Raw genomic sequence first — 230,319 nt, 5'->3', positions numbered from 1 at the left:
TGGCAACAGTCTTCCCAATGCAGCCCAAGCAACCATTAGTCTTCTTTGCAGCAAGAGCACACTGTTAGCTTATGTTCAGCCTGGTGTCCACCAGAACCCCAGGTAGTTTCCTGCAAAGCCGCTTTCCAAAGGGGTGGTCCCCAGCATGTACTGGTTTCTGAAGCTGCTCCTCCCTAGATACAGGGACTGAACTTCAAGAGGCTCCAGTCATCCCATTTCTCCAGCCTATCAGGGTCCCTCTAGATGGCAGTACGACCCTCTGGATTATCGGCCACTTCTCCCAGTTTTGTGTCATTGGCAGATTTGCTGAGGGTACACTGCCCCATCATCCAGGTCATTAATTAAGATGTTGAACAGGATTGGACACAGTATGAACCTCTGAGGTAAAGCACTAGTTAGTACCCTCCAACTAGACTGATTCTGTGCCACTGATCACCACCCTCTGGGTCCACCTGTTGAGCCAGTTTTCAAACCACCTCACTGTCAGCTCATCGAGCCCACACTTTAGAGCTTCTTTGTGATGATCTTATGGAAGACAGTGTTAAAAGTCTTATTGAAGGCCAGGTAGACAGTATCTACTCTTTTGCCCTTATCCACCAAGATAGTATTTTCATTATAGAAGTTTAGCAGGTTGGTCAAGCATGATTTCCTTTTGGTGAATCCATGCTGGCTACTCTCAATCACCTTCTTGTCCTTCATGTGTCTGAAATTGGTTTCCAGGATTAGTTGCTCCATCACCTACTTACACATCAAGGTGAGGCTGACCATTCCCTAAGTCATCCTTCCCACCCTTACTGAAGATAGGAGTGACATTTCCTCTCTTCCAAATCCTCAGACACTTCTTCCAGTCACCATGATCAATCAAAGGGTATCAAGAACTGCTGTACAATGACATCTGCCAGTTCCCTCAGCACTCATGGGCACATCCCATCAGGCCCATGGACTTATCTATGTCTAGTCTGCCTAAATGTTTCCTGACCTGATCCACTTCCACCAAGGCTACATTTTTCTTGCTCCAGCCTTTCCCTCTGGTCTGTGGGATTCCTGGAGGCCGGTCTTGCTATTAAAGACTGAGGCAAAGGTGGATTCAGCACCTCAGCCTTTTCTATGTTCTGTGTCACCAAGTCCCTTGTCTCATTCATCAGTGGGACCACATTTTTCCTTGTCTTACTTTTGTCACTCATGTGCTTGCAGAAGGCCTCCTTGTTGCCTTTGACACCACTCACCACATTCAATTCCAGTTCGGCTTTGGCTTTCCTAACATCATGCCTGCATGTTTGAACAGTGTCTGTGTACTCCTCCCACATTATGCATCCTTGCCTCCACCCTCTATACGCTTGCTTTTTGAGTTTGAGTGGGCCATCCTTTTCGTGGGCCAGGAGCCCCGAGTTTATCCACACATTTTTGCCTGACTCCCTGCCTGTTGAGACGGCAGCTCTTGAGCTTGGAGGATGTGATTGCTGAATAACAACCAGCTTTCTTGGGCTCATCATGCCTCCAGAGCCTTATCCCATGGGAGTCTTCTAAGCAAATCTTTGAAGAGGCCAAATTCTGGTGCCTTTCCAAGGTTGTGAGCTTGCATTTTGCCCTGCTCCCTCCTCTTAGGATCTCCATCTCGTGCTCACAGTGGAAAAGGCTGCTTTCAACTTTCACATCTCCAGTGAGCCCATCCTTTTCCATGGGTATGCAGTCCAGCAGAGCACCTATCCCCACTGGCTCCTCTATCACTTGGGCCAGGAAGCTGTCATTGATCTCCCTAGGCCTAAAGTTGTCCATGAAGACAGGGCCTGGGAATGTGAGGCTGCTCCTATTTGTCTGTACTGGGCCTCATATTCTTGTTCTTCTTGGTTAGGCAGCCATTACAATGTCAGCCCTACTGGTCTGCTCTTTAGTCCCTGGGTTGCTCACATCTTTCTGTTGACTCATCCATCCACAGGCAGAGCTCCAGGCACTGCAGCTGCTCTCTCACGTAATGGTCAACTCTAGGTCTTCTTGGCCTGTCCCTGTCCTTCCTAACATTGCCTTGTCAGCACTTCCTTGCTTAAATGCAAATGTTTGAATTTGGCTTAAGCCTTAATTTGTTGGGTTTTTGTCCCCTTTTGTTCACATCTGCCCAGCCCGCTTTACTCATCAGCACTGTGCATCAACCCTTCACAGGGCTGTTGGTGACTCTCCATCTACATCATTCCTAGTTGTGAGGGACCAGCCCTCAGGACCTACTTTGGGAAATGGTGTTGAAACCCCATTGTAGCCCCTGGAACAAAGTACCATATGCATCCCAAAAGGCCTGCCTGGGAGGATGGAGACTGCAGTAATGGCCTGAATACAGCCTCGGGCCTGCATAAATGAGATAACGACAATGATCTAGAAAATGACAATGATTGAGATGAGGACAATGATCAAGAGGTGGAGGGGGATAGGTCCACTCCAGCTGCTCACACATGTATGGCTCAATCACATGTACTCATTGTGAAATCAAGATTATAGGCCTATAAAATAAGGGGCTGCAATGGTGGGATTTTGGGAGCTTCATGGACACCGACCCTCCCACATTGGCTGGACCAACAATGCTGGATCCAGGACCAGTGATTTTCCTGTCCTCAATTTCTCTCTCTCTCTTTCTCTCTCTTGTCTCCTCCCCCCCCACTTCCTTCTCATCCCCTTTTCCTTACTTAATATATATATATGCGGGTGGTTTTGTTTAGCTTGTTCAATATTAACTCCTACAAGTGTAATAAATGTGCTATTTGTTATAAGCAGACCTTGTGTGTCGCTGCAGCTTAATCTGATCTAGATGTATTGGATGGTCAAGCTGTTACTCAGACCATCACACATTTACTCTCTCTGGGAAAAGACCAGGTCTGAGAGAAGGATTTTGGGCCCAGCCACACCTAGGCTGCTCTCTGAAGGAAGTCTAGAAAGCAAGGGGGTTTAGTCCTAATCTCCCTGGGCTGCCCAGTCTGAGTTGTGACACGTACAGGATCCAGCTGCACCCAGGCTCCTCTATTGCAGCAGGAGTTTAGAAAGCAAGGGGGTCCAGTTCTAGCCTTCCTGGGTTATTAAATCCAGGCCGTGTCACCCATTTAAAGCTCTGCTGATTAGGTCAGCCATCCTGCTGGAAAGGATGCCATCCTGCTTAGTGAGGTGGATCCCATCTCTCTCAAGCAGATCTGGTCCTCAAACAAAATCCTGTGGTCACAGAAACCAAAACTCTTCTCACTGACACCAGCTTCTCAATCAGATGACATACAGTTGTCTCCTCTTCCTTCTCACATCCTTTCCCCTCATTAGCAGGGTTGAGGAGAACACCACCTTGGTCCCCATGCCCTGAATCACCCCCAGAAGGAACACTGTTTGCAGAAGATTTTTTTTAAGAGCCTAAAAATTTCTAGAAATGCCTGAAAAGTATTTTCATGCTTCTCTTTCCTAATCAATACATCCATAGCACCTCAACAACATCCTTCTGACACTGCGGGTGGTGGAAATACCAGTCTCACATACTAAGTTGCTCATAACTTGGCCAAACTGTAATAGCTTGGACTGAAATTAATGCTTCTTGTTGGAAAAGTTCAGCAAAAGATACTCAATCCTGACAGTGAAATGAGGAAAAAATAATTTGTTTTCCTTCATTTGAATTAGTTTTAGGACTTGGCTTTATAAGTTACAGTGACTCTGAATTTCTGAATGGAAAGTTGAATTTAGCTGTGAGAGAGGTATTAGCTTTACAGTTCCTGTTTGGGGGAGAACAAAAAGCACCCCTCAAAACTACTAGCAATCAAATTTCAGCAAGTAATGAGCTTCTGAAAAAAAAAAATATCTTTAGCACATGGTCAGTGGAGAAATGATCGGAAGGTGCCATCTGCAGGTGCACCGTGCGTGCTTCAGCTCTTGCCTGCTGCTTAAATCCCTTGTCTGTCATTCCTGCATAAGCACCGTGGGACACCCTGGCTGGGGACAGCCGTGTGGGTCACCCTTGCAATTTTTTTAGGTCACTGTGGCACCAGTCTCTGGAGAGAGAAGACTATCCTGTCAGTGCTCTTCATGTGCCTCCCGCTGCCCAAGTCATAACAAAAGCAGGAAGCAGAGAACAGCTAAGGAGCATGTGCTATGCCAGGGACTGAAACATCCAGGCTGGAGACACTTGTGGAATACTGGGGACAGAAGTCAAGAGAAAACAGCAGCTTAGAGAGAGCAGAAAGGCCTGGTGATGGGTGTTTCATCCCTCCCGCCCAGTTCAACAAAAGACAATAAAGCTGCAAAGTTAAGCAAAGAAAAGTCAAGAAATACTAGGAATGAGGTTACTTGAAAGCCTGACATTCAGGCCTCTAGGGATAATTCTATCATTCTTAATTATATTATTACATATTTCTCTTCCCACAGGATCTCGCCTTTTTTCAGCAAATGAGCTGTTTTTCAGTGGTCCCTGTCACCCTCCTCACTTATGTGCAGCTCAAGGTACTATTTAATGAGTATTCTATAACCTGTAGAGTGGATGTGGAATTATTCATTCCTTTCTTTCTTTGGGATCCTGTAGAGCTTTTGCCGTTATGTAGTCATGGATCACAAGGATTGATTAATATATTTTATCCGGCATCATATGCAAACAGCTGGAATTGTTGCCACCTCTCCTCTCGGAATGAGGAACAGAGGCAAAAAAAAATATATCAATGCTTTAAAGTATCTGCTGATTCTGGGTAGCTGCCTTGAATAGCAGATGAGTTTCTTTTCCAGAGAACGTGCTGGTTTTATAAGTTGGGTAGGACACAAGATGCCTGCGTGAGGGTGTGACATGTGGCATGGGAGATATTTTATGGGGCTGTTTTATATCCTGCTTCAGCATCAGTTTGGCATCTTGGCCTCCTTGGAGCATGGGTTTGCACCCCATCTTATCTTGCTGTTTCCCACTAGTGGGCATAGGTCAACATCGTTCATCGTGTCCTGTGATCTTCTCTCCTTCAGGGACTAATCCCTCACAAGCTCTGTGTGGGCAGCCCAGGCATCCAGCTCTGTCTTGTGAATCCTGCAGGATTCTTTTGCAGTCTGTTAAAATCCCAGTCTCTGGGGTCCTGCATACTTCATGTGCTTACTCCATGCTGGCTGCAGAAAATCTCTTGAAATGGACTGTTTAAGGCTTAAATACTGAAAGAATCAGTAGAGCTAAAATTCATCTTTGTTCTGAAAATGTCATGATTTTAAAGCAAACAGGGTGAATTTGGGGCAATGGCAATTGGCAAGAGTATGGCATAAGAGTTCTATATCAAATAGGTAGTGTCTATTTGATAATTTATGGATATGATTAACATTTTCTATGTAAAAACTAGTTCTATAGGGGCCCCAGGATCTACTGAGAAATCTGCAGGGAAAACAGGATTTCTGAAGATTTTACAGGGTGGGTGATGTGCAAGGTGACTCCATTCACCTGTTTGTAACAGGACTGGTAATCTAATAAGTTACTTCAAAGAGCAGATAGAGCTAACAGGTTCTGTAATTAGAAAATGTGATGTTCACTGAAGCAGAAATATTTTGCAGATAAAAATACATTTCTGTAATTGTATTTCATGGAAAAAAAATGAGATAGCATTCAACAGAGGAAAATTTCTGTTTCAACAATTTCAGGAGCTAACATTTCAATATAGTACTTACAAATAATTTCATGTACTGAAATTATGTTACGAAGCACAAAAATAACATTGAATAAGCCTTTTGATGAGTGTCTGAGGAAACTGGGGTTGTTCAGTCTGGAGATAAGTAGGCTGAGGGGAGACCTTATTGCTCTTTATGACTACCTGAAAGGAATGAGGTGGGGGTTGGTCTCTTCTCCTGAGTACCAATCAGTTTTGGAAATGAGACACATCTGAAGATGCAGAATTAGAAAACCCCAGTCTTCCCAGGTCTAGCTGGACAAGTAAGAGACCTATTGGGCCTTAGGGTTAGGGTCAGGGTTAGGGTTAGGGTTAGGAATAAAGTTAGAGTTAGAGGTTAGGGTTAGAGTTAGGGTTATTCCTGGTATAGGGATAATATTAGTTAATTAGGTTTAGGGTTAGGGTTAGAGATTAGGGTTAGGATCAGGGTTAGGGTTAGAGTTAAGGTTATTTATAGGGATAGGGTTTGGGTTAGGGTTAAGGTTAGGGTTAGCTTTAGGTTTAGCGTTTGGGTTAGGATTATGTTTAGGGTTGGGGTTAGAGTTATGGTTAGGCCAGAATTAGGGATAAAGTTACGGACTAGGGTTAGGGTTATAGTTTAGGGTGAGGGCTAGGTTTATGTTTAATTAGGATTAAGATTATAGGATAGAATTAGTGATAGGGTTATAGGTTAGTTTTAGGATTAGGGTTAGGCGTTAGGGTTAGGCATCACCTCTGCCATGGATCTTCATCCTCCAGTGTATGTCTCCATTTCATTGAGTGGATAGCCCCATGAGACTTTGATTTTACTCTCTTTGTCACTGAAGTTATGTATTTGCACATCTGTCCTTTGACAGTTCCAACATGCTGTCCAGTTTTGGATCATGTTCTGACTATGTGCCTGTCAGGCACTGATTATCTTCCTGATAATTTACCTTTCATTTGCCATCTTTCTCTTATTTTTTTAAGGACATTTCACATTGTATTTCAATAATCCTCTGTATTTATTCTCCCAGTGCAAGTCTAGTGTTTTGATGGTGTTCAAGTCACTCAAGTTCTCTATACATACTCAGCTTGCAAAAATCTCCTTTAGTGCTGTTTGCAGATTAATTTACCATGGTGCTTTATCCTCCTATAGACTGATGATGTTAAAGAAGAATGGGTCTATACTAATATTTTTTCAGTACAGACTTTCCCCTCATTTAACACAGTCACCTATCATCTTTGTTAAAGATGTTTTTAGTAATCTGCTTTTCACCCAACTGCTGAAAGCCACAACAATGTGAACTCGTGCTTCAGTGAAAAAAATTTAAGGGGTCCAATATAAAAATTTTACCATACTAAAATTATCTCATTCAATTGATTTATAAGTTAATTTTTAATAGTTCATTCTTTACTGTTTCTTGAATATGAATTCTTTGTGAGGAGTAAACTTACCTAGCTGCAACAGAGTCCAAAAAATTTGTACTGAATCCTAAGGTCATAAACTAAATATTACAAGCCTAAGGGCAGCATTATAGGCGTAGATTAAGTTTTACACAGGCTTTGGAAAACAGTTCAGAGAAACAAACTCCATACTGTAAGCCAGCAATGAGTCAGAGGAATGTTAAAGTAATTGAGGAAAACCCTGCATGTTTCTGTACACTTATGAGCTAGCAAAGAACAATTTATCTCAATATTATCTTCAAAAAAAACCCATGATGATTCCAAGGTATCAGTAGATTCCTTCTCAGAAATATTGCACAGTGTTAAAGCTACCTTTATCTACCTAGGATCAGTCTTCATAAGAGCTTGTTTAAAGCTGGGTAAGAGAAAGCACAGCTAATGAAACACACAAGGAGGCTCAAGAACACAATCAAGAAGAGCTAATGAAAAATGAGATTGTTGAAAAAAAGCATCTAAAGCAGCAGATGGTCCAAAGCATCTTCTGGGAAAATGTTGAGGAGCCAGAGAACCCCTGGGAAGTGAAAGAAGGGAGAGTCAATGTGAAAGATGTCGGTGCTTCCTCTGAGCACGGTGAGGAGTTTGGAGGCAATAATCGCATACAATAGCAGATCATGTTTTGAAAATAATGTGTTCCAGTAAGGGAATCTTACTTTCTTTCTTCCTTTACTCCCACTCCCTGCCCCTAATCTAATATACCATGTAGATGTGATGTTGATGGTACACTGGAAGGTGTCAGGCTGAGCATTTTTATCAATTTAAATGAGAGGATTTGGAATATTCAACAATACTTGTGAAAAGGCCCAGTGAAGATTTAGACCTTTAAGTACTCAAAGGATTAATCTGAGTCCACAATACATGGGAAGTACATTCTCTAGGAATGGAATATTTAAACTTTGGTGGAGGTTGAGAATTAAATATTCAGGAAACAAAATAATCTATCTGTGAGAAGACTCCTGGTGTGCCTTGTAAATGAGTACAACTTGAAACACAGAAACAAAACATTTTAAAGGACAGGAAGATGGTTAGGAAGTTGGAGGAGATATTTAAGTCTGCAGGCCTCTGGGAAGAGTTGTACAGTATCTTCATGGAATCCACAGAGCCATTTCACCAGCAGACAGAGAATTGTAGAAGGAAGTGCCAACAAGTTCATGAGTTCTTGAAAGAAGTAAGATTCCATCTGTGTATGGCTAAGCCCTTGCCTTCTGATATTCTAATAAACCCTTGATTTCTGACAGTATCTCAGGTTCCTTGGGTACCCATGAGTACTTTATGCCAAAAATGCAATGATGGGAACATCTGAAATAAGTGTGAGATGTGTTTACTAAGATGTTGTGATACATTGTGGAAAGAGATGTAACCATGCATCAAATATATGCCACAGGACTGTGCCTCACCACCCAGTAAATTGCCTGTTCAGTGGCTGCCAGAATAATCATTCAACCCACCTCCTCCCCAGAGTAACATGAATAGCTGGATCTTCTCCCACATCAGCAGCATTGTGAGGGACCCAGATTATTGCCTCTCAGTGACCCTTCAGTAAATCACTTTACAAGTAAAGTAGAAAGACTGTATTTTATTGTCTTGGAAACATGGAAAACTAACTCTTTTCATTCTTCTCTCTCATCCTTTTCCTGCAAGTTGCTGGCCAAATGGCATTCTTTGCAATACTTGTGCACCTCACTTCCTGTAATTAACAGGTGGAACAATTTGATCTTGGTAACTACTTATTTTGCTGGTGCACAAGGAAAAAGCAGAGCCTAGTTCCCTGAGCAGTGCTAGCTGTGCAGGGAGGACAGAAGCATAAGCAGCAAGAATTATTTTGGTCAGTCACAGCAGCCGACCTGATTCATGGAGGAAATCTGCTGGGCAAGACAATATGATTTAACATCCCAAATTTTCTAAGCATAACTTCATTAAAGAGTTGGGGCTGTTCAGCCTGGAGAAGGCTCCAGGGAGACCTTATAGCAGCCTTCCAGTACCTGAAGGGGCTACGGGAAAGCTAGGGAGGGGCTTTTTACAAAGGCTTGTAGTGAGACGATGAGAGGCAATGGATTAAAACTGGAAGAGGGGAGATTTAGGTTAGACATTAGAAGGAAATTCTTCACTATGAGGGTGCTGAGGCACTGAACAGGTTGCCCATCCCTTCCTGGATGTAGTCAAGGCCAGGTTGGATAAGGCTCAGAGCAACCTGCCCATGCAGGGTGTTTGGACCTAGATGATCTTTAAGGTCCCTTCCAACCCAAACCATTAGATGATTATGATATTATGATAAAAAGGGAAAATAAAAGTTGGTCTCTCACTATCATGCACAAAAAAGTAGGAAACAGTATCCAGCCTCTAAGAGGTAGAAGGCTGAGGGCATCTGTGACTGCACACTTGCTAAGGTGGACAGTGAGAGAGGCAGATATGTGCAATCTCTATATACTTGCATGTGCCTACAACTGACCTATAAATGACTATTTATGTCTGTGACATGCATGTGATATGTTGACCTACAAATGAATGTGAGTGCACACACTCGGACCAGAGGTAGCGTGAACATTTTCAGCCTGTGCTCATATATGTGGTCAAACTTGTGGAAGCTGCTGCCATTGCCCAATCTGTATGCTTAGGTGAAAACCAGTCTTTTTATGTGTATGATCACATGCTCTGTGTGCTCCCTGGGAAATACATTCCAGAGGATGCTGTTTGTGATGAAACCTTTAAGCAGTTATTTGCCTGTTTCTTTGACTCCCAAGTCTTTTCCCCATTTGGACAAACCTGGAGATACAGACTTATTTGACCCTGTCAATCACAAGACAGCTCAGAAGTGCTTTTTCTGAAAATACACAGTATCTGCAGTTTATTTTTCAGTTTGATATGAGGGGGCAAGGGTTGTTCAAGCATGGGCTTTTTTCTTAGACATGCATCCCATGGATGATTTAGGACAGAGAGTCTCTAGTCCTTCACCAGACGGTAGATGTGATGTTGGGCACCATGGTCACTAGTTGACACCTCGAAAACATACGCTATGCACAGCAAGGTCTCCTGTGTGTCTCTGTTTGTCACAACCTAGACAGAAAAGAAGAAGAAACTGAGATGGCAACTGTTTTTCTGCTTACGTATAACAACACATTTAACAAAGAACAAAAAGTCAGTAATAGGCAAAGAACAGAGAAGCACACAAATGATCCACAGCTTGGCTACCACAACCCCCAGTCTACGTTCACAGCCTTTAACAGTTCCTTCCCTCCGTCTGCTCCCACTTGTCTGGTAGACACAGACCGTGGGGAGTACTGAGTACAACTCACTTCACAGGACACTTACGGGTCTGATTCTTTTACATCTCCCATTCATACACTGTAGATGTCAGGAGAAGCATGGCTGCTACACTCATACATTCTTACAGAAGCTTATTTTTTTTCCATTCCTTTTTCTATGGTCCCTCAGGAACCTTAGCTTCTTTGCAATATGACTCAGTGGCAGCAGCATGGTGATGGCACAGTGCTGTCCTAGTTTCAGAAGCACACACTGCCTACACTACATGGCAGGGACAAGTGAAGTATTGCACCCAGAGCTCCTAGCTCAGCTTCCCTCTCTCTGTCACTGCACAACTTTGCACATTCTAGTCATCCGAGTTCGCGCCATAGCTAAAGCTTCACGTGGTTCTCTCCTGCTGGAGGAGTTACATTTTTATCAGCAGTAGCTACCAGTTCAACTAGAGAAGAAAAACATACCAGCTGGAGGCTTGAACTGTTGGTAGTGAGGACTGAGGACTAGCAGTATGCCTTGCACTAAGCAGCGGAGTGGGGGGTTAGAAAACGCTCTCCCTGTTGCTCTGGGAGCAAGACTGCAAGGTGATACACAAAAGGCTATGCCAGCACCCATATGCCTCTCCGTGACAGGAGGTAAGGGAAGGACATGTTTACTCAAAACATAAAGCCCTAGAGGAAGTATAACTATAGGACAGCTTTGTTCATAAAAATTATAGCAAGCACTGGCCTGACTGAGGAATGAAACATGCAGAAAGCAGTTACAGTGTTCCTCTGTATGGTTTACAGCACATAGGCCTTCCATTTCTCTGTCCCTGCCCCCTTCATGTTTTTGCTCATCTCTAAAAACTCTCAGCATTTATATTCCTCTTTTCTTCCAAATACGTAACAACTCTGTACAAACATGAAAGAGTAAAGCCTTGTGAGGTATAATATTAACTTTGTGTGAGGTTGATAATGTGAGGACATTATTAAACCTCATAGCTGAGGTGCCTGAGCCACAGAGCAGTGAAATGAATTGTCTGAAGCCCTACAAGATCTCCAGAGGATGGAATAAAGGCCACTTGATCTACATTCTCTCATCCAGTCTCTAACATCTCTTCTACTTACCCAACCTCAGGTTTTCTCAGCAAAGACCTGTGACACATCTTGCAGAGGCAAGGACAGAACTCAGTCCATTAGGAAAATTCACCTTTTAAGCTGTCTTTGTCCTCTTCCCAAATTTAGGCTACATTCGAGCCTGAAAAGGCTCCTGGTATAACATAGACAATAATGCAAATCTAGTTGCTGTACCCTTGTACTGCCCTACCTAGAGGTTGCATTTATTCATGAAGGTGTCAACTTCCCTCACTCAACATGCCTCTTGCTTTATGTGACTCCATATTCATTCCAGGTTCAGGATGGTCCTGAGGAAAAAACTTTTTTTTTCCCTACCTTGTCAGTGAAGAACTCTTCCCATAAAAAATTGTATAGTCACTTCACAGTGTGCTTGGTTTATCTTGCAAAAAGGGCCAGTACACAGAAAGGACCTCAAAGTGGAATCCAATAGAGGAATGAGCATTTCCTTCAGGAACTTTTGCATCTTTCTTCTTCCTTTATATTTCTTTTTTTCTCTCTCTTACTCAGGTATCTAAAATTCTTCTGCTGCTTCTCTGCATGAGTTACTATCTCTAAAGCTCCATAAATGGTCTCAAGGTGCAATACATATGAAAGATACTAAGTTCAATTAGATGCTGAGCTGTAAAAGGAAATCTGCTTTGACACACAACAGTGAACTCCTGCATGGGGCTTACATGTTTCCAAGCTCCAACGAAAACAGTTTAAAGTCCCACCTGTAAGATAGTAAAGTTCTCCAGCACACTGTTCATCATGTACTTCTCAGGAAGGTGCTTGAGTTTGTGAATGAAATTTATCATGTATTCGCAGAGAGGGGAACGGTGAATGCGATAGGAATAGTGTCCGTTTTCATAGCGTGCATACTCTGTCTGCAATGTAAAACATAAAGGGGCATTTGGGCCTAATGTTGTTTCATTAGTAGCTTTAATCACAGAAAGGGACTCAACAGAAAATTAAAATGGCATTTTCAAGTCTTTCTACTGACAATAATGAGCTGATTCCTCTACAACATTCCTCTACAGTACTTCACATCAAGGTTAGTCTCCTTGATCCCTCTCATTTTTTCAGATCATGTTCTTTTTTCTTTAGAACAGTGAGTTCCGATTTACAAGCAACAAACTTTCTAGGATCTGTGAAAGGTAACAATGAAGAGCAGACCTATACTATGGTCTGCAAATCTAGTGGAAAAATATTAGGTGGGATGAACTGAAAAAGTTAAAATCTACTGCTTTAGCAGGACCAGGAAGCCCCCTAGTAATGATGGTAATCATATGCTCAGGATACTTCACAGCTGGAAAGCTCTAAAGCCTTCTGGTACCTGAGAGAGAATATTGTATCTGCTTCCTCTTAGGAGAGGGTCTAGCCAATGTTACACAGAGGGATTTTTTTTTCTTTTCTTTTCTTTTTTTTTTTCACATTTGCATCTTAGCTCCTGTATATTTCATCTTCCTTTGAACAGAAGCTGAGGTTGGATTCTACCCTTTCACAGCAAACCCTTAAATGTCTGTTACCTCCTTTCAGCCCAAGAGCTTGGTTTCCTTTCCAGTGCACCATGATGCCTTTCTTTGCCCTGTCTATCCCATCATGCAAATACATAACCTGACTTCGGCCGTGTCTATAATATGTCTGGAGAGGGGTCTTGCGGAAGGATGTAGCTTGAACTGACTATTGGCATGGGAACACCTGGTGTTTTGCACACAGTGCCACTCCTGCATCTAAAGACTCTTTGAGAAAGAGCAGCAGGAAGCAGGTCAGAGCAGCTCTTGGCAGCTGAATGTGGCATCATAAAGAATTTCTTCAGTACCAGATATATGCATAATTATGCAGCTCCACTGTTGCTTAAGCTGTAAGTGTACAAACATTAAGATAAGTTTAATTGTTGTAATCTATTAACTAATGCCTATAGTCTATCGATGATCTGTCAAAAAACACTAATGGAAGTGATGTGTTGCCTAATTGCCTATTTGTTTGCACCTTTCTTGATACAAAGCAAGGGTCCAGGTTTACTAGCTTTTTTTGCTCCCCAAAAAAACCCCAGAGAATTACCAGAGCTGAGAGTCTTACGTATTCATGTCTTCAGAAAATGAAATTTAAGGAAAAAATAGCAAACAATACCAGACCTTCAGTGAAGTCCTGAGACAAGACCATGTTGCAGGCTAGAGCAATCTTACACCTGTATGTCTCAGAAATTATTATCTATGGCGTTCATCTCCTTGACAACAAGCATGGGACATATTTTGCCTTGAGAATACAAAGGATGCAAAAGAGCAGCCAGAGAGAACCTTGCACCCAGGTGTCTGCTCCCTACCTCAACTTTCTCTACCACCTGCTTTCCAAAGGAACACACTTTGGTGGAACAGGTAATGACCATGTTTTCTGGGCTCTCATACTGGCTGGAAACGCCATAGAAAGATCTGGATTCATCTTCAATACTGGTGTTCAAATCAGCCTGCCAAAAAAAAAAAAAGGCAAGAAAAATAGATGGTTATCAATAGATGGTTGCGGTGTTTTTCCACTGTTACCTAAAGGGGTGTTGCATAGCCAAGATTGTAAGGTACTGGAGTGCCCAAAGCTCCTTAAGCAGATCCACGTGCACCAAGCATGCAGGGGAAATCTGAAGAGTATGCACTAAAATCCAGTTCCTGCTTCAGAAAATGGTGGTGGGGGTTTGCATACACACTGGAAAATCTAGAGGAATATCCTTGTAACATATGACACAGCCTCTTGCCTTACCATAACTGAACAGCTCCTGGACAGCATGGAGGTACTCACAAAGCATTCAGAGAGAAGACAGGAGGGCACTGAAGAGACAGAGCAATGCAACAGACAGGCTACTGAGCTTTCTCACTAAGAAGGAAAAATAAGGGTACAACAACTGTAATAAAGCTTTTCCACCTTAGATATGCAGGTAAGAAGAAAGAGACTGAACAAAGAGAGAAGGAATATGGGAGGGTGCACACACACATTAGGCTCAGGTACTATGATATGAAGAATGTTAAGTAGGCAGGATGCAACATAAGGAATGTAGGTTGCTAACAGATCCAGCCCAGTTCTACCTGAATACAAACCCATCTCCATTAGTAGCCATACTTCCCAAATTTGAGTGCCTAAGGTTGGCCAACTGGAGCCTCATGGTGGGACTAAACTCCTAAAAAATCCTAGTTATCTGAGCTTCCACCAGGGGTCATTCAAACCACACTTAGAAGAGGCGGTTCCCTTAAGCTCTGAAAACACAAGAGGGTGTGTGGGAATTCCCAGCTAACTAGGGTTCCTCCCCTTCAAAACGAAAAGTGTAGAGCTTCTGTGTACTTCACAAGCCCAGGTGCTAACTTATATATAGCAGAAAAGCAATTACCAGTTCCCACAGGCTACTTCTGATTACTCTATTCTTACCATTGATCTGAGGGAAAAAGGAAACTGAAGAAAGTGTATTCCTGCTACAGTGGACAAAGTGTGAACAGGACTGCACTAGCCAGCATTTTAGCATCATTTTCTTAGCTGATGTCAGTGAGGGTTTTATAATCAAGATCTAGAGCAGCACTTAGGATTAGCCTTGGAACTGGACCACCTCAATAATTATTCCCCTTTTTTCTTTGCCACATAAAATAACTCTTCTCTACCATGAGATACTACTGTTAGCTTATTTCTCTTAAGCAGCAATTTCACAAGAAATTTAATTCAATCTAGAAAGTTCCAGTCCAGCCTTCTCCCTGTCTGTAGCCACAAAAGCTTGCTGCTGCCTTTATGCCGCCATTAGCAATTGTATGACTGACTAGTCAGATGAGAGAGCTGGGTACAGTCAAAACAATTTTGGTTGTGGTTTTGGTGGATTAGTTTTCAGTCAGACAAGGAAATGGAACTGGATCCTGACAAAGCTGCATGGGCTGGAAGAGGTGAGGAGACACAAAAGTTGAGGGCACAAAGACTGCCTGTTTTCATATTAACACATGCTCAGGTTGGCTTGAGTCTCTTGGGAAAGTGCGTCTCAGAGTTGTAGTTTGATAACACCAATGTGGTCCTGACACTAAGAGAGAGCAGTGTCACTGTCCTGGAGCAGTTTGTGCCTCCCCATTCCTCCTGTACTGACACAAATGTTTCTGTAGCTGTATCACAAGACTCACTGAGGAACTGCTCAGCTAGTTCTCAGTGGAATCAGTTCCCTCACCTGATTCAGAAGCACTTGCGCGTGTTCAGACAAAAAACGTGTTGGGAGGATGGGCAGCAATAGGGAAAGCAGAAGGCAGGATTGCCTCTTCTAGTCAATGGTGGGTTTGAGTAACTACAGCAGAAACTACTAACTTGCTAGAAGCCATGCTTTGTTGTCATTCCTTTAAAGTTTTTCCTCTAGACAGTTGGGCTGTTAACTTGTAACTTCAGTGTGTAAAGGAAGAGGTGATAAAGGAAATAAAATAAATAATCTTCCCATGTATTTCAGTTCCATTTTCCACTTAGCACAACAGTGGGCCATTGCTGCCCCTGTATCACTGTGCACACCTATTTCCCCCTAAGGAACTACCATCTGCATTAGATAAATGATGCCACTGAGGATTTAAGCAAACAAATCAATAAAATTAAATTACCATTATATTTTTTCAAAAGTACAAACTCAGAAGCATGTGAAAGACAAATTTAGGATAGGTTTTTCATGAAGTACAGTGGGCAATGCATATCCTGAGGTATATTCCTAGACTAGTAGTTGTAGCATTCAGACAATTCTAGTGGGACAAAGATGCAGTCCAGACAAGATGACAGAATGCTCCAATGTTTGCATCAACACTGGCAACATTAGGGATGAACACGCAACTTTCACTCTGCTCTTAATGGAGAGCATAACAGCACAGCACTTAAACACATGATCATAAATTACTCTTCAAAAGGACTGTGTTGTTTCCCAGTTTATAGAAAAATCCTTAACAGTTGTACCATCTTCACCACAGATTATGGATGAAAGAAAGTCCATTTGTCAGAATGGCTTGCCATCTTCTCTATGACTCCTCTTTTTAAGTAGAATACGTATCTCTGAGTTAGTGACAGATCTTCAGCCCTTGTGAATACGCTTGACCCTACATAGGTAATACATTCATACCATTTTATACCATCTGTGTGCTCATCCCTTCATGTTTTTTTTTAAATTTGTCATGTTCTGCATCCTATATATTCAAGAACATCCTCTGATTTATCAGGAGACAGCTGTACAAAGTTGGCAATTATTTTATTCTCATGTTTCCTTATCTTCAAAAGGTAGCTTCACAAAACAATTTATCCAACAGAACAGGTTCCTGACTTCTCTTAATAACTTATCCATTTGTGCCCCATAGACTTCTGCCTCCACACTGAGCTAAACAGATTTGGACACAGGTTACAATGCATCAGTAAAATAATTTATATTTTAAACTTTTTTTTAAAATCATGTTACATCATTCACGTTTGCAACACTGAGATAGTGATGACTTTTGCACAAGACTTGAAAGCAACAGCTGGAAGAATATTGGAAGCTTCTATATCATCATGACCATATGAATTACTGCAATAAAGTGTTATGCCCCAACAGTTTGTCTACACTGGAGTAATGTGTGTAGGGAAATCCAGGCGAGCTTTAATCTGGTAACAGAGGTATTAACAGGAACAAGGTACCAGCATTACAGACAATTGTAATTCAGGTTACCAAGTTAATTACACTACAGTCATACTGAAGTCCTTACTATCAATTTTTCCCCAGTATATTTATGCACCTAGTTTGTTTGCACCACAAATGTACATGTGTTAGAGAGCAGCAATGCTAGTCTATTCTGGTTTAGGTTTTTACTGAGTTGTTGTAACACTCATTTACATGTCAATGCAACTAACTGTATTGTTCACTAGACAATACCCCAGCTGTCTGAATAAAGATTAATTCCTTCCCTTTTCCAAAGAGAAACTAGACTAGGGGTCCTTCACAATATTGTTCAGCTATTTCCCTTGGGGGTATGTACAGACCCAATTCTGCTTTTCCAAAGAAACTGTCCCACTGAGTCAAAGGAACAGATAAAGGCTCTAGAAGCTTGGTCAAACTACTGCTGCATAAACAGAGCAGAGGCCCTCACTGTGGAAACAAACATCTTCAAGGTCTCACTAGTAACATCAAAGTTACACTCCCCTAAATTCTTTATGGCAAATTAAAAACTAAGTGCAGTCTATATGAGGCAAAGCAAAGAGGTGCTAGTTCCACTTAATGAGAAAAAGCTTCACTAGCTCTAAGAAACCACTTTAGGTGCCTCCACAATTTGGCAAGTCTCCCATCAAAAGACCAGACTGCAGAATTTCAGTTAGATAATATCTAATTGATCAACATTAAACTATTTGTCAGAAGGAAAATTATGGTAATACTGGTTGAATTAAGCAGTCATTGCCATTCACTAACATAATGTACAATCAGGTTTCTGAAAGCCCTGTTGCAGCGAAGAAGTGGGGGTCCTGTTTGAACTCACTGACTTCTACATTGCACCTTTTATTCTAAAGCACATCCCATATTATGGGCTAGGACTGTCAGACATATCTTAGGGTGGCCAGTCATCAAGAAATGTGCACCCTCCTCCTTCTGTCATCTCTGAAAATCTCAGTCCATAAATATATATACATGGAATTTCAGCAACTCCAGGGAATGACAGTAGCAGCTGGCTGGGGGCTCCACTTCATGTTTGCAGGAAAGTGAAGATGCAGCACCTCAGACAGAGACTGCTGGCCCTAGAGTTACAGCTTATTTACTTAGAGCTGCTGGTTCCCAGCCTCTCATGGAAATTTCTGTCCCTGTACCGGAGATTATGTTAGAACACACATATCTGCTCTTGAATTATTTGCAACCTTCAGATCGTGTAAACTGAAAATGGCAATGATGTGCATGAATACATGACAAAAGAACCACTCAGGAATGGAACTTGAATCTTTTAGCTTTCCCTACTGTGGAGATTATTACCTCCTGAAGGGAGACAAGGCACAAACTTTAGGAAAAACACTGTTAGGTGCCATAGCCAAATTAGCATCTAAACGTCAAGTGAAGTAAATCACAGATGCAATGAAACTTCCCAGGATTGCACCAGGACAAAATCATACTGCACATCACAGGGTCTCTAATCACCAAAAGAGCATCTGCTTTTAACTTAACATCTAAAAATGCTACAGCCTCCATGCCTAGATACTTACAAGCTCCTCACAACACCTAGGCCATCAGGACTGCTTTGAGGAAAGGACTTTTCCTTTCTCTTCAGTTTCAGAGTTTATTTCTCTAAAGAAAACCTTGTGTCAAAGCACCCTCAATCCTGCCCTGAGCACCCAAGGAAAGCAGAGAAAGGTCTGCTTTATTCTGTCCAGTACATTCCATCCCCCAAAGACGCAAAGGACTGTGACTTGAAGAAAATTCCTCTTACCAGCACTTCATCAAGTAGGAAGGCTAATCTTGACTTTATAGCTTGGGAATGCATGGACTTATTGAACACATAACTGAATGTGATTCAGACCATGAGACTAGAACCTAGATGCCCCTCAGCTCCTCACTGGCAAATGCATTAGTACCTCCAACAAGTGAGATAACACTTGAATACATGCCTTACTCCAGCCTACGCAGCCAAAGGAGACATTGTGAGGATTCAGGAAAGCCCATAGCTTTGGACTTTGGGCTGAGTTGCTTTGCCCTCCCAGGCTTCTACTAGCCACTGTTAGCAACAGGGTGGGATGGCAGCAGGGGATGCTGGTTGGGTGGTGTCCAGCACTTAAACAGCTGTTCTCCATCTCTTCAAAGGCAGAGGTAGAAGATCAAATAGATGAGCCATATTACAAGCTAAGTCTGAGTCATGAGCCACCAACTGGATCATATTACTTTATCTGACAAAGTCAGGGTTCTGGCTTTCTGTCCAAGAAGCTCTAGATGCAGAAGGCTGCACACATGCTAGCATAACAGCAACCTGATGTATCTGGGATGCATTCAGGTTATTGTTCAATCTCAGCACAATGACATATTTGTCCATAGCTTACCTGGTGACTTCCAAATATACTGAAACAATGGTCACCAAGGTATATATGATCTAGCACATCTCAGAGATCCACATATTTTATGCAAGAGGGCTGATCTGCCTAAGATTTCCTTCTTTCAAGAGAAGTAAGCACAATTTCTAAATACCTACAAGACAAGATTTCTAGATCGAAGAGAAGGATTTCATGCAGGGAAGGGCATAAGAACCCTCAACAAGCTGGTATTACTTTTTGGGGGGTTTTGATGGTTGGTTTTTTTTAAAAAAAAAATCATATTGGCCATCTGAGACTCTTAGCAGCTCTGCTGAAAACAGCTCTGATGCACTTGAGTGTATCACTGAACTTCTGCAATCCCAAGAAAGAAACAGTTACAGAAAAGTTGGCACTGTGCACTGTTCCAACCACACACTAAGCCATGATTTTTGTCTGATCTTTGGTGGGAGTGAATTTCACAACTGTTTACAGAGAATGGCCTCATTGCCACTAGGTTGAGGCTATGAATCAAAATTTCTCTGAAACTCTTCAGAACGGGAAACATTACCTCTGAGAATCAGTCTTCAGCTTACCTGAGGCTTTGAAAAGCAATGACTAAACAAGAGTCTAAATGGCATTACATGCCGTGAGAAACCATAGCTTGCAGACAGGTCCCAAGTGGTCAACGGAAAGGCATATGCTGAAAAATTCTTTAAGAAAAGCCCAAAACTTGCGCCACTGCAGCTTCAGCCTCCAAGAAAGGGGAAAGGGGAGAGTTTCTGAGCCAACAGTATGCATAGCTGTGACTGAGCTAGCCCCCCCAGATTGTGTTATTTTAAAACTCGGCAGACAGATTCCTTCCACAATTCAGACTTTCAATGTTCTTTTTGCTGCCAACAATCTCTATACTTTTGAACAGTGTGGGGAATAACTTTGGTGAAAGAAGTGCCATTGACAAATCCCCTTACATCAGGTAGCAACTGGTTGGAGATGGTGTTGGTGACTGCAGGTGAATTTAATGGGCTGTCAGATCCATCCTCAGAAAAAGCGTGCAACGATCATAAAAATCTCTCTTCCTAGCTGCTGTCTTGTTTGCCATCTCAGAAAATATGCCAAAAACAGAATGGACATGAAGACTGAATTACCATCTCCTTGCTGTCCAGGCATTTTCTGCCAGGTCAGGATTGAAGGCATACAGTAGGCAGCACAGGGTGTTGAGGGGAATTTGCACTGCTGCTGTTTTGGCAGAATTTTCTTGGTACAAGACACAAGTCAAGTGCAGGACAGAAGTCTCTAACCCACGCCTTCAGCCCCCCTTCCACAAAATAGTAATTTACAGGAAAGAAAACACACTGTGATTTGATTGTTCCAGCTCACCTATCATCAATAAAAAATGACTACATATATTCATCAGGAATAGCAGAAAAGCTCTACCAAGAAATTCCCCTGATCCACTCCTCTGTAGGTGGCTGCTCTGGACAAAGTACTGCCTGTCCTGAATTCCTGGTTTGTTCTTTTCCTTCTGTCTTCTACCCAGATTCTTACAACTTCTGAAAGCTTCACAATGCAAGCGCACCATTCTGCTAATGTGCAAAGCCCTGAAAATGCCTCTTCCCCAGACTATTAATAATGATGCTATAACTACTAATACTATTAATAATGAGGATAAGATAATGGAGAGACACAAGTAACAGGTTGTACAGATATAATACTACACTGGTAAAGAGTAGAGCTACCACTGCCCATGTGTTGGGAGGCTAATGTCTCAAATTCATTGTTGCGTGCTAGAATGCACTTGGAGCACAGAGAAATGTCACACAGATGTCATACACAACCTACCAATCCAAGTCCTAGAGTTAGTTCATTGTACCAAATTTCCAATGCCAAAATCAAGGAAGAATTGCAAACACTGGTTATGTTTCAAACTTAACACCTTTTAACTCTTAGCTATTGTATAAATAATTTAAAGCACCATTGAACAATCATGAACACCTCTTTCTCAGTCACACTAGATCCTAAGTGCTATCAGTGATGTCCAGAAACCCCAACCCCGGTGTCTGGAGCTAGGGTTCTGGTATACTCAATGCTTAGTGCAGTAATGGCAGGCTCCTGCCTCAGGTTCTTCAAGCCTTAAACTACATCTATACAAAAGCTATTTATCCAATGCCTTGATTTTTCGAGTCTTTTTTTACTTACAACCACCACTTAAATTCAGAACCTTTGAAAAATCAATCATATCTTCATGTCTTAAAACACCTGTTCAAGTATTTAACTCGACTCACCACAGTTAAGGTTATCAGTAATTTGCTTTTGGATAATACTTCTTTTTCTTTTTCTTTTTTTTTCTTTTTAATCACATCACCTTATCTGTGAAAAGTGCCTATTGGAGGGGGGGGGTTGCAATATACCAAACTCAGAAATTCTCATGATACATGTACCACAGTGCGTTACAGGGATGACTCACATGCTTTGCTTGGGTATAAGACTGCAATGCCACAGGAATGTCGAATACAAAGTTTTGCACCAAAAAGGTTTGGAGTTTCCCTCAAAAAGGGTCCAAATTTTCTGGAGCAGAATTTTTTTTAACGGTTTTAGTTATGTTGCCTTATTGATCTTAGCTGAAATCTTACAAAAGGATTAAAAGTACTCCTGTGAAACACAGCACAAATCATAATAGTGCCCCATTTCTCATCCCGAATATGGCATCACGAATGGTGTTTGCTTTCATCCCCTACTATTGTCCACACTAAAAAACAAATTCAAGACTAAACTAATTACCTCTTAGAAGCCTTAGCAGCTTCCATTCAATCAATGACTTGACTTATAAACTTAGCTTATTTGTAAGTGACAGCCTGTAGTGTTTCCACCAATAAAACCTGGTGTTAATTCCAGATGAGGTTCAAAAATGAAAGGATGCCAAAAAAAAAAGAACCAGAAAGTCAAAATATTAAGCCAAGCTCAGAAATAGCACTGCCATCTCAAATGCACAGGTGCAGACCAGGGCATAATGTACACGTTGAAGTAGAGGTGTTTCATAGGTGTGTCACACCTCTTTATGCAAGCCCAATTTTCTTGAGTTGATACCCTCTGAACACCAGACACCTCATGTGGGTCCAGAAAGAGTCCAACTTAATGACATCCTACCACTTAAATCCTTCAAAACCCTAACTTTTGGGGGTTATGTTTCCCCTTTTCCAGTCAGTAGGATCTTCACTGGACTGCCATGACAACCACGACTGCCATGCAACTTCATCTGCCAGTTGCCTCAGGACCATTTTCAGGTGCTTTCATAATTTCTAGCCCATCATTATCCCATGTGTCTTTGCTGCAGTGTGGAACTCTAAACCCTACCTCCACTGGAATGGCAGACCCAAGGACCTTGCCAGCACACCATTCTATAAGGGGTGCCTCCCCCAGGCTTGTTTCTCACAAGCCTGATTTAATTCTGTTCACCCTTGAAAACAAGTTTAAAGTCTAAATCTAGTCCCTCATGATCCCCCAGGAAGAACCCAGCTCAACAGCACACAGTCTGCAGGTAGTAAATTATGTGTTGCCAAGAATAGTCAATAAGTAATGCTCTAAGCACCAGACATTTGAACAGCAGAATCCCAGACAACATTCCCCAGCTTAGTTCTGGATAGGCTAGGCTTGGGAAAGCTGGGAAGTTGCAACTCAAGGCACTTAAGTTAACTCTTTCTTTTCCTGAAAGCACCAGTTAAGAGGCTTTCTAGTGCCAGTTTTTATGAAGAGTATGAGATATGAATCACAGAATCACAGAATAGTCGTAGTTGGAAAGGACCTCTGAGATCACTGAGTCCAACCATAAAAAAAAACAACCAAACAAAAAAACCACCACAAACACACACCACCACAAAACTCCACAAATCCACACCCCACAACACACAAACTACAACCTCAGCCACTAGAGCATGCCCTGAAGTTTCTCATCTACACATTTCTTGAATACTTCCAAATATGGTGACTCCATCACCTCCCTGGGCAGGCTGTTCCAGTATCTGACCGCTCTTTCAGTAAATATTCTTCCTAATGTCCAATCTAAGTCTTCCCTGCTGCAACTTCAGGCCATTTCCTCTGGTCCTGTCATTACTCACTTGGGAGAAGAGGCCAACCCCCACCTCTCTACAACCTCCTTTCAGGTAGTTGAGGTCTCCCCTCAGCCTCCTCTAATCCTAACTAATCATCCCCAGCTCCCTCAGCCACTCCTCATATGACTTGTTCTCTAGTCCCTTCACCAGCTCTTCTCTGGTGGCTCTTCTCTGGACACGCTCCAGCACCTCAATGTCCTTCCTACAGTGAGGGGCCCAGAACTGCACACAGTACTTGAGTTGCAGCCTCACCAGTGCTGAGCACAGGGGCACGATCACCTCCTTACTCCTGCTGGCCATTCCTGATACAAGCCAGGATGCCATGGGCCTTCCAGGCCACCTGGGCACACTGCTGGCTCATGTTCATCCAGCTGCCCACCAGCATCCCCAGGTCCTTTTCTGCTGGGCAGCTCTCCAGCCACTCTTCCCCCAGCCTGTAGCTCTGCCTGGGGTTGTTGTGACCGAAATGCAGGACCTGGCACTTGGCCTTAACTGAACCTCATACAATTGGCCCTGGCCTATAGATCCAGCCTGTCCAGGTCCCTCTGTAGAGCTTTCCTACTCTCTAGCAGATCAACACACCCACCAAGTTTGGTGTTGTCTGCAAACTTACCAGATATGCACTCAATCCCCTCATCCAAATCATTGATAAAGCTATTGAACAAGACTGGCCCCAAAACTGAGCCCTAAGGGACACCATTGGTAACCAGCCACCAACTAGATTTGATTCTGTTTACCACAACTCTCTGGGCCCGGCCATCCAGCCAGTTTTTCACCCAGTGAAGAGCACACTTGTCCATGCCATGATTCACCAGCTTCTCCAGGAGAACGCAGTGGGAGATGGTGTCAAAGGCCTTACCAAAGTCCAAGTAGACAATGTCCACAGACCTCCCCACATCCAACAGGTGGGCCACACAGTAATAGAAAGAGATCAGGTTGGTCAAGCCAGACCTCCCTTTCATAAACCCATGCTGGCTGGCCCTGATCCTCTGGCTGCCCTGCACTTGCTGCGAGAGCTCACTCAAGATGAGCCTCTCCACGATCTTTCCTGGCACTGAGGTCAGGCTGACAGGCCTGTGGTTCCCTGGATCCTCCCTCTAGCCCTTCTCATAGACGGGCATCACATTATCCACCCTCCAGTCATCTGGGACCTCCACTGTTGACCAGGACTGTTGATAAATGATGGAGAGAGGCTTGGTGAGCTCCTCTGCCAGCTTCCTCAGCACTCTAGGGTGGATCCCATCAGGCTCCATAGACTTGTGCATGTCCAGGTGCAGAAGCAGATCATTAACTACTTCCTTCTGGATTATGGGGTTGTTCTGCTCCCCATCTTTATCTTCCAGTTCAGGAGGATGAACACCCTGGGGGAGCTGGGCTGACTATTAAAGATGAAGGCAAGGAAGGCATTAAGTATCTCAGCCTTTTCGTCATCCTTGGTTGCAATGTTCTCTCCTGGCATTCAGTAAGGGGTGGAGATTCTCCCAGGCTCTTTTTTTATTGTTGATGTGTTTATTAAAACTTTTTTTGTTGTCCCTTATGTCACTGGCCAAGCTGAGCTCCAGCTGGGCTTTTGCCTTCCTAATTTTCTCTCTGTATGACCTAACAAGATCTCTGTACTCCTCTTGAGTTGCCTGTCCCTTCTTCTAAAGGTGGTAAACCCATCATTTTTTCCCCAAGTCCCATCAAAAGCTCCATGGTCAGCCAGGCTGGCCATCTTCCTTGCCCTTTAGTCTTGCAACACATGGGGACAGCTGCTCCTGGGCCTTGAAGGTTTCCTTCTTGAAGAGCATCCAGCCTTCCTGGACCCCTTTCCCCTTCAGGACTGTCTCCCAAGGGATTCTCTCAACCAGAGCCCTGAACAGGCTAAAGTTCACCCTCTGGAAGTCCAAGGTGGAGATTTTGCTAACCTCCCTCCTTACATCAATAACAATTGAAAGCTTCACTATTTCATGATCACTAAGCTCAAGATGGCCTCCAATCACCACGTCTCCCACTAGTCCTTCTGTTTGAGAAAAAGAGGTCCAGCGAGGCACCTCCCCTGGTAGCCTTGCTTACCAGTTGCATCAGGAAGTTGTCCTTCACACACTTGAGGAACCTCCTAGATTGTTTCTGCTCTGCTGTGTTATATTTCCAACAGACATCCGGTAGGTTGAAGTCCCCAGCCAGAACAAGGGCTGGCCGTTGTGAGACTTTAGCCAGCCTCTTATAGAATACTTTGTCTGCCTCCTTGTCCTGGCTGGGTGGCTTACAACAGACTCCCAGCACAACATCTGCCTTATTTGCCTTCCCCTTCATCCTTACCCATCAACACTCCAGCTTGTCATCAAGTTTATTTCTCATCATCTCACTCCTCACCTGGCATTGAATTATAAGAGGTAAACTCAAGGTGAAATGCTCCAAATCCCATTAGACATTACCTCAGCCATCTAGCATGCAACGGCCCCAGGCTGCTAGTATTTATAATCTTTTAACATCTATGATAATACTGATCATCACAATAATTTTTTGTACCCTGAAGCACAATGGCACAGTTTTTGCAAATTTCAGCTAATTCACAAAAATCTAAACTGAGTGAATAGGCTTTTGCCAGCCTGATTTCTGCCAACTTAATAGAATTAATTTCAGTAATGTATTATCAGCATAATCCAATTTCATTATATGACTCTCTTATCTTTAGCCTGTCCTTGTACCTGCAGTAAATACGCATCTGTAAATTATTAGTATTTGGACAGCACAAAATGCAGCTAATGAGACAGGAGAAGAGATGGAAGAATGTTGTCTCTGACTGAGAAGTTACTCAACACTCAGAGAAATGAACGTATAAGAGTATGTAAAGAATAATCCCCTCTGAATTACCTTGTACATAAAGTTTTAAAGGGCTCAAGTCACCATTAGCAGATAAAATCAAGAGCAGTCAAGAACAACTCTACAGATGACATTGTGAAAGGATGATGACATCTTGCTCCATCCAGGCCAAGCCTTGTGCAGTCAAGGAAAGATCTCCAGTGACAGCTGTGGCTGTATTAATTTGCCTGCACAGGGAAAATTTGTTGGGAGATGGCAGCTAGCAAGGCTACAACTTTTAAAGTGAGAACTTCATAGCAAATGGATACCCTACAAAGGTTCTTTCCCTTACCCAGAACTTAACAAGGAAGAAGGCATTAGCTGGCCCCCTTTCAAAGAGCTCCTTCAGACCCCCTTTTTTCTCAGGGAACTTGTCATAGATCTGCCGAATATCCACTGCTTCGAGGTAGGGATCACTGTAGCTGGGGCTTGACTGCCCAATGTGCACAAATAGGTGTTTGTTATACTGCAAGAATAGGAAAAACATGGAATTAGGAAATAATTCAGTATCATTTTCTACATACTGAACATTCATAATTCTTCACAGAAAATCACTGAAGATTTTACAGCGCTTTCTAAAACAGTAGAAGTATATGGCAGGAATATTTCTGCTAACACCAGCTCACACTGTTATATCTTTCTATAAATACATCCATACTTCATGTTTCTGACAACATTATTGTTTTCCTATATTGACTCCTAAACTACTGCCTCATGCTGCTGCTATATAGTCTGAAATAACAGAGTCACAGGTCATTCAGTTAAACATCAGTGCTCCTGTTTTATGAAGAGATGTCTGAAATCCCAGAGCTAGGTACCAGCCAAATACTGTAATATTTTCTGAACTTTCCTATCTCAGACAGGGGAAATGTAACTGGCCCATCACCAATGTACATCTCAAGAGGTAGTGTCACGAGGTTTTGTGAGACAGGCAAATCTTACCACTTCCATTTTATAGGTGGCACCATGGAAACATACTGATGCAAATTCATCCCAGTTGCCCCCAAATTTAAGTTCCCAGACCACCAGAGAAATACGTGGCTTAATGTGATCTCAACATCATCTGCTTCTGGGTCTATCCTACAAGGCTGAGTGGGACAGCTAGAACAGCCTGGCAGGGGCTGTACCGCTATCTTATGATCTCAGTGCTTTGAGCTCTGGTATATGAACATCCATGACCCTGGAAAGGGAGGCCAGAAACACATGGCACAGAGGTGACTACATCAGTCTAAGCAATTCTGTCCTCTAAAGAAGGATAACTTGTGTTTCCAAAATATGACTTTCTATTCTCAAAACAGCAATGAAGCAAGTATTTCCATATTTAACATATCCATGATGAACAGGAGCTACCTGAAGACCAAAAATTAATACCAGGTGGAAATCATGTGTGCATCTTACTGTGTCTTGGTCTTGTTGCTGTTCCAAGAATGCAGAGAATTCTAACATCCAAAGTTTGGAGCTAGCAACCCTCCGACCTTGCCAAGCTGGTGCTGATGGGGAAGGCGAGAGGCCAGCAGGAGACTCAAACCCTAAACACACACAATTTATACAACAAAATTTAGAAATATAGAAGTTAGCAATAGCTTTCCAGTAGAGGACCTGTTTTCAAAGCTGATTAATACCATTTTCTTATGACTTCATGCAAAAACATCATTCACAAGGAGCACATCTACCTGTGCTCCAAGAAGATTGTCAGTTACCCCCTGCTAAGGCAGCACTGTCAGTGTTGGGAATGATGTAAAAGACAATCTACCTGCTTTTGATATCACATAAAACATGTTGAGCAACTTTAACAGGACCTAGATTTGAGCCCTACATGAGCAGTGATATACACTGCTTTAGGATCAGATAGAAGCAACACCATTAACATGACCATTAGCCTCTCAAAATGGAGAAAATGAGAAGGAAAAACATGGGAACTTGTTATAGAGAAAAATTATATAAAAAATAATGTTTAGCTCACTGAAATATTTCAATAGGTAATAATGTTTTTTATAATTATTTTTAGACTTTTAAGAGTGTTGGTTATTTTTTAGGTTGGAATATAATTTCAAAGTAAGGAACTACGTTTCCTTACCTACCTGGTAAAGGCAATGGAGGCTGTACAGCATAAGGTTGTTGAGAAAATGGTTTCACGCTACAGAAGTACACAAAGAGAGATGATTAACCCAAAAAAAACCCAACAACAACAACAACAACAAAAAACCTTCTAAACCAACTATTTGCACAGGTTAGATCAAGTATTTCTCATGAGGGAGAAAGTGGCATAAATGTCTGTGTGGGCAAGAGAGGGTCATGGAGAAAGACTCAAAATAGTAAGAGGCCAGGGTCAGACTGAATATCTCCCTACCGGTGTTCAGCAGACTCTCCCTGCAGACTTGTTATTCTTATCAGCCTGTTCATAGACACACGGGTGGCCAATTAATTTATCCTTTTATTTCAGCCTATCTTTCATACAGATTTAAATTTATGCAAGGGGATATACATCTTGGCTGGATGCCTCTCAAACTTTTAGGACCGGCTTCAGAGATGTTCAACACTCACAACTGAACCTAGCTTTCCAGACAGCTCAGCTCCATTTTAACACCATTGTAAGAAAAACCAGGGTCTGGAGACATCATCTGACATTAGGGGTGGCAGATACTTTAAGCTTCTAAAAGAACCTCTCGCACTGATCCTTCCTCATTCACTTTCAAGCTAAAGGCATAAAATCTACTTTTTCTTTCTCCTAGAATGGCTTTGATTCTTTTACTACTGTTTTTTCCTCACAAGGTATTTCTTCCTGATCTGCTCCACAATCATTAGCCGTAGCATCATAAGAGGTGGAACACATGGCTTGCATGAAAAACATACCCCCTTCTAGCTGCCTGGCCTTAAGTTGGCTTAAATTGCTCCTGTGAAATTATGTAATAAAACATGTGTCCCCATACAAACAAAAGAGCACAGAGAAACCATGGCAGGGGGAGCAATCAGCACTCTGACACTGCTACCCCTAGAGCCATCCCTGGTGAATCAGCTCATCAAAGGCTCATGTCCACATTGGGGCAGTGGAGCCCCAGTAACCCCATCAGAGAAACAGAGCCCCCACCCAGGGCTGTAGTAATAGACCCACTAGCCTTATCTTCTCACTAAATTCTATTTCTAAGTGAAATACTTCTATAACCTGTGTGAGGAGCTCTCAATTCTGTGTGTTTGTTTGTTTCTGGAGTGTCAGCTGCAAGTGAGGGTGTGATCACTTAGCAATTATAAGGCCTGATAAGCCAGCAAGCAGGTGGTTTGGGAGCCAACCCTCTTGCTTCAGGGGCAAGGATACTTTCAGAGGGACAAAGAGGTTCAAACCAAGTGACAGAGAGATTGTGGAGTCTGGAGGTCAACTAAAAGATAAGTTTGTGTATTTTTATATTTGTGGGAGGCAAATTAGGGAAAATGAAGATCCAGGTACTTAGTGGGCTGTGCATCTAAGCCCTGTGAAGACATAGGGTTTAAACTGTTCAAGAGTCTCTCATGACTCTCAGTTTGACTTCAACCATGGGCCTTAAGTATCAGATCCACAATCAGGGAATTTGTCTGAGAGTAAGGATTACATTTACAAATCTTGCAATAGCTAATGGTGTTCCTAGAATAGAGGAAGCAGCAGATGGGCCTGCTTTAGATGCTCACATGAAGGAATACTCACTCTTGGGAAGATCCAGCTTGGCCTGGCAAAGCTCCTTGCCAAAACTGCAAGAGAACAAAATAAGAGGCAAAAGTCACCACTCTTAGGACAGAGATGAAAAGCAAGGCATACTCTTCTCTGAGGAAAGAAACTGCAAGCTCATAAACTTCTAAAGATATGACGGAGTTATAACTCTTCTACCTTCCTGGTTTCACCCTTGTGGAGGTGCTGACAGGGCTTTTTTTGCTTTCTACACACTACTACTAGTGACATGCAAACAACTGACCTAGTAGTGATTTTTAATCTTAAATACTATGTATGTACCTTGTGCCTCTGTCACCAAAGCTTTAATGATGCTCACTCTCTTGGAAGGATCATTTTCCTCACTAGAGTTCCATGGGAGTATTTTGACAGAAATCAATGCTCAGCAAAAGCTCACTAGGCCAAACTCAAAGGCTAGGGGATGCTGACAGGCCTCCTCTATTAGGGATTTTATATAAGGGCTATCAATTTGCGATCTAAGCACTCAGGATGAGCTTGGGAATTATAAGCTTGAGAAAGGATTCAGGATGGCCCAAACAGTTTTAATCCAACAAGATCCTGGACTAAGAAAGGGATAAAGACACCAAAAAAATTTCAGGCAGTTGAATACCCAATGAATCTGATTGTTCTCTCATTTGGGTTACTTTTAAAAAGTATATGGTGAAACTCTATTTACAGCAGTGTGAGGAAGGAATCAGACCCAAACTGCTGAAGCCATATGACAGATTTGCTCTACATGGACAATGCCTTTGGTCTGTTCTTTTTGATATTCTCAGGATTTTTTGAGCAGGTCCCAACACCCTTTCAAATACTCCAGCGTCTTCAGCCCAACTCCTCCAAGACACTGATTCACTCACCCCAGAAACAGCAGGGTAGGCTGGTCGTGGGAGACCAGGCAAGGCCATTTTACTATGGAAGGCAGTTGCAGAGATAATCTGGGCAGATGACATTGTAGCCATACTCTGCATGGCTTTATCTTTAGCTGCCTGATCCTAGGGGCAAGAGTAGAAACAGAAAAAAAACAGATTATAATGATAAGTTGCCTGATCTAATGCTGCATAACCAGGATTCTCGTAAGCTTACTTGTAGGGATCAGTCGTCTCTGAAAACCTGGACAGCACACTCACCAGTAACTGTCCTAAGAACTCTTCAAAGCATGTAAATATTTCACCCATTCCTATACCTTTGGATGTGATTAATCATCCTTTCTGAAATACTGAGATCGCTGGTTTAGACTGCTAAGTGTTCATCCTTTCTGTCTGCAGGCTTTCAGCTGTGCAGCTGAAAAGTTTTGTTATGGAAAGTATAATCCTAATTGTCTCTTGTGTTTTAATAATTGGTAAGAATATTCAATAAGACAGACCCTTGCTTATAAAAAAAAACAACCCACAAACTCTCTAAAAACAAGCTCACAAAAGGAGCTTGTCATCATCACTGCAAAGACTACCTCAATTTGGGACTGAATTAGTTTCAGGTATAACTGATAACTTTATTCCCATCCCTGGGGAAACAGGAAATCTTAATAACCCGCCAGGGCACATATGCAAGGACATTCCTTTTTGTATTTTAACAGGGCTGTGGAATTGCACACATTTTTGCAGGCAATTACACTGCAACAACTTGGGGGTTTGATGTACATTTAAAAGAAACAGCATTTTTCATTTCTTCTTCCAAGGAATAGAGACAAACAAACACTTGCGCACATTCTGCCTTTCCTCCTACATACCCTACAATTAATCTCCATCCTTCAAACACTCCACATTTATCTGTGACATTATAATGGCAATGCCACAGACTAATTCATGGCTTGGAAAAACTGCTGAAAGAGATAAGCTCTTGCTGTCCTTTTCAGGAATTCTTACTTCTCACTTGCACCATTGAACTGCAGTAAATTCTCACCTTCAGGTCTCCGTTCTCTCCAACCCCTCTACTGTTTTCCAAATTTCAAAGCCCAGGGATTCTGGTGCATTTAAAACAAAAATATTTGGAGCAGGCATAACAAAAGCTCAAGGATAAATGATAACGTTTAAGTGGAATGATCAGTAGGAATGGGCAAAACTTACATATCTTCTTTTCTACAGTACCTGTGACTCCTGTTAGTACCAAGAAGTACCAAACAAATGAAAGGGAAACATTCAATTACTGTGAAAATTCCTAAGATTCTCCAAAGCTATAGAAAATATTTCAGAATCCAATTTAAATTATACTTTAGGGAATACTTTGAGCATTACCTATAACTTTTTTTTAAGGCTAAGGATTCTTTTCTGTTTAGGCTTTTATTCATTACATACATAGGGATCATTTCCCAGTTGCCATTGCAGGAAAGGATTATTTTTCCTGTCCTTACTTTCTCACTGGAAAAGTCATGTTTGTCTACCTGTTGTGCTTTTGTGTTTCTCTGTTCTTTTTAAATGCCTGACAGACTGCTGGAAAAAGCATATCTTTGTAAAAGACATCTTTCAGCTAACAATTCTGTACCAATTTGTATTGTGCTTCCAGTAAAAAAAAAAAAAAAAATCACAACAAACAAACAGAAAACCCCACAAAAAAACCCAAACAACAACAACAAAAACTTTTACCAATAATTTCCAATAATTGCATTGTCTTTTATTATTCTTAATAATACCACCATAATTTCTCTTTTTTTCTTTAGTACAGGTGAGATCTACGATCCACCCAAGACATGGAAAACTACTGACGTCAGGGAACAGATTTTTCTCCAAGCTTTACCCTACTATCCCACCTCTATCTGTTATAGGCATAGTATACACTTAAGAGAAGACACTCCAATTTGTGTATTATAGTAACTGCTCTGAAAAGTCAGCATGTAGCTGCTCTGACTTCTAGGATATAAATATGAAAATGTATACTTGCTATGGGAAATGAACAGTGACAGAAGAATACCTAGCTATCAGCAGGAACTTAGAAGAGGGGCAGCAGGTTTTGTGATTTAATTTCCTTGCTCTACGAAAATGACTAGTGAAAGCAAAGAAGTAAATGAGTTGAATCAGTGCTACAGACTTGCCTCTGCAGGCAAAAAGGAACAGCCTGGTCCTGAGGAACAGTTCGCTGCAGGCAGCTGGGCAGAGCTCACAGCATGGCCTGCGGTGGTGTAAAAGGAGAACAGCCAATGGTTCTGTGGAGCTCCCCAAGACATCTTTGTTCTGCAAAAACTAAACCAGCCAGCTCCTGTGTTAAGTGGAAACAGGCTTGGCTGACTGGCTTTTCAATCATGTCAAATCCCAGAGCTGTGACATTCCAGGAATGGAATCAAGGTTACAGATATAAGCAGCAGTAAATCTTTTAACATCCTGGGCAGTTGTTGTTTCCTCCTTCCTCTAACTTGTCTTTCAAGCAGGCCTCCACCTGAATTGACCACTTAGCAGCTCCACAGGTTTCAAGCTCAAGCAGCCCACCTAGAAGCCCCAAATTAGATAGTTGTAATTTGTGGCTCCTTCTCTTTGTCAGAGCAGCTGGAAACACAGCAGGCTAATGACAGACACAATAGGCTAATGACAGATACAACACCTTTTTCTAAAATGGAGCTGGGGATGGGACGTGAGGGGTGAAGTCATGACTTAGACATAATCACTGCTTGCAATAAAGATGCATGCACTTCAGCATTGGTCAAGACAGAGTGCCAACAGTTTACTCTCAGACAGTCCACTTCTCCTGGTGCCCAGTGAGGAGTTGTCCAAATAGCCAAGACAAAGCACATACTAACAGCTTTCCACTCATCAGTCAGGGCTGGACTGGGCTGTCATTACCTGAGGCACGGAAGATCAGGGAAGCAAAAACACTTCCCTCCAGATCACTTATTGTCATTCCAGCATCCACCTTCCTTCTCTGGCTGTCTCAGTGATACATAACAAGGACTAGACCTTGCATCCTCCTTGGCAAGCCCTTTCTGGATGGCTCACAGTCTAACAGGGGGCAATTGTCACCCAGAAACTTGACCTTGTTGACACTTCTAGCAATTCAGTCTGAGCACATAAACCACCTCCCTGTATCAAATCTGAGTGGAAATAAATGCCAAGACATATCGTTCATTAGCAAGATCTCAGAGTTCTCCCTATAAAAAGGAAAACGTAGACTTTCTCAAAAAAGTAGTCATCCATCTTCTTTCTCATTAGCCCATGCCTTTCAAATCTGTTCCAAATTAACCAAGAGGCAACGTCTATTCAGCTGGCACCATTTTATCTGAAAAGATGCCAGCTGGCTTTATTGCTTCTTCTCAGTGGCTAGGCCAACTCAGAACACTGTATCATGGACAACTTCATTACCACTAGTAGAGGTGGAACTAGCACTGCAGTAACTGTAAGGCTACTGTTTCCCAAGGAAACCACAAAACCAGGGACTAATTACAGATCAGCATTTGTAACCATAAACCCCTCCTTCCCAGGTAAATACTCCATGAATACTCCCAAGTCTAAGGGTCTTTCAGAACTGGATGACCAGCAGCATAAACCAGAGGTAGAAATCAGACACATTAAAGTTACTGTTTCTTTATTCTTTAAATAGAATTGCTCCAGATGTCACAGAGCTACAACAACACAAGTGTTTGCACAACACTTGTTGGGAAGTACCTTTTCCTGCCCAGCTTACTACAGCTCAGTGGCTAATCTCACTCTTTTTTAAGGCTATCCAAAGAGGGAATGGATGAAGGAATGGCTGACTCAGGGGGGTTATGTGACATCATACCTTGAGCTTGGCTTGGATCTCTCTAGCTTTCCGCCTCGCCAGGACCTGGATGTGACTAGATACCTGCATTGAAAGACAAAATTCATTTTTATTCCAGAGGAATACTTGGTAGCTGCTTGCAAAAGTAAACATGCTTTAGGCACCTCGTGCCAAAGGCGTTGGGAGGGGCATGAGGTAGCAATCAGATGCTTTTCTGAACATAACTTAAGTGTCATGAAATGAGGTGGGGGACTAGGAAAGATGAGCCATTTAAGTCCTTTTCTAATTCAAATGGCTTTATCACACCAGATCACACCTCTAAAACTAAAGAAACCATCCTTAAATCTACGGACTGAGTACTAATATTTTTGCTCCATCTTGGCCTTCTCTTGGGCTGTATAATGACTTTTGGAACTTCCCCATATCTAATGTGCACCGATACGCAACACAGAATAATTTAGGTTGGAAGGAATTTCTGGATGCCATCACCAACCCCTTACCCAAAGCACCTCTAGGTTGCTCAGTGCCTGCGCTGTAATTCCCTTTTCATGTCATGTACCAGGTATTTTCAAAATCTCCATTGCTCTCCATCTGTCTGGGCTGAACAGAGATTCTTCATATAGAGGAATACTGATGTTCACTGAAATGTTCATTAGTAGACCAAAGAAATAAAAATCACGCACTGTTCAGCAGCAGAAAAATTCATGTCATGATGTGGTTGGGAGACACAAGCATTACAATCCTACTGTAAAATGCTTGAGCTGACTCTTCCCACCATTCTTATTAACCAGCGCAACACAACCTCTTTCCAGCCAAGCCAGAAAATAATAGCAAGTGAACAGCAAGGGATTTGTTGTCATTAGCCTTCATCATGTGTAGTGGTCCCAAGAAGCTAGTGTTTACGGAGAAAACTTTACACTTACCTGTTTCCTTGTGCGTGTTTTCCCTGTTCTCAGCTTAATATAGCGGGCAATTAGCTCATTTCGGCCTGGAACAGAGAAATAATACAAATATAAGTTTAGAAAGCTATGACCCCAGGGAAAAGATGCACACTGGAATTATATCTAGAGATCAGCAGTGGGATGACACTCTGTCACATTGTCTTCTATCTTAGAAAGGTACTCATTAGTTCACATGGTACAGGCCTGAGTTTTAGAGGCAGAACTTTGAGCTGCAAATTCTGTTTTCCAGTTTGCATCTGTGTATCTTAAAATTACCAATAAAAAGGAGAATAATATATTTTGCTTAATAATTACTTTACCATTGTGTGTAGAAGCTGTAGGAAAGCCACTCACCCTAAAACATTCACAAAGGCAAGAAGGAAGACCCAGGAAATAACAGGCCAATCAGCCTCACCTCACTGGGAGGTGATGGAGCATGTAATTGTGGAAACCATTTGCAGATAGATGAAGGACAAGGAGGTGACTGGAAGTAGTCCACATGGATCAACCTGATAGTTTCTACAGTGAAGTGACTAGCTTGGTGTATGAGTGTAGAACTGTGTATATTGTTACTTTAGTAAGAATTTTGACTCTGTCTTTCGTAACATCCTCGTAGGCAACCAAAGTAGGGATTAGATAAGCAGGCAAGGAGGTGGACTGAAAACTAGATGAATGGATGGGATCCTGGTTGACAATGAGCTGACAAATAGTCAGCAATGCAGCCTAGTGGCAAAGAAGGCCAACAGCATTAGGAGGATTGTTACCAACAGGTCAAGGGAGGTGATGCTTCATCTCTACTCAGCACTGCTGAGGCAACATTTGAAATACAGTGTACAGTTCTGGGCTCCTTGATGAAAGAAAGATGTGGATGTACTGAAGCAAGTCCAGCAAAAGATCCACAAAAATGATTAAGGGACTGCAGAATATTCCATATGAGGAGAGGCTGAGAAAGCTGGGACTGTTCAGCCTGGAGAAGATGGGGAAGGAGTTTTTATCAATGCATTTAAATACCTGACCAGAGACGACGAAAAAGAGAGAGCCAGCCTCCTCTCTATAGTGCCCAGTGATAGGACAAGAACCAACAGACACAAACTAAAACACGTGAAATTCCATCTGAAAACAAGAAAAAGGAGAAAAAAAAAATATAAACTCCCAACTTTTTTACTGTAAGGGTGGTCAAACACTGGCACAGGCTGCCCAGAGAGGTTGTAGAGTCTCCATCCTTGGAGGAGACTCAAAACCTGACTGGACACAATCCTGGACAACCTGCTGTAACTGACTGCTTGAGCAGCAGGACCAGACTACACAATCTGAAGAGATCCCTTCCAACCTAAATGGGTCTGTCATTCTGTGAATCTAAGTGCAAGAAAATTAAAAAAAAAAAAAAAAAATGGGGCAGTACACAGAAGCAGCTATCCAGGATTGTGTGAAATGATACACTGAATTAAAAAGATGTTCTCACAGGCATTCCAAAGAAAGGAGCATTTTCAGAGAGAAGGAAGCTTAGCTTTGTGGAAGGCTATGATGAGTTCCCATAAACAGGAATGTAGGGTCACTGACTGGGAGAAGTGAAGAAATCCTTGTCTAGTTATGGAACAAGCATACATTGCAAGCACTGAAAACAGTTAGGTTTTACACCTTGATTTTAAGAAATTACTAAGTCAGATTATATCCTTTAGGGCCAAGGAAAATGAAGACAAGTAGCTTTATGTTCGCTGAGAGGAGAGGCCAGTGCAGAGATGTAAAGAAAAGATGGTCATGGTGACAGATAAGGGAAATGGTTTTAAATGGCTAATGAAATGTGAAGCTACAGGATCACTGGTACAGATTTTGAAATTACTTTGAATGAGAGCAGGAAACTGCAGAACACTCAGGTCCAGTATTTAAAAATCAAGAAGAGAAGCAGAAAAGGCTGAGCTACTGACAATTTCAGCAGCGAGTGGGGGAAGCAATTTTAGACCCAATTCACAGCTAGCACCACAGAACTGCTTGAGAGTGGACACCAAGACATGAGGCAGATTATGCAGGTTCTGTACACTGGGTCCTGTATATCAAATTTAAGGAGACACATAGATTTTTAATTTCTTCCTGGAGATGGAGGAATAGAGAGCAGAAATAGAAAAGCAGCAGCTACACATCTGAACTCTAGACTGATTCAAGGCAGAAAATCACAGAAAGAACATGCTCTGCAAAATAATACATTAGTGGTGACTGCACTAGTAGCTATACAGTGCCTCAATAAAAAGTTAGGAAGCAGGAATAATTGGGAAGCTAAGTCACAGCTCTTGTGAAGTTTATTTATGACAAAATTTTAAACTGCTGGTGTTTTCTATGGAAAGGTTATGGGCTGAATGGAGAACTTGTACATCAGGACATCACAGACATCAAAAAAGCAAGCAGTGAAAATAGATGCAATATTTATTCCAATAGTTTAATATTCCACAAAAACGTTGTCACTTGTTTTTATTTTAAACCCTTGTTTAACTCAGCCCTGAAAAAAAAAAAAAAAAAAAAAAGCAAGTAAGGACTCTTTAGGGAAGAGCTGCAAAGCTCCTAATTCCATCTGTTTCTGAAACAGAAGAATGTAAATATCCATAACTGCACTGGGGCCATGTTATTGAAGCATAACCAAAGCACACACAGGGATGGGAAAGCATTTTAGATTTACAGATCTGAATCTCTTCAAATGGTGTCATTACAGAAGCTCTTCTTATTCCCCTGGGAGAAGAATCAGGTCTGTAGCTGAGAAAAGAAAACAGCTCCAGCTCCTCTATATACAAATTAGGAATTATTTCTGTGCCAGAAACAAATGCCCAGCATGCAACCACTGACCTCTTCATTTTCCAGCTTCAGCATTAGCATGGCAGCATGCCCAGGAGTTTGGTGGGAACAGATGCTGTTATGCTACCTTCCACCTGGCTGCTTTTTCAACTAATGTAACCATTTCCACAAAGACAAGACCAATTACTAGCAACACATAACCATACCACCTTTTTCTAGTGCCAAGAATATTTATGGCTTTTCAAAGCCTCCATCTGTTGTACACAGGTCCAAGTTGAAAGGTAAGAAACTACAGAAGTTATTGTTTTCATACAGAAATCAACATTTACAAAATTACAGAAGGACAGTTTGACACAGGTCAGAAGTGGGAAATGTGCAGAACAAAACAAGGAGCTCAAACCCCATCATCTATAAAGAAACAAGACAGAAAACTTATATACACCAAGAGAACCCTTTGAGAAGAAAGGGGAATGAGCTAATGGAAAAGAGGGAAAACTAGCCTTGAGAGGGAATAGATGTGGAGAATTTAGGGCAAACTTTTAAAGGGTGCATATTGAGCTATACTGGTAATTTGAACATATGAAAAATTTCCAGACACTCTCAAATTTGCGTCATCTTTGCAAAACTAATTCAAATGGATTCTCAACCAGATATAATGTTATGGTGCAAATTCAGCTTTCCTGAGTTTCCATGAAAGTCAAGAAATTATACAGACTGAGCAGTCTGACAGAGCACTCTCCTGCTTCAGCTGTAGAGGGCTGCAGGAGTACTCTGTGTGAAAGGATGTCATGAACACCCCCTTGCCAGTCACAGTCAATTCCAGCCATCCCCAAAAAGGATGAAAACAACATCCAGAGGTGCAGAGGAGTACAAGCTACCTTTGCTTAAACATATTTTGGAAAGGGCAACAGCCACTATGGGCAGGAAACACATAAGGAGACACATAAAAGGAACAAGATGGTAGAAAATACTGTTGGAGACATGGCTGGAAAAGTACTCTCCAGAAGTGGTGCTCCGTGGGAGCACCTCAAGGCAACTGCAGCCCATGTAGGAACCATGCCAGAGCAGGGGCAGTCCTGGAAGGACTGCAGCCCACCAAGAATCCATGTAGGAGCAGAGGACTAGCAAGAAGCAAGGAGCATTTGAGGGAAAAAAAACCTAAAAAGCAAGGACTGGCAGAAAGGAACCTTCACACAGTAACCCCAACCTCCTGCATCACCCAGCACCTCAAAGGAATTAGGAGGGACTGAATGTTATAGAGAATAAAACAAGGAAAGCTGAGACTACAAAGTGGGGAGAAGAGGTGATGAACTGTAGTGGAGCCTGGGAAAGTGGGAGGTGCTTCCCTAAGTGTAATTGTTTGCCTTTGCCAATGTTAGCAAAAACCCCAAAGCTCTCTCAGGCCACATACTTCACCACAGAAGACTGGAGGGAAGGGAAAAAATTGCACATATTAGAAGCTGGTATAGAAATTCTCTAGAGACAGATTCTCTAGAAGGAGCATTCAAATGTGGATCCTCAAAATTTCCAGTTTTCAAATTCCCTTCCCACTTGCCACCACCTCTCATACTGCTGCCTTCTTCTAGAAGTTTGTCCTCACAGATCCAGGGAAAAACAGAAATGTAGCAGGATATATTAAACTAATAAAGATACTCATAGCAAAAAACCCAGATCCCTCTACAAAGACATTAGCACCACAGGTATTCTGAATGTAGAACTACGCAAATCGCCAAGCCCCAGAAACTCTGCAGCAAGAGTGTATTAAATTGCCATGAAAAAAAAAAACAAAACAACTGCAAGAGAAGCAAGTCCTAAATGTCTTTTGTTTTTCTTATCAGAAGCTAGATGTAAGCAGGTATGTGGCTGGAAGCCTGTAGGTTCGTAGCCTCTGAAAAGCACTTGCTTTGATTCACAATCCTGGCTGCAGGGTCAGCAAAGATCTCACTTGGCTGGAACAGACAGAAGTGTCATAAACCATCAGATGTTTCATTTTTTAGAGCCATGTAAAGTGTCCCTCAGTAATCTGATCATATGTTGTGTTCTTAGAATAACTCCTGAGGCCTGCCAACATTTGTGCCTCCTCTGTTGAAACCAGGCATTGGGTTTCACGAAGCTCTAGCCAACATACCAATGGCAGCACAGCACCCAAAAGCTCTTTATCCTCTGTGTAGCCTTCCCTTTGGAAGCATGGCATGAAAAAGGGAGTAAAGAGATACTCTCAGGAGTATCTTACTCTCACTCCTCACAGAAAAATTTCCAAGGGCATTAATGTAGCTCCCACTCTGTCTTACACTAAATTGTAGAATTTTGCATTCAGTAGTTATCCAGGAAGGTGTTGCTATGGGCAATGAATAAAGATTTTTGATTCTCCATTCTATGCCTGTGCTCCTTTCAATTTAAGAGGAGAGAACTGTCTGCCTCTAAGGAAGGGGGAAACTTCTATGATGGGTGAGAGCAAATAACTTGATTTCAGCAAAATCCTCCCAGTGGGAAACAGCATGAAAGTTATCTGCTTCTTGGTAGTGATAAGTAAACATATGCACCTACCTGTGAAGTGCAGCAAAGAGAACTATAGAAGTAACTATCCAGCTGTATCTGGTGAATGGTTAATAAAAGCAAGGTCAAGGAAGCAACCTCAACTATCATTTCAATCTCTTTGTGTCACTTAATGATAGCTCCTGGGGCGTTGCTGTCTCCTGAACTTGCATTTAGTCAACAGTTTATTACAACCAACATAAACATAACTAACTGTTTGCCTCAGGCAACATAATAAATAAATGTAGACACAAGAGGGATATTTGAGGAAGCAAAACTAACTGTTGAGCAAGCCTTACCACCATGACACTTATGGCAAAAAACAGTGTGTGTTACCTTCACAGGCACGTGTGCTATATGGGCCCTACTGCCACCACAGTCTGCACAGGCTTACTTTCCATTGCTCTCACTCCACTGCTTCCTCCTCCCAGCTACACTAAATGCCTTACTGGGCATCACCTTTTCCAGAAACAGTGCTGCATGTGTCAAAAACCACATATTTGTCTTTCTCATAGCTATTCCCATCTACTCATCAAGATGCAGATACTCAACTCATACTAATACAATTCTTAAGGTTAGTTTTAATGTTAAGTTTATTAGACTTTCGCTTCACCACAAACCATCTTCACCCACCAAAGCCTTGGTGAGAAGATTCTCCTAGCTTCCCAGTTTCCCAGTTCAACTTTTTCAAGGTGAGATAAAATGCAGTACATGATCTTTCCTTCTCTGGTTTGGATTCCCTTGACCCCTTCCTGTCTTCCTTGACTTTCTGCATGACTTTCTTAATTACTTAGCATGCTTGCTTTCAACCTTAAACTCTTTTTTAAGAAATTTGCTTATGATACTTTAGACTTTGGCATCTATTTCTCCGATAGGTCTCTCTGAGCTTTGTCTTGGTGTACAATTTATATGATACAGTGATGATGTTCAGCACCCAAACTCTTTGAAAGGCTTAGTCCTTCCTTCCCTCTCTGTTTCAGGTCCCACTTTTACTATTAATTCCGCTACAAGAGCTTAGGCTATCCCCAAAGTCAATAAAAATTCTGCAACAACCATCTCCCTGCTCATCCCTATCTTTCCACCTCTCCTTAAGAATATCCATACTCCCCCACCATTAATCTCTTAAGCTGTTTGCTCTTCTCCGGCCTTCAGTCTTTGTTGGTGCCTATAAACTAAACATAGCAGAGTAAGTAATGCAGCACAGTGTCTTGGTTTTCCCATTTATCTGGATTGCAACTGTGCCAGATCCCTGTGGTAAGTAGCCCCCTCAGCAGTGCATAATCTCAAGAGCAGCATGTTTATTTTTAGTTAGAAGCTGGAGACAACTCTTTAAACGATACATTAATAACGATGAAGTTCACTCTGATCGAGCTTCTTCTAAGGCTTTTTTTAACCTGTATTTTTATTCCGTATATTCTATACTGAATCCAGAGAACTGTATGCAGGAAGCAATAAAAGAACATAATACACCACTGTGACTGTCACACTGGGATCAGTTACCATAAAAGAGACCATAGAAAACCATACTACATGTTGTTGCACTAGCCTGTCCTATGAAGACATCTCTCCTCATCCCAGTGCAGAACTTCCCACCGTACAGTTACACATACCAGAGAATTTTATATTCAGCTGTGAGAAGAAAGTTTCCTCACTCTAATCCTTTATTCCATGCTTGAAATTGCTCAGTGTTAACCTTCCACAAGAAGATTCCCTGAGCTCATGTAATTCCTACAATAAGGGAATTTTGAGATGAAGACTCAAAGAAAGCAGATCCAGTACTTCTGGAGAGTATCAAAACAATAAGACCCCTGAAAACACAATATCGAAGTAACTAGCACCACCACATCGTCAGCTCTTCCCCAACATATGTGTTCTCATCATTTGACTCTGCAAGCACTGAGTTCCTTCCTCTTCTGAAGTGACCAAGAAGTTGAAGCAATATATGGGCCAGAATATGCCAGCCAAGCACCTCAGGTGGCAAAATGGCAGTTGGGTGATTGATCTGAGTTCATAAAATTCAGGTGTCTCATTTACTAGGTGGTCTAAACAATGAAAACTTGTCTTGCATAAAAGGCTTTTTGCTGGGAAGGCTAGTGTTCACTCTTCTCCTTTTCCACCGTATAATCTAAATTTACACCTAGAAATATAAGACATGGCTAATCCCATTTAGAAACTGCTGATTCTTGATGGCCAGTTCAAGATGCTTCACACGAAATTCATGACTGAGGGATAACAATTACAGAACCTGTAGGTTCTTGGAAGCTTCTTACTGGTTTCAAACAAGGAGTGGTGAAAATGAAAAGTCAGTCACCACAAGCGTAGTTATAGCAACAAATTCCTCAACATAAAAACAACCTGAAGAGGTTCCCCTCTCTTCAGCTGGTCATTCCTCCTCCTGCAATAATCCATGTGCAGCTGCATATGCCTATGTGCAACTCCTTTGTGCAGCTGAAAAAGGGGAGGGGGTCTGGGGGGAAGGACTGACACACACCACTCTAAACTAATTACCAAAATTCAACAGTAAGGCCATCCCAATTTGGATTTTATTGTTGGCTTTGTTTCGTTTTTTCCAATCAGCCTATTTTTAATTATATTGGTAAACTAGTCCATTTTGTGACCACATTAACCACAGAATTGGCACAGCAGAGAGAACAGAGAAAGAACTGGGGCAAAACTTCTTTAACCAGTTGTGCCACCACAGAAACTTTACAGTTTGGAACTGTACTCCACCTAACCCTCACACACACAGAGACTGATAAGAAAACGGGCAAGGCTCTTCTGCGTTTGCATCGTTGTCTAAAGGCCAGAGTTAAAGTGCTTCCTAATTACTGCCTCAAGGGCACGTGGAGCTATTCCTTGTAAAGATGAGCTTTTACTAAGGTATAACAATGTGTGCATGCAACAATCCCTCCCCATCAGCTTAATGGGAAGCTCCCAGCTATGCAGCTCTACACCACCCCTCAGTTTTTCAGCGCATAAATTGAATGTCCTTATCAGCTGTGTTCTCCCACATTATCACCTCAGGCCATAGAAGTGTAAGATAACCTATCCAATGAGTGCTCCTCCATATACACATAAAGGGCTGCAACAGGAACAGAGCAGTGACTTGTTCTGGTGCTTCCCAGAGCAGGCTGATAAGAATGTTTCAAAAACTGTTTAGATTCAGTTTGCCTGGGGAATAAGCAGCTGCATATAGTAATCTGGGAGTGTATCAGGTAACACCTGAAACAGCCAGTAACAATCCTACATGGAAAGGCATGTCAAACTAATGGCTTTCTGTCTCTTTTGACAGTCAAGAATGATAACGTTAGACACGGACACACACACTTTTACTCACTAAGGCCCAGGTGCAGAAAAACATGACCATTGAAGGTGGCACTGAAACTAGTGCTTAACCATAACAGCATCCTCCAGCTCCCATGAGTCCAACTCTGCATTATAGACCCAGACATCTACTAATTTCTTCTTTAGGTCAGTAACTTGTAATAGCTGTGGGGTATTTGACAGCATGTCTCAATAGTTCAATGGTAACAATATTGCCTCAAAGGATAGCAAAACCTTCAGCACGTCTCCTTGTTTTACCGCCAGCTGCCTTTGTTGGCACCAATAGTATATTGTTTCTTGCAGGTTTCTGCCCCAAGTGCTAATCTTGTGCATGTTTCCATAAGACAGGCTTACTCAAAGCTTCAACTCCCACAGAAACTGGGGCTAAAATGAGCCTGTGAGATCCACTTAGTCCCTTGCTCTATGACCAGCACAGAACCATGCAGTTCTCAAGGCATCTGGCCTGGTCTGGCTTAATCCTGTTTGGAGTTGACTGGTTGACTTGGCACATAAGACTACACCAGGACCCAGTTCCAACCGACTGAAAATTATGCAGCAGCTTCAAGGAGACCAAAAAAACCCAGAGACTGTTCTTACATTATATAAATAAATAAATAAATACTGATTTTGTAAGTGGAATGGCTGCTGCTTCACCCATTCTCAGTTTTTGCCATCATAATATAGAATGTTATGATTGTCCATGATTACTTTAAACCATGAGGCTACAGCTTGAGCTTAAACGAACAGCTGGCTATTTGCCTTTTTCCCCTAATTCCCTCTCACCAGATCATTCCACAGGTTAGTTCAGCTCTCTAATCTGGCAGAAATCTGACCAGCTCATTTTGCCAGAGTAGTTTCCTGTCAGTTTAGCAAATGGATCAGCAAGGACTCTGCTGGAAACCAAAGTTATCCTAAAGGGTGGGAGCACAAAACCAGGAGCAGAGCAGGGAAGCAAGGAAACAGGAGTGGCAACTCCCTCTTTTCTTCTGAAGTGAACTGCTAGGTCATCTCACCATTCCGGAAGGATATATACTCTTGGTCTCAACACATAACAGTTTTACAATAACCCAGCACTATAAAAAATAGTTGTTAAAGACGTCACACTCTGTAACAAGTAAAAAGACAATTCATATGGAAAAGCCTAGCAGAAACACAGGCTTCATAACTGGGTAGCTACGCTTTATGCCAACCTCATAAAATTTAATTAGAGAGGCTTGTCTGTCCTGGTTTTGGGCCCAACACGGCAACAAAGAAACAGCCCCATGGCCGCTCACTCAACTCCCCCCCTCACACACACTCTGGGATGGGGAGGACAAAGCCCAACTAGAAGCTGATGGGTTGAGACAAAGGACAAGGAGGGTTCTTCACCGATTAAGGTCCTGGGCAAAACAGACTCAACTTAGAGAAAAAAATAATTTAATTTCACACCAATCAAACACACCCAGGACACAGACACACACAGAGCAGGGCTTACATATGTTATCCCCATCCCTCCCTTCTTCCTGGCCCCAAATTACTTTGTTCCCAGTTTCTCTCCCTCCTTCTCCCCAGTAGCACCACGGGACAGGGGATGGGGTTTAGTCAGTTCACAGGCTGGTGGTTCTTGCTCCTTCCTCCTGTTAGAAATGAAATGTAGCATTGTCTTCACATCTTAGTGTTAGAAATGTAGTGTTGTTTTCACACCCTGGTGTTAGGAAGATAACAGTTTGTTTCTGCCCTAGTGAAAAGAAACTTTCTGGTGACTGAAGAGAGAAGGGAGATACCTGGGCATTCCAAGGACACTGAGGTCCAAAAAACTGAGGGACTTAATTTGGCTCCATCTGGGGGAGCTGAGATACCTGAACATGGCAAAGGCCATGATAAAGACAGAACAAAGTCACTCCTAAGTTACTCCCCGGGAGAGGATGGCACCAGATGGTATAAATCATTCTGGTGATTGGGAAGACAGCCAAGGGGGCAAGAAAGGTCAGAATTAAACCTTAAAAGCTAAAAAGTAAACTGCTAGAATGGAATGTGTAAACAGGGGCAGGAAACTTATAGGTTAATTAGAAGTGTCGGATAGGCTGTGAACCCTGGAGTACCCAGCCAGTGGGGAAATGGGAGGGAACTTTGCATCGGGAATAGGGAATATAAACCGTTATTCACCTTACTATGGGTGTGCCTGCTTGTTTAGGTCACCCATTCTTGCAAGAGTGTAAATAAACTGTGCTTTGCCAAAGGATCCGTTTGGGCCTATTCACTAGCGTGACAAATGTTTCTCACACTCCTCAGGAAGAAGGATTCCTTACAGTTCTTCCCTGCTTCCCCATGGGGTCCCTCCCATGGCAGAGAGTCCTCCACCAACCTCTCCTTCATGAGTCCTTCCCACGAGGTCCGGAGCTGCTCCAGCCTGGGCTTCCCACAGCGTCAGGGGCTGCTTCGGGAACAAACTCCCCTGGCCCCGGGGTCTTCCACAGCTGGGCAATCAGAGTCCACTGGCAGCAAATCCTCTGGCCACAAAATCCAGGACCACTGGCCAAGTTCACCCTTCCTGGCACCTTCAGGGAATGTTCCACCACGTTCCTCCATGAGTGCAGGGGCACAGCTGCCATCTCGCCATGGGTTGCAGGGAAACTTCTGCTTGGGCACCTTCTTCCCCTTCTTCCTCACCAACCACCAGCACCACTCTCCTTCCCCAGCACAGCTCCTCTCCAGCACAGCTCTTCTCCCCCTCCTTCTCTGCTCAGGTGTTATCTCAGTTCTTTAGTATGTTAATTGAAGAGGCGCATCTATTGTCTCTCTGATGGCTCCTTGGCTGGGTTTGGGGCAGGGGGAGCTTCTCAGCTTCTTACTGGAGCCACTTCTGGGGCCCTTCCCCCACTACCAAAAAACCCCCCAAACCAAACCAGAACACTTGTCATATTCCATTCCTTCTCTCTTTCTGCTCCTAACACTGAAGCAATTCTTTTCTACCCTCTTGTTCCCTGAGTTCCCAGGGTAAGTCTCATAGATAGCTGGGAAACCATGATTCAGGCAGTGACAGGAGAGCAGAAATCAGAGGATGACAAAAGTATTTAAGCTGCAGGGTGTGGGAAACTGATCTTTTCTTCCCCGGTATTGGCTCGCGACAAAGGGGTACATAAAAATGCATCAGGATCCAGAGAGAAGTTTGCAAGTATCTAGGTGTTCAACTACCTTCTAGATTAAAGCTGCTCCTTTTAGAATTGTCAAATTACTTTCCCCCAGTCTTAGCCATAAAAGATCAGACTACACCTGAACAGTTTAAGTAGAGCTAGCTTTGCCTTCAAACACAAGAACAGGTGAGATCACCTTTGAAGGCCCCTCCCTGCACCGTTTTCTATGATTCTACAACTAATAGTGATTATGTAGTGTTCATATGCAGGAATGTTTATAATCCCCAGTCAAGGCTCAAGGCAATATTGGGCTAAATACCATATACGCATGTGTGTTTCTCTGCAATACCGTCACGCTTAGAAATAGGCCTACGTTTTCAGCACTTGCAGTCAACAACTTGGGTCATTCCTCTTGCGTTCCCTCATTAAGCACTGGTTACACTTACAGCACTCCAGTCCACAGACTCCAATCTAAGCTCCTGAACCGGGATTTGAAATTGCTACACAAATCACACTCAAGAGGAAAGAAGAGTGATTCTAAAGACATTTTACTTTAAAAGTTTCAATGAAAACAGCTATTTCCTGTTCTAGCAGCTAGAGACAGAGCAAGACCATGCCCCTATATGTGCATGCCGTGAGCCTCAGAGAATTTGAAGGAGTACCCAGAAGATGGGTCACAAGTTCAAGGTGACAGCAATGAGGAACAGCTGCTGGCTATGCACCCTTCAGCAGCAGGTGTACCCAGGCCCCAGAGGTTTAAGTCAGCTCTGCCAGCAACCAACAGACTTAACAAGACCAACTGTCTGGGCACAAACTGCACACAGCCTTCCTAGTTTTGCTGCCCAGATTTTCACCATACACAGCCAATACCAGACTTGTTATGAATTAGCTAATGAGCAACTGTTTAAACCAATAGATAGTCCTAGTTCTCCTACGCTCATGATCTGTATCCTGCATGAATAAGAATGATCTTCTTTGAGCTGTAATATTCTCTTTTCCTGATCTAGCCACTTTCCTTCCCTTTGGGCAATAGAACCTGGAAAGCTTATGTTCTCTTGTACAGTTTTTGCTTAACAGAAGTATAGGGCTACTTAATAAAGTTTTGTTAAGTTGTATTTCATACATGCCCTCCTGCAGTAAGGCATTTGAAAGAGACTTTAAAAGAGAGTTCATGTGACAGCTTTTGCTTACTTGCACTGCAGAAATAAGAAAGCTTTTTTCCTATGCCAGGTCTCCACGTAATCTGCATATTGACACTTCTCAGCTCCCTCTGTGTATGTGCACCCACTTGCTAGAGAAATGCTATTGCCCTACATTACTCAGTGTCTGACAAATCAAAAGAAGACAAATTCTGAAAAAGTACCCCTAGCATTTATAGTGCCTTGAGCAACCTGGTCTAGTGGAAGGTTGTCCCTGCCCATGCAGGGAGGTTGGAACTAGATGATCTTTAAGATCCTTTCCAATCCAAACCATTCTATGATTCTTCCTGTTTCAGACCTGACAAAGAGTCTCTGAGTCCATCAGTCTAATGAACTTACTCATGTCACAAAACCACAGATCGAGTGAACCATAATACTAACAGTTTTTAAATATATGGCAGATATTTATAGTGGAATGTCATATTCAGTTACCACCCAATGTTCTCTGTTTCCTATGTAAAATAATAGTACATTTAATCTAGAATGCACCTCTCATTCATCAAAACACACATACACTTGCAAAAACATGTGCCTTGGGACTAGTTACGTCCAATACAATTTTAAAACACCAACAGCATTTCCATTCTAACTACTTACAGAAAACAAAACCCTCAACAATGAGCACCATGCTGTCAAGAAGCTCCTGCTGATATCCATCCTATATTTCTTCTTTCTTTCCCATTAATCCTAGTCATGCTCACATGTTCCACAAAATCCCTCTCCCTCCAAATGTTAACACCCTTCAAATATTTTTAGACTGTTATTATGTGTCCCCCCACCCCTCCACCTTTCAGTCATCGCTTATCCAAGCTATGTATATTTAGCTACTTTAATCTTTCCTCCTAAATCAGTCCCTCCAACTCCCAGAGCTCAGTGTTAAATCTGGTATGCTTGTTGCTCTTCTCAGAATTCACTTCATGTTTTTGAAATCTTTCTGGTAACGTGCTCCCAAAAACCTGTCCAGAAGAGGTCTTTACATGTGCTTGTTTCAAAGGAAAAAAGAAACCCAAGCTAGTGGACATTTTTTATTACCTTTTCCCATGTCTGATATTGTTCCCAGGTTTTGAATTCAATCTAGAATTGAAATCTAGAAACACTGTTTCTAAAAATGTAAAAAATCCACTAAGGGTTTTAAACTAAACTTTTCAGAAAACTACTGGAAATGAGTGAAGTTATCCAGAAGCCCAGCAGAAGCAAAACAATTACTTGCTAGCATGGAAAAGGCTGGCAAATGAAAATGAAATGGCCTCTCAGGTACAAGGCAGATGAGTGCATAAAGCTGGAAATTAAAAAGTCAGAGGAAGAGCCAAAAGGGTAATGCAATGCTGCTAATGAAGAAGTTACTTCAACAGGACAAAAAAAGCTCCATGGCTACAGACATATACAGTGAGAAAAACATAATCCTACACATCACACTTGGTTTTCAGCCTGGCAAATAAAAACGGAACTATGAAGCTGCTGAAAGTCAAAAAGCACAGAACGTGCTCTTTGTTGAAACAACACAATAAAGCCACCCCTCCTAGTAGTCGTAATAATTTTGATAACATGTAATACACAATAAAACTGCTAATATATTACTGTTCAGTACTAAGCACATTAAGGAAAGATGCCACAGTAATTATTATTAACTCTATTAACTGAAACAGAAAGCAGTTGGCATTTCAAAAGTGGTAAATTCTTTAATACTCAGGAAATGCTTAGAACTCATGGGGAAATACTTCTTTCTATGTTTGCATGGAGAAAACACCAGTTAAACTGCCATACAGTTTAACATGAAGAATGTTGAACTCAGATTAGAAAGGAAAAACTTGACAAACTCCAGCAGAAGTTTGACCTGTTGTAAAGGTCTCCAGAAATCTGGTTTCATATAGTCCACAGAAAAGAAACAGAACCACACAAAAGTAAAGTTTAAAGCTGACTCAGTGACACAAAACCTTGTTTTTGACCAAAAACATCACATCTATGACCAAGAGAAGAGGGGAGGATAGGAAAGTCTGCATCCTGATAGATTGTCCACAAATCTAAGTTTCATCTGTTTTCTGCTGTTTAAAATGGGAGATTCAATATCATTAAGAAAACTGTGGGATGAAGGGCTGTTCTGTGGTTCACTAGATCACAATAATGGAAGGCATAGGAACTGCAGAAGTACCTCTCTGAGGGATATCACAGCTGAAATAGAAATTTTGCAATTACCTGGGCCAGCCAGTTCAGTGTCAACATGTTCCAATTGCTCTGACTGAAACACCATCAGGTATTTAAAGACTGACACCTTGAAGGTTTTTATATTTGTAATAGGTGCCATGGTCCTTCCTCCCCTCAAGCAGAACTTCTGTTTATGAGCTGGAACAGGCAGTGTATGCTTTGTGCTTTGGTTTTATTTGTTTGTTTTTCAGTTTTAGTGACTTTTTGAGATTGGTTACAGCATTTAACAAATAGCATATACCTTTGAGATGAAGAAAATATCCTGCAAATTTACCTGATTACTTTAGAACAGGGATAGGATGGACCACTTGTGACATGGTAGCCTTTGGCATGACCTTTTATGTCAACTTAATTCATGTTGCAAGGTCAAGCCTTTGCAGTTCACTGCCTGCTCCAGGTTGTAATTAGTAACATGGTTAACTATCTGTCTTCTATAAATCAGCCTCTGTGCTTTGGACATCTTCAAGTGCTTCCTAACAGCCCTATCAGGGCTTTGACTCACAAACAGATTGCACCAGACTGAGAGACGTATTACTATACCCAGCTGTCTGCTCACAGAAATGGTTGAGGTGTTTGTAACCAGCTGCTAAACTATTGCCTCCTACAGAACAGCAAGATAACAAACAGCTGCCAAATCTAGCTCCTACAAAAAGGTGCTCCCAGCCAGATGTTTGTGCAGTGGAAGGGAACACTGGACAGCTAAGGCAGCAGCTCATTTCTATCAAGCTGTTACTTCCTCACTTGTAAATCAAGGCCCTAGCAGTGTTTTATCAAAACAAATATAACTTTGCTGTTTACTATTTTTTTATTTCTCTGTCCTAAATAGTGTTGGGACACCCTCTCTATTTAGGATCTCCATGCAAATCACACAGAAGGAGTAAGTTTTTCCCCCCTCTCTTTTCTCTAGAACAGTACTGAAGATGCCAGGAGATACTAACACTGAGGTCTGTACTTGCTTATTTGGTACAAATGCTACAGATATTATTTTTCCCGTGGAAAAACATACTTGCAAAATGTAAGATCCCAAATTGTAATACTGAACCCCCGTGGTATTCTATCTGGCAACACTTATAAAATTACCTTAGTGGTACCTGAAGGCACCAGATCAGTAAGTTAATGGCGCTTCAGATTCACTGCTTCTCGTGTCAACACAAAGATTAGGAGAAAAGATAGCATCCCGTAACAGACAAGGCAGCTTTATGTGCCTTTGAAAGGTAGTGAGCAGAGACTGCTGGAGAGGACAGTGAGGGCTTGCATCCAGAGCAATGCTACAGTATGAGCTTATCTAGTCAGGATGCTGTCTCCAGTAATGGAACAGGTCTAGGAACAAAAAACATAATGAAGGAAAAGAAGGCAGCAAAGGCATCAAGACACAGATAATTCATGTACAGAGAAGAGCTGACTGACTTTCAGGTGACGTAGGAATCATGTCCACTCAGCAATCAGCATCATGTTATCTAAAGAACTGTAAGCAGCAAGCCGACTCTGAAGAGGCTAGGGAGCATGAGCATGAGGCCTGTGTTATAGGCTTAAACAGGCCTTCTTGTATAATTTTATAAGTATTGAAACAAAACTGCAAGTTCTTCATATCGGCTGGGTGCACTTTAGCTTGTTCAACATGCTACTAAACTTTAAACTGATAACAGGTTGCCTCATAACAGGTGAGGAGTACATAAACGGCACATAGAAAAGATCCTGGAACATCCTGCCCAAAAGAAGCGCCACACGAGCCACTCCTTGTTGGGAAACAGTGAAATGGGTCCTTTTTTTGTCAAAGGAAAGGGGCATATACAGTTCTTCATAACACCTCACCCCTGGGCTCCATGAACTCTGTGCACGTCAGTCACAGGACAGCTAAACAACCGTCCGTCAGATACAGGGCCAACTCTACATACAGCTTGTCCTGTTCTGTGAGCTGCCTGGTAGGGAGTGAAGATTAAATCAGAGGCTATATTTATTCTCCCTGCCTGGTCATATCTTTCTATAGATGCCAGTCTGGGCCCCACTCTCCTGGCGTGGATCCTGGAGACTAGTAAGCAAAGGACAGCATATATCAGTTCTTTGGTTTCTGTCAGGAGCATATCAAACCAACCATCCACATTGGGAACAGGTGCACTGAAGGCAAGCAGGGACACTGTCTCATTTGGAGTAATGGGAAAGGGCTTGCAGAAAAGCTGCTCAATTCTTCTCCCAGCCCCTAGCCCAAACTGTTCACCCTGCAATTTACCAGTGCAATTAACTAGAGACTGTCCACTAAACCTCAGTCGATGCTAGGTCAGGCCCCAGCTAAGTCTGGATGGTTTCTATAGTCCATTCTACTTCACTTTTACTTTTGCTCTCACTGTCAATTCTTTTCTGGTCCATTTCACTCTCTGCTCTGACACATTCACTCCAAAGCTGAAGTATTACAGACTGTGTAGAATGATTAGTAAATTAAGAGAGTCTTAAAACACAACTGTCATTTTTCACCACTAATTTTAAATGTCACCTGTCATGAAAACTAGTGCAGACTTACAGCAGCAAGGAGCATGTCACTAATTTATTCTTAATAACCATGCAGTGGATTTTCAAGTAATATTTTAGCTCAAATAATATTTTAAGCAAGCATTGCTTCTGAGAGCAGTAGTCCTACCCTCACCCTAACCGTGGCTGTGCATTCCTACTCATAATACCTTCTCTAAGGATCAGCACACGCAGCTGTGCAGCTGGGGAGTGAAATAAATCAGGGGTATATCCAAATTTAAGTTCACTTTTTCCCCCTTTATGGCTGTGGTAGTTTTAAACTCGATCAGTCACCCTGGTGGATTCCACAGCACAATCACAAAAATGTTTGTGCCAGCATAGAGCAGGAATTGATGCCTACATCAGAATAATACTGACACTTGCTAAGCCTCAGGGTGATCAGCCTTACTCAACATACATTGCTCTGTACAGCTATAATGATGCATCTACCCAATAAAACTACCCATTGTAGATAAGGCTGTGTAAACATTGCCCACCTATGCCCCCATAGTGAGAGCAACCTATTCCCTATCTCAGGGAACAATGGCCCAATGGGTGGACAGGAACCTGCAGAACTACTTGTGAAGTACTCCATATGGATCTTCAGGGCACAGTGTTCCCAAGATGGGGGCTGCAAAGACACACAATACACCAATATAAATGAAAAAAAAGCAAGGACTGACTAGGTAGGAAGAGGGCTGCAGATCCTTGCTAGTGCTCTGATAAAGTTTTAAAAACCTTGGAACTTTTAAACAAATGTTGCACACTCCCAGCCTTTGCTTTGTTTTTTAGTCATAGATGTACCAAGTGGCTTCTTCCAACACTTATCTAGAGAACTAAGCCAAACAAGGTTTTTTGTGGACAAAATCAAGAGAGAAATTTTAACAGCAGAATTGGTAAAAAAAAAACCAAAAAACATTTAAAATCATGTCTACCACCTAAAAAGATGACTTTTGCTGCAGCAGCAAGCCAGCACTTCTCTGCACTCAGGGCTGGGTATCTAGCTAGCTAGCTACCTGAGGATAACCCACAGGTGACAGACATTTATGACTACAAGGGGACAAACTACAATAAAAGGGAGTAGCCAGAGAGGTCTGTTTCCTGCCTTCTTCAGATCTGAAAAGAGCAGCTAGTTAAAAAACTGCAGGTGTTGGCACACCACCAGCAGAGCTATTCCAGGGTTCAGGGGCTGAACTTCTGCCCTTCAGCAGGAGAGATGCAGACCCTTACCTGTTTGGATAACAAGTGTTGGACAAAGCAGCAAGAGATAAACCTAGTCACACCATGAAGACATTATATGATAGCTATCAAAAAAGTAGTTCAGTAGTATGCCCAACTCTGGGATCTACACTATTGATACTACCCTTTTTCAAAAGACATCTATACTTTTTTCTGATCTGTGAATATTGAAATCTTCACCGATTTTCCTAAATCCAAGTGCAACCAAGCACCAAGTGCATCAACTTAAGAATGCCCAAGAAAAAGAAGAGAGTTCATTCAGAACATTATTTGGTACAGGGCAAGTGGCCTGCACAGGGCAGGCTGCCTGGAGTGCTGCGATGTGCCCTTTCTCCTTACCATACATCTTGCCTTCGTCTGACAAGATAATCTTCCGCCGTCCACATGGTGGGTAGATGGCTAGCGCTTCCTGGAAGCTCTGCTCAATGTCCGGACTCCACACACCCTCAGCATCATTGTCAATAGGTTTGTCCAAGGCCTCGCTGCCCCCTGAGTCGTTGCTCCCCTCAGGGGAGGTGGGAGAACTCCACTCGTTGGAGGTAATGGTGCCAGCTAGAAACTCCAAGGTGCCACGCAGAGATGCAGACACAGAACCTGTGATGACAAACAAACCCCATCTGTCAGTCAGAAACCCTTCTCTCTGGGAAAATGAGGAGATAAAGAAGAGGGGGGAAAAAAAAAAAAGAAGTTAAAAATCCTCAGTGATGTTTGATTTCTATTAATGTTGAGATTAAAATCTTTTCTACAAATCCTTCTGATAAAATAGTCTGCTTTTTCACTGTGAGGGTGGTGAGACACTGGGAGGTTGCCCAGGGAAGCTGTGGATGTCCCTTCACTGGAAGTGTTCAAGGGCAGCTTGGACAGAGCTTTGAGTAACCTGGTCTAGTAGGAGGTGTCCCTGCCCATGGCAGTGGGGTTGCCCACTGTTACCAATAAAAGTTTCCAAAAAAAAACCAAAACCAATAAAAGCTTCTAAGTATTACATATGTTAATAGACTGATTATGATGATTGTAAATATTGTAACCTTTCAGCGTTAGGTGGCCTAGCTTTGTGAAATTTCACCTAGCACCCCTCCCTGTGCACCTGCAGCTATTAAACAACCAATACCTTGACTTTGTTATTCATGTGCATATCGGCTAAAACATCATACTATTTTTTTGGACAACATAATGGTGTAACCACTGTCCATCTGTCCATTCAGCCCCACCATTAAATTATTTCAATCCTCTTGATCCATGCTGTAAATTTTCAGAGCTCTATGAACATGGGAAGAAAGAATAAAATGGGAGGTGAGGAAGGGAAAAAAAGGAACTAACACTTAGCCTTTACCACTGGGACAGACATTCCAAGCACACTGTGAATAGTACCAAAGCAGGCAGTGACTTTAAGAGATTCAGAAATTAATGGTAACAGTCCAAGTGTCTATGACCAGTACAACCCCTTTCACTGGCAGATGCTCAATAAAAAAATTACATGGGTATTTGAGAGATTGTCCTGCTGGGGAATCAGCACAGAGGAGTAAGCTTTCCACAGGGGGACTCTGACAGAGAACAGAAGCTATATTTTCCAGTTGTTCTTCTTTGGATATTTCTCCAAGCATCTCTAGTCCCTGGAGGCTGCTAAGAGCCTTTTTTTTAAATGCATTTTGAAATCTCCACAAACTCCACAAACAGATCAGTCTTAGCTTAAGCTGAGAGACTGAGAAATTGAGAGCTTCAGAAAGAAGCCTAAGGTGTGACAGCAAGTGTATTCACCTGCATTTGGATCTGCAAATAAAAGCCAGCAGGCTGCACACCAAGTGAAAACTGCTCAACTGTATGACTCCCAAAGCCATGGTTCTTGGAAGATATAACCTCTGCTATCGAGCCAAATCCCATAGCAATGTATACAAGTAGACAAAGTCATCTCCTAGGGAATGTATGGCCATCCTAACTATAAAAAGCACCTACTTTGAATTCAGTTATTTTTGTCTCCTTAATATTCATGCAGACATAGATTAATATGTAGCAGATGATTTCAGCATGGCACACTCTTATGCTGGAAACTAAGCAAATGTACCTGAAGCATAATAGGGAAAACATAACCCAGGAGTGCAGCACAGCCTGGGATCCACCTGGTTGGAGAGCAGCTCTGTGGAAAGGGTCCTGGGGGTCCCGGTGGCCAACAAGCTCAACATGAGTGAACAGTGTGCTGCAGTGGCAAAGCCAATAGGATGCTGGGCTGCATCAACAAGGGCATCACCAGCAGAGATAAAGAAGCCATCATTATACTCTACTCAGCACTTGTCAAGGCACACCTGGAACACTGTGTTCAGTTCTGGTCCCCAGTACAAAAAAAAATTGAAGACAGGCTGGAGAGGGTCCATAGAAGGGCCACAAAGACGATCAAAGGCTGGGCAGCCTGCCATGCAAGGAAAGGCTGAGAGAGCTGGGTTTGCTCAGCATGGAAAAAAGGCTTAGACGAGAAGACCTTATTGCCATGTTCCAGTACTTAAAGCATGGCTACCAAAAAGATGGATACTCCTTTTTTACAGGAAGTCACATGAAAAAGACAAGGGGTAATGGGTGCAAGTTACTCCTGGGGAGATGCTCTGACTGAACACCGGAAGAAAATTTTTCACTACAAGAACAATTGGACTTTGGAATAATCTCCCCAGGGAAGTGGTGAATTCCCCAACACTCAACACTTAAAAGATTCAGACTCACAGGTGCTGGGCTACCTCATCTAAACCATGTTCCTACCTAGAAAGGTTGGACCAGATGATCCTTGAGGTCCCTTCCAACCTGGCATTCTATAATTCTATGATTGCCCCACCCCTGCATGTTGATCATTTCACATTTCACAAGGTTTCACATCTGCACCAATCACCTTTGGTGACAAAGGATCCTTTCTGATCCAAGCTCCAGAATAAGTGCAGGAAAAACAAGCTGTATTCAGTTCAGTGTCAACTCCCAAGACTCTGTTCTCCAAATACAAAAGAAAAGTTGTGCCAACTTGAACAGATGTCACTTGTATACGCAGGGAAGTCCACAAAGCAAGAGACAGAATATGTGAGCCTTATCTTGCACTGGTCTGAATCAAGGGAGATGTGGAACATAAAAGCAATAAGAGAAGAAATTACATAAATCTTGAAGTGACTAGATACTTTTTTTAAAAAAAAAAACACAAGCTTCTTACTTTTTGTGCTTCGACCAGCAATGTTAGTCCTGTCCCAAGCTACAGCTAGGTCAGCAGGCAACAAAATGTGCTATTGTGGCCAATCCCAACTTTTCTACACCTTGGAGCACCTTCTTGGCACTAAAGCTGTTCCTGATGGTTGTTCAAAGGTGAAACTGCACAGATGTTTGGACATCTCTAGCTGGAACCTCAGTAATCACCCAGACACAAATTGGCCTTGTTTTTGATAACTTCCAAAAAAATTCCATAGACTAAAATGACCACAAAAATCCTTATAATGGTCACTAGTTCAACAAGATGCCAAGATCTTAAATGGCCTGCAAAGTTTTCTTAAATAATGTTGCTTAAACAGGAAGCTCCATGTGCAATCCCAGGCAATACTATGTGCTCAGAGGCAATAAACAGTAACACGGGGAGTTCTCCTCAGGTCCTATGTGGGTGTCTTCTCTGGCTGAACACTTCAGGCCTTCCATTTACTGCACTGTTGATATGAATGCAAAGTGGACATTTATTAAACTACACAAAGCAAGCTGTAGGGAAGCTGAGGACTAAACTCTATGGTAAATGGCTTTATTAGTATGGGAAGTTGAAAAACTGTCAGTAAAATCACTTCTTGTTAAAAAAGCAATCAGGTCAAAATGAGCATTTTTCAGAAACATGCTGAATTTGAATATGGTATTTTTAAGAAAGGTTTGAACAATATTAATTAGCAACTACTTTAACAAAACACAAATGTTTCAGTAAACATCTAGCTTTCAGTTTGCTTGTGTTTTCCTGTTCAATCTATAGTAACTGTACAGATACACCTTGGTAACTTTAACAGTCATTTGTATTACTGAATGTTCTAACGTAACTAGATATTGTACTCGTAAATTAAATTTTTTCTACTTTAACTACGTAAGAGCTTGTAACTCCAAAGCTTTATTCTGATGCGGAGGGAATTTGATTCTGATTCTTGATTTCCCAGGCATGCTAAGACAATTCCTTCCCCATCTGAATCCCCTAGCCATGCACAGTTCTTATGACCATAGGAATCAGAGGATGTTGTCCCATTCTCATAACAGGAAGTTTTGCCAGAGGTCCCAGGCTTGGTGTTTGTTCTTTTCAGATCCCCTCAGTCTGAACTTAATGCTCCACTTCTTGGCTCTTGAATTGCTCGTACTGTACCTTAGAGTTGTTCTTGTTGTGATCCCACTCTCATTTCACTGAGAGATAATTAACTACCTTTCTTTTTGGGGTCCAGTCATGGATTCTCTCCCATGATCAAAGACACAAGCCCCTAAAGGCACTTCCACCTCCTCACCACAGTATGTCTAATTCCTTCTTATGATTTTCCTATGTCCAAATACTGTTTCTTATTCACTCTTGGTCCCTGTTCTTCATTCTGCCATGGCCCATCTCTTAATGAATCACTCACAAAGGCAGGTTTTTGGGCCATAGGAAATCAAAACCATGGAGAAAACAAAAATCTTTCAGTTCCAGCAGCTTTGGTTTAATTGTTCTGGTGCTGGTAATTTTAACATTAACTCTCCTTCCTTTCATACATGGTATCTCACTGAGATTTAGAGATTACTCAGGGCTACACAGCTGCCAAAAGCCCTTCAATGAGGTCTCATTGACAGGAAGCACATCTTTAACAGGCTTCACAGTCTGACACATCTGCTTTCTAAACTCAATCTCTCAGTCATTACTGTTGGTAACAGCTCTCTTTTACATATTTGTGGCAGCTGCTCAGCACAAAACCATACTTTCCTGAGGATCTGAAAAACTGCAGCCAGCTGTCTCCAGTTGTTCAGTTTTCTTAGAGCTGCTCTGTCCAAAAGACTCCCCCAACTCCCTGGCCACCCCCTTTCCTTGCTGGAATCAGTATCAAGCACGACACATGAACCAGAGATGTCTTTATTCACTCACCCCTACCAGGCAGGAACACTTGCCAGCACAGCCATGTGGAGTCCGGCAGTAAGGTCCCACTCCTGCTTCTGAGCTGGTTGCACTCAGAGCGAGTCATTTAATTTTACCAAGGACTTCCCCTCATCCTTGGTCTCATTTAATAGGGCTGCAAGCTGTGGGGGCAGGGACTGCTTCTCATTACAAATATTCCTTGATGTCAAGTAAAAACAAACCATTCCAGTATTCACCTCCTTGGTAACATGAGCCAAATATTGCTACTACAGTGGATATGAACCACAGCATTTTAGTATCTGATCAGCAGTCAAACAGTGAATTTCAAAAAATAATTAGTTTGGCCAGAAGATGTCCTGCTACTCAAACTATAACCTTAGAGTAGTTTATAATTGTAAGAAAACCTGGAAACAGAGACAATCAACCAGTTACTTCCATCCAGAACACATTAACAAATGAGCTTCCATAATGCAGTCATACAAGATTTGGGTTTAGGAAAGCAACAGTTTAGAATGCTACAAAACCTATTTAGCAAGGTATGGTGGAAGATGGCATTCAAACTTAGCAGGGGAAGAAGGCTGGGTAATTCTACAGGACACTACAGTAATAGCTCAGTTCCTCTGAAAGGGAAGAAAGTGCAATCTGCAGATGAGAAGCTCCAAGGGGCTGCAAATCAAAGACCACAGGAAAAAAAAAACAACAACATACTGGAAAGGGAAAACATAGGAAAGTAGCTACTCAATAATAACTAAAATCTGTTAAAGCCTGCAGGCAAAAGAGGACAGAAATCATGAGCATTACAGGGTCTCTACAAAGAAAGCTAATCAAGAAACTGTAGCCAGACCATCTAGCACTGAACTATATCTAAGAAGGTAACAGCACTTCTGCAGCACCAGCCAGCAACCAGTTGCTGACAAGCTCCTCAGGAGCTGTACTCCATTAATTAAATAAGCCTCGAGTCAGAGTAATGCAGTTTCCACTGATGATCCAGTGGATCCAGAGATGGGTAGGTGCTGATCACTGAGCCTTTTGAGGGTGCTTCACTCTTGCTGGCTTAACATGAGCCAGCAACATGCACTTGCAGCCCAGAAAGCCAACAGTATCCTGGGCTGCATCAAAAGAAGCATGCTCAGTAGGTCAAGGGAGGCGATTCCCCACTTCTACTCAGCTCCTGTGAGACCCCACCTGGAGTACTGTGTCCATTCCTGGAGCCCTCAACACAGGAAGGACATAGAGCTCTTGGAGCGAGTCCAGACGAGGACCATGAAGATGATCCAAGGGCTGGAGCACCTCTGCTATGAAGACAGGCTGAGAGAGTTGGGGTTATTTAACCTGGAAAAAAGAAGGCTCCAAGGAGACCTTATTGTGGCCTTCCAGTACCTGAACGGGCTACAGGAAAGCTGGGAAGGGGCTTTTCACCAGAGAGGGTAGTGATAGGATGAGGGGTAAGAGTTTAAAGCTGGAAGAGGGGAGATTTAGGTTAGACATTAGGAAGAAATTTTTTACTGTAAAGGTGGTGAGACAATGGAAGAGGTTTCCCAGGGCAGTTGTGGCTGCCCCTTCCCTGGCAGTGTTCAAGGGCAGCTTGGATGGGGCTCTGAGCAACACAGTCTCGTGGGAGGTGTCCCTGCTCATGCAGGGGGGTTGGAACTAGATGAACTTTAATGACCCTTCCAACCCAAACCATTCTATGATTCTGTGACACTGTGATATCCAACACAGGCTTGGGTGCCAAATGAGTGCTTCTCACACGGCCTAGCACAAAATCAACCTTGGTTTGCTTGCTACACTGAAACTGCCTGCAGTAGCTGCTGTTCAAAAGGCACCTTGCTTCCTGAGCAAAGCAAAACAACACTCTTAAATTATTGCAGTAGCAGAGCTCTGGCTGAAACAGAGAGGATGTAGTGTGCAGCACAGTGATATAAATCAAAACAAGGAGAGAGAATTTCTATCAGTGCAGCCCAGGATAATGTAATCAAACAGGATGTGATGAGATGAGGCTGTGTGTGGCCTTCCACACCATTCAATTAGTTACATTTGTGATAAAGGAAACAGAACACAGCCTTGCTCCCCTAAGGAAGGGAGAAAAACCAAATACACAACAAATAACTACAAAAGCCAAAGGCTAATTCTGTTCCTACTAGCCTAGGGGTGGCCAACTTGGGTATTGGTCCTAAGCCACAGGCAGCTCATGCACAGCTCCCACATATGGGCTACATCACAAGGCCACCAGCATTGAACTGCCAAAATGACTACTGCATGATTTACATCTCAGCTGGGAGAGAAAACTGAGACAGCAAAGCCAGCAGAGATTGACACTGTCAGGTTGCCCTGGGATTGAGCCACACACTGGACTGGCCCCTGCCCTCAAAGAGCAATTCCTGGGGAGTCACTGTTATCTCCCATCCGGGAACTGTTCCCAGAGCTCCCATTCTCCCTGACTTTCCAAGACATGTGGCATATAATTCACAGCTTCCCAAAGAGATGAAGGTTGCAGCAGGGTGAAAATGGTTAGTCACCCTCAGGCTAGCAGCAGCAGTCATCAGGAGTCATTCTCCTGACAAGTACAGAGCTGGTTAGAATAGAACAAAACAGGAGGAAATCCAATAATCATGTCCCTTTTCTATCGAATCATCAGTAGTGTTTGCCAACACATTTTAAATCACAACTGTCCCTTCAATTATAGACAAGTGTAGACATTGACCAATTAAAATTACTTGGGTCTCACCAAACCAAGATAGAGATAGAAATAAATCATGCTTAGCATTTTCCCAAAAAGAATTATTCAATTATTTAAGTATAGGGAGCCTTTAATAGCAACCTAAAAAAACCTTGCTTCTAAACCCACTGAAAGTTTTCCTGAAAACCTCTCCATGAGACTCAAAAACCCCTATTTTACCTATGGAAAAAAATGCAGCACAAAGACCTAAGTGAACCAATCAATGACAAAATTGGACTGGGGGCAAAATCCAGACACAAATTTCAAGGAAAAAAAAAATAATTGAAAGGCTGAACTTTAGAAGTTATTTGCAATTGCAAGTGGTGTATGTAACTTCAAAGAGGCTCACATTTGACACTGTCTGAAAATCAGGTGTCTTTTGAGTCTTCTCTGACAAGTAACATGAAATTGAGAGGGTCATAAAGCCCTTTTTATAATATTCCAACTGAATTATTATTTCCTAATCCTGCCTCCTGTTCCGGACATCTCTCAGCCGTTGCCTAGGTCTCAAGGTTAAATGTCCCCAAAAAACTCACAGCTGTGACATACTTAGCTTTGCATGACACTAACAGCATAATTTTACACAAACTCAGACAGGAGACAGATGTTTGAAAATCTCAACCAAAGCAGTGAAAATGTTTAGCTCCAAGACTATAGCCAGCCTCCAAGAAAATAAATAGTTGAACCTGGGCTAAGCTGTTTTATCACAGAATAGTCAGAAGCACCGACAACACAAACTCAAACACAGCCAGATTTCTGCACCTGCAGTGCTAGCAGGTAGTCTGTGTTTTGGGCATAACCCGTCCAGCCAACGCTAAGCCCTTCACTAAAGCCTCAAGACAAAAGCAAACCACAAACAGGCAGAACAGGTGTATAAAATGGGACCCCAATTCAGTACACTGATTAAATATGGGCCTTGATTTTAGTTGTAGTTAGAGGGGAGCTGAAAGGTGTTTGATAAAGACAAGGGGTGTTTGTTGGAAAAGACGGGGTAATGGATACAAGTTACTCCTGGAGAGATTCTTACTGGACTCCAGAAGAAACTATGAGAACAGTTAGACATTGGAATAATCTCCCAAGGGAAGTGGTGAATTCATCTACATTGGACAGTTTCAAGACTCAGCTTGACAGGGTGCTGGGCTGTCTCATTTAAACTGTATTATACCTAGAAAGATTCGACCAGATGATCCAATGGGTCAAGTAAAGATGGGTCCCTTCCAAACTGGCATTCTATGATTCTATGATTGATACTTTTGATAAACCAATGCCTACCAGTGAAACATCTGCATCATATGAAGGAACCCTACTCATGGCTATCAACCAAGCTGCACTCTCTTGAGGTATTCAGAAACGACCCTACAATAGTTCTGGAGTACACACTCCACCTGGAACATGCAGCAGGTGAACATCCACTGCTTAAAACTAAGATGACAGTGAGGGAAGTCCACCAGATTAGTTTTTCTGTAAAGCAGCCCAAAATTTCCTAGCAAACAGATGCTAGCTATTTTAGCCGGATTCCAGTTATCCTATCAATTTGATACAAGAGAGAGCAGAACTGTCCTCAACTCAGACTATTGTAATTTGGAGCTCAGAACTCTGCCCTCTCAATTGTGACATAAACTCACTGTCATTTCCAAACTGCTGAACATATAGAGATTTCACAGAAAGCAAGTGAAAATCATGAGAACCCGTAAGTATAATCCCAACCCTCCAGCTAAGTGGAAAGAAAAAAAAAAAAAAAGAGAGAGAGAGAGAGAAAATGCCAAAAACTGAAAAACACAGGTTAAAATTGCCATTAGATATTACAGGAAAGCACAAACCTTCTAATTTATCTCTGCCCTTTCAGACCCTTCTCACCAGGAAGGTCAACAGGTTATATACCTTCTGCTGGATTAATCTACAGGAGAACAAGGGCAGCTAGCCAAGCAAAACTAGATTCTTAAAGGGACACAGACATGACTCCAGTTTTTAAAACATGTTCTTACAAATAGAACCTGCCACTAAAAACAGTAGGAAAAGATGCTGCTTTTCTATCTTTCAGTTAGCTTTCTGGGTGGATAGAAGCAGCAATTCACATTGTTTCCTCTGCACAGTTATTTCCTTCTGTTCACGTAGATCCCTCACAAACTGGGGTGGGGAAATAAACAAGAATTTATGTATTTATTTATTTATTTATTTTTAGCAAGATAAATTGAAAAAACAGTGAATGTACTTGGAGAAAATCTCCTTGTGCAAATCTCTCCCTTTTTTTGCCCCTAAGCCAACAAGATTTGCAAATCAAGAGAACCTCTCTAAATCCTGCCAGTGTGGTATCAGCGATATGGAGAAGTATGATCAGGTATAACATAAAACACATCAGCAAATCCTCCCTTTCCATTACAGTATACACATGCTTAGTACTCTCTTGACTTTTCCTCCATCCCTTAAAGCAGTCCTGGTTACAAAAGATTAGACTTTACCTGGACATCTGTCATTAATGGTTACCATACTGTTTGAAAGGAGGCACTTTGAGGACTGTGCTAATTTATTTTCTCTTTGGCAACAGCAAAGCAGATGCTTCTAAGGCTTGTGTCCAGGCTCTGAAAGCCACTGGCACTCGTGTCTTAGAAGTACAGCAAAGTAAAACATCTCCCCTTCGTCAATCGTATTCTAATGAAAATAAGAACAAAAGTAATTATAAATGTACTACAGAGCAGAAAAATAGTCAGTGACTCAGCCAGTGGCACCGGGATCTGGAAAACTTGCCCCTCCCTAGCAGGAAAAAGTGTAATTCATACGGTGTCAGAAACAAAGGGGAGTGACTGCATCATCTCCAGAAAAAGGAGTACCCAAAGGGCAAGAACAACAACAAAAACCCCCACCAAAAAATCAAACCAAACAAAAAGAACCAAACCAAAACCCAAACCAAAACCACCACCTCTGAAGAGCTCTTTCTAATCACCTGATCTCAGATCTTATAATGAATTCCGGGCATGCAAATTCCTAACTACAAATTAACATGTAGGGCATTTCTTTTGCATGGTGGTGAGCATAATGTAGAAGTTTGAGAGAGAGAAGAGTATACACTACTACTGTAAATCTGGATAAATTTGACTGCTTTTCAAAGGAGGATAGAATTGCCTCAAAGCTAGGTAATATAAAGAATACAGTGCATGATGTAATAGGTTTAGATTTAGAACAGCATTTGCTCCTCTCCAAGGAAATCATAGCTGAAAAACTACTACTTCAAATTGGCTTTGGAAAGTACTGCTCATATTATTAGAAAATTAACCGATGACTGCAAAATTAAGCTTAATCATATATACCAATGGAACCAACAGGTACAGGGACCACCTACTGGGTTGCTGCAGGGATCTTTGCCAGTCCAGGTTTCTTTAGCATCTTAATTAGAGATCTAAGACTGAATAAAGGGAAGGTTAACAGAACTTGCAGGTGATACCAAATCAAGTTTAAAAACACCAGTGGATAGAAACAACTCAAAGCGATTCAGGCAACTCAAAAACAAATGTGAGAAGCAAGGAGGACAAATAAGACTATGTGGGAAAAGTAATGCAAAGAAACTGAAGAAACAGCAATTAAAAAAGCAGAGATATATGAAGGAGAAAGCCCTGCCAGAAGCGGGAGAGAAGTGTCTGCAAAGCAAATGCTTCTACAAAAATGACGATGTAACTTTTGTCTGCCTGTACCCAGATTCATTTCATGCAACAAAGAGATGGAATATCAGATCTCATTCTGAAAAAAGAACACAGATAAATTGAAGAAAGTGAAGAGCAGAGTATAAAAAACAATCATTAGGCCTAGAATAATTTACATTGAAACATATTAAAAGTTTAGTCTTATTAGTAACTTGTAAGAACTTAGAAGGTACAAATACACAGAAAAAGAGAGTATAACCAATCTTTTTACAGAAATACACACCAAGGCAAAAACTGTTGCAGTAGACCAAGAAAATTCTTCTGGTGTTACAGTACATTGAGCAATGGAAAATTTGCCTAAGAAAATTACTGGAGGATCCACTGCATATCATTTATGGAAAAAAAAGAAACAACCAACAAAACCAAACAACACCAACAGATGAACAAAGAAAAAATCTAAGCTACAGGGAAAGTATAATAGATCTTTTAAAAAAAAGTAACACTGAATTTTTGCTTTCTTAAGATACCCTTGTGGCCAGATAAGACTGAAAATAATGTCATTATTGCAGGTGGTCCAAGGTGGGAAAAGATGGCAATGTTGCTAAGAAAATATCCTCAGTCTTCCCCCACTGCCCACCCCTCAGTCACTGCACCCCCTTCTCCAGACACACCATTTATGTGACCGTATGTTTAACTGGACTGGAGAAAAGCGTGGTGGAAAACTAACTTCCTGAATGACTGTGTTACTTTTCATCTGGATCAGCCCCCTGGCCTGGGTCAGTAAAGAGCAGTGCCCATACCCATGCCAGCAACAAAGGGAAGAGGTGTGACATGTTTGGAAATGGACTGTTTGAGGCTGTGCAGAGAAGTTCTGTCTACAGCAGTGCCAGACCAAAGTCTTTGTGGACTCACACCTGGCGTTATGTTGTGATGGAACCAGAGCTGAAAGATACAATCAGAAAAAAGACACGTAATACTAAGGAAGGAAAGCTGTCAGTGAGTCTTAAGTCACCCCAGAGATGCAACCAGCATCTATTAGAAGCTGTACTTTTCAGCAACCTTTTCAAAACTCTTACTGTATCTGAGTTCTATGAAACTAATACCTGAGTAGGAAAACCAACAGTAACTGTGATTTTATTTTAAATTACAAGCTCTCAGAGTTGGCCATACTATCTTCATACTGTGTTCCCACAGATGTTCTGTAATACACTGTTAGAACACTTACCACAACAATAACCTAAAATACTTCAAAGCCATGGGTAAAATTAATTTTTAAATCCAAAAGATGTAGCAGAAACCAAGACAGTGGAGAAATTCCTAACACCCATTCTTGTGCATACTAATTGATCCCAAGACCACCTCCCAGAAAATAAGAACAATGAGCTGATTGTCCATTTTAGAGACGATGCAACTTTGTCGCATGCATGCTGGAGCCTGAGGGAGCCATCCAGACTGGGATTTAGGAAAATGCCATAAGGTGACTGTGCCCACTGCTTGGCTGCCCTTTGCTTTGCCAACCCAAGTTCCAAAGAAAAACAGAGTCCCTCAGCCTTCAACAGTCCTAGAAGCCCCTCTGTATTCAATGCAGCACAATCCAGGCTCTTTTCTGTAATGAGAAAAAGTTACCAGGACCAAAAGGCTCTAATGATAGTACAGCAGCTTCAACCCAGCCAACACTTTTTATATAGCCAGTCTGCTTTCCCCCTTGTTCTTTTCCTCTCACTCCTCCCCATTACTCCATGTCCTTGTCCTACTGACCACTTCCTTCTAGTAGAACAATAAACCAGCTTACATCTACATAACCAGATAGATGGACAGCCAGGTGAACGAATGTTCCACTCAGTTTGCACACAGACAATGCAATCAGGTCTAGGTGAAGATGATCTGCTCTGAGCAATAGGGAACAGGAAAAAATAAAAAAGAAAAATTCCCTAAATCTTCCTTCCCACCCAGTCCCCGTGTTTGAAAAGTGTTTTGTTTTCTTTATTTGTAGAGGAATTGCAGAACTCAGCTCTTAAGGTCAGAAAGTAACACAAGCGTATCTTCAGATTACATAAAAACAAACAAGAAAATTGGTATTTAGTTGTATGGTTTTTGGGTTGGTGTTTTTTTGTTACTCACATATGACCGCTCATCATAAAGTATTTTTCAGAAGTCCTTAAAATACTGTGAGTTACACTCCTTCCCCCTTCTTCCAAAAAAAAAAATCCCCATCTTTACCTTCCCATGCATGGAATTGTTTAAACGAAATTATCTACATAAGGTAAACGATTCATTGGGAAGGCTTTTTGTTTGGTTATTTTTGGTTTATTGGGGCTTTTTGGCAATTTAAATCCTTGCCAGAGGCATGCCACCAAATCTCAGCTCTTAAATTCGGAATAACTGATCTGTGAAAACATTCCCTCATCTTCTGGTAAATGCTCTGTAACAATTCACATGCCTTCTCATGGATGGTTTTTGGGGGGGTTTTGTAGGTTTTTTTGTTTGTTTGTTAGTTTGGGTTTTTTTGGTTGGTTAGATCTTCCCCAGAATGTCTTCCAAAATTTTACATGAACATTTTTTACAGAAAGTACTGACCCTCCTCTCCCCAGAACTCCTCGTCCTCCACCCAAGAACTTCTCTACGAACAGCACGGAAACCTTTCTCTTTTTTTCCCCCCATTAGAAGAGCTAGCAGTTTTCAGCCGATGCGACAGGCGACTAAGTTCCCGAAGTCCCAGCGGTGGCAGCCTCTTCCCGACGGGGGAAGCCGCCGGAGCCTCCATGGAGGATGTTCCCATCGCTTCCTCTGCACGCTTGTGCCTCCCTCTGTCGCACATAATCTGCTCCAAGCCCTCCCTCCTTCCACCCCCCTCTCCTGCCGGCACCCGAACCCCCGAACCCCGCGCGAAAGCCGCGGTGAAACAGCGCGTCCTGACCTGAGCCAGGCAAGAGCGGCTGCGGTTCCGTCGGGGCAGCGAGGACCGTCTTCAAGCCCTCCTTCTGCTCCAGACTTCCTGCCAATAGAGCAGACCGGGGCTGTTCCTGCGCCCCTCGCTCCCGCCCGATCCCCTCCCCCGAGCCCGCAGGGGTGGGAGCAGGGGCTTGGACGAGGGAAGTGGGCGGGTCCGCTTCTGGCTCAGCATCTCCACCGCCAAGTGGGAGAGAGAGAAGAAAAAAAGTTGTCGGGGAGCTGCGGCTGCCCCTCAGGGCGGCCCCGGGGGGGCGGCCGTGGGGAGAGGGGGGAATCCACGGGGCTCCCCTTTCCGCAGGTTCCGCAGCGGTGAGGACGGCGCGAACAATGCCGGAGCGGGCGGTCCTGCCGGCCGGATGGCGGGGCAGGGGCTCGGAGGGGGGCTGGGGGCAGCCGGAGCCGGCGGGAGCGGGGGGCGAGAGGCGCGCACTCACCTGCGGGGCGCGGCGCGGCGCGGGCGGCGGGACGGAGAGGCCGGGCGGTGGCGGGGAGGGGGCAGCGGCGGCCGGGGCCGGGCGGCAGGTTGGGAGGGAAAAAGGAGGGTTTTTTAACTTCCCCTGGAGTTGGAAAGGAGGAAGTGAGGAATGCGAGGAATGAGATTTGGTATGAGATGAACGCGGCCGAGGGAGGGGACTGCCGGCTGGCGCGGGGGCTGGGGCGGGGGGGAGAGGGCCGAGGCGGGGTTGGGAACACAACTCCGCGGGGCCGGGCGGCTGCTCGGCCGGAGGCTGTGCGTTACCGGGGCGGAGGGAACGCGGGCAATGGCCGGAAGAGGGGGCCCGCAGGGGCGGGGGAAGGCCTCCCCGCACACGGGCGAAGGAAGGAAACTCTGGGAGGGGGGAGCGGGGAGAGGGGGGAGCGGCGCCGGGAGCGGCCGCGGGAAGAGCCCTGGGAACGCCGCCGTTCGCCGGGTGCTTTCCCGGGACGGGGAGACTGGGAGGCCGCCTCTGCTCTCGGGAAAGCTTCCCGGCGCAGGAGCACGTCTAGCCTGGGCAGCCCGCCGACAGCACTTCTTCCAAGCCCCTTAGGGATGAGATTTGCGCCCAGCATAGCTGGGCCGACTGCCAAACAAACCCACACCGACACCGCAGAAGTGGCTGTAAGTTGAATTGTCCCGAGAGCATCCCAGAAAGTAAACTACTCATCCGACAGCAAAGGGATGTCCTCTGTGGCTTTTCTCAGCCTCAAGACGAAGCTGCTCTTTCCGTGTCCGTTCGTACGGGAATGCCAACGTGCTGCACCAGAAAGTGCTGATCCAAGACTTAGAGCTGCACGAGAGCTGGAAAGCCACATACCCGAAACAAAAGCAGTAGTAAAAGAGCAAGTTTATTAAATGTAGCTACATGCTCTTAGCAGCTGTGGGTGGTGCAGCTACATCAGCAAAATAAACTTTTTTATGTCTTCAAGCCGGTGACTTCACAGCTACCTGGTGTGCACGAAACTACCTCTAGTAGTTACAACACAGCTGGCTTTTTCAAAAACTTCAATATGCTTAAGAAATTTATTAGGAAAAATCTCCGCTTTTGGGGAAAAAAAAAAAAAAGCTAGAAAAGTTCATAACTCGTTCAAATTGCAGAGAGCAGACTGAAAACAGGACCTAAATGTGTCCTAAGGCTGCAGAAACCAGATGGCAAACCCTGTAAACTTCATATGTCTTGGGATTTGGAATGCCAACTCCACCTTTTTTTAGGCAGTGTAGTTTGTAGTTTGGCAGTGCTGAAGATAACTGATATTGGTAATCCTTTTTAATACAATTACTTTTCTTTGCAAGGCAATGCAGCAATAATTTTATTTTATGAATACTTAAGAAAAAAGTTCTCATTGAGGATATATACAATATAAATAAAAGGAAGTTACAAAAATAAATGAAATTATTTTATGGGGTTTTGCTTAATATATAAGGCCCTGTAATAATATCATTCAACTACTGTGTGTACTAAGCCATATTAAAAACATGTAATTTAATGAAAATCAAATATATATATTAAAGGTACCTCACTTCTCATCACATCTGTTCACCGTGAATTCTAGGCCACGTCTCATGATTATGTGACTAACATTGTTTTGCTCCCGTTTCCCTGCAAAATCAACAGAGCTCAAAGAGAAGGAATTGAAACCTATTCCTTCCTGTGAATCATCACAGATATTGTTTGCAGGACTCCTGTAAATTGCAGATGGAAATCCACTCAAGATAAAAGAGGCTTTTTGGTGGTTGTTTTGGTTCTAGTTGCTTTTTATTTTTCACAGTAAAATAGTATTTTCCCTTTAATAAAGGGCTCAGTTCAGTTAAGCATTACATAAAGTATCAATCCTTTGTTTTCTTCATCATTTTAAGGTATTTTGTTGCAGACAGTGCAATGATTTACCTTGTTTGAAAATGTTAATTTAATGAAAGTAAATGATCACAAATTCCATCCTCTAGAATAGGATCAGAATGGTTTGGGTTGGAAGGGACCTTCAAGATCATCTAGATCCAATCCCCCTACCTGGGCAGGGACACCTCCCATTAGACCAGGTTGCTCAGAGCCCCATCCAACCTGGCACTGAACACCTACAGGGATGAGGCATTTATGTATTCGCTAAATCAAATGTTAAATTACCAGAGCAGGTTACAGTTATAATAGCCTTCACCTTAATGTGTTTTGGTGAAGTTAGGTTTGCTTCTAGATTTTTCTCCCGTTTTGGGACCAAAGAAGTGACATCCAATTTCTAGCAGGGAAGGAACAGTTCCATATAGAACACATTAAGGGACAGAATGAGAAGACAAAAACTCTATAGACTGTACAGTCCAGAGATACAAGAATAACAGTAGGCACAACATCTCTGCCTTCTTTCATAGCAGGGCTTTCAATTCTCACCACTTCACAGTTGTAGCAGGCTGTTTTTCCCGTTAGCAAGCAAACACACCACTTGTTACTTTTCTGCTCATCTTCATAACTATGTGCTGGGCCTAATCTCTTGACCATATGATACCTTAAGTCTTTCTTAGTTCTAGGTTTCAGCTGTAGTAGTTCCAAACTGCAATTATGTACAACAGTTTGACACTGGCAGAGAAGATGAGATTCCTGACTTTGGGAAAGCATGAATCTGTCCAGTTTAACAAGAGTTCACACGACCTGTATATCATGGGGAAGGCTTTGCTTGTCTTCTGTACCAGAAACATGACATCTAAATCAGTATCAACTGAGAGATTTAAAGAGCTTTTAATACCAGCAAGTAGAGGAACACACAAAGTATAATATAATACCAACAGTAACAAAAACCCCTGTTCTGCTGCTACCAAATTCAGCAGCAGAACTTCAATGATGGTGAGACTGTCTGTTAAAAGAGCATGGAAATATTAACTGCCTTTTATGTTTGTGAGCCAAGGAGCTTATCGCAGCCTAGAAGCTGTTTTAGTCTGCTTGGCCTGCCTTTAGGATTCATATTTAACAGCTTAATACGGTTCCTTCATTGTTATCTTTGGGATTTCAAGAACGTTAAATTTGCATGTATGCAACTAATATTACTGTAGTAAGAACGAATGCCTAATAGAATTTCCTGCTCAGGTTTCCCTCCAAATTAAATCTCATATTGCAAAAAAGAAGTGCATGAAGAATAGGGCCTACAAATTGAGAGCTGTGTCAATTTATAATAATCAGAATCACAGTATCTCCTCTTACTGAAGTTCATACATCTCCTGGGAATAGGAAAAAAATAACCACTTCAACTTGGTGTTCCTCCTAGCCTTGTATTATTTCAGTTCTTGATTTAGAAATATATAGTATTGTACTTCAATGGTAGAACAGGTTCAGATGGAGGGTAGGAAAATGCATAAAGAACCATCTCAAAAGCCCTAACTGGACACTGGGAGAAACATTAAAAACGTGGGACAGATAAGTGCAACTAGCCTAAAGAGAGACTCAAATGGAAACCAAGAACTATATAGGAAGACCTGCTGATATGGGGAGGGAAGGAAAGTATTAGAGAGACTAACCTTACAGTTATCTCCAGATTCCTAAGTAGATGGCAAAAAAATACACCAAAAAGGAAGAGAACTGAGAGTTAGAAAGGGAGAGTAAGGGGAGAGGCGAGATACAAGATGACAGGAAGAAACTGAGTACAGGAGGAACAAAAAAAACTCTCAAGTGACAGCAAAGTGCTACAAATAAACTCACTTAGAATTAAGGATATTTCCAATATATAAAATAGTTTATTTTCATTTAGATATAAAAGTTATACATACAATTAATGTAAAATTGTATCTGATAATAGAGCATTGCATCAGTTCATCTGTCTGCATAACGTGACTGAGACCTAGAGGCCCTGACCCTGCTAGGATCATTTGATGTGAACAAATAGCTTGAAAAGCCACAGTTGACAAGCGTAACTGAAAGGGTGAGTAAAGGGCTTTTCACTGTGGCCCTCTTAGCATATTTGGGAATTAGGATTCTACCTTCAGGTCACCTCAAACCAATGTAAGGCAGTTTCTTTCCCACAGCCTAGTCAGAAAAATAATCAAATGCATAAGAAACTGACTTAGTTTTCCTGGCTGGGTAGAGGGAATGCAAAGCCATCAACCAAGAACTCAAAAGAGCACAACCGGGAAACAGTGCCAGATCTTGCTCCCAGCCTGATAAGCAGGAAGTACATGGGGGCACAAACGAGATCCATGATTCAAGTTCTCTTTGCAACTGCTTTGCTGATGAAATAAGCTCAAGACCAGCTAATGTAGAGTGGGCACCTGAGAGATAAGAGGGCTGGAGTTCTCAGCATCGATTCATACTTTACAGTTAAATACAGAGTTTATATATGATTACCATTGTGTTTTTTTCCTGGCAATATCAGAAAATGTCATTACAAACTTTGATTATTTTGCAAGAGCAAGTGATATCTACTACTGCAAAGAATCCAGAGACTACAAGCAATAAATCTGGCTCTTTGGAGTTTAAAACAGTGAGTTTGCTGACAATGACAATATCCAAAGTCGATGAACACCTATTCTTGTCTCAATACAGAGTTTTCCAGGATCACCATGAACATGCATAACAGCCATGAAGCAGGCAAGATGGTAACTGCTCTCTGCTTTAGTACAGAGCAGATGTGTACACTATGAGGCTTACATAGTATCATAGAAAGGTTTGAGCTGGAAAGAACCTTCAAGATCATCTAGTTCCAACCCCCCCGCCAGAGGCAGGGACACCTCCCATTAGACCAGGTTGCTCAGAGCCCCATCCAATCTGGCACTGAACATTTCCAGGGAGTGGACATCCACAGCTCCTCCAGGTAACCTGTTCCAGTGTCTCACCACCCTCACAGTGAAGAATTTCATCCTAATGTCCAACCTAAATCTACCATCTTTTAGTTTAAAACCATTGTCCCTTGTCTTATCACTACAAGCCCTTGTAAAAACTGCTCAGCTTTGCTGTAGGCCCCTTCAGGTACTGGAAGGCTGCTATGAGGTCTCCCTGGAGCCTTTTCCAGGCTGAACAGCCCCAACTCTCTCACCCGTCTTCACAGGAGACGTGCTGCAGACCTTGGATCATGCTTGTGGCCCTTCTCTGGACTCACTCCAATAGGTCCATGTTCTTCTTTTGTTGGGGGCTCCAGAGCTGGACTCAGTATTCCAGGTGGGGTCTCACAATAGCAGAGTAGAGGGGGAGAATCACCTCTCTTGACCTGCTGGCCGTGCCTCTTTTGATGCAGCCCAGGACATGGTTGGCTTTCTGGGCTACAAGCCCACATTGCCAGCTTATGTTGAGCTTCTCATCAACCAACACCCCCAAGTCCTTCTCCTCTGAGCTGTTCTAAATCCATTCTCTGCCCAACCTGTATTTGTGCTTGGGATTGCCCTGACTCAGGTGCAGGACCTTGCACTTGGCTTTATTGAACTTCATGGGTTGGCATAGGCCCACCTCTTAAGCCCATCAAGGCCCCTTTGGATGGCCTTCCTTCCCTGCAGCATGTTGACCACACCAGACAGCTTGGTGTCACTGATCAACTTGCTGAGGGTGCACTCAATTCCACTGTTCATGTCACTGATGAAGATGTTAAACAGCACCAATCCCAGTACCAACTCTTGAGGAACTCCTCAGTGATCTCCACTTAGACACTGAGCCACTCTTTGAGTGTGACTGTCCAGCCAATTCCTTATTCACCAGTTCTGTGTCTCTCTAATTTAGAGACCAGGGTGTCATGTGGGACAGTGTCAAACGCTTTCCACAAGTCCAGGTAGATGACATCAGTTGCTCTTCCCTTGTCCACTGACACTGTGACCCCATCATAAAAGCTATAAAATTTGTCAGGCAGGATTTGCCCTTGGTGAAACCATGCTGGTTGCCACCAGCTGCCTCCTTGTTTTACATGTGCCTCACCAGAGCCTTCAGGAGGATCTGCTTCATGATCTTGCTGGACACAGAGATGAGACTGACTGTAGTTTCACAGGTCTTCCTTTTTTCCTTTCTGAAAATGGAGGTTATGTTTCCCCTGACTTACATGTGTGCAGTGTTTCATCCTGACCAATGAAGGCCATATGAATAAAAAAAGCGCTCTATGCTGTGACCTGCAGTCTCCATACTGTATATCCAGTGTTAAAAATGGAACACTGGAAAGACACAATGTAAGGCTCTGTGATACATTTATTAACTTTTTTAAACTTCCTGATAGTTTTGAAAACACTGTAATCTCCTTTTGAGGTAACTCATTCTTATGATCAGGTTAAAATTATTTCTATAAAATCTACTTTAATAAATCATTACTTCAGATAATCTCATGTTATAAAAATGAAATCAGTCACTAACATTCCAAAGAAAGCAGCATATTTTACAAACAATGGGCAAATTAAATAAATATTTCTGATCAGCTTGCAGTCTAAATGCAATCAGTCAGAACACCGATTTTCAGGTACAGGAATAGTACCGTATGTGGTTACAATACTACCTTCTGTCAAATTCAGTTAGATTCTATGATCTGTTCAGTCTCAACTTTCACATAGTTGAGAATAACAGAATAATATCACCAACTAAAAAGGGAGTGTTTGAGATTTGCTCTTCATTTGGTAAAAAGACTCTCAAGAGATACGGAACAATTACACTAAAGAAAAGGAACTGGACTATCAGCCTTAACAGAGTATGAGAAAAAGTGTTTTATTACAGCCAATGTGTCATTCCAGCTTTGTATTTTTTGAACATCACCTAAGGTTGCACAGAGCCACAAACTGAATCTTTCTCTGTCTGATTGTTGTAACTGTAAAATGCTACACAGGGCAAAAGAGAACACATGCCAATATCTGTCCTCCTCTTTTCTAAATTGATCTCATCAGGAACTCAAGAGTTCCTGATCAGTTCAGTAGTATCATCTGCAAGTTGGAATTTCCAAGGTATATGAACACTAACCTATTATTTTTCTAATCCTAGCTGCAAGGGGTTCCAATTAGTGGGCTACATTTCTTAGCCCAGTCTCATGCAGCATCTGTTACAAGGATTCTGAAAGCAGAATCAACATCAATGACAAAAGCATCACCCATATTTCTTGTTCTTCCACAATGCATATAAAGACTGCTTAGTCTTGGGACGGTCTCCTAAGATGGTCTGCTGTCCACTACCGTAATGCAGTGAGGCCTCATATTTGCATTCTAATAAGCCTGCAGAAATCTGTTCTCCATTTCCCTTCCATCCCCAATGTGCTTTTCATTACTCCACCTGGAACTCTTGCAACATGATGCAGGGATGAGAACAAGTTCCATGTTTCAAGTCTGTTGTTTCTCATTCACAGGCCAATTTACTATCAAAGCTGGAAAGTCCAATAGCAAAGGCCTGAAGAGCACAGAGAGGATAATTATAGTCCAAAGTGAACACATCTTCTGCTACACGACCAAACTGCATCACAATGTAGTCAGCTGGGGAGAAAAAAAGATTCAGAGAAAAACAATTTTACAGTAAAACAAAGAAAAAAAAAAACACAACCAAAAAACATCAACCAAAAAACCCCTCACAAAAAAAAACCCCACACATGTCTGGCAATCCCAAATATATGTGATTGGTGTATCCATCCTTCCTCATCAGAGTGGCCTTGAAATCTGTCCTCTAGAATGACTGTTTTTCTAGAGATAACCTTTCTTCTCAGAGCCAAGGCTCAAACCACTCCTGGGCTGGACTGAGGGTATCATATTAATCCTTTCCTTTTGGGAAGCCTGCATTTGCTCCCTGTTTTGCTGCAGCTAGGGACAGTGGTCTCTGCACCCATCCCAGAAAAAGGGAAGCCTTATATAATTTTCTTAACAGCTGAGAAGTCCCCAGTAATCCTGAGCTGAACTCCTCTACCCAGTCTCCCTTTTCCGGGAAGGGTGTCCCATTTCTCCCAAACCTCATTAAAGAAATGGAATTCTCCCTATTGGAATAAGCCCCACACAGTCTCCACCAGACTCTTACGGTCATTGTCATGGACAATCTGGAAGTTCTTCACTGAGGCCTGAGTGACTCTTCCATGGAAGTTCAAAACATAGGATTGAGTATCATCGTTCCAGACTGGAGCCTTGTTGTGTAACTCGATGAGGTTGTCTAAATTTTTGTTTTGCCATTTTGAGAGCAGACTCTCATGTTCCTGTTCAGAAGAAACAAATAAATTGATCAGATTCAGAATGGCTCTGCTTTTGACTACTGCCTCTCTCATGTGTGTGTACTCTGCCACTTGAAGATCATTCCATTTAGTGAAACACAATGACAACAGTGAAACTCAGTCCTACTGAAAATTTTCTGCAAGTACCAGGAAGATGTTTTCATGGATTACCAGTCCAAGCATTCCTTTCCACTCAATAAGGTATCACCATATGTCCACCCATACAAAGAAAAAAAAAAAAAAGAGAGAGAAAAAGAAGTACATATACAGGAAAGGGAGCAATTCACAGGCTGCAGATGACTGTCATCCTGCTGGCAGGAATTCTTTCTGAGTCTCCTAAGTTTTAGCCAATCCTGTTGGATCCAACTTCCATTTCTAACATTCTAAACTTTGAAACAAAAGAAAATAATCTACAACTATGTGCATAGTGCCAGGCTCTGGGGTGCTTCAGTAGAAAGTCCAAAGGTTGCAGTGTACTGTAAGTATGCCTTAAGTAGGCTAAATGTCATCATATTGGGTAGAGAATTAAAAAAAAAAAAAAAGATACAAAAGGGAGGTAAACCAACACATGAAATTTGACAAATAGAATTAATTACAAGGAGCTGCAAATAATAGTCAGTGAAACAACATGGAATGTGGTTTAATTGTAAAAGTTCTGCAACAAAAATCCAGACTGAAATCATATATGCCAAAACTCCCGAGAAAAAGAATCCAAACTGAAGTTATTTTATGGGAAAAAATATTAGAAAACAAACTGTTGTGGAGGTCTGACTGATGCTGCTATAGTAACTATTGTAGCATTGTATATGGATTTGATAGTGGATTTTTGAGGATAACTTAAATACAACTTACTGTTCAGTTTAAACTGGCTACTTCACATATTTCTTATCTTTATGTACTTTCTAAAGATGCAAAAAAACCTTTGTGAATTGACACCACCAAAGAGCATTTAGATTCAATTTTTCCTCCTTTAAAGTGGGGGCAGTATTGCTTAATCAGAAACATAGCACTACAGAGAAGAATGACAAAAACCAGAGTCAAACTCCTTCGCTGAAAGCTTTGTCAGCTTTTCAGAACAGCTTTGTGTTTCAGCCTTGTCCACTTTCAGTACACTTGCCTGCTAGCAAAACAGCTAGGAAAATAGAGGAGAAATATACATGCAGGGCCATGGAATCAATACTGTACTGACAGGAGAGATGGCAATATCAATTGAAAGATGATGAATGACGACCTAGAGATACAATTTTCCTTCTCATTCACAAAATTAAACCTCTTTTCAGGCTCTCATGACTCTGAATTTCATAGAATCATAGAATCTTAGGGGTTGGAAGGGACCTTGAAAGATCATCTAGTCCAACCCCCCTGCCAGAGCAGGGCCACTCAGAGCACATCACACAGGAAGGCATCCAGGCGGGTTTTGAATGTCTCCAGAGAAGGAGACTCCACAACCTCTCTGGGCAGCCTGTTCCAGTGCTCTGTCACTCTCACAGTAAAAAAATTTTTTCTGATATTCACCTTAAACCTCCTATGCTCCAATTTGTACCCATTACTCCTTGTCCTATCACTGGTCATCACTGAAAAAAGCTTAACTCCATCTTCTTGACACTCACCCTTTATGTATTTGTAAACACTGATGAGGTCACCTCTCAGTCTCCTTTTCTCCAAACTAAAGAGGCCCAGCTCCCTCAGCCTTTCCTCATAAGGGAGATGTTCCACTCCCTTAATCATCTTTGTGGCTCTGTGCTGGACTCTCTCAAGCAGTTCCCTGTCCTTCTTGAACTGAGGGGCCCAGAACTGGACACAGTACTCCAGATGCGGCCTCACCAATGCACAATAGAGGGGAAGGAGAACCTCTCTTGACTGACTAACCACACCCTTTCTAATGCACCCCAGGATGCCACTGGCCTTCTTAGCCACAAGGGAACATTGCTGGCTCATGGTCATCCTCCTGCCCACCAGGACCCCCAGGTCCCTTTCTCCTACACTGCTCTCCAGCAGGTCAGCCCCCAACCTGTACTGGTGCATGACATTTTTCTTCCCCAAATGCAAAACTCTACACTTGCCCTTGTTGAACTTCATCAGGTTTTTCCCCGCCCAACTCTCCAGCCTGTCTAGGTCTCTCTGAATGGCAGCACAGCCTTCTGGTGTGTCAGCCACTCCTCCCAGCTTGGTGTCATCAGCAAACTTGCTGAGGGTACATTCTGTGCCCTCATCCAGGTCGTTGATGAAGATGTTGAACAACACCGGTCCCAGTACCGACCCCTGAGGGACTCCACTAGTCACAGGCCTCCAACTAGATTCTGCCCCATTGACTACAACTCTCTCACTTCTTCCTTTCAACCAGTTCTTGATCCACCTCACTGCCTGATCATCAAACCCATACTTGATCAACTTATCTACAAGGATGCTGTGGGAGACTTGAAGTCTTTTTCTCTGACCTAAACAAATACACCCTTGTCCTACTCATATCTACTCACAATATGGCTGCAAATATAATTTTATATATATATATGGAACAATTTTCATCATATATCTTAATATATCTTCAGATACAGTTCAGTAAGCTTTTGATTGTAACATCCACCATATGTGTGAGAAATCCTTACTAAATAGTTATCACAAAACTCCATCCTTCTCCTCATTCCACTTTCTCCTTAAAGAATCCTCTCAATTCCTACTGACACTAACAATGTTCTTGTCAAAAATATTTTTACTCTCTTGCTACTACACCATAATCATAGAATCATAGAATCATAGAATGGTTTGAGTTGAAAAGGACCTTGAAGATCATCTAGTTCCAACTCCCCTGCATGGGCAGGGATACCTCCCACTAGGCCATGTTGCTCAAAGCCCCATCCAACCTGGTCTTGAAGACCTCCAGGGATAGGGAAACCACAACCTCCCTGGGCAACCTGTTCCAGCATCTCACCACCCTCACAGGAAAGAACTTTTTCCTAATGTCCAACCTGAATCTCCCCTCTTTAAGCTTCAAACCATTGCCCCTTGTCCTATACCACCTTATCTATTATCTATCTGTTGTAATTCATATACTGATTAAGAATCTAATCTCCCAGGAGAAGCAAGTTTGTTCAGTGTTCATCTCTCAAATAACAGGTTCTCCTCCAATGAGGAGGGGTTGTAGACACAACAGCAACAACACACACTAGCAATAGATAACATTTAGGAGCAAATAACAATTTAGGATAATAGCAAATAGCAAATAACATTTAGGATGACCAAAGGACACGTAAGGATACGACCATTATTCACAATGCTACAAATTAGGAAAAAGGCAAGAACAAATTCACACCTTTAGGCTACATTGTATTTACTCTCCAAGAGACTTGCTAAAGCCTTGGGTATTAGCAACCTTGTTCTAAAAACTCTGATTGTCAGTAACAACCAGACCTCTATGGGAAAGTTTTAGCCTCCTCCTCCAATCTGGAACATAACCAAACTCTTTAACTCACACTTCGTGGACGGATTGGAATTCGCTTATGATTCATATTCATTCCTGGGATGATCACAGACATTTTTCTGGGACCCTTGAATCCTAACACATTGGTTTCCTGAAAGACAAGGAAATACATTATTTTCCGTAAATGAGATAATCTATCTCAAAGAAGGAAAGATAGCAAAACTGACTTTGAATCCACATTTATATTGTTTTTTAGAGATTGGCTAGCTATGATTGTTGTAGAAGTTATTTATATGCTTAATGTTTAATCCCAAAGAACAGCTTTCTCTCCCATTTTGAGAACTGATTAAGAGACATACAGAGTACTACCTAATTTAGAGTGCATCCGTTAATCCTAATGAAACATTTATAACAAAATCAGACAAGTGCAATTTCCAGGCATAAGTTTTTGCATCTGAGGCAAAAATGTGCTAAAATCCTACTAGTGGACAAGCCTTAAGTTTGATAAAAGGCAAATATATTTTTGACCTAAGTCTTACATTATACATATACCACCATTTAGGTGAAAATGTTCCCAAGAATGATGTTCTTCTGTAGGTATTAGCAAGTCATGTTTTCCCCTGGAACCAAATCCTTACCAACAACAAGATGCTATTAAAATAATATCAGCTCCTTCCTATCTACAAAAATGCCTTTGGTTCTGCAAAAAATAACTCTTCTTCATAGGGTATTCCCAGTTCCTTCTTGGTGTTCACCAGATATCAGCTGGGCAAGAGGCTGTTCATGCTGTGGCTGACTCCATGTAAAGGGTATGCCAACTGGCCTCATGCTGAATAGGCCAAGTAAGAAGGTCATCAGGATGCTAGTTTGGGTCTTTCTTCTTCCCTGGCATTGATTTTTTTTTTTTTTTTTTTCCCCTCATTGAATTTGTAAGAACTGATATTTGAAGCCTTTGACGTATCTGGTTGAAACTGGTAGTTGGTTCCAAAGTTAAGTGGGGGTGGCTGCCAATAATTTTGTAAACTCAACCAGGTGACAAAAAACAAAGGGGTGAAAGAGGAGAGGCACTACTTACATAACAAATAGCTGCAAGCTCCTGTCTGGTATGAGCCTTTTCCACTAGACCTTGTGCCTTGACTGGGCTAACTCCATGGTCATAGACTGTAAATTTAGTTCCCATGAGGTTTGACCTAATCACAGAATTGTCACAGTTGGAAAAGACTTCAAAGATTACTGAGTCCAACTGTTCACCCAGGAGGAAAACAACAAGAACAACAGCAACAAACCAACAACACCCCCCTCCAAACAAATAAACAACAATATAACACCACCCACCATGCCCACTAGAGCAAGTCCTGAGGGAGTATGAATGTCAGGTTATCAAAAGAAAGAGAGAGAGAGGCATAAGTGGAAATTATTGGCATTTTCCGAAGATACTTGTCCAGCACAGTGAAAACACTTGCGATCTGAATCTACATATTGCCAGCTCAGTAAGGAGCTTCCACAGGAGGTGGAACTGAATCTGTAACCCATCTAGGAAAAGCTTCAATCCATAATTCCTTCTTTGAATTGCCACAGTGAATGGCAACACTTAAAAAAGGCTGCCAGCCCAGGTGAATAAAGATTACATTAAGTAGAACAATGCAAGTCCATTCTTTCTGAGTTGATACCAGATTGCTGTTCTTAAACCCAACTCAAATAAAATGCAAATCCAGTCTCTCCAATCTCTAGTTCTCATCTATGGTTCTCACCTGAGTTTCCCAATGAAACTTTCCCCTTCCCGGGATAGATCAGTTGGGTCAACTGATATGAGGTAATTGGATGTTTTGCTCTTCTTTCGTTTTCTCCCTGCAAGAAGGAATGTCTGGAAATAGAAAACTTTGATCAAGACTGGATCTTTGTAAGAATGCAGTGGCATTGCTAGGCATTGCTATCAAAATGTTCTCTCTCTATTTCCTGCACCCATTCCCCTTTTTGTTCTGTGATGTTATTAATGTCTTCACAATTTCAATCTCTTCCACAAGTGCATATCCTGAAATTCTGTTCCTCTAATCACCTCACTTGGCAGTCTAGATTTAAAGCAACTGTCCTTTCTAGTCTTCCCTCCTTTTCTTCTGAAGCAGCTCAGACTCCCTGCTCTTCTTTATCCTTTAAATTTTTATACTTTTTAAATGTCATATTTCATAGTATTATGGCTTTTAAACCTGCTAATTCCCTCCCCAGTGCCTTAGCCAAATATAAGCTGTCCTCATCTGCATGCTAGCTCTCCTCAGCTTCTGGTTTCTTACCAGAAGCTCTCCCATACACCAAATATATTCTGTGATAGCAGTACAAAAGCCAATACACTGTGTGCTGCTTCCAGTACCTTTCTGTTGTCATCCCTTTCCAGATGCATGTAGTAAGTAGGGAAGAGGCCCCGGTCCATTCCCTTCTTATCTCTAGTGATTCGACACTTGACTGTAACACCACGGGGTGCAGGGCGTAATGCAAAATCCTCTAAGTTCTCTACTTCTCCCATCTGTGCATCTGCCTGAGGGGATGGACTACAGGAAGCACCTGTTTCCTGTGGGAAAAAGCATCATATTAGCAAATTAATATCAGATCAGAGGCTCTGGTACTCCCCAAGAAAAGAAAGGTCTGTTGAAACAGAAGAACTCATGTCTCAAGAACAGAGTTGGTAAAAAGGAAGTTAAACAAGAGACCACCTGTGTTTCTCTGAATAAAGTTGCCAAACATTTACTCTGACGAAAGACTAGCTCTCCAAGGGGAGGGGAGAAAAAGTACCCATTAATCAGAGATGAATTAATTGCTAGGAAGGGGAAAACAGGATGAGACACTGTAAATAACATTCTAAACAAAGAGCATCTCTACTTTTAGAGCTTCAGACTCTGTGGAGAAATGAGGCAGCATGAAAAGCTTAAGCATCCATCAGGATGATGCAGTAAGACAGGCTGGGACTTGTGTGACTGAAAGGAGCACTAAGATTATATTGCTTCAGAACAGTTGGAGAAACAAAGTAAGCCGGGGGTGGAGCCATCCCAACTAAATGCTGGAAGAACCTCAGAACCAATATGTACAGTCAGCATGCAAATTATGGTCACCAAAGGAAGTGGTATTCTATTGGAAATCTGGTCTAGGTCATTAAAGTATTTTTCTTAGAAGCAGCTGACTTCCATGGATTGCAGAACCCAGGAAATTCCTTCCTTACTGGACCTCAGAGATGAGGTTGTTGGTTTATCCCCATTCCCAGGTACAGCCGGTAGAAAGTCTGAATATACACAGAGACTTGAAATTCACTAGTGGCTCTCACCCTTTCTGCCTCCAGCACCTCCCATCCTATATCTGACACCCATAGCCCAGTCTCCCAAATAGCTAACATCTAGACTTCTTGTACTACTCACCTACTGGTGTAGCACAACACACAGTCACCTCACAAATATACTGGGTCTTGGCCAGAAAAACATACTGTCTTGCAACTGTTTACATGCATCTGCTGCCTTTTACCTCCTTTACTGTCTATTTTCCTGTGCTTATTACTCCCTGATGCACCTTGACCCTTTCTTTCCCCTGGTGAGTCCCTTCCTCTAAACACTCTGTAACAAGTTTTGTCAAATCCCAGAATTCTTTGTTCCATCCCAAAATTCTTTGTTCCATCCCAAAATTCTGTTCCCCCTCACATCCCACAGTAAACACTATAAACCTTCAGGTAGTGATCTATCTTGAGTTTGCATGGCATTTCAGAGTTTTTCTGAGTCATCTTGGTGGATTTTACACCTGAAACAATAGCCTAATCTGTCTCTTTTGAAGGTCATAAGAATAGCTGAATCATTGTGTTCCTGTCTTCAGTGATTAGACTAGTTGAGTTTCTCCACCCACCATGCTCCCTTTGATCATTACTAGGTCTTTGTGTTTAACTCAATGGTCTTTCAGTCAGATAACATGACAATCACGGCCTTCTTCTGCCTTCAGGAATTAATATGCTAGATACTGTAGCTGCAACTACTATATTTTAACCTAGTGCTCATGGGGTTAATACTAAAAATCAAGCATATGCCCAGCTCTTATCAGAAATGCATTTCAAGACACTCACTGCAAAAGATTTCTCACTGGTTGCAGAACTAGGCCTCTCAGATTCAGGATACTTTGAGTGATATGCTGGTCTCTTACTAGTTTCTTCCTCTTCTGTGTCCTCCTCATCAAAATTCAAACTGCCAGAAATTCCTGTCAGAATAAAGGATAAAGCAGGTAACCTCTGAAAAAAGCTGTCACGAGTTCATGGCACCACTAATTCATACATGACTCTTGCATAGCTATTCTGCTCTTGTTCTCCTTATTAATTTCTGTTGTTTCATCTGCTGATTTTCCCCATGTTCTATATTGCTTCCCAAGCCTTGTAATCCAAACCACTAGTGACATTTTGCAGCTGTCACTGTGTAGATGATTAAGCAGCTGTCAGGCTTTTATTGATACCTATTTTATGATACACGATACAACATATTGCTTAGTATATGCTTCCACTGAATCCATTTTGCCTATTTTCATGCAAAAAAGCCTTCCATGCCTTAAGAATTAAAAAAAAAGAAATCCAGATCAAAATGCTGACACCTATCCTCTAGGTCAGACTCTGTACAATTTTACATCCTTTACTATTTCCCCTTAAGACTTATACACACTGAAATGCATATGACAATTTTTCAGTAAGAGCTCCTCCTACTCTTACATCAGTAGCAATAACTCCGGTCTCATGAATACTAATAATTATTTGAGTTTTAAAACAGAAGCGCAGACTGACTAGTGCCAGGACCTATTTAATCTTAACCTAAGCACAGTTACGTAGAGATGACTGTGGGCACAAAACTAAAAAATCTCAGGATAAAGGCACTTATAAAAAGCTTCTCTAACTATCACTGGTGTTTCCTTCCACTTGTAACTTCATCATCTTGTTCTGTGAGACCATTCTTTAATTTGGATGGAAAAGCATATAAAGCACTATAGAAAAAACACACTCAGTCTAAGCTGAATCATTTTCCGAGAGCCAATATTATAACAATGGTCTAACATGGCACTGCATAGAAAAGGCACTGCTGGAAGTTCTTTGACTCAGATGAAACAGAAAATGTAGTCCTAACAACTCGTCAGTAAACTTCCCAAAGCACATGTGGAAAGAGGAAAGGCGTTAACCCTAGTACTCCAGCCAATTTCAAAATTCACTGTTTATATTCTACCTCCACTAATTTCCCCTTAAGTTTCTGGATATTCTCTCCTGCTTCCTTTACTAAGTTTTGTGTAATGTTGCCATCCATAGGTAAGCAGCTGTTGCATCTGACAACTGAATGTAAGTATTTCTACCTCGGGTAGTACCTTAGGTAGTGTACTGGAAACATTCTGAGACAGGCTCTGCAGAGTAAAAACAAGCTGGGTACTGTATTAAACACTAGCCATTATTTTGCTGCAACATGCTTACACTGCATGCAAAAAAATGTTTTCCTGTGGTACTGGCAGCAATGTAAGATTCTTGGCAGAGAGAGAAACTTTCCACTGGGAAACTACTTGATGGGATATAACTATTGACTATAAAACTCTAGAACTGTTGACTGTGACAACCTCTGACTCTGGGAGACATGTTTCCTGTTAGACTCCTAAACAGTTTAATTACAGCATGTACTGGCTATAGAGGGTTCTGCTGTTGTGAAAATATTCAGGCATCATATCCAGATCTAATTCATCTGGAAAAAGAATACCCCAAACTTTAGCAAAATATGAAGTATAGCATTCTGTCACCAACTTCCCTGGAGAGGCCAGAAACTACACATGAATCGATAAACCTCTGAAACATAACTGGTGTGTTCCAAGTAATATTAGAAGGAGGAACTGCAGTTCTGCATTTCTAAATGCTGTGGAATCTGCTAGCTCTACTCTTGAAAATAATATCCTATACACACTTGTTTAATGATTCCTCATATTTTTTAGGGTTTTTTTAAGCTACCGGAAAAAAAATAATGTAAGTAGAATAAACACAAAAAAGACCTTTGCCTATTGTCAACTCTTACCTCGTTTCTCTAAGATTTCTTGCAGATCTGGCTTGCCTGCTGTGTCTGTTAGAGCCTCTCCATTTTGCTGATCTGTATTGTTTTCTGTTTGGGAAGATCCAGCAGAGAGATTTTGGAGCTTGGTCCCCAAATCTTGCACTTCTGATTTCAGGAAAGCAGCTGGTCCATCAATGCCTGCAGGCCAAAATGAAACAGAATGCTAAAGTCTATTTTTTATGGCTAAAGACACATCCCAGAATGGTTCTTCTTTTCCTTTTCTTTTCTTTTTCCCTTGCTAAAGCATTGCTTTCAAGTACTGACACACACTTGTTCAACTTCTGCCAGAATGGGAGAAGTTAGGCCTGACTCCGGTACAAACCATCTGTTACTTTAAATACATCAGGCATCTGTTTCTCCATTTATAAATATGATTGTATCTACTCTTTTTCCAAGGGCTTGAGCAATTAAAATTAGTAGTATTTGTTATGCACTGATATAATTCAACTTATTTATGGGCAACTACTCTGTTTTCTTTTCCTTCAGGTTCCTTTGCATCCGTGCCAATAAGTGAGTGTTCTACAGTGAACATCACAAATCAAATTGACAAAAATATCTATGGCCACAAGCAGAAAAAACTGTGAATGAGTCCCCTTTATCTTTTTGGTAGTTTAAACATGCAACACAGCTGTGCACTGCACTTCACAATTCATGGAGACATCTTGATATAAGGGTCTGACATAATATTTAATACACATTTGTGTAGCACACAATATGTAAGGGTACTTCCAGCTTGGGATTTCTTGCTTTCCCACTGAGTTTCCTCTTAAAACTAGTCATCAGATTTCACACATTTACTGCTGTTATCACTTCTTAACAGGATTTGTTTGTACTGAGGAAGTTTCAGAAATATGGAAACCAGTGAAAGAGCAGTTAGTTTTAATTTTTCTTTCCTGTAGTTTCAGTACTACTGAAGTTTCCTAACTTAAGTTCTGTCAGTCTTTTCTCTCACTCTTCATGACTTAAAAGCATATTTTAACAGCAGCTTTCTCTCAGCTGATTATAAATACATAAATGCTACCACCCACATCACAGTTTTCCTCCCCATTCTACGATCCTCAAAAACACCTGGAGAACAAGAAAAACATTCAAAAGACAGGAGCTAACATAGTTCCAAATGTGATCTTCAAACCTGGTAATGCTAGTTTGTCTGGGGTTTTGAAATTCTACTCTACACATTAATTCTGTAATAATACAATGGCAGTACTAAAAAATCCTGAATTAGCATGCATCTCAAAGCATTAGGATGATCCTTGTTACTTTCTTGATAGGCTGATGGGATCTTGGCTCTCATAAACTACTTCTTGACACTTAGACTGGAATGTAGGATTTTCATTGCTGCTCTTTTTTCCTCCCTGTGACATGGAAGTCTTAAAGTTCTCACTACTGTATTTCTTTTCACTCCTGACAGATTGGTAATTATTTTACTGTAACGTTTTGAGACCACTGAGTTACTGCCCTTGTGACTATGTTTGTCATGTTTGTTTCATTTGTCATGTTTCAGCTGTCTCCCTGAAGACCACAGAAAACAACAGATGGGGTAAGAAACAGCAAGAATAATTCAGTATCCGCTAGACTATTGTTTTGCTCATCTACTTTATCATTCAGTCATATGCAATCTTAAGATGGAATATACCATGAAGAAAAGTACCAATAGTCACTACTGGATTATTTCCTTTTTTTTTCCTACAGCTTCAGAAAATTACCTTACTTTGAATTTGTACCTCCCTACCTTTACAGAAGTCCCTAAAGTTCCTATAGAAGGTTCTACAGTTCTTTTCAGCCTAACACAAGGGAGAGATTATTCAAAGGCACATCAAGATTCTCAGCTGTCACAAAATTCAAGGTAAGGTTTTAATTTGGTTTTACAGTTCAGTATTGCTCAACCATACTGTACTACAATTCTGCTTTTGTACATGGAATGTTATGTAATCAATCTTGTTTATGATCTGACCACTGTCACAGCAGTGTAGGTGCCCATCCCTGATAAAAAATGCACACTGGCACTTTGGGGAACATTGTTGCAATCAGATTGATTACTTACCATGTAACATAACATCGCTGTGGAAAGGGGTAGGAGTTTCTACTAAAGGAGTCTGCTCCTCACACCCTTTGAGCTTTGACCTACGCAGCTTTGCCTCAGGATTTGGCTGTACCATCAAAGGATCAAGACGTTTCTTCCTCTGCTTCTTCTCTAGAAGAGCTCTCTGTGAAATACAGATAAAGCATTAAATAAAGATGAGTAACCACATCCAAAGAGGTAGAAACTATGCCTCAGCCACTGGCAATAACATGTCATTGATCAGGATCTCCAACAAACCTGAAATACTCTTGTAACCTCTTACAAAAACCCTAGACACAGATATAACTGTGTTTTTGGAGTGAGACATTGCCTTTGACACTCCATCAGCCCCCGAGAGGTGATGAGGACCCCTGCTTATTTTCTGATCTATGCTGGGACCATCAGCAGATAATTTTATCTCACTTCACCCAGTCTAAACTGCAGCAATCTTTAATATAAACAGACAAATTTGGCAGTCATTAACTATCCAATATTAAATATTTCACAATGTAAATGTTGTCATACACAGCATGTTCTGGCAATTTTATTACTCCATGTATCTTACTTATTTAAGATGATAGAGTAGACAAAACAGGTCACAGACTCTCTTTCCACTGGAGTTATGATTGGACTCATTTAGGACAACAATTTCCTGTACATATAGGGAATTAAAATTTTTCCCCTCTGTTTTGTACAATTCAGATAACTTTGTATTACGAGAACTATTGTAGAATCATAGAATGGTTTGGGTTGGAAGGGACCTTAAAAATAATCTTCAAAACTATCTGAAAATGCCAGAATAAAGATGAGAGCCCTTGCTCTATGCATTATATGGCAATTAAGTATTTTACCTTATTAGCATAACATTTCTAAAAAGCCCTCATTGGGGATTACTTTGCCAATGCAGTTATAAATGCTGTCACAATGCATGAAAAGGAAGTCAGGACTTGCAAATTAAAAGGTTTATGTCTCAAAAGCTATCATATGATAAAAATTCAAGGGGAAAAAAATTTTAAATGACAGTCATTAAAATAGGACTGATCCAGTAAAAGCAAAATTTATCTTGCATTTTTTTCCCCATGTAATTCAGGATTGAAAGGAAAGAATGGTAAATCCAAATGTTAAAAAACCCAATAATTTCTCCAAGATACATATATATACAATGTTTATTATTTCCTATTAAAGGAGAATACAAACAACTTCTAGACTTAAATCAAGGCAAGTGGGACACCGCACCATTTTAAACACAGCCACACTTAATCCTTTAAGTGATGCATGAAGAAGAAAAAAACATTCTAATATTATGTAATGCACCACTACACAAATGACGTGCAAGCCCCTTGTCACAGGTGCAGTTTATCCATGCCTGCTTCTTAGGTACCTCAACACCCCCTGAAACTTGTTCTTGATGATAGAAACCCTTTTTCATTAAATTGTTTTCAGTCTCCAAGGATCTGTCAGATAAACAGCACCAACAATTCAACCCACTTGAGACACAGGCACCTTTGGAACCCTTTCCTCCCCTCTTATGCTTTTTATCTCTCTTCTTGGTTCTTTCCTCTCCTATTTGGCTTTTTATCTCAAGTGAGGTTAGTTTCTCAGGCAACATCTCCCTGAGGAATTCCAACACAACTCATCCCTTGGTTCTTTATTCTTTGTGTTCCTCAAGCACTTATTTAAAAAAAAAAACAACAACCCACCAACACAAAAAAAAAACCCAAACCAACCCAACAAGCTAACAAAAAAGCTACAAAAAACCAAACCAAAACAACCTCTTTTATTTAAACTCATAATTACACTTTGAAGATTGGACTGCAATACCAGCAGTGTTTGTTACTGCATAAATTTTGGTAAAGATTGTCATAAAGGGCAAGAATTACATAGTATTCCAAAGAGATTATCACATCGATCTGGAAGAAGAAAATAATAATAAACAGTAGAGGTCAAATTCTTAGAAAATGCTAGTTACAGATAAAATTTGTTTTATTGGAAGATAGTCAGATCATTCAGAATTTCCATAGGTTTGTGTTGTTTGTTTTTTAAGTTAATGCTGAGGAAAAAAATAAAGATTACATGACAGTTTATAAATCTCTAATACTTTAAATAAAAGGAGAAGGAAAATAAGAATCAAAACATTATACTCAGAATAAAGATTAGCAAAAAAACGTTGCCAAAGCTTCTCTACCTTTCAAATAGATGAACAAGAAAAAAATACAACAGACACATCCTGAAGGCACTCAAAAGTACACAGCTACTGCTGGAATGGGAAATTGAATTTGGGATGAATATAGGTTATAATAACTTTCAGAACTACTTAACTGATTATTCAATTAGATTAACTTTATTAAACATTTTACTGGGCATCAGACTAACTTTTTTTTTGTTGTTATTATAGCACATTTTGTTTCATCAAGGAGTTTCTAAGACTCACCGATCCAATGGGATTATATTGATTTATACTGAGAAATATACTTTACTCCTGGTAGATAAGACTAGCCTTATTCTTGCGAGAATTTCAGGATAATCGAAGTGACAGAACTTGATAGTGATTTAATTTGTTTTAAAAAGGCATCTCTCTACTACTTTGCTTATTGAGATGAAAAGAATCTACAAGCCCACTGACAGAGCAGACAGTAGCAGTTCATCTTCTCTCCATAAGGTGGCAGAACAGCCCTACCTTCAGTACTATGTATTCTCAGACTTGCTCCACTAAGATGAAGCCGTAAAAAGGAAACTATTTTATTTCATTTTGTCTACTAAATAGCCTTTTCCTCCAGCTCTGTGTTACAGTAAAAGTTCATATAATAAAACAACAACAACAAAAATACATAGTTCATGAACAGGACACCAGAACACACAACTAATTCATTAAATAACGGATACAGGTTATCATTATTTGTTTGTGAACTCCATGTATTAAATACTTTCAGGAACAAAAAAAAAATTGCACCACAGCAAAGCATAACGTCAGAATACAGGATGATTAAAAGACCACAAACCACCAACTCCAGTTCTAATGAATTTCAAACAAGCTGAGAAGTCAGATACGTCAAATGTATCATAGCAGACTAACAAGATAAGTTGTAGTCTTTCTATAACTGTAATGAACAGGAAGATGGTATAGGGGAAAGTCCATCCTTGAGGGTGCAATACCATACTAGTCATATTTGGAATGGTCCTACCTTAGCAGGCCATATGGGATGGATCCTAGCTCGGAAACATCCTCTCCACTCTTCCAGCTCCTCCTTAGTTCATGCTAAAGCAGCAGTGATAACCTTAGTGATGATGGTCTTAATAAAACTTCATGTCAAGAGGAAGTGCATGCAGTAATATGTGCTCAGCTTCATGCTCTCCACCCACAGGGAGATTGCACTTTGAGCTGCAGGTGCCTCAAAAAGCTTAGAATCACCTTCTGCTGCTGGGGAAGTAAGAACTGCCTGAGTAGCCACACATTCTCTCCTCAAGGAAAAGGCAGTAGTCTAGGTAAAAGCATACTGGCAGGCAGTGCTGGCCCACGTATGGAACTTGATGTCATGCATTATTATAAATAATGCCTTTTTGCAATTATAGGGTTTCCAAACTCATCTTAAAGATATATGTCTTTGCTGTGGCAAACAGTTATTCCAGATTCTCTGTATAGCCAAAGGTTCTAAACATGATCCTGCTGGATTAAAACATTTTGCATTTTTTTTAAATAAATTCTTATAAATGTTTGGGACAAATTAATCAAGCGGGGCATCAGCTACAACCAAAATCAGCTACAACGAGTCCATAATGTCTAATAATGATTTCCTATTTACTTCTATTTCTTCAGAAAGCATGGTACTATTAATGTAAAAGTAAAAAGCAGACTTTAAAAGATAACATTCAAGCTTAAGTATACAATCCTAAATTAGAGGCTGTTGGCATCTCTCAACAAATCTCATTTGCAAGGAGGGGAGGTGGTGTTAAAATATATTTTAGTTAAATTTGCTAGCTGTTCATTTTGCAGGTGATTGAAAACTCAACCAAATCCAAGAAATCCTGAAACAAAATTACAGTGGATTCTTTAAACTCACCTCTTCATGCTTCAACTGACAGCTGCTCTGAGGAAATTCCACCCAACCCAACAGCTTTGATTTAGTGCAACAGCAGTGCATCCCCATGGCAAGGTCTGAAACTAGGGACCACAGTGACCACAGGACTAGGAGCCCAGAGATTACTACCAGCTTATAACCCAAGACAACAGACCCAAAACCACTGAGGTTCATCACCAAGCAGTTAGACCATCCTTAGTTTTGGAACTTCTTACTGAATGGCATCTTTAGCACCATAATTTACCTGATTCTCCAGTTTCAGCTGTCGTAGTTTCATGCTTTCATCCTCAAAGATGCTGGGAAAGGGAAAGGAACAAATTAAATATTGCTACTAAATTTCTTGCATTGTAAGAGCACAGAATATTCCAAGACTATGTACAACTTCACCGTCAAGACTTTAAAACAGCTGTAAGACGTAACTTCTATCCCACGAGAAGACCAAGTTGCAAGGCATTAAAAAATAAAACATATTTCATATTCTGTCATAAACAGGACCAAACTGTAGTTTCATCACCTTAGTAAACTGTTCTGAAAACATTTTGTAATAAAAAAAGGCTTCATTACCGACAGACAGATTGTGAGCCACTACTCAAGTGAGCTATGAGGCAATTTGTATCTTAAGGCTCAACACAGTTCAGACCAATTCAGTAAAGTTCCCCCTCCTTTATAAAAGACTCAATTCCAAATTAACTCAGAATTTTAAGTTTGGTCTTGAAGTCAAACCTACACCATTTTCTCCTCCTGACAGACTTTTCAGAACTACTGTTGTTACCTGAGAGAATCTATATTTGCAACAACTGAAACGAATTCCTAGAGATGAAAAAAAAAATATTTCACTATTTAAGTGTTTTCTAGATAACTTTAATAAGAACTCTAGTTTTTTATCCTAAGCTATGTTCCATATAGATTTTCCATTTTCTTTTCTACAATAATGAATTATTACATAAAGTGCAATTTAGAGCAGTCAACCATATACAAAGAGGAAAAGTTGATTTCAGTGGAAATTGGATGGCAGCACATAGAACTAACAAGAGAAGAAAGGGCTCAGAGTCTCCTTAACCCCTAGTAAATCCATGTTTCACTCAACTTCCAGGCAAGCAGACGACAGATCAGATGTCCTTACAGGCTACCCTAGCCAACACAGACCCTGTTCTGGAATGGCTGAGATGTGCAGGAAAATAAATAAATAAGTTTTGAAATATGCACATATGTAACAGTTTATATAATACAAAACTGATGCTTACTGTCCAACTAATGGTATTTTAAAGCAAGTTACTACTGCCTTTCCCCCCCCCCCCCCCCCCCCCCCCCCCCGTTTTCCTTATTACTTAGCATATTGGATTCAAAGGGAATGTAGGCCTGGAAAAATCGATGTCTTTCTTGAAGAGAGATGGAGAGCTATTGTGTGTCCCTACAGCAATAGTTACAGTAATACACTTGTCTCTGAAACTGAAAATATCCACAATTTCAGAAAGAAACATGCAGGGACATATCTACTGAGTGCAATAAGATACACATTAGCTGCCACATGAAACTTCAACATTAGCATAAAATGTGACATGATTTTTATTTAATGCATAGGTGATGGAAAAGGCAATCTTTGGCAAAGTCCAAAAAATACTTGAAAGCTTTGCTTAAAATATGCATGACTAATATAAAAATAACAATTAAAAAAATAGATTAAGAAATAGAATTGCATTTGTTAACTGCAGTCAAGAGTTTGTTATAAAGCTATCTATGCAGCTCTGATCAATATTAGATTTACAGATGCATTCTTATATAATTAAAGAGAAGTATAAAGATGTCTTCTGTAGATACAACCTACTGTTTGTCATTCTGTTGCTTTGCCTAATAGAAAATGCATCCTCAACAATTTGAGCCTCCTCTTCAGAAAATAAAAATAAATTAAAACCCTACCTCTTTGGAAATAAGTTTCTAGGTTTTTCTTTTTACCTGGAAGATGGCAAAATGCTGAAATATTAGGACTCACCTAGGTGCCTTGTGGAAATCCTCAATGAAAATTATTTCCTTTTTATTTGAAAATTATTTTCTATCCATACTGGAATGAAGCTATGTAACATCAAAGACAGGTCTGAAGACTGTTGGAGCAGGACTGTAACACAAATTGCACAATGCCTCACCTCCGAACACTTAACTGAGACTCAAACATGGTTGAAATACATCAAGATTCTAACAGGTCACAGAGCTTGATAAGCCAAAAGATAATAAGAGTGGTCACTTTTACGATTTACTTTTAAGCACAGACCAAAATCACCTCATAGCAGGCCACAAAATGAAAGTAGACATCAATGCTTCCCATCGTAAAGTGCAACGATTCATAAAAGGAGCAAAATAAAAAGAAATTATTAAAGCTAAGAGTATTGTGGCACTCTAAACAGTAAACAATAAGAAAAAAATATTGCACTGTTTTTATTTACTCCACTTGCAATCTTCCTTCCAGCACTTGGTCATCACTGAAGTATAACATAATAACCAGACAAAAAAAGTTTCCCACACATGCACAGACTCCAGACTTTTTTCTACCCACCACAGAGGGGTTGGTGTTGCTACAGACCTTACAGGAAAAGGCTGTGCCAGTCACTCCCACAGCTCAGAACTAAGGAATGCAAGCAGTGTGCTAATACAGCTGCAGGCTCCAAATATGAATCCTCCCTCTTTCAAGTTTCAAGGGACCAATTAAGTTCCCTTTATATACTGACTGTTGAAGCTGTAAAGAGGCAAATAAAAGGCTGACTTTATTATGGGCTACTTTTGCAAGGAATTGACTAGTTGTAGCTGTGAGTGAGAGCCAAGAAGCAGAGAAAGCAAGAAAAGCCACACAGCCTGGAGAGAAAAAAATGTTCTACATGATCAAGAATTCACTGGACAGACAGATCTGAAATATGTTAAACAAAGGAAAAACCTCATTATAGATTTTCCTGCATTCAAAAAATAAGTATATTCCTCCTAAGTCCACTAAAGAAATATTCTATTCAGTTTTTCCTCCTAAACAAGCAAGACAAAACTTAAAAGTTGCCTTGCCAACTTAAAAGTTTCTTGAATAGCTAAATCTATTCTGCAATTCAAGTAGTTATAGCGTTGATAAATAACAAGTACAGTTCTCTGGCCTCTTCTAAGCAGAAGGTCAGACAGCTGACAGAAACAGACCCCACCCCAACCTTCAGAAAAAATCGGAACCAAGAGAAGGATAGTTTGTCTTGCCTTTTCACTGCTCTAAGCTTTTTAGAGCATATTTTAGCATTGTATATACACTGAATTATTGGTGAGAGAAATTCACGAAGTTATCACTTGTTTGTGCACAGCTCTAGGGAAGACAGTAAAAATTTGGATACTCTGCAGTTTGGCAGAGAGATTCAGACAAAAGTGTCCACCAGAAACTTTTACCTCCTTTTCAAGTGGACTAGATTTTGAGCTTACTGCACCTTGTTACTAATAACTTGATACTTTATATCACCTGACAGATAAACACTTATTTTAACACAGTCTTTCAATATTGATGGGACTACCTCAGAAACACAGAATTGTCAGAGTTGGAAGGGACCTCTAGAGATCATCCAGTCCAACCCCCCTGCTAAAGCAGGATCCCCTAGAACGCATTGCTCAGGACTGCAGCCAGGTTGGTCTTGAATAACTCCAGAGAAGGGGACTCCTGGGCAGCCTGTTCCAGTGCTCTGTCAGCCTCATCATAATGAGGTTTTTTCTCATCTTTAAATGAAACTTATGTTCCAGCTTGTGCCTACTGTCCCACGTCCTGTCACTGGAACTACTGAAAAGAGTCTGGCTCCATTCTCCTTGCACACACCCTTTAGATACTTGTAGGCAGTTATAAGGTCTCCTCTGAGGCTTGTCTTCTCGAGGCTAAACAGTCCCAGCTCTCTCAGCCTTCCCTCGTAAGAGAGATGCTTCAATCCCCCAAACATCTTTGTCACCCTCCGCTGGACTCTCTCTAGTAGTTCCCTGTCTCTCTTGAACTCGGGAGCCCAGAACTGGATGCAGTATTCCAGATGTGGCCTCACCAGGGCAGAGTAGAGGGGGAGAATGACCTCTCTCTACCCATTGGCCACACTCTTCCTTATGCACCCCAGGATTTCATTGGCCTTCTTGGCAGCAAGGGCACATTGCTGGCTCATGGATAATTTACTATCTACCAGGACTCCCAGATCCTTCTCTTCAGAACTGCTTTCTAGCAAGTCCACCCCTAACCTATATTGGTGTATGGGGTTCTTCCTCCTCAAGTGCAGGATCCTACACTTGCCCTTGTTGAACCTCAGTAGGTTCTTCTCTGCCCAGCTCTCCATCCTGTCCAGGTCACACTGGATGGCAGCACAGCCCTCTGGAGTGTCAGCCACCCCTCCCAGTTTGGTATCATCAGCAAACTTGCTGAGGATACCCTCTGTCTCCTTATCCAGGTCACTGATTAATATGTTGAACAAGATCGGACCAAGTATTGACCCCTGGAGGACTCCACTGGTTACAGGCCTCCAACTTGACTCTGCTCCATTGATCACAACCCTCTGAGCTCTCAATCAACCTCACTGTCCACTCATCCAGCCCACATTCCCTCAGTTTCCTAATGAAGATGTTATGGGAGGCTGTGTCAAAAGCCTTGCTGAAGTCAAGGTAGATGACATCTGCTGCTCTCCCCTCATCCAGCTAACCAGTTAGAACGTCATAGAAGGCTAGCAGATTGGTCAAGCATGATTTACCCTTGGTAAATCCATGTTGACCACTCACAATAACTGCCTGTTCTTCAACGTGTTTAGCAATGACATCCAGAATGAGTTGCTCTTTCACCTTCCCAGGGACAGAGGTGAGTCTAACCAACCTGTAGTTCCCTGGGTCCTCCATCTTGCCCTTTTTAAGAATGAGTGATACTGACCTTCCTCTAGTCCTCAGGTACCTCTTCCATTCTCCATGACCTTTCAAAGATGATGGAGTGGCCCAGCAACAACATCTGATAGTTCTCTCAACACTCATGGGTGCATCAGGAACCACAGAATTATGGATGTCCAGTTTGACCAAGTCATCTCCAACCTGGTCCTCCTCTACTGAGGGAAAGTCTTCCTCTCTTCAGACCTTTCCCCTTGCCTCCAGTGTCTGGAATTCACGAGGGACAGCATTAGCAGTGAAGAATGAAGCAAAGAAGGCATTCAGTAACTGTCTTCTCTGTATCTTCCACCACTAGGGTGCCCACCTCATTCATCAGTGGGCCTATATTTTCCCTAGTCTTCCTTTTTTTCTAATGAGATACTAAAAATCCACTTCTTGTTGTCTTTAACAGAAGTGGCCAAGTAGAGTTCTTCTTGAGCCTTGGCCCTTCTAATTTTCCACCTGCACAGCTTCACTACATCTTGCTATTCCTCATAAGTTGCCAACCCTCTTTTCCAAAGGCCATAAACTTCCATTTTGTTCCTGAGGTCCAGCCAAAACTCTCTGTTTAGCTAGGCTGGTCTTCTTCCCCGTCAGCTCATCTTTCAGGACCTAGGGATGGCCTGCCCCTGTGCCTTTAAGAGTTCCTCCTTGAAGTATTCCTGAAGTCTTCATTGCCTTTGGACTTCTTGTCACTACTTCATCACTACCTGAAAGATTAACAATGGGTAGTAATTTGATGGCTTTACTAAGGAAGGGATCTTTCTACAAACATCTTTAACCCTGGCCTCAGGGAGGCAGCAGACTCTAGGTCACCACTTTCACCCAGGCAAGGAGAGGACAGGGACTTTCCTGTGCTGAGAGCCCTGTCAGCCAGGGACGGTAGGCTGTGAGTCCAGTGGTCTTTCTTTCTCCCACTGCCTGATGCTTCTTCACCTACTCACCTCCCCCCGGGAAGCTCCATTACTGAGGGGAGGAGTTCCTCCACCTGGACACAGCTCCCACAGGCTGTGCTCACCGCTACCATACATGTGTGTGAGTCGCTTACACCCTGTCGCCATACACCTGGATGGCAGCGTTTTCCCAGGAGAGCTCAGTCTGGGAAGCTGCATCAGCCGCAGTGTGACAGAGCTGAGGGAGGCCAGAGTTTTGTGGCGGGTGGATGCTCCCATTCCCCGGCCGAGCCCTGGCGCCCACCAGCGCTGCACCAGCCGCTGCTTGCGGGCCCCCCAGGACCGCTCTTAGCAGGCGAGGCGGCGCCCATTGCGGGTTCCGCAAGAGCCGCGGCTCCTGGCAGGTCGCTTCGCTCCTCCGGTGTTCCCACACCACAGGAAACCTCGGGAAAAATCCCGTTATGTTCAGTTTCTCACTCTACAAAGGGCTGCTTCCACACAGAGCATAACAAAGCTCACGTAACTCCTGTTTCCTTTGCAGGACAGTTTATTAATGTGGTAGCAGTTGTCATGTCTCTAAGCAATACTCCCAAACCGTAAGCATCAGGAAATGAGAAGAATGTGGCCACACCCATTTCTAAGTGACACAACTCAGGTCCTATCCACGTTTCACTCATATTTTCAAGTAGTTGATATTTCAACAAGGACAAGTTTCAGCCTCTGTTACAGAAATAATAATTACTCCAGTGAAATCAGTTTTACCTTTTAATTCCACACCCCACCCCCTCACCTCAGCAATCATGCAGAGATTTCTACTCCCCATAGCATACTGTTTTCAGAAAGGTTTCACAAAATCTGTTTGGCAAGTGTTTCACCTACTGAATAAAATGAACTAATAAGAGCAATAAAGTAAACTGCCAGACCAGAGTGGGGTGAGGGACAAGCTGTGGGATGACACTTACGGAGATAAGCCAGGAGTTCCTGAGGTAGGAAGAGCCAACAAGGAAAATAGCAGTGATGTACTTCAAAGCAACTTCAGCCAGTAAGTCAGCTTCAATGGGGACTCGATTTAAATGCCTCTATGCAAATGCTGCAGTGACCATGAGGTGGTACAAGATCCTTAGAGCAGCAAAGAGGGTGCACAGCAAGCTCACTACCCTGGACATTAGGATAGCAGACTCTGGCCTCTTCAGGAACCTGTTTGGTAGAATACCATGGGATAAAGCCCTGGAGGGAAAAGGAGGCTGGTTAATGTTCAAAGATCACCTCCGCCAAGCTCAGGAGGGATGCATCCCAGCAGGAAGTCAGGCAAAAACACTCGAAGATCTGAATGGATGAGCAAGGAGCTCCTGGACAAACGCAAAGATAAAAAAGAAGCCTACAGAGGGTGGAAGCAAGGACAGGCAGCCTGGAAGGAATACAGTGAAATTGTCTGAACAGCCAGGGAACGGGTTAGGGAAGCCAAAGCCCTAATAGAATTAGAGCCAAGGACATCAAGGACAAGAAAAACTTCTATATGCTGGTAACAAAAGGAAGACTAGGGAAAATGTGGGCCCTCTTTGGAAGTAAACAGGAGACTTCATTACCTAGGATATGGAGAAGGCTGAGGTACTCCATGACTTTTTCCTTCAGTCTTCACTGGCAAGTGCTCAAACCACACTACCCAAGTCTCAGAAGGCAAAGGCAGGGACTGGGAGAATGCAGAACCACCCATGATAGGGGTAGATCAAGTTCAAGACCATCTAAGAAACCTGAAGGTGTACAAGTCCATGGGACCTGATAAGATACATCACAGCTCCTGAGGCAACTGGCAGATGAAGTTGCATGGTAGTCATAGTTGTCATGGCAGTCCAGTGAAGATCCTACTGACTGGAAAATGGGAAACACAACCCCCATTTTTAAAAAGGGAAAAAAGGAAGACCCAGGGAACCACAGGCCAGTCTCATCTCTGTGCTTGGTAAGATCATGGAGCAGATCCTCCTGGAAACTGCACTAATGCACAGGGGAAATAAAGAGGCGATTGGTGCCAGCCAGCATGGTTTCACTAAGGGCAAATTGTGCTGGACAAATTTGGTGTCCTTTTATGATGGGGATACAGCATTGCTGGATAAGGGAGAAGCAACTGATGTCATCTACCTGCACTTGTGGAAAGTGTTCTGCACTGTCTCACACAACATTCTGGTCTCTAAAATAGAGAGACATGGACCTGATGCATGGACCCCTTGGTGGATAAGGAATTGGCTGGACAGCCACACTCAAAAGAGTTGCAGTCAACAGCTCAATATTCAAGTGGAGACCAGTGGTGAGTGATCTTCTGCAAGGGTCAGTACGGGGACCGGTGCTGTTTAACATCTTTGTCAGCAACATGGACAGTGTGATTAAGTGCACCCTCAGCAAGTTTGCTGATGACACTAAGCTGTGTGGTGTGGTCAACATGCTGGACAGAAGATAAGCCATCCAGAGGGACCTGTGTGAAGTTCAACAAGGCTGAGTGCAAGGTCCTGCACCTGGGTCAGGGCAATCCCAAGCACAAATATAGGTTGGGCAGAGAATGGATTTAAAACAGCCCCAAAGAGAAGGACTTGGGAGCATTGGGTGATGAGAAGCTCAACATGAGCCAGCAATGTGTGCTTGCAGCCCAGAAAGCCAACTACAGGTTGCCTAGTGAGGTTGTGGAGTCTCCTCCATCTTTGGAAATATTAAAAACCTGCCTGGGCATAATTTTGTGTAACCTGCTCCAGCTGACAGTGCTTGGCCAGATGATCTCAAGAAGCCCTTTCCAACCTCCATGGTTCACAGAATCACAGAATCCTAGGGGTTGGAAGGGACCTCAAAAGATCATCTAGTCCAACCCCCCTGCCAGAGCAGGGTCACCTAGAGCACATCACACAGCAACTTGTCCAGGCGGGTTTTGAATGTCTCCAGAGGAGACTCCACAACCTCTCTGGACAGCCTGTTCCAGTGCTCTGTCACTCTCTCAGTAAAGAATTTTTTTCTGATGTTTATGTGGAACTTCCTATGCTCCAGTTTGCACCCATTGCCCCTTGTCCTATCACTGGTCATCACTGAAAAAAGCTTAACTCCATCTTCTTGACACTCACCCTTTACATATTTGTAAACATTAATGATGTCTCCCATCAGTCTCCTCTTCTCCAAGCTAAAGAGACCCAGCTCCCTCAGCCTTTCCTCATAAGGGAGATATTCCACTGCATTCATCATCTTTGTGGCTCTGCGCTGGACTCTCTCAAGCAGTTCCCTGTCCTTCTTGAACTGAGGGACCCAGAACTGGACACAGTACTCCAGATGCGGCCTCACCAATGCACAATAGAGGGAGAACCTCCCTTGACCTACTAACCACACCCTTTCTAATGCACCCCAGGATGCCATTGGCCTTCTTAGCCACAAGGGAACATTGCTGGCTCATGGTCATCCTCCTGCCCACCAGGACCCCCAGGTCCCTTTCTCCTACACTGCTCTCCAGTAGGTCAACCCCCAACCTGTACAGGTACATGGGGTTGTTCTTCCCCAGATGCAAAACTCTATACTTGCCCTTGTTGAATTTCATCAAGTTTCTCCCCACCCAACTCTCCAGCCTGTCTAGGTCTCTCTGAATGGCAGAACAGCCTTCTGGTGTGTCAGCCACTCCTCCCAGCTTAGTGCCATCAGCAAACTTGCTGAGGGCACACTCTGTACCCTCATCCAGGTCGTTGATGAAGATGTTGAACAACACTGGCTCCAGTACCGACCCCTGAGGGACTCCACTAGTCACAGACCTCCAACTAGATTCTGTCCCATTGACTACAACTCTCTGACTTCTTCCTTTCAACCAGTCTTTGATCCACCTCACTACCTGATCATCAAACTGATACTTCCTCAGTTTAGCTATGAGGATGCTGCGGGAGACAGTGTCAAATGCTTTACTGAAATCAAGATAAACCACACCTACCGCTCTACCATCATCTATCCACCTAGTTACTTCTTCATGGAAGGCTATAAGGTTGGTCAAACATGCCTTTCCCTTGGTAAAACCATGTTGACTGCTCTTAATGACTCCCTCATCCTTGATATGCCTAGAGATAGTGCCAAGAACAAGTTGTTCCATCACCTTTCCAGGGATGGAGGTAAGGCTGACCAGTCTATAGTTACCCAGGTCCTCCTTCTTGCCCTTCTTGTAGACTGGAGTTACATTTGCTTTCCTCCACTCCTCAGGCACCTCTCCTGTTGCCCTCTGTGATTCTGTTTGCGTTCTGGAGGTCAAGATAAAGTAAGATAGCTTAGAGCCCAAGTCTGAGAGAGCAAACTAGATGACAATGAAGAATATAGGCTGTTACAAGAATATGCAACAGGAACACAAGCATAATGAAAAGGTTAAATTTTGAACTCAAAACTATTTTGGCTACTGTACTGCTTAGTGTTTTACAGGCCATTGAGAAACTGACTCATCAAGTACCAAAGATTAGCTTCTCCTACCTGGAACAAGGGAACACAGCAACGAAAATAAAGAAATGCTGTCTGGACAGAAGATAGTAAATCTTCTATCTAACTGTAAAGAAGAGTATAAAAAAAAAGCCTATGTAATTCTCTACTATACAGTGAGAACAGAAAGTAGATTCTTGTTTTCCTCAGCCAGAAAAATCTCAAGTAATTTGTTACTAAACAACTAAACTGAAAGGAGTATTCTTTTCCTGGGAGGAAGGCCAAGAGAAGCCAGAAATCCACACAGGCCATTAACCATTAAAGTCATCATGAATGTTGGGAGGGTGGCACAGAAGAAGACAATCATAAAAATGAGAATATGCACATAAAAAGTATACTTAAGTGTGTAGGCAAGGAGGGGGTTTAAAACTGGATTTGTATTACAATATTTGTAAGAGAAAGCAGACAAGGAACCTCCTGCCTTGCATGTGCCTTTAATATTTCACAGCTGGTGACTCCCGGTCATCCCAACATTAACAGGGAAGATAGAAATTCACAACACAGCTTGGGTAAGGACTTTTCAGCTCTTAACCACCATACAACTATAGAATGCTGTGCTTCCAAAATCATGTTTATTCAGGTGTACTGGATGAAACTTAGGTTTCTACTAAGGAAAAGAAAGAAACTTTTATTCCATAAGCAGAACACCAGCTTTCCATTTAATGCCCTCTCAACTACACACTCCTAATCCCTAGTAATTTCATTTCCAGAAATTGCTCTCCCCAAGGAATGAGCAAAGCAAGATCCACAGCGGCTTAGAATTCTGACTTCTGTGATCTTTTGTTTGTGAATTACTAAACCTTACCTTCACTTTTGTTGACCTCATAACCCATCACAAGAGACTAGCAAAATGTAAAGCAGTTGCTATTCTCTCCTAGCAACTAAGTCAGCAGTTCAATAGCACAGTGTGCTTAACTCAGACCAGACAGCAAAACTCAAAACTGCCTGAAAATATGCATATCACACTTCATGCCACAAATTGTGTTTGTTTTACAGTCTTTCAATTTTAAAATGGAGGAAGGAACATAATGACATTTTCTGAACCAACATTCTAGAACTAACTGTGGACTTTTAGTCCCAGTCCAGTTTTTTTTTATATTTTATTTTTAAAAGATTGGAAGGGGAAGCCATTAAAGAGATAAAACCAGCAAAATTTCATTTTCATCCCAAGCTAAATGATTCAGCAAGATATTGCTACTAGATTTTTTTTACATTAGACTTCATATTAGAACACTAAATGGGAATGCAGAAGTGGCCACAGACTTTTATAACAATAACACAGGCAGTTAGAGTTCTCATATCTCACAAAATGTGTGTTTTAAACAACACTAGGAGTAAAAACAAATGTTCTTGCAGTACTCTAAGGCAACAGCTCTAGGCATATCAGCAAATCCACTGAGAAGAGAATCCATCCCATGACCCAATCATAACACAGTCAACAGTGTTACTCTGGAGATCACCCAACTGCCTCAGTGACAAAACAAGAGACTGGAGCTATCCCCACTGTAAGTCTGGTTGCAGAATGTTTTCACAAACACAAAGTAATAATTACATTGAAATCAGGGCACTTCTCTCTCCTACAGATGCCATATCAATAGTTATTAAAAAAAAAAAAAAAAGGCAGAAGAGAAAAATAATAGTTGTCTCTAAAAAAATGAGTCATCAGTAACCAAAATTATAAATTGTAAGAGATGGGAAAACTTACTAGAAACTGCAGAGACAATTTAAAAAAACCTTAAACTTTAGGACAACTCTTTCTTCTAACAATGGCAGTCAGCAAGTGCATTTCCAGTTCTATTTGGAAATTTGAGCGAGTGGTGTAACAGTGTTGCTACTTCTCTCTTGCCATTGCTATCCACATCATAGAAATTGAGGCGATTCCTTCTTCACTCACACTGACAGCAGCAGTGTCAAATTGCAGCTGCAAAAGGTTTTCTTCTCTTTCGAAACTGTACTCCTAAGAGTTCATCTCAACTACATTTATAAAATACTTACAGATTTGTCTCGTTTGGGACAGATTTCTTGGTCATAATGTTCAGACTCGAAAGGGAGGAAACAAGGTATTAGGCCAATTTTGTTTTATCTAAGGTTAAGATTTGCAAAACTATAAAATCCTGTAATTTATAAAACAGTGCTCAGTAATTTCCAGAAGGTCACCTGTAGCCAAATAACAATACCCAGGGACTAGCAGAGATGCTGAGAATCTTTTAAAAAAAGAATTCAAATTTCTTTATCTTCTCTGGATTACAAGTATAGCTAAAAGCATTAACAAAGTACTTTGCCTTTTTTTTCCTCAAAATTCTTGTGAAAATTAAGCTTATATAGGTCCTTTTCCTTCATTAACTTTTGCAGACACTGAGAAAGCACCCCAGAGTTCCTGAGTTGATAAACTGCAAACCACTAACTCGTCCACATCTAGTCACCCAAGAAGCACCCAAATTACAGGAAGGACCACTGTAGCTGACAGCCAGTCTCTGTAGACTAAGTCAAGATTTTTGTGCCTGGAAAATTATGTTCTCTACATACTACATCTGCAAGTTAGAAGATGAAGCACATTTGGAAGGCAGCATACGCAAAGCTTTAAGTGTTCCTGTATAATGAATAATTATTGTGCAAAAAAATGAAGTTCATCAGTCCCCAAGATTCTAAAATGCATACTACCATAAGAAACAAATTCCCTTCTCAATATTTTAAAAGTTTATAACGATTTAGACTGACTTTTATCTGTATTCAAGATTATTAATTTCATGTTAAGTCTCAAAATGGATATTCCCAAATGAAGAGAGAAGGTATAGCACATAGCAAACCCATGAAACAGCAATATCAACCTGATCATTCTCTAAAGCATTAAGATAGTTGTGGCATGTCTACCTGAAAGTCAAAGTTTAAAATTAACTCAAGCCATTTCAGTGGCTGTCACCTCAAATGGAAAAGAATGTTGGACAAGAGATAAGTTAATGAAATGCTAGTTTCATGGGACAGCCTGTTTCAGAGATGGCCTAAAGCCAAGACCTCAGCTGTTTCTCCATAATCAAGTATCCCAAAGCACATTTACAAAACTGTAAGCATTTTTTGTTGTTGTTTCCTTCATCTCTGTCCACCAAGAAATATTTTTATATCTTAATGTGCATATTAGATATTGCTCAACAGTAAAGGTATTCCACCTTAGAGGACAAAATAAAATAATAATAATTAAAAAAGCTGTCACCTAGTTCTCAGGTACAACTTTCTAAACTTTACAGAGCCCTTCCTCTGTAAGAAAGTAGGTAGTTATCTTCATTGCGATAAACTGCCAGCGATTATGTATCACACACACTTTTTCTATACAAACCACAGTTTGGACAACTGACAATTATTTTACCAAACAATAGTTCTAATGACTAAATGAGTAATTTATGGATAATTTTACTATTATTTTCTCAGGAAAAGAAGATCCTTCTCAAGAATACTGTCTTTTCCTGCAATTTTAGGCAGCACATTCTAAGTTCAGAGTTAGATCCCTAAAAATAATAGGCCTTAAAGATCTGTGTAAAAAATATATCCTTTTATTCAGTTTCATGCACTCTTGTTTTCTTACTTTAACTACAGAGCCTAAGAAAGTTAAGGAAATTAATTGGATTTTTTAATAAACTCGGCGTGGGAGGGAAGCAGCTATCGCAACAACTGCCATAATTGTTAAGCTATTTCTGCAAGGCACCCATAAAAGTATGCAAAACAAGTTCCTAAGCAGAAATAAGTTGTACTAGTACAACTGTTATCTGAAAAGCAGCATCATTTCCTGCAGCTTCAACTCTGCCAAACTTTAAATGTCTAATATCTATGCAAGGAATCCTGATGTTTCACAGCATATTTGGTGGATCAAAGCAACTTCAGGATCCCTTCTAACTATTGTCTCTTCTCACCCTCGATTAAAATTACGAAGTGTATGTCATAGTGTCTCTCATTTACATCCTGTGCTTTATAATTCAACTACAACCAATTTAGCTTTCTCTCCTTATTTGCCTTTTCCTTTTCCCATCCAAACATCAGAGGCACAAGAGGTTTTTTTCTGTTTTTACAATCTCACTAATTCTGCCAATACTCATTTCCACTGCCCGCCTGCATCCTCACATTTAATTTCAACTGATCTCGGTTGTGAGCTATTCAAGTGCCACAGGCATAATCTCTTTCCAAAAATCTCTTCCCCGAAGCCTACAGTTGTTTCTCCCGTTTCATCCTCAAGCTTTCCTTCCGTGATTCCTCCCCTCTTCCTTTTCCTCCCAAGGCCAGACGGAGCCTGTTGCCATCTACCCCCGGAGCTGCAACAGCGACACAAGCGCAGACTCCCCCCGCAAAAACGCGTCCCACCAGCACCGAGGAACGAGCAGGGCAGACGGAAACCCCACAAAACCAGTTTAATCCGCCAGTATTTACATGGTGCACGCCACGCAGCGCCCGCCAGTGAAGCACCGCAAGCACAGCCGGGGCTCGTCCCGCCACTGCGCGCCCGCGGGGCACGCGTGTCACGGCGCGGCCCGCCCGGGCCCCGCTCCGCAGGGCCAGGCCAGGCTGCTCCCGGAGACACCACCTCCCCGAAACCCCGCGCGCCCCGCGGAAGGTGGACAGCGGGTCGGGAAAGGCCCCAGCGGGCCGCCCCTTCCAGGAGCGGGGCCGAGCCTCAGGTAGTGCCGCCACAACCGCGGAGCGCGGGCCGGGCACTCGCGCCGCCCCGCCCCGCCCCGCCAGGCCTGCCTCACCTGCCGCCGGCGGAGCCCGCCCGGCCCGCGGCGCCCGCCATCCCCGGCCCCGCCGTTGCTAGGGGGCCTCCCCGCTGCCCCTGGCAACGGCGCGCGGCCCGCCCGTTGGCCGCCGCAGCCCCGCCGAGGCGGGAGCAGCCCCGCGCATGCGCACGAGGGCCGCCCGGGCCCTCGGGGGAGCGGCCCCTGCGAGGGGCCACGTCGATCAGAAAGTGCTTTCCCGGACCACCCCGTTCCTCGGGGAAGCCCGGCCCCCGGCCCCAAGAAGACGCCCCGCCGCAGCCGCACGGGGCTGCTCGGGAGGATCAGCCGGTGGAAGGAGAGCTGGCCGTTCCCTGAAAGTACCGTTATCGATTTGGAGGTGTCACTGCCCATAAAACCGCTGCTCCTGCCCGCCCAGACGTTAGCCTGTCTCCTGGAGAGACAGGGGCTCTCCTCGAGAGAAGGGGTTCGCCTTCACCAGTACTTCGGCAGCACTTAGCTCCCCCCTCTCCTGCAGGTATTTCATCAGGTGAGGGCGCCGTCGCCAAGTAACCTTCACTCCGTACTCGTGCTCAGGGGTATCTGTCACCAGCACTGCTGCCGACTCCCTTCGCCCACCGGGATCAAGGCCAAATGCCAGTACTTTTTCTGGATGCCAGGCGTGGGTACTTATTTGTGCCAGAGTGCTGCTGCTTCTCCAGTTCCTCGTGGAAAGCACCTGTGCAGTCTCTACATCTGGTGGACTGAAGACTTCTGGCTCCACATTCTGGGGAGCCGGTAACCGAGGTGTTTCTGTACAGTTCCCTGAACTGTTCACCGGGATGTTGGCTTTTGTTGCTGTCCCTTTCTTGGGCTGCCTGCAAGAGTGCCATGGGTTCTTCCTCAAGCAATGCGGACTACCAGAGGGGCAGACTGCAGGTCCTTCTGGATTCTCAAAAGTTAAAGGTGGAAATTTGCAGGCTGTAGCTCTTCGACAGGCTCCTCCTGCATGAAGTACACTGTGGTTGCCATCCTGATTCTGGGGTTTGTGAGGGCCACGATACTTCTTATGGCATGCTTTCAACACCACTGACTTAGTTGTTTCAAATTGTGGGCACACCTGAATGGAAATACATAGTAAAAGGAAAAAAAAAAACAACCATTTTTTTCCAGACAAAGAAATGGCAATCTGATTCTACTCCCCCACCTATTCCATCTTTTTTCACTGTGTTCAATAAGTGGGTTATCTCATCTGCAGCGAAGCAAATCAGTCACTAACCAAGCTGCTAAGCAGAAGACACCTCTCAACTTCAACATCATGTTCTGCATGTCTTTTCTGAAAAAGAAAAGTCTAACTGGTATCTACTCCTGTAACCCCTGCAGATTTAAAACATTTCAGAGCTGGATCCTGCTTATTTCTGTGTCTTTGCATAACTCTGAAAAGATTCAACGAACTACATCCTCAGTCTCCTGAACAAGTTGACCTGAGAGCAATAAAGGATGCCCACTTAGCCCCACCACCTTAGATTATGTTAATAAGGCTTTCATATTTACTTCAAAACACAGTTAATATCTGTATTCTGGAGTAACATCACCCAAAAACCACTTCCAAAATTGGCTTTCTATTTAAGATTGTCAAAGCTTAGCAATTTGTAGTTCTTTGAAAGATTCTTACTCAAAACCTGGAAATCCTTATACTATTCTTTATCTTCCTGGATACCAACAAAGAAAATCAGGTTCCATTTCTTGCAATTTGCTTTTCCCTAGAGCACACTAAACTGGATTCTAGCTACAATAACTACACATCCCTTTCTGCATTCCTAAGTCACTACAAAATTGCTCAAAAATTTCAAGTTAACTAAAGATAGTGATTATTTGCTGTAAAACTGAACTGTTTGAATGCAAAGCCTTTGTGCAGGAAGAGAGAGAAGTGATTCCCTGATAATTGTATCCTGGCATATACTTCAAGGAACATAGGTGAACTTGCTGACTTTGAGGATATAACTTCCTTGCTTCAGAGAATATGTAGGGTAGACTTTACCAGAGCAGGAGCCTAGCAGTCAAGAGGGTATGAAAAGCTTAAATAACATCAAGAAGAGAGGAGCAGAAAATCAGTTGCCACTGCAAGTTGACAGACACTCTGCAGAAGATGCTTCAAGAGGTTACAAACCTACCAGGATTTTCAAATGGAAAAAAAATATCATAAAAGCTTCAGTGCTGATAGCTCCAAAGAAATTTTAGAATAATTGTATGTTTGAAATCAAAGAGCTAAGTACTAGTGTGAATATTTCCACCTCTTCCAAACATAAAGAATGCTTATTCAGAGCAGTTACTCTACTTGGCGTTTCAAAGCCCTAGAGCTAACCACCTCAAGCATATTAAAAAAAAAAAATGAATGAGAAAAAAATTGAACATGTTCTACTTCAAGATTAAGATATCACAAAAATAACTCCAGGACAAAAAAAAAAAAAAAAGGGAAAGTTTCATGCAGGTTTCAAACCACAGGTCACAACAGTGTTTTTCTGACAAAAAAATAAGTTTTTCAGAAAACAAATAGTACACATGGTACACAGTTTTATGCCATCAAATAACCAATACCTTAGTGATTGTAGACAGAAGGAGAAGCAACTCAAAAGCACTGTAGGCTGCTTCAGTGCTTTCAGGTTATGTTACTAATTTTCAGTACTCTGAACTGCTACCTCTCTCTTGAGACATAAGGAAGAAAGTTGAGGAAGAAAGTTGAAACCTGCTGCTGCAGGATACAAGGGGAAGGATAATCTATACCAACCCAGGCAGCAGAAGTGTTCTGGTCTACAGGTTTCGTAGGAACACGTCTTGGATTCTTGGCTGAAGGCAGCGGAGTTTCATAGCAATGGACGGGTCTCTCTTGTGGTCTCTCAAGGAATACCAGCTCTGCCTTCCTGGCCTTGGGAATGTATTTCTTCTTCGGAGGCATTAAAAGGTATAGTAGAATGACCTAGAAACCTCATGATGCTTGCTAGAGCCAAGTGGGAACAGAAGATGCTGAAGTGCTCTCAAATCTGTTGAGGACAAATAAATGGATTTGAAGGCAAACTTGTTTAGAAACATCAGATTTCATTTTTTACAAAAATAAAACATTTATGCAATAGTACAGCCTATGCATCTTTATGCAGACTTTTTCCTACCAGTAGTTTTTGAACCTTCTGCCAAAGGTAGGTTCCTTGCAAAGGTACCTTCAGGTGGATTTGGAAATGCACAGAAGAAATAGATAAATGCTCCAAAGCTTCACAAAAGCTGACAGCCAAATACACTGGGGAAAGACAGAGATGCAGACAAAAAAAAGTGGCCCAGCTGCAAAGTGAGTTCTGAACTGGCTTTTGGGCAAGACTCAATGTTACTAGAAAAAAATAGTTTCTTATGTATTTTCATAAGACAGGCATACTCACACATTTTTCTTCATAAAAATATTCTAGAATTTGAAAGACATCTATCTATTATAAGGCCTGACTAAAATACTGAAACACAGAACAAACTGTATTACGAACAGGTATGGTCACTGAAATTTCAAGGAAATTAAAACAGTTGGGAGAAAAAAAAAATGCAGTAGAAGCAGTTGACCAGGAAGCAGCTATGTCCAGTCCATTATATAAAAAAAATAATATATATATATATATATATAGTCTAGTCACAGACAAAAATGTTTTAGGAATTTGAAGTCAGAAAAGCTTGCTTGCTTTTTTCAGTTTAACCCATAAAACTGGTTTGCAAGATCGAGATCTATTGTAGGGCTGAGATAACCAGAAGTCTTACCATTGCTAGTTGCTAACTGCCTGTACCTTTTAAATTCAAGAACTTTTAACTCTACGAATACAGAACATACTTCACGTTTCCTTCCTGTATTCTACATACCTTGCATGATTTATTTATTGGGTTTGAATGCAGTAAATAAGCTTTAACTTAAAGTACGTTCAACTTTGTACTCAAAACCAGATGAGCACAGACGAGGAACTCTGAGGAAAACCTGCTCGGAGAAACCCCCTCTGTCTGCCCGAGGCACACGAGGGCCACGGCCTGACCGCTTACCGAAGGCGCCGCCTCCCCGGGCCGTCCCGTCCCGCCGGCTGCCCCGGCCAGGCGGAGCCGCAACACCCGTTACCCCGTGACGCTGCGCGGCTCTCCGCGAGGGCTCCCCCGTGCTCCCGCCCGGCGGAAGGAACGGCCTTCCCGGAGCGCGCCCCGAGCACAAGCCGCGGAGCCGCCTCCCCGCGCAGCAGCGCCCGCTCCCGCCGCCGGCAGCGGCTCATGCCGCCCGCCCCGCCCCTCGGCCCGCCCCGCCCCGCCCCTGCTGCGTCTCATTGGCCCGCGCGGGCACGTGACGCAACGAGTCGCCGGGCGCCAAATTCAAACGGAGACGCTCTCTCCGCGGCCAGCGGCGGCGGCAGCAGCTCCGGCGCCTCCGGGCTCCGCCGCCGCTGCTCTTCTCCGTATCCCCCTGCCTGCCTGCCCGGGGAGGTGGTGAGTCCTGACCTACCGCCCAGCCCCCCCCGCAGCAGCCAGCTCCCGCTGTGTCCCGCCAGGGCTAGAGGGAGAGGCCCGCAGCCCCTTGAGAGCCGTGATAAGAGCGTGGGGCGGCAGGGAGAGGGCAAGGCCTAGGCCCGGGCTGGGGCGGAGGGGCCCTGGGGGAGCCGGCGGCCCACCAGCGAGCGCGCTGGGGCTGGGGCTGGAGGAGGTGGAGAAGGAGCCAGGAGCCCTTTAGGTCTCCCCGCCTTGCCTCCCCGAGGCCATGCGCACACGGGGTTGCTCCTGCCACTAAACTGATCGTGGCAGCCCAAGACCTTCTTAGGAAGTGGATCTCACCTGAAGAGAATGCAACCTTTTTGGGGCTGGCTAAAGGCTGTTCTTTTGTCGTTGTCTTGCGGGGATCTCTCTCAAAGGGAGCAGAGCAGATCGCAAAGGGCCATGTGTGTGCCCGAGTGCTGGGACTGAACGTTTCTGGGCCGCCTTTGGCTGCCGGGCAGCACCTGATGGCAGCAGGGCTGTCTGCTCCCTGCACCCAGGGCATCAGCTAAGCCTTTTATCTAATGCTTAGTTTCTGGGTTGTATCTGTGCAGGTGATTCCTACTGATAATTTTCCGGTTTGCTAGCTGGCCCAGTCAAAGCTACTAATGCAAAAGGCCTCTTTCGTTATTTGTTTCTATTCTGCCTACCATCCCTAATGATAATAAATGCAATTTGTGTATTCGTGTTCTGGCACAGTTTGCTGCAAGAGACAGCCTCCACGTAATTCTTGTATGGCATGATACTTGTAAGTGGTGTTCTCAAAAGGCAAACACACTGTGTCTCTGAAAGCAGTATCTCTGAATTTTATCCTTCTGCTTTATAATCTAAATCGTCTGATGTCCAAAAGTTTGACATTTAAACATTATGCTGCCCAATGATTCATTTATCTGGTTCTGGAATGATTAAAACATTTGCTTTATCCTTCTTTTAAAGCATCCAGCTTCTGCTGCATTCATTGTCAGTCTCTGTAATGTTCAGGAAAATCTCCGCTTCCCAGATCTTGCACCATCTGTTAAATTCCCTTTCCTCTCAGCTTGCACTATCTGCTGGTTACAGCAATGAAGTATAAGAATCAGGATGGCTATTTCTGTGTTCTGGCTTCTCTCCCTGGCAGCTTGCTGGCTGATGCTTGTTAAGTTACTTTATGGCTAAGTTTTAGTCTCCCTTTCTGTAAAGTACATGATTTCCTCAGTATGTGCTCTCTGGCTCCCAACTTGTGATGCATGTTACCTACTCTGCTAATATCTCTCCTGTCCTGCTTACACCAGGTGTGGATAAAGGAGGTACAGTACTGTTGTCCAAGAGCCTCATCAACCTTATTCAATACTTTCATTTTTATATTTTCCTTCCTTGTTTCTGGCTTTGTAACAATTGCCGAGAATGTGTGCGCTCTGTGGGAAGCCCATCGTGATTAGCTGCACCTTTCTTAGCTGTTCCTACCCTCTGCACTCTTATGTTTCTTTTGTTTTGCAGGATTTGTTCTTGTCCCTTTCAATGGAGAGTGACTGCACAGAACCATAATGAAGACCAGCCCTCGCAAGCCCTTAATTCTCAAAAGAAGGAAACTGACCCTCCCACAGAATGATGCATCCATTACTTCAGCAAAAGATAAGAACAGTGGTCAGGATGAAAAAGCTCCTAAGCAGGAGCACAGCCATGAGGACCAATACAATAACCATCTTAGAGACAAAATGGATTGTGGCCTGCAGAAATTCCCAGCAGGGATAAAGATTATTGACCATCCTACCATGCCCAACACACAAGTGGTAGTCATCCCTACAAATGCTGATATACAGAGTATCATAGAGGCACTAACAGCAAAAGGAAAAGAATGTGGCAACAACGGGCCCAACAAGTTCATTCTCATTAGCAGTGGGGGCACTTCCCGTTCAGGTTCAGCAGGTACAGCACCATCTCAGCATCTCCCATCAGAGGAAAAACACAATGTAGCAAAGGCTGCACATGGTCAAGAGAAAGACAAGAATGTTACACAGACACCTGGTCGTGCAGGAGCAACAATGCTCTGGCATGCAGAAGTTGGCTCTGTGGTTGAACGGGAACAGGAGAGCAACAGTATGTAATCTTTTTTACTTTTTTTTTTTGTCCTGGCAGATAGACGAGATGTGAAGAGGGCCAATGAGTGTAGTGCTTGGATCTTGGCATACAATAATGAGAAGTATTTTATTAATTACAAAAGAGCTATGGATTTGATTCTAATAATTTACGTAGCTATGTGTGTACAGTGAAATCTGAAGGATCTTGGATATATTTTTAGTGGGAAAATGGCATATAAAGGTGTATAGAAAAGCAAAATTTTCATCCTGGGGAAAAAAGAAGGGCTAGCTTGAGAAAATCAAGTCTAGAAACACAAAAGACTGAGCTTCATTTGGCAAAAAGGTTTTGATTGAATTCAAGACTTAAGTAGAGTACTCTAGTCGGTTACAAATCATACAGGCCTAGATCTTTGAAAAAGAGATTATTCCCTTTAATAACTAAGTGGTCAGTCTGTTTCTTTCTTTGCTGTCTCATAACTACTGAGTAAATGTTAGAAGTGGGATGAATTTTACTGCTCATATCTGCTCAAACACTGCTCATATCAAGTTTGTATTTGCAAATTTAAATAGCTATGTAGCTTTTGGAAAGTAGTAAATCTTATCCCACAGTATAGTACTGCCTGAGAGGAACCCATAGACAGCCGCAATACTTAGGTTGCTAAAGAAATAACAAAAACATGATATTTCTCACCAGTTACAATAAAATTATGTTAGTTTTCATGGTGGTTGTTCAAAAACCTGGAAACATCTGGGTTTCTGATTTGGGTCTTGTGCTAGGTCTTTCAGTTGAGTTTGACACCATCTTCCTTGGCCTCTGCTTACTAGGTTCATCCTTTAGCTAAAAGTACTTGAATTTTTGAAGTACTGGATCAACATTGTCCTGTTTTGGTTGAGAACAATGGCCTGGTTTGAATGTTTGTTTTTAAGGCTGCTGTTTTTTTTCAGAAATTGGGCAGATTCCAGATTCACATGAGATGGGGAATTCAAGGTTGAATTCCTTTCACAAGAAACATTAGCACTACAATACTATCTGGTCCCTGTCTTGAGACACAGCTACCTCTTTTTAAAAGTGACTACTGCCTTCCTTTTGGCAATTGAGATGAATGAGGAAGAGTGTTACTTGTGAGTAAGCAGAGGTATGGGCTTGTTATCCCAACAGGCAGTGGTGGATCAATAAACTCTGTATTGGACAATAGTCTCACTAACATCCAGTGGCTGGGGAAGATGAGATCTGATGGGCTAAATCCCTGTTCTGTGAAGCAAGACACAGAGAAAGAGAATCAGATGCCTCTGCAGGAAAGAATCAAGGTAAGTAGAAGACAGCAGTGTGTGTGTTAAAACTTCTGATAGGGGAGTAAAATCCACATGGATCAGAAGACTTGCAAGAACTAGGCATCACCACCTCTAATCTGCGCTGGGCCTTTGCTGATTTGAATAGCTGAGCCTGGAGAATCCAGGGATGTTCCAAGGCCCTTGTCACCTTTGTGAGCACTCATGTTTCAATTCTTCTGTCTCTCAGACTGAAGAAGATTCTGTTGCTGCTGCTACTCCTGTCACTGGCACCATCTCATCCTCCTCATGGCAAGATTCAGTATCGGAACGACCTCCTTACTCCTACATGGCCATGATACAGTTTGCCATCAACAGTACAGAGAAAAAGCGAATGACTCTGAAGGACATCTACACTTGGATTGAGGATCACTTCCCATATTTTAAACATGTGGCTAAGCCAGGTTGGAAGGTAACTAGCAGGCTGCAGGCCACAGGGTGATGCTGTCATGTGACTTCTGGATGAAAATGAAGTTGTTCCCCAGTTTGCAGAGCAAGATGGATATTAATTTAAACACCTCACTGCAAATACCCTCTCATTCCTGATGTTCCCTGTTCTGCTTCTTGTATCCCATTTCTCATTTCACTTAGGCAAAAAGATGAAGTGTTTGACCACTGGAGTAAGAATAGGGATCTCGGGAGTAAATAGAATGAGAGACTGATGACAGTGTTGGCTGGGTATGCAGTGAGTATGAAGGTCCATGTTGTCTACACCTGGGAATGTAATCCCTCTGCTAGGGCAGTCAAGTCTCAGGTAGGCCCTGCTGTGCTGATAACAAAAAGACTGCTTTTCAACCTCCCCCTCACTCCTTTCTCCCCAGAACTCCATACGGCACAACCTGTCTCTCCATGATATGTTTGTCCGTGAAACATCTGCTAATGGTAAAATCTCATTCTGGACTATTCACCCGGAGGCAAACCGTTGCCTAACATTGGACCAGGTATTTAAGGTGAGTGCCTCATGCAAAGAAAATGGAACAGGCTATCCAGTTCCTAAATGCCACACTAGCCAGATGCACCTTATTTTAACAGGAAAGTTAAGCCTTTGCTGGATTCAGCTATTTCTCTTGACAAATAGACAAGTGCTCTATTTGAAACAGAAGGTGCTGTGGCTGTTCATATGAACTGAAACTTCTATGGGATGTGTTTATTCTTCAGGTGGTGTACCAAATTTAATATAAATTTAATAGTGAGCTTGTTCAACCTCTTTCCATGGGTCCGATTCAAATTCCTTGCGAGAACCTTTTCAGTGAAGTTGATCAGGAGTTTTTCTGCTGTTTGATTAGATAGGATGGAATAGGATTTGATTCCATAGGACGGAATTGCCCTATCCCAGCTAAGTATTTTAGGAAGTACCATTTTGTGGGAGAAACAGCTTGGGAGTCTGGAATAGGTGTGTTTACTCTTCTGTGTTATCTGCATTGGGTGGGCAGGTTGACACTTGTTTGCTCAAGTTATACGAGGTTACGATGTCCCATTTGTTCCCCCTTTGGTTGATTAAGTCATCTTATTTTTCTCCCTCTCAATGCCTTGCTGCCATCAGCCGCTGGACTTGGGGTCACCAACATCGCCTGACCACTCTGAATCAGTAAGACTTAGCCTCTGGCTTGGGGCTTGGGCTTCCATACTCTTCTTGCCAGCTACTGAAGGAAAGGACAAGAGACTAGGGGAGGGGGACTGAGTCACTGCTGCACCTAGTCGTACAGCTCCATGCACACCCTTTTTTGGGAAAGGAGTTGAGCCAAAGGTTAATTGCCTTCAGATGATGTGCTCTCTCTACAGCTGGTAAAGCAACTAGAAGTCTGCTGCTGAGGTAGGCTGTATTGAGCATGAAGAGGCTTCAAAGAACAATCCCAGACAGAGATTTCTGGTAAAATCCTCATCTCCATGGCAGCAGTCCCAATCTGTTCTAGGACTCGCATTCAGAGAGAACAGGATCTCTCTGTAGTCCTTTTTCATTTTGGGACCCAGTTGTGTTGTGGTTTTCAGAAGGATGAACCAGTTTGCTGTGTCTCTTGTGTTCAGCAGTTCTGCAAGCAGCCAAACGTTTTTCTGCCATGGCTACAGCCCTGCCCTTTTTTCCATCTGCTTAAGACTCCTGATTGCTCTGTGTTGCCTCTGCTATTCCACTTGAACATTTATCTGGTCTATGGTTTGTGTAAAGATCCAATATAAAATAAAGCTATCCCATTCACATCTAAGGCACTCAGGACACCAAAACCAGGTCACTTCTGCAGTAGTCTGCAGCTGGAGCAGCTTTGTCATGCCGTCTCCTTTTCCACACAGCTTTTGGTTGGTAGCTGTCTTGGAGATGGCATGGCTGCAAAACAGTAACTGGCACAGAGCCAGTATGAGTGCTGGGTGCTAACAGCTGCTCTCTCTGTGGTAGCGCAGCACAGGCATGTGGAGTTGCAGTTCTGAATTAACAGCAGAATAAAGATGGATTATCCTCTTTACATCTTTCTTTTCTCTCTCTTCTCCTCTTTGTTATTTCACAATGACTGCAGCACCAAAAGCAACACCTTCCCAATCCCCAGAAGAACATGGGAAGCAACAGCAGCAGCAAAACTGAATCCCAGAATGCACGTGAGTATCTACATCAACCTAGTCCTATAAATCTGTGGCACTCTCCCAGCTTCCCTGAGGGATAAACGTGGAAATTGTTACCCAGGTTTGCCAGCTTTTAGGCTTTCTATTGTCAGGTTTGGAGCTGAAGGCAGAATTGCAGTGTCTGAGAGAGGATGTGATGGGGAGATGGATGGGATTGGGTACTCAAATGGAGCAAGAGCAGAACTTGCCCCAATTGGAGGGCTAGGATCTGTATTAAAGACTGTTTTCTTGTTCATTATGCCTTCTGGCTTGGGATTTGTACCCTCAAAATTAGCAGAGAAGGCAGGTGAGCCTGTCTCTGGATGTTTATTTGGGGGTATTTAGAAGGACTTCCTCTTAGAATCCTGGGTTTCAAGAGGTAGTATAGGAAGGGCAAGAGGTTAGCAGATCCGTTCTTTTCTCTTCCAGCTCGAAAGATGAAGCCTTTACTTCCTCGCATCAACTCCTACCTGGTTCCAATCCAGTTTCCTTTGAGTCAGCCTCTTGTCTTGCAGCCTTCTATGAAGGTTCCTCTGTCCATGGCACAGGGAGCATCCCTCAACAGTTCAGAGACTTACCGGAGCAATAAGCGTGTGCGAATTGCTCCAAAGGTTGGTTTATTGTTTTTTGAGGGTTTTTTTGGTGCATTTTTTTGGTTCATTGGTTTGTTCTATTTTGGGAGGGAGGGGTGTTGGTATGTGTGGGTTTTTTGGTTGTTGGTAGTTGTTTGTTATTTTTTCTATAAATCTTGCCTTCTATGGATCCTGGTCTTTATATATCTTTACTAGGTGCTATGAAACTCTAAGCTCATATTAAGGAACTGGCCAGTGACAATCCTTGCTGTCCTTCTCGGTCTCTAAGGCTAATAATTACTGCTAGTTTACTCACTATAAGGATGCTACTATAATTCACCAGAGGAGGGGATTCTGTCAAGACAATTTTTCTCTGTTGCTTGGATGTGAAGAAGAAAGAATGAAAGAAATGGCTTTGTTCTGCTCTGAAAACATTCAGATTTTTGATAACTCTGAAGAGACATGTGACATTGGAACTCCTTCTGAAAGAGCATTTATTTGCATGTAGTCTCTTCCCAGAGGTTTTCAGTACATGCTGCTTGCTAATTCTGTGGAGTTGCCAGTTATTCTGGTCTAAAGCAAACCAGCTGTTAAATCTTTCTCTTGTCATCTCACTGATTGCTCTTGGATGCTTAGACATAGTGAAGCTCTAACTTCTTCCATCCTGTCTAACCATAACCCTATTTTCATTTGTGTGCCTGTAGCTTTATGTTCTCTTCTGGTGTGATTTATCTTTCCCTATGCTCTTTTTCTGTTGATAACCTCATTTTTATTTTTATTTTTTATTTTTCCTTTGTTTCTAGGAAAACTGTCCTCATTCATTTTGTTATTTCACATGTAGATAGTATAAGGAGGATTCATAGGTGTTAGACTTTTCCAGAAATACTAATTCCTCCTTCTACTCGTACTCTTAGAAGTTTCTCATACCAGAAGTGCTCTGAAGGGCATGACTTCCAGTCACTTAGCTAAAATTATTCTCATGTGATCTGTAGGCTTCTTTGTATCAACATCACACAGATCAATCTCTTATCTCTTGTCACAGTTACTGCTTTCTGAGGATCCTCCTCTTTCTTGTTGTGCTGTCCTTAAGTGCCGGTCTTTCTTTTATTCCTTTCACTATCATTTGGATTTTGGGTGGGTTAGATCCTTGCTTATTGACTGCATATCACATGTGTTTCTTTGTAGATGTCACTCTCTGCAGAAGAGTCATCCTCTTTATCTGTGGCTGCTGTTAAGGAGGAGAGTCAATGTGATGAAGGTTTATTTTCCCCAACCCATTCCCTAAAGGAGAGCAGCTCCCAGCCTGGTGAGGAATCAGCCTCTTTCCCAAAGAGCATCTGTATAAAGGAGGAAGAAGACTCTCAACTGGATGACTGGCTGTCCCCATGCACCTCAACCCTAATGGTAAAGGAAGAGCCAGACTTTTTCCTTCCAGTCTCATCGACAAAGGAGAAGAAACAATTCACAATGCTGAAGTCACCATCTAAGGGCATTTCTGACACGTTAGTTATAAAGAGGCGGGAAAGACGGGAAATGGGCAGATCCAGAAGGAAACAACGCCTAGCACTGCCTTGCCTAGAAGAGCCTGTCCTTGTTTTGCCAGAAAACCATGGCTTTGACCCTTTCCTGCAGGAAAGCCAGCCTCCTGAGAATGTATCACAGCTCAGCTGCTTGCAGGGGGAAGAAGGACCCTTTAAAACACCAGTCAAGGAGATGTTCAGCAAATTGCCAGTTTCTTCCACTCCCAGCAAAGTGTCAGCAACTACTACCCCCCCTTTAGGGACCCTCGACCCCTGGAAGTCTGCATCCTTGGCCAAGGGAAGTCACGAGCTGGACTTCAGTCCAGTGAGAACCCTTCAGTTGCCATTCACACCCCCCCAGGAGAACCAGGACTTGCTGGATTTCAACAGCACACCCCTTAAAAATCCCCTCTTTGAGTCCCCTCAGGAGCTGCTCAATACAGAATCCAGTGCCCCCTTCATGAGCTCTTCAGCTTTTACTTACGAGTCTTGTAAGCAATCATCTGTTGAACTACCAGCCTCTGGCTTTACTGAAAACCGGTCACTCATGGAGGGCCTGATCCTGGACACCATGAATGACAGTCTGAGCAAAATCCTTCTAGATATCAGCTTTCCTGGTCTTGAAGATGAAAATTTAGGAACAGACATTAGCTGGTCTCAGCTCATACCTGAACTGAAGTAAGCTGGCCTGAGAGCTGAATTCGGCTTGTTCTGATCTTACAGAAAGCACTCTACTCTTCTGAGATCTGTTCACATAGTCTAAAAAGACTGTTTGCTGATTCCCACATCCATGGGAGCAGAGGGCATTATTGACTCCTGCTAAGCTGGGAGACACGCCCATTGGCTGCTATGAGCTCCCTTTAAAAGCTGAAACAGACTATGTGGAATATAGATAGAACCTCTCTAACCTTGTGCTAGAGACAAGAGTCCCTGGACAGAAGTTATCAAGAGAACATCTAGGTAGGCCCTGAATAGCTTTTGCTATTCAGGGTGTCAGATCAGAGTAAATGGATGCATTCCTCAGTTACATACAATAAGAAAGCCTGGGAAACTCCTCCTAGCTCTGTCCTTACTTCCCTTTACTTTGTTCTCCTATTACTTAGTATCTGCTGTGTAGTTTTAATGGCTGTAAATACTGTACATTCCTTAAATTAGCCCTTAATTATAATTAATAATAATAATTTTATTCTTGTAGGGTTATGGGAATATTGGGGCTGATAAAGGTTTGACTTAGAGTTTTGTCCATATGTTCCACATCTCCTGTATTCTTCTACCTTAGATGAGAGCTCAAAATACTTGCAGCACAAAATATTGGTTCAGCTTTCTTTTTCCAGACTGAAATGTAGAATAACTTGGATCAATCTGACTAGCTCTTCTGGTTCCAGATTTCTATTATTATAGAATAATAGAACCTAGAGGACTGGATAGAGTCACAGTTGCAGTAAAATGGAGTTATATTGAACGGTTAAAACTGCCCTCGTTACAGTCATGAGTTGAGAACATAAACACTTACAAAGCGAATGCTGGCTTTTCCACTGAAAAGTGGCTCTGGAAACACAAGGTATGTTTCTCTTGGTGTAATAGGACAACTCATCCAAATTCTCATGTCAAAAGAGGAAATTGCCATGGAAAAGACCTGATCCTTCTCCTTACAGACAAACAATGGCTCATGTATCTACATACTCAATAAAGCTTCTCTGGGAACACATCTAAGTGTTGCCTTTACTGCCTTCACTCTAAGCAACCCGCTCAGTGTGAACAGCTGATTTTTGCTTGTTTAATGTGCTTCAAAATTTGTCTTGCTGTTCACCAGTAAAATCCTGACTTTGAGTCAGAAGTGTACTAACTTAGTCTAAAACACAATCAGCAGACTATTTTCTGTATTTTGTAAATGCAAAATGAGTCTCGCTCAAAAATCTGTGTTTCTGCCTTCCTCTATAAACACAAAACCATGTTTAGATGTGTGTTGTTTTCAGAATTGCAATTCTGTTGTGTGCTTGTTAGAAGCTATTTGCCGTCAGGTGTTTCAAGCATTTTGTGTTGATCACTTCAATTTTTCTGGGGAGGAATATTGGACTCCCTTATCTGCATTTCTGCCTGTCTAGCACAAATGACCACTCAGCATGAGGCCAAATGTGAAAAATGTTTTACCAGGCTGCCATGTGAATTTCAGACCAGAAGATTTGTATTGGTCATAGAAGCTGAAGTTCCATAATTTCTGATTGTCTCAGGGTTTCCTTGTTTCTACACAGGACGAAAGGACTTCAGAAAGCTTTAAGGCTAAGAACTAACTGTTGGGTGCTGGTAGCCACTTAAGCATATTTTCATAGAGCCTTAGAATGGTTTGGGTGAGAAGGGACCTTAAAGATCATCTAGTTTCAATGACCCTGCATTGGCAGGGACACCACTAGACCAGGTTGCTCCAACATGGCCTTGAACACTTAAGATTAATTTGCCAATCCTGCCTGTGAGGGCAGAAGGTCTTGACTCCTCTGCAAATGTCCTCTAGTAAGGGGTTCATGTCCTCCAGCCTGGATTGAAATAATAATTCTCTGATGATCAGGAAATCATAGGCTGTTGTGAAGACCAATCAAAGCCACACAGTGCATCTGTTTTCAGGGAGGAGAGCTGAGGGAAAAGCCATAAAGCCAGATAGAATCATAGAATCATCAAGGTTGGAAAAGACCTTCAAGATCATCAAGTCCAGCTGTCTGCCCTACAACACCTAACCACTAAGCCATCTCCTGAAACACCATGTCTACCTGTTTTTTGAACACCTCTTGGAACAGTGCTTCCACCATCTCCCTGGGCAGCCTGTTCCAATGCTGTGCCACTCTACCTGAGAAGAAATTGTTCCTAATATCCAATCTGAACCTCCCCTGGCACTACTTGACCCCATTTCCTCTTGTCCTATCTATCGCTAGTCTCTAGAGAGAAGAGGCCAACACCTGCCTCACTGCAAACTCAGAGAGAGCAATGAGGTCTCCCCTCAGCCCCCTCGTCTCCAGGCTGAACAGCCCCAGCTCCCTCAGCCTCTCCTCAGAAGACCTGATCTCCAGACCCCTAATCAGCCCAGTTGCCCTTCTCTGCAACCTCTCCAGCACCTCCATGTCCTTCCTATGCTGTGGTGCCCAAAACTGCACACAGTGCTCAAGGTGCAGCCTCACCAAGGACGAGTGTAGGGGCAGGAGCACCTCTCTCGTCCTGCTGGTCACACTATTCCTGACATAGGCCAGGATGCTGTTGGCCTTCTTGGCCACTGGGCACACTGCTGGCTCATGTTCATCCAGATGTCAATCAGCACCCCAGGACCCTCTCTGCTGGGCAGCTCTCCAGCCACTCCTCCCCAAGCCAGTGGCGCTGCTGGGGTTGTTGTGGCTGAAGTGCAGGACCCGATGTTTGGCCTTATTGAAACTCTGCCATTGGCTTTGGCCCATTGATCCAGCCTGTCCAGGTCCCTCTGCAGAGCCTCCCTGCCCTCAAGCAGATCGACATTCTGCTTAGTGTTATCTACAAACTCACTGAGGGTGCACTCCGTCCCCTCAGCCAAGTCATCAATAAAGATGTAAAACAGCAGCAGCCCCAGCACTGAGCCCTGGGGAACACCACTCCTGACCGGCCACCAACTGGATTTAACTTCGTTCAACACAACTCTGGACACAGCCATCCAACCAGTTTCTTATCCAGCAAAACATGGGCACATCCAAGCCACAAGCAGCCAGCTTCTCTAGGAGAATTCTGCGGGAAACCTTGTCAAAGGCCTTGCTAAAGTCAAGGTAGACAACATCCACAGCCCTTCCCTCATCCAATAAGCAGGCGACCCTCTCATAGAAGAGATGAGGTTAGTTAAACCATGAACCCATGCTGGCTGAGCCTGATCACCTCAGTTCTGCATGCTACTCAGGATGATCCCTGATAATCTTGAAGGTCTTTTTCAGCTTTGATGATTCTATGATTCTGTCTGGCTTTATGACATTCCCTTCAGCTCTCCTCCCTGAAGACAGATGAAGCTGGCATCAGCTTCCCTGGTACTGAAGTCAGACTAACAGACCTGCAATTTCCCAGATCATCCTTCTGTCCCTTTGATGGGAAATGGTTCTTTTTCCCCACATAAGTCTAAACAAAGTGCCTTTTAAGCCAGCCAAGGCCTTCTGCTGATTATTCCCAGCTAAGGGACCAAAACCAGGCCTGCTGCTCAAGGACAAATGAAAGCCAAACAACAGATGTGGTACAAGGCAGGAAGGATGTGCAACAAGTCATACATTGTCCTGCTAGTTACAGCCGTAACTTGGGGCTCATGGATGCCAATTGGCTCTGGACAGTGACACTGGCTGGGCAGGTGGGTCACAAGGGTATAGAAAAGCAGTAAATTCAGCAGGTGGGACCGAGGTCTGTTGGATGCTTCCTGCTTGGGACACCCCCCTGCTGCGGAGCCTGGCGCTGGGACTGCCCTGCCTGCCTGCCTTCCTGCCTGCCTGCCCTGCTTGCCAATGACACCAGTCCCAGAGCCATGAACTAACCTGATGGCTCTTCCTGTTAATTCCTTCATCCATTGCTGCCATTAGAGGGATGGAGGAGAACACAACTTGCACTCCTGGTCCTTTAACCAGTTTCCCCAGAGCCCTGAAATCTCTCTTTATTGCTTTTGATGTTCTTGATGTTCTTCATCACTACCCACCTGAAGACCTTTCATTCTGGACTGAATTATGATGGTTGGTCTAGGGCAAGTTGGCCTCAGTGGTACTTCTGGCCTACATGATCCTCACCACTATCAGCCATTTCCTCCTGCAGGGCCCTGTATCCATTCTGCAAGGGCACTGAAGGCAGTGAAATTCTTAAGGAAGCATGCCTGCCCCATTTGTGATGTTGGGCAGGCACCTCTTCCCATTGTCCCTGCTCCTGTAAATTAGCTCAGGAAGGCTGGGAAGCTTGCTGAGACAATAAGGAATCCTGTGCTCCACAAATGTGGTTTGCCTCCTGAGCCATTTTTGTGGAGAGCAGGCTTTGAAAACACTAATATAATTTGTCTTGCTCTCCCTAATATTCCTTAATCTGCTCACCTCCTCCTTGAGCTCCATCACTTCATCCTGCAGCTGTGCCACCCGGCACAGCAGGTCATCAACCTGCTCACACCAGACAGAGCCATGGTCAGAGCTGCCCCCCATGACCAGCGAAAGGCTGTGGCATTCCCAACAGTCTGTGACCTGGATAGCCCCCTCCTTCTTTGGGGGCATCCTCGGAGTACCCACACCCATTTTGGTGGGTGCTGGGAGCACAGTCTTCCTCTGCTGGGGAGACACCATTACTCCTGGACCAAACTGGCAGTTCTCAGAGCCCCGCCTGCATACCCTCCTGTGCTAACTGCCCTGAGCACTCCCTGTTTGCTTGGCCCCTTTATGCTCCCGCTCCAGTTGCTCAGATCATGAGAAGCAAGGAATGAGGCCCTGGAGGAAGAAGAGACAGAAGGCAATGTTGTGGTGATGAGGCTGCAGAAGAGGCCCATTTTGTGGCACACTTTCTACTAGTGCATGTTACACAGCTGTCAACACTCTACTTGGGGTTCTCAAGACATCCTATCTCCCTCTCACCTCACTTCTTCCTCAGAATCACAGAATCACCAAGGCTGGAAAAGACCTTTAAGATCATCAAGTCCAGCCTATGACTTAACATCACCACATTGGCTAGACCATGGCACTAAGTGTCACATCCAGCCTTTCCTTGAACACATCCAGGGATGGTGCCTCCACCACTTCCCTGGGAAGTCCATTCCAATGTCTAATCACCCTCTCTGTGAGGAAGTACTTCCTAATATCCAACCTAAACCTCCTCTGGAGCAGCTTCAGGCCATGCCCTTTTGTCTTGTTGATAGCTGCCTGGAAAAAGTTGCTAATTGCCTGAGGGGATGCATCTACACAACTGACATCGAAAAGCCAGCTAACTAAGGATTGTGTCTCCAGCAAATAATGAAATATTCTTCCCCTTGGAATGGTGAGATGATGACAATTCCAGGTGGATGATCCCTTGCTGTCCTTGTCAGCTGAAATGCTTTGATGGCCACCTCCCACTATGTTTTGAAGACACTAGTGCCAAAGACTAATTTTCCTCCTGCTAAGTATTCCAGTGGGAGTTCCACTAGAGGACAGTTACATCAAAAAACATGGGGGAAGAACATTAAAAAAAAAAAAAAAAATCCCATTAAGCAGTCCTACCTACTGCTCCCACAGCAGATTTCCAAGTGTTTTGCCCAACCTAGCCCAAAGCCTCACTTGATGAGGATTTCAACACAGCCCTCAGTAAGACTACTTTATTTCTCTCCAGCTGTAAGTGTTTGCCTGGTATTGTGGCTAGATCCCTTCCTTAACTTCATCTTGTTACATTCACTACTGTAAACTTGTAAAAAAGCTATGAAGTCATCACACCAGTGCCTGAGTGACTGTAGCCAGCTTGTTGAAAATTCTAAGCCTTGGCTTCTCCTTCTGTTCTTTCCCTGCTGGTATTTACATGTCTCTATTTATGGGAATGAGTTGTTGCCAGACATAAGCTATGAAGAGAGGTTGTTCGACTGTGCAAGTCACAGATATTTCCACCTATAGCAGTAAGAGGTTTCACATCACTATTTTCACAAAGGGGAAAGGACACTTGCCTATAATATCCCCAGGCCTAGCCCACAGAACATCTGCAAGATTAAATATGATCAGGTGTGGGAAGGCAGATAAGCATGGCATGAAGCTGAGAAGGGGTGAGCTATCCTTGTAATCACTCAGCAAAGCAGGTGTTTGGAGGATGTCAGCTTAAACTGGCAGAGTTTGTTGTTGGAGGTCATTGCTTCGGTATTCTACATTTGAGCAGCTGGGCTGTGCAAGAATGCCACTGCTCAGGAGTGAAGTGACAGACAAGTGAGAGACATGGAAATCAAGTACTTTGTACTTTCAAGCAGATGCTAGTGGCACATGCAGAGGTCACGGTAGGAACAGTGGAAGCAGGGTTGCAGGGTAGGAGTATTATGTTTTGAACATGTTTGTCATGAACCAAAGGCTAGAATAGCAAGATGATGAAACTGTCATGCAGAAGTAACATTGTGTGAGAAACAAAACCAAAGGCATTATTTTGGACCGTGGGGAGTGTAGGAGACCAAATGAAGAGACAGGTCCACCCAGGTAGGGGTCCTGACACTCCTACCAACTTGTGGTCCCCCAAGACAGAGAGCTGTTTGCTGGTGAGGGTGCATGTGGCAATAAGAGACAGAACTCAGCAAGAACAAAGAGGGGAGGAGACTCCTTGGGCTCTACTGATGGACGTGTCAAGCATTCACAGGAACTTTTCCTTGAAACAAAACCTCTCCTTAAGGGGGGAATTGAAGCAAAGGGAAGACTGTTGAGGAACACCAGAAGCCTACACCCTGACCTTAATAACTATCAATCTCCCAAAGAGGAACCTTGAGACGTGACAAGGGAAGCCTTGTATCAGAAGGCATGAAGTCAGCAAACATGCAGTAACTGGAGAACAGGGTAAGATGGCAGGGGGAGATTGCAACCACTGACCCAGAAGCATGTGTGCTAATTTACACAGCAAAAGAACCAACAGTGATGAGAGAAGGTCCCACAAGTGCTGGGGCAAATAAATAGGGGCACACAACAAAGCTTGGGTGGGTTCTTTCTCTCCACACCAAACTCCCCCACTGGCTGGCCCAGTGCTGGACCCAAGACTAGTGATCTCTCTAACTTTTCTTCTTCTCTTTCTCTCTCTCTCTCTCACTTTTTTTTGCCTTCCTAAAATCATGAAGTAAAGTAAGGCCTACCATGATTTTTTCCCAGGTTATGCAGCTTGAACCTACATGTATCATGACTTTTATGGTCCAAATATCAGCCTTTATGATCATGCAGCCTGAGCATATTTATAATATCAGCCTTTATTAATTATTCCTTCTATAGTTGTAATTAAATAAAAAGTTTAAATATGGACCCTTCACCATAATTTAACCAAGGGGATTAATGAATCAGAGTTACCTTCCTCCTCTGTTTGTGGGGCGGGACATAACTGGGGCATCAATTATTGAACTTGAGGTACATGGGCAGAGCAGAGAGTTGATGACTGAACAGAACAGAAATTCTCCTGCAGTCAGGTTGGATGTGTAGCAGAGAACTTCTTGAGCACAAGACCAGCATCCTCTCCATAATGCAAAAACACATTCAGTGCTCAGAGCTGAGCACTGGTATCACTGTCAGCTTCTCTTCTGCAGGAATTAGCTGAGTAAAATACAAACAGAAGTGCACCTGTCCAAGAACAGAACTCACTGAACTGTCTTTCCCTTTGGATGGATACAGCCTCCAAACAGGAAAACCAGCCTGCAATCACCCTGTATTCAGCTCAACCCAGCTGAACCTCCCTACTGAAGGACTGCGGGGCCTGGTCTTGCCCCAGTCCTCATCCCCATTATCAGGAGACAGCACTGAGACTTACTTTGAGGAAGAACTTCACCTTCTGAGGAAGAAGTTGCCTTCTGTCAGGAGATGGTGAAAAAATACTAGGAATACTCCGTGAACCTCTCCCTCATGAGTCTTTCCCACGAGGTCCGGAGCTGCTCCAGCCTGGGCTTCCCACAGAGTCAGGGGCTGCTTCAGGAACAGCCACCTCCCCTGGCCCTGGGGTCTTCCACAGCTGAGTAATCAGAGTCCACCGGCAGCAAATCCAAGTTCACCCCTCCTGGCACCTTCAGGAAATGTTCCACCACGTTCCCCCATGAGTGCAGGGGCACAGCTGCCATCTCGCCATGGGCTGCAGGGAAACTTCTGCTTGGGCACCTTCTTCCTCTTCTTCCTCACCAACCACCGGGATCTTCACCCCAGGATTGCCTTTTTCCTCTCCAGCTCAGCTCTTCTTTTTTCTCTGCCTCCTAAGTGTTCCTCTGCTCAGCTCTTACCTCAGTTCTTTCGTATGTTAATGGAAGAGGTGCATCTATTATCTCTCTAATGGCTCCTTCGCTGGTTTTGGAGCAGGGGGAGCTTCTCAGCTTCTTACTGGAGCCACTCCTGGGGCCCTTCCCCCACTACCAAAAATCCTGCCAAACCAAAACAACACATCCTGTTATGCCTCTGCTTTAAAACAGCATGCTCTTGGCTAACACTACAACAGCAGTATTTACATGCTTTTTGCCAGTGTCTTCCTCTGCAACACCTTTCCATAAGTAACTGTACATTTTGAAATCAGAAGTTCTCTGGAAATTGGACAGGACAATCTACTGCCTTCTCCTGCTTGTAAGCACATGGAAGGGAAGGGCTTACACAGCCAGCCCCAGCTGAAGGAACTCCAATGTCGTGCTTGCAGTAACTCCGCCACATGCCTCTGTCCTCGCTGCTGATCTGGAGTGTTTACTTTTAACTTTATTCTGGTTTGGGAATAAGATGGGACAGATCAAGTCACACTTGCTCAGCAAGTGACAGCAATTAAGCGGTTCGAGTGTTGACAAAAAGTATCTCTCAAAAGAGGTCTGTGGTTGCAACCTAGCAATCTTTTTGTGATGGTGTCATGCCTTCCTTCCTACCAGAGGGCAGCCTAGCTCTAAGTAAAGGTGGAAATTTCTTATTTAGTAAAATACCTGAGTTCCTCTTTCAAACAGAGATCAAAATGGCAGGCTTGAAAAATGTGAGCTTGCTCCTGAACAGAAGTATCTTCCCGCACCCCTCCCCTTTTCTAGCAGAGATGAGATACAACTAACAAGATGCTCAGGGTATAACAAAGTAATAACTGCCTGAGATTGAGAAGAAGTGTCCTGCTTCACTAGTCACCTCAGACTGGTTTCTTGCTTTGATACAAGCAGAGTTTTAGAATGTAAAGGCTATAACTCTGAATTACTGCTGCAGTTCAAATGACATATTTGTCCGTGAGTTTCAGTTATAACTTTTCTTGGACAAATAAAGAGGATAAATACCCTGATACACAGTTTTCCAATACAGGCAAAATATTATGGAAAGCAGATTCTTCTCCATACCTCAAAATCTGTGGGAAGTCTTTATACAGAGCACACTGGTAAACTGCATAGAAGATACACAATCTGAATTATTTATCCTCCACAATTATTTATTATTTTTAATGTCCCCTATTTAAAACCAGAACCATTTAATGACATTATTTAAGAAAGTCAAGCAAAAGAGTCAGCACAAATTATTATTAAACTACAGGCAGGCATGGATGTTTTATATTCCCTGCTGTTGGTCTCTATTACCTTCTAATGGACAGACAGGAGGTTGCTGCCAATAGATCCTTTGTTTATTTAGTAACGTAACTTGTAGAAGGTAAGTTTTGTTATACTCATCTGTGGTTACAAACAAGAGACAAGTTCATTAGAAATAGGACTGCTTGGAAAACAGATACACCAGTTTTCCAATAGGACAAAAAACCCCACATCTTCACTGGACATCAGAGGAATCTCTTAATATTGTTGACTTTTCTACACAATACCTTTTCCGCCCCCACTAAGAAGATAGTATCTTTTCTTGGTTTACTGTATTTCAGATTTTGTGTATTTTTCTGTAAATTTTAATAATGACTACATTTTTTTATAATATAATTACACAACAGGCCAGAACATCTCAACTCTGTGTTTTTCTCATGGAGTAACAGGTTTAGATGAGTTATATTTTTTATTCTGAATTCTAAGATAATATGTTTGTCTATGCACAGAGTTATTTTGGGTCATGGAATGGTATGAAATGCCAACTGCAGTTTCTATTCTGGATAATCCATGTATATTGTTAATCCCTGAAACACTTGCTTTAGGGGTAGTTATATGATTCTTGCAGTATAATCTGTCCTGAGTTATCAACATGTGCCTTCCACTTTAAGCTTGACTTTATAAAAGCTTTTGTTTGTGGCAGTTTAAGTTTTGCCTGCTTAGTTGTTACACACAGAGAGGTAACTAGAGGAGGAATTGCTTCAGGTATTGTCAAGTCAACAGTACATAAAACTTTAATAAGAATATTGGTTCTCAAGATTTCTGTCATCCCCTTAGAGCTACTTCTGGTAGGCTGGAAGTGCCCATATGTAATCTGTGTTCCTGCTCTCTCTCTCTTTAGAAACTCCCACTTCTCTCTCTTTCCCAGGTTCCCTGTGACCATATCCAATTTCATCTTTGTTCCCTATGCAGTGTTTGTCTTCACCTTTACTTCTTCCTCTCTTAACAGGGGTCATTTTATAGGTTAAGGCTCTGATGCTGGGAAAAACCACGGTGTTCTAGGTGTCAGGCTGTCAATAGTCCTGCCAGATCCCTGAATAGGGCTTCCATGTTTGCAGAGTTTTTGTCAGATATAGTGTCCCAGGAGAGAAGGTGTCTGCATTTCCCTGCACAACCCGAAGTCTTTACATGCAGAACAGAATGATCTCTGGCCCACCCACTAGATAACTTGGGTGCACATATGATTGCTCTTTGTAGGCCTTCACTCACTTCTTCTCAGCCCCTCCTCTCATTTTCTTCGTCTTAATCACTCTTATCTTTACTCTTCATGGTCCACTTGGGATCTTTGTCATTCCTTTATGAATTGAAATTAAAATCTAACCCTAAAATTTTGGACAATTAACAGTGTTAAATGTATTTAGCATGCAATGGTAGGAGGGAGAGAAAAGTCAGTAATGTAGCAGAACTAACACCATAAAGCAAAATGCTTTCAACTTGTGAGATCACTGAGGATGCTTTCAGCATCAATGTGCTTTTCCAAGTATTTACAAATAATGGTATCAATGCCACAGAATGATCTGATCCACTCTGTAACTTATTAGTCCTTGACAGTCTGGACTCTGCTATACATCCTCATGGGACTGGCATACTACAGTCAGAGCTGTTTTGCCGTTTCCCACAGCTTAATCTCAGTTTTTATTTGTTTACTGTTTTTATTAAAATACTGAGTCAGGAGATAATGACACCTCAGTTGTCATTCAAATCATGCCAGGCCTAGCCATCAAGAATGCAAAGAACAGTTGGGTGGTACAATACATGAATGCAGCCTAAATGCTTAGAAAACAAAGGAAGCCAGTATTTCTAATTTAAAATAAAATTACATAATTAAACCATCATTGTTATCCATCAGATCCTTGGGGTCATAACACATTCCTCTGTCTTTCTGTCACCGAATGTGTGCTGTGTATGCAAAGCTGCTTCTGTACTAGCAGTACTACTGTGCTGGTGATTCCATTATAAAATACTGAATTGTTTGAGCAGAAAATATCCACATTGCGTATCAGTCTCAGGTAGAGCTATTCTTGTTCTGCTTGGAAGAGAAGGGACAGGGAACACAGGGAATTCAGTTCAAACAGCCCAATTTCTTCTGTAAATGACAGCACAAGAATGTTTTGCTCAGGTTAAAAAAAAAAAATAATTGTTGAAAAGACCTAGAGCCTCCCTGCTGTGGAAGGAGTTTGTCACAGTGTCCTTCTTGGAGGATTTAATGTATCTTTTCTCATGAGTTGAGTGAAAACTTTGTTATTTTTTGCCTGTTATAAACATTCTTCAAAAAAATTTATTTCACAACCTTAGCAGAGACATAGTTGGCAACTCAAACCTGAGAAGACAGTTGTTCAGTACAGAGTGTGCTCCAGCACAGACCTGCTGGAGTGTATTGAGATTTCTTTCTGAACTTACCCTTCATGACTGGCAGCAGCTGAGCAGAGGAACATGAGCTTTCTTATGTCCTAGGGACTTCTACTGGGCTTCAGGGAATGGATGATAGGAAGGAAGATCTTGATGAGAAGGTGATTCAAAGAGTCAATGGAAACAGGGTTCAGAAGACATAGATTCATAAAGTCATAGAATCATTTAGGTTGAAAAAGACTTCTAAGATCACCGAGTCCAACCATAAATCTAACAGTGCTAAGTCCAGCACTAAACCATGTCCCTAAGTTCCTCATCTACACATCTTTTAAATACCTTCAGGGATGGTGACTCAACCACTTCCCTGGGCAGCCTGTTTCAATGCTTGATAACCCTTTCAGTGAATAAATTTTTCCTAATATCCAATCTAAACCTCCCCTGGTGCAACCTGAGGCCATTTGAGAGAATAAAGAACAGGAGAAGGACTATCACAGTCACAGATTCAGCAGTCAGGTTTAAGGCTGGAGCAAAAAGATCAGGTGCCACAGAAAAGCATGAGAGATGCAAACCACTCTTTTCAGGGCTTGGGCTTGACTCTTTTACAAGGGATGAGCCCAGTGCCTTGCACCCAACAATGAAGAGAAAACATCATGTGGAAAAGGTGCTGACTCACTAAGCACAACTGAGGTGCTGTTCCTGAAGAACCTTTCACAAGAGGAGCATGTCTTCAAAGATTTAGCCAGTGAGCACTGAAGCCTGAATTTTTGTATTTCTAAATAGAAGTCTTCGCGAATAAGAGAGTGCAGGTGGGCTGCAACATCCTTTAGAGTGGCTGAATTCCCCCCAGAACTGACTGTGAGTGTCTGAGTAGCCCTGCTACAGGTAGAATTGCTCCAGTAAAGGTGTTTATAGACCATCACATTACAGCAACCAGAAACATGCTACAGGCACAAATATACATAGCTTAGACTGTGTACACTGAAAAATATACCTGGTTAAGGTGATTATAGTTGATTTCAGCAAGTTATACTGCTGACTGATGAAGATTTTGACTGATTTCAGCTGATTTAAGATACAAAGCAAGTAATTTACAAACATGACAGGAAGCATCACAGCACATGTAGCAAGTGCTTCTAGGAAAGTTTTCCACAGTGTCTTCTGGAGGACTCTAAAAGCAAAATTTGTCCCCAAAGGAAGGGAGATTGGAGGCAAGGACAGGCAACGGGGAGATTCTTTACCTTCTGAGGACTACTTATGGACTTCCTTTTCAGCAAGACAAGATCTGCTCTGATTCTACAGCTAGCTAGGCACGGCAAACAATGTATAGGTGGTTGTCTTATTTACTTGGTTCAGATCTTTTTGTTTTATATGAGAAAGTATTAAAGTTTTGACAGAGGCCCGTAGACAAACACTCAAAGCACCTTGCCAAGATTCTATATGTGTTTTTAGTAGTAACCCCACATACGCATGTTAAATTAAGGTTTTTGAGGCAAATCAAACAGCACTGAGTTTGAGTATTCAGCTGGGAGGTCAAACCTCTGAGAGAAGCCTTAATGGTGTAAAATTATTATTATTATTATTCTGGCAGGATATAAAGCCCTAAAAATTGTCTGTGTTAGGGACAAGTGCATTCTTAGCCTCAAGCTAAGTGGATAATGGAAATACTGTTCTCCCTATGGATAAGAATTAGAGCAACAATGAAACGAAAGCAACTACCCAGAGACACACATAGGAGACATCTTTGAGACAGCACATTTCCAAGTATTGTGCAACTGGCCTTAAATACACAACTATCCTTCATCTCAGACTCTTGCATACATTTCTTGGCAAGCATATTCCTACCAGAAATTATTCTCTACCTTAAACACTTTCATGAGTACAGAGAATGTCTAGCATGGTTAAGATAGTTGCCATTGCTATGTGTATTAGCACTCTATAATAAAAGTGGATATACTTTCCCCTTGTGAAATCAAGGCCAAAATCATCTAGTGTAATTACTGCAGCCATGTAATGGAAGGGGGAATTTTGTTTTGCCTGCTGCATGATCAGGAACTGTTCTGTGGCAATGCTAGCTGTTCTAACCAAACAGAAAAAGCCCCTTGGTGTGCAGCTTAGGTCAAGCACTGAAATCAATACAGATAGGACACAAATAATTACAAGCAATATTTATACAGCAGGGGGAATTCATATTAGACAACTTTGTTCCAAGTTTGCCACAGTGATTTCATAAATCTAGTCCCTAAGGCAGATAACCACAGAGACTTGACCCTAAATTATTTAATTAAGCAACCTATTCTCCTTTCTGACTGACCTCACTGCCAGGGCACACTTTACTGTCTAGTAGCTGAACTAAAACATTATGTACATCTAAGATGACATTTATCTCAAGTCACTTGCCAGACATATTCAGAGATATAAATACTATCACCTGTTACTTCATTATTTGCAGGATAGGAATATATTGTATTATCCAAGTAGAAAAAACAGAGGGAATTCAAAGCAGAGTAAACTCTCCCCCCCTTGCCCCCGAGATAGAAGAGAAGAGAGAAGTATGGTTGGACTCAATTATCTTAAAGGTCTTTCACAAACAGAACTATTCTGTCATTCTGTGAGGTATTCACAGTCTGCAGGAGGGGAAACAGAGGCAAGTGTGAGAGTAAAGGAGCATAATTCATTACTGGTGTATGGGGATAGTTAAAGGACTGGATAACAAAACTCCGAGGATGTTCAGTGAGGCCACAAGAGGTCAAAAGTATGTGTAAATCAGGAATCATTACAACCTAGAGGCAAGAGAACAAGACCGTGGGAGGGAACACAGCTTCCCTGGGAATATCCGTTATTTAAACTCTCTTCCTAATTCAGCTTCCAGAGAGACAAGGACAGTTGAAAACAGCTCTGCTGGGCTCTTGTTGGGACTCTGCCTGTATTATGATGATGGTGTTTGGCCTTGTAGTGTAAAGTATTTAGAAAATACTTCTACTCCCATTCCTGCCAAACGTCATTCTGCAAGTTGATGCTGTGGGAACCACCCTACCTTGCATAAAGCAGTCAGGATACTGGGTACAAAAAGCTTAACCTCTTCAAATTTTACAATTACTTTTAAAATTACCAGCCTCCCTTCTAACATTTGAGGATCAAAGATCCCAAGTGAAATGCTAATGCTGTGATGATTAGCAGAGAGTAAAAGGTAAACAACATGGTTTACTTTGCACTGAGGCCAACTTCTTGGTAGTTCCTGTGCCCACACTGACATCTCACAGTGGCTGACTGGACTAATCTTTGTGTACCATTGTGGACCATCCTTTGCTGGAGACATTCAAAACCCACCTGGACAATTCCTGTGTGATGTGCTCTGGGTGACCCTGCTCTGGCAGGGGGGTTGGACTAGATGATCTTTCGAGGTCCCTTCCAACCCCTAGGATTCTGTGATTCTGTGATTCTGTGATTGGATTTACTCCTAAGATTGTTACATTTTTATACACAGAAATAATTGGTATCACTAATGTTGGAATGTTATATACTGCTAAGCTGGAATAAAAGAATAGGAGCAACAGCCTAACTTTGCTGTAACTTTCATAGTCTGCTGCTGCTATTCACCCCATCTGACATGCACAGAGAGGTAATGCTGTCTGCAGCTTCACAGCTGTGTAAAATTCAGATTCCTCTTCTGTTCATGGTGTTTACTGGTGCTTACTGGGGCAGCACATTCACCAGTGAAAAGGAATCAAAATAAAGCAGCTTCAGTTCCACTTGAAACCTAGACATTCAAGCAGGACAATGTGGAGGCAAAAAGCTGGAAAACTGAGCTCCACCATGTCCTCTCTCCCCTGAGAGGAGGGACGTCTAGACCAGGGCACACACTGCAGTTGTATCAGCATACTCTACCAGACAGTGATTTCAGGCTTCTGCAACTTTGGCTCCTGATGAAGACAGGTAAAAATGAGGACAGAAAGCAGAAACCCTGGCCAGAAGCAGAAACCAGGCCTCCAGCATTTCACTCAAGCTGTACACTAAAATCCTTCAGTGCAGCCTATTCCAAATGTATGACACTCTCTGCAGAAATGAGACTGGGCATGCCTGCCAGGAGCCTTGAGACGGATGCTCTCTCTCATTTACCAAGGCACTGCATCATCTCCTAGACTGACCCACATTGTTACCAGATTCTCTGAGATGCGTCAGAGCCCCCCTCCCCCGCCAGCAGAGACACTGACCTGCACAGCCTGTCACTGAGAAGTGACTGTCTCTTTAGCTTACCGGGGGAAACAGGCAGTGCACACACACACGCACACACACACACGCACACGCATATGCGCCTGCGTGTGCACAGCCCAGGGAGGTAAGTCCAGCCCCCAACAGCGGGGCCATCCTTCTGCTGCTGGATTTTTCCAGCCAGAGAAGCTTGTCGGCTCTGCTATAATTTATGGAAATTTGTTTCTGACGTGGGGCTTTTTCTGTTACGACAGGGACCCACTGACTAGAGGAGACAGAGCGGCAGTCAGGGTGGGAGAAGAGAGGGAGACAAAAAAGTGGGGAACAGAGGGACACTGGGGGAGTGGAGAGAAACAGCTGGAGAAAAAGGCACAGAGACACTTCAAAGATGGGTGAGTTATAACTAAGAGAGCAGGAAGAAAGGCAGAGAAAGGGAGAGAAGGAGAGCTGTGAAGAAGGGAAAGGTAAAGGAGCTCAGAGACTGAGTCAGCCTCAGGAGGGCAAACATCTGGAGACAAGTGCAGGGGACACCCCAGCATACAAAGAAGGACAAGAAGGACCTGTTCTGTCTGAATCTTCACCATGAGCACAAGGAAGAGCTCCCCGCTGCCACTGGGGCAAAGACACGCAGAGAAAAAGCAGAATGAGAGTACACTTGACCTCACACAGGAGTGTGAGATGGAGCTGAGGAACAAAGCTCTTCTGCAACAGAAGAGGCGCCTTAAACAGGCCACCCAGTTTGTGCACAAGGACTCTGCTGACCTGCTTCCCCTGGATGGTTTGACAAGGCTTGGCACCTCAAAGGATCTGGTGAGTCCAATGGGACCCCATGTGGGAGGGGGTTTTCGTAATAGCCTTCACAACAGCTGGGAACTGCTGCCAGGCTTTGTGAAAGGGTCAGGGGTTCAGCATCATGTAGAAGCAGGTCAGGGCAAAGAATGAATTGCCTGTTTTTTGTACCCATCATTCCATGCATCCCCATAGGGACCATACTCCTCCCCAAGGCAGGCAGAAATGGTATGGAAGGACTCCCCTGAATCCAACTTTCCACTTACCTTGTACATAAATATGTTCATCTGACATGTATGTTTCCATGTGGGACATCTCTCAAAGTCTCCCTGTATTCCTGCATGATCCAGCTCAAAAGCAGACTCCTTCCTGGACTTAGCAGGAAGGAAAAACACACTTCATGAAACTCCAAGAGATTTATGTTTGACCTGGTCACCTTTTTGCAGAACTCTACTTTCCCCCAAACTTTAGGTTTCTGGAGGGGCAAGCACCGGGCAGGACAGCTAGCCAGGTGACTGCAGTGGATAACTTCACCTGTGGATAACTCCTCTGGGGAGGAGGCACGGGAATGAGGCCTGTGGACATCTCTTGGTGGTCAGATGGAGCAGGAGGCATCAGGGAGGGGATCTGCTTCAGGACCCTCAGCAAACCGTAGTCTGGAGGGACTTCCCCAAGGCAGAGAGCAGTTTCCCACAGGATCTCTTGCTGGCTTAACTGCACACATCTTCCCCTTGTTCTGGCAGTTTTGCTGTCTAACTTTTCCTCTATGCTGTGGAGTTCAACTGCTCAAGCATGTGGAGGTCTAAATAATTTTCCCAAAAGGAGGCCTGGGTCTGGCCATTGATGAGGGCACAACTTATTCCAGATGTGCCAGTGGGTGTCATAGATCTTGCCCCTCTCTGCAGCTCATGCTTCCCTCTGTATCCTCAAACCATCACAGCAATGCCACAGGTGCTCCTGAGCATGTAACTCCTCCAGTCTTTTCCCAGCTCCCATGGCAGGCCCTCCAGCTGCTGACAGTGAGATGCTGCTGCACACAGGGACACGTGTGCAGGACAGGCAGGGTCCCAGGTGCTGAGCCTGAAGGGGAGCTCTCCTCCTCGCTGAAACTTTCAGGTGCACTTGCCCCACTGTGTGCAGATGAGGGATCAGTGCCACTTTCTTGTGCTGGCACTCCCTCCTGCTCCTGCCACACTTCCCACAGTTGCATTTGCTTCTCCTGAGAGAGCTTGGCAGGGTCAAGGGTGACTCCTCAAAGTCACCCAGAGCTGCTGCCTCATGCTCTGACAGCCCTTCGCAGCCACATGTGCCTTTCAGCAGGGACTGGTCTGAAGTGTCACTCTGGCCCCAAACACAGTCTCTCTCTGAAAGACAAGAGGGAAGTCACACAAGTGTTGTGCTAGAGAGGAACAAGGCCTCTTCTCCCCATGGGGAGCGAGGTCTGGCAGCATGGGTGCTTGAAGGGCCCAGTTCAGTCTGGCAGCTCAGGCAGGCTAACACTGGCCCTTCATGCCCAGAAGCATTGCAGATGAAACATCTTCTCAGGAGGGGAAAGCCAGACATGTCCCTGGGCTCTTCTTTGTACAGATTTTGTCAGGGAAAAGGGAAGAGTCACTTTTGAGTCTTTTAGTGCATGTTTGCTGAGCCCAGCTACAAAGGCAGAGAGAAACATGTCTACATCCTTTGGTTTGGAATTTGCTCCTGTCACACCATGCCTCAAAACAACTGCGGTGCCAGCCAGAGGCCTCTGTGGGAGTCCTGCACGGTATGACTGGCAGTCTTGGCTTCCAGAGGCTGGCACTTTGAAGCCCCAGATGCTTGCTCTAGCAAGACAGGCAAGTCTTGTCTGAATTGCTCGCCATGAGTAGTTCTTCTGGTTAAATTAACCATTCTAGGCAGGAGACTTCCTTGCATGCAGATGGCGTTATGTCACTCAAAACCAGTGCATAGTCCAGGTTTGGTCCGTAGCAGCATGGCTGAAACATTTTTACCATGAAGCTAGGGAGCAGTGAATAAAGTATAACACCTGCTCTGGAATGGGTTGTCCACGGAGGTTGTTGTTGCCCCATCCCTAGAGGTTTTTACGGCCAGGTTGGATGAGGTTTTGTGCAACCTGATCTAGTGGGCTCATGGCAGGGGGGCTGAAACTTGATGATCTTTAAGGTTGCATCCAACCTTAATGATTCTATGATTCTATGTAGGCCGTTGTTACTGGGAATGCTACTGTCAGCTCTGAGCACCTGCTCTACTGGACAATGGCCATGAGGCCAAGTACATGGAGAAAGGACAAAGCTGTCTTGAACAGGCCTCCTTGACTGCTGCTGTCCATTGTTGATTCAGTAGCTGTGCAGTCACTGGAGGCACTGGATCAACATCAGACAGAAAACTAGAGCATCAGCCTGATGACTAAGGGAGCTTTGTCTCCAAAGCAACACTTCCTGTGTGTATGCAAAGTTGGGATAAGAAGTTTTTCAAAATTTTTCTTTTCTCTTGGTGCACCTCTCCTTATTCTGCACAGAAGAAAGGAGACAGGGATACAAGATACATGAATGAGGCATTTAAGAATAAATAAAGTTCTTTCAGACATTGATCAGCCATTGATGGTACTCCCTTCTAGTTGTGAACAACATAGGGCTTCAAAGATGATACCCAACCAGGAAGAGACTCAAAATAGTATCCCTTCTGATGAAGACGGGTGGAGACAGACTCCGTTAAGATAACATGTGAAGCTAGTTTTATTTTCCTATGCAAGGGGAAGCTGCCCTGTTTGCTGCAAATAATTTCTTGTGCACCTAAAATTTCTAGTGCCTTGCCTTCTTACCCACATATGCATCACACACATGCTGCATCCTGTCTCCTCCCACCTTAGAAGGTGTGAGCGTGCCTGGATGGATGTCAACACACACCTACCAGGTGTTTCTGTACCTGAACAGGTATGAGACTGCCAAGTGCATGTTTAGCTGAAGGAATAGAAATGTGTGGGGAGAGCATGCATCAGGTATGTTCTTTTCCTCCAACAACTGCATCCCAGAGACCTTCCTGTCTCAGATATTCCAACTCTTCAACACCATCTTAGCAGCTACAGAAAAAATGTTGGGATTTAGAAAGAGATTTTTTGGAACAGGATGATCAGCTGGGTCAAGCATTTGCAGCCTGCTTCCCTGGGCTAGCAAATGTCCTTGTTTTTAGCTCCATACTTAGCTGGGATTTATCTTTCTTTGTGATGGAGACAGCAGCCCCACAGTGTGGTTCAGCGGCGCCTCTTGGAAGGCAATCTGAACAAGCTGCGATGCGAGACCAGGGTTCAGACTGCATGGGTTCCGTCTCCGCTGGCAAAAGACCAGGATGAAAAGATTGAAAAGGGAGAGGACAGGAGAAAAGAGACTTCACCCCTGCTAATACAGTGCCAGGTAAGGCAACAACACAGTGCTGCTGATTTCACGAGCATGACAAATGCTCAATGAGTTCCAGGGCCATGATAAGTTATTAAATTGTAAAGCCAGCTGCAGCCAGGGAGAGCAGATTTCCCACATGGCCTCTCCCAGAGTTTGGATTCAGTTCTTCCAACAGACAGAGGAAAGCCTTTCTGCCACATACATTGTAGTTGTTCATATTTGAAGATAAATTACCTTCCTTTGGAAGCCAGCTTGCACATTATATAAGATATTTGGTAACTGCATACAGAAGCAAGGAATGTCTCCTTATCACTTTAAGACAGATCACTCCTAGTTGATTTACCCTTACTGGATCCTGTCTGGTCTGATCTCTCACGTGTCAAAGGACCTCCTTAGAAAGTGTCTAAATGTGTTCTTAATTAGCACTCTTGCATTTCTTGATGAAAGCAGCATTTTTAGCTCCCTTTTCTTCTTATATCCTCCTACAGAGCAGAACACACTCTTCCCAGGCCCTTGTAGGTAAGATGCCCCATGAAAGACGGCTGCATGGTTAGAGCTGTTCAGTGATACGCAGTCATGAGACTCACCAAGATACAGACCTGGTATACAGAATCCATTTTAAAGCTGTGTTTGTTTCAGTTACCTCTCCTAAAGAACATCTCACATGTTAGAGTGTAAAGTTTAGTCTTCCAGAGAAAACACATATAACTTTGAAAATTCAGTCGGAACAATTAATTACCATATGAACACAGACTGGCAGCAAGCTTCTGAATGTTCAGATTGAGTGTCTCAGTATCATGCAAAGTCACTGGTTTGTTTTCCAGCCTTTACTGTTGCAGTTACCCTGTGTTACCCTGTGTTTTAGACTCTGATGTTGCTGGGTTAAAATAACTATACTTGGGAGAACAGTCTAATAGGTTGAATGGCTCCCAGTATAATTTCTCCAAATAGCTGAAGTCTGTTCTTGAGCAAATTAAGGTGTTTATTCTTCTGTAATCACCACTCTGTATTGTTTTGCAAGAGGAAACTCAGTGATAAAGCTGGGTTTTTTACCACACATGTACATTGAACAAGGGCAGGCATGCACAGGTATCACATACTAGGGGGCAGGAGCTAACTCAGCATCAGACTCCACTACTCATTCCTCTTTTGTATTTCTAATGGACTGTGCCCCAGCTGTCACACACATTATATTTTTTCTCCCTGAAGGAAGGCTAATGAACATCACAGTCAGGGAAATAAGTCTAACGCTGCACTTACTCTCTCTGAACTCAGAAATTTATGCACAGGCATTTCTCTCCTTTTCTGCCCCTCTTAAGAGCCAGTCACAGTTTGACACAATTAATCTTCTTAAATTGAAGGAAGGAATGCTGTTGCCATGAGGTAAGGTGAGATCTCTCCCCAGCTTGCCTTAGGGACCTCTATGTGCAGGCACTACTCCTAGTCCTGAGTGTTTCAACTTGACACGCCAGGCAGCCTGGAACCCTGGCAGCAGAAGTATTGCCAAACTCAGGAGATTTTAAAATGCTTTGCAGCTTTTCCCCTCCTGTGAGGCTCCCCACTCGCTTACAGAAGGTTTTGGCCAAAAGGCATGCATGAATGAAGGGCAAGAGAATGGGTCCATGTTTTTGGAAGAGGCAGCAGCTCAGCTGGGTCTCCTACCAGCTCTGTCATGTGGGATCTGTATTACCACAGAATGGCAGGACTGCTCATTTGTGAAGGAGCTGTGAGAATATGCCTGTAAGGAATGTGCAAAGAACTTCACAGAGAGTTTCTAGAGGCTGGTTTCTTTGCGGTCTGACTTTCTCATAAACATCCCAGCTGGTATCAGGGCACTTAAGTTTTGTGTTCTCCCAATCTGTGACATTGTAGCTCTATGACAATTTCCATGCCATGTGCCAAAGAGCAGCCTTGGATTGAATGTAGATGCCAGTGTGACTGAGACTGGGAGCACATGATAGAATGGGTAAGACACAGTGATGACAGCCAGAAGTTTGTGAGATCTGTCTTGCCTTTGGCATTCATAAAGTAATTCAATCACAGAATCACAGAATGTTAGGGGTTGGAAGGGACCTCTGAAGATCATTGTGTCCAAGCCCCCTGCCAGAGCAGGACCAAAACTAGGGCAGATCACTCAGAAAGGCATCCAGACAGGTTTTGAAAATCTCCAGAGAAGGACACTCCACAACCTCTCTGGGGAGCCTGTTCCAGGGCTCTGTCACCCTCACAGGAAAGAAGTTCTTCCTCATGTTAAGGTGGAACTTCCTGTGCTCGCGTTTGAATCCATTGCCCCTTGTCCTGTCACAGGACACAAGTGAAAAGAGGTTGTCCCTGCCTTCTTGACGCCCAGCTCTCATGTATTTATAGACTTAATTAGCTCTCCCCTCAGTCTTCTCCTCTCTAGACTGAAAAGCCCCAGGTCTCTCAGCCTTTCCTCGTAAGGCAGGTGTTCCGGTCCCTTCATCATCCTTGTAGCCCTCCCTTGGACTCTCACAAGTAGATCACTGTCCCTCTTGAACTGGGGAGCCCAGAACTGGACACAGTAGTTCAAGTGAAGTCTCACCAGGGCCAAGTAGAGGGAAAGGAGAACCTCCCTTGTCCTAATGCACCCCAGGATACCACTGGCCTTCTTGGCCAACAAGGGCACATTGTTGTCCCATGGAGAACTTGTTGTCTACCAGGACTCCAAGGTCCTTGGACCTGCTCTCTAGCAGATCACTTCCTAACCTGTACTGGTGCATTTTGTTGTTCCTTCCCAGATGCAGGACTCTGCAATTGCTCTTGTTGAACCTCATTAGGTTCCTCTTTGCCCAGCTCTCCAGCCCGTCCAAATCTTACTGAATGGCTGCACAGCCTTCAAGTGAATCAGCCAATCCTCCCAGCTTCATGTCATCAGCAAACTTGCTGAGAAGACACTCTGTCTCCTCATCCGGGTCATTGATAAAGATGTTGAACAGGACTGGACCCAGCACTGATCCCTGAGGGACTCCACTAGTTACAGGTCTCCAGCTGGCCTCTGCACCATTGACCACCTCTCTTTGGGCTCTGTCATGTAGTCAGTTCTCAATCCATCTCACTGTCCATTCTTCTATTCCACATATCCTGAGTTTGTTCAAGAGGATGTTATGGGAGACAGTGTCAAAAGCCTTGCTAAGGTCAAGGTAGACAACATCCACTGCTCTCCCTGCATCTATCCATTCAGTCACAACATCATACAAGGTTATCAGATTAGTCAAGCATGATACCCCTTGGTAAATCCATGCTGACTACTCCTGATAACCTTATGCATATTCCATTTGCATAACTGATCTCTCTTCATTGACTAGTGGAGAGTCTTCCCTCCTCCAAGCTCCGTCTCATATGCAGGGTCTGAAGTTCATAGGGGCTGGTCTTAGTAAAGACTGAAGCAAAGGAGGAATTCAGCAACTCTACCTTCTCTACATCCTCTGTTACCAGGGCTCCCACCTCACTCAGCAGTGGGCTCACATTTCCCCTGTTCTTCCTTTTACTACTGACATATTTGAAGAAGCTCTTTCTGTTCTCTTTTACTTCTGCCAATTTAAGTCCTAAGAGGGCTGTGGCCTTTCTTGTTGCCTTCCTACATACCCTGACAATGTCCCTATAGTTTTCCCATGTGACAATTCCCTTCTTCCACAAACTGTAAATTTCTTTCTTCCACAAGACTTTCTTCAGAAGATCCTTGCTTATCCATGCAGGTTGTTTACCTGATTTTTTACTCAAAGGAATGCACCTATCTTGGGCTTGGATGACGTGGTATTTAAAAATTGACCAGCTTCCCTGGGCTCCCTCTCCCTCCATAGTCTTAGCCCATGGGATTCCTGCAAGTAGATCTTTGAAGAGTCCAGTTACCCCTCCAGAAGTCCAGGGTTCTAATCTTACTTATTGTCCTGCTTCTTCCTTGTAAAAGACTAAACTCCACGATGTCATGGTCACTGTCACCAAAGCTTTTCCCAGCCTTCATGTCCCCAACCAGACCTGTATTCATTAATACAAGGTCCAGCATTGTATGCCTCACTTGGGTGTTGTCACAAGTGTTTGCAGTCATACAGGACTGTTAATTACACAGGACATAATTCTTTATGAGTAAGTGTACTGGCTTGGTTCTAGCATGGTTTTTGTAGTGGGGAGGGGCCCCAAGAATGGCTCCTGTAAGAAGCTACTAAAAACTCCCCTGGCTCAGGTGGCCAGGGCCGACCAGAGGCAATGGATGCACCTCTGCGATTAACATAAGAAAGAAATTATACAGGACCTGTGAGAGAGCAAAGTAGAAGAGCTGGGCTGGAGAGGTGAGAGCAGTCCTGGAGTGGAGATCCTGAGCCTGGTGAGGAAGAAGGGGAAGGAGGTGCCTGAGCAGAAGTTTCCCTGCAGCCCATGGCGAGATGGCAGCTGTGCCCCTGCACTCATGGAGGAATGTGGTGGAACATTTCCTTGAAGCCACCAGGAGGGGCAAACGTGGACCTGCAACCCACAGACTTGGATCTGCAGCCATGGAGGACCCAGCGCCAGGGGAGGGACTGTTCCTGGAACAGCCCATGACTCTGTGGGCAGCCTGTGCTGGAGTAGTTTGCATCTGAGGGACTGTACCTCGTGGGAAGGACTCAGGGGGGAGAGGTTTGTGAAGGACTATCTCCCATGGGAGGGACCCCATGGGGAAGCAGGGCAGGACTGTAAGGAATCCTTCCTGAGGAGGAAGGAGCAGCAGGAACCACCAGCCTGTGAGGTGACTCTAAACCCCATCCCCTGTCCCCCTGTGCCGCTGGGGGGAAGGAGGGAGAGAAACCAGGAACAAAGGGATTTGGGCCTGGGAAGAACGGAGGGGTGGGGTAACATCTGCAAGCCCTGCTCTGTGTGTGTCTGTGTCCTGCATGTGTTTGGTTAGTGATAGATTAAGTTACTATTTTTTCCTCTAGTTGAGTCTGTTTTGCCCAGGACTATAAATGGTGAAGAACCCTCCTTGTTCTTTGTGTCAACACATGGAGCTTCTAGTTGGCCTTTGTCCTCCCCGTCCCACAGTGTGTGTGTGTGGGGTGGGGGAGGTGAGTGAGCAGCTCCATGGCTGGTTCTGTGTTGTCAGTGAGGCCCAAAGCATGACAACAAGACATGCTTTTTTTACATTAAAGAAGAAGAGTAACCAATCAGAGCTGTTGAAAATACATCTCTGTGAATATTTTCTGTGTAGATTCTGCTTGAGCACTGCTCTCTTTTGTTCCTGGATGTGGCCACACATAGTGAATGCTCATCCTTCTAAAACCACTGATGTTATTTAAATATACATCATATGTACACATACAACTTTTACAAGATTCTTACTGAACTCTGTAAAACAATACAGGTTGAGATCTACATCTCCACTGGTCTTGCAGTTGTTGAGAATTTCTCAACTAAGCGGCCATTCTAGAACACAGTGGATGTGAAATGTTCAGAATTATGAAATTATCTACACTGATGTACCACAGATGCAGTTTAGACCACAAGAAGAGGCCCAAGGCAAAACAGACTTGAAGTTTCCAGCATGAACTCTCTGATGTTGCATTGAGTGCATTTAGCACTCAAGCTATTGGTGTTGTGTCTGTTTGCAGCACTCCGGTATTTCTCCTAGGAGGTGTTTTCTCCTTTCTCTTTACAAAAACTCAAAAATAGCACACTTTTGAAAATTAAATCTTGGAAATATGGGATGTAGCTCTCTGTGATGATTAACCCATGCAGTAATCATAAAGAGGTTTTGTTACAAAATCAGGAAATTGAGACCCTGATGGTCATGCTGATCTGCTTAAGGTGTCCAAAGCATTTAAGCTCATCAGGAATGAACATAAGGGTATAGGAGCTGTGGGAGGTCTGTTGCTGCTTCTCCTGGCACCGAGTGCCATCGTGGATGGAAGAGAAGAAATTGCAAGAAAAATATAAGTGATACTAGGAGGGAAATGAGCCTTCCCAAGAGGGAAACTTTGCAGTTGTTTTTGGGTTTTGTTTGTTTTGGTGGGTTTTTTTTGACTGTCAGTGCTTCACACAGCCTTGAAGACCTAAGCTGTCCAGACTGGGTATGGTTAGGCACTATAGGCAGGTGTGACCCATATTTTGTAGACGAGGGTTATGCCATCTTTTCCAGTTCCTTTACTAAGTCCTGCTCCTCCTTTTTTTTCTAAACCTAACTCTCTTTGATGTCCTTGGCAACCCTATTTTTTCAGACTTCTACCATATATGAGACCTGCTGTTACAGCACCTCTGGCCTGCCATTAAGGACCTTTGTGCAGAGGGGACAGAAAACAGATGGCAACCACATCTCCTCTTCCCTTTCAAGTGTGAAGTGGTGAAGAAATGAAGTGGGCAAGGCACTGTGGATTGTTCCAGTAAGATGATGCAGAGGTGACCTGAGTGCAGGGCATCCAGACTCTCCCTTTGTTAGATGGCACCAGCTGTGAACATTTTAGTTGTAGTGTTCATGTCATAATTCCTTAAAGAGCTGTCTAGGAACTTAAAGTAATCCCCACATATAACAGACACCTCTTGATTAGGTTGTTTCTTCAATTCAGGACTTGGATGTGTCAGTTATCTTGAGAACTGCCTTAAATTCAAGCTCTTCTCAGGAATGCTTGTCCCGTTTGCTTCTGCTTTTCCCACAGACTTCTCCCTCTGGAAGCTATTCAGAACAGCTGTCTAGCTGTGGAACAGTGTTCCCTGTGACATGAGAGGAAGTGGAGAGAGAAAAACTACAAATGCTGTAGCAAATGCTTATATCCCTTTAGAAGCTTTTGCAATATTAGCTATTGCTCTACTAATAATGTCCGTGTGGGTTTTCTAAACAATTCCACTAGTTATGCATCTCTTGACTGGAATAATGCTAAGTTAAAGTTGCTAATAACAGTTAAGTGTCTGCAATCAGATACAAATTAAAGAAGACAAATTCAAAAAGAAGTCTTTGGCAGAGGTTTGCAGAGCACTGAAGAGACCACCATTGTCTTAGATGATTCTCTTGCCTTCTGACTACTGCCTAAACCACCACATATTTGGCTGTGTTTGAGCCCACAGTAATTATCTGTTGTTTTTTCTAGTGCCAAGGCCAGGTATTGAAAGCGACAGTTAACACTGGGTGTCTACCAAATCTCATCTCCAAGAGCTGTTTAAACCAGCTGGGGTAAGTCTTTGCACAACAGAAAAAGAGGAGTGGCTAAAAGAAAAACTATGGCAAGAACCTAGGCAATCTTCCATCCCCAATAACAGCTTTGCATGTGCACATGGTGCTTTAGGAGAAGATGCAGAGGGTGGGCTACAAGGTAAGGCATCAGGAGCAGCGGCAAAGTGTGTGCAGAGCCCTGACTAGGAGGCAGAGCTGTGTCATTCTATGTATACTGCAGGGCAAAGGTGCCCAGCTGATGGTTAGCCTCAGTGGAGTGTCTTGTGGTTTTGCTGGTGCAGTCTGCCTCCAGACATGCTGTATGAAAGAGATTACTCCTCTTGTGGGCCTGTTCCCAATGAGGCTAAGAGCTATCAGTGAGAAGTCCTGATTTTCCTCCTCTTCCTCCACTTGAGGCAATAACACCTCTTGTGTCCCACAGGCTGGAAGAAGTGTCTGCCGTGGACTGTGGAGACCTCTCTCTTCCCATTCCCAGCGTTGTTGGCCGAGTAGAACATATGGAGTTGCAATTTGGCCAGGAGACAGTGCTGTGTTCAGCACTGGTTGTAGGTGAGAGTGCCAGCCCTTCATCTCCCCTGGTTTTCCTGTGTCCCTCTTGCCCCATCAAGGGCATTTAAAGGGATCTTTGGGAAAAGGGCCATGTGGCAGGAGGCTGGTCATGTGGTCACTTCCACTGCTGGCCATTATGCACTGTGAATACCCTCAACGTAACCAAAGGCAACGGGCATAGGAAGAGTACAGAGAAGACAGAAGACATTGACAATGGGGAGAACTGAGGGGTTTTTTTGGTCTTAACATAGGATGTGGAAAATTTGCTTTTCCTTCTATAATGGACCTTTCTCGAAATTATCCAGACTGCTTGATCAGTTCTCTGGTGCCCTATGTTCTCCTATTGAATGGGCACTTGTGTCTTTGACTGCCTGGAAGTCATCAGAGAAACTGCTGGCAGGTATAGCTTATTCCCCAGAGTGTTTCTCTGTGTACTCACCTGCCTCTGCTGCAGGGAGCATGCTGGAAGAACCCGATCTCCCCCAAGTGCTGAGTCTCCCTCAGTGTCCTCAGGCAGGACCCTCTGAAGGAAGGAGCCATAGGAGACAAGGTCAAGTCAGCAGGCACTGGAGCATGCCCAGAAAACAGCAGAAAGGCTGCATTTACATCAAGCTGTACATATGCTGAAGACAACTTAGGTGTTTTTTTTCTATATTCTTTCTCCCTGTTAGTCTTCCAACTTTACCCTCTTGCCTTTATGTTTCCTCATCTTTGATGAGTACTATTCATATTCCAAGGCCTCCCTTGCTTCCTCTTTTCATTTCCATTCTTCCCACATTCCTAGTCATCTAGAAAGAGTTTCTGCCTTTTCCACCCTCCAGCTCACTCTTCTTCCCTGGTTTCCCCTCTGATTGTTCTTGCTCTTCATGGGGAATCTGTCTTAGTACCAGCACAGGTGAATTTAGCCCAGTAGACCTATTCATTCTGCTTCAATGTGGAAATGGCTGCCAGGAGGGAGCAAAATTGCTACATTTCTGCCTTACATCTCCCCACACACACAGTGCTCTTGCTTATGTGGTTATAAGATTATAAATTATAAAATGCTTCCACTGGTTACTTGGCAAGCAGGTATCTAGGAGACATGGGAAGTGTTGTGGCTGCTGAATCCTGCAATCTCCAGAACCTGGGGACTCTTCCTTCCCAGCCACTGAAACCCAGATGGATGACTCTAAGGCCCAGAAGGTCACTCTCACCCAGTCCAGTGCATGTTTTGAGTGGAGGGTTTGGACAGTAGCAAGGCTGAACATATATTCTGGAGAGGCATATACACAGAGGACACAGGCAAGGCCAGCCACACTGGTTACCACACATGGAGAAGTGTCTTTACCAGCACTCACAGCAACACCAGCACAGATAGTCCAGTTCTGGTCCTCCTCTCTGGCTGACCAGGATTGAAGTTCACTAGCAAAAGCTCATATATTCTCAGTTTACAAGCACACTGATACATATGCACAGTTCTCAAATAACAGCACAGCTTCTAGGTCTATCTTATACCCATGTCTGGACCCTGGGCCCTTTACCTAGCCACTGACCCAGACCTTGAGTCTTTCCAGATGCAGGTTTCCTCCTATTTACTGGCTACACCAGATTGAAGTTTGCTAGATAACTATGTGTTCAGAACCACAAGCATAGAGGATTAAATTAACTGGGGAAATACAAGCACACCCAGGTCTTTCTAGTTAGTGGCATTTTGACCTCTAACGCATATGCCCTGTTCTTGTCAGTTGCTGGCTTATTAAGGCCTCTGTGACCCTGGTTAGAGATGGTACCGAGAGCTCTCTTGCACACTGATCCCTCCAGTTGCTGGCACCTAGAATGATAAGCTCTGTGACGCATAATCCTTCTCCACTTATGGAACTTGGACTTTGCAGTACACACTGCAGTCCCTCCAGTTGCTGGCAACCAGGTGTGGTTGCCCTGTGGCCTTAGCTCCCTTCCACATTACTGGCATCCAGACATCTCTTGCACACTGGTCTCTCTAGTTGCTGGCACCTGTGAGCCAGTTGCGGACACAGGCCTATAAGCCCTATGGCTTGCAGTCCCTTCAGTTACTGGCACCTCTTGCATGCCAGTCCCTCCGGCTGCTGCTGTCTGTGGCATCTTCTACACTTGCTCACACTTAAGACTTGCAGGAGTCACATGTGGGATAGAGAGGCTACACAAAAAAGTACTTAATAAAATTATGTAATAAAAAGATCAGAGAGATTGTGACCATCAGGCACAGGGTTCGGTCAGAGAAGTGAACTGACCAACAGCCTACTTGCATGTGACTGGCCCCCATACACCCTCTCCTCTCCAGTTTTCCGTACTTATTCTTCCCTGATCCACCCTGCTGCTTGACTTCTCCTCCCTTTGGCCCTTTCCCTACACAACCCATAGTAAGTTTTACATGATCCCACAAACCCCTTCTGATATCTCATAGTAAGTTTCAAACAATCCCACAAACCCCCTCAAATATTTCATAAAACTCATTACAATCATGGTTCCCTGTTCTTATCAGCTACAAAGTTAACTTTGATCCTCTTCAGGGCTGTGCCTAAGTAGCTCCTTCAACAGCGTATCAGTCAGCGGCAGAAGAGTGCTGGTCTTTGTTACTGTCACTGTTACCATCTGCTTGTTAATGTTTGTGTGTTTAATTCACAACTTTCATTAATTTTTGTTCTTTACACTGAATAGACCATATAACCTTATGCCCCTCTCATATTCCACATCTTACAGGAGAGATGCTTTATTTAGATGGGCAGTATATATAGTCTTGAGCCTGATCAGTCTCTTCTCTCTTCTCAGATGATGAAATGCTGGAGTTTTGCATTGGTCTCCAGACTCTGTTGTCTCTTAAGGTAAGGAACAGCTTCCTAGCTTATTGCAGGGCTCCTCTCAACAAGTTCTCCAAGATTTGGTTGCTGTAAACATCAGAAATACTTGTGTTTAGGTCTTCCAGTGCTTGCAATGCTTGTTGCACAACTGCCTGGCTGGAGGCACCAGTTCCTTTCCCGTCCTTATTCAAGGTTTTAAGAAAGGAATCACCCAATAGGATAATATAATATCTCACTTTCTTCATATTCCTGGTCAAACAAGTTGCAAACAGGAAGAGGAAACTGAAGAGGAGACAAGAAACACTGTGTCACCAGTTGTATTTATGTTGCCTTTTGAAGGCAGATGTAAAGAATCTCTGCCCTTGCTTTGAGCCAAATTAAGCTGAATCACATTCAGTGTCCAACACCAGCTTGACATGGGTGGAAAGGATCCTCTTGTCACCTCAACTCAGGGTTAGTGGTCCACTGGCTCCTGGGTGGCTCACAAGCTGCAGCAAGTCTGTCAATTACTTGTAGCCATGTCAGACTCCTAAAACAGGAAAAGTATTGGGCTGAATGGCTGAGTGATGCAAAGACATCACCTCACAGAGAGTCATAGGAAGAAGAGAGGGAAATGGTCCTGAGAAGGGTTTGGAAAAGAATCCACTGAAGGTAATAGGAGCAAGGAGGCAGCATGCGGGTCAGGGAGGGAAACTGCAAGGTCTCTACAAATCCCAAGTGTGGTTGTCTGATGGTTATACAGGTTTTCCCCAGTCATAGACATAACAAGATTTCCTCTCTGAAATGTGCAGCAAGTAACTGGGTCTCCTCTTCTTTAGTGTTGCATCGACTTGGAGGAAGGAGTCCTGAGATTTAAAGCACTGAGTCAAGAGCTGCCTTTTCTACATGCTTCTGAAGAGCCTGGTCAGTGACTGGCTGAGCTCCCCATATCTGGGGCCGAGACTTGCTGCCGTGAGAAAGAGATAAGGGTGAGGTTCATGTGCCCCTAACCTTGCTGACTCCTAGGCTGAGGTATTCACTGAGGAGTGAGAAAAAAGCAAATGAGTGCAGGAAGCTGCTGTTGCTGGGAGTGCCTCCTCTGGAGGGATATCCTTCCTTTCAGTGAATGCTCTTGCTTGCCCCCATGTGCTAAGTGGGCTTTTCTGTCTGTCCCTAGCCACTGCAATTTCTGCCTCTGCACTAAATTCCCCCAACTCTTTTAGTTACTTATTTTTACAATACTCTTTGTTCATGAGACACGAGAGTCTCCATGACAATCTCTAGTTGTTCCATGGACAGGATGACAGCACTTTCTCCAAAAAGCCTCTGAAGATTGGCATGAATGTTCCCCATCTCTTTGCCTTGATGCGAGTGGACTTCACTCCCTTTCCTTTGTGGGAAGGGCTCTGTGGCCAGTCTGCTCACCTGTACTCTGGGAAGCTGGATTTTGTTACTTTTTGCTGACTCAAATCAGAACTACTCTCTTGGAAGAACCTTGCTGCCAGAATACTTGTAGGGTTCTTAACGCTAAGAAAGCTTTGCAGAAACACTGAGTGTAGATGCCTAGAGTACGATGGACACCCTCAAGGGCTTGGGCTTTGCCACTGCATCCTTGGTCACTAAGCTATATTAATTATGAATGGCAATGTTCATAATCTCTTGGTGTTATATATAGTAACCAGACTTGAACACCCTGTTCTCCTGACTAGGCCTCTCCTCTCTGCACCCCAGCTGCTGCTATATTCCTATTACCTCTACTGCAGATCCTGCTACTCTCTTTAAACGCTGCAATGTGTTACAGCACCCTGAGTGGCCCTACACAATGTCTCTTTGTCCACCCTTAGAATGCCATGACATCCCCAATTTGCCTGTCTTCCCAGATTAAACACTGTTGGCTTTCATACTTTTTTAATCAAACTGCTCATTATTTCTGTTGTTTCTCAGAGAATGTGTGTATCTATTTTTGCTTTTTTTCCTGTTAGTTCTTTCCTAAATCAGATCCTGTATGCTGCAGTTCAACACACGCTAGGGACAGCAGAGTACAGCCTGGCTGATGTGATCTGGTATGCACCTACCAGTGTCAGTTGGTGTGACTCATCTGCTTCTCCTACAAGCAGCACCAGGCTAGGGACTTCTATTGTTAAACATTATATCTTGCAGTTTCTGATCTGTTCCTTTGCTTCTCTGCCATTCTTCTATTTGTGCATCTGATTATTTCTGGCTGCATGAACTGCTTTTCATGAATCTCCTGAATGACACCAACAGTTCTCTCATTTATGTTAGGACCCAGGTCAGCTCCACAAGCCTGTTTCCCAAAGTACAAATTCCTGGCTTTGTATTGCTTGCATGTCTGTCTCCTCAAAACCAGAGTTCTACAATGATAGTTCAGACTTATACTAAAACATCCTGTGTGTCAGCTGAAATTTATGTGGCACCTGGGTCATCTCTGCTGGAAAAAATCTTGTTTTTGATAGATGAAACAACTGTTCCTCTGTGCAGCAGCTTGCCTAGTTTCCAACTCTTGTTGCCCTCTGAAAATGGCATGTGTAACAATGGCAAAAAATAACCTGCTAAGGCTGACAGATACCATGTTCGGTACATCTCTTAGTATTCATTTACTTCTGTTTTTTTTAAAAAAAGGATAAACCCTAACCCTAGACATTAAAGCCAACTCTAGCCCTAGCCCAAATGCTTAACCTTAACCATTACCCTAAATATAACACCTAAAGCTAACCCTAACCATAAATGCTAACCCTAGACTTAACTCCTAAAACTAATCCTAACCCCTAAACCTAATCTTTAATGCTAACCCTAATCCTGACCCTAATCACAAACATAACCCTAATCCTAAACATAGCCCTTTAAATCTAACCTTTAACCCCCTGATTCTAACCACAAAATGTAAACCTAATCAATAATAAAATGCCAACTGTAAACACTAGGCCCAAAACCTAGCCTTAATCCCCAACCCTAACCATAACCATTAGCCTTAATGTGAACCCCAACCCTGACCTTAACTACTAATGCTAACCCCTGGCCCCTAACTCTAAACTCTAACACTAAACCTAACTCCCTAAATCTAACCAGCTAACTCTAACCCTATTACTCTAAAACCTAAATAAACCTAATTCCAAAACCTAAACCTAATCCTAAACCTAACACACTCCTAATACTAAACCATAACCCTGAACAGTAGCCATAAACGTTAACTCTACCCTTAACCCCTAACTCTAGCCTCTAACCCTAATTGCTTAAACCTAACCTTAACCACTAGCCCATAAACCTAAACCCTAAATCTAAGCTGCTAAATCTAACCTCCTAGCACCCTAACCCCAAAACCTCACCCTAGTCCCTTTGGAAAAGCCTATTCTACAGACACCGTTCTCCATCCCCCCATTCCAGCTGTTTCTATTGCTTTTGAGGGACAAGGGGAAGGAAGGAGCTTTCTGAAGGTCTTTTCCAGTGGAGATAAAAAAATGTTAATACTTTCATATGGAAAGTAGAAATTTAGTACCAACCTCCGAGTGGGACATAGGCACATCCTGTAACATGTCCAACACTGGCTTTCTCATGATGAGGCCCCTCTCTCTAATGTAGAGAACAGAATGTGATCATTTTATGGATAAACTCTCTGACCCACCTTAGTGGTCAGCTCCTACCGGGGCTACTTTCCACTAGAGTGGACACAACAGATGTGAAATGGTCTGCAGGGAAGTGCCTATCACGGCAAGTCTTAGAGAAGCAAATGCTACATGGCAGGTGTGAGATATGTACAGTTGAACTTGCCTGGGAATGGGGAGATGGACTTCTGAGGCTCCTTCCAAGGCCTGTGTGCAAAAAGTAAACCAATTTTAAGAACTTACACTCTGATGAAGCCATAACCAGAACAATTTTTAAGGACTTTTGTGTCACTTAGTTTTGAACAGAATGGGAACTCCAGCTGTCCATATTCCCAGAGGCCTGCTCCTTCTTTCACCACTAGCAGGTGAGTTACAGAACTGAAGACCACTGCATCACCGACATATGTTTGCAGTCAGGTTTCCTTTCAAGAGACTCCAAGAGATGACCTGTAGAGTTCTAGAAATAACTACTTTCAGCAGAGATCGTAAAAATGAGAGCAGGGACAGCCAGTGGGTTTATAATGTCTCAGGAAAATAAAGCAACCCCCTCCTTGCTAGTAAATTGAGTGTCACAACCAAAGCCATGAATCATTTTTCTGCATATATGTCTGACAATACTGCTGGACACTTGCTGTGTGCTGGCACTGGGACATACAAACCTGTCTTGCAAATCCTGCCCTACTGAAAAGCAAACAAAATTTCCTGCTGCATGGGAAGGAACAATTTCTAATTCCAACTCTTGCAGCTTCTGTTGGCTGGCAAGGACCAAGATGCAATGAGTTACAATTTTTCAGTAGGTGTATACTTCACTAAAAATTGTTGCAAGTAGAAGTAGCCTGAAGCATTTACTTCAGAAGTATTGACTGTAGCCAGCCTATTGTCACTTTGGAGTTCAGGCCATGAAAAAAAGAAGTTATATTTTGCCAAGGAACAGTACAGACATTCCAATTAATTCTTCTGTAGACAGTTTTCATTTTCCTTTCAGCAGAAAGGGCACAAGAGCAAAATGCATCTGCAAGTTACTATGTTCTATAAGCAATATAAAACCACGAGGGGAAACCCTCAAACATTAGTAATTTTCCTCTCCAATGGTTTTGAGAGCTGAAGTTTTGGCAAATGCATGATCTGTAGCATCCATAGTTTCACACCTCTGCTTTGCACAACGCAGCATGCCTAGGCTTGCACAGCACTCAGCAATGTTATCCTCAGGCAACAAGAGGGCTAGGCTGCACAGGTTTATCTGTCCAATACGTGCATTGTTTTTGCCCCATTTTCTTGTAAAGATGGTCCTCAGGAAAACATCATCTCTCCCAGATTAACCCCTTCCTGTTTCTTCTCAACAATTAGCCGTCCAACTGTTGATCAATCTGACCTTCCTTCTTTGGAAATAATTTGACCTGTTTGGCAAAGTTTATTTTGCACAAAAGTTTCAGTCATACAGCCATTTGCATTCCCCTTGTGATGTTGCTAATAAAGGTTTATTTTTGGCATGGACAGACAGCACTGAGTTGTTCTCTGTTATGAGTGTAAACAATCCTGTTTTCCTGTTAGGCCTCAAGAAAGGATCACAATACAGCAGCACTGCAATAGCCTGTAAGACCCAGCTACCAGATTGGCTCACCCTGGCTCAGCTCTCAGGCAAATAAAATACTCCAGGCAGTTGCTTCTTCCAACAATGGAACAAGAAAGCACTTCCATGGAGAACACCTGACCCAGCAAAGCCAAACAATGTTGAGTGGGGCCATAGCAGGCACAAGCTGTAGTAGAACTCCACCTGTTTTGGTCAAAACACACAGAACAGAACAGCTCATCATCCATGCAACGATACACATGCCAAGTTGCACAAGCCATGACTGAAAACTCAGGCATTACTATTTTTTGTTTCTTGTAACTATCCTGTTTCTGTCCCTGGTGGAGGAGACAGAAGCCACAGAATTAGGGGGGGGTGAAGGGGTAGGGAAGGAGTAGAACAAGAAAATACACTTTAATTAGAGGGAGAACAGCAGTCTGCTCAGGGTGGAAGAACAGTATTTGCCAAGCACAAGCCTGTTCAGGGACATTGCTACAATGTAATTTCTGTCACTTCATACAAATGCTTCTGGAAACTGTTCTGCTCCACTCTGATGTCATTGTGTCAGTTCCACTAATTTTGAAGTGCAAGATTAAAATCAGGCAGTAACAGTGCTGGGTGGAAAGTAACCCAGAACACAGCAAAACCAAACTGCTGACCCCACCTGTAGGGACACTTGCTTCTCCTCAGCTGAGCCGCAAGGGGAGGAGATAAGAGTAACAACTGTTACTTATTCACATGAAGGGAGAGAAAGGAGAATCTTTACTTGTCTAGTGATCAGAAAGAGAAGATTTAGGTTTTGGTAAAGAGAGACCTGAAAATAGCAAAACCCCAAAATACACTGTGATCCAGTTAACATCCCCACAAGACTCACTAGGAAAGGACTATGAGACTGATGAGGGCCCAATGAGTTACACTTGACTACTTTGCCTGAAATAGCTGTGATTGCCCACAGGGAAGGGTGGCTGTACATCTCAGCATTGTGAGAGATGAGTTTCTTGAGGTTCTAGTCCAAAGCTGACAGGCTTCAAGACAACACCTTGCTTTAGCCCAACAGTAGATGGTCTCTATCAACTCTACATAGCTGACAAACTGAAGCCCTGCTGCTTTGACCACCATGGTTATCACAGAACCATTAAGGCCCGAGAGCTCCTGCCTGAAAGGCTGAGTTGTACATAAGCACTCAGTACGACAGGTGCACATTCAAGAAATGCTTCTCAGTGAGGTCATTAAAATGAAGAGAAACTTCCCCTGTAGTTAGAGAGTCAGAAGACAGCAGTTCAAGAACCAAGAACAGTGCCAGCTGGTACAGAGCAGGTCATACCATTTCACTGCTCCATGCTTCAACTTTCACAGCTATTAATCACAGAGGACAGAATCTGTCCTCTATGAGGCTTGTTTAAATCTATGGATGGAAATCGGAAAGAAAAGCTAGAGCTTATTATGTAGATCCTGCCCTTCTACCACATAGAGCTACTCTAACAACAGTCCTTTTGACCCTTTCCTCTGTATAAAGTTCTTTATCCCAGCCAGGGCTGCCCTTGGGTGTTCTTCAGAGTATAGCACAGCAGGTTTTGAACAGCCTGCAGTATTTTAAATGTTATGTCAAGAGACAACACTGAATTATACTTGCTCTGGCTCTGATACAGCCCTTTCATAAGGGTCCATCCATCATACATGTCCAATGAGACATCCCACAAGTGAGAGAATAGATGTAAACCAGCAGCTGAGCCTCCTGCTCCCATCCTAGTAAGCTGAGTTAGGCAACGGGCAAGCTGAGACGGGGAAAAGCAGAACACAAGCAGCACACAGAAAGGCTCCTACCTGGGCTTTTGTGCATGAACAGCCTGGGTGAGTAATGGACTTTTCCAGACTCTGCACACCAGCCAGTGGAACAACATCTCCATTCCACCTCTTCCAGTTGTGCAGAACTCAAAATACCACAGCCCTCTACACAAGAGGTAACTGTGGCATTGCCACTGCTTACTATGGACTGGCCAAGCTGTCACAGCGTCATGGTTAAAACAGATTCATCTTACTGCCCAATTCACAGCTGCTTTGGTAAGTCACAGGCATCTCTGGCATCACCCTGCCCAAGAAGATGGAGACAAGCAGTGCCTCTTGAGTACAGCTGGGGTTCACTGGAGCTCTTACCTCTTGACACCTTATTAGTGGCAAGTCGTGGTTCTTTCTTATACATGTCTCCAGCTCCTCAGAACAAGAGGTGGTTTGTGAGAAACTGCTTGGTAGAAGAGCAGCAGCTGAGCAAAGGCAAACAATGCCTGTGTCTACTTTAAACACACCTAAGTGGCCAAGAAGGTCCTTGCCCACTTCCTAATTCAGTTCCTCCATCTGCAGTTCCTGTACTGTGATCCCACTACAAAATCAGAAATAATCACTAACAGCAGTTGTAAGAATAGGCCAAAAAGAGACGGAGCTAAACTATTCTCTCCATCTACATCCTCAGTGCTCCTTCACAGTCACCCATAAAGCAATTCAGCTAGCAGAGAAAAATGGAAACTGTTCATGGGAGGCCAATGAGCAGGACCCTGGACTCTCGATATTCTGGTAGCTTCTTCAGCCAGAAGCAAATTAACCCACCACCTTCACTCAAGCCTACAGCCAAGCATATGCCTCCACAGCACCCAGCCTGTACACCCTTTGCTGTCTGGCAACTTTGACAAAGATGGGAAAAGAAGAGTCTCATCCTCAGTAGATGTCCAATTCCATTCGGAGAAGAGTTTTTGTTGGTATTGAAGATGTCAGCCTCCATGTGACTTATTATAAGGGATTCTAGATGACAGCAGAGGAATCTGTTCCAGTAGAGTCCTGACACTGCGAGGGGCTGCTCTGCTGCTGTTTCTCAGGAAAATACAGTGTTTTGTGAATCAGATCTTTGACAGCAGAAACATCACTTCTGTCTATGGAAGAGAGAAAGGCAGGTGTTAGGGATTCTCAACAGGAAGTATGAAAACCCTTCTTCCTCAAGAAGGAACTCTAGTTCCCAGAATGTAACCTGCCAGCAGCCTTTCCACTCTTTTTTTCCTGTACATCCTTCACACTTCTCACTCACCCACACCTAGCTGCTGCAGGAGTTTTCCAAACTCTGGGTCACAATCCAGGATTTTCAACAGGTTGGTGGACTCCATTCTCTCCAGCTGCACATCCCAGTAGATGTAGATCTTCTGATTGAAGCTGACATAAACCAGGCAGGGGCTGTTGCTTCCTCCTTTGCATGCATAGAGGCCTAGGAAGCAGAAGCGTGGAGATCTGACTACTTCCAGAAGGACAGAAAAAGCAAAAAGGGAAGTTCCAAAGCTGTTAGCAAAAAGCAGCAAGCACCTGGAGTGAGGGACAAAGACATGGATTTGGGTATATGAAGTCCCTTTGAGACAATCCAAGAAAGTGTCTCTGAACTGTTATTAATGCCTGGGGCTCAGGGATTTTCAAGCTGCTTCATGCATGCCTGACATAGGGGACTGAGCCAAAGCTCAGGTTGGTTCTGTGGGGCTCCTCATCTCCACTTAAGAACAGTTTAGAAGTTAACAAAGCCGTGGAGAAGACAAGAGGCCACTCTAATGCTTATAAAAAGGACAGGAAAAAACCCAAATACCATCACAAACCTCAGAATCACCTCCTCTCACCCTTACTTTTCCCAGATGGCACAGAGGAAAGACTAGCTGGTCTTTCTGCAACACACACAACACAGGGAAATTATTCCCCACTGCAAGAAGACAAAGGATTCCAGGTCTCCCAGAGAGGAGAAGCAGCTCTGAGGGAGAAATGCTGTGAGGGCTGGTTTTGCAGTCAGGCTTCCCACCTGCACAGAACGCACTGACATTCTCATCTGCTTGAAATCTGGCAACAGTCCGGTTATGGTCGATGATGTAGGTCTGACCATCCCACGCACAGGCAATCACCTCTTCATGCCCATTGCCCTGCAGGAACCAGAAGATCACGTATTAGCACAGACATCAATTAATCCCAGTCAAGAATCTTTCCTGCTTGTTCAGAGATGGAAGACTAATGTCTGAACAAGATGTCACTTTTTCCCTTGTCCAGACATTTTGCAACTGCCCAGCCTCTTTGCACTTGAAGACCATAATTATTTTCTCTATTGTAATCCTTATGTATCATGAGATCTTGCAGACAATCAGGGTATTATCAGTGTGCAGAACTGCATTCAACTTTGCAGCAAGATAAAAGAGCAGCTGCAGGATGCAAAAATTCATAGCAGGATGCTGGGCTCACTAGGTCAAACAGAGTCATGACACAGACAAACACAGCTCAACCTCTTGCAGGTGAGCAGACTGACAGGAGTGCACAATGCACCAACACAGTCAGAGCACTCTGCATGTTATCCTGAGATAATCCCATATTTGTTCTGCTGAGTCATACTCCCTCTGCCCTTCCTAAATTCATATACACAATGCTATGCTGAGTTTTTCTCTTCACCTCTCCCAGCCTTATTCATAGACACTCACAGTAACATCCAGCTTTTCCAGAGCAAACAGCTGGTGATCCACCTGCACAGACCAGAGCAACTTGTCTGCTCCCTCCATGAGTTTCAATGTCCCTGAAGGGAAAAATAAATAAATAAACATTGTATTGAAAATAGTAAAAGGGAGCAAGACATTTGCTAACACACTACTTAGGGTCTGCAGGCAGAGGGCTGGTCCGCTGGTACGACTACGGTTGATAATAGATGACACAGTCCCAGTTCTGGGAAGGACAGCAGTCCATTACCTTGTCATCAGTAACTGGAAACAGAAAGGAAAAAATGGCAGCAGCCCTGCTAATTGGATTGTGCTCTAAGACAAGAAGAAGACTGGCCAAAACAGACTCCCAAAATACAGTACATCAACAGATCTCACATGAGACAGTGAGCAAACCCAAGTTTTACACAATGTCCCACAGGGGGGAGTGACCATGAGAGGGTGGAACATAAACATTAATCTATCCTCACAGCCTTGGTAAGGCTCATGAATGAGCCATAGTGAGGCAGGAAGCCTTGCCAGATGCAGAAGGTTCAGAGCTCAGGTACAAAGAATAATCCCTAGAAGGATATCCTTCTGCAGATGGACATCTAGCCCAAATAGGCCAGGCTGCCTGTTTGGGAAGAGAGAAACACAGCATCTTCTCTCCAATATTGTTGGTTTTTGGATAGAAATGCTGTGTTCAGCTCATTAGATTGAGTCCCATTGCAGTCTGTCCTATCACTTCTCATCAGGGGCACAGCAAAAGAAATTGGCTTCAAGGCCTGTGGCAGGCCAGCTACCTCTACCAATACTAAAGTTCCAGCATTCCTTTACTGCTTTTGGAAACAACGCAAGTCCTTTCAAACACAAGGACAACTCTGCTGTGGTTTAGTGGCTCCTGTCTACATGAATGGCACTGCTGAACTGACATCTCAAACAGTTGGACCACTGGGTAAGCAGGCAATTTAGCAGTCAGTTGATGAAAGTTCTAATCTCACTTTTCAGCTCAAGCTTTCAGTGTGCCTTTGGACCAGTGAGCAATGACCTAGCCTCTTCATTTTCAGGGCTGCTCGCTGCAGTATGGCTTTCATACTTCTAACCCCATAGGCCATGGAACTATACAAGTAATTAATGTTTGTAAAATGCTTTGAAATCTGCAGATCAATCAACTGTGCTAGGGGAGAGAGAAAGGCAGATATTAGTAACGGATAGAAAATGCAACATGTTTCCAGGAGAGAGGAAGCCTGTGCAATATCAGACCAAATTCAGCAAGGAACAAAAAGATAGGCTCATCTTTAATATGTTTCATCATATCCTCAGATATAGATGTGTTATCACACACCTGGTTTATAGGGGATTTGTTCACAGTGACAACTTTGACCTTGGCTTCTGTCTTAGCTTTATGCCTTCATGTAAAACATGTCAGCAGCAGGAGTTTTTAAGTCAAAATCTCTTGCTTGACCTAGGAAGAGTTTCTGAAGCCCAGCTCCCCCATCTTTCAAGACCAAAAGCACTGAGCCTCTGGTTCACTGCTCTGAACTAGTGACAGGCCCACAGGCTTTTCTCCCAGGACAGTGGTTAAGACTTACCATCCAGAGTACAGAGGGCAAAGAGACCTGAGCCACTATTCTCACTGGAGCAACCTGTAAGTGCAGAAGAGAATTACAGGAGTTGATGTACTTTTATTAATTTTGTCCCCTCTCTCCTGAAAAGAGAGATCCAAAACAAGGATGGGAAAAAAAAAGGAGGCAGGATGGATCAGCAGCCTGCCTCTTTTTTGCCCACCGTGGACACTTTTGCTCAGGAGATATCAGCAGATTTGTGCAACCATGCTAGCTCTTATTTGTAGGGTACTAGCATCTCAAAAACTAAGGCCTTCGGCTTGAACTGATGTAGGCATGTCTGGCTCTGCTGGCTGTTCCTAGGAGTCTGTCTGTACCACATAAGCACTTGTAGGCTGTGGGAAACTGCCCATGGCAGTTCTGAGTGTAGGATCCTCTCCAGGCTGCAGAAATGCATAAGCACAGGCAGGACCACCACAAGGAAAAAAGTGAAGAACAGCTGAAGCCAAACAAGAGTATTACAACTATACCCTCACTCTTTCTTTCAAGGACAGGAATACAGCCTTCAGCTGTTCTAGGAAGGTAGATGGGGAAAAAAAAAGAGAGAACCTGTCAGAAGGACAAAGTGTTTGCACAAAAGCACTTTCATGGCAACTCCCAAATGAGTCTGTGGAGATCAAGCTCCCAAACCTATTATTTCTGGTACAGCAAAACTGCAGAGAATCTGTGATCCTCTCCCAGCTAACAATATATACTAGACAGCCATCGCTTTATGAGCAGATTAGACATCTGCCTTCACACTTACCGATACACTCTGCCCTGGATTTCCTGGGCTATGCTTATACAGCTGTGAACTTCCTGAAACAGTACCCTCTCCAAAGCCTGTATATCACAGTTGTGTGCAGGACAGCACTGACAAACATGAATTAATTACAACTGAAAAGGAGAACACTGGGCTGCATCAGCCATTCAGTACACGCTCTGCCTAGCTACCAGTCAGAAAAAGACATTGAAGATCAGGTTCTGTAAGTGATGTCACACTTAGCAGGGGAGGACTGGAGCTGTATTCAACTATGTCCTTCACAGTGACAACGTAGGAAAGACACTGGCTCCCCGAGGTCTGCAGGAACCCAGGAAACCTGACAGTCAAGGACAAGCCAGCACAGTTGAAAGCAAATATGCAGCTTCACCAGACTAATGTAAGAATGAGAGCCTATCTCCACTGCCAGTGGGACAGCTCCAAGCTACAACACCCTGCACACTCCCAGGATTCAGACCACTGTATCTGACCGCCCTTGAAGTACTGTGTCCAGTTCTGGAGTCCCCTGTACAAGAAGGACACGAAGCTCTTGAAAAGAGTCCAGAGGAGGGCCACAAAGGTGATGACAGGGCTGGAGCACCTCTGCTATGAAGACAGGCTGAGAGAGTTGGGGTTGTTCGGCCTGGAAAAGATCTGGGGAAACCTTATAGCAGCCTTCCAGTACCTGAAGGGGCTACAGGAAAACTGGAGAGGGACTTTTTACGAGGGCTTGTAGTGAGAGGACAAGGGGGAATGGCTTAAAACTGGAAGAGAGGAGATTTTGGTTAGATACTAGGAGTAAATTGTTTAGTGTGAGGGTGGTGAGGCACTGGAACAGGTTGCCCAGGGAAATTGTGGAAGCCCCATCCCTGCAAGTGTTCAAAGGCAGGTAAGATGGGGCTCTGAACAACCTGATCCAGTAGGAGCTGTACCCACCCATGCAGAGGGCTTGAATCTAGATTATCTTTAAGGTTCCTTCCAACCCATGCTATGATTCTATTATTCTATTTCTGCAGATCAGCTTAAAGCCAACAGCCAGCTAGTTGAGTGCCCTATTGCCCCCAGCTGACATTCATCCAGACAGGCTAAGATTCAAAAGATCTGCTGTGTCCCTCTTAGAAACTGGTCAGCACGGCACTTTTCAGCTATTTCATTACTGATGGTCCAGCACCAGTAGGCTTTCCACAACTTTATTTCCATCTCTTATTCTGTGTGCCTTCATTTTGTGCCTTCCTGTATTATGCCCACACACTCCAGGTAAAAGTGAAAGCTGCTTATTCTCCATAGGTACCAAACCAGGGTTCAACAGGTGCACCAGGCGTAGCTCAGAGCACAAAGGAGTTACACAATGGAAGCACTGGCAGCATGTAAGAAAAGTGTGGACACAACAGCAGTGTGTCAAGGGCTGAGAGAAACCAGCAGCCGTGGAGAGTTTAGATACAACAGCTTAACAGAATACATTGGAAGGAGACAGAAGGCAATGATATAGATGAAATATGGAAGCAGTTCTGGAGGGTTGCGACTATATAGAAGGAAGAGTAGGAAATAGCTGTGAAGTATGGGGCATCAAATGCTGAAAAGCACAAAAGGAAGAATAAAGATGCATCTGTGGAGAGGAAGAAATGAATCTAAGGAATAAGAAGAGCTGCAGCCATGCAAATGTAATGATCAAGGATGTCTGTAGGACTAAGGCATGGCAGCCATTCAGGATGACTAAACGCAGGCCAGTAGAGGCTGCAGAGAAACTGTTGTGCTAGGTGAAAAGTAAGAGCTACTTAGGGAAGGACAAAGGCTATAAATAGTTCAAATGCAAATATCCAGCTGTCTTTCTTTGGAAGCTGGGTAACAGAAGCCAAGTTCCCTTTATTCTTGCAGTTGTTTCCCACTTGTTATTTTTCAGCCGTGGGAAATCTGATTTCATGCTGGACTCATATATTGAAAAACTATTAGGGGCAACTGTCGGGCCAGAGACCCCAAGCTGCTAACCTCTCACCTCGGCCAATGCTACCAATCAGATGAGTGGAAACATTCTTGTTGTGAATCCGTCCAGATGTTTGGTGTAGAACAACATCTCGAACAGGGGCCTCACTAAGGAAAAGAGAGACAGATGTCAGGGAAAGGTTAGGGAACCACACCTGGGACTGTGCTAGAACAATCTCAAGAGCAGTGTACTCCAAAGCTCTACAAATCCAGAGACTGACAGAGTTCGCACCCAGGTTAGTCCTTTAATGATAAAGGCCAAGAAGAAGAACTTATGGCACTGCAGGTATGAAAGAAACTTGCTAATGTTTAAAAAATAAAACCAAAATAATTTCATGTACCAGCTACTGGGAAGAGTTAAAAAAAAAAAAAAGTCAGTAAAACATGTACTCCAATCAAGGAAAAAAAGACAATTATTATAATTACTGTCACATAAGACTGGGTGCTTTTCACTTAGAAGTGCCTGCCAGGGGTTGAACAGGTCTAGGTTACTCACTTCCCCACCTTGGCCCCCAATACTGCCCCCCTCAGTGAGCTTGATTTAGCACCCACCTTGCGCAACCCCAGGAGAAGAGAGAAAACAAGGACGTTAGTGATAGAGATTGCTTTGTGATAGAGACATGACGAGTATTCATGGAAGTCTGGATGCAGGTGGGCTCAAGTCATGAACTCTCAGCAGTAGAGCAGCTAGGTCACTGAATCTTAGACAAATGAGAGCACAAAGAACACACACCCCCAGGAAGGTGGTGTGGTCATGCCACCTTGTGACAGTCATCTCCAGCAGAATCTCCTCATCTACCCATGCAGTAATTAATACTCTTCACCTGCTTGGGGCAGAGTTGTCTCTTCCCTCTGTTGTGGCCTGCTGCTCAGTGTCCCAGGTGCACAGCAGAATAGCATAACCACAACCTGGCTGAGACACCATCATCTCCGGTGAGCCATCAGGACCTGGGTTCACAGAGAGGCTGTCCACCTATACTGGCAGAGGAAAAACATGGATAGAGTGGAACTGAGAATTTTACACACCTCAGAAGGGTTCACTGTGCTCCCTGTATAGATCTTCTGATAGAGCTGAGAAGGAGCTGAACAAATTCAGCTAGAAGCAAAATGTACAAGTTACAGTAAAAGGTTATGCTTCCCTACCAAAAGCCACTAAAGAACATACTAGTATTTTCCACTAATGCTCTCTAGTTGGTGAGAGCAACTGACTGTTACCCAGACCAACCCACCAGCTGCTCCACATGCACAGGACAACCACTGGACAAATTTCCTTTCAAGCCATCAACACAACAATTGCTTTGTTCATAGGGACGAGATTTTATGCTTCTTCCCTTAGGAGAGCTACCTCTTGAAGACTGTATGACAAGTCCTGCGCTGAACATCCCGTTTACTTACCTGACCTTCTAGCAGCCATTTCTTCAACAGGAGCAGCTGCCCAGAGACATGGTCTGAATTCTCCGACAAGTCTTCCCAGCGGAAGGCACGTACTACCCTGTCAGTGTAACCCACTACCAACTCACACTTCCCATCTCCATCTGCAAGAAATACAAGGAGATAGATGGGCTCTCTCAGGCTTCCATAGCACCAAGACCCCCAGTATTCAGAAACTACCGTGCTGGTTTCCATCAGGTAGCATCCGTCAGGATCCCAATCCTGTAATGAGAATTTGCACTTCAGGAAAATTCCTGAAGTTCTTGCTTCTCTCCATGACTTGGGTATGGTTTGTTGGAGCACTTGCTTCAGGAAGATGGTAATTTCCTTCTGTGACTCCCACACTGTTTCTGTCTCTCTCCCCCACGATCTCATACTTACACACTCCCTCACACTGCATTCCCATTCCAGCTTCCCAACTCACCAATGTCACTGATCAGCATGACCTTGGTGTTGGCAGGAATGTGCTGCTTGAACACTGGCTTCTGCTCTTCTGCTGCTGAAACCTCATGGTGGCCCGAAGCATCTGGGTGTTTTGAAGTTGGAGAAGTCAGGTCAAAAAGATGAAACCAGCCTTCTGCACTCACTGCCACCACGAGATTCTAAAAGAGAAGAGAAAAGCCTTTTGATTTCTCCTTTTTAAGAAACTGCAGAAGCTGCACCACTACTGGAGGAGGAAAGATTCAAGGGCAGATCCAACAAGATCAATGCCTGCTACAGAGGGAAAAGCAGAAAGGTTTTGGCCAGTGTACAAATGACTCAGGTACTGCAGGGTCCAAACTTCTTGTTCAGCTTTGTCAGACTAGGATATTAAGCTGATGTGTGCACACAATCCCCAAACAATGCCCACTTCAGCTCTGCTCCCCACTGAAACACACATAGCTACCCTGCTTCAGGCAGGGTGCCTAAACTGAGAGTTCTGGACTCAGTGGTCCCTGGTTTAACACCCAGAAACAGCAATCCAGCAAAAAGAGTCATATTAGACCCAGTGGAATTTGCTTGGGAGTCTAGACTATTCTGTGGCTCAGCCTTGTTTATGTGACCCTAAATGCCCACAGCCAAGGGGCAGAAGGCCATGGCCTACACCAGGGACCAGTACAGAGCAGGGCAAAAGCCACTGAGGAAAATGAGCAACCTTCAGCCAACCACCAAAGCCTTCTGGTGCTCACACAGGAAAACATATTCATGAACAGTGCTTTCTAAAGACCGAATAGATTTTCTTGCTCACTAAAACCCGCGTATGGCTCACAGACAGATAAATGTTCTATGTACACATAAAAACAGTTTCAAAACAACAGTACTAAAGCTCTGTGAGCAAGGGCAGATCTCAGAGAGAAAGAACCTGCAACCTGTCCTCCTCCACACTCAGGATATGACATGACCCTTATTTCCTAAGCACCTCTCATGTGCCCTACAGACACAGGTGGGAAGAGTTTGGCTGCTCTCACCTTTCCTTTATTGCATACATCTCCCACACCAACACATGTGAGCTGCAAGAGAAAAGAAATACATGAGAGAAGGCAACCCAAACCAGTGTCTGTGCAGGATTATACCTACTCTCTGCTTTACTGCCTCCTCTCTCATAAACTACTTCTTTAATCTTTCCAAGGACAAAGGGAGCAGAATCAGGGACAGAATCCCATTTGCCACACAACTGCCCAGAGCCCTGCGGGCAAAATGCCCAGTGCACAGGAGCACAGTCAAGGTTAGACGGGATCTCAGTTCCTGTGGTTGCTCAGTACTTTGCTCATCACTGCCCTACCATGGTGCCAGCTGTGGGAAAAAACAGGGCCTTGTGCAATTATGTGAAAGGCATCAGACCCAGTTCTGGCTGCCATTATCCTCTGGCCTAGGCAGTGGTCAAGGACAACTGGCTACACATACACCAAAAGACTTGGTTATTTAAAAATTGTGTCAAGAACTGACCATTCCTTGGCAAGATCGCACAGCCCAGGGTTTGCTGTCATCGTTCTTGTAAACATAGAGTTTCCCATTGGTGTCTCCCACCACTAGTTCATTCAGCTGTACAAGAAAACAGAGTTAGTAAGAAGTTCACAATCGCAGTAACAATCCCACACAGCAATAATTACAGAATTCGTATCTAGAAATCATTCTGCGGGAAGAAGCAGCAAAGCACAACTAATCGGAGAGAGGCCTGGGAAAAAAACAAAACAAAACAAAGGCCTAACAGCACCAACCAGCTGCAGCCCATAATCGCTGAAACACCCGGTTTGTGAGGGACTCTGGGGGCCCTACGATCCAACCCCTGCCTCTCTGACGTTGCTCAAGCGCTGGGCAAGCTCTTGCGGGACTCGGGGCTGGACGTGGCACCTCCCCGGGGCACCCGCTCTGCCGCCGCTTTCACGCCCTTCGCGGGGGCGGCTGCGAGCGGCCCCGCGGTGCCCCGGGCGCGGCACAGGCCGCCCGGGCCCGGCTCCCCCGCCCCTCCTGGGGCAGCTCCCGCGCCTGGGCTGCTCGCCACCCGCACCGGGCCCGGCGCTCGGCCTGCGGGAACACCCCAGCAGGCGGCCTGCGTCCCACGGGCCCGTCCCCGCGGCGGGGCCCGCCCCCCGGCCTGCCTGCCTGCCTGCCTTCCCTCGCTCCCTCCCGCCGCCCCGCCAGCCCCGCCCCGCGCGCCTCCAGCCCCGCCGCACCGTGTCGTTGTCGGCATCCCCCAGGCAGATGGCGTGCGGGAAGAGGCTGCCGCCGAAGTCGAGCGCCACGCGCTGCACGTAGCTGACGGACCGCATGCCGCCCGCCGCCGGGCCGCCCGCCAGCCCGAGGCGGCGGCGGGAGGGCCCCGGGTGCCGCCGCGGGCCGCAGCGCAGCCGGGAGGCGGAGGCACGGAGCGCCCGGGCGGGGCGGGCGCGGGGCGGGGCTGCCGCTCTGGTCCCGCCCCGCTGCCGGCTGGCGGCGGCCGCCAAGGCCGGGCCGAGGAGGAGAGCCAGCGCAGCGTCCCGCCCCGGTTTTGGGAAGGCCCTTCGACGTCGGGGCAGCGGGGGCTGCGGCCGCCCCGCCCCCCCCGGCAGAGCCAGCGCCCCGCGCCCCGCAAGCAGGAGAGGCGGCGGAGCCGGGGCCCGCCCGGCCCGGGGCCCCGCAGCAGGCCCGGGGCTGCGCGACATCACGCAGCGCCTCCGGGCAGCCAAACTGCCTCCTGCCCCGCAGGCGCAGGAGCCGCCGAATGCCCGCCCAGAGCCGAGGGCGCGGGGCGCTGCCCCCAGCAGCGCTGAGGGGCCCGTGTGGCTGCGGGGCGGGCTGGGCGGGGTTGGGGCGCGGACGCTGTCACGGGTGATAAGTCAAGCGGGACACTCCTGGTACTTCCAGGACACTGAACACCCATTGCAAGAAATCCACACGGGGAAGGGTTTATCATTTGAGAGACTACGTGTGGCTCACAAAGTCAGTATTGTAATTATGTTCAGCATTTTCCTATACGGACAACGTTTGTCTGTGACGGTGACAGACACAAGCACAAGCGTGCCCTCTGCTGCGGGCAACGACACGAACTGAAAGACAGCGTGGGACTTCCTTTCAGCTGCCTAACAGGGCATGATTAGTGTCTTTAGTGGGTCTACATTCCTAAGTAGTTTATGTAGCAACAAGGACAAAGTGATAGTTTCAAGATTGCTCACACGGAATATATTCACCCTAAGTTCCGGGAATTTTTTAGATGCTATATAGAAATAGCATCACTTTGTTTTCAAAACCACACTGAAGAACTCTCATCCTTGTAGATTTTTGAAAATTGTTCAAAAATTATACATTTATCATTCAGGCTTGGCCTTATGCTTACTGTCACAGCAACAACAGTTTCAGCCACAGGGGCTCATATTTACAGTAATAATTAATCAACACATCAAGGTAATTCCTTGCTGGAAAAGATGATCTCTTGCTTGGCATTCCTGCTTCCCTTTCTTCATCGGAAATCCCCATGTAACTTCAGTTGACAGACATTCTGCACACCTTGTTGTAACCTGTCTGTAACATTAGAGGTAGGTGTGCTTTGGTGAAAGGTCAGTTTCCACTCACACAGACAGGGCTGCTGTTACCGAGACTTGGAACTCATGAAGAGCACCTGCATTACGTGGCAACGCTAAGACTTTGCTAAGCAAATACACATACAATTCCAGCTCATCCGATGGAAAGACATATTTCTCACTACAAAAAAAATCCATTTTTACATCTGAAAGGAACAGATTATCTACATTCTTCCTGCAGAGCAGGCAAAAAGAGTGTTCCTGGTGTTAGAGGGTCTCAGGACAGGGGAGATGCCGAGTTTAACACTACATAAAAGGATAAACAGAGGAGATGAGCTTGAACACCCCAACGAAAAGCCCACACAAAACCCAAAAGCACACCCACCCCTGAAGACAACACACAACATACTGCAGAAACAATCAGAGTATAAAGTAATAGCTTTTCTGCGAGGTGGGGATAAGCAAGACATTATAATCACTCAGAAGTTTGTAGTCCATTAGGAATTAGAAGTATTTGTAATGTGTTAAACCATTATTACTTTCTCTGCAAAGCCAATCATCTTCAGGTATAGATACATGTTTTCTTCTGGTCCAGTTACAGAATGTGGAGGGTGAATGCAATATGAAGAGAAAATAAGATCTATGTATAGGTTACAGGCTTGCTTTATGTACATTTTTCAGCAACATAATTTTTCCTTTTGCAAATATATGGGTCAATACTCTATTATTGTGGGAATTTTCTATGACCATGAATGAACAACAAAAATAATCAGATACTGTAGTTAATGTACAGCTATGTGGATGAGAAAACACTAGATGACCAAATGACAGTAAATTCTCTTAATTCAGTGCAAAATCCAATAAAAACCCACCAAAAGTTGTCTTCTTAATAGGAGCTTTATTACTTAAGCTGTGACTTTACAGTCTTCACCTTCAGCAATTTGCAAAGAGGCATACAAGAAAGGTTACAACATTTAATGGAAGAGACTCCCTGCTGAACAGGGAAGAAGGGGGCAATGCAAAGGCAGAAGAACTGGGAATGCCTATTTGTTCTCGAGCCTCCTGTGAGGACTCCCAGAAAAGGCTGATTACTTGGAAGAAATCACGCAAATAAATTTAGGAAGCTGAACCTGGGATTAAAGTGAGCTGGAACCAGAAAGAGACAAACACCAACAGCAAAATGCAAATAAACCAAGTAAATCCAGACAAACCCAAACAGTAACAGAGGCTGAATGAATAAATAAAGTCCCTAGGATTAAACCAGATTTATGCTGCCACTTCTTCAACAGACAAATAAAGCTGTAACTGACTGTGGCATGGTGGCTTCAGCCTCTGCTCCCCTGAAGCCACTGTCCAACCAGGTAGAAAAATAAAGGTCTAATTCACTGGAAATTCTTTCCTTTAGAAAACTAATGGAACAGGGTTTGCTTTTATGCTTCTGTGTCAACTTCCAATTTATCTTCAACTCCATTCTGCTCATCTTTCATTTCTGCATCTTCAGTGTGGCTGGTCTGAAGAGTAGAAGCTGACTAAATAGAGAAACAAAGAAAGTATATTCCTGTGTTATACAAAAATGCTCACATTTGCAAACATTATCACACACATTATTTGATTCTTAACACTAGGATATCTGGTTTCCATGCAAGACTGAATTAAGGAATGTGCTGGTTTGGTTCTGGCATGTTTTTGGTAGCAGGTAGGGGCCACAGGGGTGGCTCCTTTAAGAAGCTACTAAAAGCTCCCCTGGTTCAGGTGGCCAAGGCCAAGCCACTAGAATTACAGAATGGTAGGGGTTGGAAGGGACCTCTGGAGATCGAGTCCAACCCTCTGCCAGAGCAGAACCACCTAAGGTAGGTCACACAGAAACTCATCCAGACAGGTCCTGAAAGTCTCCAGACAAAGAAACTCCACAACCTCTCTCGGCAGCCCGTTCCAGTGCTCTGTCAACCTTAAAGAAATTGTTCCTCACATTGAGGCGAAACTTCCTGTGTTCTAGTTTGCATTCACTGCCCCATGTCCTATCACAGGGCACCACTGAAAAGATATTGGCCCCTCCTTCTTGACACCCACCCTTCAGGTAGACTACATTCACTGGTCTCTCTACATCAACCCATTCAGTCACAACATCGTAGAAGGCTATCAAGTTAGTCAAACATTATCTCCTCTTGGTAAATCCATACTGACTACTCCTGGTAGGAGAGACAATGGATGTGCCTCTGCAATTAACATAAGAAAGAAATTATACAGGACCTGTGAGAGAGCAAAGTAGAAGAGCTGATCTGGAGAGGTGAGAGCAGTCCTGGAGTGGAGATCCTGAGGTTGGTAAGGAAGAAGGGGAAGGAGGTGCCTGAGCAGAAGTTTCCCTGCAGCCCATGGCAAGATGGCAGCTGTGCCCCTGCACTCATGGAGGAATGTGGTGGAACATTTCCTTGAAGCCACCAGGAGGGGCAAATGTGGACCTGCAACCCACAGACTTGGATCTGCAGCCATGGAGGACCCAGTGCCAGGGGAGGTGACTGTTCCTGGAACAGCCCATGACTCTGTGGGCAGCCTGTGCTGGAGTAGTTTGCATCTGAGGGACTGTACCTCGTGGGAAGGACTCAGGGGGGAGAGGTTTGTGAAAGACTGTCTGCCATGAGAGGGGACCCCGTGGGGAAACAGGGCAGGACTGTAAGGAATCCTTCCTGAGGAGGAAGGAGCAGCAGGAAGCACCAGCCTGTGAAGTGACTCTAAACCCCATCCCCTGTCCCCCTGTGCCGCTGGGGGGAAGGAAGGAGAGAAACCGGGAACAAAGGGATTTGGGCCCAGGAAGAAGGGAGGGGTAGGGGCAACACAATTAAGCACTACTCTGTGTGTTGTCTGTGTCCTGTGTGCATTTGATTAGTGATGGATTAAATTACTGTTTTTTTCTTCTACTTGAGTCTGTTTTGCCCAGGACCATAAATGGTGAGTGAACCCTCCTTGTCCTTTGACTCAACCAACGAACTCCTATTTGGCCTTTGTCCTCCCTATCCCAGTATGTATGTGCATGGTGGGAGGGAGGGTGAGTGAGCAGCCTCGTGGCTGGTTCTTTGTTGTTGGGTTAGGCACGACATGGTATTCACAGAACGGAACAGGCTGCCCAGGGAAGTTGTGGATTCCCCCTTCTTAGAAGTGTTTAAGGCCAGGTTGGAAGGGGCTTTGAGCAACCTGACCTATTGGAAGGTGTCCCTGCCAGTGGCAGGGGGCTGGAAGCAGATAATCTTTAAGGTCTCTTCCAAACCAAACCGTTCATTGAGTCTCTAATACCTTATCATGGTTTGGGCCTACCCAACAACAAAGAACCAATCCTCTCCTATGAAGACAAGTTGAGAGAGTTGGGGCTGTTCAGCCTGGAGAAGTCTAAAAGGAGACCTTATAGCAGCCTTCCAGTACCTGCAGGGGACCTACAGGAAAGCTGGGGTGGGACTTTTACCAGGGTGTGTCGTGATAGGATGAGAGGTAATGGTTTTAAACTGGAAGAGGGTAGATTTAGGTTAGACATTAGGAAGAAATTCTTTACTATTAGGGTGGTGAGACACTAGAACAAGTTGCCCAGGGAGATTGTGGATGCCCTTTTCCTGGAGGTGTTCAAGGCGAGGTGGGATAGGGCTTTGTGCAATCTGGTCTAGTGGAAGGTGTCCCTTCCCATGCAAGGGGGTTGGAACTAGATTATCTTCTAGCTCCCTTCCAACCCAAATCGTTCTGTGATTCTATTAAAACCTAGCCTGACAACATGGCTGCTCCAAAAGCCCTCTCCTTGTTTGTGTCTTCCAGTTCACATAAAGAGGTGTGGAAGGCAAAGAGCCACATGTTAAGGTTCTGAGGTCATGTTTTACAACAGGACATAGCACATTGCAGTAGTTTTTAAACACAGTAAAAGGAGGTAGAAATAAATGCCTTGGAAATGCCTTGTCCTGCTCATCTCAAATATAATACAAAGAATTGCTATTCCACCTGTCAGCCTAGCACTGAACTATTTGTTTTATGAGGTTGTATAAGAACCAGACAAGAACAAGCAAGGATATTTGCATGCACTGTTGGGGGAGGGGAATATGAGGTGAAAAAGGGGAAGAATCCTTAAACTACAGAATTAACTTAGCTGCAACAAGAAACTACAGCCAAAGAACAAAAGGCATCAAAGGTCAACCTTTCATCCTCAGAAGTGTTCTGTGAAGCACACAAGAGTAAAGTCTCTGCTCCACAGAAAATCTGTTAGCTAGCAATCCTGGCCTTTAAGATAAGATTTAAGATAAGCTGATAAACATCCTGACCTATAAAAATTCACATTTACATATGTGATCCATTTGAATTAATGAAAAGAACTACTGATGCAAGAATGGCTGTTGGAACTTCAGCAGACTATAAGATACGCAGAAGTCAGGAATTTCAGAACTACTGTCCAAGCTGCTTTCTTAACAATCAGAAGACAATTGGTAAACTAACCTCTTGAACTTCTCCCACTACCACTAACAGGGGAACTGTTGGAGCTACAGTAAAGCAACACGATAAATGAATTAACAGCAAAACATGTTTTCTTACAAGAAAAATTAGTAAGGCTAACCTGAGGAGTAAGTTTGTTTACAGTTCTATCAATTCCTTTTAATCTAAAACCACATGAATTTGAAGTAGGCCAGATGGCCCCCAGAAAAGCAATGTAAACACATGCACATTTCCAAGATCTTCTAAGTATTGAGCAGAATGAACCAGGCCAACAGCATCCTGGCCTGTATCAGAAGCACATGGTTAGCAGGACTAGGGTAGTGATTGTCCCTTTATATTCAGCACTGGGTGAGGCTGCACCTCAAATACTGCATTTGGTTTTGGGTCCTTCATTACAAGAAGGATACTATGGTGCTGGACTGAGTCAAGAGAAGGGCAATGAAGCTGGTGAAGGCAAAAGTCTTACGAGGAGCAGCTGAAGGAATTGGGGTTGTTTAGCCTAGAGAAGAGGAGGCTGAGGGGAGACCTTATGGTTCTGGACAACTACCTGAAAGGCAGTGGTAGTGAGGTGAGTGTCAATCCCTTTTCTCAGGTAAAGTGTGGTAAGACAAGGGGAAATGGCCTCGAGTTGAACCAGGGGAGGTTTAGAATGGGTATTAGGAAAAATTTCTTTGCTGTAAGGGTTGTCAAGCATTGGAAGAGGCTGCCCAGGGAAGTGACTGACTCACCATCCCTGGACGTATTTAAACATCATGTAGACCCAGCACAACAGGCTACTTTAGCCAGATACATAACTATGTGGACAATTGCACTTTCCTTGCATAATCAATGGGAAATATCTGATTTATGTGTTTGTTTACAATCCTCCATGAGAAGCAGAACCAAACCACAACAAAAAAGTCACAAACTGAACATCTTGCCCCCCCAACCATCAAATTAGGCCTGATTACCCTGTGCTTACTAGAAGACTACTTTAGCAGAGTAAGAGATGAAAAATGGAATACATGTCCCATTGTCTCTGGGAGAGAAATTTATTTCATTTTGAAAGATTGGGGGAGGTGAATAGAGAGGTTTGTGAAGTGTTCCATGTAGGAAATTGTCAGCTGACAGTCTGAGATGGCTAAATTATCAGCATACACTCATCTGAGCACAGTGGGCCTCTGGATGGACTCAATGGAACAGTTAACCACAGGAAATGGACATACCAATTATCTGTCAAGTTTTTAGATTCTCCATGCATATTCTGGGAAGGTGGGCAAAAAGATAAGTGAAAATAACCTCGCAGTAGGCAAACTTCTGCACTCCTCAATGTTACTGAGAAAATCTGACTCTCATAAACCAGAGATTTGTTTCAGAAGATACAGATTTATCTAGTCCTTCTGGACCATTACAGTTAAGGAAAACAGAACATCTTCTTAGGATATGTGATTCCCACAAGTAACTGTATGTTTCTTGCTAGCTGATACAACCTCTGATATAACCTCTTTGAATATTTCCATTGTTAACTGAACTAAGTATTTACTAACATTCTAGTGAAAGCTTAGTAGGAAAATCATCCATATAGAATAATTAATCTTCTGACAGTGTGAATCCTGACACTTCACAATCTTTGTCTAACGTGATATCACCTGTTGCAGTCTTGTGGAGCAGTGTTACTTACTTTTAAATCTTTGTCTGCAAGCCGTTGAAACATGTTGGCATACATCTTTTTCTCCTTCTCATGCTGCTCCCGTATTTTTTGCTGGCAAGTCACCAGTTGCACTTTGGCAGCTTTGTTACTTGGATAAAATTGTATCACTTTCTGGAAATCTCCCCGGGCCAATTCGAAGTCATTGACAGCCAAGTGCGCTTCCCCACGCCGGAAGAGGCCTTTTTCGTTGTTGTTATCCAATTCCAGTGCCTGTGTTTAAGAAAAGCCCAAACAAACAACTAAATCATATTCAAGAGTAATTTTTCTTTTTTGAAAAATATGCAGTCAGAACACCAGAGACTGCTAGAAACCGTACCTTCTGATGAACATTTCTGAGTCTTGTCAGGGCTTACTAATAAGCTGACTTGAACACAACAGAAGTACTGAGGACTGAATACAGTAGGTGATTTGACAGAGAACCAGCAAGTCTAAAATTTAATCCTAACTCTGTTGCAGCTCTTGGAAGGACCTTTGCTAGCATGACTACCTTAACCACATCTCAGTGTTTCTAACTTGTAAATATTTTAATATTCTTAATGTAGCAGCAAGTTAGTAAAAGATACATAAAAGGACAATAATTATGAAAATAACCTGTTGTATATATTTAACATTGTGTATTCAGTACTGCTCAACTGCCAGCTGATGAGAAAGGCCAAATACCATATGGCCTGGCATCCCTCAAACTGTTAAAGCAAGAAAAGCTGTCAGACTGCTTGTGCAGCTTAAGAATAAACAAACTCTTACTACCTTGTTGCAGTTCTCCAAAGCCTGGGAGTATTCCTTCAGCTTGAGATGGCACATAGCTAGATTAAGGTGGGCAGCAAGCCTTAAGCTTTTGGCTTTTGTATCCTCCTCATCGGAGAGTCCCGATTCATGCTCCAGCCATGACACAATCTTCTTATACTGTAATGCTGCCCGTTTGTATTTCCCCTCCTGTAAACAAGGCAGTTAATTTTATCAGCTTATCACAGTAACTTTTAGCTTCCTCTTGCCCCTTTGGCTAACCTTGAGCAATACATCTGAAAAAAACAAGTCACAGTAATCTCAACAGAACTTAATCATAGAAAATGAACTACTTCTGAAAGCCATTCCTGCACAGGATCAGAAAATATTTAGGAATACATAGTGGTTCCCTCACTAAAGCTAGGTGTATAGGCCAGCATTGATACTTCATTCTCAACTTGCACCTTATATTCAACTTTTGAAACAAAACAAGGAAGATGGGACATTTTCAGAACAGCCAACTATTGCTGTTTCATGAAGATAATGGGAAAGCCTGCTTTTAGCTGGTCAAATTGGTTGAAACAGCTTTTCCACACACCTCTACACAAATCAATATTATTCATTCACAGAACTATCCCACAGTAGGAACTTAAATACTGTAATCTTGCTACTACTGAATGTATGCCCCAAAGTTATCTTTAGGTACAAACAGCTCTGACACAACTAAGTACCTGCAGACTTAGTTCTTTGTATAGAATATTCAAACTCTTAGGCTTTCCAACCCCACCTCCCCCAAGACACTTTTGCCTCCAGTTCTCCCTTTAAAATATCAGAGAATTTCATAAACACAACTGTCAAATGACAGAAGCTGTAATCATCGGCAGCTCACGATGTGGACTAGGAAATGCTATTGTTACTTGGGGACTATTAAATTTACCTTGAAGTACTGAGTGCCTCTCTCCTTCACAATGCAACTTTGTTCCAGCTTCTCATCTGTGTTCATTTCCCAAGACTCCTTGGCCTACCCAAACAGAAACAGTCCAAGTCAATGATACAACTTCTGGGCTATTCAAGTGGCTATGCTGCCTCCCACTAACAGTAAAGTAGATAGATTTGGCAAAGCAGAATTTTGCACTGCTACTGGAAAATGGGCTAGAGCAGGACAGGGATACACTAAGAACAACAATTTCAGTCAAGAGCTGAATGCAGTGTGTTGTAATCTCTGACAACAGTGACTTCCCTTTTTCAGATCAGCATTCAAAGATTCCATTGTCCTTGTTTAAGCTGCATTCACACTTATTTCCCTACCTCCCAAACTCTTTGGGACTTCATCCCTCATTCCTACCTTTTCAAAGCTTTTGAGTTTCACTTCATACTGAAGCTCTGCATCTGGAGGGATCTGAAATTTCTCCTTCCCAGCACTTCCAAAACCATAGCTGTAAGATTGGGGGAGGCAAGGGGCAGAGGGAGGAAAATGGAACAAACAATAAAAAAAGGCATACCAAACCACATCACCTAAGGACCAACCATCTGGTCCCACTGGGTTGCTCAGAAGGTTCATCAGCTCTCTTCCTATTATGAAGGCTGTTCTAGGTATCTTCATATTCACTGCAACTATTGTGTCCTTAAGAAGGGCATAAAAAAACCCCCAAAACTTAGAAAGCAACAATATTTTCTTAATACTCACCAAGATCAACACTACAGAGACCTAATTAAATGTCCTTCAGGGTGCTACTACTTCACATCCTAGTGGCAAAGCAATCTTAGTTGCATACTTCTCATACATCAAACTTCTTGGTCTAATCAAGTTTTTACTACAGCATTGAAAAAAGCTGAAAGGCAAACACTTCATTCTTGCCAGATGCTTAGTATAAGCCATTAAAGTATCAAAAGATCAGAAACAGCATACTTGGGTTTGAGATAGAATACAGATTCCTCAGATTTCTCCATTTTTTGAATTGCTTTCTCCAGACCATGAGGAAGATCATAGTTTTCACCTTCTCCAATCTCAAACTGCAATTCCCGTCTGTCAAAAACATGATCTCCATATCGGCCTTCAAATTGGACTGGTAACAAAAAAACAGAACAACCCAATGAAAAATCAGAAGTTATATATGTATTGTAAGGGGCAGGTAGCACAGGTAACATAGGAAGTGCCAAAGCCTCCTCCTAAAGTCTTTTCTCTTTTAACAGCTCCTTATGCACGATGGCTACATGGTTTAGCAGCAAACAGAATTACTGCTAAACTTAATAAACTTTTTTTATGTTCATCTCTACATTACTTTTTTTCTCACCCCAACAAGTGCCACATCCACTCTCTCTCTTTTCTCAGCAAATGCAAGTACTTTACTAGGCTCATCTACCTTTTTTGTTAAGATAAGCACTTTATCAGATTCATTATCTCTGGAGAACACAGTTGCTGCTGGAAAATGTAAGCCTTGCTAGAAGTAAGAGAATGGACGCTTACTCTAGGTTTTTAAGTTACTTGGTAAAGGAAAGAAAAGTCAAGTGCTCCTCTTTCTCAGGGCAAGGGGTTGTAGGCTGTGGAAAAAGGTTCTATTTACTATTTTAGTAATATAGTAATTTGGAAAGAATAGTATTTACTATTTCTGTAACATACTTACTCTCTACAAGTGCACCCTCATTGGGCTTGGAGTAGCCTTCCCCTTTTTTACGGATTCTTCGAATGATGCCACCATCTTCATCATCAGTGAGGTCCTCCCCCTTAAACTCAAAAAGTTCTATCTGTGAAGGAAAGAAAAGCCCTGCAATTATTCTCATCACATCAGTTTAGTAACTCACAAAATTTGTTGTCCAGATATCTTTCAAAACTATAGCTGGTCAGAAAGCCACCATTTCAGTTCATGTTCTCTAAGATATTAGATAGCCAAGGCTATGAAGATGCTGTGCTCGGCAAATACTGCATGGAAAACTACCGAAAAGTTTCAGATTACATTCAGGCCTTTACAACTTTTTTCTCTAGTAATCTTGGTCTCCCAATACTACAAATTAGATCCTTTCATTGAAAGGTCTGTGAACCTGGCTTCTGAATAAAGCTTATGTGAGCCACAGTGCTTAGGGACTACTGCAAAATAAGATTCTATTGGTTTCTTTAATATTTTTACTCATGTCTGCTGACAGAAGTATGGACAGTGGCTTTCAGGCTTGAGGTTTTGTTTGTTAAATATGAGGGAAAATACCTTTTCAACACATCAAACCAGGAAGAATTTGCTCACAGTTACCCCTCTGCAGTGCTACCACACTTAACAGCAGTTGTCATACTCAGTTACTCCACAGTTGAGTAGATTCACCAGTAGTGTCACTGCATCCAAGGGCTGGGGAGGTTTTTAAGCAATGCAAGGACAAGATAAGCAGGAAAATTAAATATAAAGATCCAATCCTTATCTTTAAGTCTTTTTTATACCCTTAATTCTACATATGGTCAAATTCAGATCAACTTTAATGTACTTGGGATGGAGCCCAAACTGATTCCAAATGCTTGTCTTGTAGTATTAAAACGCATGAAGAGTATCTTTTCAGACTTAAGCTATTCTCCACCTGTTTCTTTATCGTCCTACCTTTGTGCCACAGGACAATAGTTTCAGAACTTCTGTGTCATTCTCCCTTGCATGTCTGAACAGTTAAGAGTTCTCATTTTACTTGTTACATTTCCCCTCTAGTCTTGCTTATCATTGTGCATTGTGGGATCATTTCCAGAAGATAAAACCACAAAGCCATGATCCGGCCAACCCTTCATCTAAACATGCTGGTGCAACAAGTTGTTTGGAATTTCTAAGAGCTGATGTTAATGTAGGAGATAGCTATCCAGCCTCAATCTTCACATGCCCTCCCAAGCCTCTAATGTAAATCATAGTTGAAGTGGGAGTACCAGAACAAGATGGAAAAATTGTCTAGCCATAACAAAAATGTATGCTGCTGGTATGAAATAAAGTAAAAAAATCTTTTGCTGTCCTATGTTTGAGTAAAACAATAGTAAAAACAGCATAAAAGAGGAAGCCATTATAATCAGCATTGCTAAGATTGAGTACCTAACTCAAACCCCAAAACAAACAAAATAAAAGGTGAAGGCTATTGCTATGGAACTTCATGACACTGGACTTAAGATACCTGAACAGCAAAAGGAACTGGAAATTCACCAGCACAAACAGTACTTCCACTTTGTGTTTTGATGGATACCTAATAACAATAATACTCTGGTATTTCTCTTCAGTCTGTCTCAAACAAGCTAAGTCACTCCAGAACATCCCTCTGATGACCATACAGGTTTCCCCATTTTTTTCATTTTTTTTTTTACCTGAAGAACAGTATTCTATGGAATAAGTTATCTATTATTATTGCTCAGCAAAAGCAAACACAAGGAAGAAAAAAAACCAAACAGTAACAAACCAGCAAAAATCCCAAACCATAAGACATCCATTATTTCAGTTCACAACCAAATGCTGCTGTGGTGATGACACAGCTACACAACATTTTAATGTATATTTTATAGAGTCCTTTTAAAGGCAACTCATACAAAATTTTGGTATGGTGACTTGCAAAGGAACCATGCTTGCTATTGTTTTAAATAATCAAAAGGAAACAGAAGCAAGACTAAAGAAAGTGAAAACTTCAGAGATTTAAGGGTCTGAGTCATACTAGTCAGAAATCACTCCCACCTAAATAAAACTTAGGAAGACTTTCTCAATCTAAGTTCCACTGGCCCAATTCAGGACACATGGGCATTGCTTATTTTTTGTAACCAATCATTTGCAAAAGATGAAGAAAAGCACAAAACCATCAGCAGCTTGTCTTTGTCCCTTTTCTACTCTTAACATTACTGCTCAGGCAGGCATTTGGGGTCATTAATGAAACATCACAATTTATCTAAACAGTACTTAGAAGATGGAGAGGTCAGACTGGCATAATTACGAAAAGCCTAGTGGAAAGTGAAGCACCTGGATAACTGTATCTTATAGACTCAGCAGTACTCTGATGAAAAATCCCATCTTGCAGCTAGTGCTTTTATTTATTGAAAGGTTATCTCTTGGTACAAGACAATGATGTAGCACCCTGTGTCTTAAGTGCTAAGCCCTCAAGAGTGCTTTATTATGCTGCCAAAGTAGATGGTCTTGAGCTTTGAGACACTGTGCACGGACAGTAGAAAGCAGAAAACCTGAACATCTTCAATAATCACTACACTGAAGTTCTTGTTTGTTATTCCTTTCCCTCAATCAAAATCAAGTGAACAGAAAAAAGTTAAGGAAAAACCTAAACATTAGAGTCCAGAGGGACCTTGACAGGCTGGAGAGGTGGGCCAGGGCCAACCTCATGAAGTTCAACAAGGCCAAGTGCAGGGTCCTGCACCTGGGTCAATGTAACCCCAGGCACAAATACAGGCTGGGGGAAGAATGGCTGGAGAGCAGTCCTGAGGAGAAGGACTTGGGAATGGGAGGAGATGAGAAGCTTGACATGAGCCACCAGTGTGAGCTCGCAGCTCAGAGGGCCAAACACATCCTGGGCTGCATCAAAAGAACTGTGGCCAGCAGGGCCAGGGAGGTGATTCTGCCCCTCTACTCTGCTCTGGTGAGACCCCACCTGGAGTACTGTGTACAGTTCTGGTGGCCTCAGCACAAGAAAGACGTGGAGCTGTTGGAGAGGGTCCAGAGAAGGGCCACCAAGATGATCAAAGGGCTGGAGCACCTCTGCTATGCAGACAGGCTGAGAGAGTTGGGGCTGTTCAGCCTGGAGAAGAGAAGGCTCCAGGGAGACCTCATAGCTGACCTTCCGGTACCTGAAGGGGCTATAGGAAAGCTGGGGAGGGGCTTTTCATCAGAGAAGACAGTGACAGGACAAGGGGTAACAGTTTTAAACTGAGAGAGGGGAGATTTAGGTTAGGTATTAGGAAGAAATTCTTCACTATAAGGCTGGTGAGGAACTGGAATAGGTTTCCCAGGGAGGTTGTTGATGCCCCATCCCTGGAGGATTTTAAGGCCAGGTTGGATGAGGTTTTGTGCAACCTAATCTAGTGATAGGGTTCCCTGCTCATGGCAGGGGGGTTGGAACTTGATGATCTTTAAGGTGCCTTCCAACCTTAATGATTCTATGAATTATCAGGTCAGAATGCGGTATGTGTTAGTGTTTATATATCACTCTTCAATTCTGCCCTATATTACATTGTCACTTGCATTTGTGCAAAGCACATAGCATTCCAGCATGTGTAATTTGCTTCAGTATAAATAAGCCACTAGCATCTTCTTAAACTGCATTTTTAGTATGTATAAATCTGAACAGTTTTACAAGATAGTATTTTTCATCAGTCAACTGCAGAAGTAATGGCATTAATTTTGACATACTTAAAATGAGTAAGTTCTCATCCCTTAGTGATCTGGAATACTACCTGGGATACTATCGGCTGGTACTAATTTTGAATCCTTCTGCATAAATAAATCTTTAATGCTATTACTCACAAGTTCTTGGAAAAAAAGTAGTGCAAATACACTACCTAATGTAATACAAATACAATATCCAACTATGTTTCATTTAATCTTCTTAATAGATGCTCATCATTTCCATTAAAATCTAAACAGGCTTTCAGTGCCTACTCCATGAGCTGGTTTTACCTTTCTCATGTATTAAATAAAACTTTCAGATATTATATAAAGCATCCTATCTTAGAGCAATCATCACAGCTTAAAAACTGTCCTTCTGCCTCCCATGTAAGAGGCCATTTTACTGATTAAGTATTATAGAACAAAATAATTTTTTAAATAATCCTCAAAGAGAGTCCAGGTACAATTAATTTGAAATTATTTCTTGGAAAATTGAACAATAAGAAAAATCTAACATCCCAAATCACTGTTTAGACTGTTTCTGACAGCATAGTCCAGAAATAGCTTTAGCATCATCCTCTATGGAAAAATCAAACACAAGTCTCAGCATTCTGAGCAGCCACTCTCACTACTGAAATAATACATAAGAGACAGCTGCTATTTCCACATGGGAATGACAAGAAGATGCCTTGAAGATCACTAGCAAACAAATGACGTTCTCTGCTGGTGACATTAGGAAATACCCATGCTAATTGGCTCCATGCTCACCAAGACTTGCAGTTCACCTCCAAGGAGACCAATTGTCCGTGTGAATTCCCCAGACACCTAATTCAAGACTGCTGAATCTGTCACAGGGATCAAGTGTGTACAAATTACTTTTTGTGATGGTAAGACTGACCAACACAGCCTGGATCCACACAGACTGTATTAATCAACAAGCAGTCTGAATCCGAACTGTTAATGTGGCTAAGGCTTATTTTTTATGCTCAGCCCTACAGAAAATGGAGTTCATAGCTCCAGGGCTGTTTAAGTACACTTTATATTCTACCAGTTTATATGCAGTAATTATCTCTTTTCTCCCTCAAATAGCTCATAAAAGATTTGTGTTAATGTTGCAAAGAAAACATAAAAAATATGGAAAACATACTACCGAGGACATTAACTGCTCTTTCTGTTGTTGAAAGCTTTATAATGCTTAACCTAGGTGTCAGTACTTTGAGTCTTATGGAGTGGAAAGAGGATTAAAGATCTCCTTCCTTCAACTGCTTCAGAGCCTGCCACTGAGACACAATACTCCCTCCCTTGCCCTACCCCCCCAAACTGCACCCTCCTACCATGAATCATTCCATAACTGTAAAATTAAAACTATTATCACTGAAAAACATTAAAGTATTTTAAAAACTCCAAAATAAGGGAACTTGAGACACTGCAGATCAGTAGCAGCCATATTTTTCCCTTCAGAAAACCTAATATTCCTGTTTTGAAAGGACATTACATCAGAGTTTCTACAGTTGTTAGTTTTTAAAGTATACCATTCTAGTGATTGTCTCTCACTTACCTCAAAAATCAGTGTAGCATTGGGAGGTATCTTTGGTGGGCTCCCAGCTGAGCCATAGGCATATTCTGGTTTACATGTAATCCGACAGATTTCGCCAACCTTCATGGTTGCCACAGCAATGTCCCATGCTTTGATCACCTCACCTATGCAAGTCAAATTTCAATCACATGAATGCTAGGCATAAATAAAAGACGTGATCAGCTGTGAAACTGAGTAGCATCACTTTTAGTATACAAAAGACAGAGCAGAAATACTTGTGCTTACCCTGATTTATGTACATCCATTTTAACCCAAACAGAATTATAAAGTTACCTGGAGATACAAAATCGGCTAGATTTATTCATTCTAGGTCTAGTGATTAATTTACTCCCCTTAATTCCTCACGATAAAGAATACAAGTCATCTGACCAGACAAAGGCTGAAGTGCTTGGCACTATCTCAAGTGTGAGGAAATAGCAAGAAATTCTTCTAAGAGGAAGGTCTTATGGTGAGACTGCCTGCTTATATTTTGAAAACAATCCAAAACAGCCTTTTCTCTCTGTACTTTATCAGCTGGCAAAGAGCAACACAAGTGGTAACTAAAAGTTACATGAACTTGTAGCAGAAAGGAAGTGTGAAGTAGAAGCAGTATTCTTTCTAAAGCCAAAACTGAATGGAAGCTGGAACCTCATGTAACAAAATCCTATCTCTTACTCAAGCTCTCCTACTTGCTGCTCCTTTCAACTCAATCAAGCAGCTATTCCATTAGTCTTGTATTAACTGCTACATTTTGTATCATCCCAAATGTCAGTACAGTGCAGAATTTGTCTCCCAAATAAAAGAACAGCAGGTAAGAAACTGTCAGGGAAAAACTCGGATTGAGTAGTAAGTTTTGCTGGAACCAGGATGCTTGGATTTTTGCACTGAAAAAAGTAAGGATTTTGATAATGAAGAGATGTACTGCTTCAAGATATGTATTTGGGTTATTTTGGGAACTTCAGGGAAAAAGGGAGCATGTTTCATCATGCTGCAGCTGACAGCTGCACCCATGCACCCTGACCCAGTATCTGATTACAATTAAGTACTCCTGAATTTAAGTCTTCTGCAAAAAAAAAAAAAAAAACAACAAAACCCCACATCAACAAAATGCCCATTCTGGCTATTTAACTACTCTTTTACTATACTTCAGGGCAAAACTGCTCTCCTGGAATGCTTTGTCCCGAGGCCACAATTCTTCAGCAGGCCTCATCGAGGGGCTACGGAGTTTTTTTAATTCAGAAAAGTATCAAAGCCTTTCTGATCAGGTAATTCTAAGAGAATAAACCTTAAGCTCTGAAACAAGTTTAAATAGCAACTTTAACATGCAAAGGAACCACACATCCAAGGAAATCCTATCTCTATTATTACCAAAACTGAAAAACACAAAACATATTACCTTTCCCCAAGTCAAATGAAAATTTGTCTCTCCTGTCCAGACTGGAGTCAAATTTTGTGCCATCAAGAAGCCATCCTGTGTAATGAACGGTCACTTTATCACCTATCATTGGAGACTCTGTCCCACTGCCTTCCCTCTTGACAACCTGAGAAAAACAGTAAGCAACAATAAGATGATGAAAACTAAGTCTGCCTTATTGGACATTAATTCCATTTACTTGGATGTGTTACCATCTCTAGTAGATAAAGGATTTACAGGTTTACTCCAGCTGTCTGGAACCTGACTATGCTGCTCTGAGATTAGTAGTGTTGCAAAGGTAGGAAAGTCAAGATGGGTCTTGCTGTGATTCGAGAACTTAACTGGCAACAGTTGGCAGAATTGTACATATCTCTGCATCTATAGTTAGCAACGACACCTTTCCTCAACAAGATTTTAAAGGTTCTGGAAAATTAATCAGGTAAAGTACTAAGCAGGGGTTTTTTTGCTTTAATCAAGTACTTGCCTCACCACCACTCCATCACCATTCTTGAGTTTGGTGTTCTAGGCAGAGCATTTAAACAAGAAAATGAGCTAGTTCTTTCCATGCAAAATCTATTCTAACATGTAATCCGAGATTACTCGACTTAAACCAGGCAGTTTAACAAAGGCTGACAAAATCTCCCCCCAATGCAGCCTAGTTGTAGCCCCCAGCTAACACTTAGAAATTATAATGTATTAATCTAGTCTACCCACAACTCTGACACAGATACCAAGCACCCCAATTTCACATATAGGTGCAAGGATTTGGTTTTCTTCTCAAGAGGTTCCCCAGCATAGCTAGAAAGACCCATACAAAGGAAATAAAACACCAAACAAAAAGTAATCTCTCTGGCATTAATTTGAAATGTATAAAAAATAGGGGATAGTACTGAAATAAGTATCTTGTATGGCAAAGATAGAAAGCCTTGCCTGTAGCAGGATTTTGAGTTTTCTCCAATACTGATTGAAACCATCTACCTCCAAGACAAAGCTCTGCATTGCTTCAGCTAGGGAAAAGAGAACCCATGAAGGATCCTATTTACTTGCATCTATAGAGACCAGGAAAGCTACTGTTCATGTAGCATAAACATTCGTTCAAGGTCAGTTATACAGAAGTATGGATGGGTGTTCCTCCTTTTTTTTTTTTTTTTTTAAAAAAAAAAAGCTATAAAAACATCACACTTCTCTACCAATCAGGTAGAAGCAGACCCTTGAGAGTCTCCTTCACAAATCTGAACATTTTGCAACCAACCACTGTCAGTCTCCGACTTTGCCTCCCACCATCCCTGCAACTGACTGGATGACTGAAATGCTAGCACTTTCCACCCAAAGCCAAAGCAATATGGACAGCTTCTGTCAGACTCTGAACAAGCTGAAAGCACCACATTGGATGAATAAAACAAAAAACAAACAACAATTAAAAAAACCCAAAGAAACAAACCAGAAAAAAATACTACCTGCCCAGTTCCCTAGGGAGAGAATGCTCAGTGTGAAAAGGGATGCCTGATCTCATACATCCTCGTACCGTGCGCACCACCTCAGTGCTACAGCATTACAGAACTAATCTATTGACTTCTCCTCAAAGGAAGGCAAAAATTCCAGCAACCACTCTCACAGAGTTAAGAAAATAACATTAAATTGGTAACCAACATAAACCATATCACTCTTGGATACATATATAAAAAAGTAGAGCCAAACCAGTAATTTTAAAGCAACCAATCTGAAGTAACTTTGGATTACTAACTGCCTTTAATGGAAGTTTGTGTCATACCAAGTTATCAAAAATGAAAGTACTCAGTCCCTCATTTTCAGCATCTATAAATATTTTTTTTTTGCACTTATGTAATTTTGAAGAGATTCAAGTTTAACATTTTTCATATACTTGATATAGCAACCCGATTTTCCATACGGTTTAAAATTCCTTTTCAGATGGAGAAACCCTGTTTTTCTGTTCAAATTGTGATTGTAAATAAGAGCACTCTCCTGAAAGCAGTGTAACATTATCAGTACAAAATTGGAGCAGGTTAGTTCAGATTCAGATTCTGCACTCCGGCAATTAAGAGAAAAATAAAATCTATGAAGGCTGGACTTCATGACTTCTACAGTCTTTTGCCTTATCAATTAAAAATCTTGCCTTTTTGGAGGTTTTCACAACCTCAGTCCTTTTGCCAGCATTTTCTCCGCCTCTCCCTTACATTTATTTAAAAATAAAATAAAATCAACTCTTGTTTCTCCATCATCAAATGCTGGGTACTGCATGAACTTGGCAGCCACTGCCTTTTACCATGCCCAGGTATCTGAGATGCAGGAGGCCTGCAGGCAGCTTCCTGGGCAGCCAGGCAGATGAGAGCTCCAACCAGATACCGTGCTATGTGCAGAAAACAGAAGCTCTAACCAAAGCAGGTTAGCAGAAAACATAGGAAAGCAGAGTACAGAAGGCAACCACACATCTTCAAGTCGGTCCCTGATACCTTTTCTGGAGAAACTGCCTCTATGACAAACCCAGGATTTAAAGCCAGAAGGCTCTAAAGACTGAAACCAGAATTTTGTCTTTGCTGCGGTGCTGCTTTTCTTCTTCCAAACACGATTAACTCTGAAATTTCACTGTGACATAAAAATTCTTCTAGTGATTGCCCAAGTTTTCCCGAGGGACTAAAGAAGCTTCTAGAGATATGGAAATAGGAAATACCTGCCAGAGGAAGTCCGTGCAACTCCGTCTCGCAGTGTCAACTCTGCTACCCTTACTTTCTAGCTCCCCAGCGCAAGGGGAAGCAGGGGGGCTGCCGGCGCTGCCCACGCACGGCGCGACCCGCGGCAGCAGCCGCGCTGCAGGCCCCGCCTCACCCGCAGCCCGCTTCAACACGCGCTTCCCCACCGCGGCTGCACCGCGGGGCAGCCCTCCCGCATCCCGCCGCCGGCCGCGCTTCCATCGGGCCCACCTGTGCAACGCACCATCTTAGGCTCGGGAGGCTGCCCGCACCAAGATGGAGAGCCCGATGCGCAGAGCCCGAGGCCGGCAGCGCAGCACCGCTCCGCACCGGCTACCGACCTATGCGGAACACGCGGGCCCTGCCCCGGCACCGCTTTTAATTCCCAGCTCCCCCACCACGTGCTGGGGGGGGGGGGGCGGTCTCGGAGCCCCCCAAAACCAGTTGTGAAGGCAGAGCCGCATCCTGCGAGCCGGGCCAAGAGCCCGCTCCGCACCCCCACCCCCCCCCGCCCACCGCAGCCGCAGGGAAAAGCCCCTGATCCAGCGCCAGGCGCCCCTTCCAGCCGCGGCTCCCCGCGGGCTTCCCGGAGCGCGGCCCGGCCCCCGACTCGCCCGGCTGGGTCGCTGGCGGGCTGCGGGGAATCGCGGGGGGGGCTGCGGGGCATCGCGGGGGGGCTGCGGGGCATCGCGGGGGGGCTGCGGGGCATGGCGGGGGGGGCTGCGGGGGAGCCCCCAGGGGCGGGCAGCGCGCGCGGCCGAGGCGGCCTGCTGCCGTCCCCGCGTCACCGGGAGCCCCCTCAGGGGGCAACGCGGGGCCCGGCGGGGGCAGAGCGCCCGCTCTGCAGCCGAGGAGGGACCAGGTCACTCCCCCTGGCCGGCACGCCGTCCCCTCCCCACCGGCCTGAGTCCATGCAGGGGGGTGGCGGCAGGGAGCAGCCGCCCACAGCCGCCGGGTACCTTGAGGACGCCCTCATCCCCCTTGGGGGTGATGTCCGCCCCTTCCAAGGGCGCCCCGTCCGCTTTCATCTCCTCCGCCGTCATCCCGCCTGCCGCTGCCACCGCTGCGCACCAAGAGGCCGCCGCGCCGCGCCGAGCCGGGCCGGGCTGTGCTGGATCTGGGGCTGCGCGGGCGAGCAGCGCCGAGCGGCGTTGCGCCTCTCTCCCCCTCCTTCCTTCCTTCCTTCCCTCCCGCCGCGCTTCGCCGCAGCGCCTGCCCCCGGGCGGCGGGGAGGAGGAAGGGGAGGGGAGAGGGAGGCACCGAGAAGTTTCTAGAGGCAGCCGGGCTGCTGCCGAGCGCCCGGTGGTGCCGGGGGCGGGGGTGGCGGTGCGGGCAGGGCAGGGCGGGGCACGGGCAGGCGGTACGCGGCCAGGGGGGAGTGCGGAGAGGGAGAGTTTTATTCCCTGGGGAGCGCCGGGGACAGCGCTGGGTGCGCGGGGCGGACCCGCCTCCCGCTGGCAGGAGGTGCCGAGGGGCCCGGCCCGGCAGCCAAGGGGGGTCGCTGCGGATGGACCGGCCCGGGGGAAAAGCTTCACTGGGGGCAGAAGTGCGTCCCCTCAGTGCTACCAGTCCCTTTCGTCAGGATGGGCTTGTTTTCGTTTCGCCCATCACGCTCGTGTGGGCCGTGACAGGACAGGAGAGGACAGGACAGGAAACGAGCACGGAGGCGATGTGTGGGCAGCGAGTGCGCAGCCTGGGGAGCGTGAGCGTCCCTTGCCTTGCTCGGTTGGGGATCCCCTTAGAAACCACACTCTGGATCAGAAAATGTGAGGTCTTAAGTGCTGTGGCTTGCACGTCTGAATCCATTGGGGTAAGTAGCATCGTTTTGTGCCTTGACCTGTTGCCGGAATATTTGGGGATGCTTGGGAAAAAAAAGAGGTGTCCCCTCCGAGTACGAAGGGCATTAGCATACAGAATTTCGCAAACTAAGTTCAGGGCTTGTTTGGCAGCTGTACGCACCTCGCGAGCTGCGTGGCACTTTTGGCCAAATCATTTGCCATTTCTAGTGATGTAAAGTCAGGCCATGACCTCGGCAATCATTGGGGTCATCAGTAACTGCGGCACCGGGAGTCACGGACACCGGCTGCCCTCCCTGCCCACCCCTCACAGCTTTGTGCCCTCCCCGCCTCCCGCAGCCCCTTCCCGCGGAGCCTTCCCGGCCCTTCGTGAACTTTCTCCTCCCACTTCCCCGACACGCCCTGGGCCGGTGGCACATGGGCCTGGCTTGGTGGCCTGCAGACGTCTGTAGTCCGTGCTTCGGCTCCAAGCAGAAAGCTGGGTCTAGACCCCTGCGGCCAGGTCGCGCACACCCCTGAGCGGCTGAGAAGGCAGGTGCCTCCGTGGGGGGTGCCTCCTGCTTTTGAAGCTTCAGCCCGATGTTTGGTCCTTCGGTAACAAAACTAGGCACTGAACGGGGAAGGAAAGAGGCTTACAAGCTGGTGCTTAAGTGTTTCCAGAGTTGCTTTTCCAAACCGCATTGCTGTGTCAGGGCACAAGCCCATGTGATGCAGACGTCTGGGTTGCGAAGGGATCCCTGGAAAAGCTGCTGTACGCGAGATTGCTCTGTGAGTAGGCGCGTTGCATCTGACTCTCTATGCAACCTGGAGTTGTTCCGTGCCCGTATAAAGCTGCATCTGTGCGCAGTGCACAGTGATTCCAGCAGCTGTTTGGCTGATGCCAAAGGAAATTAGTAGCAAAAGACCCTAAAGAACCTGTTGTTTATTCAGCAGGTGGTTGTAAACTGCAAAATCTACAGGTTTCCTTTAGGAAAAGGCATATGTTTTAACCCCAAGCAAACACACGGTTCAGTGCACTTTCAAGCTCGTTAAGCAGGGGAAGGTGGAGAGGGAAAGAAGCAGTTGTGGTTTCTGGGTGAATTTGGTCTAGAAGCTTCTAGCTGCTGTAAATTTGCAACTTAGCATGGACGAGTTCTTTGGTTGCAGATTAAATCTGTAAGAGGTACAAAACTGTGCATAGACCCTGATACACTGAGGAACACAAAGAAGCACCTAAGGAGGACGTGTTAGGGAAGGCACAGCAAAACCTCTTCACCTGTCTCCTTCCTGAGTCTGTATCGTACCGAATTTACATCATCCAGTCAGCACTAACACCCAGCTCATCAGGTCTGACCCCTCTTTCCACCTAGATTATTTTTGGTCAACTGCCTTATGTTTGGCAATTAAGCTTCTGTTTGGGACCAGCACTTCTTTAGCTATAAGTTGAATATTCCCTAAGTCTGCATTTTAAAATTGTAGTATGTAGAAATGGTGCCAAATTAGCTATAACTGCCAAAAATGTTAGAACCAAGTTTAGGAAAGTGATAAATAGTAAAAGGAGATCTTTTAGTGGAGGTCTCTTACAGGTGTTATGTATCTCATGTATATTCAGCTGTCCTCTGTTTTCAGCATAGCAGTGCAAACTCTTAGAGAATTTTAACCCAGTACTGCAGGCTATGTGCCTTAGTAGCTTTTCAGAGACTGCTTAGATACTGTTTAAGGGCCTCCCTTAGGGGGCAACAGCCAAAAGTAGAGAGCAAGGCTGTTTGTGGATGGCTTTATGGACAAGAGGTCAGAGAAAGCAGAAAAAAAGCAGTGGGGTGTTTTAAGTGATGTGAATGCCATAATGCCTTTACTAGGTTATGTATTGGTGGAAGGCAAGTCAGAAGAGTCTCTTTATGCCAGCTTGAGACATAATGTCTCTGAGTCTTAAGGCTCATTTTAAGCCTTTTGTAAGGCACGTTTATAGTATCATAGCATTGGGAAGGAGCCTTAATGTCATGTCAGGCCTTTTTTCCAAAGATAAGAGACATCGACAATTTTGAAACTAATGACAGTAACAGGAATGATTTCAGAACTCAATGGGTACACTTAGGAGAGGTGAAAATGAAAATTTTGGCAATAGCTTTCAGGCAGAGTGAAAGGCAAGTTAGATGATTGCCTAAAACAGCAGGGAATAGCCAGGGCAGTAAAGTGTCCTGCAAAACTACTAATTGCAGCAAGAATCTGAAGCAGCCTCCCGGGACATGAAGGCTATTTAAAGCTGGTCTGCAACATAGTAAATTTATAAATAGGCTTATATAAGGCTTGCTAGAGGTAACATAAAACATAAAAGATGGCGTAGGGCAACACAGCTCAGGTGTAGCTTTATTGACAAGTGCTGCACAGGCAGGGCAGGACACAGGGGGGACATAAAGAATGGAGGACCTTCAGGCTACTGTCAAAGGGTTGACTTCCCTGGTATGCCATGGCTCAAGTCACTGTACTGTGTAGGTTGACCCAAGCCCCTCCATGACAGGCTGTGGCCTGAAGGTTCAGTTTCTCACTTGTGTGCATCAAGCTGGCACTGAAAACTTACACAAAAGGGCCTGAGATGTGAGGAATGCAGGTCTGTACGAGTTCAAAGATGATAAAATGGGACAACAGCAAACAGAATAACCAAAAAGGGAATGACCCCCAATATTAAATTGTGATTGGAACAAAAGCTGGACCTAGGCTCATCACGAGCACTGGGTGCATGCTTGATTGGCTTGAAAGGACCAAGTAATGGGGCATAAGAAAGGAATAAAGACAGAAGCCACACACCCTGTGTGTACTCGGACTTACCACCAGCTGGCAGGTGGAGGAACAGGCTGGCCATTGGCAGGGACACCCTGATGCCAACTGCCAGGGATGATGTGATTTGACCTAGCACAACCTGAGTGTGTTGAGAACATTCCTGGGGAAACTAATACTGGATGGATGGCTCATAGAACGTGGTCAAGAGCAATAATTTGTGCACCTGTGTTATTTGAAATAACATCAGAAAATCAAATAGTTGCTATGGTTGGCAAAGCCTTCTGAGATCACCAAGTCCAATCATTCACCCAGGAGAGAAAAACAACCAAACAAAACACCACCAAACCAGCAACAACACAATACCCACCATGTCCACTGGAGTGTGTCTTGAAGTGCCATGTCTGTAAGTTTTTTAATGTCTTCAGGGATGGTGACTCCACCACCTCCCTGAGCAGCCTGTTCCAATGCCTGCCTACTCTTTCAGTAAAGAAATTATTCCGAATATCCAGCCTAAACCTCCCCTGCCACAACTTCAGGCCATTTCCTCTGGTCCTATCATTATTCACTTGGGAGAAGAGACCAACACCCACGTCACTACAGCTTCCTTTCAGGTAGTTGTAGAGGGCAATGAAGTCTCCCCTGAGACTCCTCCAAACTAAACAATCCCAGTTCCCTTATCATCTCTCCTAAGACTTGTTCTCCAGATCTTTCACCAGCTTGGTTGCTTTTCTCTGGACAGGCTCCACCAACAGGCCCTTCTGGGCCCTTCTTGCAGTGAGAGGCCCAGAACTCAACACAGTACTCCAGGTGCAGCCTCACCAGTGCTGCGCGCAGGGTCAGGATCGCTTCCCTACTCCTGCTGGTCACACTATTCCTGATGCAGGCCAGGCTGCTGTTGGCCTTCTTGGCCACCTGGGCACACTGCTGGCTCATATTCAGCTGGCTGTTCACCACCGTCCCCAGTTCCTTTTCCTCTCAGCGGCTTTCCAGCCATTCTATCCCAAGTCTAGCACTACATGGAGTTGTTGTATATCAAGTGCATGACCTGACACTTGGCCTTATTGAACCTCATACAGTTAGCCTTGAATCAAGTATCTATCTAGCTGCAGTAATGAGTAAGTAAGTAAACTTGTTACTGTTTTTTTACTTGGTATACATTTCTTCTGAGAAATTTATTTGGGTAGTCTCAGAATCCAAAAGAAACCCCTCAATGCTTCTCTGTTGGTGTGTCCCAATTATACTGAATTAGAAAAGGACGTGATTTAAGAGATCAGGGATAGCTTGTAATACTTCTGCTTGTTGCATTTTAAGATATAATGGTGGACGGTGAGGAGGAAGCAATGTTCGGTTTATGTGAATTGCACATTTTTTGTTGCAATAAGTGGTGCTACCCTTGAAGTCTACAGTAAGACATAGACCCTCATCAGTTTGTGTGACACTTCCGTGGTAGGCCATTAAGGATGTCAGCTGCTGCCTGCTACCTGAGTTACACCCTGCCTTTTCTTCATTCTCAGCTTCAGCGAGCTGCCCCACTATCCCTGCTTTTCCTTGCTCCCTAGCAGGATATAGCGCAAGTCCTGTGCTGTCCTTTTAGTTTAGAAGAGAGAAAGTTGCTGGTTTTCCTTATTCTTTACCACATCGCTGCAGACTATAGCAGATTGGCACGGCCCACATGCAGTCGGCATTAGATCACTTCTCTTTTCCTTTTCAAATGAAAACAGTGGTTTAACATCTAGTAACATTAAAGGGAAATTGTCTGACCTGCTGTATAGCAGGCACGCAAATGAGACTCGGGCTCTCCGACCGGATTGGAACAGGGCTTGTACCTGCGCTTGGAGATTTCTAAGCTGCTGTTCTCCTTCTTCACCAACAGATGTCCACGCTTATTCTAAAATTACAGGCCATGGGCCTTGCGTTTAGGCAAGTTCTTCGTTTTGATTTTGTTGGGTTTTAAAAAATAATTTTCTAATAAGGTTATTATTTTTTTTTCTCCCATTCTTCTGCACATGACTTTCTGTTATTTGGTCATTTTGTTTAAGTAGTATGTGCTGTCCTTTTCAGATCTGAGATGTAGATTTTTAAGAAGACTAAACAGGGCTTTTTTGTATAGACATCTCTTCTGATTCAGTGTATCTGTGTGCTGATGGTAGCCCATTAAAGCCCTGCTTTCAGTTTATAGGAAGTTAGTAAAATTAATTGTAATTAATATGTTAATTACTTACCAAAATGCAAAATTATTTTAAAATACTCAGATGTCTTCATCTGCCTTCAGTTTGTACTTTCCTTGCCTTACCTTTAAAAGTAATTAAGGTTGCTGGAAAGATGTATGTTGAGAAATTCAGGGGGTTTTATTTCTTTGCATCCTGTTAGACAGTGAGTATACCATACTGCCTGCGCGTTAACATCACCAGAAAGGATGGGCAATTCCTGTTTATTTCCTTAAAATACAGCAGCATTTTACTACACTTGGAAATTCAGTCTGTTTAATAACTCTTAACCCTGTGATTGTTATATATATATATATAAGTACAGTAACTTCCTTTGGTAATTGCATCCTTGACCTAAAATGGCTTTGATAATCCGATTTCATCAATCTGTATGGATTACATTTTTCCCCACCTGGCTTTTACTAACAGCCATCTTTGGAAGTTATACACTATTGGAGCTTTTTGTGATGTTGCTCTTGATGGATATAGTTTTTATTTGTAATTTTAGAGTTGTCATTCATTTTACAACCTAATGTATTTCCTCTCTGGCTCTATTTCCTTTTGATGTATTTAGCTTTGTTTGTTTGACTTTTGCAATATAACATAAGAAGGGCTTTGTTTGATATATTTTTTCCAACTTTGTGTTTCACATGCAAGCTTTCTTGCTTGCCTACCTGCCTCCCACTTCTCCATCCCACTCCTCCAGCTGTCTCATGAGAAGTTCAGAATGGATGTTTTGAAAAGGTTTTTTACTGAGAGAGTGGTCAGTCACTAGAAGAGGCTCCCTAGGGAAGCAGTTATAGCACCGAGCCTGTCAGAGTTCAAGGAGCACCTGGACAACACTCTTAGTCATATGGTTTAGTTTTAGGTAGTCCTGGGAGGAGCAGGGATTTGGACTTGAACATGATTATATGGGTCCCTTCCAAACAGAGATATTCTGTGATTCCGTGATCTCCACTAGGTGCCTTCTTTTACCATAGTTGTGAGCAGTTATTTAAGAAAGGTTGTTGTCCAAGTGTTGTATTCTCTTTTACATGCAATTTATTTAATTTATTGCTGCATCTCAGCACCCTTTTTGCACATTGCTTGATCTTTGAATTTCATGTGTCTCTGCTCTAACCTACCCAAATGGTGGCTTCATGGCTCTTATGCTTTCACAGGTGCTGAAAAGGGTGGAGAAGCCGGCAGAACATACCTGAGATGTGCAGTCCTGAGAGTAGTTTCTCCATCTTCAGGTTACAACAAATTTGAGCCTATTCTTGAGTTGTCCAGCCCTACAGTTGCCCTGAATGCTCTTCCTATGGGAGCACACACTGGCTAAGACCGAGCCCCTGATCCTCCATCAGAGCAGAGCCTGAACACATTCCTGCCCTAACATCAGCCCAGGCTCTCACTTGTATGCTTAGGCCAGCTTCAGAGCCCACTTAATCTTGCAGTGCAGACACTGCCATTCTTTATAACAATATGCCATAGAAATTTGAAGTGCATTTGCAGTTTTCATGTATGTTAAATTTGCATTTGTGCTACACAGCATGAGTCGTAGAATTATGGAATCAGAATGGTTTGGGTTGGAAGTGACTTTCAATGATTACCTGGTCCAACCCTCCTGCCCTGCTGAGACATCTTTCACTAGGTCAGTTTACTCAGAGTCCCATCCAACCTGACCCTGAACACTTCACAGAAGGCGTATCCACAGCTTCTCTGGGTAACCCATTCCAGTGTCTTGCTACCCTCATCATAAAAGATTTCTTCCCTATATCCAATCTAAATCTACCCTCTTTCAGTTAAAAATGTTTTTGATGATGAACAGGCATAATGAATAGAAGAGACAAACGTCAGCAAATAGCAAGTGTCAGCATTCTTCTCCTTGTTCAATTTGTTGATAAACATGTTAAGAAGACAGAGCCCCCCAATTCTTCACTGCCTGCAGGCTTTGTAGCATACGTGATGCTTGGTTGCTGCTTAGACAGCTGGACTGTAAATCTGAAAGAGAATAAAGACTGGAAACCCCAAGAGTTCCCCCTATTTATGAAGAGCAGCCAAGTCCTTAGGAATTGTGTCTCTCTCACTCACTTAGGCTGCTGTGGTCTGAACAAAGGGTCTACCCCAGTGGCTGTCCTTTGCCTTTCGTCCTGCTCCTCTCAGATACTGTGCAACCCTATAGGTTTTACTCATGAGGATCCTCACAGACTTTACAGGGACCTTTATGGACTCGCCTCAGAGTGACTGAGGACTTGACAAAGTCTGTTCCCTTATTCACCCTTAGAGCCCCCCAGGTCATCTGTCTCCTGGGGATATTCTTCCTGAGTGGACCAAGGGGTATTTTTGCCTTTGTACTACATCCCTTTTCTTGGGTGTGATGGTTTCTGGACAGCAAATGGTGGAATCTTAAGTCTGTTTTTAATGAAGCCCCGAGACCTTCCATCGTGTTCCTTTTCCAGGGACAGAAAGGATAGGAAGGAATTAGTCATCTGGCAGGATTTATAAATGTATACTCCAATACCTACTCTTAATATTCTCAACTTTGTGAGGAGTGGGAGCTGTCTGAAGGTGAGAGGTGGAAGGAGCAGGAGGGAACACACAAAAAAGGTAAGTGTTGTGGACTTGTTCCAGACACTGTTGTGAAGAATCTGCACTTCCTGTTAAGAAGGGAGGCAGCTGGGAGCCAAGGAAGATTCTGCATGTGCCCAGAGCAAGTTGCTATTTGTTCTTTGTTGACATGACAGACATACAACTCAATCTTCTACCGCAACCTGCAGTTCTTCTTAGATGTGTGTTCTCTGGTCCCTGCTGTGTCGTCTTCTGTCTCTCTCTTGAAAGAGGTATTTGTGTCTGCTCTAAGTCTAATACTTCTGCCTTCTCTCCATGCTAAAATGGATAATAAAATGGTAAGAGAGAAACTGTGACTACATAGGAATTAGGAATTCTGTTATGTGATGGTATTTGCAATCAGCTAAGAGAGAGTTAAAATCCTTCCCAAGACAGCCACTCCTTGTTCTGGATGAGTGCCAGGGAGCACCTATCCTTTTATGAGACAAGAGTCTAGGATGTTAGCTTTCAAATCCTGTGTTAAGAAGAAGGGTGGGGGCTAAGAAGTAAGGGTTGGTTTTTATTTAATTTGCGTCAATCCTAGTCCTGTAGGGTAGTTCTCAGGTAGAGTACAAGTCGCTGAAACTATACACCTGATTTTCCTCTCCCGAACACCATTGTCAGTGTATAGTTATAGGTATGTCAGTAGCAAATCCAAAGAAGCCACCAGAAAAAAAAATGCAGCGACTGTTTTCCCAAGCTCTGTTACTACTTTGTTGCATGATTCGTGGCAAGCCACCTCATCCACTCAGATCTGGTATTTGCCTTTAAATGTAGAGCTTATTTGAACCCAAGGAAACCAAGCTGGGATTCAGACATAGCCAGCACTAAATTACTGGGCAGTGTAGTTTTTATCCTGTGTTAATAAGCAGCTTCAACTCAGAAATTTTATGTAAAACAACAGGGGAGTCTCACAAGAGTTTGGGTGAAAACTGGGAGCTTCCAGGCATGTCCAAAGGATAAGCCATAGGAATGAAACTGTCATTCTTTATCAGGTTGCCGTTTCTGAACACCCTGCGGCTTGTGACAAATCCAAATCAAGGATGTTTCTTCTTCAGGTTATCTCCATTTTCCTGTGTTTGCGTGCCACAGATTTGTTTTCAGGGTAGCCAAATACGAAACCTAAGTGAAGACCAGATAATGCTGCTTCAGTGTTGGCACGGAATGCTGCCAGAAAAAGGGCTAGGCCCGCCCTGGAGGAGCTCCTTCTCTTGCCGAAGGCATTGTGCTTCAAGTCAGCGTGATTCTTGAGACACAGGAACTGGGTGGGACTGGGTTTTACTTTCTACCTTCAAAACCTTTCTGTTTGCACAGTCACAGCAGACCCGGCTCAGTGAAGATAGTTTTGCTGAAGAGCTAAGCCAAACTTTCAAACTGAAGGAGCCTAAATAGAACATGTGTCACTCATAGTTCTCCAAGGACTTGGCAATCAAGGTCAGTACCACTCTCCTTACTTTGTAGATAGGGAAACAGGTGAAACAAAGCTACAGAAAAGGGAGCATGCAGCAGTTTGGATCAGGAAACTAAGACATGAGTCTTTTGTGCCCGTACCTGCTCTCCTAGGTACTATGTAACTTAAACTGATGGTTTTTTTCCAGGGGAGCTCGTTGTCTCCATAATTTCTGCTGACTTTCCTCCTCCTCACAGCTCCTCCTAAGACTAAGCAAGCGCTTATAGTACCTAAACAGAGGTAGAAAAGTACAACTTTTGAATATAATCTTGCAGCAACTCTGTGTAGCTCTGCTCGTATCCAATTAGGAAATAAAATGTGAACTGCGTGTTTGAATTATGCCATGTGTTGTGTTTATAAGTTCTTTTAATTTTCTGGCTATTTCCACGTAAAACACCTCTACCAGTCAAAATCCTAGTAAACTCCCTGGAGCATCTGGCACGCTCCCTTTCCAAATAAAGTGTTAATGGGAAAGTGAATACCTTTATTTCCTTGTTCTCCACCATGATGCATAGCAGAATTTTTTTAAACAGTCACTTTCTTTGCCTCCATCATCTTGACATACTTGTCACTTCTGTTTAAATGGGTGTCATGGCAAAGCCAAACAAGCAAACAAAAAAAAAATCCAAATTCTTGAAAAAGTGTTGTCCACCAAGCTGCTTCCAGTACATTATTCCCATTTGTTTGAAGTTCCTACTAGACAACAAAGAGATGACCCCACAGGGTTGTTCTTTATTGCTGAGCCATACTGTAATAATGTTGATCTTCTCTCCACCAGATAGGAGCGACCTGAAAATGAAACCTTCTGCTACCTATGAGCTGTTAGTGGATGGTGTTGGGCCATGGGACTTGACTGGTGGTTTTGTTCCTTGTGAGCTGCTACTTGTTGGAGAGGATGCCTATCCTGTGCTTGTGAGCTCTAAGAAGCAGGTTCTGATTGCTGTTTCACAGTATGGGAAGGGTCGGATGGTGGTTGTTTCCCATGAGGGAATCCTGAAGGACTCCAAGTTTTCCCAGTTCCTCAGAAATGCTGTGGAGTGGCTCAAGCCTTCCCCTGAGGCCTTGGTTGGGGTCCATCCTCACTTGGATCCCCTCTCCGAGCTGCTGCTCAGGGCTGGCACCAAGGTACAAGCTGGGGCAGAGCTCAGCTGTTCCCTGGGGGTGTACTGTGTGGATGCCTATGACAACACGCAGGCAGAAGAGCTGGTTGGCTTTGTAAAGGAGGGTGGAGGGCTGCTCATTGGTGGCCAAGCCTGTCAGTGGGCTAGTCAACATGGCAAAGAGAAGGTGCTGTTTGAATTTCCTGGAAACCAGGTGATCAGCGTGGCTGGCGTGTACTTCACAGGAAATGCGGTGGAGAAAGGCATCTTCAAAGTTGCCAAGAAAATTTCCAAGATCCCCTTGACTGTCCCGTGAGTATCTGAACTGCTGTCTGTTTAAACAGCTAATCAGGTTATGCAGGTGAGATGATGTTTATAGAAAATTACTGAGCTGAGAGATGAGGATGGTGGTGAGTGGCGGTCCTTTAATAGTCAGAATATGGGACAATATAAAGGGGCCCTTCCTGCTGTTTGCAATTGGAAAGAATGGTGCTTCCAGGGCAGCTGGGCCAGGCTTGGGGAATTCATTCAAAGGGAAGGAATTGAGGGGAGCCGTCTTTTAGAGCAGTCTGCTGGACTAAGTGTACCCGAGTGCAACACTGGGAGAGGGACAGGAAGAGTAACTCCTGTTCTCCTCCCCAGATGTGTGTACCTTCAGGGCAACTTTCACACAGTTCAAAACCAGGTTGGAGATTGAGCACCAGGCCAGTCTTCTGGGGCAGGCTCTGACTGGCACCTGCTGAACTGGTTTAGCCTGTTACTTGCAGAAATTCACCCTCTGCGGGTGAAACCCAGGGACTGGTACAGGCTGAGGAGGTGGGCTGGGTGCTGCCTCCCTTCTCAGCTCCTGACACAGCCTGTGAGCAGGAAACCTCTGTGCTCCCACGTCATTTTGGGATTCAAGCCTGGCCCCTTTGGACCTGGAGCAGCAGGTGTAAAAAGTCAGGGCTGTTGTGACTTGTATTGCACAGCAGCCCAGGCAGTGGAGTCCTGGGCATTGTTCTGTGATCTTTCTCCACTTCCCTTTGCTGGCAGGTGTGCCAAGCTGTGCCTCATGCCTCTTTCTGCTGAATTCCACAAGGCACAGCGGCTTCTCTGAGGAGCATCAGTGCTCCTGTACTTCCTCTGCGTGGCTGCTTCATTTTACTGTAGTAGCAGCTGCAACAATTACAATAAAATTGCCTGCAAGTCCTTCCTTCAGAGCCTGTTCCTTGTATGTATATAATGCTCAATTTATATTATTTTCAAACAAGTAATTGGATTTTATATTCTCTGGATGCTCAGTTTGTTTCCCAGTAAAGGTAATAGAATGCCCTGCTGTGGAATTCAGTGAAGTGCTTAGGATACAGCTAACAAATGAAGCTACTTAATTAAAATTTGCTGATTGACTCTTGTTCCCTCCTGCAGGGCATGGTCTCATGCCTCATGCACGGTGCATGGAAGTAGGAGAGAGGTGGCGAACTCAGCAGTTACAAATTACAAAGCAATTAACAAGACTTTAAAAGGCAACTGATGGTGAATTACACATTGTTTAGGGTGCTTTTGTATTGGTTTTGATCAAACCCAGAGCTGCAGAGAAGTTCAGATACCTAGGTTCTGTTGAACAGGCTAGATCTTCTTGATGGCCTTTGCTGAACCCAGAGGGTGTCAGGCTGCGCTGGAAGGCAGGTCCTGGGCTGTATGCCTGGGTTCATACTCTGTGTAACAAAGGGTCTCAGTACATAGTAACCAAAGGAGAGCTGCAGATTTAATTAGAGTAATTCAACAGTGATATAGAGGAGATACATGGAAATAGCAGAGATAAGAGGGCCTTTCACAGTATAATATCTTCATATTGTGGAGACCCTGTGCTGATATTCTTACAGATTTGCTTGGCTGCAAAAAATGAGTCTTTAAAAGGAGAAAAATAAAGTGTTGATGGATTTTTTTTCTTCAGTGGATGAATTGGAAACATGATTTACTAGGATGGGGGAGAAAGAAGAGGCAGGGAATGGAACAAGGTGACCTTTTGTGGGAAGGATTCTGGGACTATAGGGGACTAACCTGGACCTCTCTTGTTTTTGCAGGCACCAGGCCAACCTCAGCCTTGATGCTGAGTTTCTCCTGCGTGGTTTGTCAGAGCTGGATTTGGTGACAGGGGGCATACCCTCCATCCTGCTGGTGCACGGTGTACTCTCCTTCCCACTCTGCCTGGACAGCTCGCATGGCTGCCTCTTAGCTGCAGCACGCTATGGCCGGGGCCGTGTTGTGGTGGCAAGCCACGAGGGTCAGCTGTTCTCCCCAAAGCTGGCCAAATTCCTGCTCAATGCTGTCCACTGGCTGGATGGTGGGAGAAAGGGGCTGGTGGGTGTGGATGCCAGCCTGAAGAAACTGTGTAGCCTCCTCTCTCAGGAGAAGGTGAGCTCGCAGGTGTCACAGTTGACGGGCAACATCAGCGTGTACTGCTGCTCTTCTTACAGTGACGGACAGGCGGAGAGGATCCATGCTTTTGTAGCGGAGGGAGGTGGCCTACTGATTGGAGGCCAGGCCTGGTACTGGGCTTCCCAGAACCGTGGCAAAGCTGCTGTGGCAGAATATCCTGGCAACAAAATCCTGAACCGCTTCGGGCTGAGCATCCTGGGGCAGAACGGCCGGGCAGCCAAGTACCCGGTGGTGGGGCCCGGGGAGCACTACCACTTCCGCAAGGCACTCGCTCTTTTCAACAAGCATGTAGAGAAGCATGAGGAGCTCCAGGCCCCCTTGAAGGACTGGCTGCAAAGGCTGGTACATGACTGCACTGCCTTTCTGCACATCCCAGCTGCCAACTGCCCTGCATATGCATCCCTCCACCGCATCCTGGCCAAAGTGCTTCGGAGGAGTGGGCTCCCACACGTGAGCAGGGACTGCCCTGTCAAGAGTAACTCCAAAGAGGCAGTCCTTCTCTGCATGGCAACTGAGCTGTCCCTCACCATGACAGACAGTGCAGCCCTAGTGCAGAAGTCTGCCACTGCTGTCTGTGCCCTCCCTGTCACTGTGGAAATTGATGGTACAAACCCAGGTGAGGAGCATGTCTCCCTTCTTCTTGAGGCATCCTGTTGCTGGGTTCAGTGGGGCACCTGTCCTCAGTGTGCATGGGTCTCTATGTCTGAACACGGGGACAGGTGTATAGTTTTGTTGTGGGCTTGTGTAGTGGCAGACAGGCTGGTTTTGTGGCCAGCCCTGATTTCAGCTTTTTGAACCACCCTATGAAAGTCCTGCTTCCTTGCTGTTCAGGCATAGGCACTTGTGGGAGAAGAACCACCTAAGGGTACTTGCACAGCACAAGAGCCTTGGCAAGAAAGTCTCCTTGAGAAACACTGGGCTTTACACTGCAGGTTGTTGCCCTAATTGTGCTGATACAGCCATCTGTGGGGCCATCCTATGAAGAGGTAGGAGTTAGGGAGCAAAAGGTTTATTTTTTATCTAGATAATTTCAGCCTGAGTTATAGCACCGTTTTCACAATTTGTGTCAGCACAGTTGATGCAGTGAAGGTCTGGTTTTGGGGGTGAAAACAAGAGGCTAGAAGCATGGTGGGAATTTCTTGGGCTGACACCATCACTGAAGGCAAAGCATTTGGTGATTACACCCTGAATGATTTGTCTAAGCTTGGGCCTTGTATTTATACAGCCTTGCTGAGATTCCTGCTCACAGCTGGTATGTTTAAACTCTAGGTTAAATTCCACTAGTAAGGTATTAGCCTGTGGACAAATGAATATTTTTTGTTGTTGTTTTTTTGTTGGGTTTTTTTGGTATTGGAATACGGCTGAGAGGAGTTGTTTGCATTGTTCTAATAAAGTGCCGGGGACTGTGCTGGAGTGGTAGTGTCTGAGTACAGAGGATATGCAGAGAGAAGGGTGGAGGATTAACAGTTTTTAACACTAGTGAGTCAAGACAAAAAGGGAAAATTGTTAGGGCTGGCTGAACTGAATCTGTTGGATTGAACACAGGATTTTGTTTGACCAGAAATATTCAGGATGTGTTGTTTCACATAAAAAAGAAAGAAATGCTAGTAAACCTTGAATGCCCATTCAAAACTGCTTTTGGTACAAATTCAGCAAAACCAAGATAAATGGGTGAAACATTGTGATAGGGTCTAATTTGCACTTTCTCTTGGGTTAGATCTTGCTTCACAAAACGAGTCCTGTTTCTTGAAGGATGGGAGAGGTTGTTAGTTGGGTACTTCATGACAGTTCAGCTCTTCTTAGGACTTCTGCTGTTTGTGTTTAAATTTGTTTGAGTAAACTTTATGTCAGAACCCAGGGAGTGGATTTTGCCTGATCAGTAGGTAGAGATGGATCGGTTTTGCACTATGTATCCTGAGTGTTTATGGAGATCTCGGCTGAGGAGACTTGCATTTCCATGGGAAGACTGTCTAAGAAACATGCTGAACTGTAGCAGCATCTTACACCTAGCATAGGACAGTCCTTTTAGGCTTTCTCATAACTTCACTCAGCTAGAAATGGGAATTCAAGCAAGCTCCAGCTTGTGCTGGACCAGTCAGTAAGGAAAAATGTGATGTCACCCTCAGTCAGTTAATTAGAAGATGGTAAATGACCATTACAGCTTCAACTGTGTGTAATACCACCACAGTATGCACCTCTTATGAGAGCTTTAGGGTCAGAGGACCTAAGCAGAGGAGGTGTTGGCATTTGGGTTTCTTTTATTTTTACTTATTTTTTAAATACACTAGTAAACACATTTAAGCTTGGCCTTTACAGAAGTTCACATTTGGGTAGGCTTGCTTGCTAATGGTGTGATGTTCACACTGCTACCCTATTGCTTAAAAACGGTATTTCTGATAGGTTGGGTAAAACTTGAGGCAGTTCTGTGGCTGTAGAGCAAGGGAAAAGGAAATGATGGAATGTTCTTCTGTTGCAGCTTGAAATTTCTAGAATCTGTAGCATCAGGCTGAAGAAGGCTTGACTGTTTGGGACTGTGTTCTCTTATCTTTCAGGTAAGACAGCCTGGAGGAGTACAGGACTCTACCTCCCAGAAGGGCACACAGCAGTTATAACATTCCCATGTCTGGTGGTCGGTGCTGGTCTGAAGGTAAGCTCTCTCTAGTTTGGCCTCTGTTTACACTGATGTATTTGTCAGGTGAGCTCTCAAAAATGGGTCTAGGCAGCTTTTCTCATGTGTTTTGCTTGCATTTCCAGTCCTTTCCTACTGCTGCCACCCCGAGGCACTTTCAATGCATTGTCATAGTTTCTCACTTGTTCCCCACTCTCTTGTGTAGCTTACCTCTTATTTAATTGAGTATGGCTGCTTCCTGAAGGCAGCTATATTTGTTCCGTGCAAGGAGAACCGAACAAGGTGATTTTCAGGATCAAGATAAGTACTTGAGCCTTTCTTTGCAGCAAACTTAGTTCTTCCCTCTCCAGATCTCTCATAAAGTACTTCCACAGAGCTGTCACTATGGCTTATGTAGATATATCCAGATCACATATGAACTAGTTACTTGGAATCCCGTTCTCTGCAAGGTACAAAGCAGATAAATGCCTACCTGCTTGGATGTTTTTTTGCTGTGAGCTGCCTGCAGCTGAAATTCAAAGTTAACTCAGATGTTTCTGTCTGATCCTGCAGTCGCATGCTGTCTGTCTTACTGTGTGAGGACCATGGAAGAGACACAATGAAAGAAGCCAGGAGTGATATCTCTGCAACTTACACGTTACAGGATGTGACTTTGATGCTGGTGAAAGGGGAAGGAATGATCAATAGAAGTGCAGTGCAGTGAAATAAGTCACTGCAGTACCCTGAGCTGCTGGTGAAGGATGTAGTTGACCCAGTAAAAATGGGAGCATAGCTGTAAGACTGTCTGAGACTGTGATAGCACTCAACTTCACCAGCTTTTTTCTCTGTATTTGCTGCTTCTGGTCACCACAGGCTGAAAGCTTGAACTAGGCTGGAGTCTGAAGGCTGCTTCTGCATGCATGCCCTGGAGGAATAGCGCTGCAGCAGATGACTCAAGAGAGTTGTGGTTATTCTGCCAGGTCGCACATGGAGCCCTTTGACCAGCTGTTCTACCCTTCTGTTTGCCAGGTGCAGATTGGGTGTCACTCGGATGATCTCTCTCGAGCCACAGAGCTGAAACGGGCCCCAGTGGTAATACGCACCTGTGATATTGCCTGCCAGAAACAGTCTATTTCCTGCCTCTGGGGTGGCCTCATTTACATTGTCCTACCAGCAGGGACTGTCCTTGGGAAAGTGCCCATCACAGTAGAAGGGGCAGTCAGAGCTCCTTTCTTCAAGCTTGGTAGGTTTGTTTACCTTGGTGCCTTTCTCCTTGCTGTTGCTCACAGATACTATCTCTGTAACTGAAAGGAAAGATGGTCTACGCTTGGGAATGTCTTTGAAATGCCTGGGTTTAGGAATACCCAGATTTAGTTTCCTTGCTTTGTTGTCCCCTGGGATTCTGAGTAAGTCACTTAGTCACTCTGTGCCCGCTACATGACAGGAGATAGGTGAGGGAAGTGTCTCAAAATGGGCAAGGTTTGTCCAAGCCTACATTTCTTGGAGCTTGAGGTTGTCATTTCCAGTGGAAACTGCTGTGTCTGAGGGAGACCAGCTGACCCCTGCCACAGGAAAGCTTGCCTTGAACTCTGCCTGCTTTACTGTTCCCCCATGTGGCCATCTCTAGTCCCTACAGTAAATCTCTGCTGAATTTCCCGTGTTTGCTGGCAGTTCCTCTTCTCTTCCTGTATGCAATTTCTTCCTGTTCTTCTGTCCAACTAAACAAAACCAAGGTTGTGATATCAAATAGCAAATCTCTGCTGGAGAAGAAATGAGGTCATCCAGAGACGCTGAAGAAACCTGATGCTTCTTACTGTCAGATGGAAAGCAAGGATCTGTTCTAGTATGTTACTGCTCTGATACATGCCAGTCCTCTTCTGTCTGTCTCCCATCCATAGAAGAGCCTGAGGAGACTTTCCAAGCACAGGATGAAGGTTAACAAGTTAACAGCCACCACTCCCAGTCACACAGCTACCACAAACTGTTTTCCAAGATTCCAGCTGCAATCTCTTTCTCCAGCTTGACCTCTAGGAGCGTGCTCAGAAATCAGAGCTGTGCTTAACCCATTTTCTGTGTTGTCAATGTAGGGGAGACCTGTGAAAGCCAGTGGAAGACCTGTATCCGGCACTACCCTGCTCCCTGGGCAGAACTTGCCATTGAGAATCTCATCCTGACTGTGCCATCGGACAGCATCCGCCACATGGAGAACCCACAGCCGCTGCTGACCCTGTGGAATGAGATCATGGTGGCAATAAGTAAATTGGCAGCCAAACCAACAAAATTCCCAAGGCCAGAGAGGATTGTAACAGATGTCCAGATCTCATGTGGTAGGTATCTTGCCATTTGATTAAGATTAAGATTAAGATTAGGAGATTAAGAGACAAGTGGCCTCTAGCAGCAATGTCTGTTCCTTCAAGGTTATTTTGCTAAAACCAGACAGAGACCATACGTAGGGTGTCAAATGACTGAGACCCTTACATAACAGTGAACTTCTCCTTCGGGGTGGAAACATGGTAAGGCAGGGCTTAAAAAATGTATTGGCCCTTTCAGAGGCCTCCCTGCTCTCAAAAGTAGTGTTTTCTCACATAGCTGTTCTACTGCCTGGGCATGTTAAAAGGCTGAGAAGTGGTTATAGCATAGCTATCCTGTAAGGTTAAGAACAGGCTTAAGCATGACAAACTTTGCAGCCCTTAAGCATGACAAACTGACTTCTGTGTGTCTCATCTACACTGCTGACTACTGGAGCACAGACCTGCAGTGCAGTATCCACGCTCTGCGTAGGAAGGCACAAGCTCTGCCGGGGTGCTCAATCGCATTATTAAATGGCATCAACTGTGCTCAGTTTGTGAGAATTCAGGTGTATTCTGGGCAGTGGTCAAGCTTTTTCCTTCATCCTAAATTCTCAACCTCAGTCCAACTGTATGCTTATGTATAAAAAGGGAAAATGGGCAAAACTCTGCCTAACTGATAGTTTAGTACTACTTTTATATTGCTTATTTGGAAAAAATTATTTAGTGTGAAGGTGGTGAGGCACTAGAACAGGTTGCCCAGGGAAGTTGTGGAAGCCCCATCCCTGGAAGCGTTCAAGGCCAGATTGCATGGGACTCTGAGCAACCTGATCCAGTGGAAGGTGTCCCTGCCAGTCCAGGGGTGTTGGATCTAAATGATCCGTTAGCTTTAAGCTCCGTTCCAACCCACACCATTCATAGATTCTGTGATTTGTTAGGGTGAAACTTGTAGTATTTCCTTATCTCACAAAGGGAAAATATTGTAATGCGTGGTAATGTGGTGTGGTTTGTGAGATGGAGGAAAGGTACTAGAAGAATGAAAAAAAAAAATGCAGTCATTTAAGTCTGAGGCATGGGGGTGAGCACTTATGACATGTGTTGGTACCTGTCTTTCCTGCAGGCTGGATGCATGCTGGCTACCCCATCATGTGCCACCTAGATTCAACAAAGGAGATACTAGACGTGAAACACATCCAAACTGCTGGTCTTTGGGGTCCCATCCATGAGCTGGGACACAATCAGCAGCAGGAAGCATGGGAGTTTCCCCCTCATACCACAGAGGCCACCTGTAACCTCTGGTCCGTGTACGTTCATGAGAAGGTGCTGGGGATTCCCAGGCATAAGGCCCATCAGGCGCTTAGGTCAGAGTGTCGGGAGAAGAGGATAACAGACTATCTGAAGAATGGCGCTCAGCTAAAAGATTGGAAGATGTGGACTGCTCTGGAGACATACCTGCAGGTAACTGGGTAAAGTGGGTGTACACTTAGTGCAGTCAGTGAAGCCAGTGCCAGAGGGAGGTCTGCAGCCTGGTGACTGTAGCTGTCATGCCTTGTAAGCGTTTGCTCACACTCTGGGGTCATCTTGGGTCCAGAAGGCACCTGAGAGGTATAGAGATAGAGCATCTGTTGCTGATGTCCCTGGAAAACCATCCTTTGCCAGACTTGGGCCTTGCCACTCAGAGAGAGAGCTTAGTGCAATATATAGTGTTCTTTTTCCCTAAGAGGGAAACTTTAATCTGCTGCATATTTCCTGTGGGACGTTGGGCTAGTTGGAAAAAACCCACAAACCTTGGCATTCTAAAGTGTTTAGAAGAGCCAGGCTTCTAGCAGTATCCTGGTGAGTTACATGGCTGGGCACCTTCTTACAGAGCATAGCAAAGAGCAGGGTGTTTGTATTAGCTGATGCCCTCGGTGAAGCCAGTGCAGTCCATTAACTGGCAAAGGTATAAATTCAGTTTATATTCTTGCACATATAGCTGAATCTCTCACTGTGACTGAGGCTCTAAATCAGGAATGCAGGAATGAATCCTAGATTAAAGTGCTTTCTTTCAGGAAGCATGGGAGAGAGGTTTTTCCCTTCCCCTTTTCCTTTAATCCCCATAGCAACTAGTAGTCTAATGGAGAAAGCACCCAACATCATTTTAACTGGGGACTTTAAGGCAAATGTCCATTATGCAGGCTTAAGCTGCTGACTGCTGGGAGGTGAGTATCCCTCAACCCCCTTGTCTGGGAGCTCTCACATCTTCTATGAACAAGAAAATATTTTTTGGACGAGTATCGATACTGATTTTTCCAGATCTCAGAGCAGTGCCTGAATCATCCAGCTGAAGATTCAACTTCTGTTTTCTCTGGTGCAATGAATATCAAAACAGTTATAGAGAGTGGAACAGGTTCAAAAGGGGAAATTTCCCCACATTACCTTACTGGTTTTGCCACTGCCTCGCCTCTACCCTGTAAACTGGGACCTTGCATCTCCTGTCTGGCTGCTGACAGGACTGCTGGCATAAATCTGACCTTAAAGAACAACTACAATTCTGTCTATATACTGTCCCTATTGCAGCTATTTATGTGGGCTTTTTTCTATGGAATGGTCTTCTTCCTTTGGGCCCTGCGTTTGGCTGCCATTTAGACACTTTTCACATTCCTTCAATCCAGCAAAACTTCAGCATTGGTCTTCAGGCCTTTTTACATTGAACTCATGTATGGGTCTTACACTTGCATGGCAGCACAGTGTCTCCTGGTCTTGTCATTGCCTGATGGAGCATACCATCTATTGTGGTTTGGGCCAAACCCAGTAACAAAGAACCAGCCATGTGGCCGCTCACCCACCCCTCCCACCCCCCTCCCACACACACTCAGATGAGGAGGACAAAGGCCAACTAGAAGCTCATGGGTTGACACAAAGACCAAGGAGGGTTTCACTCACTGTTTATGATCATGGGCAAAATAGACTCAACTTGGGGAAGAATAACAATTTAATCTCACACTAACCACACACACCCAGGACACAGACACACAGAGCAGGGCTTGCATATGTTACCCCACCCCTCCCTTCTTCCCGGGCCCAAATCCCTTTGTTCCCGGTTTCTCTCCCTCCTTCCCCCCAGCGGCACAAGGGGACAGGGGATGGGGTTTAGAGTCACTTCACAGGCTGGTGGTTCCTGCTGCTCCTTCCTCCTCAGGAAGAAGGATTCCTTGCAGTCCTCCCCTGCTTTCCCACGGAGTCCCCCCCATGGAAGAGAGTCCTTCATGAATCTCTCCTCCATGAGTCCTTCCCTCAAGGCAAAGTCCTTCAGGAGCAAGCTGCTCCAGCACAGGCTTCCCACAGAGTCAGGGGCTGCTTCAGGAACAGCCACCTCCCCTGGTGCTGGGTCCTCCATGGCTGCAGATCCAAGCCCACAGGTTGTCTCCCTCTAATCACTCAGCCTTGACCACCTGAGCCAGGGGAGCTTTTAGCACCTTCTTACAGGAGCCACCCCTGGGGCTGCTCCCCTGGTTCCAAAACCCTGCCAGCACTCCATCTTTCAGAGTTTGGCCTGCCACAGTGGTCACTAAAGCCTGTAACACAGATCTTTCAAAAAGAGTACAGAACAATTGGAAAATCAGTTAATTGGCCCAAGAGATTTGCAGATTTAAATGGAACAACAAAACTCCTGCCTGTACTGTTCTGTCTCCACCTCTTCACAATTGCTTTGGAGAAAAGTCAGCGACCTCCCAGGTTCTACCTGGACTAGGAAGAAGAAGCACTTGCAGCATGCTTCAAGCTGCTGGTTCCCAAACTTGTCCAGGATGTGACACAGTTCACCCCCACAAGTACCTGTGTTTTGTTCCCATATAAATTGGCAGGTGTGGAGGGAACAGACAATTTTCACTGCGAACGTGTTGTGGCAAGAACCTGTGAATTGTCTGGAATGGATTCTTGAACTCAGGATCCAGGAGATGCAGTTCAATCATAACATGTTGTGGAGCCTCCTCTAGTACATGTTGTTTTACTCCTTTTGACCTGGCACAAGACCCTTCATCTCCCACCTTCCAGTCAGCTTCCGCATGGCTCTCCAACCTTCTCACAAAAAGATCATGCATAGTCCATAGCTAGTGTCAGCACCAGGAGTTTCCAAATCAATAGGGGATTATCAGAGGTAGATAACCTCCCTGTTTGTTCTGCCTAATGTAGAAGTGCTGTCTCCTGCTAAGCTATTCCTGTGTGATGGAGGGTTTGTGGAATGCAATGTAGTGTCCACCAGTTTAGTATCAGTAAGTAGAGGTGTAGGTAAGGAATTACGGACTCTACATAGACATTCTGCAGCTTGTCATGCTGTTGTTCCAAGCCAACTCTTCATGTTAATCTCTTATTGAGCAACACTGTAGGGTTCCCTACCTCTTTACTTGACTCGTTATTCATGCAAGAGCAGTGTTTCTCTCTGAATCCCTCCTGTTCTTATTCCTAGCCGAATCATGCCCTGTCACTGCTTCTTGTTTTCTGATTGCTGCTTGAGCTGCTCTGCTCCTCTTTCCAGGTTTTCTGTCAGTGTCCTCTCTGATACTTTTTCACTGCACAAGAAGCTTTCTTCTGCCCAAATCAGCACCTTGTATAGCTAGCTGGTTGCTGACATTTCTGGCTACTCCAAATTAATCATTCATCTTTGTTTCAGCAGGCTGATGTAATGGGAAGGTGTATTTTTGTGTACTCTAGTGCTGTAAGTTATGCTCTGAAGCCTGAAAATTGGGTGCCTTTCTCTAACCTTACATTAATTCTAAAAGACTCTGCAGAAACCTGTGGAATTTTCTACTGTGTTTAACAGGAATTTTGCCAGTGACATGAGAAGTGCCTTGGTTTTACACTGTATTCTCCTCTATCAGTTGCAGGAAGGGTTTGGTTGGGAACCCTTCATCCATCTCTTCTCTGACTACCAGAAAATGTCCACCATCCCAAAACACAAGCCTTCTAAGATGAACTTGTGGGCACGGAAGTTTTCTCAGCAGGTGAATAAGAACCTGGCTCCTTTTTTTACAGCCTGGGGTTGGCCTATCGAGAAAGAGCTGTGTGTGGAACTGTCCTCTTTACCCAGCTGGGAACAGGATCCAATGAGATCCTATAGACCATGAGAGAAAAACACGTAGACCTTGATTCTCAGACTAGCAATGGCCTATCTTTTTCTCCTTTTGTGCTTCATGATAGCTCAGTGCACTTAGCTTTACACTAAATTCTTTAGTTTCCTGTAGTCAACGGAGGACAACCTCAACAGAAATTCAGCAGAAACTTGTATGCAGCTCAGCAACCATCTAAGCCATCTTCTGAATTGTATCATAATGAATGAGCTTTGTTCTGGGTTCTTCACCTCAGGAGGAATGTCATTCTGAGTAGATGTAGTTCCTGCAGAACCTTTCTCTGATGAAATGGACATTTTCGGGGGGGGGGAGCAATTTCTGGGATGGTCTCAAGAACAACACCAATAGAATAGGGGTCTGTATAGCAAAAAGTAGCTGCCACAATGTTGTACGCTTCTGTTATAATCTTGGTAACATGAGATTTTCATGATGGTTTTGATTACTGTAGAATCCCTAGTCTTTAGTCGCTCTAAATATGTGGAACTTCCACACCTACTATCATGAAAATGACCTTACAATGCTTATAGAATACATAGCTGATACTGAAAAGCTGTAGATTTCTTCCTACATTGTACGATTGTATAACCCAGCACCCAGCTTTATATGAATAAGTCAGTTATAAGTTGTAGCTGCCACTCTTACAAGAAGATACGTGGCACGAGAGATTGCAGAGCAGAAACAAGGTGACAGTTGTAGTCACTAGTGGCTTAACTCATGGATGCATCCAAGGTTAAAAAAATAGACACTGACATGACAGCATGAGGAAGCAGAGAGGAGGAAGACAGCAGTTCATCAAGACAATGGACCACTCTCTTCCAAGGAGCAACAGAAGATAATCTCTCTCCCACCTAATTTAGAATTGCTTGGCTAGCATACCACACTGGTAACTATACAGGGCTGGCCTAATAACCAGCTTAGCCTAATTGCATACCAGTCTCAACCCATTCCTTGTGTATCAGCAATAAAGAAAGAATTACTGTGGACTTAAAGGTTGCATGTGTGTTCCTACTTTCATGTCTTTATGCCCAGTAAAAAAAGCCTAATTAGAAGTGACCCAATGTATTTTCTCAAAGAGCCACTCCTGTTTCCCAGAAGAGTTTTATTTAGGGAATACTGTGTCCCATTCAGACTTCAGACCACTCACATAGCTTGCACTCTCCACCGTTCCATCTGGCTGTCCAAAATCTCTCCATCCCCAACAGGCTTCTTTTCTTCCTTGAGTAGCCTTAGGCTATCAAGTATTAAATCACTCTTAGTGTTTCTATCCCACTTTTTCTAGTCCCATGGAACTCCCTGGACCCCTGGTATACCATTGCTTGGCAATGGAAATCCAGCCTGCTCAGCTGTGACAGTAACCAGTTCAAATGGCATATTTTTAAGTGCCACTTTCAGTCATTCATCTGCTCCAGCCATCATTCCCCATTCTCCTGTACATTCAGCTTTATTACTGGCATGATTTGTATGCCAGATTGAGTAGAAAGAGTCTTCAAGTCCCCAAGACAGAGGCACATAGCACTGAACATCTGAGAAAGATGGTCAAAAAATCATGTATGCCACTGCCTTATTGTAGAGAATCCTCAACATTTAATTTCACCTTTGCTCTTGAAGAAGTATTGTGCCTCTGTGTGTTTCTCCAAGTGTCTCCAAGTGTCACCTACTGATGAAATCATCATTAGCCTTGTAATAAAAGGGAAGTCTGTCAGATACTTGTTGGGCTTCCAGTTCCCTGCTAGCAGAAGGGAGTAGGTAGCAGAAGGGAAAACTTCTCACTAAAGCAACCATAAAAATGAAGACAGTAAGTCTACATGTAATTTGAAAATCTCACCAGCGAACCCATTCATTCTTAGTTTATCAGAGCACACAAATCCTCTGTTTCTGGTTTTAGTGGGATTGAGTGTATCCTCAGCAAGTTTTCTGATGATACCAAGCTGTGTGGTGTGGTTGACACCCTAGAGGGAAGGGAGGCCATCCAGAGGGACCTTGACAGTCTGGAGAGGTGGGCCAGGGCCAACCTCATGAAGTTCAGCAAGGCCAAGTGCAGGGTCCTGCACCTGGGTCAGCACAACTCCAGGCACAAATACAGGCTGGGGGGAGAATGGCTGGAGAGCAGTCCTGAGGAGAAGGACTTGGGAATGGGAGGAGATGAGAAGCTTGACATGAGCCACCAGTGTGAGCTCGCAGCTCAGAGGGCCAAACACATCCTGGGCTGCATCAAAAGAAGTGTGGCCAGCAGGCTCAGGGAGGTGATTATGCCCCTCTGCTCTGGTGAGACCCCACCTGGAGTACTGTGTACAGCTCTGGTGGCCTCAGCACAAGAAATATATGGAGCTGTTGGAGAGGGTCCAGAGAAGGGCCACCAAGATGATCAAAGGCCTGGAGCACCTCTGCTATGCAGACAGGCTGAGAGAGTTGGGGCTGTTCAGCCTGGAGAAGAGAAGGCTCCAGGGAGACCTTATAGCAGCCTTCCAGTACCTGAAGGGGCTACAGGAAAGCTGGGGAGGGGCTTTTCATCAGAGAAGACAGTGACAGGACAAGGGGTAACAGTTTTAAACTGAGAGAGGGGAGATTTAGGTTAGATATTAGGAAGAAATGCTTCACTATAAGGCTGGTGAGGAACTGGAATGGGTTTCCCAGGGAGGTTGTTGATGCCCTATCCCTGGAGGATTTTAAGGCCAGGTTGGATGAGGTTTTGTGCAACCTAATCTAGTGATAGGGTTCCCTGCTCATGGCAGGGGGGTTGGAACTTGATGATCTTTAAGGTCCCTTCCAACCTTAATGATTCTATGATTCTATGATCTATGATCTATCTCTTTCAGTACTCTTAAACAGCAGGTATATCAGATGGATTCTATAGCAGCCTATGCCTCTCTGATGAAATGTTCATTCGAGTTCACAACAAACTGTTATCTGTGTGAGCTGTTGCTTACTGGAGACGAAGCCTTCCCGGTGCTGGTGAGCACCAATGGGCAAGTAACAACTGCAGCATCTTGTTACGAGAAGGGTGGTTGTTTCCCATGAGGGAATCGTGAAGGACTCCCAGGTTTTCCCAGTTTCTCAGAAATGCTGTGGAGTGGCTCAAGCCTTCCCCTGAGGCCCTGGTTGGGGTCCATCCTCACTTGGATCCCCTCTCCAAGCTGCTGCTCAGGGCTGGCACCAAGGTACAAGCTGGGGCAGAGCTCAGCTGTTCCCTGGGGGTGTACTGTGTGGATGCCTATGACAGCACGCAGGCAGAAGAGCTGGTTGGCTTTGTAAAGGAGGGTGGAGGGCTGCTCATCGGTGGCCAAGCCTGTCAGTGGGCTAGTCAACATGGCAAAGAGAAGGTGCTGTTTGAATTTCCTGGAAACCAGGTGATCAGCGTGGCTGGCGTGTACTTCGCAGGCAGCATGGAAGAAGAAGGCACTTTCACAGGGTCCAAAGAAATGCCAAGGATTCATCTGATCACTCTGTGAGTATTTAAATATTTGTTTGTACTGTCTTTAGATTGTATGTAGTGTTTGTTCTGTCTTGAGTTTTCTGCTATTGGCCTGCTGGAATGAAAAAGGTCTCTTCTCCCTGTCCACCCGTGGAAATGAACATAGAATAGAGATGGATGTGTAGGAGCTGAAGGTGCTTCTGCAGTTTACTGAGAAACTACCAAAAAGGTTGGCTTATGTGCTCCATGTTAAAATGTTCATCAGATGATGTTCAGGAAGAAACTTACGGTTGTGTCTGCTCTGCAATGCTATGTCACATTTAGCCTTTTTATTCCCCACTATGTCAAGAGCATAGCTGTGCGGTGACTTCCAGAGATATTTAAATCCTTCCTGATGCAAGACTTGGGACACAAAAGTAACATTTGTCTTTCCTCCTGTGCCATGATATAAATTTTAAGTCATTTGTAGTAGCGTTCTTAGCTTTGTTCTAGGGTGTTGCTGCACTTCAGGGTGCACTTCAGAGTCCCTGGGAAGCACAGTACACATTGTGGATGCGTGAGGCTTGGATATTGTCCACGCAAGGTCCATGATCTAGCCATGCATTCCCCACTAAATTGTGTATTGTGTAGATGCCTGGTGATGGAGGCGACTAGACTCAGTAGCATAGGTAATCCTTTCCTGCCCAGTGCTGCAAAAAGAGCAGAAGAATATGATATGATACGATATGATATATTGGAATAGCATAGCATAGTATAGCATAGCTCCAGCTGGAAGGGATCATCTAGTCCAGCTGCCTGACCACTCTGAGGCTGACCTTAAAGCATGTTATTAGGGACGTTGTCCAAATGCCTTTTAAACACTGACAGGCATGGGGCATCAATGACCTCTCTAGGAAGCCTGTTTCAGTGTTAGAACTGCCTTCCAGTAAATAAATGTTTCCTACTGCCAAGTCTGAACCTCCCCTGGTGCAGCTTTGAACCGTTCCCACATATCCTATCACTGGATCCCAGGAAGAAGAGACCAGCAGAAGAACAGACCCTCTGCTCAGAGCAGGGCCGCCTATAGCAGGTTGCTCAAAACTTTGTCTAATCAAGTACTGAATAGCTTCAAGAACAGAGATTGCATGTCCTGTCTTGCCACCTGTTCAGTGTTCAACCACCACTATGATGAAACAAATGATCCTTATATCCCAGGATGGAGAGACAGACAACAGCAGCTGAGGTTTAGACTGAAGCTTGTGGTAAAGAGACAAGCAGCAGAGCAGATGACTGTGCAACTTTGCAAACAACTGTCTCAGTTTTGTTTTACTATCTGGTTTCCATTTGTTCTATGGCTTGAGGTGACCACCTTAAAGCTGAACTGTGAGAAGAAATAGTGTCAGAGCCCCTAGAGTTCCTGAAAGCAAAATCTATTGGAGGAGTTGAATCTAGTGCTGTCCTGTTTTGAGGTACATCTGCCTTTGCACTGAAAAAGGTTAGGAAGTGCTTGCTTTTATGGATTCTATGCCCTGAGGATAATAACTTCATCTTGTAACGGGTAAAGCCACTCTCTATTGGTGGTAACAGCCCAGTATAGAACAATCTAACATGAGTCACTAGCATACAGCACCACGCTTCTGTGAAATTCAGTTCATACCATGCTTAAGAAAGCTGGTGATCCCTGTACGTATAGCATTGCTGCCACTTCAGTCATATCTGCTGGATTAATTTTCAAGTCTTTTTTTGATAGAGGTTAATATGTTGTCTTCTTCCTACAAGAAACAAGTGATAGGATGAGGGGAAGTGGCCTCAGGTTGTACCAGGGGAGGTTTGGGCTGGGTATTAGAAAAAATTTCTTCACAGAAAAGGTTGTCAAGCACTGGAACAGGCAGAACAGGGAAGTGATGGAGTCACCATCCCTGGACGTATTTAAAAGTTGTGTAGATGTGGCACTGAGGGTGTGGTTTAGCACTGGACTGGGTAGAGTCAGGTTAATGGTCGGACTTGATGGTCTTACAAGTTTTTTCCAACCTAAAGGATTCTGTGATTCTATAACTTCTTGAAACAAGGAGTGTTAATAGGAAGGCATGACTGTATCAGTACTAACTGGGCAAAGTAAAGTACAGGTTTCAACATTTGTAAATCAATCTAGATGACAAGGTTTTACTTCAATTTTCTAGACATGGAATGGATGTGAAAAAAATTTTAGAAGTTCTTTTGAAAGGAATGACTGAATTTGAATTTGAGTTAGAAGATGGCAATGTCCCCTTCCATCTACTCATCCATGGTACATTAGGATTTCCCATTGCTATGAATGATTCCCACCAGGCATTCTTTGCAGATGCACACTATGGCAGGGGCTGTGTTTTGGTACTTGCTCAGGAAAACTGTCTCAAAGCATCAGCAATTAAAACCTTTATCCTTGATGCCATCAGTTGTCTTGATTCTGGGAGGGGAGGACAAGTTGGTATTGCTAGCGATCTGGAGGACTTTTTCACTCTCCTAAGCCAAGAGAAGATCCCTTGCAGGCTAAAAACCTGTGTGTACTGCTGCCAAGCCTACAGAAATGGTCGAGAAGATCATTGAGTTTGTTTCCACAGGTCGTAGTCTGCTGGTTGGAAGACAGGCATGGTCCTGGGCTGCAGAAAATGCTGATGAGAATGCCATTGCTGAGTACCCTGCTGTGGGAAACTGTTCTTTTCTTCCCCACATAAGTCTAAACAAAATGCCTTTTAAGCCAGCGAAGGCCTCTCCTGATTATCCCCAGCTAACCAACTAAAACAGACTTGCTTCTCAAGGACAACTGAACCCAAAACAACAGATGTACGGGACAGAAAGGATGGGCGACAAGCCATCCTGTGCCCCTGGCAGTCACCGCCCTAACCTGGGGCTCACGGATGCTCACTGGCTCTGGGCAGTGACACTGAGGGGACAGGTGGGTCAGGGGGTATCAAAAAGGGGCGAGTGCAGCAGGTGGGCCCTTCCCTCCTCCCTGAGGCCCGTTCGGACGCTTCCTGCGTGGGACACCTCCTGCTGCGGACACTGGTGCTGGGACCCTGCCTGCCTGCCCCGGGTCCAGCCTGAGCCTCAGCGCCGAGCGTGCCGGGGTCCCCAGCCCTGGGGTCGGGGCCGGAGCCCCCTCCCCGTGTAGCTGCCGCTGGAGGACACACACACACACACACACACAGAGATTCCTTTCCTCATACTCGCACACACAGCGCGACCTCTTAAGGAGGACTGGCATCGGGCTTCCTTCCCTCCTTCCCTCCTCCCTTTGGTCCTTAACCCTCTCCCTCAAAAGCACAGGACCTCTTGCATTGCCTCCCTAAAGGACACTTTCTCACTACATATATATTGATATCCCTGGTAGCCATTCATATTTGCATTGTCCCTAAACATCATCCCTCGGTTCGTGTTAACCCTTAATAAACTGGTTAGTTTGTGGAGCAAACCTTGGCTTTAGAGGCAATTTCTGAGCGTGGTGGGGTGGGGGGGCTTTCTAGCTACCCCCCTGAAACACGGTCCCGCGGTGGCTGTTGCTCCGTGAGAGGCAGCGCCGCGTGTGACCCTCGGGCTCATTCACAAACCCCTCCACATCGGGAGGGGGAGTCGCAAAAGCACCTGACCCCCAGTAGCCCCCCCGGTGCCGGCTTGCGACACCTGGGAACAAAATACTGCCAAAGTCTGGAGTTGGTATCTCAGGAGATAACATAGCAGCACCAAGTCAGCCAGTCTTACATCCTGATGAGGTTTCTTCACAGTACCACTTTTTCAAGGCACTCTCCCAGTTTCAGCAAAGCCTCAAGAAAAAAGAACTCTAGAGCCACCACATTTCTCCCGGCTCAAGAAGTTAGCATAGGACTCAAGGCCATTCCTGAGTATTCCAGTCCAGACCTCCCCAGCTATCTGCTCTGTTCAGGAGGACATGGCTGAGCTAGTGCTTTCCCAGGGTGTTCCTGATGTCAGAGCTGACAGCCCTATCAAAGGCAGCTCAGAAGAAATGGTTTTAATCAATATGGCTGCAGAGCTCAATAACAACTTCCCTGATGTACAAAACCTACTATGTGCTCCCAACCAAAATCTTCCAGAAATGCCTACATCCCCAACTGTAACTGTTCAGATTGATGGAAGAAATGAATGTAGGGGATATTTTTCTATTTCCTTCCTCAGCAACACCCAGACTGTAGAACGGAATCAGGCTGATGAATAATTTATAAACATAATAGTCTAAATCCCTCTGGTTCCTTCCTGCCCCAGCTTTCTTCTGTGGTTCACCATGTAATCAGAAAAACCCTGGTCTTATGATGGATGATGTCATATAGATCTTTTTATATTTGTTGGGTACAGTTTTGGTCAGAAGATGAATGAATTTTTGGTTGAGCAATAGGGCACATGCTCCATAAAACTTTCCAGAGGAAGCGATTAAACTTGTTGGTCCATGTGTGTTGGTCCACCATGGCTCTTTGTCAAATTCAGGTGCAGATTCAAGTACAATGACATTTCACCTGAAGATGTCATTGTTTTGTCTTGCTTGGAGTGCCTCTCTGGAAAGGTAAAATCTCACATTTGTATGGAGTCTTTCTAGTTGGGCATATAACATCATAGATCACTTTTGGAGATAGTCCTGCATTATTTTCAGAAATAAGCATTGCTTCTGATGTTTGGGGTTTTTTTAAATAAAATTTTACTAGAAAGATCACCTTGATATCAAGTTCACCCAACAGAACTAACTTTTAAGAGGATTATCTTGATAGTTTAGTTTGAAATTTTGTTGCATTTTCTCAATTCCCTCATAAATAATTAAGAATTCAAACTTTTCAAAAAGGGTTCAGCCCTAGCTGTTCAGATGAGGGAAGAATTCAGCACAATGGTGAAAGGTGAAAGCTTTGGAAAACTAGCTTATTAAAATTAGAATTGAAGATGCTGTTGAATTTTATCTGTAACTTTAAGACTATTATAGGACTTATGTGTTCCAATCTTGATAATGCCAGTAGTTCTTTCTAAGGTTCGGAAGCATGGAGAAGCACTTGGCTTTATATTCCTCCCAGAAGAACAGCCATTCTGCATTCTCCTGCTTCTCCTGTTACAGCTAACCTGGAGGTGAACATTTGCCTTTGTTTCTCATTGCAGTGAGAAGAACTTTCCTTGCTTCCAGGTAACCCTGTTGCACTTCAATCCAGACAAATTACTGCCCTATGCACACACCTCTGATTTTCATCTTCTCCATACTGTGACCATCCTGTGTTGATCTCATACCTTCTCTGTGCCCTCCTCCGTTCCCCTAGAGAAGGAAGAAGTCAAACAAGAGGAATACCTATACTGCTGGTTCCAAGATTAAAGGAGTAATCCCTGTATTGATGATAAGAAGAGAAATAATGGAGTTTAATATTGTCTGTGGAGAAGAATACTGATATTTTTGCCCACTATAAAATACCTTATGTGGCCCATCTTGCTGTCTTCTGCTATCATCCTGCCTCATTTCAAGGCCTCCAAGCTGTTTTCAAGCTTTAATATCTTTGTCATCAGGACAGACACATATATTTACAAATATATAATTGTATATAAAAATATAAGTATATTTATATATAAAATATATTAAAAATTATTTCTATATTTTGTCTCTGAAACCAGCTTCTACATAATTGTAAGTGAAAAGGAAGAAGCACTACAGTAGAGATAGTTATTGAACCTGTATTATCCCATAGCAGGGTGAGTTGTTTGTTTGGGTTTTTTTCTCTTTAAAGGGACAACAACAGGTCAAGATGAGGCAGAAATGGGCAGAACAAGCCTGGGAACCAGGGATTCCCATGTTTTTAATCACTGATGGCTAGCCTATGTGGGCACTACAGTGTGTCAGAGAGTATGTGGAAATAAGGGGAATTATTGTAAATGAGGACATTATCCCCATCCCCAGCTTCCTGTCTCTTCACTTATTTCATACCAGGGTAAGCTCTGAATCACACCCTGCATTTCATCTTGACGCTATTCATTCACAGCAGCACAGCTGTGGTAACTGTGATGGGAGGTAAGGGTGTTAAAACTGGAGTCAACCTGCTTGACATTTCTTCAAAACCAGTGCAATCCCTCCTTTCAAACAGCGCTCTAGAAAGAGAATTATCCTTTCCTTTGGCAACTGATCCATCATTTCAATTTTCTTCTTCATGGGGCTTAAGTCTACCCTTGAATTCTTTCATGCTGCTTTCATCCAAATGGTGTCTGTGCTGAGGTGCAGAGTAGTGTTCCATATGATAGCCTACTGTTGCTTTTCCCTGCAGAGACAAGAGAGTCCTGTTGCCTGTGGTAGGTACAGAACACACCAAGATTTGAGTGGAGTTACCCCTGCCTGTCCAAGTTGCAGTGTCTTTCGCTGTCCCTTGTTCCCCACCAGAAGCAGATTGACTATCACACTGATGACATCAGCAGTGCTGAGGAACTGAAGTGGCCTCCCTTGGTGGTGAAGAAGTTCAAAGCGGACAAGATCACCATGGAAGTCTCTAGTCTGTGGGGTGGCCTCAGATGTATCACAGTGCCAAAGGAGAGCACATTTGGCCAAATACCAGTTGCAATTGAAAAAGTTGTGCAGGCTCCATTCTTCAGACTTGAAGAGTGGTCCCAAAACCTAACTATAGTCAGGTGAGCAACGAGGTGTTTCTGTATTGATGGCTTGTCTATATTTTCCTGTTTGTTTGTTTTTTTGTGGTCATGTGTGGAGAAGACCTCAGAACAAGTAATGCCCCCAGAAAGCCTTTGCATAAAGCTGCATATTTCTCAGTGCAGAAACTAAATTGTCAGAACTTTCATTCAGGGATTAATCTCTGTTCATGTTGCCAGTATGAGCACATCTGAGACACCTTTAAAGTGACCTGATGCTAAGAAGTGAGTATCATCAACCCCGTGCAGTGACAGTAGACATGGAGTCGCCAAAAATGACTGGACCCCTCGCCAGCATCTCAGGAGCTCCCTCTGATTCAGTAAAAAACAGTCACATCTAGATTAACTTATTGTTTCTGTGGCTATGCAGAGGGTCTTAGCTATGCTAAGTCTCTCTCTCCAGACTTAACACTTTTTAAATTGGCTACCTTTTTTCACCTGGATGCTGAATTAGGGGAAATGGACATCTCTGCCTGGCAGTACCCAGCAGTACCAAGCCCCCTGGGCTGATCTGGCCACAGAGAACATCATCCTGACAGTGCCAGCTGCTGATGTACGCCACATAGGCAACCCAGAGACTCTGCTTTCCTTCTGGAAAAAGATGATGGATGCAATAGCCAAACTGGCAGCCATCCCAGCAACTTTTGCAATGCCAGAGAGCATGGTGGCAGATGTCCAAATATCTATAGGCAAATATAATAATGAGAACATTCTGTCTGTCTGTGATGGATATTTGTAAAGGAAATACACAAGGCAGTAAGATTATCACAAAATCATGCAGATCCTCAAATCTGCAGATTAATTCCACGTCTGCTAGTGAGAGTAAGAATCTCCTGTGAGTGTCAAGAGCTTGTACCCAATAATAACATATTCTGCTGCTAAATCAGAAGCTATCCCAGGGGAAAACACAGTGGAGGGAGACAAGCTCACCACCAAATGATGTGTACTGTGTCATGTTACTGTGGGACTGAGTTTATGCTAATTGCAACAGAAAGAAAGGAAACTGAGCTAGCCAGTTTAGGCAGGACAGCTGAGATCCTGAAGCTTAAATTAAGGCATATAACAGAAGAAGCCTACTATGTAATAAGACCCTGATGTTAGAAAGCACAGGATCACTTAAATCAGTGGGAAAGTGAGGGTAGTGGTAGAGGGAAAAGTTTGCTGTAAGCAAAATTTTGCTATCTGTCATTTAAGAAACGTGCTGTTTAAAGACAATTCACTGGGCCAGTGGAGCTTGGTGGTAAGGAGGCTCCTGGAGGCCAAATCTCACCATTATGCAGCTTGTCTTTGTTCAAGTACTGCACTTTTCTCAGTAGGATTGGCAGGTGCTTTCAGCTCTACTTGACTATGATTCTATGATTTTATGACTACAATACTAGAGGTATTTTCTAATACTTTAAATGGTAAGTTCATTAGCTGCCCAGACCGCCATTCTGTCAATAATCATCAGCTCTAGCAGCTTAACTCACATGGTGTAGCTGGTGTCAGCCAAGAAGGACTAATTCCAGAGAGATTGGCACAAGTATAAACAACTTACACTTTAGTTATTAATAACAAATTAATTATAATCACTAGAGAAATATAACCAAGCTCTGGAGCCTCCAACAAGAAAGATGTGGACCTAATGGAGTGTGTCCAGAGAAGGGCCACAAAGATGATCCAAGGGCTGGAGCACCTCTCTTATGACGACAGGCTGAGGGAGCTGGGGCCATTCAGCCTGGAGAAGGCTCCAGGGGGACCTCATAGTGGCCTTCCAGTACCTGAAGGGGCTACAGGAAAGCTGGGGAGGGGCTTTTCAAAAGGGTTTGTAGAGAGATGACAAGGGGTATATGGTTTTAAACTGAAAGAGGATTAATTTAGGTTAGAGATCAGAAGTAAATTCTTTAGTGTGACAGTAGTGAGACACTGAAACAGACTGCCCAGAGAAGCTGTGGAAGGTCCATCCCTGGAAGCATTCAAGGCCAGGCTGGAGCAACCTGATCTAGTGGGAGGTGTCCCTGCCCATGCAGAGGAGTTGGAACTTGATGATCTTGAAGGTCCCTTCTAACTCTAACCATTCTATGATTCTATGATTCCATGATTCTATGGTACTATGATTCTATGAATATGGACCCTATGGCTTGTAGTGAACTTGTTCTGAGGATCCAAATCCAGCAGAACATTGGAGGAATTTACTCTTGGACAACCTACTTGCTTTTCCATCAGGTCTGTGTCTGAAAGACTAAATGTGGGAGGTGGTGTGGAGAACTGGCCTCCACAAAAGATCTGTCTCTCACTCAAAAAAGGAGAAGCAGTGACAACACTGCGACAGGGAGTTGGAGGGTCATGTCTGGGACTCACAAAATGAAGGACAGAGATGGCTAGTGCCTTGCTGTGTCTGCAACAAGAAGCCAGCCTTTGCAGGAGGTGCATGTAGGGGCTGGAAGTTGACAATTGTTATTGGCTGTTGCTGGAAGAAAAGAAGATAGAAGAAAGAAGAATAGGAGACCAAAATAAAGAGAGCTTTCTGTGGGTGAGGTATGCCGGTTCTTCTAGTGGAGCCTGTTTGCTGAGGAGCTGCATGAAAGGAGCTGAAGAAACAGAGGAGGGAGCTAGAGCACACTATAAGAGCTGATAAAACTAAAAATCTGGAATCACTGCTGGCTCCCTGAACCCTCTGTCATCAAGCACTCCCAGGACTGTGCCACAGCTCCAGCCACAGCTCCAGCTGCCGCCAAACCCATCACAAGGCAGCCACTGCAGCCACCGCAGCCGTCACAGCCATCACAGCCGAGCTGACATTAATTTATTAATTTCCCCGCTGCAGCTCCAGTTGTCAGCACTCGCTGCCACCAATCCTGTCAGTGCTTCTGAGCTGGAAACTGTGAGAGAGACTCACTGACTGAGAAACCTTTCTATATCCTTCTCTGCATTCTTTTTCCCAGCCAAAAGTCATCAGCCACACTCACATACGAGGCTCATCTACCCTATACAGGAGAAATGCTGGGCTGTCTACCCTCAGCTACAATAGCGTTTCTTTCTTTCTCTTTACTGATTGTGTATCACACTGAGATACCCAGTTCACAAGTACAAACGCTGTATGCCCCAAGTTTTATCTCCAGTAACCGCAGTTGCATGTCCAGCTCCCCCTACTCACTCTTTTAAAGCCATTACAGTAAAGTGGTATTTTAAGCACATAGTCTCTGTGTTGGTGCCTGTGTGTGCTCATCTGGGTGGAAATTGTGTTCTAGAGACATACCCAGTGTAGCCAGCCAGTCCCAAGCGAGGGACAGACCCACTGGGAAAGTAAAACCAGCCAACTGGGGCTATTCCTCCTCTAATTGAGGGGAAGAGAGGGGGCAATCTGTGATTCAACTCGAATTTTTCTAGCCCGGGTCAAACTCGGGCCACAACAGGTGGGACAGGATTCTTTCCTAAAACTAAGTGATGTGGAAGGCCGGAGAAGGCTAGAGGCAGTAGAAGTGCAACACGATGCTAGCTGTATGTATGAGAGATAAACTGTAGCTGCCTAATTGCAAGTAGGTGTGAGAAATCATAGAGGTGGAAATTGATAAAAGAGGTGTTAATTAATTTATTGGTCATTTAATTGTTTTATTAATTTCTTAGTAGTGTGTTGATACTTATTCGGTAGTCTCTTTAATACAGCCTTTTGGACTAAATGTGTCTCAAGCTTGCAATCTATAGAGGAAGGTCAGATCCTTAGATAACACTGCCAGAATCTGTTTACAAACAAGTTTGCAGCTATCAAAGTGTTAACTCTCCACCTGATGATTGATCTGTTTGAGTTGGGCTCAGCACCTCAAAAGTGCCTTTCTCCCAGTTTCTTTCATTCTTCTGTAAAATCGTGACCAGTACTTCTTAGCCCTCTCTTTGCCCCTTCCAGCAGATCAGTGGCAATGCTACAAGATCATTTCCTGTTCTAGCGAGGAGTGCTTAAGAAGGGAGACTTCTTCCCACCGTTCTCACCAGCTGAATGCTCTCTCTTACCATAGTTCACTGAATGGTGGTGGTACTGATTTTAGTGTTTCATTAAAGTGATTTGTGAGCAGAATGTGGTTTATATTTCTCAGATAAATAAATAAATGAATAGGAAAGAAAAAAGAGCAGTGGACTTAAACTTAGATTTGTTTGTTTGTTTGTTTGTTAACCAAGACACAACACAGCACAGTAGACACTCATATCAGCACCAGGAACGGGGCAGGTAACCACAGAACAGAGGTGGGAATGGATGCCAGAGAGGAAACGGGAAAATCTTAAGCCAATATCACAACCAGAGTTATAACAATGCCGTTGTAAGAAGTTGTGAGTATCCTGCTGCCTGGCTCTCTCCTCCATCGTCTTTTTGGTTACAAGGCAAGCTTTGGGACTTAAAGGTTTTACCAGGCTAGTTGTTCTACTTCATAGCAGATGATGAACCTTTCAAGATAAGGAACATATGACAACATCCCATGCAGCAGAAATCCCCAGTAATTCCCAGGGGAGAATTACTTTCACAGGATAGTTGTTCCCTTATGCCACTCTCTAAATTTACAACTCAGAAATAGCAGTTTCAGTTCATTTGTCTGTTATTTTTTTATCTTCTTTGCTTCTTCTGTTGTATTTAGACTGTGAGCCCTTTGAGGCAGGAACAGCCTTCTGGTTTCTGATATCTAGTAATTGATTCTATGGGAACCTACCTAGGTCTCTAAGAGCTATAGGCATGGGTTGGAGAAAAGCAAAAATTTTTAAATCCCATGTACCATCAAAGCAAGTAACTGCAGAATAAAGTTTTTGATTGACTGTTACTTCTCATTATCAATGTATCTAGGAATTGCAGGTCTCACATACTCAATAATCTCCTCTTTCCTCTTTTCTTATAAACTTTTATAAGCCAGAAAACTGTGGCTCCTTCCTCGGACCTGAATTCCTTTCCAAAGGAGACGTTGATATGTCAACGAGTGAAGAGCATCCAGATCTTGTTCTGACAGGCAGTTGGGATGTGACCAGAATGTCCACCTAAAAAACAAGAACTGCAGATGACATAATGAACTATGCTAAACTGATAGACTTTTTGTCCTTTCTAACCAACTTCCTGGGTCCGTATTCAGGTATTGTCCTTCTGAAGCTTTCTGAAAGTGCTGTACCTGACTCTGTGTATTTACCTCTGCCTTTTGCTATGTTATCTGCTGCTTCCTGAATCAAGAGACGCTTGAGACATAATGCCTGTTTATCATACGTTGGAGAGAGGTACCTCTTCCAGATAAGTCTGTATTGAAGAGGAACACATTAAAAGGAAGGCTTTTTGCATTGTTCTACATCTGTGCAAACACCTACTGTGTACAGAGACAATCCCTGTCTAAACACTAAGTACTGTGATTGGGGTGGACTAGTCAAGGGCTTTATTCAGAGATGTGGCTCAAGCTCTTG

The 230,319-nt window shown here is 43.7% G+C and overlaps 9 protein-coding genes and 1 pseudogene across 26 annotated transcripts; 5 read left to right on the top strand and 5 right to left on the bottom strand.

Moving 5' to 3' along the window:
* Window positions 1–9,877: 9,877 nt before the first annotated feature.
* Window positions 9,878–69,065, bottom strand: TEAD4 (TEA domain transcription factor 4). 4 transcript variants are annotated; one of them, XM_051608104.1, is made up of 11 exons: window positions 68,926–69,065; window positions 35,662–35,726; window positions 34,760–34,822; window positions 30,916–31,050; window positions 30,038–30,081; window positions 28,443–28,498; window positions 27,760–27,890; window positions 26,654–26,827; window positions 13,743–13,883; window positions 12,151–12,303; window positions 9,878–10,118 (listed from the first exon to the last, which is right to left on the bottom strand). In XM_051608104.1, exons 4-11 carry the CDS (start codon window positions 31,024–31,026, stop codon window positions 10,005–10,007), a joined length of 924 nt encoding a protein of 307 aa, XP_051464064.1. In that variant the 5' UTR covers window positions 31,027–31,050; window positions 34,760–34,822; window positions 35,662–35,726; window positions 68,926–69,065; the 3' UTR covers window positions 9,878–10,004. The 4 variants fall into 4 exon arrangements, with proteins under 4 accessions (XP_051464064.1, XP_051464061.1, XP_051464062.1 ...); XM_051608101.1 differs by lacking the exon at window positions 68,926–69,065 and adding an exon at window positions 49,229–49,302; XM_051608102.1 differs by lacking the exons at window positions 30,916–31,050; window positions 68,926–69,065 and adding an exon at window positions 49,229–49,306.
* Window positions 69,066–76,068: 7,003 nt separating this feature from the next.
* TULP3 (TUB like protein 3) lies at window positions 76,069–108,255 on the bottom strand. Of its 2 annotated transcripts, XM_051608096.1 has the most exons (11): window positions 108,193–108,255; window positions 93,442–93,493; window positions 89,104–89,266; window positions 87,024–87,197; window positions 85,064–85,194; window positions 83,339–83,536; window positions 82,725–82,837; window positions 82,049–82,163; window positions 81,026–81,124; window positions 77,369–77,540; window positions 76,069–76,836 (listed from the first exon to the last, which is right to left on the bottom strand). In XM_051608096.1, the coding sequence occupies exons 1-11, from the start codon at window positions 108,231–108,233 to the stop codon at window positions 76,703–76,705; spliced, it is 1,392 nt and encodes a 463-aa protein (XP_051464056.1). In that variant the 5' UTR covers window positions 108,234–108,255; the 3' UTR covers window positions 76,069–76,702. The 2 variants fall into 2 exon arrangements, with proteins under 2 accessions (XP_051464056.1, XP_051464057.1); XM_051608097.1 differs by lacking the exon at window positions 83,339–83,536.
* Window positions 108,256–108,403: 148 nt separating this feature from the next.
* Window positions 108,404–112,316, bottom strand: RHNO1 (RAD9-HUS1-RAD1 interacting nuclear orphan 1). The gene is made up of 3 exons (XM_051608118.1): window positions 112,219–112,316; window positions 110,942–111,194; window positions 108,404–109,273 (listed from the first exon to the last, which is right to left on the bottom strand). The coding sequence occupies exons 2-3, from the start codon at window positions 111,107–111,109 to the stop codon at window positions 108,596–108,598; spliced, it is 846 nt and encodes a 281-aa protein (XP_051464078.1). The 5' UTR covers window positions 111,110–111,194; window positions 112,219–112,316; the 3' UTR covers window positions 108,404–108,595.
* Window positions 112,317–114,215: 1,899 nt separating this feature from the next.
* FOXM1 (forkhead box M1) lies at window positions 114,216–121,488 on the top strand. The gene is made up of 8 exons (XM_051608078.1): window positions 114,216–114,768; window positions 115,909–116,057; window positions 116,269–116,490; window positions 116,900–117,028; window positions 117,622–117,666; window positions 118,586–118,664; window positions 119,097–119,278; window positions 120,425–121,488. Exons 1-8 carry the CDS (start codon window positions 114,216–114,218, stop codon window positions 121,439–121,441), a joined length of 2,376 nt encoding a protein of 791 aa, XP_051464038.1. The 3' UTR covers window positions 121,442–121,488.
* A 16,172-nt stretch (window positions 121,489–137,660) lies between these two features.
* Window positions 137,661–153,180, top strand: NRIP2 (nuclear receptor interacting protein 2). Its single transcript, XM_051608123.1, has 6 exons — window positions 137,661–138,358; window positions 141,571–141,747; window positions 148,803–148,885; window positions 149,307–149,434; window positions 152,222–152,274; window positions 153,069–153,180. Exons 1-6 carry the CDS (start codon window positions 138,131–138,133, stop codon window positions 153,159–153,161), a joined length of 762 nt encoding a protein of 253 aa, XP_051464083.1. The 5' UTR covers window positions 137,661–138,130; the 3' UTR covers window positions 153,162–153,180.
* On the bottom strand, window positions 152,046–170,498 carry ITFG2 (integrin alpha FG-GAP repeat containing 2). 11 transcript variants are annotated; one of them, XR_007888382.1, is made up of 14 exons: window positions 170,324–170,498; window positions 169,596–169,691; window positions 169,118–169,159; window positions 168,094–168,271; window positions 167,634–167,773; window positions 167,063–167,211; window positions 166,252–166,346; window positions 163,487–163,540; window positions 161,904–161,995; window positions 161,240–161,357; window positions 161,064–161,108; window positions 160,493–160,666; window positions 159,244–160,340; window positions 152,046–152,779 (listed from the first exon to the last, which is right to left on the bottom strand). XR_007888382.1 is itself a non-coding variant. In XM_051608085.1 (13 exons), the coding sequence occupies exons 1-13, from the start codon at window positions 170,417–170,419 to the stop codon at window positions 160,213–160,215; spliced, it is 1,407 nt and encodes a 468-aa protein (XP_051464045.1). In that variant the 5' UTR covers window positions 170,420–170,498; the 3' UTR covers window positions 156,340–160,212. The 11 variants fall into 11 exon arrangements, 9 of the variants coding, with proteins under 9 accessions (XP_051464045.1, XP_051464052.1, XP_051464047.1 ...); XR_007888381.1 differs by lacking the exon at window positions 152,046–152,779 and adding an exon at window positions 156,340–157,623; XM_051608085.1 differs by lacking the exon at window positions 152,046–152,779 and having other exon boundaries at window positions 156,340–160,340.
* Window positions 170,499–172,524: 2,026 nt separating this feature from the next.
* FKBP4 (FKBP prolyl isomerase 4) lies at window positions 172,525–191,776 on the bottom strand. The gene is made up of 10 exons (XM_051608098.1): window positions 191,507–191,776; window positions 187,822–187,966; window positions 186,408–186,550; window positions 181,145–181,265; window positions 180,430–180,586; window positions 179,866–179,956; window positions 179,458–179,541; window positions 178,545–178,730; window positions 177,768–178,007; window positions 172,525–173,175 (listed from the first exon to the last, which is right to left on the bottom strand). The coding sequence occupies exons 1-10, from the start codon at window positions 191,588–191,590 to the stop codon at window positions 173,077–173,079; spliced, it is 1,350 nt and encodes a 449-aa protein (XP_051464058.1). The 5' UTR covers window positions 191,591–191,776; the 3' UTR covers window positions 172,525–173,076.
* Window positions 191,777–191,908: 132 nt separating this feature from the next.
* Window positions 191,909–220,936, top strand: LOC127379870 (TRPM8 channel-associated factor 2-like). 4 transcript variants are annotated; one of them, XM_051608077.1, is made up of 10 exons: window positions 191,909–192,357; window positions 201,211–201,330; window positions 202,125–202,758; window positions 204,513–205,483; window positions 207,420–207,514; window positions 208,505–208,718; window positions 209,563–209,802; window positions 210,884–211,221; window positions 218,250–218,316; window positions 220,863–220,936. In XM_051608077.1, the coding sequence occupies exons 3-9, from the start codon at window positions 202,142–202,144 to the stop codon at window positions 218,307–218,309; spliced, it is 2,535 nt and encodes an 844-aa protein (XP_051464037.1). In that variant the 5' UTR covers window positions 191,909–192,357; window positions 201,211–201,330; window positions 202,125–202,141; the 3' UTR covers window positions 218,310–218,316; window positions 220,863–220,936. The 4 variants fall into 4 exon arrangements, with proteins under 4 accessions (XP_051464037.1, XP_051464036.1, XP_051464034.1 ...); XM_051608076.1 differs by lacking the exons at window positions 218,250–218,316; window positions 220,863–220,936 and adding an exon at window positions 214,623–215,860 and having other exon boundaries at window positions 202,129–202,758; XM_051608074.1 differs by lacking the exons at window positions 218,250–218,316; window positions 220,863–220,936 and adding an exon at window positions 214,623–215,860.
* On the top strand, window positions 217,538–218,245 carry LOC127393451 (TRPM8 channel-associated factor 2-like; annotated as a pseudogene).
* On the top strand, window positions 220,326–221,116 carry LOC127379891 (TRPM8 channel-associated factor 2-like). The gene is given in 2 exon segments (XM_051608127.1): window positions 220,326–220,823; window positions 220,825–221,116. Coding segments are annotated over 2 exon segments (591 nt in total). The 5' UTR covers window positions 220,326–220,449; the 3' UTR covers window positions 221,042–221,116.
* Window positions 221,117–230,319: the final 9,203 nt, after the last annotated feature.

This window comes from Apus apus, chromosome 1, assembly GCF_020740795.1.
Source record: "Apus apus isolate bApuApu2 chromosome 1, bApuApu2.pri.cur, whole genome shotgun sequence".
Taxonomy (NCBI): domain Eukaryota; kingdom Metazoa; phylum Chordata; class Aves; order Apodiformes; family Apodidae; genus Apus; species Apus apus.
This window is presented reverse-complemented; position numbering and strand designations above follow the sequence as displayed.

Coding starts and splice junctions, on each gene's coding strand:
- RHNO1 (XM_051608118.1), bottom strand. CDS start 111,109: ATGCCTCCGAAGAAGAAATACATTCCCAAGGCCAGGAAGGCAGAGCTG. Junction 109,274..110,941: donor AGAACACTTCTGCTGCCTGG/GTTGGTATAGAT, acceptor ATTTCCATTCAG/GTGTGCCCACAATTTGAAAC.
- NRIP2 (XM_051608123.1), top strand. CDS start 138,131: ATGAGCACAAGGAAGAGCTCCCCGCTGCCACTGGGGCAAAGACACGCA. Junction 138,359..141,570: donor TTGGCACCTCAAAGGATCTG/GTGAGTCCAATG, acceptor TGATGGAGACAG/CAGCCCCACAGTGTGGTTCA. Junction 141,748..148,802: donor CCCTGCTAATACAGTGCCAG/GTAAGGCAACAA, acceptor TGTTTTTTCTAG/TGCCAAGGCCAGGTATTGAA.
- TEAD4 (XM_051608101.1), bottom strand. CDS start 49,259: ATGGTGCTCATTGTTGAGGGTTTTGTTTTCT. Junction 35,727..49,228: donor TGTTGAGGGTTTTGTTTTCT/GTAAGTAGTTAG, acceptor TCTCTGTTCCAG/GCCGAAATGAGCTAATTGCC. Junction 13,884..26,653: donor TCTTCCTTGTTAAGTTCTGG/GTAAGGGAAAGA, acceptor TTTTTTTGGCAG/GCTGATTTGAACACCAGTAT.
- FKBP4 (XM_051608098.1), bottom strand. CDS start 191,590: ATGACGGCGGAGGAGATGAAAGCGGACGGGGCGCCCTTGGAAGGGGCG. Junction 179,957..180,429: donor GTATTCTATCTCAAACCCAA/GTATGCTGTTTC, acceptor CCAATCTTACAG/CTATGGTTTTGGAAGTGCTG. Junction 173,176..177,767: donor TTGCAGACAAAGATTTAAAA/GTAAGTAACACT, acceptor TTCTCTATTTAG/TCAGCTTCTACTCTTCAGAC.
- LOC127379870 (XM_051608076.1), top strand. CDS start 202,142: ATGAAACCTTCTGCTACCTATGAGCTGTTAGTGGATGGTGTTGGGCCA. Junction 205,484..207,419: donor AATTGATGGTACAAACCCAG/GTGAGGAGCATG, acceptor CTTATCTTTCAG/GTAAGACAGCCTGGAGGAGT. Junction 209,803..210,883: donor AGATGTCCAGATCTCATGTG/GTAGGTATCTTG, acceptor TCTTTCCTGCAG/GCTGGATGCATGCTGGCTAC.
- FOXM1 (XM_051608078.1), top strand. CDS start 114,216: ATGAAGACCAGCCCTCGCAAGCCCTTAATTCTCAAAAGAAGGAAACTG. Junction 114,769..115,908: donor ACGGGAACAGGAGAGCAACA/GTATGTAATCTT, acceptor TTATCCCAACAG/GCAGTGGTGGATCAATAAAC. Junction 117,667..118,585: donor CGCCTGACCACTCTGAATCA/GTAAGACTTAGC, acceptor CAATGACTGCAG/CACCAAAAGCAACACCTTCC.
- TULP3 (XM_051608096.1), bottom strand. CDS start 108,233: ATGGCGGGCGCCGCGGGCCGGGCGGGCTCCGCCGGCGGCAG. Junction 82,838..83,338: donor AAAGGGATGACAACAGAAAG/GTACTGGAAGCA, acceptor TTCTATTTCCAG/ACATTCCTTCTTGCAGGGAG. Junction 77,541..81,025: donor TTCCAATCCGTCCACGAAGT/GTGAGTTAAAGA, acceptor TCTTCTGAACAG/GAACATGAGAGTCTGCTCTC.
- ITFG2 (XM_051608085.1), bottom strand. CDS start 170,419: ATGCGGTCCGTCAGCTACGTGCAGCGCGTGGCGCTCGACTTCGGCGGC. Junction 168,272..169,117: donor ATGTATGCAATAAAGGAAAG/GTGAGAGCAGCC, acceptor CTTCTCTTTTAG/AATCTCGTGGTGGCAGTGAG. Junction 166,347..167,062: donor GACAACTCTGCCCCAAGCAG/GTGAAGAGTATT, acceptor TCTTTTCCTTAG/TGAGGCCCCTGTTCGAGATG.